A 288,358-nucleotide genomic window follows, 5' to 3' on the forward strand; every position below is an offset into this window, starting at 1 on the left:
TTGTCCTTATTTTTCAGTATTTTGTTTATTGTCATTTTCTCTTCCCGATGCTCTTGAGAATCAGTTTGCCAAGTTTCACTTAAATATCCAGTTTGAATTTTGGGGGGAATTATTTTGAATTTAGACTAATGAGATTGTTGACATCTTAAAAGCATTGAGTCTCTCTATTTAAGAACCGGATTTGCTGCTCCATTTATTTAGGTGTTTATTTTTTTTATGTTTTAAAAGTTTTATCCTTGTCTTCATTTCATTTTAAGTCAATTCTTCTCCCCATGGATTTTTAAATTGCTTAATATTAGTATATAGAAAACCGTTGATTTTTGTGTGTGGCTGTCTGACTGAATCCTCTATTTTACTAGTTTTTCTAGTGATTCTCTGGGATTTTCTAGATAGACTATCATACCATCTACAAACCAAAACAGGTTTTCCTCTTTTTTTCTTGGTCTCTGTATCTCTCTCTTCTTTTCTTGGCTTAACTCATTGGAATATCCAGCATGATGGTGAACAGTAGTAGTAACAGCTAGTCTCCCTGTATCTTCCTAACTTTTTAAAGGGAATATTTCTATTATCTCACCATTAAGTATAATGTCTGCTGAAGGAAATTTCTTTCTTCTTCTAATTTGCTCAGAAAGAGATGTTGAACTTTAACCAAAATATTGTTTTACATTTAAGATGATTATATTGTTTTTTTTTTTCTTTGTAAATTGTAAATGTTGAATTACAATAACAGATTTCTTAATATTGAACCAGCCTTATATTTCTGGAATAAACCCTAGTTGGTCAATAGCGTTAGAATTAGCCTTTAAATACACTGATACATTTCATCTGCTAGTATTTTATTTGTACTCCTGTTTTAGGATTTTTGCATCTATATTTTTAAATGGTGTTCCTTTATAATTTATTATTTATTATTTGAGTTTTGTCCAGTCAGGTTTGTGTTAGCCTTGTAGATGATTTGGGAAACTTTCCATCTTTTTCCAGCTTCTGGAACCCTTATATATGTCTTCAAGGTCTGGGAGAACGTTGCTGTAACTGTCTGAGACAAATAGCTTTTTTTTTTGTTTTTTTTTTGTGAGGAGATCAGCCCTGTGCTAACATCTGCCAATCCTCCTCTTTTTTTTTTTTTTTTTTTTTTTGCTGAGGAAGACTGGCCCTGGGCCCACATCCGTGCCCATCTTCCTCCACTTTATATGGGACGCCGCCACAGCATGGCCTGCCAAGCAGTGCGTTGGTGCGTGGCCCGGGATCTGAACTGGCCAACCCCGGCCGACGCAGTGGAGCGCGCACACTTGTGCCACCGGGCAGGCCCCTGACAAATAGCTTTTTAAAGATAAATCTTTCACTAACTTTAATTTCTTCTATAGTGATTGGTCCATTCTGTTTTTCTACCTCTTTAAAAGTCATTTTGGCACCCATGTTCATTGCAGCATTATTCACAACAGCCAAAATGTGGAAACAGCCCAGTGTCCATCAGCAGATGAATGGATAAACAAAATACGGTATTTACACACAATGAGATATTATTCACCCATAAAAAGGAATGAAGTAGTGATACATGCTGCAACATGGATGAACCTTGAAAACATACTAAGTAAAACAAGCCAGTTACAAAAAGACAAATATTGTATGATTCTACTTTTATGAAATACTTAGCATAAGCAAATTCAGAGACAGAAAGTAGATTAGAGGTTACCGGGGACTGGGAGAAAAGCGAATGGGGAGTCATTGCTTAATGGTTATAGAGCTTCTGTTTGGGGTGATGGGAAAGATTTGGAAACAGACAGTGGTGAGGGTTGTACAATAGTGTGAATGTAATTAACGCCACTGAATTGTACACTTAAAATGGTTACAATGACATATTTTATGTTATATATATCTCATCACAATAAAAAATTTTTAACCCACATAAAGTGCTTTTTGTTTTTTAAAAAAGTCATTTTTGGTAATTTGTATTTTTCTAGAATATCTTCCATTTCCTCTAGATGTTTAAATTTATTGGTATGAATTTACAGTTTCATCCTTTCCTTAATTTTATTAATTTATGTCTTTCCTTTCTAGTTCAGGCTTGCCAAAAGCTCGTCTTTTATTGTCCCCCACTCCCCCCTTAAGAAATAGCTTTTGGTTTTATTGATGAAATATATTGTTTTTTTTTTTTCTTTTCAATTAATTCTTCCTATTATCTTCATAAATTTCTTTTTCAGGAGTTATTTCATTGTCTTTCAGCTTCCTGTTTTTGTTATATAGTTCTGCCACTGTCTTTTATTTCAAAATAACTCACAATTTTAGTCAAAAATTTTTTTATCCTAGGGGTTAACCATTTTTAAAAATTTACAACAAATTGATTTGTTCTTTGCTACCCTTTTGTTGTTGCTCATTTCTAATTTTACTGCCTTATGGTCAGAGAATGTCTTCTGTATGTATGATTTGTACTTGTTGAACTATGTTGAGATTTTCTACGTGCCCTAATTCATAGTGGCTTTTATGAGTGTTCTGAGGTCACCTGAAAAGACTGTATGTGAATATAAATGTATGTACGTGTAAATGTATATACATATATGTGTGTATGTTATTCAATAGTTAATTATATTATCCAAATCTTCCACATACATACAGAACTAATTTTTTGTCTGTTTAATCTTTCAATTTCTGAGAAAAGTATGTTAAAATGTCCCACTTGGATTTTTGATTGTCAATTTTTTTGCATATTTGCATGTATATTAAAGCTATGTTATTAAGAGGGCAAAGGTTCATGATAATACATTTTCTTGGCAGATAGTATTTTTTATCATTATGAAATATCTTTTCTCATTCTAATACTTTAGCCTTAAATCCTATTTTGTCTGATATTAATATTGCCATACGTACTGTCTTTAAATTATCTTCTAATCTGCATAAATTTTAATTTATATGGGTATATGGGTTTTTTTTTTTTAAGTGGTGGTTCCATTTTATTTATTTTTTATTTTTTTATTTTTTCTTGAGGAAGAGTGGCCCTGAGCTAACATCCATGCCCATCTTCCTCTACCTTATAGGGGACACCGCCACAGCATGGCCTATCAAGTGGTGTGTCAGTGCACGCCTGGGATCCGAACCCACAAACCCCGGGCCGCTGAAGCGGAGCACGCGCACACTTAACCACCTGCGCCACCAGGCCGGCCCCTGGGTATATGGTTTTAACAATAAAATAATTTTACAAGACTTACCACAAAATGAACTCCTTGCCCTCCCCCTGACTCTGATTTTCTCTCCCCAGAGACAACCATTAACCACTCTTTTCATTGTTTCTTCTGATAATTGCTTCCACATTTCTAAGTACTAACCTTCCCCCTGCTATCTCTTGATTTTTCAGTTTTTGATTTTATCTATTTCCTGTTGTGGAACATTATTATTTAGCTCCCTTACATGACTCCACCACATTCTCATTTTCATTCCCTACATCCTCCCAAAATAGTTATAATTTTTGGTTAAATCAATATTCAATATTCATTATTATGTCTATGAAAATATGATTCATAGCCAAATTACTTAGTATATTATGATTATATGTCCTTTTAGGTATAACTTTCTGTTTTCCCTGGAGTTAATAAATTTCCCCCTTTGCTTTGTTGTTTAAGTACCCATCACTAAGTCATCCCCAACTGTTCACCAGCAGTGTAAATCTCCCATCCACATCCAGTCTTTTCTCTGCCCTCTTGTGCCGTTGGTGGATCTCAAGACCTCCTGCACTGCTGTCTTCCTCGGACTTCTCGGTGCCCTCATTCCCTGGATTGTTCTCTTGTGTTTTTATTCTCTATTTTAATCCCTTATCTTTCTTTTTTTGGTTTACTCCCTTGTTTTGGTGGACCATACCCCAAGCTTCTTAGGACAGTGTACATAAGGGTGGCCTGTGTGAAAATGTCTTTATTCTACTCTTACATTTGGTTGCTAGTTTGGGGGTACCTGTAGAATTCTAGATTGGAAGTCATTTTCCCTCAGGATTTTGAAGGCATTGCTAGTTTCCAGCCTTGCTGTTGAGACACATGATGCCAGTCTGATTCCCGCTCCTGTGTCTGTGGCCTGTTTTGTTTCCTGCAGGCTTTTAGGATCTTTCCTTTGCCCTGAGTGCTCTGAAATTTCACAAGAAGTTGCCTTGGTACGGATTCTCTTCATCCACTGTGCTGGGCATTAGCTTTCCATCTAGAAACTCATATCTTTTATTTCTGTGGGATCTCTCGAGTTGATGACTTCATAGTTTATTCTTCATTTTCTCTCTGGAACTCCAATTTCTCAGGATAATGAGCCGGCTAAACTGATGCACTGATCCCCTATCGTTTCTAGTCCATTTTCATCCTTTCTTACTCAAGCTGGGAGACTTGCTCAAATTTATCTTCTTATCTTTTCATCAAATTTTTCACATGTGCTATTGTTTTTAATTTCCAAGACAACTTCTGAATGTTCCTCTGTTTGTAGTCTACTGGTCTCTTTTTTCATAGATACAATTATCTTCTTTTACTTCTCTGAAAACATTGCTTTGTTTTGCTTTCTGAGTTTCTTGTACTTCTGCATTGTTTCTGTCTCCCCCAAATTTCATTTTTCTCTTTTGTTGATTTTTTGTTTTGTTTTCTGCTTTTCTCTGGAAGCTTTCTTCAAATATCTGGCAATCGTTAGATGATCTTTCATAGCCATGAGTGAGTCGCTTAAAAGTTTCTTGGAAGCTCTCTACAAGTGGATGTGGCCTGTTTCCTAGTGGATGCACTACAAGGAGACCTGGCTGGGCAGCATAGTTGGAGGACCCCAATCATCAATATTTGAAGGTCTTTTCTCTCAGATTCCTGAGAGAGGTCATCTCCAATACCTGGCAGTAATAGTGTAGCCTACCAGCATTCTTGGAGCCAAACGGAGGAAGGAGACCAGGGGTCTTACGTTTCATACTACGTAGCATTTCCCTTAACCCTACTGTGTTCAGTATGGTCCCTCATTCCTTGCAAGCCCTGAGTTGTGTCACTCTAGTTCATTCTGTCTCTACTCTTCTGTGGAGGTGGGAAGGATAGTTGCAGAACTAACTACATCATATACAAACTTCAATCAATAATCTCATTTTAGCTTCACATACACCCCATCTTCCATACTCAGAGTGGTGCCTCCTACTTGTGAGACTTTCTGGTGGTTTGTGGCACAAAGCTACCTACTTCTGGGTTTCCCCTACTGCCAAACAGACATTAGCTTTGTCTGTTGTTTTTCTTTAATCATTTACCAATTAGATGTACTACTTTCCTTTTCTCAAGATGTTGTTGTGTCTCTTTGTCCTTAAGGGTCTATGCCTATATATATATATTTTTTTTTTTTATATATATATATAAAATTCCCCTTACTGTTTCTTTCATGGGCTTTTGGGTGGGAATGAGAGCATCTTCAATCCATCACATTTAACTCAATGCTCCCTGTTTATGTTTATTAGTATTTGCTTGCTCTATCTTTGCTTATTCCTGTATTTTCGAACTTTAAACGTGTCATTTTGTTTCAGGTGTCTCTTATAGTAATAATAAGAGCTAAAATTCATTGAGCACTAACTGCTAGGCACTTTACATGTACCGTACATGTATTGGAGTACAGGTACTATACATGCATTGTCTCATTTATTACTCATGACAACACTATGAAGTACATACTATTCTTATGCTCACTTTACATATACCTAGTAAGTAGTGTACCCAAGATAGAAATCCAGAGCCTGTACTACTGTATTAATCACTGTAATACTAGTAATGGCATCTATATTTTTTCTTTAATTTGTTAGGGTTTTTGTCCTTTAATAGGGGTATTTCAACCCATCACATTTATTGGGATAATTGATATGTATGAATGTATTCTTACTATCTGTGGTAAACTGTATCATTACTAACAAATATTCACTCTCTTTTCCGTATGAGAGATGGTTATATTTCAGCGCCCCTTTGATGATGGGTTTAGACATGCTTTGTTTTAGCCAACTGAATGTAGGTGGCCTCTCTCTCCTTTCTCCTCTGCCATGAACACAGGTACATCTCAGATAAGGGTGCTCCATCATTCTGAGTCTCAGAATGAGAAAACACGTGGGACACACCCACAGCCTAAAGTAGCAACATAGCCAACCCCACGGCTATCATGTAATGTGAGCTGGAAATAAATGTTTACTGTTATAAACTACTGAAATTTTTGAAGTGTTTGATACAGCCTCCCTTAGCTTTTAATTTCTACAAAAACTTGTTTTCTTTTGCTGAAGTACATTCTTGAATATTATCTTTCTAAGAGGCCCTACGGGATATAAACTTCTTATTCTTTGAATGTCTAAGAATATCTTTATTTTGACCTCCCACTTGAATGTTAGTTTTGCTGGGTATAAAATTTGAAGTTTGAAGTAATTTTCACTTGGAATTTTGAAGTTTTTTTTTTCTTTTTTTCCCCTCTTGTGTCTATTGTTTCTCATCATTCCCTTCTAGATAAACTGTTTTAGTCTTCTGGGAGTTTTTAGGAATTTCTCTTTTTCCTTGGAGCTTTAAATGTTTTGTTTACCTTGTATATATAGTTGCAATGGTGATCTCTTTCACCTTTCCTTTTTTATTGAGTTTTAATTGACATATAATTATTATTAATTTCAGATGTACAATGTAATGATTCGGTATTTGTATAGATTGTGAAATGAGCACCACAATAAGTCTAGTTAACATCCTTACATAGTTACAAAAATTTTTTTGTTGTGATAAAAACTTAAGATTTAGGGGCCGGCCTGGTGGCACAAGCGGTTAAGAGTGTGCGCTCCACTGCAGCGGCCTGGGGTTCGCTGGCTCGGATCCTGGGCGTGCACCGACGCACTGCTTGGCAAGCCATGCTGTGGCGGTGTCCCATGTAAAGTGGAGGAAGATGGGCACGCATGTTAGCCCAGGGCCAGTCTTCCTCAGCAGAAAGAGGATATATATATATATATATATATATATATATGCACCACATTGTCTCTATCCATTTATCCATCAATGGATGCTTAGGTTGTTTCCATGTCTTGTCTATTGTAAATAATGCTGCAATGAACATGGGGGTACATATATAATTTTGAGTTAGTGTTTTCATTTTCTTTAGATAAATACCCAGAAGTGGAATTGCTGGGTCATATGGTAGTTCTAGTTGTAATTTTGTGAGGAACTTCCATACTGTTTTTCATAGTGGCTTCACCAATTTACATTCCTACCAACAGTGCACAAATGTTCCCTTTTCTCCACATCCTCCTCGACACTTGTTATTTCTGTTGTTTTATAATAGCCATTCTAAAAGGTGTGAGGTGATAGAGCTTTAAAATTTTAAGATGACATTTTGGGATTATTTTTCCTTTTTTTTCTTGCTCAACACACAGTTAACTCGTAAATCTGAAAATTCATATTTTCCATCAGTTCTGGGAAATTTTCTTCAATTATTTATTTGAATATTTCTTCCCTTCTTTTGTCTCTGTTACCTTGGGAAAATGTTCATTTCCCTGAATTCCATGTCTTGTACTTTCTATCTCATAAATGATAATAGTCATTACTTTATTCTTTAGCACTATATTGAGGGAGAATTTCTTGGGTTGCTCTTACACTTTCAGCTGAATCCATTCTTCTATTTAGCCCATTTATTTTAGTTTTTATTGCATAAATCACTAGGTGTTGGAGCCAGGCTTCAAATCCAGAGTCTGTGCTATTAACTACTACACTACTAGTAAATGGTATAAAGATTTTTTTCTTTAACCCAACTAGAGTCTTTGTACTTTAATGAAGAAATTTTAACCCACCTACATTTACTGGGAAAATTGATATGTATGAATGTACTCTTACCATCTTGATTTAAAGACATGAAAACTTTTAAAATTTCTCTGATGATATCACTTATAAAGTATTTTTTTCCTTTCCTTTATTAAGGCTATTTACTCAGGGTTTATTTTTTTCAATTTGATGATTTTGACGCCTTTCTTTTCTCAGTGTTGCTTTTCCACAGATAATCTTGGCTTTCTGTGTTCATATTTGAGATTTCCTTTTCACCTGTCATTGAATGTTTTGATTAGAATAGTCTGCCTCCTTCTGATTGTGGAGAAAGATCAGGATTTGTGATTAGGTTGGTGTGGGAAGCTTGTCTTCTCGCTCTCCCTCCTTCCTGTAGTTAGATAGTTCTCTGGATCCCCAGCCCCATTACCTATTCTGTGGTTTCCTGTGCCAAATTTCCATTTAGAAGCATTCTTGTACTTTGGAATCAAATACTGAGTCAGCGCTTTCTACCTCTTTCTTCTGTCCTCCAATGTCCCTGTGAAGGTCTGGAGGTATTTCAGAGTCTTCCTGTATCTCTCTTTAACCCCAAAATAGTGAATATTTCTCTTTTGAAAGCAGTTCTAAGGGTTTTAACCTTGGGACACCTGCTGCTGTCACCACTGGATATGCACAGTGAAAGAAGGGGAATGGAAAAGACTGCTCCAAATATAGTTGTTTAACTAACGGCCCTGACAATTGCTTGAAGTTCCAGGCCTGCTCTTTATAATCATTTATGCTGAGTGTGGAGAAATTTTAGAATTGCTTCTGTGGCCCTGAATTTTAAACAGGATTTTCCCTGTTCTTGTTTTGCCACCAATGCAGTCTTATTTACTCTTTGTCTTCTAGGAATTCCTAAAATTTCTGGACTATGAAAATTTATTTCTTGTGTTTTTTTGTGTTGTTGCTGTTCTGCTTTAGTTATGTAATGGAGAGAGGGATAAAACATGTCTTCAGTTAGCAACTTGGTTCAGTACTCTCTATCTCATTTCACTTACCTTGAATATTCAGAGTTGTCAAGTAGTCTACTTTCTCCTATATAGAAAATCATCTAAGACATGATTTTGCATTAAAATGTTAGGAATTTAATATATTTTCCCTACCAGGGAAAATATGTGTACATACTTTGAAAATGATGAAGGAAAGCAATGCTCACCTTAAGGGGTTCCTAAGGACTGAATGTTTGTGCCCTCCCAAATACTCACTGAGGAATGCATATGAAACAGGTTAATTATTTCTGATAATTCCCCCAATCATTGGATTCCCCTTACATTGAGTGGCCAGATTCCATACCTCTCCTGCCACTTTCGGGTTTTTAACAACTCACTTCACTTTCATTTAATTATTTAGATGAGCTTGGACTAGAGAACTCCAATCTACCCTCCTCTAATTCGAGGTTCTTTCTACTTTACCATTTTGATTCCTGTCAAACACAGCAGTGTTTGTTTGTTTTTAATTGAGGTATAACACACAGTAATATGTACTAATCTTCAAGTGTACACTATGATGAATTTTTACACTCGTATAAAACCCACTGGTCAGATCAAGGAACACATTAGCCGCGACTGGCTAATGTAATGGTTTTACTATTATTAAATTTAGAATGAGTAGGCATATCACTGTAGTGTGACATAATATAAAATGAAAGAAAGTTGTAGAATACCACTACAATTTAGAATTAGAAAGATCAGGATAAAAGATTTGCTCTGATATGACTATTTTTGCGTGATCTTTCTGGAGCCATCTATGTAGGAACACCATGACAAAAAATATTTTTAATGTTAATTAAACATGTTTTATTATATGCAAATTAAAACATCAAATATTAAAGTCCCTGTGTCAGCGACACTTTATTACTCATCCCCCTGTCAGAGTCAGTTTCAGGGTTCAACACACTATTCTCTCCTGGGTGCTGATCATGGTAACTTCAGACTCGAAGAGTCACCAAAACCCAAATAGCAGCCAGGTCCCTGCAGAGCCACAGCTACACTCACTTCTTTTACAACTTGTCTCATTCTTCCAATTCCAGCCCCACTTTAATACTGTGTAAGAGAAGTAGGTATTTGATAAAGTTTAAATCGTGTGTGTGTGTGTGTGTGTGTGTGTGTGTAACATATTAAATACATCTGAAATGAAGAGGCAAATCTGAGAATACTCTCTAAGGTTTTGTTTTTCTTTGTCTTTAGTGAATTTAAGTGCACATCACACATAATGATCCCTGGCTTTCTCGTTTCAACATTCCCAAATGGCACACAGAATCACACTTGGGGTTGAGCCTGTTTGCCTTTGTTCAAACCAACAAACTGGGCATTGTCTTTGCACAGTCAGTCAGAGCTCTAAATAGTTGTCAAGAATGTATAACCAGACATGTAATTACCCAAAGTGCCCTTTTTCAGACCCCACTTTAACTAAGTGGATTCCCCTCATTTCTCACATTTGCCAGGCTTGTTGGTTTCTCAAGATTGCAAGCCCAAAGGCTCAGGACCATCTGTGTCTAGGACAGCACCTATTTTGTGGCTGGAATTCAGCAAATGTTGAAAAATAACAATAATTACTTGTAGAGAAAGTTCAAGCGTTCTTTAATATAATGCCAAGTATTTCCACTTGTCAAGTGACAGAATCTTTGAAATAGAGGCCTTTTTCTTGAGAAGTAGCAGCCTGATGTAGGAGAATAGGACAAGCCAGATGTGGTTTGGGCTTCTCTGCATAGAGTGGTGTGATCGTGAGTAAGTCACTTACTTCGCCTAAGTCTGACCATCATTCTGTGCAAAATGCTGATGGTCGTAAAGCTGCATCATTCCCGGGCTGTGATGAGGATCAGAGGAAACGGTGGGCAGGAAAACCCTTTGTAAACTGGTAAATCTCCTGCCATCTTTACTAGTGCTTTACTTACTGAGAGGCAGTAGTTCCATGCTTCTTAAGGACCAATAAACTCATAGCCTTGAGCTAGGTAGGCAGTGCAGAGCCCTGATGTAACATCTTCTACTTCAGCCCTTCTCTGGTGGACCAAGGGTTCTTCTTGGACCCCACTGGGAGACATCAGGTGGCTACTCATAACGTATGTCTTGAGAAGTGTGGAGGATCTACATTTCCCGTGATATCCCCCTTGAGAGTTTCCATTAGAATTTGAAATACGGGCCGGCCCCGTGGCTTGGTGGTTAAGTGCGCACGCTCTGATGCTGGCGGCCCGGGTTCGGATCCCAGGCGTGCACCGACGCACCGCTTCTCCAGCCATCCTGAGGCTGGGTCCCACATACAGCAACTAGAAGGATGTGCAGCTATGACATACGACTATCTACTGGGGCTTTGGGGGAAAAAATAAATAAATAAAATCTTTAAAAAAAAAAAAAAGAATTTGAAATATCCACCTTTAAACTTCCCCTTCTGATAACTTGCCAGAGCCTTTTTGGAGGGAGTTTGACAAAATATACCAAGAAATTTAAAAATGTTCAGTCTTTGATTTTGCAGTTTCACAACTAGGAATTTATCTTAACGAAATTACTAGCATATGTGGTATTTAAAACAGTGACTGATTAGAAACAACCTAACTACCCAACACCACAGTATTGGTTAAATAGATTACAGTCAACACAGCTATTAAAAATTAGGTTGTAACAGGGTATTTAACAATGTGGAAATGTTCACAATATATGAAATGAAAAGAAGCAGCTCACCAAACAGCACAATTACATTAAAAATACACACACACGCGCGCTTAGGAGAAAAGACAAAGAAATATATTAAGTGTTAATGATTGTTGGTAAGGATTAGGTGAATTTTATATTTTATTTTATACTTCGTATTTTCTTCAATGAATATGTATTAATTATCAGAAGAATGTAATTTTCTTTTAAAGTCCCTCTTTTGTGTTAGGGAATTGGATCTTCCAAGACTTGGTTAAAATGCACAACTTACCTAAAATTTACTGGTCAAAAGCATGGGTTGTCCACATGAATCTAGTTTTTAATCCTGGATTTGCTCCTTTCTAAAGGTGCAATCACGGCCAAATTACTTAATGTCTTGTCTTGGGTTTCTCATCTGTGAAACAATGATAGCACAGGATTGTGTGAAGATTAAATGAAATAACGCAGGTAGGGCCGGCCCGTGGCTTAGCGGTTAAGTGCGCGCGCTCCGCTGCTGGTGGCCCGGGTTCGGATCCCGGGCGCACACTGACGCACCGCTTGTCCTGCCATGCTGAGGCTGCATCCCACATACAGCAACTAGAAGGATGTGCAGCTATGACATAGAACTATCTACTGGGGCTTTGGGGGAAAAAAATAAATAAATAAAAATTATATAAAAAAAAAGAAAGAATGCAGGTAAAGTGCTGAGTAGAATGTCTGGCACATGGTTAACACCCAATTAATGGAGGCTACTACTACTAGTAGTAGTAGTGCTGGGAGTGCTACCAATTCTGCTGCAAACTACCCATGTCACATCAGCACAGGTAGTTCATCAGGTTAATTTGAGGCCGCCATCTTGTAGAGTAGAGGAGTTGGGAGTGGACGAGGTTGAGGAGCCAGGAGATCCAGCGCTGGTGGGCACCCTCTTCCCATCTGGTCAGGTCAGCCCTGCCCATAGCGCTGTGCAGAGTGGGGAGAAGTGATATTCTTTTGTATCTCAACAAAATTCCTGCGAGGAAAAATTGCCCCACTTTAACTTTTCTGACATATAATGTTCAGAGTAGCCAAATATCAGCTGCTGGGAAAACAACAAATTCTGATTTCCTGACTTGTATGTAGTAAAGGTTCATTGTACTGATGCAGCTTTGCATTTAATTTCCTTAGCTTTTTAGATACAAAGCATTCCTAACAAGAAAATGGAAATAGGGCCGGCCCCGTGGCTTAGCGGTTAAGTGCGTGCGCTCCGCTGCCGGCGGCCCGGGTTCGGATCCCGGGTGCGCACCGAGGCACCACTCCTCCAGCCATGCTGAGGCCGCGTCCCACATACAGCAACTAGAAGGATGTGCAGCTATGACAGACAACTATGTACTGGGGCTTTGGGGGAAAAATAAATAAATAAAATCTTTAAAATTTAAAAAAAAAAAAAAAGAAAATGGAAATAAAAGAGAGTAACTACACAATGGAATACATATGCTGATTTGAAGATGTCACTGAGGGTCTCGTAATTACTCATTAAAATAGATGCACGCATGTAACAAACAAAATAAATATTTTTGCTTCCAAAGGCTTGCAGCAGCAATATAAGCATATCAAGAGAATATAAAGAAAGTCATGTTTGCTTTATCCGTGCCACACTGTATTCCCTTATTTATATTTTTATGTCAAGCAATTCTGTCAAACTTAGCAAAGACAGCATTCTTTTGAACAATTAAATAAACATGCTTAAATTTCAATTTAAAAAATGAAACTATTTCCAGCAATGCAGTGAGAAAAAGTCACAAAGAATAGTTTAAAGCCGGTAAGACACTATTTTAAAACATTTAGCTAATTCATAAACATCCCAACCAAACTGTAGATTACTCAATGCTGAAAAAATATTCCTTTTGTCTTTACAACAAGCAAAATTAATTTCTATTTGGATCTATTTCTACTTTAGTTTTCTTCCTTCTTTTTTCCCCCATCATCTGTTATATATTTGTAAAAAGGTCTAAGAAATTTTTTTACAATCTAACTTACAGATAATTCTTTATAGTGATTTGCAAACTGAAGTCACTCATTATAAAGTCAGTCTATTTGAAAATTACAATGTAAATGAAAGCAACTTGTAGCTAATGGTTAGAAGAGGGTTTTCTGTGATTTTTAAAATTTTGATAGATTAACACAGCGCTACGAACTCAGTCCTAATAAATACATGTTAGACAACAGAGGGGTGGCAAGAGAGAGGTGAGGAAGTCATAGCGAAAACTATCAAACCACCACTTTCCTAAACTATCCATATGCTAAAATGTGGAAACCACTACATTAGCGTAAGAAAGAATAATGGTCTTCAACTTCCATAAGAAACATCAAAATTGTTAAATTACTTTTATAGGTTGAATTCTGTCTGCCCTCCCTCCCCCGTCAAAAAAGACGTGTTGACTTTCTAACCCTCAGTACCTCAGAATGTGTCCTTATTTGAAAATAGCATCATTGCAGATGTAATTAGTTAAAGACACAGTCATACCGGAGTAGGATGGGCCCTTAATCCAGTATGACTGGAGTCCTTATAAGAAGACGGCCAGGTGAAGACACTGACACACGAAGAGAACGCCCTGTGATCCACCATGTGATGGGAGCCATGCAGCTGCAAGCCAAGGCACACCAAAGATTGCGGCAACCACTAGAAGCTGGGAAGAGGCAAGGAAGGACGGGCTTCCCCACAGGTTTCAAAGGGAGCGTGGCCTGCCAACACGTTGATTTCAGACTTCTGGCCTCCAGAACTGTGAGACAATACATTTCCATTGTTTTAAGCCACCCAGTTTGCGGTACTTTGTTAGGGCAACCTTAGGAAACTAATACAATTACTTTATTTCATTTTATTTTAAAATTGAAGTTTATATTTTTTATATCATAAAATAAGACATGCTGTAGAGGAAATTTATAGAACCACATGTCATGAAAGAAGGGAAAAAAATCACTCACAGTTTTGTCAGCCAAAACCCACCTAAATTCAGGGCCAGCCCGGTGAGGCAAGCGGTTAAGTCCCGGCGCTCCGCTGCAGTGGCCCGGGGTTCCCCGGTTCGGATCCCAGGGCGCACCGACATACTGCTTGTCAAGCCATGCTGTGGCGGCGTCCCATATAAAGTGGAGGAGGATGGGCACGGATGTTAGCCCAGGGCCCAGTCTCCCTCAGCAAAAAGAGGAGGATTGGCAGATGTTAGCACAGGGTTGATCTCCTCACAAAAAAAAAAAAAAAAAAGGAAGGGGCCGGCCTGGTGGCGCAAGCGGTTGGGTGCACTGCGCTCTGGGGTTCGCAGGTTCGGATCCCGGGCACACACTGACGCACTGCTTGTTGAGCCATGCTGTGGCGGTGTCCCATATAAAGTGGAGGAGGATAGGCACGGATGTTAGCCAAGGGCCAGTCTTCCTCAGCAAAAAAAAAAAAAAGAGGAGCATTGGCAGGTGTTAGCACAGGGCTGATCTCCTCACACACAAAAAAACATAAAGTGGAGGAAGATGGGCATAGATGTTAGCCCAGGGCCAGTCTTCCTCAGCAAAAAAGAGGAGGATTGGTGACAGATGTTAGCTCAGGGCTGATCTTCCTCACACACACCAAAAAAACACTAAATTTGATGTATTTTTCCCCAATTTTTCCTATGAATAGTTTTTAAATTTTATGTAGCTATGATTACAATCTCATACCTATTTTGTATAGTGATATTTTCAGTTAACATTACAACATACATTTCTATATTATTACAAACTTTTTATAAAGAGCCTTTAAATTTTTCAATATAAGCAATGTTGCCCAGATTATTGTTGGGTGACTCTATTTTATAATTCTACTATTCTCATTATTTTAGTCAGTCTTTTGGATTGGACTCTGAGGAATTAAAAATTTTTTTGATTTTCTCATCAATTCTCTCTACAATGTGCTGTGAGAAACAGTAGGTAGGTTATTTAGTGAAAAACAGGCCATTAATAGACCCTAATATACCATGGTCACCCTTGAATAGACAGGAATAGGGACACAGCTCATCCTCAGAGCTATGTATGGGATCTAGTATGAGAGTGCAGCATTTGATAGTTAATGAATGCTTGTCCTGTGACACCAGGCTGGGTGATCTAACACCGTGACAGTGTAGGTCCTGGTAGTACTGAATTCAGAGCCCAGGTTTCCTGATTCCCACTCCTGCATCATTTTTACTTCTTTACGCAGGTCATGGCAATGATTAAAAACATGCCTAGAGTACTGCTTAGTTTTGAACTTAGCATAAGTATTTCTAATAGATATCTCTGTCATGTGATCATAGAAATCTTGGTTCTAAGGATACTTTAGCTTGTGATTTGCAAACTTTTCTTTGCAGTGGAAATCTTCCTTAATAAACTATTACTCATATTCCCAATTTAAAAAACATATAAAAGCAGAACTTGGGTGGTGGAAGGAGAGAGGCCAGGCAAAGAGCAGAGCAGTTCTATTACTCACTCCCTAGATCTCCCTTGGAAATCCAGGAAGCCCCTGACTGTCTCCAGGGAACCCTAGGCCTCTGAGGAACACAGTTTGTAAAACAGAACATATACTCTAGTTCTTCATCCACTCTGTGTAGAATGGCCGTGCAGAAAGGGCTGTTTGTTTTTTTTTTTTTTGGTGCGGAAGATCAGCCCTGAGCTAACATCCATGCTAATCTTACTCTTTTTGCTGAGGAAGACCGGCCCTGAGCTAACATCTATTGCCAATCCTCCTCCTTTTTTTCCCCCCAAAGCCCCAGTAGATAGTGGTATGTCATAGTTGCACATCCTTCTAGTCGCTGTAGAAAGGGCTTTCTTAAGGTCTGAAGCGTGCAAAGAATTAATAGTTATGAAAAATAGCTTTTCAATTTTTCCTAGGCCACTGGTTCTCTCTTCTGAGTGACTGCTTTGTTCCCAGTTCCTGGAAATTTCAAAATAGATGGTGACATTTACAAGTTGGTGCAGGCTGAGTCCATATCCAGATCATTCCCTCTCCAATTCCTCTTGCCATCTACTGGCATCCCACTTCCTTTGCTTTTTCTCCTCTCTATATAACTAAAGAGTTATGCTGTGATTCTAAAGACCATTTTTGTGTAGCTCTTCTTCATAAGTACTATTTCAAATCTGAATACATTTTTTACAAGCAAAGCAGCTAATCGTGATAAGTGACAATGCAACGAAAAATGTAATTCTGTGAGAATAAGCGGTCCTTCGTTTTTGGGACTCTGAGTTGCATTTCCAGGAGTGGTAAAGACTTGTGCTGATCCAGACTCAGTTTCTTGTCCAACTCTTCCTCTCCCCCAATACCTCCCCCCTCCTCAATTCTCAAGTAACCTCCAGGAGCTGTCTGTAGGCAAGAATTAGGACAAATCCAAGTGATCATGTCAGTCAAGGCTGGCCTATTGATGGTCCTGACTACATTTTCTAAACTAGTTGGCCACAGAATATAGACTATAGATAAGGACAAGAAAATGGAGAGGGCAGGCCCCGTGGCTCAGCGGTTAAGTGCGCGGGCTCCACTACTGGCCACCCAGGTTCGGATCCCAGGTGCGTACCGACACACCGCTTCTCCGGCCATGCTGAGGCCACATCCCACATACAGCAACTAGAAGGATGTGCAACTATGACATACAGCTATCTGCTGGGGCTTTGGGGGAAAAAAAGGAGGAGGATTGGCAATAGATGTTAGCTCAGAGCCGGTCTTCCTCAGCAAAAAGAGGAGGATTAGCACGGATGTTAGCTCAGGGCTGGTCTTCCTCACACACACAAAAAGGAAAACAGAGATAATTATGTTTATACAAAAGAAAGGAAAGGCCTCAGATTTTATAATTCATAAATATGGCTTTTTCAGTTCATAGTTTATCATCGGTACGTCATCACTTAATCTTTTATTATAGGGCATATTTTAGAAGATTTTGAGACTGGAATCACTATAATTAACTGAGAACAGCAAATCAATAGGACTGGCCAGCTTGCAGTATCACTAATGGAAGCCTGTGGTTCATCTACTTTTAAAGGGATAAACTTGATTATGATTGAACTCCTCTTCAATAGAGGTTCTCATGCAAATTGGCCAGGATCTGATGCACTGTATTCAAACTCATGATCCTAGTTCAGTTGTGACATATTAAATGGCTGAGCATAAGAGAGGCCCACTGGTCTGGTCACTTCCTGAGATTTAGCTGCTCAGGCTTAGGACACAAATATGTGATAAAGTATAAATAAAAAAGTCTATTATCTCTTTAGCTAACTGGCCTAGCATGGCCTTCCCTTGGCAGAGATCCTGATTCCCTCACCCAACAACCTTTAAAAACCAGACACACATGACAACTATTTAAGGTCTCCATCCAGCTTCTCCCAACCACTTCCTATGGCCCCCATCTTGATTTCTAAAGCTAGGGCTATCTCAGACCTCATTTCTGAGTCCCCTTGAGGATTTTGCAGATAAAGGACTTTTCATAGCTGAATTTGATTTAAGCAATCCTGATGTATAAAATATAAATTTACACAAAGGATAAGTTAAGGGACAGTAATTCTCTTTATAAGATTTCAAATAGGTCTTCTATAAATAGCAAGTTCTTCTGCATTTAAAATACTATTCTGTTTTTTGAAAAAAATGTTTACAAAAACCTCTTCTGTGAACACGGGTACACGTAGAGTAAGCTAAATTTATATTTTCTCACTAGGGAGGTACATCTAGCCCAGCTGCGCACAGTGACAACCAGCTCATGATCACACTCCTCCTGGTTCATCTCCACGCCATGTTTTACTTTCTCTTCTCTCCACTTGTGCTTCCTGTGATCATCTCCCAAATAAACTACCTGCACCAAATCCTTGTCTCAGGATCTGCTTTTGGGAGATCTGAGCTAAGACAACATCCACAGCCCTGGTAGCTAGGGTAGGATGTCTGTCTTGCCTTTGGTCTGCTTCTTCTTTTGCTGCCCTTTGATCTGCTTCTGCATCCCACGCCTTCCATCCTGTTGTGCACTAGAGTATGTAGTTACTTCCTTTTAATTCAACTGATACAGTAGTTAAGAAAGATTCTGAGTCTCTCTACCAGTACTCAAAGATAGCCTTTAAAGGGCTGAGCTTTGCTACTGAATTTGCAGCACTCCACATGTTCCATTACATTCCATTGCTTATGTCAGCCCTCTTCCACTCTGGCTAAGAGGCCTGAGCACCTATAGTAAGGCCCTAAGAGGACCTTTTGATCATTTCCATCCAATCCCCTAATCTCATGTGTTAAAAAACTGAAGGGCAGAGAGGGTAAGCATTTGCTCAACACCTTGTCCATGAGAGAATAAGAACTCAGATCTCTGACCCCTAAACCTACGCTTTTCCCTTTCTGAGCTCTACTTGAACACATCCCACCATTGTTTTCTTTGTTTGACTAAATTCCCCTTGCTCACCACTATTTCCATCATTTATTTTTGGTTGACCTACGTCCTCAATGACCCTGAGCCGTTAAGTTATATTCATGCAGTCCAGTTTCACAGTTCTGCTGCCCTCCTTGCCCTGTCCCACTCTGAGGTTGAAATCAATTTCTACCAATACTTTTGCAACAAAGAAACAACTAGGCAATAAGTAAAGTGATGTACAGGGGGTTGTCATTGTTGGCCTCTTGCATAATTAAGCTCCCCCCCGAATTTCTGTGACTGAGTGTGAGATGACTGCCAGTCTGGCCCATTGTACCCTGGGAGGATGCACATTTATATCCCATGGCCTGCTGAACTCACAAGCGACTTCACTGCCATCCAAGCTCTTGAAAGCCAAGGCTAGGCTGCTTCTCCCTTGACTTGATCAATAATCTGGGTTCTGTTTTTAACCCCCACATTGCCCACACCTCAGTTTGTTTTCTGCCTCCACCTAAGCTGTCTAGCTTTATCTCTCAGGGTAGTCCTCTGACCCAGTGTGGCCAGTTTCCTCCCTCTTTTTCCTTCTCATTCTTTGTCCAAGCAAGCTATTTTTTCCTCGAGCCTAAAATCCCAAATGAGTATTTATTTTCCAAATTATTATCTTTTTGGGTGGGTTTATTTTGTATTTTCAAATAGATTCTGGAGGACAATGGCCATGACTTAAGTCTACTTCCTGACATCACATATTGCACATGGCTTACTACAGACTGAACGTTTGAGTCCCCCCATACGTTGGAACCCTAACCCCCGGTGTGGCTGTATTTGGAGATGGGGCCTCTAAGGAAATAATTAAGGTTAAATTCATAAAGTCATCAAGAGTGGGACCCTGATGTGATAGGATAGGTGTCCTTAGAAGAAGAGACCCCAGAGAGCTTGTTCTTTCTCTCTGTGTACTAGCACTGAGGAAAGCCCATGTGAGGACACAGCGAGAAGGCGGCCATCTGCAAGCCAGCCAGGGAGAGAGCTCTCACCAGAAACCAAATCAGCTGCAATCTTGATCTTGGACTTCTAGCCTTCAGAGCAGTGAGAAAATAAATTTTTGTTATTTAAGCCACCCAATCTACGGTATTTTGTTATGGTAGCCTGAGCTAATTAATACATGGCTGTTGATTGAGAACATGGCTCATGCAGCGTTGCAAGCTAGGCAGGTGTACACTGCTTCTGCATGAAAAGTTAGCTAACTTTGCACAGCATCCAAAACCAAACCTTCCTTTGCCACCACAACTTAGCAACTTCCATCCTTTCCTCTGTTTGTAACAGCATCCTCCCAAGTGTGAACAAGGCTCCGAACCACAAGCAAATCTTTTACCTCCTTGTCTACACTGCCTCTGGCATTCCATCAAACGCCAAATCTTAAGAGACTCTACTGGCCCAAGACCTCTTGGATCTCCTTTCTCCAAGTGTTAAGACTCTGACCTGTGCTCTTGAGATGGACTCTTAACTGTTCTCATCTGCAGTCTTCATCTCGTATACAGAAGAGGAAATAGAGGCTCAGAAGTTAAGCAATATGTGCAAGGTTGCACAACTGATAAATAACAGAACAGGGTTCAAACCCAGTTCAGTTTTGCCCCCAGTCCAGCTCACTTTCCACTAGACCTGTTTAGCTTTAACTATAGCTATTTATGAAACCATCTTACACCCATTATCAGATTGTAAGCTCTTTGAGGGGAGACTGTCTTAATCTTCCTTATATCCTGGGCAATGGCTAAGCCAGTGCCTTGCACTGGGTAGGCACTTCAAGAAAAGGTACTGAATTGAAAGTGTGAAATCACCACCACAATGGCGATATGGGAAATAGCAGTTTAGGAGGGAGATTTAGAGAAAGCTTGTAGGAGAAGGAAGAAACGGTTTCTGAGTTGAGCTTGAGAGGATGGAGAGAATTTGGCTAGGCACAGAAGAAGGGGGTGGTTTGAGGCAGGCCTCAACGTCATGAGTTTAAAGCTGAGGCCATGAACCTGTAGAGAGAGGCTGAATTGGGGGGCCCTGGCATTTCTGCAGTGGGTTTAGCTGTGCACACAAAGTGAGTCACTTAACTTCTTTAGACGTTGTTTTCCTAATGCATAAAGTGGGAAAAATAAGAATACCTATGATTTCGCGTTAATGTGAAGAATAATGAGATAATATATGTAAAGAACTCAGCATGTTGTCTGGACCCAATACGTGTTATCTATTATTAATAATAAACCACTATAAAATATTATTACTAGTAATATGGTCTGAAAGTTCACATGTGTACCACTCTAGCTCTCTGAGTAAATTATTTAATTTACACTCATAGATAATGCCATTGCTGTTGATAAATTAAAAAATAAAATCATTTAAAAACACTGCTAAATTCATAGGAACTCTTTGGTTACTATGATTTTCCCAATCAATCTATTCCAGGAGTCCCTAAATATATTTCAGCCTTACAAAGGATTCTCATAGTCAAGAGTCGCAGAAACCAAATTGTTGGGAGGCAGGCGAGTGCTACACACATTCTGGGTAGAAGACTAACTTGCTGAATCAGAGACTTGGATTTTGGGGATAGGTGAGAATCCCTGCTCCACCTCCAGGCTATGCTTTTAAGGAATTTAGGCACATTCCTTATCTTTCAGTATTTTGGTTTCCTCCTCCCTAAAATGAGGATAACATCACTCCAGGGCTACAGGAGGGATTAAATTGAATACTGTATGTAAAGCAAGAATCGTAGATAACGATGGCAGTGCTGTTTGTGAAGCCTAATTGTGTAGGAACTGGATTTTCATCCTGTGAGGCTTCTGCTCACAGATGTGACCCCTGTAACAGTCATGTTATCATCTGAGAGCTTGCCAGAAATGCAGATTCTCAGACCTATCCCAGACCTGCTGAATCAGAAACTCTGCAGGTGGGACGGGCCATCAGTGCTTTTACAATCCCTCCTGGTGACTCCCGTGCACTCAGGTTTGAGAACTTGCTGTGAGGTAATAGGGAGCCATTGAAAGTTTTTGTACAGTGAGCGATGTGATAAAAATGATTGTTGTGCACAGACGATACGTTCTTGTTTAATAGGATTAATTTGCCTAACTATCGACTAGCTTCCAAAGTTGCTGGACCTGCTGTTTAATCGATCCTTAGTGATTTCTAGACCCAAAACTTGGGTTAGCACTTCTGGCCCCAGAACACAGTGCTCACCTACTGAGTGAGGTACGGAACTCAGCAGAAGGCAATTAGAGAAGCTGTTTTGGACTCTGTTTCCACTGAAAGTCTCGGGACCGGGCAGCCCCGTGATGCTCAGCAAACCCGGCCACTACAACCGTGTCACAAATGTAGCTCGGGAAAGAAGAGAAAGGAAAAGAGAATCCTGGAGAGAAACCGGAAATGAGGGTCTTGAGGGTATAGAGTCTGGCGGTGGGGGATGGGGATGGGGAGAAGCGGGGGTGAGGAGGGAGGGAGGCCGCTCCTCTGCTTGGAGACACCCCCTTCATGTCCCTTTAGAGCCGGGGCGCGGCGGCGTGCAGCCTCCCCCGAGGGAAGGGTCCGCGCGCCTCTGCGCGCCGGGGTCCAGATCAGCCTTCCTTCCTGTATCGTTGGTGCGAGGCAGGGGCGTCTCCGTGCCCTCGCACCTCACCGGGGCCACCCCGGTGCGCGTCCCCTCCGCGCCGGCGTTTCCGAGAGCGCCGGGCCATTGTTCGGGCCCCACCCCTGCTGCATATTCACGCCCGCGCCCCGCGCCCTCCCCGCCGGGGCTCCGGGCGTGAGTGCGTTTCCGCCCGTTTTTCCTGCCGGAGAAGGAGAGGGGGAGCTGTTTGCTCTCTCCTCAGAATATATTTTTGGTGTCCCGTTTCTCCTCCTCCCTCGCCGCCGCCCCCTCGCTCGCCGCCTCCCGCCCCCGCCCCCGCCCCCCGGGTTATCTTTGTCTCGCTGCCTCGCGCTCGCTCGCTCGCTCAACTCTCGGCGCCGCCGCGGCCCCACGCTCCGGGCCCGTCCTCCAGGCGCGCGGCGCGGCGCGGGCGCCGGGGCCTGAGGCGGCGGGCGACGCCCGGGGGCCTGCCGGCCGCCCGCGCCATGGTGTGAGCGCCGCCGCCGCCGCCGCCGCGCGCAGCTCCGCCCGCCCGCCCTCCGCGCGGCCCCGAGCCCAGCCGCCCGCCGCCGCCGCCGCCGCCGCCCCGGCCTCGCGAGGCGGAGACGGGCCGCCCGGCTCCCTGCGAGAGGCGCCGCCGGCGGCCGGCCTGTGACTGAGAGACGGACAGACAGATTTATCGTGACTGTGTTCTTCTGGTGGCAAAAAGGGAAAATGGCGAACGACTCCCCTGCAAAAAGTCTGGTGGACATCGACCTCTCCTCCCTGCGGGTGAGTGGCCACGACGGGCCGCGCGCGGAGCGGGCAGCGGGGGCCGCGCCCTGGCCGCCGGCCGCCGGGCGCTCGGGCGCCGGCGCGGGCAGAGGCGCGGCGCGGCGGCCCCTTTGTCTGCCCGCGTTGGCATGTGGGGGACGCGGGGCGCGACCCTCCGCCGCGCCCCCGCCCGCCGCCCCAGCCCCGGGGACCGGGGACGGGGACGGGGACGGAGCGCCGCGCGGCCCCTCGGCGCTGGGGGACCGCAGCGGGCGGAACCCGCCGCCTTTGTACCCGCCCTTTCTCTCCAACTGCCTCGCCGCGTTTATTCATTGTTGTGCTGCGTTTAAATTGTAACGCCTCCCCTCCTTCTTCTCTAGGACCCTGCTGGGATTTTCGAGCTGGTGGAAGTGGTGGGAAATGGCACCTATGGACAAGTCTATAAGGTCGGTGCGGGGCGCCTTCTTTGTTTCCCGGGGCCTGTTGAAACTTCTCGTTGGGGACGAGGACAGGGTGACAAACACGCTGCTGACTGGAGGCCACGCCGCTTGGCCAGAGTTGGGGAGGGGGCTTCGCCTCGCGTTCCCTCTGTTGTTAAACAGAGTTTATGTTCAGACTGGCCTTAAAAGACCCCGTTTCCTGGCTTTGAGATAAGGAAATAAGCTACACTGTTAGGCGTGCACTTTTCTTCACTAAAATGGGAACGCAGTTCATAAGATCGCTTTAAGTTTGTCGTTTTTCCCAAATCTGGCCTTCTGAGTTTGTGTGTTAATTACAATAAGTATAGGCGAGCCTTGGCCTTCTTGGAAATTGTCATCGTGTTTCCTCGTTTGAATGCCCGCCGAGTGCTCAAGGTGCGGAGTTCGGTGTTGCCTGGGACTGCTCTGTAACTCTGGGGTACATTCTGCTGATGGATACGTATTTCGGGGAGGCAGGGAGGGGTGTGTGTTTGGGCAACAGGAGCAGGAAGAACTACAGTGTGAGGATTATAAAATCTGAATTCCAGGAATAACCTGTTTGACAGGTGTGTAATTGAAACAGAAATGAAGGAGAGCTAGAAGTCAAGAGGATGCCTGGATTTCACATCCAGCCCAGGTCTTTCTCTCTCTTTTTTACCCGCTCCCCCCACCCCCCCACGGTAAAGGAAACTAACAAATCTGGAGACCGTGAGTCTGCGCTGAGTAGCTGACACCTGATGTGACTAACAGCGCTGTTCATTTTAGCCAGTGCACATTCTAGATCTTATGAAAGAGCTGTAGGTAATGGGGGCGCAGGCCTTGAAAATTTGAAACAGTGTTTCAAAATTCTCCTTGTTTTGGTTTGTTTCTTATTTCTAAACGTTTTCTAACAGTTATCTGCGTTGGGGGTGTTTGCTAGCTGTTAGAGTCCTAGAGGGTTGGAATAGAAAAAAATATCTTATGAAGCAGGGCTTTGTGGTTCACCATGAAGAACTGTCATTGTCTCATTAAAAATGGAGGGGAGGGGGGTTGGAAGCTGACTGTAGACGTTTTCTTAGGCCAAATTAAGTGTGGATCCTATTGTCTCTTTTCTCCTTTATGAAGAGGGTTTATCTGTCACTTAAACACCTCTGCCCAACCTCAGCTTCCCCTGGCCTGGGCTGCGTACTGGCCTGTGCTCTGAACTTGAGTCAGTATTCTTAGGTGATCTCAAGTGAATTAGCATGTGTTTTGTTGGTTAACTGTTGGGGTTGGGGCCAGATTTTTGAATTTGAAAGGGAGCCCTGTTAACTCAGCCTCCTGGGCTCAACTGAATTTGGAAGGCTTTGGAAAATTTTGGAAAAGATTGTGTTGCAACTCTCTGAGTGGCCTGGTAACTGGCTTCAAGACATTCTCCTTAGCCCCAGTGTTTGTTTAAGCACCAGTGGGTTTTTTCTAACCCAGTTTTTTTGGCCAAATCTAAGTGGTGAGTGTACTCTTCCAAGTGAGTTAGCCAAAGCTTGTTTTTGCCCCGGTTACACAGTAGTTGGATTGTTTGTCTCTTCTTCAGTCAGCATGGATGTGAAGGGCAGTGAAGTAAACTAGAAGCCAACTCTCTGTTTTTAAACTGTGAGAAAAAAGAAAGAAGGAAACCTGAATGTATATTAATTGGTTTAAGAGGTGGGAGCTCTTGATGGTAACAGTTTGGGCAGGTTCGTTGTTAGTATTCCCCTCCTCGTTTCCTCTTGGGTTCCATCCTCTCTTTCCCCCAAGCTTTTGAAATAGATTTGCTGAGCACTACATTTGGGAGTATATGGGAGACTGGCAGTGACACAAGTCTCTGACTACAAAGTCTGTACGGTTGAGGAGAAATTCTCAAATTATGCGAACCTAAGGAATTAAGAAATCTGTGCAAAAGCGGCATACAATCATGAACAAAATAGTGCCTGAGATTTTGCTCACCAGCTGTTCTCTTTTATTATTATGGAAAATTTCAGACATACACAAGGAGGGAGAGTAGATCACCCTGCTTAACAGTTACCAGCACATGACTAATCTGTTTCATCTATAGTCTCCCTCTCCTCCATTATCTTACTGGAAAGCCTAGATACCATTTCACCCATAAATACTTGAGTGTGTATTTTTTTTGTTTTTTAGATAATCACAATGCCATTCTTACACCTAAAAAATTAATTCCTTAGTATCACATATTCAATGTTAACGTTTTCCTGATTGTTTCATACATGTTTCATTACTGTCATGAAATTCTTTAAGATTTGTGGACTGATACTGGGAAGTTTAGTCTTAGAGATGGTGGAAATAGTAGAGGCAGTTAACATCTCCATTTTCTTCTCTCTTTAAATTATAATTTGTAGAACCATTTACACTACGCTCAGGAGTTTTGTTGGCATGATTTGCATATGGTGGTTTTGGGATTAGATTATTAACACTCTAGTATTTGTTTACTGCTCCTAAACATCCATTAGTGTGAGTAGCATCAGGCTTTGTAAATATTTGTGACTAATTTGTTATTTATAATGAAGTTTTTTTAAAAAATATAATTTTAGGTAAAACCCCTGTAAGCTGAACACCTGTAGTCCTAATTTATTTCATTGTTATATTTTCTAGTTTTTGTTTTTTTCTATGAACTTTTCATTTTTTAGTGGTAGTGGTTGCTTATTTTGAGGAGACTGTATTTATGTGAAGTGAATGAGTAGAAAGGGAGTTTTCTGAGTTTTGATATGTTCTATGAAAATGGCTTTTTTAGGGGATAGTTTATAATTTTCTATATCTCTGACAATAATGGTAGTCTGGGTATAGTTGAACAGTATATAACTTTATCTTAAAAAAAGGAGTTGAAAAACAGGGTATATTTTATTTAAAGAAATCTGTTTTTTGCCTTAGGTTTTTGAGGGATCATAGAGAAGGATACTCATAAATTAAAAATTAAGAAAACATTGTGAATTTCTGTTTACAAAGTTTCCTTCAGATTACCGTATAGTATTTATAAAAGAAGTGTCTATGGTATGATCTTGTGCAGGTTGAGTAAATATAGTGAATTTGAATTATATTCATTAAAAGGGGACAGTGATGTGAAAAATCAAAACCAGAAATAATAAATCAGCGTTCATTTTTGTGTTGTATTGGATTTTATTAGTTTTAATATTTGACCATTTTTCTTTTTTTCTTGGGGTGACTACTATTATTTTGTATTTTGTGAGCATACAGTGGCTGGTGTTCCAAAATGTCTTGACTAGGAGAAGGAAAATCCTGTGTCTGGAAAGCTCTCTAGGGAGTGAGGAGGGAAGGGTTAGGGAGGTTAGAATCCAGCAGGTGCAGTGTCTGAAGTCAGGGCTTACTTACAGGAGGGCTGAGTATCTTGACCCTGTCTGACCCTGTCCTTGGAAGAAAGGTAGGCTGTAGACGTGGGAGGAGAGTACTCTAGGCCCAGAGATGGTAAGCAGAACCAACACTGAGAGTCTGCCACCCGTTAGGCACTGTGCTACGCTGTCAACCTCATTTATTGAAGAAAGGCAGACAGGGAGGGGGTATTGTGGCAGAAGGGCAGAGGGTGACCTTTGGGAATGGCAGGAGGTTTAGGGAGTAGTGGGCATCTCTGGGAGAGGTTATTTGCACATAAGTTGGGGAAGGACATCATTCTTTGAGCATTGAGGAGCCATTGAAAATTTTGTTGGGATTGGGGATCCCTGGGAGTAGGAGACTTGATGGGATGATGTTTTGGGAAGGAGTAGGTGAGGTGGTTGGCCCAGGGCAGTGGTCCGGAAGAGAGGAGGGGAAGGCCGAGCGAGGCCGGGTGGTGGCAGTGATGGTAGAGAGGAAGAGTGTTGGGGTGGGTTCTTGGGCATTCCTCCTTGCTAAGTTTTACCTGCTAAATTCACTCATTCTCTGCAGCTTTGGTGTGGCCCTTTAAATGGGTACACTGTTTGCTTACTGGAGTAGGAGGAGCCTGGGGATTTGAGAAAGTGCTAGACTTACTTTTGATTGCTCAAGCAGTCAAGTGCCATATAAATTGTGAAGCTTTTAAAAATCATTAGTCTAACATTTGGGAGCAAGCACTTAAACTTTTGTGAGGGGTTCTCTAAATGTTATCTTGTAAAAGTAGCATCTCTTGTTCTTAATTGGACATAAAGACATCCAGTGGGGCAAAATGAATTTTGTATAACTAGATGTTTTCATCATGAGGAAGGTTGATCTGCTGCTGAGGGGCATGTACAGACTTGTTCTGAGACAGAGTTCCTTCATGCTGGAAGGATTCTGGACTTGGGTAAGGTGGGAGGAAGCCAGCCCTGTTGAACACGTATCGGTGTGTAGCTCTCCTAAAAAATATCAACCCCAAACTTCCAAAAGCTGTTTTGAAACCAAACAAAATCGAGAACATCAAAAGCCTTACAGAAAATCCAACCACCAGATAAAACCCTGCTGCTGTTGGTCTGGGTACTGAACCCGACTGGTGACTAGAGGGCAGCACTAATATGAGACAGCCTGGAAGGCTCACTCCCTGACTTCATCCAGGTCTGTCATGGACATTGCAGTAAAATGTACAAAAGTGCAGACTGTCTGACAGTTGACTATATTAGAGTCAAGGGCTTATTCCACAGTAAGTTCTCAAAATCAAACACTACTTATTTAGAATTTGTGGTAATTCTAAGAGTTGAAACAATTTTAGGTCACCACTTTACTTTTTAAAATCAGTGTTTTAAAAAGTTTGTTGCTCACACAAGTAGATAGTATATAGTTAGTGGATCACAGGTCATCCTATGAAGTACTTGCAAGTAATTGCTTTGAATATTTACTACAAACGTTTTTCATGAATTCAGGTTGGTTTCTTATAATACTAGTCTGAATTATCAGTGTTAAAATATTCAGATATATTTAATATTTAATTTGGGACCACTTAGCTGATTATCAGGGGTTAGAGATTCCCAAGTACTTACTTAACTTTTGGAAGATTTGGTTGACAGTTATTTTGCTCTATAATGTGATAACACAAGAATTGAGTCAGGATAAATTTTTTGGACATATGGAGGGATGGCTAGGAAGAGAACGGAGAAGGCCAGGGTAGTGTTATATTACCAGCGACCAGAGCGGCAGCCGTGTGTTCTTAGGTTTTATAATGTTATACGACTGTTCACCAGACAGAATGTGATATTCTGTTAGGAGGCCAGGTCAGTAATAAAAGTCAGCTGGCGTTATTCAGTAGAGAAGTGATATGTCAGGAGGCGCTGAGTTGGGAGGCACTTTTTTCTATAAGAATTTCAAAAGGAAGGACAGAATGATAAGTTTTAGGACTTCTCAAGTTTTTAAAACTGGGATCTTAGAAATTCTGACATCTGTGTAGTATTGTGGGGAACTTAGAACTAAGTTGGGGAGACAAGATGCAAAATGATGAGCCACGCGGGGGGTCTCCTGCCACTTACGTACTCACCTTGCTGTTACCTGAGTGGGACCTTGTTCTGCGTGTTAAGTATATACACAGTGGTGAAGGAAGCAGGCAATACGTTTACCCTCAAGGAACTCAGGAAGGACTGGGGGAAGGACACAAAATGCCAAATACGAAACATCAACTATAAGTGCTGTAATGTCTGTCTCCCCAGGTCCTCCACCCAGCGCCCTTGCGTGCAGGCACAGCACTTGCACCAGCGCATGGAACGGGCCCAGACTTCAGTGTGCTTTTTCAGCCTCAGCGGGACTTCTCTGTGTTGTAAAATACAGTGCAGACAAGTGACTAGAAAAGTAAAATGAAAAAGCAGACGTATAAAATACCAGCCTAAATCTTTTTATTATTAGACTCAGAGGACAGAATGTTACCTGAAATTGCTGTAAAAGTTGCTAGACGGTGATTCTCAGATTCTGAAATGACCTTGTTGTGGACCCCGGTCAGCAGACCACGCTGTGAGGAGCACTGCACTGGCGCGGGGCCGATTCTGCGCGGGGCCGATTCTGCGCAGGGCTGTTAGTGAGCTCTTGGGTTGATGTGTTGCATTAGCGAGCTGGAGAATTGGGGGCCGCTGTCCATGCCCAACAGTTGTTCCCCACCCTGGAGAAGTAGGGAGCCAGCGCACATGCTGCTCACAGCTTTGTGCTTAATTTGCCTTTGATCCCTGGGGCATTGTAACTGTTTTAAATATGGCTACATATTGACAGGTTATCTTATTACATTTAAATAATTAAAAGAAAAAACCCCTACTTTTATGATAATGACTTAAAAAGTTAATTTTCATTATATGATAAATAGGGCCTTAAAAAGCTTATCAAAGTTATAAATGCACACAGTTACAATCAAGTGATACTAAAATTCTCCTATCAAACTTGGAGTTATCCTATTCCCAGGAGGCATCAATTTTCAATGTTTTTAGTTTCTACATCTGAAATTTACTGTCGTATTTCTAAATTAGATGCTTATGTAGTAGCTGTTTCTTGATTTATCAGTGTTATATATTTGACTTCTTGTGGCAGTAGTTACAGGTGTTGAACTACTAGTGTAGTTCTACAGTAGTTGAAGATTTAGCTCTTATACTCGCCCCTTCCCTTAAATGAATATATCATAATTTTGGGTTAAAGTGTTAATTTTTTGTATTATCGTCACTATGTAAACGCCATTTACCTCTGAGCCAAGCAGTCTAATGATTACATTTCCTTTTTTAAACGCTCCTTCCCCCTTGCATTGTCTTTTTCATTTGCATGGTTTTCTGTGTAGGTCTTACTTTTCCCCTCAGATGCCCTAAAAGATATATCAAACGCCTAGCAAAGTTAAGCCTTTATCAGCAGTTTTTCCAAATGCTTAAGTAGGTCAGATAATTTATTGTTTCAGATAACCTATTGATTCCACTTTTTTCCCTCTCTGGAGGTACCTCAGAGCTGGCCAGGGTTGGTTGGCCCCTAGATCTGGTACATTGCTGTTGTCCTGGGACATCTGTTTCCTGGATATCACAGTCTTCTTTTTTAGTTTACCACCTTATTTTCCTGAAGCAGATTCTTCAGTAGCTTTATAAGAAAGGGTGTATGGAGTGTAGAGGTTTCCTTGGATGGCTGAAAATGTCTTTATGCTTCCTTTACGTGGGATTTATGTTAGCTGGTGCAAAATATTCTAGGTTGAATATTCATTTTTCCCTTGGAATTGTGAAGACATTGCTCATTTGTTTAAACTTCTTTTGGGAAGCTTTTAGAATATTCTCTGTATTCCGGATGTTGTTAGATTTTGTGAGTGTCTTTTGTTGTCAATCACTGTTCTAAGTACTTAGTTCTTTCTTTCTTTCTTTTTTTTTTTTTTTTGCTGAGGAAGAGTCTCCCTGAGCTAACATTTGCTGCCAATCTTCCTCTTTTTGTGTGGGAGCCCCCACCACAGCATGGCCACTGACAGAGGAGTGGTATAGGTCTGCGCCCAGGAACTGAACCTGGGCTGCCAAAGCAGAGGGCTCCGAACTTAACCATGAGGCCACTGGGGCTGGTCCCATTTAGTTATTTCTTTTTATCTGGAGATGCCCTTTTTTTCTCAGAAATTTTTTGGTCTTCCCCTCCAACTTTTCTGCTTTCTATTTCTGGAAGTCTTATTAGTCACACTATCGATTTATTTTCTTATCTTTTCCTCTACTATTATGTATTATTTTTTGTCTTTTTGCTCTACTATTATGAGGTGTCTTTGACTTTACATATCAGTATTTCTATTGAATTTTTAAGTTTATCATATTTTTAATTTATAAGAGCAGCCCTCTTTCACACTTTTTGTTTTTTTTTTTTGTGAGGGAGCTCAGCCCTGAGCTAACATCCATGCTAATCTTCCTCTTTTTGCTGAGGAAGACTGGCTCTGAGCTAACATCTATTGCCAATCCTCCTCCTTTTTTTTTTTTTCCCCAAAGCCCCAGTACATAGTTGTATGTCATAGCTGCACATCCTTCTAGTTGCTGCGTGTGGGATGCGGCCTCAGCATGGCTGGAGAAGCGGTGCGTCGGTGCGCGCCTGGGATCCGAACCCGGGCCGCCAGCAGCGGAGTGCACGCACTTAACCAACCGCTGAGCCACGGGGCCGGCCCCACACTTTTTTTTTTTTTTTTTTTTTAACTGCGTCTATCATCTATTCTTTCATGGATATATCTCTTATCTCTTTGAGGATATTGAGTATAGATTTTTTTGTTTGGTTGGTTTTCTTGTGCTCCTGCATTTTTTCCCTGTTTCCTCCAGATTCCATTTTTCCTATTTGTTGATTTTAGTCTTTGTCTTTAGTGCTGAAGAGTTTCCTTAAATGTCTGGAGATTTGTGACTCTGCTCATATTTATGAGTAAGGCACTAGAAATGAGTTGGAGGCTTAGTGTATATGGGCAGGAGGTTGTCGACGAGTGGTACTTCAATGTAGGGGGGACAGGTTGGGATCAGTATGTTCTCATGGATGGGGAACCTCGCTTCTAAATATCTGTAGATCTTTTCTTTGGGGTCAGTTTCTCTAAGAAAAATGCTCAGAGGCTTTTTCTGCCTAGGGACTATAGTATATCTGTTTATTGGAATTATGGGATTCGGGGTGCAAGAAGGAGGCTGGCGATCCTACAGTCTAATATCTTAACTTTTCAGCCCACCAAAGTGTCCCACCACTTTGCCTCACGTCCTTTCATCTGGAGCATTTCTCTCTCAGTTTCTTCAGGGACTCAACCTCTGGTTTCTTATGGGCGTGGAGTGATGTGGGATAGTCACAAGACTGTGTGAGGTAGAGAAAGGGGACCTGGGGCATTCAGTCACTAAATACCAATTCTCCTGATTTTAGCCTTATACTTCACTTGGTATTGGTTGCTTCCAAATGATCTCAGGATTCTGTGTGGCAAATTGCCCCACTTTTGGTGTCCTTCTCAGTAGGGACTTAGGTTGTAACATTTTCCTCTTTACTAAGAGAGTTACTGCTCTATGCTTTTTTTAGCTGTCAAACCTAATAGAAATGATCTCTGCTGTCATCTCTTTCTCTTTATCTCTTTATTCTTCTGTTTACCTTGGAATCGTTTGATATGGGAATTAACCCCCATGGCTTATGCTATCAGTTCACCAGACTATAAGTTGTATCTTTGATTTTAGACTTAGGGTTTTGCTCAGGTGTTTGTTACTTCTCATGTAGATCAGTAACAATAACAAAAATAACAGCAACAACAAAAATGAAAACAGGAATAAAGCAGTGCCTTAGTTGCGTGACCTCTGGGCTGATACTTAATTTGGGAGATGCAACACCGGGGAGATTGAGGATGAGAAGGGAAAGTGAGGCAGGATGCCTAGCAATGCGATGCTATGTATTAACTAGGCCGGCTGCTGCTCTAAACAAGCCTTCAAGAGATAGAGAAGTTTGTTCAACAGGTTTTTTAATTTTTTTAATAGCTTTATTGTGGTAAATGGTAAATTTTATGTATCATGAAATTCACCCATTTCAAGCTTATATTTCAGTGATTTTTAGTAAATTTAATGAGTGGTGTAACCATCACCACAAATCAGTGTTAGAACACTTATTTTTAATAATTTTATTTATTTATTTATTTTTCCCCCAAAGCCCCAGTAGATAGTTGTATGTCATAGCTGCACATCTGTCTAGTTGCTGTATGTGGGACTCGGCCTCAGCATGGCCGGAGAAGTGGTGCGTCGGTGTGCGCCCAGGATCCGAACCTGGGCCGCCAGCAGCGGAGCATGCGCACTTAACTGCTAAGCCACGGGGCTGGCCCTGTGTTAGAACACTTTCATCGCCCTAGCAAGATCCCTCATATCCATTTATAGTTAATCCCTGTTCCACCCCAGAGCCCCAGACAACCACTAAGCTATTTTCTGTCTCTATAAATTTGCCTTTTTTGAACATTTCACATAAATAGAATCATACAATGTGTGGTCTCTGGTGTCTGGTTTCTTTCACTTTGCAAAATGTTTTTGGGGCTCATCTGCACTGCTAAGTGTGGTAGTTTGTTCCTTTTTAGTGCTGAGTAGTTTTCCAGCATATGGATATGCTACGTTTGTCTCTGTTCACCAGTCGGTGGGCGGTGCATTTGTTTCTAGTGTTTAGCTGTTGTGAATAATGTATTCAGCAGGTGTTTTGGCCTGGCATCCTGGACTTGTTCCGAATTGCTGCCTGATAGAACTGCACCTGAAGTCGTCCAGAGGGGGAGAAAAGAGTGAGGCTTTATCTGCCTGGGTCTTCCCATTTCTCAGCAGTCTGACCAAACACCTCCCAGTTCTGATGACCCAGCTTTCACATCTCTGCTTCCCTGAAGCCTTTACTTTCCCCACTCTCATTATTAGTCATCACTGTGAGTTTAAGTCATTTCTTTGAACATGAATACGGTTTCTTTCTTATCTCTGTAAAGACAAATGGTTCACTATCATTGAGGTCATTGGTATCAGGAGCTAGGCCAAACCAGTTTTTCCTTCTCACTGTTTTTTTGGGGGATTCCATTGTGTAATAGCCAGTCATTTGCCATGTGATGCTAAAGACTAGAGTTTTCCTTTATCCCAGGCAGAAGCGATTTTATTGACTCACTAGGATTTAAAAAACAAAACAAAATCTATTACATTTGGTCAGAAGGATATATACCAAGTTAAATACGTGATTTGTTATATGGGGGAGTACGATTACTTATTTGATTCAAGTGTACCTTTTAGAGTATTTTTCTCATTTTTTATTCTAAAGTACTTTTATGATGTCTGTTATTAGGAATTTATTGCATTCAGATCAAATCTAATTAAATTTAATAGTAGTATACATTTTAAAATTCTTGTATTTAGTGCTTTCATTCTTGCCTGCTTGTGATAGTAAGAGAATACTGTTGATGACCCAGAACCCTTCCCCTCATCGGTTTTTCTGAGACCCTCTTTATGTAATTGCTGTGTGGTTTTATGACTGTTTAGTTTTGCCATCTCAAGTCAAAGACTAAATATTACCTGAGTTAGGGCTGTATATCCCAGGAACATACAATTTATTGGGAAACTTAAGTTAGGGCACTGAGTGTTGCTTGAGGTTGAGGATGTGTATCCAGGTGACACATAATTCATTGGGTGTATTCATTCACCTGCTAGGTCATGCCTTATTCTAGGGCCTTTCCTGTTTGAACTTGGCTTTTTAGGGTATCTCTGTTCTCTCTCTATATGTACATATGCTCTCTTATCCATTCTTGTTGCTCCTTTCCTTAGTTCCCAGAGAAAACTTGTAGATGTTCAGCTCTAAATCTTCAGTGATTTGAGGGCTTACTATCTGTTTTGTGTTTTCGTTGTTGTTGGTAAATATTTTGAGTCTGCTTGCAAGGCAAGATCATTTATTATTCAGCTACTTAATGCGTACATGATATGTGCCAGGCACCATGCAAGGCTTGCTCACTGGTGACAATGAACAAGAAGAGCAGTCAGCTTGTGCCCTTGTGGAGCTCGTAGCAAGCAATTTTAAGAGGACAATATTGCAGATGGGAAGAGATGACATATGCAATGAAGCTTTATAATTTCAATTCAGATTCTCTGGACGAGGCATAGATAGGTGAGGATCTGTGAACAGCCAGCTTACAGTCAATATAAGCCATTGGGCTGATGACTCATCATCTTGGTTAATAGAACTTTGAATAAAGATAGGAGGGTTGTGTTCCATTGGTTATGGTGATTGCTGGCCCCTTTCAGTTGCTTTGAGCCATCGGTCTTGTGGGAGGCCTTACATCCGACATCTGGTGCTGTTTTGGTGTTCATTACTGTTTTGAATCTCTTGCATCAGTTAGGAGTTATCAGCTTATCCATTTAGTGCCCTCAACATCCTCATAGAGAAGTAGGACCTCTCAGAGTGCTCTATGAGCAACATCTGGAATAATATCTGGAGTATTTGGTGAATAGATGGCCCAAAGTAGGCCACAGGTTGCCCTGCACTACACACATAGGAGAGAACACTTTATTCAGCTTCTGGTCCCCTTGACCTTAGGGCTGGAAGCGACCTCTGTAAAATGGGAACAATGGTGTACAGCTTTATGATATTCCAATAGTTTTTAATAAGTTTCTGGAGTTCAGGTTATACAAGGAAATGGCTTAAAAGATGAAATTTTGCATTTCTTTTCAGGTGCTGTGTATTTGCTTTTTGATAATACAGACAAAAGATAATTTTCTTTTCCTGAGCCTACTGAGTAAAATGGTTTTGTGGGCTTTTTTGAAAAAAATTTGATATTGAGTGAAATATTTCTAACCTTTCTCTAAACACATTGGAAAAACGGCCTTTTTATTTACCAGTGCTAGCCATCAAAGGGTGGAATACTTCGTGTCTTAATTTTAAACAAGGCCTCTGTCAGTCATCATCCCCAATTTGCTACTCCATTAGCTGAGAATATATATTCTCCTTTTTACTTATTATATAAAAATAAAGTGATTTAAAATGTTAAATTTTACATAGGATGTTGACTTTTTAAAAATTTTTGACCTTTATCTCTGTTTCATTTCTTTCTGGCTCTCTCTGTTGAGGACTTGGTGTCATTGGTAGTTTGTCTTTTTCCCTTTTTTCTGCTTTGTTTTGGATTAATTAATTGAGTTAATGACTCCATTTTCTGCGTTATTAGCTATAACTTCTACTTATATTGTTTTATAGGTTGCTTTAGGGTTTATAGTACACACTTTTAACCTGTCACAGTTTACCTTCAAATGATACACACTTACTGTATAATATAAGAACATTACAATAGTATTACTTCCATTTCTTCTTACCTGGCCTTATAATATTTTTGTTATACCTTTTTCTTTTATGTATGTTATAAATATCAAAATATATTGGTGTGATTTTTGTTTAAACAGTCAACTATCTTTTAAAAAGATATAAATAGTAAGGAATAAAAACCTAATATACCTGTACCCATGTGTTTAGTATGATGGTGCTCTTCATTCCTTGTATAGATCCATATTTCTGTCTGGTACCATTTTGCTTCTGCCTGAAGGACTTTATCTTTTTTTTTGTAGGATAGGTCTGCTGGTGATGAATTTTTTCAGCTTTTGTATATCTGAAAACTTTTTTTTGTGCTTTCATTTTTGAAAGATACTTTTGCTGAGTATAGAATTTTAGATTGCTGTTTTTCTTTCTTTCAGTATTTTAGAGATGCCACTCTACTCTTCTTACTCGCATTGTTTCTACTGAGAAAGCTGTCGTTATTTTGTTCTTTTGTATATGTACATGTCATTTTCTTCTAACTGCTTTTAAGATTTTCCCTTTATTTCTGGTTTTGAGCAGTTGGATTATGATGTGTCTTATACTTTTCTTCATGTTTCTATGCTTTGGGTTTGTGAGCTTCTTGGATCTGTGCATTTAGAGGTTTCATCAACTTTGGAAAAATTTTGGCCACTATTTCTTCAATTTTTTTTCTCACCTCCCTTCCTTCTTCTTAGGCTTGGAGACTCCCATTACATATTTATTAGGCCATGTGAAGTTGTCTCACAGCTCGCTGATGCATCACCTTTTTTTTCCTTTTGGGCTTCATTTTTGGCTAGTGTCTTTTTCTGTGCTTTCATGTTACCTTATCTTTTCTTCAGTGTTGACTCTGCCCTTAATCCATCCAGTGTATTTTTCATCTCAGACACTGTATTTTTTAATCTCTAGAAGGTTTGGGTCTTTTTTTAATATTTTCTAGGTCTCTACTTAACTTTTCGAACATATGGAATACAGTTAAAATAGCTGTTTTGTCTGTACTTCTATCTGTGTCAGTATTGGGTTGGTTTCGATAGACTATTCTCATTACTGGTTATGTTTTCCTGTCTGGTAATCTGAGTGGATGCCAGACATTATGAATTTTACCTTGTTGGGTGCTGGGTATCTTTGTATTCCTATAAGTATCCTTGAGCTTTGTTCTAGGGTGCAGTTAAGTTACATGGATCCTTTTGTGTCTTGCTTTTATGATTTTTGTTAAGGAGGTCTGGAGGAGTGGTCAGTCTAGTGCTAAGTGTGCCCTATTGCTCAGGCAAGACCTTTCTGAGTACTCAATTTCCTGTGATTTCTGAGTTTTTCCATTTGTGTGGTGGGAACAGGCACTCTTCCCCTCCCTTTGTGAGCAAGCACCTGCTCTGTTCCTTCTAATCCTTTTGAATAGTTTTTTTCCCCAGCCTTGGGTAGTTGCCTCATGTACATGTGCTGATCATTACTTGGCTGAATACACAGAGGTCCCTCTGCAGAGCTTGGGAGTTCTTCTCTTTGTGCAACTCTCTTCTCTGGTATCTCTCACCTGGAACTCCAGCTACTTTGGTACACCTGGACTCTCAGCTCCTTTTCCTCAACTCAGGGAGTCTGCCAGACTTGGGGTTTTCTCTCCCTGTGCCATGCCGAAAAACTTGGTAAAGGGAGTAAGTCTAGGCAGTTGTATGGCTCCCCTCATTTGTGTCCTATCTCTCAGGGATCCTTCATTGCTTGATGTCTAGCTTTTTGAAAACCTTTGTTTCATAAATTTTGTATGGGTTTGTTTTGGTTGTTTCAAGTGGAAAGGTAAATCCAGCCCTGTTAACTCCATCTTGGGCAGAAATAGAAGTCTAATAGTATATCCAGTCTGTCCTCTTTATTCACTGTTCATTCATTTTAGACATCACCAACATGACAAACTGAAAACAGCCCCTCCTGAGAGTAGTGGGGAGTAGGAGGAGAAACACCTTGGATTTTAACAACACCATTTAAAAAAAAAGGTTTATTGAGATGTAATTCAAACACTATTCCATTTGCCCATTTAAAGTGTACAATTCAATGGCGTTTAGTATATTCAGAGTTGTGCAATCATAGCCACATTTTAGAACATATTCGTCACTCCAAAAAAGAAACCGTATGCCCCAATCCTCCTATCACTACCTCCCTGCCCTCCCCCACCTCATCCTTAGGCTACCACTCATCTACTTTCTGTGCCTAGATTTACCTGTTCTGGACATTTCGTATGAAAGGAATCAAACAGTATGTGTTTTGTGACTGGCTTATTTCACTTAGCATGTTTTCAAGGTTCATCCCTGTTGTGGTGTGTATTGGTACTTCATTTCTGTCTATTGCAGAATAATATTCCATTGTATGGCTATACCACATTTTATCTGTTAATCAGTTGATGGGTGTGTGGGTTGTTTCTACTTTTGGGCCGTTAGGAATAATGCTGCTGTGAACATTTGTGTACAAGTTTTTGTGTTGACTATGTTGTCATTTCTCTTGAGTAGATATCTAGGAGTAGAATTGCTTGGCCGTAGGGTAGCTCTATGTCTGACCTTTGGTAGGTGGATCTGCTAGACTGTTTTCCAAAGCACCAGTACCATTTTACATTCCTACCAGCGGTATATGAAGGTTTAATTCTCTTCACGTCTTTGCCAATACTTGTCTTTTTGATTATAGCCATCATAGTGATATTTTCTTTTAGTGGTTTTGATTTGCATTTCTCTGATAACTAATGATGTTGAGCATCTTTTCATATGCTTGTTGGCCATTTGAATATCATCTTTGGAGAAATGTCATTCAGAGCCTTCACCCATTTTTTAATTGTGTTATTTGTTTTTTTTTTTTTTTAAATTTTTGGGTTGTAAGAGATCTTTATGTATTCCAGATATAAGTCCTTTGCCAGACATATGACTTAACGAAATTTTTCTCCTATTCTGTGGGTTGACTCTTCACTTCCTTTTTTTTGCTGGAAAAGATTTGCCCTGAGCTAACGTCTTTTGCCAGTCTTCTTTTTTTTTTTCCTCCACGAAGTCCAGCCCCAGTACATAGTTGTATATTCTAGTTGTAAGTCCTTCTAGTTCTTCTATGTGAGCCGCCACCACAGCCTAGCTATTGACAGACGTGTGGTGTGGTTCTGCACCCAGGAGCCGAACCTGGGCTTCCGAAGTGGAGAATGTCGAACTTTATCTGTTAGGCCATCGGGGGCTGGCTCATAACTTTTCACTTTCTTGATGGTGTAAAAATTAAAGTTTTTAATTTTGATAAAGTCTAATTTATCTGTTTCTTTTGTTACTCGTGCTTTTGGTCTCATATCTAAGAAATCGTTGCCTAGCCAAGGTTATGAAGATTTACTCCTGTGTTCTCTTCTAAGTTTTAGCTCTTATATTTAGTTCTTTGATCCATTTTTTTTTTTAATTTTATTTATTTATTTTTTCCCCCAAAGCCCCAGTAGATAGTTGTATGTCATAGCTGCACATCCTTCTAGTTGCTGTATGTGGGACGCGGCCTCAGCATGGCCGGATAAGCGGTGCGTCGGTGCGTGCCCAGGATCCGAACCCTGGCCGCCAGCAGCAGAGCACGCACACTTAACCGCTAAGCCACGGGGCCGGCCCCTTTGATCCATTTTGAATTAATTTTTATATATGATGTGAAGTAGGAGTGCAGTTTCATTCATTTGCATGGGGATATCCAGTTGTCCCAGCACCATTTGTTGAAAGGACTGTTGTTTCCCCATTCAGTCGCCTTGGTATACTTGTCGAAAACCAGTTGACCTTAAATGTGAGAGTTTCTGAACTTTTTATTCTTTTTTAAACATCTGGACTCTTAATCCTATTCCATTGATCTCTATGTTTATTCTAGGCCCATAACATGCTATCTTGGTTGCTGTAGTTTTGTAGTAAGTTTTGAAATTGGGAAGTGTGAGTCCTCCAACTTTGTTCTTCAAAAGAACCTATTGATTTTACTAATCTTTTTACTAATGACTGACCCTAGCATATACTTTCAAGAAGCTTTTTTTGCAATTGCCAAAAGTTTTGTGAATTGGAACTTACTCCTCTCATGATTAAAAGCTCTACTATTTTGCAGACTAATGTCTGTTTATACATATGTATATATCACACAGGCAGTAGACACCCCCCATATTTGTGAGACAGCTTCTAGAGATATTCCTGAATCTTCTTCGCCCTGCAAATGCATTAGAGAATAATTTGATAATGTCACTGATTCTTCCAGAGTCTAACGGTCCTATAAATTAAGTACCAAATAGCATAGAAGAGGAAAAAATAAAAGATCTAAGGAAAGGGAACCAAGTCAAGGTATCTAGATGCAAAATAACTCTACCTAGATTATTTTATCATTTCTTATAAAAATTTTACTGTAAAAAGTCTAGGAGGATCAAAGACTCTGGCCCTGAACCACTAAGAAATAGTTTGCCTTGAACTTTGAGTTGATTAATCAAAATTTTCTGTTAAACCAAAATCTTTACTATGCTTAAAATATTTCATCTAAGAGGGAAAATGTGCTCTGCTAGCACAATATTCCAGTTTGACAATGATAAGTGAAAAAGTTCCTAATCTCCCATCATGCTGACCCCACCAAAAGTAACAAATACCCAAGGAGCCTTCCATTTCAATTATAGTCCTGAAACTCAGCTGGCCTTGTGAAAAGAGCAAGTTATTCAGTATCTTTAAGAACCTCACTCATACAGTACAGATAAATCTCAAACCTAATGCAGAGCGTTGCTTCAAGAAACAGTGGTGACTTTAAGGCACTTTGGAAATCTGATGGTACTACATAAACGCTAAATAATCAAATCTTCTCAGATGTAGTTTAACATTTGTTATTCTTATACTCTCAAAAACATAATTTTCATTTAATTTTTTCAACTGCTTGTTTATAAATATTAGCAAAAGAGAAACTACCTGGAACACAGATTTCATCCAAGCAACTCATTCAGGCTAAGTTACAGGAAAGGTAGGTTTTGCTAAAATGCATTTTCTCTACTTTTGAAGAAACCTCTGTTGAGAAATGAACTTTAACTCTGAGCAAATTATGCCATCTCTATGCAACACATTTATACTTAAGAGACATAATTATCTTTCATTTCAAAAGAACTTCTTTGAAGAAAGCAGCAAGAAAGCTCCTCCCCCCCACAAAAGAGTATAAAAATTGTATTCTACAACTATCTTATATAACTAGTCATAAGAACTCTGTCTTCCCTTTCATCAGTACACTATGGGAAAACTATTCTTATGAAGTTAACACTGATATCAACCAACACTGAATAAAGATGAAAATTAAAACTCCTTTTAAAACCATTTACAGAATTCATTTGAACATTCTGATAATTATTTCCACGTGTGCTCATTAAATGTTAGGGCTGGGAGGAGGCTTGAAGATGATCTAGTTCAAACTTTGATAGAAGAATAGATCTAAGATTTGTTCTAAAGAGACTTTGGAACAGATCCCTTCCGATATCACAGAGCTCATCAATCACAGAAATGGGACTGAAACCTACCTCCTCCTAGTTAAAAATCAATTCAAAAAAGTACTTGCCACCCAACATTTCTTGTACGAATTCCTCAATAATTTTTCATTTTTCAGAGAAGGTAGTACAAGTATGAGGCTACAAGAACAAATGTATGTGAACTCCATACCTGAGTTAGTTTGCTTGAGCTACCATACCACAGTACTACAGACTGGGTGGCTTAAACAACAGAAATTTATTTCTCACAGTACTAGTGGCTAGAAGTCCAAGATCAAGGTGTTGGCAGGTTTGGTTTCTCCTGAGGCCTTTCTCCTTGGCTTGCAGATAGGTGGCTGCTGTCCTCCTGTGCCCTCACGTGATCTTCCCTCTGTGTGTGTGCATCCCTGGTGACTTTTTTTTGTGTGTGAGGAAGATCAGCCCTTAGCCAACATCCATGTGAATCTTCCTCCTCCTGCCGAGAAAGACCGGCTCTGAGCCAACATCCACTACCAATCCTCCTCCCTTTTTTTTTTTTTTACCCCCCAAAGCCCCAGTAGATAGTTGTATGTCTTAGTCGCACATCCTTCCAGCTGCTGCATGTGGGACGCAGCCTCAGCATGGCCGGAGAAGCGGTGCGTCGGTGTGCGCCCGGGATCCGAACCTGGGCCGCCAGCAGCGGAGCATGCGCACCCAATCGCCAAGCCACGGGGCCGGCCCCCTGGTGACTCTTGAAGTGTCCAAATTTCCTCTTATAAGGACACCAGTCAACCCTAACAACCTAATTTTAACTTAACTCTTTAAAGGTCCTATCTCCAAATACAGTCACATTCTGAGGTATAGGGGGCTCGGGCTTCGACATATACATTTTTGGGGAGAGGGGGCACAATTCAATCCATAACAATACGATAAAGCTTTTTTTACAATAAAGACAGAAGATAACTTTGTGCTATAAAGTACTAATGATTTATTCACTAACAAATTAAGAATTTCTTTTTTTAAAGATTTTATTTATTTATTTTTTTCCCCTTAAAGCCCCAGTAGGTAGTTGTATGTCATAGCTGCACATCCTTCTAGTTGCTGTATGTGGGACGCGGCCTCAGCATGGCCGGAGAAGCGGTGCGTCGGTGCGCGCCCGGGATACGAACCCGGGCCGCCAGCAGCGGAGCGCGCGCACTTAACCGCTAGGCCACGGGGCCGCCCCATGAGAATTTCTTTTTTTAAAACTATGAAATACATATGGTCTTCTGTTCAGATATCTAGCATATTTATTCAGCACAAAAATACTACAGACTCTATTCTAGATGATGGAGATGTAGAATTGGCAAAAGAGACACAGTTCATGGTTTCATGGAATTTAAGAAGACAGAAAATAAATATATCAGGTGGTGATAAATGCCCTTTTCAGTCGGCCTTTGCTGGGTAACAGACCACCCCCAAAACTTTAATGGCTTTAGACATCCATCGTTTTATTTGCTCCTGATTCTGCGGGTCAGCAGTTGGGACTGGGGCCAGATTCCGCGTGGTAGTTCTGCTGGTCTCTCCTAGGGACCCTCAGGCAGCTGCAGTCACCTGTCAGCTTACCGGGAGCTGCACAGTGTAAGACAGGCTGGCAAACTTTACACACTGTGTCATTTCCTTTGACCACTGTTTTCTTTATCGTATCTCACTTCTCTCTTTCTCTTCCTTTTGTTCTTCATTAAGGAATATTAAAAACGTTTTGGATATTGTGGAAGATTCCATTTTTGGGGATTGAGATGGAGATATAACGCTGATCTTTTTTAGTATCTTCATTTTACAAAAAAGTCTCATCACCATTAATTGCATTGTTACCACGTCCTCTTTTACAGGTAGGAGTTAGGATTTTTTATTTATTTATTTGGATAGGATGATAATAGCAAAATAATGAATAGGTTGTAAATTGCTTTGGTGTAAGTGCTCAAATGCCTCAATTCATGTATGGCAACGCTAGACCTGCTTTTCTTAGCTCAACAGGAAATGAGAGCAGGGCTTGGGCCAGAGGAAGCTTTTAGTCTGCAGGCTTCTCATTGGTTATTTAGGAGAGTAAGTTAAGTTTATTTCCTTCCCAAAAATGTTCATTAGAAGGGAAAATGAGATTATCTACAGGTAAACTAACCAGATTGTATCTGCTGTTATGTGTCAAAAGATGAAGTTTGAAGATGAGTTTCAATTTTTAGGAAGGATAAAACAAATGGTGGGATTTGAGGTTTAAGTGTCTGAGGTTAAGACTCTCAGATGATAACTCTTAATTTCTTTATGTGTAGGGAAAAGAACAAACTCTTGGCTTGAATTAATCAGTTATTTTTAAAATTCATAGCCTTCTGTCATTACAGGAAAAGGTGCATGGGCTCCATTATGTCTGGGGTATCTGTCTGCAGTGCACAAACCATTTGTTTGACAGTTGAAGGTATTCCACAAACAGTGATTGTGGGGATTTAGAAAAGAATCAAGATGTGCTAAGCTCGGTGAGCACTCGTTAGCCTTTGATAATGTGATGATAATGTAATTATATAAATTAATGGAAATAGAGAAGTGAAGACTCAGAAGAGAAAAAAATGCTGACATTGAAGGCTGGATTGATTTGAGGGAGTTTTGTAACAAATATGTTTTATTTGAATTAGTAAAAAGAGAGGATACCTTGAAAAAGTAATAGCCATCTTGAGTACTGACTCCATGAGATCTTTTATATACATTTCCTCACTTTTATCATTATTTAACGTATACATAGAGAGGTTAAGTAATTTGCCTGAAGTCACCTAGCTAGTAAGCAGTGGAGAAACCAGGTCTTGAGGACTTTCAGTTTTGACTTTTCAGTTTAGCACTTAACTGTTTGCCAGACTGTTTCCTAGGGTGTTGACAGGTTGGGTTGATAGACAAGATGTGCCTAGGGAGAGAAGCTCGGGGGGCTTGGGGCCCTGGATGACAGTGCGAAGAGGGAGCAGGTGGAAGTTGTAGGGCAGGGTTCAGAGACAAAGGAGGGCAGCTCTGAAGTTTTCCTTTTTCCCTAGTTTTCTGTGCCTAGTTCTGTGTTGCGCAAACTGTAATGTGCACTTGGATCAGCTGGGGAGCTTGTTAAAATGCAGATTCTGATTCAGCAGTTCGGGGGGGGGGCCTGAGATTTCTGCATTTTTAATATGCTCCGAGGTGATGCTACAGTAATTTCACGCTGTGAATACTAAGGACCTAGGTGGGCAAAGAAGTTAGAGCAGGAAGTATGGGTAGTTAGCAGCTGATTTAGATGTTTCATTGGAGCACTGCTGTAAGGGTGGCTTATTTGGGCTAGGATTATGTCTGATCTGGGTGGTGTAAAGTGTCTTGGGTATCTGTCAAAATCGATGATTTTGTGAACGGACCATAACTTTCAGTTGGGATTCTAATCTCTGAGAACCACAGAATGTTTATGTAGGGCAGGCTGTTAGAGATTATGCATCTGACTCCTTAGGTTACAGATGAGCAGTGAGGGACCTGGTGGCCTGGTCAGGACTAGGGTCACAGAGAACCGGGGTCTCCCCTGCCTCACCCTAGAGTACTTTTTGTCTGTCTGGGTTGAAGGCAGTGCAGTGGAGTGTGACCCCTCCCACCCTATTTGATGTTTCGGTGACATGACAAAGTTAGAATAAGAAACTGATTATGATTCTCACATTCCCTTTCCGTTTGTAGCGCATTTCCTGGCACAAAACTAAGTGTTTGAGAGAGTGAATTAATAAAGGAACGAGCAAATGGATGCCAAGGTTTCTGGGTGAGGTGGTCATAGTGTAGGTCAGGGGCCAGGGATGGTATCTGAGCCATGGCAGTAAGTTTCTAGTGAAAATAGATGACGTCATTGTGGTGTTGTGGAGAAGGTTGCAGACCCAAACAGTGGCAGGCCTTTCAGACAACAGCTGTCTTTCAAGCGAAGAGAGGGGGAAAATGGGCAAGTGTAAATATAATCAAGTGCATAACTTGGGAAAGACTTTTAGGCATGCTGTTTGGTTCTTGATTACATGCTCTCTTTTGCACCTAGGAAAACAGGCAGTGGAATAGTCATTGTTGGAATAGAAAATTCAAAAGCCTGATTGTGAGAATAAGGAAGTTCTAAAAAGGAATCGGAGGATGGAAAGTAGGAAGAGCTTGAAGATTTAAAGTGCTGTTGAGAAAGAAGCAAGGAAAATATTGGTCTGGGGAGAGATTTGTATATCACAGTTGTACTTAAGTGCATGTCTTTTGAGGGGGTAGTGGGTGAGGCCAGTGGTTTCTGTGTTGAAGTCTGGGAATCGTAGAATGGTACTTTTGGAAAGAACTTCAGAGAGCCTGTACCATCACCTGCTGTCGTTTTGCCTAGGAAAAACTCCAAGGACCCCGAGAGGTGGAGGGACCCAATGGCTTAAGATATTTGCCAGCTATATAGTAGACTGCCAAATGGACTTTTACGTTTTTGCCTAAAATGAGTTGTTGATACTCTGGCTTTCTCTCCTCTTACTCATTTTTTTAAAATGCACTTTTGCTGAGTGCCCGTTACTGAGCTGGAACTGTAATAAACATTCCTCTTTTTATCATTTTCCTTGGATTTTTAGATTGTGCTTTCTGAAAATTTAGATATTTAAGCTAATTAATTCGGTAATCTTTTGTTACTGTTTTCCTAATGTGGGAACAGTTACTAGACTTTTCTGTCTTAGGCTTTAATTTAATGTGGAAGGCAAGTGAAATTATTGCTGAATTTCTGTTTTTTTCAGAATTGATATATTTTGTAGTTTGTTGCATCAAATTGGTCTTTAGAGAACATTTTTTTTTTTTTGTGTGAGGGAGATCAGCCCTGAGCTAACATCTATTGCCAATCCTCCTCTTTTTTTTTTTTCTTCCCCAGAGCCCCAGTAGATAGTTGTATGTTGTAGTTGCACATCTTTCTAGTTGCTGTATGTGGGACGCGGCCTCAGCATGGCCGGAGAAGCGGTGCGTCGGTGCGTGCCCGGGATCCGAACCCGGGCCGCCAGTAGCGGAGTGCGCACACTTAACCGCTAAGCCACCGGGCCGGCCCTAGAGAACATTTTTAATGCTCAGGTTTTCTATGTGTCACCTTAATAAAAACCACATTTTAAAATTTGTCCTTTAAAAGCTCTATGCTGTAGCTGAATTGCCTTTAGCACTACTCATAGAAGTTTTACTAGCATTAACTCAGATCTCTCAGTCATCTAAAAAGTGCAGAAATAACATTCCCATTTTATAAATATATCTTTGACATTTAATTTCCACTGTAGAATATGTTAGTAGGCTCTGAGGTTAAAAAAAATAGAGAATAAAACCTGGAAGTTTTCGATACGTCATGGGAGACATTGATATAAAGGGTAATCCCTAAAACCGCCTTGAGAATCCAAAATCCACTTCTGAATGGCTTTGGAGAAGTGCATTGTTTTCCTCTAGACCAGTGTGAAACCATTTCCAGAGAGGAGGTTGCCCAGACTTTGTGAAGTAGGGAAGAAAGGCCCCAGGAGATAATCCGTGTGCGAATTATCTTCGAATAATGTGTTAAGGATGGGGTGGTGTGTTGCTTTTAGTCTTTTTTTTGTGGTAATTCATATAGAATACAAGAGTTCTCATAAAGCTGGGGTAATGCTTTCCTTCAGCTTTCCCTAGCAAATGCCTAGCAGGCAGAGGGAGTCTTCTCTTCCCTCAAAACCCAGTAAAAGTCAGCAAGACAGTAGGTCTGCCTGTAGCTGATAGCTGGCTAGTTTTCTTTCTTAACTCTTGCTGCACCTGGTAAACAGAGGTCCTGCTGAGACCTCCTGTGGCCCTAAAGCTCCTGACTACTGTTTCCAGCAGAGGGGGAGCTGGCAGTATTGGGAAGTCTGAAGGAAAAGCCATTGGCAGCGATTCTCAACCCTCGTGCAGCTTGCAGTCACCTTGGGGAGCTTGAAAGCCTCACCCTAACCAGTGAGTCCCAGCCTTGCCTGGACATCGCAGTCACCTGAGGAGCTAAAAAAAATTTGGGAACTGTTCAGAAACTCCAGAGACTCAGACTTGATTGTCCTGGGGGTGCCACCTGGGCAGTGGGATTTTTAAAAGTTCACATTATTCTAATGTGCATTTGTGCTTCTGAACCACTGAGCTTGGTCAGCAGCCATCTGCTGGAGTTGGGCAGTTTCTGCCCTGTGGCTCTGCTGGGTGTTGAATTTGGAAGTCCATCTGCACCTTTTCCTCTCCTTCCTTTTGTGCTTTATCTTCGTTTATAATAACTCAGCTTTGGGGAACACAGATCCAGTTGATTGTGGAAATTTGCTCCTTAGCTAGTTTTATATTTGAGAGAAAACAGTAAATCAAATTCTGCTTTTTTTTTTGTCTTTTCATTTCCATCTCCAGAATGGAAAGGTCATAATTACTATTGATTCTTTTTGACTGGCTAAAAGTTTTCAACTAGGTATTATGTTGAAGGTTCTTCTTTTGGGAGTTTGCTATTAATTTTCATGGTTTGTAAAGACTTCTTCTCATAGATGTGACTTCACTAGAGGAAATTCCCTAAGGGATACCTGTACTGTTTTTGGAGGAAGGCTATTGAGGCTAAGGCCAAAAAGGGTTTCAGGATCATCTGTTTCTTTTCCTTTTTTTTTTTTTTTTTTGAAGATTAGCCCTGAGCTAACATCTGTTGCCAATCCTCCTCTTTTGCTGAGGAAGATTGGCCCTGGGCTAACATCCGTGCCCATCTTCCTCTAATTTATATGTGGGACGCCTGCCACAGCGTGGCTTGATAAGAGGTGTGTGGGTCTGCACCCAGTATGCGAACCTGCGAACCCTGGGCCACCGAAGCGGAGCGTGTGAACTTAACCACTGCGCCACTGGGCTGACTCCCTTTTTTCTTCCTTCTTTTGGTGAGGAAGATTGGCCCTGAGCTAACATCTGTTGCCAATTTTCCTCTTTTTACTTGAGGCAGATTGTCCCTGAGCTAACATCTGTGCCAATCTTCCCCTATTTTGTATATGGGACGCCACCACGGCATGGCTTGATGAGTGATGTGTAGGTCCGTGCCTGGCATCTGAACCCGTGAACCCCGGGCCGCCGAAGCAGAGTGCGTGAACTTAACCACTATGCCGCTGGGCTGGCCCACATCTCTGTTTCTTACCCATACTCTCTGTGTTCTGCAGAATCACGCATGATTGAGCTGATCTTACATATATCAAACATTGACACTATAGTAGGCGTGTACAGCATCTTATCTGAGGATGTTTCCTGTAATTTTTTTGCATGTAAAAAACATCTTGTATAAACTAATATACTAGAATTATTTCTTGTAAATGTAGTAAGTGTAGGAGAGAGTTGCTGAAGATGTTTAATTGTATATAGTAAAGGTAAGAAGAATAGGATTTGGATAAGTACAGAACGCGGATAAAGCAGATTATAATTTGCTTTTTGCACAACCTCTGGAAACCTCTTAGAATCACTGTTTCTGTGCTGTGAGAGTAGGCATAAGAAAGCCTCTGTCCTTGTGTAGCTTGCGTGCCTTGTGTACCTGAGACCCTGGGTCAGTCACCTGGTGAATAGAGGCTGTAGGTTTCCCCTTAAGAAACTTAGAAATGGTCTTTTGAAGGTTCAGAACTTTAACTACTTATTTTGTTGCCAGTCTTGTTTTGTTCTCTCAAGTTTGTTGAGAGAAATGGGGAAGAAACCATAAACTGGCCTGGTGGAATTAAGTAAGCTGTTGATCATGGACTTGGAGAAGGAGCTATAGGGTGGCTAGTCTATGCTTCCTCCTGCCCACATTCAGGAAGTCTCCCACATTACAGCATATCTGGCCAGTCCTTTGTCCTTGTCCCTTGCAAACTTTTAGGGACAGGAGCTCATGGCCACCATTATTTACATCACTCACAGTTAGAAATGTTGGCTGGCATTTTCTTCCCTGTAACTTCTGCCCTAATGAGTGATGACTAGCCACATAGTAAAGACCTTACTCAGGTTTCCCTGAGGCTTCTTAGCTTTAGACTGAGCATCTTTAGTCCTTTCAGTGTGTTTTTTTTTTTTGGCTGAGGAAGATTTGCCCCAATTTAACATCTGCTGCCAATCTTCCTCTTTGTGTGTGCGTGTGTGTGAGAGCCGCCGCCACCACAGCATGGCCACTAACTGATGAGTGGTGTAGGTCCGTGCCTGGGAACTGAACCTGGGCTGCTGAAGCAGAGTGCTCTGAACTTAACCGCTAGGCCACTGGGGCTGGCCCCCTTTCAGTGTTCTTTTTATGTTTGACACATCCTTTGTGTTTGACATGATACCTGTGGGTGTGTTCCAGTTTGATAATGACCTATTTTTAAAAACAGTGGTCCTTAGGAATCGACCCAGTGTTGGTGCTGTCCAACCAGTGTGCAGTGTAGTGTTACACTTGCTTGCCAGGCTCTGGACACTGGAACAGTCCTAGAGGACTAGGATAACTGGCAAAGCCATGAGGTCAGTGACAGAGCCTCAAGGGACCAGGAGGGATTTCCTTCAGTGCTGCAGTGATAGGATCAGTTATCTTGAGCTGGTCATTTCATCTCTTTGGGCCTCAGATTGCTTTTCTACAAAAGGAAGTGGTGGGCCAGTGTGGGCCCATTCATCTCAAATTTTGAGTGCTTTCAAAAGGCAGCCCTTTTGAAACCTCTAGTACAGGGATTCATTAGAAGGTGATTGAGATTTATAGGTTCCACTCACAGGATATCCCCAGACAGTGTTTTCCGTCTAAATTGGTTTCTTGGTTTGGTATTTCTGCCACATTCTCCACATTCAGAAGATTCTCTCTTTAGAGAGAATGAAATAAAATCAGCTTTAAGTCTAGAAGTTGCGGAGTAGTTTTCTCTCAGCTGTGCAAGATTTACCCTGAGAGATTACAATTAACAAACTGATTCCAGTACCCTACCCAGGCCTATGGATGAGGCCCAGAAATAGTATTTTTTTTAAAGCTCTGCGAGTGACTCTCCACAGCCGGGTTTGGGAAATACTAGTTTCAAAGGCATTTACTTCTTACAAGTAGTGAAATATTTGCATATGAAATGACTCCTGTCTGGGATTTACTTCAAAATAGCCCAGTGCAAGGAGGTAGATGGGTAGGATTAAAGATGCAGTAAGATTGGCCATGTGTTGATAACTATTAAAGCTGGTGATGGATGCACAGGGCTTCATTCTACTACACTCTCCACTTTGGTGGTGTGTTTGAAGTTTTCCAGACTAAAAAGGTAAGCAGAAAAAAAAAAGTTTTGCTTTTTGAAACCGTTTACTCTTGCCTATTGGGTTTGTTCTGTAGTCACAAAAGGTAAATGGCAAGATATGCACCATCCTCATCTCATCTAAGATGAGATGAATTAGATTCTTGATTTAGATTCCTCGGATAATGAGACCTTTTCCTCAGCCTGTGGCTCAGCCTCTGCAGGCACACTAGAGCTGTTTGGTGTGTTAACCAGTGTAAGGATGGATAAAAAACTACTCATCACCATTTTGGCTTCAAAGACAAGATAACATGGAAAGAGACATTCTCTCATACAGTGCTCCTGTGCCAAAATCAGCATCTCAACACTGTTGGGTGTGAAAGGAAAACTCTGGCGGGTGGCATTTGTGGTTGATGATTTGGGGAGGAACCAGGACACCTGTGGTCATGTGCATTCATGTATGGCATTCAGCATTCTGCAGGACTCAACTTGTAGTTTATGTTGTGGATTTCATCTCTTTCAATCTTGGCTTCTCCTTATAACCTATTTATTTGTGGCCACCTCATATTTCTATTTGTGGAAGTCTGGATAAAAGCTAAGTGTCTTGATGAGTCTGCTGAATGTCCAGTGACCCATGTAGGGAATCCTTGACCTGTCATTTTTTAGCTTCACAGCTTCCTCAGGTTTGAGTGTTGCTGCTAGAATTAACTGGGACTCTGGCTTGGGGTAACTCATTTAGCCATTTCATCTCTTACACTTTGACTAGGAAGATAAATCAGTCACATCCATTTATACGTTAGAGAGTTGCAAATTTAAGAGTTTTGAAACTGCTTTATTATCTTTGAGGATTCAGAATTATACAGGGTCTTTGGTGCTTGTGTTTATGTCTGGTGATTCAAGGATTTTGGAGGAATTATCATGAAAACTGCTTTTGAGTTAGCGTAGGGTTTAAAACCTGATGTAACCATCGCTTTACTGTCATGGGTTATGTGGTCTGTGGTGAGTAGGTAGGTAGATAGGGATGCTTTGCCAAGGCGAACTACCAGCAATTAGCTAGTTTATGAGCCATTCTTCTTTAGTTTTTTAATTTTGATTTTATTGTTGACTAAAAACCCATTAGTTTTAGTTAAATATGAGCTAGTGTTAGCTAATCATTCTCGAGTGAACTGTGGGCCTTTAGTGGTTGTTAGTGAATGTCTTCTGTCCACTTTTCCGCTCTGCAGGCAGCTCAGCTGATACTTTGATTTGCCATCATCAAGGCTGCAAGTTTACTGAGGACACAAACAACTTTATTTTGGAGTTAAAGGGCCTTAATGGACAGGATTATAGAACATACTTCTTCAACTACATAGGAAAGAGCAAAATGTTCTTGTGATTGGTTTATGTGAGATAGAAGAGAAATTCCGTTCCATCCTGTCATAACTTTCTAATGATATATGTTTGAGTAGTCTACAAATGATCTATAGAAACACGAACAGAACATTTAGCATTTACTCCTGTAGCTACTATTTTCAAAAAGAAAAGGATTTATTTCTGTGTAACTCAGTGGAGTGTATTTTAAAGGTCCTGTGAGAGTTTACAAAAGGAAAATTATTTCAACAAATACTGTTATTTCAGAATACCCAGAAGTATAAAGAGCGTTGTATAGTCAGTGAGGTTGTCTTTTAATTGTAATTGTGGAACTCCTTAAAGATAAAGCCAATTTTATTTATTTTACTGAAATAAAAACTATTTTTGTCAGACGTAGCTTGCCAAATAAGTGGCCCCTGTTTTAGACTCTAAATTTTTTTTTGCAAGTATAGATTAATATAAAAATGAAAGAAATAGGAGGCACTTAATTGTTTGTTAGTTTGGCACTTAGCTCTTAGGTTGAAAGTTGTAAAACAAAAGGACAATGGTCAGACCAAATAAGGAGCACATTTAGGATTCCATGTCGGAAATGTGTGGAACCAAAGAGCTAGAAGGTTGTCAGGTTCAACTTGCTCTCGTTAAATAACTGAGGAAACACTTAGAATTGGTAACTTTAAGATTATAGCCCAAATCAGCTCCTGATTTCCCAGTCTGAAACATTGTTGGGAATTTGATCCAGAGGTACGGACTGTTGTGGCATGTTTCTCTGCAGCGCGCTGGCAAGGTCATGATGAGTGGTTCTCCTCCGTGGGACGCTTGTTAGGCAGATCGCTGAGCTCTGCCTCACAGATTCTGGTCCAGTAGGTCTGGAGTGGGACTGAGAGCCTGCATTTCTAACAAGTTGATGGCCTCTGTGGAAGCTGCCGGTCTGGGGACCACACTTTGAGGTAATATCTGTATAATATTGCCTGGGCAGCTTTCCTCCCAGCGTTTTATTATGAAGAATTTAAAACTTACAGAAAAGTTACAAAAAACTGTGAAAATGAATACTCATGTATATCCACCTCCTAGATGTTTTTTTTTTTTTTTTTTTTTGTGAGGGAGATCAGCCCTGAGCTAACATCCGTGCTAATCCTCCTCTTTTTGCTGAGGAAGACTGGCTCTGAGCTAACATCTATTGCCAGTCCTCCTCCTTTTTTCCCCCAAAGCCCCAGTAGATAATTGTATGTCATAGTTGCGCATCCTTTTAGTTGCTGCATGTGGGACGCGGCCTCAGCATGGCTGGAGAAGCGGTGCGTCGGTGCACGCGTGGGATCCGAACCCGGGCCCTCAGTAGTGGAGCACGCGCACTTAACCACTAAGCCGCGGGGCCGGCCCTCCTAGATGTTTTAATTAACATTTTATTATATTTACTTTCTCACGTAATTATCCACCTGTCCATCTATTGGTACGTCCTATATTTTTTAAAAGACTTTGTTTTCTTAGAGCAGTTTTATGCTCGCAGCAAAATTAAAAGAAGGTACAGAGATTTCCCATACCTCCTGCCCCCACACGTCCATAGCCTCCCTTGTTATCAGCATCCCCCACCAAAGTGGTTCACTTGTTACAGTTGATGAACTTATATTGACCCATCATTATCACCCAGAGTCCATTGTTCACATTGGGGTTTACTCTTGGTGTTGTATGTTCTGTGGGTTTGGACAAATGTATAATGACATGTATCCACTATTATGGGATCATGCAGAGAACTGCCCCTAAAATCCTCTGTGCTGTGCCTGTTCCTGCCCCCCCCAACCCCTGAGAACCACTGATCTTTTCACTTTTTAAAAAATTTTCCTTTTCCAGAATGTCATATAGTTGGGATCATATAGTACATAGCTATTTTTTAAGGCATTTCGAAATAAATTGCTGAAATCAGTGTCTTTTACTCTGAAACATTTTAGCCTGCATATCATTAAATGGAGTGCAGTGTTTAGTTTTTTTTTCCTTTTAGGGAAAATTTACATGTAATGAAATGCACAAATCTTAATGAGTTTTGAGTTTGTAGAAGACAGTGCAAACACCTGTTTAACCCAAACCGTCTTCAAAATATAGAACATTGCCATCATACCTGGGAGTTTTTAAAAACTCAGCTGTTTCCAGGGCCCCACTGATTAATCTGGGATGGGGCCCAGGCATGATATTTTTAAAAACAAATCCACAAGTTGATTTTAATGTGCAGCCATGTTCGGAGACCACTGCTCCAGATTCTTTTATTTCTTATAGTATGTGAGAAAATTGATTTATATTTGAAAATCTGGCAAAATTAAGAAATCGATTTGTGACATGAAGAAAACTGGTGAGTGTTGCACAGATGTTCTTAGGACTCTTTGAAAATACTAAAGAATGAAGCAACAGATGAAAGCAAAAGCAACTCAAGTTACGGCTCAGAAAATGATTTGTTGAGTGTGTATTTGTATCCCTCGCTCCCTAGCCTTTTTTCCTTCAGGATTTTCTCTGAAAATAATCTCCTTGACATTGTAGGAGACACTGTATTCAGAAAATATAATTTTTGTTTAATATAAGGGCTTATAATCTCTTGTCCTCCATTTGCTTGCTTTTCATAAAATGGCAGATTTGGACCGTGTTTCTCTAGGTATGGGGTGCATTCCATTAGTAGCTAGTGCAACCAGTTTAGTTGGTCAAGACTGTCATCTTTCTTTTAATTGGATACAAAAGAGAGTGCAACTCATGTTCTCAGGGTGAGTGTTTTGTGGAACTTTTAGAAACCTTTATTTTGATTAAAAATGTGTTATATATGTATTGAGTGGTGGTTTTAAATATGTTTTTTCTGGTAGATTGCAGTCAAGACAGTTTGAAAGCTAATGAACTGGGAGACACTAGGTCCCTTTTAGCAAAAGTGAGAAACGGTTAAAAAAACTTTTAATAACTGAATAGACATTTCTTTTGAAATGAAATCCAGCCACATTGCCCATTGTTCTCTGCACTGTGATCCTCGTTTTGTTCTGTTCTACCTTGGCCTAGGGCTGTGTGGCCAACTGTGACAACACCTAGGAAGATGATTTTCTCTTACCCACCTTTGTTTAGCTGTTCCTCGGCCCCACTGAAGACCCAGCACCACCTCCAACTTTAGTGTATTCCCTGTCACTCCAAGTCCCTGGTGTTTTTCTCATGAAATCCTGTTAGAGCTCCTGTGTCCTCCCATCTGCCTTATTCTCTTTTGGTACTCAAGGTGTTTCCTGGCTTGAGGGTTGTCTTAAGTAGTGTTGAGGGCATTTCCTACAGCCCTCAGCACAGCCTTAGATGGCATGCAGAAGATGACTGACTGAGATGGCCAGAACCTGTCCTTGTTTCTCCTCCCATAGCTCACAGGCCTTTGTGGATGTCCTGGCACGTCTTCCCTGTGGAGACACAGACTAGGAGCTGGAGTGGATTCAGGGGACCCGCCCTTTAAAATGTGTCTGTGGACCTAGGACAGGTGAAAAAGGAAAGGCTTATTTGGTTTGGATTGTGCTTTCTTCATGTAATGTGTATCTGAAACTTTTTTTTACTGGTTCTTGTTAGTCTTCCTTATCATTTGAAATGGTTGCATGGCATTCTGCAGATTCCTACTGTTGTGAGTTATAGAACAGTTTGGTAGATGGTTTATTTAGGGATCACATTCATAGTTTAAAATGACTTTTCTGGGGCCAGCCCCGTGGCTTAGCGGTTAAGTGTGCGCGCTCTGCTACTGGTGGCTCGGGTTCGGATCCCGGGTGCGCACTGACGCACCGCTTCTCTGGCCATGCTGAGGCCGTGTCCCACGTACAGCAACTAGAAGGATGTGCAACTATGACATACAACTATCTACTGGGGGGCTTTGGGGAACAAAAAAGGAGGAGGATTGGCAATGGATGTTAGCTCAGAGCCGGTCTTCCTCAGCAAAAAAGAGGAGGATTAGCATGGGTGTTAGCTTAGGGCTGGTCTTCCTCACAAACACACAAAAAATAAATAAATAAAAGATTAAAATGACTTTTCTTGTTTTTCTTCTGGTTGTGAGAGATGTTGTGATGATATAATTTTGAGTTTGGAGTACAGAGGTGTGCAAAGTTGAATAGTAGGTCAGCTCTCCATGACTGAAGGGCCCACCCTTCTCACTCCCCCCCTTTTTGATGATGGTGGGAACAATTTTTTAGACCATGTGTTGGTTTATAGCATAAGAAAGTGCAAGTTAAAACTCATGGCTGGTTAGTACAACTGCAGAGAAGTCCTTGTTTAAGAACGTTAGGTGGGGGAAGGAGCTGGTCCTGCTGGCTTATCCTCTGTGGTCCCAGTGGGTCACTGTTGCATGTCCCAGACACCAGATCACTCACTCCAGGATTCTGATGGGATGAATGCCCATGAGCACTGGACATGTCTTCAGTAGGGGCTCTTCCAGTAATATGTAGAATGAATTGAAATGGTTCTAATAGGATTGAAGGTACTTTTTTTTTTCCTCAAAGATGTCATAACTTCTTAAAACTTAATTCCTGTCGATTCACTTCAACTCAGAAATATGTTGAAGAGTATATTTATGTTGATTTGAATGGGACAGTGAGTTTTTTAAAATGATGAAGCATAGAGCAGAAATCATCTCTTTTACCAATGAAATGATGTATAGAGACTAGGGGGAAAGGAAAGGATTTTGAACATGAATCTGATGTTGCACCCTGTTCCTGTTTTTTATTCACTCGGGATTCCTTTTAAATGAAATAAATTTTGGTTCCTGTTGGTGGATTTCACCTTTCTTCCCTTCCTCCAGAAATGACTAGGGAAATTTATTGAAAGTCCCGTAATCTTCTGTGGACTTACCAATGTAGTGAATCCTCCCCTTAATTTTGAATTGTTCTTCAGAATTGGGGAGGGGAAGCTGGTTCTGCAAATTTCTGTGGTAACATGTATGGTAAAACCAGCATTGAAGGAGTAGGTGTAGATTTTAATATAATTTATTATTAATTTTAAACTGAGATGAAATGGGCTCAGAAAGCCCACAGAAGTAGCTGGTGTGTAATTTACTGTGGCCCTGGGGCTGAAGTAACCCACACACCCTTCCTTCATAAACTTTCCAGAACTTATTATTTATTTTATGTTGATTTTATTCCTTTGAGAACTGATTATCCCTCAGGAGTGTAATCGAGATGGGCTTGTGTGGGGTGGGGCTGAAGGGAAAATGACAGGCAAGCATCTCAGAAAAAGTGATGTTACTGTCTTGAGATTAGTGATGTTTAAAGTTTAGCTACCCAGAAATGGGATGTTATGAAATTCAGGGGAGTTTTTCTGTCTACCTAGTCTCCTGTCCCCTCCCAACCCGCTGCAACTACATCTCCCCTCTTTGCTGGCTGTGTTGAGAGAAAGGAAAGCACCTGGTTTCTCCTTCCTGGGTTTTGTAGAGTGATTTCAATCAGCTGTTAGTCACCTCCACCTCCCGACCACATTTAAGTGCTGGTGGACTTGGAAAGATGAAAGTGCAGTCTCTTAGAGCTGTTGTCCTTGGTATATTTAGGATTTAGCAGTCATCAGTCTTCCTGGCCTGGGGCCCTGTGTCACTTGACCTCTGAGCCAGCGTCACAGCGTCCCAGAGAAGCTTTTTGGGTGACTTTCGGGACTATGAATTGGAACTGAGGGCATCGTTGTGTTGTAAAATATACCACTCAGTAAGCCACAGCGATCTGAAAGCAAGCTTCTGTCACTCACGGGCTTTCAGAATGCCCCTGGCCCTGGTGTCTCTGCGTCTGCAGGAGCCCAGACCTGGAGGTTGTACCTGACCCTCTTTGATTGAGGAAGGAAGTGACTCTGTTGCTGCTAACAGTCAGGGATGGTTAGGAAAGGCCTGACTCGTCAGAGGAGTGATGAAAGGAAAGGGATGTCAAGAAACCACTGAGCATAAGGCTTGTAAAAGACCCTTGTAGTCATCTGGTCCGTTAGCCTCATGGGGCCCAGAGAGGTTAAACTTCTTCCATGAGGTCACCCAGCGAGCTGGTGTCAACTCTGGAATTGGAACTTGGGTCTCTTTGAAAGCTGGCAGTAGAGAGATGAGCAGCAGACGTTAGGTATGGTGGTTGGTGTAGGAGCAGCAGATACTCTGCTGCTCAGGGAGAAGAGGGGAGTTGGGAGGTGTAGGTGGTGGGCCTCTCACCCCTCTATGGCTCTCACTTTGTCAGGCCAAAGGGCAAATGTACGGAGAGTGCATGGGGCAGTGGGAAGAACAGGAGTTTTGGAGCTAGACAGACCGAGATTTAAATATCCTTTCCACCTTACTAGCTTGGAAACCTTGGACAAGTTCCATATACTTTGCTTGAAGTTTAAATTTTCTTACCTTAAAAATAGAGATAATATCACCGCACCCATCAAGCTTTACTTTGAAGATGAAATGCTCTGTGTGCAGATGGTCTTGTACAGTGCCAGCCCGTGGTGGGTGATCAGCACATAGTCGTCTTCTCAGGGCTCCCAGCTCCAGGGTGGCCAGTATCTTGGATGAGCGACGAGCTCTGCTACAGAAAGAGCAAAGATTTGGAGTGATGTTTCTGGGCCACTTCCAGTTCTTTCACAAACGCGCTGTGTGACCTTGAAAAAGTCACTCACCTCCTGGAGCCTTTGTTCGCTGAGCTGCAGCCTGGGAATAGTAATACTGACCTCAGAGGGCTGGAGGACTAAAGGACGGACCTAGCCGTGTGTGGCACATGGTGGCATTTCATAAATTGAACGGAGCTTGCCCCCCAAGGGTATTTGGTCAGAATTTCTTTATCTTTTTTCCTTTGTCATTATTGAGACTATTGATAGAGAAGAGATCCTATGAGTGAGTAGATTCATTATCCCTTATACAGGGAATCGTACTAGAGTTTCTTAATAATAGAGAAGATTGAAATTTTGAAATTACTAGCCTGAAAATCTGTACAAAATGAAATATAGAAAATATAAAGAAAGAAATAATGTGGTAAAATGTTATTATGCCCCCTCCCACTCCCTTATTTTTCTTTTACATTGTAGCAGCTGATTGTTACATGTACAAAGTTTACTATTAAAAAAAAACTATGAAAAAACTCGCAAGATAAATCTGAGGCATGTAATTATCTATATGATGGCTATTGTGTGGAGTGGTAATTTAGTACAAATATCAGGTAGTTTACTTAAAAGATTGTAATTAGCCTTGTTACATAGCAAGCCAAAATTTATATATATATATACACACACATTTTTTTTTCCCATTCTTTTGTATCTGTAATCATGCACCAGTTCATCCATCATTAGTTTGCCACATGGACAGTGTGTGTTTGTTACACATTCACCCATGCACCCATTGGCCAACTCAGGGAGCTGGGTGTTGCTTTCTGAGAACTGGCCTGCCTGCCTCATGCTCCCGTGGCCTCATGAGCGGAGGTTTGGCTGCTTTAACTGTGTGCAGCTGACCCTTCTTCCTTGCCTGCCTTCTGGTCCTGCTTCCTAGGGAGAGAGGTTCTAGGTCTGTGCACTGGTCATGTTGTCCAGGGAACAGCATGGTCACCACGCTGTGGTCTGGCTGGAGCTGAAGCCTGCCGTGGTTGTGGAGAAGAGAAGGCTCCTGAGAACATGGGCTCAGAGTTCCTTCTCATTCAAGATTCTTAGAACAGATATTGCAGATGAGATGAGTTCAGTATCTGTGGACCTGGAGGAAAGGGGGTGGAAGTCAGAAGGAGCTGGGCCCAGTTAGCTTATGTTTTGACTTGTGTTTGTGGGCAGGGTGTTGTTCAGAGAGAAAGAGAAGACTAAAGTTATACCACCTCCCCTCTCACTGGCCAGAACTTAAGATTTCTTTGTTCAGCACCAAAGCCCTTTGTTTTTCTTTTATATAAAGTAAAGGCTTACCATGCAAATGTACAATGTAGTGAGTTCTAGTTGCTGTATAAATGAGATCCCTGTTAAGAAGGCAAGGAGGGGTTAGGCTGGAAAGCAGCAAGTTTCTAGGGCAGAAAGAGGGAGTAGAGAGGGATATGGGGGACAGTCTTGCAGGGACAAATAGAGTCACCCATGGCAAACTTTCAGACTAATCATTTTTGCCAAGGCTAGTCCTGTTTATCTTCATCTCTGTACTTGATGGGGAAGTTGTCAGAGAGCAAAGGTTTTTATTTCTCAGACAGTGTCTGAGCAAAAGACTTCTTGAGTGGCCTGGCCAGGGCAGCAACGAGGCACTGCGTGCTTTATTTTTGTACTAGGGTTTCCTGCTGAGATCAAATGAAAAAATCTGTAGGTTTTGGAGTATACACTTCCTAGAATACGCTAAGTCACTCTTCTCTGTCATTTGTTGGGGGTGGGGCAGGGCCAAGGCAAAAAGGCAGGCAGGGGCCAGCAGGCCCAGAGGAGGCCCTATGCGTCAAGCCAATGAATTCAGGCTTCACCCTGAAGAGTTTGAAGCAGGAGAGATAGTCAGGTTTGTACTTTCCAAGTACAAACCTGTACTTTCCGGCAGCAGTAGGGAGAGTGGCATGGAGCAAAGTGTGGCTGAAGGCAAGGAGAACAGTTTAGATGCTGTTGGAATAGGAGCCAGAAATGGAAGTAGAAATGGAGGTAGATAGAAGGGTGAAATTCTAGAGTTGCATGAATATGATGAGTGAGTTCTGGCTGACAGGTCAAGTTGTGATAGTGACACTGAAGTCTCAGAACAGTGTTGAATGGTTGCTGACAGATCTCGGGAATCTCTCGGGATGAAGCTTTTTCTGCAGGGAAGAAGTCCACTTCTTCAACCTTCTGTTTACTAATGATGTTCTCCCTGTTATACTTTCCAGAAGTCTACTATTTACAGGTGTTTTAATCCACCAAAAGCAAGTTGATATCAAATACTTTGAAAGCTAAAAATTTTAGAGCTGCTGCTGCTGCTGGGGTCACAATTCTTTCTGATGTGTTTTCTTTTTTTTAAAGATTTTATTTATTTATTTATTTTCCCCCCAAAGCCCCAGCAGACAGCCATATGTCATAGTTGCACATCCTTCCAGTTGCTGTGTGTGGGACGCGGCCTCAGCATGGCCGGGGAAGCGGTGCGTCGGCGCGTGCCCGGGATCCGAACCCGGGCCGCCAGCAGCGGAGCGCGCGCACTTAACCGCTAAGCCATGGGGCCGGCCCTGATTTGTTTTCACATAGTCCCCAGCAATATCCTTCACCCTGACTGGCCTCTCTGTGTCTAATCTCTTCCTTCTAGTTCTGCTATAGGGATCTGTTCAAAACGAGAACCTGATCGTGCTACCCTCCTTCAGTTGTTGCCCATTGCTCCTAGAATAAAGGCCAAACTCTTTAATGTGACTCCAGGTCCAGGCTGGTCCAGTCCCTGACTTGGTCTGGGTCTGGTCCAGGCCCTAGCCAGGTGCCGTGATCCCCCTTTGTCTTTGTGTTGCAGCACACTGGCCTTCTGTCAGCCTCTGCTTCTTGTGCCCCTCCCACCTGCCAGGCACTTAAGACTTCTGCAGCTCCCTCCCTGGCTCCTGGTCACAAACATAGGCAGCTTTAGCACTGTCTCTTGCTGTCATAGCACTTGCACAGTTGTATTTTTACGTTGGTTTGTATAATCTTTGACTAGTGTTAGAGAGGGATCACCACTGTGCATCCCCTTGTAACAGTGCCTGGCGCACAACTGGTCCTGATGTATTTTGAGTTCACCTCTGGTGCATTGTACTAACTCATTCTGTTGCAGACCCTCAATCATTGAGGAAAGTTATATTCACTGTGTTCTTTTCTGGTTGTTCTATACAAGATAAACTCCTTTGCAGTGTGTCCCCTTGGATCCCGTTCTAACTTGGTAACCTTCCTCACATTTACTGTGATGAGTTGTTGGTCCCTCCTGCTAGGGTGTAAGCTCTGTGAGGCTGCAGAGTTAGTGCTCTGACACTTACAGTACTTGACACCTGCTGGGTAGTTGGTAAAGGTGTGTTGACTGAAAGAACACTTAGAAAGATATCCATTAAAATAAAAGCTCTGGCATCACAAGGTTAATCAGTTCCTCTCTTCCCTTCCCTTCCTCTCCATCTTTTCCCCTCCCTCCCTCCTCTTGTGACAACTCATTTTTACTATCACAGTATTCCATGTTTGCTGCGCTATCATGAGCTGTCCACACACAGGAAAAGGGGGCTATTGGGCAATTTGGAGTTTTGATTATGAAAAGTTAGTCATTATGACAAATCTGTGACACACAGGTGATAAAGCTGCTAATAAAATTTAGTCTTGTGAAATTATGTGTCACTTGGAAGTGCTGCCATTCTGACATTAGTACCTTTTCTCTTGTTTGGGGTGTGTGTGTTTCTGTTGGCCAGACACTGGATGGTGTATACCTTCTGCGAGACGGGGACATTGGGGCCGGGCTGTTTGCTCTGCAGTGAGCAGTTGCCACCCTTATTTGGTAATGAAGGCTGTGCCCTCTTTAATTCTTGGATTATATTAAGTTGGTTACATGGTTCCAAAGAACTTATGAATGTACATTGTTGTTCCAAATTTCTTAAGTTAGTTAGGACTTATCTAATGTGAGTTTTTTCCCTATTACTTATTGTTGTCTCTTTGATGGATCTGAGTATAAGATTGGGAAATGTTCAGTGGTAATATCTGGAAAAGAGACAGGTCTGGAGTAGTCTGGATGTAGGGCTGCTTCGTGTTTTATTAAACATGCTGATGAGTGCACACATTGAAGATAATGGGCGTTTCTTTTCCTTTCTCTGCCACTCCTTTTGAATTGCTCAAGGCCAGGAGCCTATGTCTGGAACAGGTGACTCAGATGAAAGAAAGTTTGAAAAGGAGAAAAGCTGTCATTTTCTGGTTACTCACTATCATTCAGGCCAAAATTATGCCTTTTCTCTCTCCTCCCTTCTTGCTCTTTGATTTAGATTTCTGTCTCCTTTAACCTTTTCTACACTTTTTTCCAAGTTCGCCAGGAACGATTGGAAATGGAAAGGAATGCCATGAATTAATTTTTTTGATCCCATGCTCTGTGGCAGGCTCTGGAGAGATGAAATTCAGAGAGGTTACCTTACATGGCAACGTCACACAGCTCCTAGGTGGCAGAGCTGTGCCACTGGGGTTGGGGGATGTTTGACTCAGACCTCGCCTCTGGACCATGTTGTCTCTACTGCCTTCTCACCACTAGGGGAGGTCAGCCTAAAAGTCAACAGTGACAACCGCCTTGCTGCCCCTGCCCCCAATAAATAAATTTTTAAAAAAGGAGGAAGTTTTTTTTTTTACTTTTTCTTCGTTGAAGTCACTAAAATACATTCCTAGATAAAGACTGGGATACTTCAAACACCAAAGAGTATCTACTTAAACCTGAATCCTCCCTTAATCTAGTGAGCAAAAGAAATTAGAAAATAACAGCTCTGACCAGAAACTGACTTGGACTCTTAATGAACATAGGGGCCAACCTGAGGGATAAAAGCATCTTAGGCTCAGTGTATATTGAGAAAGAAATGCCCTCAGTCAATACTAGAAGTAACTTATATGCAGATTTTTTAAAAAAGCAGTAGGATGTCTTTTTTTGTACAGGGCAGTTAAAGTCAGTTTCGGTTGAACAAAATTGATAGTAGTTGCCTCTGGGAGGCGATTTAGTACTTTGAGATTTGTAGAGTGAAAGAAATAGGATAATGATCTGCAGAAGGCTTTTTCGGTTCAGTGATTTTTTTCCTAGACATCTTGAATCTGTCCGATTCCCCCACCATTCTCCTGTGCTTTTGAAGGGCCCTGGGGACCTAGACTCAGCTACTGTCTTTTGCAGCATCTGTGACCCCCTCTTTCGTTTCTTGGCCCCTGTTGCTCTGCCTTGTTTTCCAGGTTCTCCTGTCCTTGGGCCGATGTAGTTTAAAGGAAAGGACTAGTGGTGGAAAGATCACTGCCTGCGTGGGCTGCCACCAAATGGGTGGTGACCTTGGGAAAGTGATTGAACCTAAGATCCCATTTTTTCAGCTGTAAATTAGGGCTAATCACAGTAGGGCCTGTTTCATGAGGTGGTGGTGAGGATTGCCAAAGGTGAACAAAGCTGGACGCTGAAGTGGTAAAGACAGATTTTAATCTGTAATAACTGATGCAACAGAGAAGAGTCCAGCATGAACTGAACTCAACCTCAACTTGTGCAGAGGTGACTGGGCATTTTAAAGGGAGAATGAGGGAGTAGGGAGGCGGGTGAGTGGGGCCTCAGTGAGTCAGGGAAGTAGGGGCTGGTCCATGTGAGGCCCATCTGGGTTTGCTCACTAGCACTTACTGAAGTTAGGCTCCTGCCCTCCTGCAGACACTGGGAGACAGGGGCCTGTCTTCATTCAGGCTTTGGCTGGAACAGTCATTTCTTTTGGCAACTTGAGTTTTCTCAGGCAGGCACTTTAAGGGGTCATCGTAGGGGTGTGGCCTTAGGCTGTTAGAAACTACGTGTGTGTTCGTTCAAGGCTTTATAGGCCAAGGTTTAAGGCCTAGCTGAGAAGAGGGCTCAGAGTAGCCTGGCTCAAGTCTGGTCAAGGAGAGAATCTTTGTCAGGAGTAAGTAAGAGCGTGTTCATAAAGTGACACATGTAAATGATTGGTGCTGGCCATCATATTCCTTGGTACCTCTGGTAGGGCATTTGCCTTATTGTTCTTGTTATGATGGTTGTCTCCTGTTACACTGTAATTCTTGGAAGGCAGAATCGTGGCTTAGAGATGCTACAAGGCCTGGAGGGCAGGGTAGCAGGTGAAGCCATTCTGATGGTCCCATGACAGGTTTTACCGATATCTCTGCAATATCTCTGCAGTTTACTGCTCAAATAAAGCTGGCAGTCCACACAGTACTCTTCTTCCTTGCACATAGTTGATGTTCTATAAATAAACTGTTTTATAAATTAAGTGAGGATGGTAGTGCTTTTTAAAAATATCAGTGAGGGGGGCTGGCCCGGTTGCGTAGTGGTTAAGTTCACGAGCTCTGCTTCGGCGACCTGGGGTTTGCATCTTCGGATCCCAGCCACGTGTGGACCTACGCACCGCTTATTAAGCCATGTTGTGATGGTGTCCCATATAAAGTAGAGGAAGATGGGCACGGATGTTAGCTCAGGGCCGATCTTCCTCAGCAAGAAAGAGGAGGATTGGCGATGGATGTTAGCTCAGTGCCCATCTCCCTCACCAAAAAAAAAAAAAAAAAAAAAAAAAATCAGTGAGGGATATAGATTTCTGTGTGGCACCAGATCCAGCCCCCAGGACTCTTTCCCTGTAGTTATTAGTGCTGTTGGTTATGTTGGCAGGGTGTTAAATTTCTGTTGCCTTCACTTTACAGCATGGATGACCCAAAAGGGAAAACATTTATGAAGACATTTCATATAGGATATAAATGAAAACATTTATCTTCTTCATGGACAGGAGTCCTAAAGGGTTTTTTTCCTTAAATATCATTTGATTGTACAGGTTTTCTTTTTTTTCCTATTTACTTCTATAATAATTCAGTACAACTTAAGCAATACAAAGCAGAGGATACCTCTGTAATAGTTGCTGCGCTGTGCTTTGGGTTCTTAGTGACTGTAATTTCAGTTCCTTGGAGGTTGCCCGCTCCTTTCTCAGCTGAGCACTCTGTGCCTTATTGAATTAGGGTTTATTATGTAGATGTACTTTTCATAAACTCTGTTGACTAAATAAAGGTTAAAAAAATAAGTAAATAAAGTTGACTCTGAAAACTCATTTCCTTTACAACATGGTAGATAGGAGAATTTCCAGTGAGTCTCTAAACTCCAGAAATGAGTTCCAAATTCACTCAGATAGATTAGAATTGTTCGTCAGTTCCTTGTTTGGCCAGCTTTATTTGAGAAGTCAACTGTGGAAGTATTGGGGGAATCAGCCTTGGCACTATTGCTGCTTAACCTGTAAATGGAGAGGGGCCTATGGATCTTCTGTTAGCAGGGTAGTCACACTCCTTTCCTTCCTCCTTATGTCTGAGACTCTGCCCCTTCCTGTGCTATATATGGATTATGGGCCCTAGGCCATGGACATTGGATATCCTGCGAGGATGGAAAACACTATTGAGCCTTCAGTAGAACATCTGCCCATGTCTTTGGCTTCAGAGGTGATTTATATCACTTTGATTTATTTTCCCCTAACCATCATAATCTAAAGTCTACTTTATTGTCTTGTGCCTCTAATTTATTATATAAATTGGAGCTCCACACAGTTAAGGTCATTTGCTATCTCCAGTAGAATCAAGACTTCAAGCAGTGCTTTTTGACCTTGATGTCTGCAGTAACTGTTCTTTCCAAGTTTGCTGTGAAGACAGAAAGGAATATTGACATTCAAATGGGAAAATAAATGTTTGAAAATAGGTTTTTGTCTTCTCATTTTGCATTGTCAGCATAAGCAAAGCCCCTTCCCTTATTTGCTTTGAAAAGAACCTTATTTTTAGAGTAAGGGAAGGAAATATGTCTGTTCAGAAAACCTTGCTAAGTTTTGTGGAAGTGGAAAATTCTTTCCTTAGTCCTTCTCTCCTTTTCTATAGCTAATAATAACAGTGATTACAGTCAGCATTTGAGTGTTTTTGAGCCAGACACTGTACTGAGTGTTCTACCCTGAAAATACCCCCGTAAGTTGTTATTCTCATAGCCACAGATGATGAGACTGAGGCCTGTAGAGGTTATTTCTCTCACCTAAGGCCATCAAGAGTTTAAAAAAAAAAGGATCTGAGAATCAAATCCAGCTTTATGATGCTTGAGGACTCTTAATACTGTTTTATTATAAACTTTGTAATTTTGATTCTCGTTCATCTTATATGGGGAAGTGTGGAGGGCCATAGATCTTTTTCTCCCTTGAGCACATGTATTACAGGCTCCATGTTAGTGAGGTATTCCTTGCCCATTTGCTAAGTTAGATCAAGGGAGTTTTACTGTTTCTCTCCCTCCTCCCTCACTTTAATTACTCAGTTTTAATTTCTAATGTGGTAAATACTGATATAACCCACCTAAACAAAAGCTCTTGGGAGTTTTTAATTTTTATGAGTGTAAAGAGATCCTGAGACTAAAAAGTTTGAGAACCCTGGCCTAGTGGTTAAAAGTGTAGGCTTTGGGTCAGCTGTCCCTCTTCTAGCATTTACTAGCTATGGGCCGTTGTGAAAGTCGTTTTTCTGAATCTCAGTGTCCTTAGTTGAAAATGGGGCCAGTACTAGTAACTAATAGGGTTGTGAGGATTACATAAAGTAATGCATGCCAAATGTTTGTCTTAGGGGACTTTGTAAGTGTTGCTTCTGCTGTGCTGGTGGTGGGGATACGAAGATGAGTGTCAGTCTGCCAGTCTTCAAGGAGTTCACAGTCTTTGTTTTGAGGGAGACAAACATGTAAACAGATGAATAAATGTGTAGGTGGTGTAGTGAGGGCTCTACATGAGGAGCATGATTTTTGTATTGGTCTTTGGCTTGGAAGAGATTGTTACCAAAGGCATAGGGGAGTTGCGTGAAATGGCTTAGGGACTTGCTTGCCCCAATGGGTCTTGCTGCCTGGGCAGTTGGAAGATTATAAAGGAGCTGTCAGAGTCCTGCGTTCTTGGGTTGGGCTCACCCTGACTCTGGAGGTGCCACTCAGCAGTGAATCTGAGCCCCAACTTCCAGGCATGTGGGATTTCATTTGGAGGCCTCCTAGGCAGGTACTGACAGGTTCTGACCCTGATTAGTTTGGGCGGACTGGGGAGGCCACAGCCCAAGGCAGCAGAGCTGTGGACTGAAAGCTGGCAGGTAACCTAGGGAGTGCCTGTTCTCGTCAGTGACCTCTTTGGACCGGCGCCCTTTGCATTTTGTTGCATATTGTTGAAAGAAGCAACAATAATTGCTTCTTTCCTGGTCCTTTGTTCCGCCTGCCCCCACCCCCTCCTTTGCTTGCTTCTCTCTCTCTTTCTCTGTCTTCTCCCTCCCTCAAGGATGTTTATGATAAATAAGTGTGTGCCGAAGAGAATGAAGCCCCCTTTAATTTAGTGCTAACTTTGGCCTGAATAAAATGAGTGAGAACTAAAGCTATTGAGCACTCCTTTCTCACCTCCTTCTGCCCTACCTTCTTTTTATGGAAAAGCCCTGCCCCTGGGTCTTTCAGCAGCTGGCGCTGGGAGCACTGGGAGTGCTCCGAGACGTTGCTTGCTAGCCTTCTTCCTGCAGCGGTGTCACTGTAAAAGGTTTTGACTGATGGTGAGACATTTAGGATTAGGCAGGTAAAAGAGAGAGAACACTTGTTGACTACTTAGGACACACAGACGTATCACTTCTAATTGTATTTTCTGAAATGTGTGAAAGAAGACTTATGAATTATTACTGTCTCTGTGAATGGGGTGGTGAGAACTAGCTTCCACCTTTACCCCTGTAGTGGGTAAGTTATACTTTAGAAGCCAGATTTTAAATCTAAAGTCAACTGAGAGGCTTTTATCCAGCCCAGCATACTCCCCCACCCTTTTTTTTTTTTTTAAGAAGTTTCACTTACTTAAATAGATTCTTAAAAACAGAAATCTGTTTACATTCAGTTTTAACTTGGCCTCAAGTTTTCTGCTTGAGCGGGCTGGTAAGACTAGAGCAAGGTAAACTCAATCTTTCTAAAATTAGACGAGTCTTAGGGATGTATGGGGATGATCTGTGTTAACCCAGTGTTAGCATATCTTGGGACAGTAGTAAAGGGGAGGCTGCGTTAATTTTTAGGGCTGTAAGGTCACATGCCTCTAAAATGTATATACTGATCTGAGAGGCTTTTTTAGGGTTTACATTTGGTCAGCAATATTCCTAACATGGTGAAAGTAACAAAACAAAGAGTTCTTTATAGGAGAACTGTGGACTTGGTCTCAGTAACTGATTTGTAGTAAGGAATAGTGTTGATTAGGTTGTTTTTGGATCAAGTGTTTGTTAAGGCCCCAACTCTCAGCAACAGTAATCCTTTTCAACAAGCATGTTCTCTGCCCATGTGACAGGATTGCATGTTGAGCTCTTCCTAGGAACTTGCATTTCCTGGACAAGATGCTCTGACCCTTTATTTCTACTCTACCCTCCCACCGGACAGGATAACCATTTTTACCAGGGATGAAAACACCCTGCATTCTAAACCACTCTCAGAAACGGATAATACTTGAAAGAAGAAAACCTTGATGAAGGTGAAAGGACTGCCTGTTTTTCTTAAGGTGTTTCTAGCACTTTTTTTCTTTGCCACTCTGCTAAGAACTATGAGGAATCTGGTTGTTAAAGACAGTGTAAAATTTATCAATGGAATTTGTCTTAGCTCATTGAAACCAAAGAACATAGAAGTCTTGAAGTGGCTCCTGAAATTGCCAGAATAGATTTAGAGAATTCTGTCTTTTTATTACTTAATGAAATTTAGTTTTCTTTTACTTAGTGAATTGTAGATGTTGGATTTGCAGAGCCTACCTTTTGACCAACACCAAAGGGTACTGATGTCTGCCACGCTTGGGAGATGGAGCTTTCTGGGGGAGGTAAGGAGGCCTGAGCCAGTCTGCGGCCTTTTCCTTGAGCTGGGGGTGCAAGAGGAGCAGGCACTAGTGCACCTCAGGGCGGAGCCTTGGCCAGGTGGGCTTCACCTTCCCTCGCAGAGGCCTGCCGCGTCTTGCCTCACTTGAAGACACGGGTGCAGGTGGCATTTTCTGGCCATCTGCTCTTTGCTGATTTCTTCCTCCTAAGAATAAAGTTGAGTGGCTTAAAACCGCAGTACAGTTAGCGCGTGGTTCTGACCCTCTGTAACCCTGGTTATTTGAGAAAGGTAGGAAATGAGTTATTCTGAATAGTCAGTTTCCCAGAGAGTGATTCTTAAGCACCAGAAGTTTCTTTAGTAACTTTTATGGTGGGAAGAGTTCTAGGTACTTTTGTCATCTATACTGGGGTAGAAAATTTTAATTTCACTTTATTGATAGTGCAATACTACCTTTTTAATATTGTGCTGTTTCAGTGGATGAGTAGCTAGTATAGCAGGTTTAAATAGTGTGAAACCAAGAGTTCAACATAGATATAATAGTGGCATTGGGACTTGATTTCTTGAAAAAGCATTAGATGGTGTGTTCCTTTGGTTTATTTGCATCTTTTTCAAAGATGAAATATAGCATATGCAGCCTGTAAAGATAGGTGTTTATAGATTAGGTATCACAAGATTTCTTCTATTAAGATTTCATTTGTAAAATAGATTGAATCAGAGAAATATTAAAAGATGGAAAAAAGTGAAAGTACCCCCCCCCCCAAACAATACTACTCCTGTCTTCCCTCCCAAATAGTGCTACTTAAGTAGACTGTTTGCTCTGTGGTAGTTTCATACACGCAATGCGTAGTATCATTTGCCCCCAGGTGAAAAACAAAAGTAATAGAACCCACATCTTCTGACTATGAATCTTGAATTTCTGTTATATTACATAGCTATCTTTGGGCCATGAGTTCTGAGCTTTTTCTTGTTGCATATGTAACTCTCTGATGTGTCTAAATTTGAAATGCCAAACACACATCCACACACACACACACACACATACACAGACACATACACACTCACTCTCAGGGGGCTTTTTAGAGAGTTGGGTCTGAAGTGTATTCCAGATATGAGCATAGAATGTGTGCAAACACAGCCAATCCATGGCCATTAAGTACCCAGCTGAACACCTGTGTACGAAAGCATGGTTAAAACTACCTTTCTGGGTGTGAGCTACTAAATTGATTTCTGGAGCCGTTAGCTTGGGAAGCAGAGCCCTAGAGTGTAAATAAACCCTCTGCCCACTTTTGTTTTGTTGCCTACTTTTGTTTTTCCTTCTAAGTGGGTCTACTCCTCAGTCTTACTTGTATTGGCCCCCACCTGGTTTCTCTACCTTTGTTGCTGTCAGTCACCTACACTCATACCAGATTATTTGAAATCCTGTTTTCATGTGTCCTTTAATTTTTTTTTTCTTTTTAAATAACAGTGTATGCTAATATATTTACTGTTGGTATGATGAATGAGTATGGTTTTCATTGTTTTAGAGCACTTGTGAGAAACTTATTTCGTATTTTCTAAGTTTAAGAAGTGGCTTTTTTTGTGGCTTAATTGGTTGATCTACCACAGTAATGTATATTATATTCAGGAGAATGGACTGCTTCTCATAACCGAATCACAGGCAGGGAGCTGATTTCTATATCCTGTCCTCTGGAATTTTAATTTTATGGGATTACTTTTCTTATTGCAGGATGAGAGCTTGCTATAAAAATGCTGTTTTGGGGATCCTTGTACATTTTGGACTATGCCTTTAACTATAAATATTTATTTAAGGAGATTTAAACACTAAATTAAAACTAAATTAGATTTCACTTCTGAGACCAGTGTAGACCTTTGGGGAAAAAATTTTTAGGCCAAATGTGGACCTGTTTCCTTAAGTTTTTTTACCCCTTCTCTTGGTAGTTTTGATTTTTAGATCCATCTCATCTTGTTTTTTTTTTTCTTTCCCCAATTCTTTATAGAAACCTGAGATTTCTAGCATAGAGTGTATTGTTGCTAAAACATAGGCAGTATTGAGGAACCCAGGTTTTACTTAAAGGGTTATTAGCAACTGCCTTAGGTAAACAACACATAATGTCCTTATGTCCCCACTCTTTTTTCCTCAAGCACATTTTTAGGTTGGCATCCAAAGATAGAGTTAACTATGCGAGTTTGGGATGAAACCAGGAGAGAAAGCTTGTCCTGGGGCTGCTTTTGTGTACTTACCTTGGACTAGATTGGTGTATGTTTCTGCTGGGTTTGAGACGGAGAGAGAAGGGGTATGACTCTGGTTCCTGTAGCGGGAGTAGGCATTTCAAGGGTGGAGTAATTAAAGGCTTCTTTAAAGGAACAGATAGTCCCACCTTCTAATTAGAGAAGGTCTGCACTGCAGGTGAGCACAAATTAAAGCAGCTCAGTTGGGATGGAAGACTCGATGCCATGTTCCAACAGCCTTTTTCATCTCTTCTTCCTTCCAAAGGATTTTTTTTCCTTCTAAGCCTTCGATAAGGGATTAGGAAAGTTGTCTGAAGAAGTGAACAAACTAACCAAGAAACACAAAAGTCCGAAAATGTCATTTTCATACTGGTTGTGCCTGAGCTGCCACAGAAGTGGGCTTGGTTAATCTTTGCAGCAGCCTTTGAAAGTGATTGGAAACACTAAGGAGGTGAATTGCTGGCATTTATGATTCTAGTGGAAAAATGCTTTGGATGCACTTGAGAAACTGGAGCAGTGATTAATAGTCTCTCAGAGCTAAGGGTAGAGTTATTTCCTTTGGACAAGCGTAAAGACTTTGAATGTCCTTTTAGTACATTGATATGTTCGGTATATTATAGTATATTGTCTAGATCATATAGTTCAAAGGAGCAGCCACAACCTGAGTCTTTGGTGTAAAACAGAGTATCTTAGTATTTTATGGAGTTTTCCAGAGAAAGTTGGTGGGTACCATATGTAAAACAGTTCCCACTGTTCTGCTTTGGGATTGAAATCAGAGTTGTTTACTATCAGATGATGATTTATTGAAGAGCTTTCATGTGTTCACTTAATTTCTTTTTACCATTTCTTGACTCGGAACTCGGAATACACAAGACTGCTTTCAGAAGTAAGAAATGGAGAGACGTGTCCAGGGTTAGCAGGATGATCTCACAGAGTGGGAGGGATCCAGATGACGGTATCTTCTGTAAGCCCTCTACCCTTGTGTCTTTTCATTGCGCTCCTCTGGGCCCACAGCCTGGGAGCAGCTCTGTGGGCCGACTCTGAGATCTGCTGCCGCAGGGAGGGAGCCCTTCTTGTTTGGTTTGTGTGCCGCTTCCACCTCCCTGTTGGTGTGTTGGGAAGTATGATAGGGTTTTAATAAGTGTTTCAGTTGTGAATTAGCATTTCTGCAAAGAATTCAGTGTTCTACAGATGTACACATAAACATTGTTATCAGGTAAAGGAGCATGAAGTCAACTGAAAAAGGAAAGGAGAAAACACACTTCAGAAATTGGTACACTTTCAGTAGAATATATTAAAAAGGTTACCAACTTTGTAGAGATGCTCTCCCGCTTTTATTTGTATACAACTGAGAGGCAGACTGCTCGGGCAAGACAGATTTTCTCTGGCTTCTCACTGCTGCTTCCTAGTCCCAGCTTGGTGATGCAGAAAACATATAGCTGAACCCCTGGAGTCTAACATGTCTCATCTGCAAAGTGGGGCTCAGACAAAAGACCAGAGTGGGTGTCATTCAGCAAATATTTATTGGGTACTTACTGAGTGTGAGGCACTGCGTCTCCAGGTATTCAAATCTAAGGAGACAAATGGAGCAGATGGTTTGGTAGGGAACACGGGCATTAGACAACTCCTAAATCAATGATTATGTGACATGTAGGTCGAGGAACTGGTAGGAGGTGCTGAAACTGAAACTGGGACTGACTTTTATTAAAAAACAGGTGAGTTGTCCTTAGTTAGGGGCCTGAGTACAGGCAGCTCTAGATAGAAATGACTAGAAGCAGAATCTGGAAGCTTTGATGAGCATCAGCACCCTTTGAACGTGTGTGTATTATCCTGGTTGGGTGCCCAGGGTTGGCACGCATCTGAAGTTTCTGTGTAAGCTACTGTTAAAATGGAGGTGTTACTGGATTCTCAAGGTTGGTCAGTCCTAGTCAGTCTGTTACTTCTACCCAGGTTACTTGTGAAGGTTTCTCTTTTCCTGAGTGGCAGCCTAGTTAGTTTTTAGCTGATGGACTGACTTCTTTTTCTAGACTTTTGTTGTTGTTGTTGATTTGAGGCTTGATGTACAACTTGGGGAAAAAACATTCACAGCTTCAAGGATAGTTCTAGCCCGAGAGAATTGTCTGGAGGTCGTAAATGTTGAGATACTTGTGTTGAAATTTGCTTTGGAGTGAAAATGTTGCAATCTATAGAGCTATAAATCCACTTAAGTAAAAGGGTTTTCTTGTCACAAGTCCATAGATAGTTATTTGAGAAGTCTCTGCATGGATGGAGGGCTGTGCTGGTATCCTGTGGGAGGCCCCACCTGTGGGAGAGGACTGTGCTAGGCATCTGCAGGCCAGCATCTCGTCTTAGGAGTCTGGGTAAATGACACCCTCTTACGTCTCAGTTTGTACAGTGAAGACAAAAACACTTGACTTGTGTGCCTCTCTGAAGAATGACCAAGGGACACAGTGGAGGAGCTTTGTAAGCAGCATTGATGTGTGAAAGTGATCATAGCTGTCTGAGGCCAGCCTCTTCATTGTCACAAAAGCACAGTTATTCCATGCTGGTTCTGGGCTGAGCAACATCAGCAGTAATTTGTATGGGTTGTGTTCATGTGTTATGTTTTTAGGTCTTTACTTTAAATAGCACAGGTACAAAGCATATTTCTGAGGAATAACCTATGGTTTGGTGGGGTTGGGGCAGGGTACCATTTGTCTAGCTTTAGTGGACTGTGGTCAGGACATCACCAAAAGCATCTGTTCTTCTGATTCTTGTTCTCTAAGCACCGGCTCCCTGGCCTGGTACTTCTGTGATGAGCGCTCCTCAAAGCACATTCCTTTCTTGCTCATGTCCCTACTTGGAGGATGTGGGAGCAATGGTCAATGGACTAGGCAAGTCATCTCTTTTTTTTACAGTGTCTTTTTTTTTTTTTTAATGTTCTTTCTTACCTAGCTTCCCCAAAATGGGTTGGGAGGGAGTTGGGTGAAATTTGGGCAATGAGCGGGGTAGAGTTGAGTCAAGGGGGGCACATTAATAACTGATTTAAAAAGTATCCTTTGAATTGCCTTTCATACACTGAATCTTTAACACCCTCAGACGTATGAATCTTGACTGTGGTCTGGACAGTGTGTATCACATGCACTTATACCCTCGGACTGCTGTCCCTTTCTACTGGGTGCTACCTCAGTCTGGTCCCAAAGGAGCCAGGACGGGGGGAGGTGTCAGCTCTTATGCCACTGTTTCCTTCTCAGTGCTGTATAATTTAGTGCCTTCTCACAGGACAGGTGACCTCAGGGTCTGGAGAGTGAGCCATGTGAATGTTCCCTGAGGATGCTGGAGAACAGCACTTTCCAGATTTTATGGTGTTTAGTTCCCTATTTTATTTCATTATGTTCTTCTTCTGCACTTTCCTTCCTTCCAGGGTTGTAAAGTGGGTTAAAATTAATTTTATATTGAAATTGGAAATTTTATGACATGCCCAAGGATAAATGAAGTCACTTCAAGGTATTGAAAACTTGATCTGTGAATGAAAGATTACTCTCAAGTCAATGAAAATAAAATAACATAGGAATCACACAGCCACACAGGTTTAAATTTCTTAGGCTGTGTTCACAGTGCACCAGCTTGTCTTTTATTGAACAGTTTCTCTGTGATCCATGTTCTTATCTGAAAGGTGGCGTTATCTCATTAGTCCAACTCGTGCTGTTTGATTCTTGGCTCTGGAGAGAATGCCACTCCCTCTGTCAACCTACATTCTCTCATGTCCTTATTCATACAACACCCAGCCCATTTTCTGATTATCAAGTTAACAAACTCATGCCTTATGCCAGAAGGCACTTAGGAAGTTACAGGATAAAGGAGGAAGGAAAGAAAGGATGATATTTATGGTGTACTGAGCCAGGCACTGTGCTAGTGCTTTTACCTGCAAGGATTAGTTTAGACAATGTAATATTCCCATTTAGCTGAAGAGAAAACTGGAGGCTTAGCAAGGTTAAGTTACCTGTCTGTGGTCATATAGCTTGAAAGTGCTGAGTTGGAAATCAGGCTCATCCCACTAAACTGCACCAAGAATTTTACCACATCGTTATCACTGCCGGCCACTGCCCCACATCCACTTACGAAACCATGTCAGTCTCAGGACACCCAGTCCTGTTTTTACTGGTGCCAGGCTCCAACTGCAGGGAGATCTGCAGCCTTACACAGAGTCAAGGCATTCAAGGGTAGCAGCAGACCATAGGACAATGCCAGTTCTGTGCTTGTTGCAGAGTAAATGATAATTATAACAACAGCCTGCATTTATTGCATGTTTTATGCATACCAAGAGTTACTTTACGTAGCTCCAGGAGTGGAGCATAGTTGTACACACACTGTCTCATTTAATCCTCCAAATTAATGCCATGAAACAAGCACTTTTATTATCTCCATTTTTTAGATGATGAAACTGAGGTTTAGAGATTTTTTTTGCAATTTCCCTGAGATCGTATAGAGCTAGTCAGTGTGGCAGACCTATAATTTGACTTCCTTACTAAGCTTAAAAGCCTTCTCAAATTTGCCTTTGATTAAAACAGTTAAATAAGTTTCTACAGTGCCTTCCCCCCCACCCCCTTAACACGCTTTTTCAAAGACAGTCATTGTTTGAAATAAAAGTTTTTGAAATGTGCCTTTGGCATTTTGAACATAAACATTCTCAATTTGCTGCTTACAGGAGACTGCAAGTGTATTCCCTGGAGGACTTAGCAAAATGGGGTAGATATTCATCTTTTTTGTTGAGGTCCTGGAGTCTGAGAACTAAAGTCACTGGTATCCTAAGGTCCCATCTAGCTCTGATTTATGAAACAGTGATACGGATTTTAACAAGTTTATGTACCAACTTTTAGCGTTTTTATGTACTATCCTTCCAGACGTTTTTGTCTGCAAGGATCCACTGAGTTTTGTTTAATCCAAATGCATGACTGTTGGACACCCAGTGAAAACATTTCCAAGCTCCAGTCTGAAAGGTAATTCATTTGTTTCAAGCAGTACTCATTATAGAAATTGCCAACACATTAAGGGATTTTGGTGATTGCTTTGGATTTAATCAGTTCTGTACCTTTTAAATAGTTACCTCAACCTTTTGCGGTTTAAAGAGTTAAGGGCCATTCATACCAAGATGGTCTAACTCTTTAAACCACAAAAGGTTGAGGCAAAAGATTCTTGTGGGCATCTTAGTTAGCTCCTGCAGTTTAGGAATTTCCCTATGGGCCTTGCAGGAGCCACTGAAGCACAGCCCCCAGAGGGGTGGACAGCAGCCCTTGGGGCAGGGAGAGTGTCTTTATTATTAGTTCTTATTTCTGGTGAAATGAAGAGGAGTGGATGATTGATCAGCCCAGTGTGTATGGCACTTTGTTTTCTTTCTGTTAATTGGGAAGGCTCAATCAAAAAATTAATTGCATTTGTTTTTCAGTATTACATTAACATCTAACACTGTCTGCTTCTTCTGTTTATGTGAATATGAAATGCTTTCAAGAGGAGAGAGAATCTGCAGGGCATCTCTAACACTAAATGTGTTTCCATGTTTGTGAGCAGTCAGGGTCTGGTTGCTGCCCTATCGTGTGGGAAATTGCTTTCAAGTATCAGTTAAGACGTGGTTCTGTTCGTAGTATATTAGAGGCTCTGAGTAGGGGGAAAGCATTGTTGATGTCAGTTTTCACTAAGCAAAGTGAATTAGAACAAAGCCCCACAGAGAATGTATGGTGGCATATTGGCTGGTACTAAAAGTAGCAACAACTTCTCAGTCCTCAACAGCTCCTTGTTGGAAAGGGAAAGCCTGATGACTTTTTTGGTTTATGAATTTTTATGAGGGAAAGATAATGGAGATGGAAGGGGGAGAATGTGAGGATGAGAGCGAGGGGTCCAGGATACTCTTTATAATGGCTGCAAAAACCCAGTGAGTTGTATGTTGTCTCATGAGTAAGTGTATTTGTTTTTATTTATTTATGCCTTGCTCCAGAAAGGATTTAAGGTGACTGTTTACTACCCAGGTGAACCTGTCAAGGTAGTGAAACACTTATGGATATAAGCAGCTACTCCCTTTGGAATATTATATTAGCTAAGCAAACTTAATGAGGAATTGATCTTATTTGCTAGATTTGGAATCACTAATGACTAAGAGAGTGACAAGTTTTGTCAAATGCTCTTCTAAAATTTAATTTGTTGTTTTGATATCTTTTTTTAAGGCGGAATGAAAATTCTTGTATTCTAGGCAGAAATTCTTCAGAGTTTCCTTGTGAACTTCCTAGTAAAGGCTCTTTGTGTGTTATGCAGATGCTGAATTCACATGACCAGTGCTGGGGGAATAAATAGCTACTTAGACACGGCGAAGGGAAAGGCTGGCCCGGCCCGTCTTCTCGCTCCTTTCATACTTGTTTATTCCCCATCCCTCACCCTGCGCACATCTCCAATTATCCCCATCCCCAAGTGAGATTATTCTGGAAGAAAAACTTTACTCATATTAGTAGGTGGCCAGAGACAATTGTTGAAGGAACAGAAACTCCAGAAAATGATACTTTGAGTATTTTCTCTATGTGCACAAATTGGAAGTTTTTGGTCTCTGCCTTTCTCTCTCCGCTACCTGGTTTTTTTTTTTTTTGGATTAATCTCTTCTTACCCAGCTCCTTCTCGTCTGCCTCTTAAATTTCTCCATTAAACAGGATAAACTGTTTCTGTCCTTGAAATTGAGAGCTGATCTAGGCGCGTCTCAGACTTTTTGTGTTACTGGACAGGGCAGTTTGTACAAACAAGGACTTGTGTTTACTGCCTTTTCTTTCACTGGGTGACTTTAGTAAGTGAACATCTGTCTGTTGTAACTTTTGTCATATTTCTGTGCATTGCAGGGAAACTTTATTCGTAGCATGAATTCTCATGTTACCGGTTCTCTGAGTTGGTGTCCTTTTTTTATTGGCCACTCTTGTGACACTTTATCCAAATTGTATGTTAGCAAAGTCTGTTGCTCCAGGACTAGAATTTCAGCTAATGAGTTTTCCAGACACCTTTTCTCTGCATCACCCTTCTAGTTTTCCTTTTCAACATTTTTAGATAAAGTGTTTATTTCTAAATAAGAAATAAAGTGTTTATTTCTAATTTAGACCTTCTTGTAGATCAATTTGCTTTTTTTGAGGGGGGATTGTTTAGATTTATCATGAGAATGATATGAAAGGGCTTAAAACTTCATTGTGTCTCCTAAATCTGTGAGCTTTGTCATTAATCTTTGAGAAGGATTTGATTGCAGCTCATTCTTAACTTAGACCCCTTTTCTATAGTAGGAAAGAGGTATTAAAATACAACTCAGCATTTTTTGTTGGAAGGAAAAATATTTGTCCTTTGAATGCTTTGAACCCTAAGTGCATGCATGAAGTAACAGTTCTTGGCACTTTTCCTTAGTTTGTTGACTGAGGTAGACGTGAAGCACTTCCAAATGGTGTTGCTTTTCTCCTTGCTTTGCTGTGAAGTGGCTTTGGTTGTGTGCCTTCTTGGTGGCAGTGCTAGAATTACACATGGTGAGGGGGTGGGGGTGGCGATTTGCCTTCTCTTTACTCTGCTGAGCTGGGTTATGTGCCTAGGCTTTCTGGGCACATAAAAGTAGTGTCCTGGGCTTTGCTTGCCATGGAGATTTTGTTTCGTTTTGTTTTTGGTTGGGGTGGAGTGAGGAGGGGGAGTGTCACTGTGTTGATGAGGTTTAAAGCAGGCTCACTAGCCTAAGTTATAAGCAGAATACTCTATACCACTTCTACCTATTTCTGAGTCAGCTGTGTTTCAGGAAGTCATGAAGACACCTTGATCTTAATGAAATCGTGGGATCCCAAATGCTGCTTCTTAGTCCTGTAAGATTTCAATATGAGCTTGAGTAGAAATCTGATTAAGCCAAGAGGGAATCTGGAAGCTGTGTAGACGCCGTCTAGTCCAGACTGTTCCTATGTTGCATCTGGGAACACCAGCACCTGCCTCATGGCACTGGAAAAATATGCAATATTGTTGAAAGTCAGGGGTAAAGAGGTTGTTAGTGACAGGGCTGGGATCTAGCCTGTGTTTTCTGGGTCCTGGTTCATCTTTACCACAGGTATGTTTTATTATCAAATGACCTCCATCACTTACAAATAAATTATCCTACTGTGCTCTGAAAAATGTTCACCTAAGTCTTTATTTGGTGGGTTGTGTTTGGGTAACATCCTTAATGCCACTGCTGTTTATTCTTCCATTTTACTTCATTTACCGTGCAATGGTACAGGGTTTGTTGAACTTTTAAGATCTCGTTCAACTCTTGAGATCTCTTCAGAAGTATCTGTCTGTCCCTTCGGGGTAAGGGATAAGCAAGAGGGAAACTTCTTTCATGTGGAAAGCTTAGGGCATAAAGAGCCTCAGGACTTTGTTTTATACAATTACTATGCCATTAAAATGCATTGAAATAATTACAGTTTGGCAAATGCTTTTCGACATAATGATATATTAACCTTATTATTTTTAGATCATCCTCTGTTAACCTCAGAATATTTTGTACAAGCTTTAAAAAATACTATATATAATCTGTTTCTGTCTCTGTCTTTGTCTCTTTATAAAATGTGAGACCATCTTCCTGGTAAATAATAAGTAAATAATAAAGAGTAAGTGAATAGATTGGATCTATAGAAAAGTAATCTGTAGCTTGCAGATGGTAAAAATCAAGACTTGAACCCAGTCCAAAAATTTTTTGCAGTAAATCAGACATAGTAGTATTGATAGGTCATATAGTACAGACTTCATGGAAAAACAAAACTTTAAAAATAGTTTTTATAGTATTGAATATAGTCGTGGAACCCTCTATTTTTGGAGGATGATAAATCAGAGATATTTATGTGTCAAAATTGTGGTAACAGTAACTATTTTATATCCTTTGTTTGAAAAGGGGTGCTACATTGAACATTGTCAGGGACTTTTTTTTTTTTTCAGGAAGATTGGTCCTGCACTAACATCTGTTGCCAATCTTCTTCTTTTTTTCTTTTTTCTCCCCAAAGCCCCAATACATAGTTTTAGAGTTGTAGCTCTTCTATGTAGGACACCGCCTCAGCATGGCTTGATGAGCAGTGAGTATGTCTGCGCCCAGGACCCGAACCAGCGAACCTCGGGCCACCAAAGCGGGACATATGAACTTAACTGCTACGCCACTGGGCAGACCCCAGGGACATGTTATTCTGCATTTATTTATGGCTCAGATCAGGTCAGTGATCAAGGGCAATAAAGTTCATTATTTACTAAAATTCTCCCAGGATTTAGGTTTCCAGCCACTCTTGATAACCTTAACCCTGTCTGATCCCATAGCTTTGCTGTAGATGCTCGTCTTCTTAGGGGGAAACATGGTCTGAAGAAAGGAGAGAAAACGCTTGAGAAATTTGACAGAGGTCAGGAATATAAGCATTGGAAATAATCACACTTACACCTCAGGTGCATGTTGTCTTTGTGTTAAATTGACCTCTCTTGGGAGTTTGACACTGTTCAAAAGGATTGCCATTTTAACTTTAGATATTTTAGAGTTCTTGTTTTAGTTTTCGTTAGATTGTAAAGGCTTATTAAATTAGGTTAGATTTCTCTCTATTTGAATAAAGTTTGTTTCTTTGGGCATTTTTCTCCTAGAAAGAAGTCTTATCTATTTTCCTTTTCCTTAAGGAGTCTTGCATGACACCATCTCTTTGGCATTTCCTCTGAGTTTGCTGTCCCGAATTCTCCAACCAGGAGGAAGGGTTTGTTTGTGAAGGGGCGCTATAATATAAGTGAAAATTAACTGAGCTTTTTCTTTAATTCCTGTTTTTAAAAAAATTAGACTCTATTTCACTTAAGCCTTTAAAATATTTCTGAGTTTTCATACTATCTAGGTTCTTAAGCAGGCTCCTGGACATACTGAGAACATCTGTATACGAACTAGATAAGATGTTCTTCTACTTGAAAAATAAAAGTGGTGGAGAGGCAGACATAAAATACCATGTTAGGATAATACAAATTTTTTTTTTTTTTTTTTTTTTTAGCTCAAAACAGTCTTTTAACTTGTTGGCAGTTGAATAATAAAGACTAGATTGAATCCAAAGAACAAACTTTTTATCTTTGAATTGTAAGTCCTCTGGGAACTAAGTAATGTTTAAGCAATGATAACTAGAGGTTTAAAGTGAAGCGTTGTGTTTTATGAACTTGCTGTAGAAGTTAAACGTACTACTTTTCACTTCGTTTTTGGTGTAAATGCAGTACTTCATATTTAAGATTATATAAAAAAAGGTTTTGAAGTTTGCTAGTATTAGACATTTTTTTCTCATGACTTTTTCTTTTATGGTTGTGTAGATTATGTAGATAATGATGCTTGACCTTTTCCAGTGACTTGCCTGAGACGTCGCTTGGGCCCAGTCACCCAGCAAGCATTGATCCGGTGTGCTTTGTGTGTCTGGCATCACGCTGGGTGCTGGGGATATAGAAATGAATAAGAGGGCCAGCTCCGTGGCTTAGCGGTTAAGTGCGCGCGCTCTGATGCTGGCGGCCCGGGTTCGGATCCCGGGCGCGCCCCAAGGCACCGCTTCTCCGTCCAGCGCGAGGCTGAGTCCCACGTACAGCAACTAGAAGGATGTGAACCTATGACATACAACTATCTGCTGGGGCTTTGGGGGGAAAAAAGTGAATAAATAAAATCTTTAAAAAAAAAAAAAAAAGAAATGAATAAGAGAGTCTGCCCTTACCCTCAAGATCCTCCTGTTCTGTAGACAGGTAAATAAATTACAGTGAGAATGGGAGCTCTGAGGAGAAAGCAGCACTTTAATCCTCTGTTCAGCTGTAACCCCCTCCTCTGTTACCAGTTTACATGCAGCACCTGCACAGAGCCCAGGGCGTCTGCACACCACCGTCTTAATTAAAGATGGGTGACTAGGAGTGAGCAAGGCCGGAGAGCAGCGATTGTGTGATTGCTGAGACCTGAGTTGACTCTCAGGTCAGCAGCTCAGTAGGTCTGTAAGCTCTGGCAAGTTAATTAATCCCTCTCAATCTGTTTCCTTGGCTGGAAAAAGTGGGCCAGGAGTCTCTGCCAAGCAGGGTTGTTTTCAGGATTAGAAAGTATATGGAAAGTGAATTGAATTGACTTTTAGTTAAGCAATCAGTAAATGGTGTTATGATTCAGGTGATGACCCTTGGCATCAGGAATGGTGTATCCCACATTGGGAGGTGCTTCATTTTAAATGTCCAGAAGAAATCCTCACAGAGAATATGGAATCGGGCAAATTGCCACACCTTGGTAAAACGCTAAATGTACTCTGGCTTCGCTGTGGTGATAGATCCATGACTGGCACAGGTAGCACAGTTGGTTGTGTCCCCTGCCTCTGTCCCCTCTGGGATGTGAAGGTTTTCTCTTGCAGTGACTTGAATTCCTGGGATTTAGAATGTTAGAGGAGTTTTCAAAGGAGGTCCTTCTGAATAGAACCTCTGTCTGGCCCAGGCCCTCATAACTCCCATTCAGGCCTGAGTACAGAAGTACTTTTGATACCATCTGCTGAGTTGTCAGCTCTTGTGGAGGTAAAACAGCTAAAGTGGCACAGGGGAAGATTATTAAGGGCATGGCCATCTAAATGGGAGCTCTTTAACAAAAGTCTGGCAGCAAATGGAATTTCCTCATTCTAAATTGCCGTGAAGAAACCCCCAAGCATGTGTTGCACAAAGCTTTACTGTTGTCTCACTAGGGGCTAGCAGAGGGCTGTGAGGCTCTCTCTGACTTGACAAAATCCCCTTCTCCTTGGCTTTTCAGTGCCTGGCCCTCCCTGTGTGGGTGTAATTGGAACTGAGAGAAGAAAGGATTATGGAAAGCAATAGTCTGCTTTCTGCTAGTTTCCAGCAGCTGTTTTGGGCTGGTGGGGGCTGGGGTGTTGTGGAGAATTTGAGTGGCTGCCATTTGTGGAAACGTGACATGTAATCAACAGTTGATAGGTAGCTAGATGAGTTCCTGTCTGTCCGTCTCCTGGGGATGTGAAGCCAGGAGAGTGTAGTGGTTAAGGGCCTGGACTCTGCAGCCCCAGACGGCTGGGTTGGAGTTTACTAGGTGTGTAACCTGGGGGAGTTGCCTGGCGGTGTAGGGAGCAGTAAGTCCACTTTTATCTGTTACTGCAGAACTCCAGGAAGAATTCCGTATACTGAGGGACTTAAGAAGCAGAACTGTGGTAACTCTTATTCTTACCTACCACTCCATCAGTGGATAAAGGCTCTGTTCTCAGGGCTGCTGTGCAGTGGAGCAGGAGTTAGTTCACGGCAGAAGCACTTTGCAAAGTATAAAGCCCACCACTTCTTAGTATTACCTCTTTACAAAAGTCATGACCAGGTCACATTACTTAAAGATACTATATAGATATCATTTTCTTTTGACTTTATCTTGATGGTTGTGATATTTCTAGGGTTTTAGTGGCCAAGTTGGTGGGCTTATGAATTTTCAGTTAATGTCCTTTTGATTGAAGAATGACCATAATTGTTATAAGAAGGTGCAAGAAAGCGCACAAGTCCTTCTTTGCATCATCTAGCTAAAGAAGATGTTAGTAAAGTAATGATTCAGAAGATTTTAACACCACCAGTAGTTCTGGCAAAGAAGACCTTGGGGTTCATGGACTTGAGACTTCATAGCAGCTAGTGAGATGAACTAACGTGAAAATTGTCTCATCAAAATTTCTATGAGAAGCAAAGGAGAGGAGTTAATAGAATTCTGATGTTCCTGTAAAATAGGGTTATTTTCTGATTTTGGAAATCTCCTTAACTTAAAAAGAACTCCTGGTGTATTTGAAACATAATCTGGCTTAAAAAAAAAAATCAGTGCCAGGCACAGTGTGCCAGGATAAGTAGATGGAGAGAGGGCTGGAGAGAGCTGGACCCAGAGAGGCCAGGCTATTTTGCCTCAGCAAATAGGAACTGATTACAGCAGTGCTGTCACATCTTTTATTCTTTGGGGCTGTAGTGATACAAATTTACTTATGTGAGAACTCTGTGTGGGATTGATGTTCCTTAAAGAGGATTTATTTAACATATTTATAAATACTGTTTACCCAAATAAAGGAACACCAAGATTAAAAGAACTATATATTGTACACATTTATATGTATGTACGTAAAACTATATACCCTTACACATCTAAAACACGAATGTCGTGCCTGTATAGCATTGTACTGTAATATCACACATAAAGATATTTCTGAAAAATTGCACCCAAATTGAACCTTGCATTAAATCATAACACATTTTATTAGAAAGGTCATTATACTGAGTGTCAGATGGCTTGGAATTTAACCTTAGTTTTGACACTTCGTTTGACACCGTGATCTTGGCTGAATCTTTGCCGTTGAGCTCAAATTCCTATTGGTGAAATGAGGATGAGAACATTCTTGCCCTGCTTACCTCCCTGGGTTGTTACAGTGATCCGTTGTGTGAATATATATATATAGACAGGCATGTTTGGAAAGTATGTGTTGACTTAGAAGATGGTATGCCGTACATATTGCATTTTTAAACATTTTAATGGTACCTGAGGAATTGGTTATGTGGATAGTTTTGCACTGTTATTAATCACGTAATAATTGTGTCTGCTTTAAAGCTCTTAGATTTTTCCAAAGCAGATTATATCTGAATACTACTAACCTCTCACTTTCTGGTCACGTTTGTCGCTCATAACTTAGGCTAATTTAGTTGAAGTAAATCAAGACCCTGACTTCTTCCATATTTTGGCTTATGTGTTTCTTTTATTTTTATTAATTATTCTCCTTTTCTTTCTCCTGCATTCTCTATTATTTATAATGTCCCTAGAGATCCTAAATACTTTTAAGTGAAATAATTTCAGATTAAAATATTATTTCACTACTTAAGTGATCAAACTGGGGATCACAAATAGTTGGACAACCTGACATAGTGTAATCCCTTGCAATGCTGTAAAAGTATAAAGTGTTATCCATGAAATATTGTTGCAAAAAATGTTAATCAGAATCTAAGTAAGGTAGAACAAGGATAGAGGAACATGTTAACAACACAAGTTAATATAAAGGAATAATCAGATAAGTCTAAAACGAGAACCTTCTAGGAGGCCTCTGACCTAGTTTCTTCAAAAAGTCAATGCCAGGGCTATCAAAGGGGTGCGGGGAGGGATTGTTGTAGAAATGAGCTAAAAAATGGGGTGGGGGCATTAGGAACATTTGAATATGGACTTGGGTATTTGATAATGGGGATTGTTGTTTTTCTTAGCTGTGATAATGGTGTGTGGTAATGGCAAGAGGATACTCTTACCTGTGTTTAGAAATGAGGCCTTCTGATGTCTATAACTTATTTTGAAATGGTTCAGTGGGGCAATCTATCTTAAGAGAAATAGATAAATATGTCAAAATGTTAACAAAGGTTGACTCTAGGTATTAGATAATTAGATATTCATTATTAATGATAAGATAACATTCACTTTTCTTTATGTTTAGAAATTTCACAATTAAAAGTTAAAAACCAGTATTTTCATTTTTGAGGCAGTTACTCTACAGGTTCTATTTTAAAATGAGACTCACATGAATTCTTCTAAAGGTATTTCTTTTCCATACCATTTCTTTCGACTTTTTGCCTCTTTTTGGCTTACTTGTTTAATGTTTGCTAATAAAAGATTGCACACCCTGCTCCAAGGCGTGGGAGGCCGGGGAAATGCTTGTAAATGCTCTTGACAACTCTAGGCTCTGGCCCTGGCCCTGTGGGCTGTCTCGCAGACCCGCCTTTGCCTTCACCAAGGGCAGTGGACCCTTCTTATCCTCCACTGCTTCTGGGAAAACTTTCTCCCTTACCCAATAAATTAATGTGAACACCCAGCCTTTATGCTCTAAGAGACTTTGAAGTTACAGAAAAATGAAGTTACTGGACTGATTGTTCCTCCCCTTTTTGAGTGAGTAGGGGGCTGGACAGGAGGGAAGCTGGTTGTGGTCACACAGGCTTAGTGGGAAGTAAGTTACGTGTGAGATTTGTAAATCAGGTAAATTGATTTGATTTTTGCATTATGATAAGGATTATCATAAATGTCTTCAAGTTGGGCTGTGGGAAGGCTCTGGAGGCCTCGAGCAGCCCCTTAACTTACATAGTCTTTGGGGTGTGGCTCAGGTCTCTTTAAAGTTACTTCTCAGCAGCATAAATCCACATGTAATTTGAATTGATTGGGTAGTTTTTTTTTTTTTTTTTGAGGAAGACTGGCCCTGAGCTGACATCTGTTGCCAATCTTCCTCTTTTTTTCTTTTTTCTCCCCAAAGCCCCAGGCCATAGTTGTGCATCCTTGTGTAGGTCCTCCAGCTCTTCCTTGTGTGACGCCGCCTCAGCGTGGCCTGATGAGCAGTGAATAGGTCCGCGCCCAGGATCTGAACCGGTGAGCCCTGAGCCACCGAAGCGGAATGCGCACTCAACCGCACTCAACTGCTATGCCGCTGGGTGGGCCCCTTGATTGGGTACTTTTGAAGGAGATTAACCTTAAGCCTCCAATTTTTAGCCATAATCAGATTTAGAGCCTTATTGTCTAAGAGCCGGGTGTTTTATTTTTTTTTCATTTTAAGGTTTTTTTTTTTTTTTTTAAGTTAAACATTTCATGTTTTTTCCTCACTTGTTTCCGGCTTCAGGATCTCTAAGCTCATTTCCTTTTGTTTCCTGTATTAGGAAATAATTCTTTCAAACTCTGGTTGCATAGGTTGAGGCAACTTCTTTCCACCGGAGAGATTTGTTGACAATAAAAAGGGGATGGCTAAGTGGAACAATGGGTAAGTGACCCAGTCTGGTGAGAAAAAGCCACAGTGACATATTTGGGATACTTCTTTAGGAAGAATCAACTAACAGCCATGCATACTTTGCAAACATATTACCTTGCTGGAAGTTGGGCGGAGAGGTCCTATAATTTAACCTGGTTCTTGTTAGAAATGTTTTAAAATTATAGGGCTATCTCCCACAAGTCTTGTTTTTCAGAAGCTTTTTAGTTTGAAATTCAGAAGGAGGTGGCTACCTTTTGAACACTGAGGTTCTCCTTGTGCAGCTTGCTGTGGCATGTCTTTGGCTTTTAGTTGTACTGTAATCTATCTCCAAGGTGACCTTGTCCTTTAACTCTCAGGCCTCAGGAAATACACCAATACTAAGCATTTCATGTGAACAAACATCTCATCTTTGGAGATGCTTCTGCTTCTGTTTTTATACAAACCAGAGCCTCACCAGGCAGAGTTCTTGGGCTGTTGGCTCCAGACTGGTCTACCAGACAGAGATGTTCCCCTCTAAGTGGCACCGTATGTGGGGTGTATGGCAGGTTGTCTTAGCCTTTAATTAGGCAGGAAATTTGCTTTAATAATTGCTGTGACAGTTTGGCTTGCTAATAACTAGGTTAGAACGAGCTGTAATATTCTGTTGCTTGCACTCAGACTTGTTATTTTTTTTCCTTCTTCTTACTTTCCCACAAATAAAACCGCCTTTTTGATTTGGTGGCTTACTGTAAAGTGGTATTTCCAATAAAAGATAAGATATCAGACATTTTGGAGTAGCTAATTGAAACATAGGTTTTTCTCTTTTTTTTCCTTAATTTTTACTTATTTGTATGCTTCTTTACAAGTGGCTTATTACTGCAATTACTTAAGTTGCCTCTCTAAGTATGTGATCATCTTGCATCATAATCATAGTGGTATTTTAATATCATAGGAGTTGGGGACACTAAAGTGACTTTTTCTTTACATTTCTGCATCCAATTAGGGGGTATACTTTGTCCTTTTCAGTAAGGTTTTGATCTGTTTCCCCCATAATTGACCAGTGAGTTTGAGAGAGAGAGAGCATTACTGTATTTAATACATGCTGCTTTTCTTTTAATAGTAGTAACTGCTTTTTCCAAAGAATGTTGGATTAGAAAAAGCAAAGCCTCTCAAGGAGCAAAAAAGTGGTTTATTCAGTTCTGAAACCCGCAGTGCAATCTTCAATGTTCGGGTTTTGGCTTAGGTATTGTGTGCTTTTGGTTATAGTCCTCACGTTTTAGATTTTGCTTGTGCACACCTTGAGATAATGCGGTAACACCTCTCTTGCCCACCCTTCAAATAATAGTATATGGCACCATGTGTGTTTCTTTCCTCTGTTAGTGGAAGGGTAGGTGGGAGTGGGTTAGGTGAGTGGATACATTTGTTCCACAGGGAAGGATGTTTCCAGCCAACAGTTGATGCTTCTTGGGCAATCTAATCGAAGGGGTTTAGGAGCTACTCAGTGATGTGTCTGACAAGAAAACCCCCTCTTCTGGCCTTTCACTGTTGCTGCTGCTGCTTTTCAGCACAAGGCACAAATGCCTTTTTTATTCTTTCTGCAGTGAAAAGATGCCAGTTCTCAGTAGGTACAGAACGTCAGCGGCCACAGTTGGTATAAGCCTGTTCAAACTCTTCTAATTTAAAACCCTTATGGCATTTGGCTATAAAGCTAAAAGAAGAATCTGTGAAGGTGTGGGATTTTATTAATTATGTGCTAATTTTGTAATTGTAGATGAAAAAGAAAATCTTGGCTTTTTGCTTTTGCCAAAATCTTGTGCCTGTGTTTGATATATGGCTTCTTGGAAATAACTGTAATTCACTGAATCTTAAGTGGTGTTACGTGATGTGGCTTTTTTTTTTTTTAATGGGAAAATTAACTGCTTGATTAATTTAAAGTCTCATTTGTTCTTGTGTTATCAGTTAAGCAAAAAGTAGAGTGAGTTTCCACTCCTTTTATCAGCTGGGTGCTAGAGTTATAATAGTGAAAAGTCACCAAGGTCAGGTCCCTGCCCTTCTGGTGCTTACAGACACCGTGAGCTCTTAAATGGAGGGAAGGATGGTCATGGTGGATAGAATTTTGAGAAGAAATAAGGATAAGTTAATGGGAGTGGGGTAGGTTGGGAAAATCATTCAAGACTTCTGTGGTATGTATTTCTACATTATATTAGAAGTGAACTAAGTTCTCATATGTTTGAGTATTAATAATCTAGTAAGATTGTGGTGTTGTGATGCTCATCAAGAAATGTCTTGAGGGCCGGCCCCGTGGCTTGGCGGTTAGGTGCGCGCGCTCTGCTACTGGCGGCCCGGGTTCGGATCCCGGGTGCGCACTGACGCACCACTTGTGCGGCAATGCTGAGGCCGCGTCCCACATACAGCAACTAGAATGATGTGCAACTACGACATACAACTATCTACTGGGGCTTTGGGGAGAAAAAGGGGAAAAAAGGAGGAGGATTGGCAATAGATGTTAGCTCAGAGCCGGTCTTCCTCAGCAAAAAGAGGAGGATTGGCATGGTTGTTAGCTCAGGGCTGATCTTCCTCACACACACACACACACACACACACACACACAAAACATTAAAAAAAAAAGAAATGTCTTGAGATTTTGAGTCATGAATTTGAGCTGTTTGTTGGGGGTTGTATATTTAAAGGAATGTCTGGAAGGAAATAGGGGATGACTGACAACTCTAACAGCTGATTAATATCAGTGAGATAAAGTTTTCTGGCTTTATTAATTTATCAGCAGAATTATATTTCATAAACTAATTTACCAGGAGGATGACCTAGCTTCATTCACATCTCTTAGTTACTGTTGGTTTATCATATCACTTGTTCTCCTTCAATAAGTTTTTTACTTGAGAAAGTTGCTGGTTTATTTCATATTAATAAGATGTTAACATATACGTAGTTGGAGCCCTCAAAGGTGACCATTTAAAAATATATTTTAGGTCTCAATTTCAGAAAACATTTTGCTTTTGTTCATTCTAATTTTTGTAACTGCATCTTTCAAGATTGAGTATTTGAACCCCACTTACAGCATTGTGGCAGGGGTTTATGGTAAACAACTAGAAAAAAACACATAGATTTAAAAAGTGATAAAATAGTAGTTGGATATGTCACCATGTTCACATAAACAGGATGTCTTAATGTTATCATACTGAGCTTTCCAAGCTGTTTTTCTCTTTCGCGTCTTTAAGACTAGGGATAAGACTAGGTTCTGAACCTATCCCAAGGCTGGGGCATGGTGGAGGCGCCATTTCTAATACCTGGAAAGTCTTCATCTACAGGAGGGAGGAGATGCTGATACTGAACTGGGTGAGCAGAATGGGGGAAGGAGCAAAAGCAAACCTTCTTGTACTCTGCTGGGGTTATGATTAACTTGGTGGGGAGAACTTGTTCCAGACCACTAGGATCAGCAGTGAGATAAGAAGATGGCATGGCCATTTTAGTAAGTTACATCCCCTTTGCTGTATCACTTACTCTTAGGCCTGGGTCTTCTTTAAGCATGGCAGAACCATCCCTTTTGTCCTGTTTAGTTGTGTAAGTCACGATTTCTGCTGAGCCAGCTGCTCGATCTCCACTGAGTTTCATGTTCCTGCTGGAAAGAAGGGGGAGCATTTTTCCACCTAACATTGTTCCTAGCCCTTGACCTCTCTGGCTGAATTTCATCCCTACCAGTGTATTTGTAACTGCATGGAGGCCATGCAGATGGCAGACGGGTAGTTTAGCTGTACTGTGGCTCCAGTTAATGAGGCCAGACCCCTCATTGCTGTTCCCTCATTCACATGATGATTTGAAAGGCACAGTGCTCCAGGATGGACATGATCATTTGAAGAACTGGAAACTGTAATGAGAAGATGCCTGATTGACCCCGCTCACTGACGTTCTTTAAATAGAAGCAAAATCCTACATAATTTACTAGAGTCCTAAGAGTGAAACACAATAGCTTGATGACGTGTGATTGATGGTTTGGAAATCTAATTGCTGGGGGTCCTGACACTGTGGTCCATGGTGGGTCAGCAGGGCTTTTCTGTCGGCCTTTCAAGTTTCCCTCAGCATGGTAAGGCCAGGCCTCAGGCGAGACCTCCCACCCCTGTGCTGTGTGATTGCTCTGCTAGGGTTCTTAATTCTGTTGGCTACCTGTGTGTTCAAAGGTAGTTGCCCAAATAAACATTGTTGCCCTTGGCCTCTACTTGGGTGTCACTCCTGATGGAGAGGCCTGGGGAAGAGGCCCACAGATTTGTACTCAGCATCTCAACCACCTGAAAGTCATTCAGAAACAAATTCCTTGTTTTTTATTCCCTGAAAGAGCAAGTTGTCTCCCCTGGGCTTACAGTCAGGTGTCCCCCATTTTAAACACACCCTGTATCTGAAGTTGTAGTTCACACACATGAAAGAGGACACCCAATAAAATTTCTTTGAACTTCAGTGAATGTTGCAAAAAATTCTTTAATCTAAGTACCAGCTTTAGGAACACACCTGTTGAGAAGAGGCATAGCTATAGAAATACTTGTCTCTAAATGAATTTTGTTCCTTTTAAACTGTGAACTGTTGTGACTCTCTTTCCAAAGATCAGATGAGATTATTTTGTGTCTCTCCATCTAAGAAAGGACGAGAGAGAAAAGTTGCTGCCGAGTTTTCTCAGTTGTGCCCCTAGTCTCGAATAATAGCATGCTTCCTTTTCAGCACTATGTGGGAAAAGCAGTGCGTGAAACAAAACTAGTGAATGAAGTCCTATTTGGCATTCATGTTGCAAAGTGTTTCGTCAGTTTCATGTAACGTAAAGAATTACTCGCGCAATCATGATAATTAATATTTCTTTATCTTGGCACTGTGCGGGGCTTCCTACACACATCCTTACTCTCTCCTTGTCTTCACTCTGAGCTGTAGGTGCTGATGAGGGGATTGGGCTCCCGAAGTTGGTAACTTTTCTCCCTGCTTTGTGTTGATTACTCTGCTTTGCTTTATCTGGGTTGGCAAGGTGCAATTTTTTTTGCATTGGGTTTTCAGAAAGTGAGTACACCTTCACGTTGGGACAGGATAGTGCTTTGTAAATGCTGCAGAATCTGAGACCCCTTGTGATTTCTCTGTGTCTTAATGGGCCCTTGGTGACCTGGGGTAGGAATTATACCTGTCCTGGCTTTGCTATTTTCCCAGACCAGAGACGCTGAATCACAACTTTGTTGCGTGACAATGTCATAAGAATAGGAAAAGTCAGGGCCAAGAGGGGGAGGGAGCAAAGACAGTGCCAACAAAGCAAAAATCCCTAAGCGGATGTGTCTGTCTGTCTGAGGGACCCTCACTGAGCAAACAGGAAAAGAGGCCAAAGGTCCCAGAGGTGTCCTGGGTTTTGAATCATTCCTGTTTCCCTTCATTTTTTAAATTTTACTTTAAAAACTCTCATAAAGTAAAATTGACTTTTGTTCTGGTGTTACAGGTCTTTGAATTTTAACACATGTATAGATTTGTGTAACCACAATCAGAGAACGCATAACAGTCCATCACCCCCCAAAACCCCCTCATGCTATTCCTTTCAGTTCAGATTTTGAGTTTAGTCTTGGTGCTGAAGAGACTTGCACTCTTACTAGGCAGGGCTCCTTGGTAGGACCCAGGAAGGGTTGTAGAGGGGCACAGGTTTGGTGGAATGTGGGCAACCTCCCAGGGCTTCTTGGGGGGCCTGGAGTTTACTGTGAGGCAGGCTCAGGGCCTCTCCCCGGAGTTCAGCGATGGTGTGCGTATCCATTCTAGGTCTCATTGCTTGTCTTATAACACTTGGATTTTGCTTATTGTTCTAATGAACTAGGGTTTCCTATTTTCCTTTTTAATTTTTTTTGTGAGGAAGATCAGCCCGGGCTAACATCCGATGCCAATCCTCCTCTTTTTTGCTGAGGAAGATTGGCCCTGGGCTAACTTCCGTGCCCATCTTCCTCTACTTTATATGGGACGCTGCCACAGCATGGCTTGACAAAGGGTGCATCGGTGCGTGCCTGGGATCCAAACCAGCGAACCCTGGGCTGCCGCAGCGGAGCGCGCACACTTAACTGCTGCGCCACCGGGCCGGCCCCTCTTTTCTTTTTTTTTAAAAAAAGGTCTGGATGATGGTTGTAGGCATTTATGGGCTTTGTAGTGATATTTCAGGACGTCCTTCATCAGTCTTACCTCTTCAAACTTCCTGCATATTGTTGTTGAGTGGCTTTCCAGGGTCATTGTCAGGTACAGTTTAAGAGGGTATGTTCCTGGGGGCAACTGGCCTATATCATAGTAACAGTGGGGTACCTGGCCATGGAAAAGGAAAAGCCCTGTCTACCCCAGAGACAGGTGGGGGAGAGCTCTGTACCTCAGAAGTGTGCCAGCTCTTGGGTTATATTTGGCCTTCTCCATTTGATTGTATTTCCTGTGAAGAATTGGTGTATCTCACTGAGTTTACTCCTGGATGGTCTGTTAAAGTGAGGGAGTCTTCTGGTGGACTTGCTGGGAAGCCTCTGAGGAGAGATCACCTGGGAGATTGGAAGGTTGTACCTCCTATTTGAGATTGTTTGTAAAGGTTGTGTTTACAAATCACTGAGTAGTTTCATCACGCAAGCTTCTACACCTGTGACTCGTCTTCATTGGCCTCCTGATTATTCATTGATAAACCATTTACTGAGGGCCTGCTGTGTGCAGGCATTGGCCTAGGTGCTGGAGGTGTTACCTTCCCTGCCTCTAACTTAGAATCTAATAATTAGTGATTCGCTGTCTGGGTGATGTTTTTTTTTTTTTCTCTCCTTAAAACAAAAATTCTTGAAGCGTGGTGAAGGGAGGGTGACCATCCTTCTGTTTGCCTAAGGCAGTCCTGGTTCACACCTGCTGTCCTGGCAGACTTATTATTAGTGCCGCATTCATTCTCAAGTGTCCTGTTGGGATGATAAATTAATGTGGTCACCTTAGTGAAGGGGGAGAGGAGGTGGGGCGCCTGTTTGGTCGTTCACCAGTTGGTATTTTTGTTGGGGTGTTACGTGGCATCTGCTACTTGGCTTCTCCCATGCTGACAGGGCCATGCTTGTTTGTTTTACATGTCCAGGAGATAACAGCCATGCGTTTATTAACTACAGTATGGTGCTTAACTTTTGATAACATGCGATCCAGGGTGAGAGTGTTTGGGGGGCTTTTCATTTATTGAGAACATGGGTTTTGGTGGTACACACTGGAGTCTTTCTGACATTATTCCTCATGGGGTCACAGTTGCAGCTATTCTGAATTATTTAGGGCAGATTACAAAATATGGATGCTCAGGCCCCACTCCTAGGAGTTTTGATCCAATAGATTTGGGTGAGGCCCAAGCATGTGTAATTACAAACAAAGGAAAAAACAACCAGCAAGGATAACAAAAAGCTCTTCCGGTAACTGATTGTCATCTATAGCCTCTGATCAGGGACACTTGGCCCATGCCAGTACTACGTGAGTCTTCTGAGAGGCGAGAGCTGTGGGGATTGCTGGAGAGCTCCTGCCAGCCCAAGGGGGCAGTCTCTGCTCAGTGCAGCTTTACACGTTGTTTGCTGGCCTAGGGACCCAGCTTTAACAAATCTGTTTTTCAAGAGAAACAGTGTGCAATCTCTTAATTTTTGGAATTTTCGATTAAAAAAAAGACAAAAAGCAATGCCCCCTGCCCCCCAACACACACATAACAAACCACTACAGGAAATGTGATGTCTGGTTTAGTCAAGGAATTATCTGGGAGAAGAACCTTGCTATTAGTATCTAGAGAGTGGTTTCTGGCCATAGAACTCACAAGAATTGCCTTAATGAGACGCTAGGGTAATCTGAAATGGTCAAGTTCCAGCCATAACAGGACAACACATAGAGGCCATTTTTAATATGGTCCGTTAAGGCTTTTGTTATTATTCAGTAATTGAGTTTTATAACCTCACGGCCTAAGTTGCCACATACCAAATATTAATATGCAGTGATGTGCACCATAAATTTAGGGATTTGTTTTTCAATTAAATACGTTTTTTTCCCCTCTGACTATTGTCCTTACAGAAGGAAGGGAGATTTTGCTTTCAATGCTTGGTTAGAACATCGTAGCCCAGCTCTGTCATCACTAGAGGCCTCAGACCTCAACCCTGAGGATGAGTTTTGCTGAAGAGAAGCTGTGTGTAGTCAGGTGGTAAATCTTGAAGAAATCTTGAAGCTTTTTTTAGCCATAGCCTCTGGTTTTTCTCTTGCAGCCCTCTCTCTATAACCCAAACTTGAGCTTTGCATGGGGGAAGTAGTCAGTGTTGAGAATGGCCTGGCTTGCTCTTGATGTGTGCTGGGCAGTGACTGTTTTCATAGAGACACGTTGGGGTGCTGTGTCTGCTGTTGACAAGAGGGAGCGGAGCAAGTGACCATTGTTGAAGCTTGAATGGAGCCACCATGTTGTCTACAAGCCACAGCCCTGGCCAAGGTAGTGGGGCTAGTGCAGCCCACCCTGTGGCGCCTGTGAGTTTTTTTGTGTAGATTAATTCTGGCTCACAAAGTCCTGCAGAGCAAGTCATTCATCACCTCCTTTGGCTCTCTGCCCAAATGACAGGGTATCAGAGAGGCCTCCCTGACCACCCAGTATAAAATAGCAACCTCCCCCAGCCCTGGCACTCCCTCTCCTCTTCGCTCTGCTAGGTTTTCCCTAGTAGTTTTTTTTTTCCCCCCAAACCATCAGGATTATTCACAACAGCAGCAAGTGTATTCACCTGCTTATTGCTTGTGCAGCGGCTTCCCCCCCGAATGAGAGCACAGGCTTCACCTGCTTTGTGCACTGTTGTATCCCCTGTACGTAGACCAGCACCTGGTATGTCAAAATGCTGGCCTGGAGAGTAGAACTCCGAGCCGTGAACGTTTTGTAGTGAGATGGCCACACTTCTGAGAAGTTAAGTAATGCATTCAAGGTCATAAATCTGTTTAGTGGCAGAGTGAGCACTTGATTCCGATGATCAAAATTTCTTTTTACTTTTAATGTCATGAGTTTATCTTAGGAAAGCAAATTTTGATGTCTTTGTGGCTTGAAGAGTTTCAATTCAGTGTTCTCTCTCTACCTACTGTTCCACAGGGTAATTTTGGATGCTTGTGGCTGTAGGTTGAAGAGAGTCACTTCCCTGGAGCAGCAAGTCCATTGACAGACTTTGTCTCCTCAGGGGGTTGATGAAAGGTGGGTTTGGGCTGAACCGCAAGCCAGATTCTATGTCCCTGGGAAGAAAGAGTGGCGCTGGGCATTTCTCCTGCCATCGCAGTTAAGTCTGTTGAAAGACGGAGCTAATTAGGCACTTACTGAGATTGGTGAGTGCTCACGATCACTTATCTGTCCCCCAGGCAGTTGCAAAATCTTAGTTCTTTCTCTTTTGTATCATTTTCTGAGTCATGCCCTTTTATACTAAGAGCCTCAGCTTTGCCTGGACCCCAGTAATGTTCTTAGGAGTTCTGCAGGGTGGGCACGTGATAGGAAGTGTTTTGTGGGGGTAGCAGCAGTGCTTTGGGGTGGTTTCTTGGCAACTGTCAGGTTTCTCAAGGTGCCTTGATTGCAGCAGCTAAGGCTGTGGAACAAGTTAGGGGTTGACTGAAAAGTGGAGGTAGGGTTAACAAGAGTTGAGAGGAGAGGGCTTTTGTAAAACAGCCTGCCTGAGGGGGCAGGCAGGGAAGCAGATAAACTTATGTGAAGGGACATACCGCCCCTGAGTGACCACAGGTGCTTCTTACTCACCAGGTTTTACATCCTGATGTCCCCCCGCCTGCTGTTGTCAGTTACTGAGCGGGATGGGAGCCGATTCTGGAACACACGTCTTTAGTTTTCGGTCACTGTGGCCTGTAAGGAAACGTACTGATCCAAATCAGTGATTCAGGTTCCTAGAGCTTTGAAGGCAGACACACCTGAGTTAGAATTTCTTCTCTCTCTCTCACCTGCTGTGTGACTTTGCGCTAGTTTTTTAAATTTTTTATTTATTTATTTATTTTCCCCCCAAAGCCCCAGTAGATAGTTGTATGTCACAGTTGCACATCCTTCTAGTTGCTGTATGTGGGACGCGGCCTCAGCATGGCCCGAGAAGCAGTGCGTCGGTGCGCGCCCGGGATCCGAACCGGGGCCGCCAGCAGCGGAGCGCGCGCACTTAACCGCTAAGCCATGGGGCCGGCCCTGGGCTAGTTTTTTAATCTCATGGAACCTTCACTTCCTCTCTGTAAAATAGAGATGATTTTCTTCTCTGTAAGGTTATTGTGAGAACCTGCTGTATTATGCATTAAAGTAGTTATATGCTTGTATGTGCAAGGCACAAAAGTAAATATTTATTAAACATATTTGTTGAAAGAATGGACACCCAGTGGGTGCTTCTTTATCATCTTTTCCTCTTCAGTGTGGGAGAGGGGCTTTATTTGTTGGCAGGAAGGAGGAGGAAAAGAGGAGACAAGAGCAGAGGGAAGCTTGAATTTCATCACAATTTCACTTCATTTAGTTATATAATGTGATCATTGCATGGCCTCATCTTAGAGTGGTGAGGGAAGGTGGTCAGAACACTGACTTTATTGGCCCCACTAGGTTTATTTAAGCCTTAGTAAAGTTATAAAATTGTTCTTTTATTTACTCATGTACAAAGAATTTCATTGTGATTCTTATTGTGAGAAAGCTATAAAGAGTGTGTATAACTCAAAAAGAAATGTTATGTAACACCAGGGAAAACTCATCTATTTTTATAATATGGTTCTTTGTAGTAGATCATAATTTTTTTTTTTTTTTTGGGGGGAAGATCAGCCCTGAGCTAACATCTGCCAATCCTCCTCTTTTTGCTGAGGAAGACTGGCCCTGGGCTAACATCTGTGCCCATCTTCCTCCACTTTATATGAGATGCCGCCACAGCATGGCCTGACAAGCGGTGCATTGGTGCACGCCGGGATCTGAACCCCATGGCGCCAGCAGCGGAGCACGCACACTTAACCACTGCGCCATGGGGCCGGCCCCAGTGGATCATGATTTTTAACAAAAGATGCTTTGGGGAGAGAATTTCCTTTTTCAAATGCTGAGGTAAGAGCTCTCCTATTCTTTATGGAAATACCTTTTAAGACATCAGTTATGTTTTTTCATTTTGACCAAGTTAACTTTTAGGTGGACATGTTTGAGTTTGCATGAGGATACTTTGAAAACTTGAGTTGATGGTGTGGATGCATCGTTTCTGGGGAGGGATGCTATCAAACGGAACCTCAAAGGGAAACTCTACAGGCGCGTTTTCTCTTTCACCTCTTTTTTAGGAGGAATAGGGGAATTAAGAGTAATGAATGAAATGTCTTATGATTCAGCACAGGCAAATTAAGAGTTGTACACAGAACAACTCTTACCTCTTTTTTAAGGAAGAATAGTGGAATTATAAATAATGAACGAACTGTCTTATGAATATTCAGCACAGGCAAATTAAGAGCTGTATACAGACTTTGAAAACCAGAAGGAAAACAAGTACTGCCCTTAGTGACCACATGTCAGGGAAGAATTATGCCCTCTAAATGGTGCCAGTGCCGAGGACACAGCAGCAGCAGTAGTTAGGTTCAAAAACCACATTATACTTGCATTTAGAAATCGTTCAGGGAGACACAAACCTACTTACAGTTAGACTTTATATAAATATTGTAAATATATCCAGGTTCAAGGGCAGTGTCATTTTAGGGTCAACTTCTTAAAGTGCTGAGAAAAACAAGAAACAATTTGAAAACCTTAATTGAGGGTGGGTTGGTGATGAGTAGGAAGAGACCATGGGCAGATCAGGAGCCCAGAATGGAATCATAATCCTTTGCATCACCTAATCTCTTGCCTTTGATTTGTGTCTGAAACTTCCGACTTTTTTCTCTAAGTCAGTAAGAAGAGTTCAGTTTGAGTACTTTAGTGATTCTGTAAGTGATATTTCAATATTGAAATTACACTGTGGGTATAATTGTAAAAATCAAGTATACTGTGAAGTCACGAAGAAGAAATGTAGGAAAACTTCTTGGTGGGAGAGGGGATTAGTAATGGGAGGAGGAAGAAGGGAACCTGCAGAATTCTGTGTTTCATCTTTTGTTCTGGGTAAATGGTTATCCATTATAGTAAACAAGCTTTTTATTAAAATTAACTGTTTTGTGTATTCATAGGTGGAATCAAAAGAATCATAGGACTCTTGGTTCCAGTGCTGTGTCTGCTCTGGCTTCACAGTGGGGAGTGTAGTTTACCCCTGTTGATTATGTTGTGTTGTAACACTGGGTTCCCCAACTGGTCAGTCACGAGGCCCCAGCTCCCTTCCCCGACTCTTTCTTACCTCCTCATTGAGAAACTCAAAAGTTAAAACTGTATATAAAAAAATAAAGACAAGATTCCCTGCTTTGGAGTAGGGACCTATGGTCACCTTACATGTTGCCACGTGAAGGCCGAAGAGAGAGGAGTTCAGATTGAGAATTATATTATAGGTAAACATGGATCATTAATCTTATAATAATTAAAATAATGAAACATGGTATATGACTTGGTTTTAAGTGAGTAAGAAAATATATCAATATCTAATAGTAGTTACGGGTGGTATTAATTTGTATGAGGTCTCGAGAAAAATTTTGGTTATATATTTTGTTTGAAATCTGCATGAATAGACATTTATTATTTTGTGATAGAGTTTGTATAACTAGGTTTATCTTCCCCCCACCCCCCCTTGAAGACATCTCACATTGGAGGGAAACACCTAGTGACCCATGGTAGTTTTGAACTTTGGCAGGTTTGACCTTAGAAGATTCCTTCCTGCTTTTAAAGCTGATCTCGCAGATAGCAGATACTGGGATAAGTTATGTTATCCTTTTCTGTTTGTACCACTGTTGCACTCCCTCCACTCCCAGTCCTAATGCTGTCTGCTAGGACCAGGCCTGCTACCTCAGTGTTTATTTTTTATAGTTAACAGGACCTATTGCAGAGGGTTGTTTTCTTGCCATTTTACAGAGGAAAAACTGATGTCTAGAAAAGGTTAAGTAACTGGCCTGAGGTCACTCTCCTAGTGTGTGGTGGAGTTGGGCTTCTAATCCAGGGCTCCTGACTGCCATGCCCCCTTTGGGCATGTATTATGCAGTATTTAAATATCTTAATATGTGAAATAAAAGAACTGATGAAAAAGTAGTTTCTTGTTTTTCTCCTTTAAAGGTATTAACAGAATTTTTTTTTTTTTTGAGATCTGTTTCATTTATTTTGTATCTATAGATTGACACCAAATTATGAGTCAGAAATTAGGACTGGATTCAAAGAGTTAAATTAAAGATAAAAGGTATATGATTTGAATGTTAAAATATTGAAACACTATATCAATCAAACCAAGCTACTCATGGAAATTCACTTTTGCACACCATTTGTCCATAAACTAGTGCTAAATAAAAATGAAATTAGCAGTTACATGTGGAATATCTTATTATTTTATAACCACTCCTTTATAAAAGAATAAAAGTATTAACAGAAATTTTAATCATAAAAATATTGCTAATATAGAAAAGTTAGAGAAAGGTGAACTTGCTATTTTTAGTAGCTTCAAACAGTCAACAAGAGCTTTATGTGCAGCTCTTGCTGTGAGAGCACCTAAGTTGGGAATGTGTGTTTTATGAGTTGTTTGTGTATCCCCATTGGTCAGTTATCTTTTTTTTTTTTTTTTTTGAGGAATATCAGCCCTGAGCTAACATCCGATGCCAATCTTCCTCTTTTTGCTGAGGAAGATTGGCCCTGGGCTAACATCCATGCCCATCTTCCTGTACATTATATGGGACGCCACAACAGCACGGTTTCATAAGCAGTGTGTTGGTGTGCGCCTGGGATTCGAACCTGTGAACCCCGGGCCACCAAAGCAGAGTGCGTGCACTTAACCGCTGTACCACTGGGCTGGCCCTGGTCACTTGTCTTATCCAGTGCTGACTTAAATTACCTTTAGAAGTATAGTATTTTAATGTATCTTGACAGAGGCATATGATTGAATTTCAGGTCTAGCATTACCAGCTTACTTAGCTGTTGAATGTGGAAGGCTATGTAGGGGAGGAAGACCCTCTGGGTTCTACCCTTTAGGTTCTTCTGGCTGGTCTAAGAATTAAATTGACATGAGACAGAATAACAGGAGAAAATCAAACCAAGTTTAGTAACATGTATCCGTGGGAGAAACCCAGGAAAACTGAGTAAGTCACCAGAATGGCCAAAGCTGCCACCTTAAATACCATCTTCAGCAAAAGACAAAGGAGGATGTTGGCGGTAATTGTTTGGGACTTCAGAGAGGAGTAAGGTAATTTACATGGAGATAGAAAAGCAAATGTTTGTTAAATGAGTGTTTGCGGGGCCACCTATAGACACTGACCCGAGAGAGAGAACTTTGATAAAAATGGGCTTAGCGAGGACCTTCCCAGTTTACCAATACCCAGAGTTATCTATGGTGATGGCCTGTCCAGGGACAGGCCTTCTATCTTGAATTCTTTTAGGCAGTTAGGGGGAAGGTCAAAGTTTCTTTCAGTCTTTGTTCTTAAAAATAAGCAAGCCAAAGAGATAGATTTTTGGGGTGGGAGACACAATTCTGATCCCCCAAAGCCTTATCTGACAGTGGCTAAGGTAGAAGAATAACTTTTTATACATATGTTTGCCTATAGTAAAGGATTTGGAGTTTTTTGTGCTTATTAAATATTCTTTTGTTATTTTAAACTAAAATTGCCAAATCTGAGGTCAGTTGGGTTTTTCGAGAGAGTAGAGGAAAAGGCAGTTGCAAATGTGTATTAAATGTTAGTGATAGCTGCTTGCAGAATCTGAAATCTCCGTTGTTTTAGATGCTTTGATATGAAGACTTGCCCACTGCCTTTTCTTTTACTATTAATATAAGAATGGATATACTAATTTTTTTCCTTCCTTACATTTTCTGGACCCTTGACTATTGGTGCTTTTTAATTTGCCTATATCCTTCTTAAAACATAATTCCTCATGCTTGATACTGTAGTCCAGACACCGGCACACTTGGGTACCATACTGCAGGGCTGCTGCCTCTCTTGGGAGGGGCACCATCCTTTTTAAAGATAACTTCACTAGGTATCTTTAGAAAGCAGCTGCTCTTTCTTCCTGTCTAACCTACTGCCTAGCCAAATCTTCCCTCTCCCCCTTTGAAGGAATCACTCATCAACTCCCATGGCAATATTTCTTCCCTTGCACCCTTTCATTTATGTGTTGATCCAATTTTTCTCCACTTCTCAACATGAAGGGGATTTTTGCTACGCTGATAGCTCACCTAACTGGAATGTAGGTCGCTGTTGGGCCAGTGTCTCCCCGCCCCCCCCCCCCGCCCCCCCGCCCCCATCTGTTCTAGAACACAGCTGAAAGTGACAGGCAGGCAGAGCGCAGATGACTGGGCCCTTTCTTGTAGGAGTCAGAATATGACTGCCTGAGGTAATGTTCCCTGAGGCTGTCACCTAATTGCAAGGACAGGATAGTAGTTGATGTTCATAATGATTTCCCTGAGCCATTAAGAAAATCATCTTTAATATACTTAAGATTTCAGAGTTTAGAAAGATTTCCATCCAGATTGGTCTCTTAAAGAAAAAAGATGTGGTGCATAAATTTCTTTACTTGTAGCTATCTGCTAACTCAGCTATGCCAAGTGACCATTTATTGGGGGGTGGGCACTAGGTAGTTAAAGTCTTAACCATGTGGTCTGTTTTGACTGTTTTATTCTTAATAGAAGTTAAGTCTACACATTCTCTGCTTTTGAGACATAGTTTTCCTTAAAGGGAGTGTTGTTCCAGATAAGGTAGCTCAGCTCTGACCTAAGAATGGCATAATTCCATATTGAGGCCTTCAATTTTAAACTCTTCAGGGAATAGAAGCACTGTCTTATTAAATTGCAAGTCTTGACTGCTCTCGTAACACTTACCATCTTCCTGTGCTTTCTCTGTCTTCCTGCTCATCCACAGCCCTGATCTTGGAAGAGAGGAGGAGGAGGTAGAGAAACAGATGTTGATTATAATAAGAAATGGTAGTTGCAAGGATAAAATGTGCAAAAATATGAGCCTACTCACCTCATATTGGTTTGGGCTTTAGAGGAATGTGTCAGTGGGGTCGTGTTGCCATTATTCCTGCTCTATTGTAAGGAACCTTTTAGAAGACTGAGAGGTTTCCTGAAGTGCTCTGAGCTGTCGCTCTCCCAAGTTAGTTATGTGGTTGCTTATCTTAGATGGCTCATGGAGTGCTGTCCAGATAATATGCCCTCCCCCTTTGCTTGAATTTTGGATTTTTCCTGGGAAAGAGCACTCATGAGTGAGCCCTGTGGTTTTTGGGATTTATAGTGCACAATCAGTTAAGTTGGTCTTTGCCTTTGGAGTAGATGGATGTAGAACCTAAGAAAGATTGGTCAGTGAATTGCCCATTTCTGAGCTCATGCCATTCACCACATGGTCATGTAGGCTCCATATTTGCTCTTAAAAATAAAGAAATTTAGGGCCAGCTCTGATGGCCTAGTGGTTAAGTTTGGTGCACTCCACTTCAGCGGCCCAGGTTCGGTTCCTGGGCATGGACCTACACCACTCTTTTGTCAGTGGCCATGCTGTGGCAGTGGCTCACAAACAAAAAGAGGAAGATTGGCAACAGATGTTAGCTCAGGGCGAATCTTCCTGGAAAATTCCTTTCCTTTCCTTCCTGGGAAAAAAAAGGAAGTTTATAGGGGAGTGGATTGGAATTAAAGAAATCGTTTTCGAAGATTTTGTTTTTTCAGCAGTTTTAGATTCACAGCAAAATTGAGAGGAAGGTACAGAGATTTCCCATATACCCCTTGCTCCCACACATGTATAACCTCCCCCATTATCAGCATCCCCCACCAGAGTGCAGTACATTTTTTAAAATTGATGAACCTGCATTGACACATAATCACTCAAAGTCCATAGTTTACATTAGGGTTCACTCTTGGTGTTATACATTGCGAGAGTTTGGACAAATGTGTAATGACGTATATGTATCACTATAGTATCATACAGAGTATTTTCACTGCCCTAAAAATCCTCTGTGCTCTGGCTGTTCATCTACTTTCCCCAGTTGGAATTTTTAAGTTAAACTATGAGTGATGTGAAGGAGATATCCTGGGGAGAGAACTGACAAATTTTGGCTTAGCCACTAGATGTGTGTCCTTAGAGCTCTCTGGGTTTACTTTCTCATCTGTAAAATCAACTGTTTGGTTGAACTAGGCTTGCCTGTCCTTTGAGCTCTTGAACATTTCAGAACATAAGTTATATGTTTTTATGATAAACATAATTGACATGTTAGAATTTACTTGCTACGGATCTAACCTTCATATACCAAAACCCCCAGCTAAGATAATGAGTGCATATATTATTGTAATAAATACCATATAGTCCAAAAAGGATATGAGAACTTGAATTTGGGCTTTTTAATAAAAGTTTGGAGAAGTGATTTCCAAACTTGAGAATGCATAAGAATCACTAGAAACTGCTTTAAAAAGTCACGGATTCCTATAGCCCTCTTATGGAATTCTCATGTTTGGTCTGGGATAGAGCCTGGAAGTCTGCGTATCACGGGTGAAAGGGAGTAACTGAACTTGACTTGCTTAATAGAAAAATTCAACACCCCCCTCCCCCAATAAACCTCATATCCAAAATATTACATCTCCAAAGTAGCAGAACGCCACTAAAAAAATCATTAAGATAAAGGAACAAAACTTCCAGGTTGGATGGGAATGAGGAGCAGCCAGATCATTGCCCCTTCTGCAGCAAGCACACACATCATGTCACGATGGAATGCCCTCTTCCGATTTAGTGGGAGACTGGCATCTTCTTGGTCAGGTGCAGTGTATGACGAGCTCCTTTTGTCCTTACATGTCTGGAGAGAGATGATGCAGTTTTGTGACACAGCTTCTAGTCCTGGGTGAATCACTGAGTTCTCTCCTTTTCTCCTGGCCTGTTGATACCTGCATGCCTGTCTTTTCTGGGATTTGGTAAGGATTATTTGCAGCTCAAATCTCAAGGGATCCACATCCTGTCCTTTGATAATCTTCAAGGCTATCAAAGCAGTCTTTTTTTTTTTTTTTTGTGAGGAAGATTAGCCCTGAGCTAATTAGCTCTGAGCTCTTTTCGCTGAGGAAGATTGGCGCTGGGCTAACATCCGTGCCCATCTTCCTCTACTTTATATGTGGGATGCCTGCCACAGCATGGCTTCATAGGTGGTGCATAGGTCTGCGCCCAGCCAGGATCAGAACCTGTGAACCCATGGCTGCCGAAGTGGAGCATGTGAACTTAACCACTACGCCACTGGGCTGGCCCCCCAGGCGATCTTTGAATGCCTCGCTGCAGCCTCCACTGTGGGTCTACACCATTACCCCCAGGCTGATATTCCCTTTAATAACACCTTCTGCACTTCATGCCAAAGCAGAGCGGTTGGTTTCAGACTGTCCTGTTTCTTAAGTGTTCCTGCTACAGAGTACAGTGTTTCTCTGCCACCGTGTAATGCTCGTTCTCGTGTATTTGTTTTAACACTCTTCTAAAGTATAAGCTCCCTGAAGGCAGGTGTGATGTTTAATCCCCTTGGCAGTGTAGGGCGTATCCTGGGCACTGGTTAAATGTAGTGTCTTCAGCTTGCTGAGATTTGCAATGATAAGCTTTGCTATTAAGCAAATAGAAAGCAAATTTCAGGCAGTTAATCTCTAAAGTTTTTGTTTTAGATTAAACTCAGCAGAAAGAAAAAGCATTCTGATCTCCAGTATTTATTGAGGGAACATTTATGATGAGATAAAGGAAGGAAGAAACAAAAGCATATTATCAGTTTCAGAAAGCCATGGATGGGGGGCTCTGAATGTACTCACACATGTCTTCAGATCCTCTAAAGAACTTCTTTGGGATGTTCTTTCATTGACTTTTCTGATTTATCATAGGAGAGGAAAGGCCAAGGATTGGAAATAAGTTTTTAGTTTGGGTTACTGTATTGCCATGTTTGATTATAATCACTTAAAATATTTATGTTGTAGAATAGTATACTTGGCAGTCCTTACGTAAGTTGATTAAAAAGGACATTTGTGGTCATTTCTATTTTAAAGTCCACAGTTTAGGGGCCGGCCCGGTGGCGCAAGCGGTTAAGTGCGTTTGCTCCGCTGTGGCGGCCTGAGGTTCGCCGGTTCGGATCCCAGGGCGCACCGACGTACTGCTTGTCAAGCCATGCTGTGGCGGTGTCCCATATAAAGTGCAGGAAGATAGGCACGGATGTTAGCCCAGGGCCAGTCTTCCTCAGCAAAAAGAGGAGGATTGGCAGATGTTAGCTCAGGGCTGATCTTCCTCACCAAAAAAATTAAATAAATAAAAATAAAAGCCCACAGTTTGGTATAGGGAACAAGTCTGAGTGTGAATCTTGAGTTGGTTATCTTAACCCTCTCAAAGCTTCAGTTTTTCCATCTGTAAAAGGGGATAATGAAACATGTTTTGGGTTGTGTGAGGAATAAATGATAATGCGTACAAAGTGCTTTGTTCACTAAATGTCCCAAGAGTGGGAATGTCATGGTGCCTTGTGTCCTGTTCTCACAGCTCTGTCTCCAGGACTGGAATGCTCCCTAGGTGTCACACGGGCCATGCTTGCTGGAGTTCAGGCTCTAAGTGTGCACCCCTCTGGGTTGTTGGGGGAAGAAAATATTTGTTATTCCTAAATTGTATTTACTTACCTTACCATGGTATCATAAAGTTAATAGAATTTCTTTCTCTAGTATTCCATCCACTCTCTCAGGCTGAGTTAGTACAAAAACTTTAGGGCCGGCCCCGTGGCTTAGCAGTTAAGTGCGCGCGCTCCGCTGCTGGTGGCTCGGGTTCGCATCCCGGGCGCGCACCGACGCACCGCTTCTCCGGCCATGCTGAGGCCACGTCCCACGCACAGCAACTAGAAGGATGTGCAGCTATGACATACAACTATCTACTGGTGCTTTGGGGGAAAAATAAAAGGAGGAGGATTGGCAATGGATGTTAGCTCAGAGCCAGTCTTCCTCAGCAAAAAGAGGAGGATTATCGTGGATGTTAGCTCAGGGCTGATCTTCCTCACACACACACAAAAAAAGCTTTATGATTCTGTGAAGAAAGGTGAGATTTCAGTAGAAAGCAGTATGAGCAGAACAGGTGCTGTTAAGTTGCAGTGCCTTCCTTGTTAAGGTGCGAGGTGGTGGTGCCATATGATGAGGAGGATATGCCAAGGAAGGTTGGAGGAGGAGTGGTAAAACTTTTGATTGAATAATTGGTGTTGCACAGAGATATGACCATCCCTTAGTATTGGAGTCCTAAGTTAAGGGCTGTATCTTCATTTCTTTGATTCATTCGCACCCCCTCTAAGTTTCCACTTGTGAACGAGACCACCAGAATTTGCCTCTCAGTGAACATACTTATTCATCAAATGTATTTTAATGGAGTTATTGCGGTTCTAGGTAAAGACTATGCAACCTGAGTTAGTTATCTAGTACTCGGTGATAGTAGAAAATTTAGGAAGATAGGAACATTGCCATCTTTTTCTCTTGGGATTTAAAAGCTTCCCTTGAATGCTGTTCCTTCTACTGCTAGGTTCCTCTCTGTGGGTTAGGGACAGACTTCATTAGAGGCAGGCAGACAAGCTGCCACAGTGCCCTGCATTTTAAAACCATGTGGTATGATTTTTTTTCTTGGAATGTGTGTCATAAGTGTAATTCATATTTACAAATGCAGGGTGGCAATTTTCACTGTTAGAAACATGAAGGAGAGTTGAAAATAAGGGCGTTTTTCTTAGCTTGGACATCTGCCAAGAATTAAGTTTTCCGTTTAAAAAAACAAATGTGCATTTTCCTCATTTAAAGACTAAAAATCAGTCAAATGCCATGAAAAAGTTGCTCTACCGAAGGGGACAATTCTGGTTAGTGTGAGCCAGTGTAACTTTGCATGAAGTAATACCGATTGCAGTAACAGTTTTAATTCTACATCATGCTATGTCTGCTAACCTTTTGAGAGCGTTGAGGGGAAATAATTTAAGCTGTTTATTTAAAAACAAAAGACTTCAGTAGTGGGAATTTGACAAGTTGGTAGGAACAGTAGGAGTCCCTCTCTTGCATTTTATATAATCACTGTGGAAAGGGGATCCTGCTGCCATTATACCGTGGGCAGATAACTTAATAATAAAATTCGATCAGAGTTCTTCTTCTGTAAAATAGGATAATTACCTGCTTTGTTGCCCTCATAGGATTTTTCGGGATCTGTTGAGAAAATAGCTGTGAATAGCATTTGGGGGCTTTTCATCATTAGATAAGTGCGGTAATATTTACATGGTGCTTCATAAATAAAGCAAGCGATAGGCCTTTAATCTCTGTCTTCTGGCGTTTTATATCCCTGGATGGGACACCATATCCAAGAAATGTAGGCAGTAGGATAAGAAAGTCAAGTTCATAGCTGGATGTCAGGAATGTATATTTAATACGGACCAAGTCATTTACCAGGGTATTTTAAGAATGGATGATACAATGGAAAAAAAGGTCCTATTAATATTAAGTTTCACATCTCTCCATGCACAGGCCAGGCTTTTCAGTGACACAGCATGCTGGATCCAGAGTCAGGTGAAGGAAAGCGTTCATATTGTTCATCTATAGTGAGCAGGCTGCATGAAGCAGCCTTTAAGAGAGAATGTAGAGGTCAAATTGGAATGATATAGTAGATATCTCAAACTTCAGTGAACGATGCCTTTTCCTGTATCCTTAAGTCCCTAGCACAGTGCAATTGGTTACGATTGTGTGTATTTTCTCTTCACATACTACTAAGGCAGTATGAAGGAAGGCCATTTGTTACGGCTAAAGCGATGCCAAGGGAGCATGGGTAGAGCCTCCCTCATGAGTTGGCGACCTGGCTTTCACACACTTAAGCTTGTAGCTCACTCTGAGAGGGGAGTCATTAATATATTCTCTCTTGGGTGGTGTTCAGTTAATCACAGAAAAATTTTATCCTGTCAAAAAACTCTTCATGTAACCTCCTTAGCACAAGATTACACGCATATTAATATTTAGTACATTCAGTCCCAGCTTTAGTATTTTTCCTCAGGCTATTCTGCTGGCCATTTTGGTTCCTTGACACAAAGATGGCCCATCTCAGCAGATAGATTGTTACTTTAGTTAGATTTAAATTTAGAGGTTTTCTTTTTTTTTTTTTTTATTAATAAATGGAGAAGTACGTTACTTCCTCCCTACCCCCTCATCCCCCCATATTGGCCATGCCTTTTGAAAATGAGAATCGGCCTAAATTGACTAGGTTTGAGGTGGCTGCAAGCTGAATTAGGGAGAAAGGATCAGGGAATCAGCATGGGCCTCTGGTGGGAGTGGAGAAAGAAGGCTCTCATCTGAGTGCCCACTGTATGCCAGGTATGATGGCCAGGGCTTTATGTACTCTGCACTTTATTTATAGCCTGTCTTATTCTAGAAAGGACTTAAAGTGCCTTAACACATTGGATCCTACAGTGATCTTAGGAAGCTCGTAGAAGTTAAGCAACCTTCTCAAGGAGACAGAGTAACGAGGTGGTAGTGGAGGAATGATATCCCAAGGCTGCCTGAATCCCGGAATCATTTCTTCCAGTACATTGTCTTGTTTCTTAGAAAGGAGGCAGGCAGAATTCTTAGACAGTTTCCTGATTTAAACTTAAATTTAAAATGGACCTAATTTTGGAAGACCTGGTATGTGTTAGTGAAGATTAATGCCTCTGCGTGGTCTGTCCTCTGACACAAAAATAATTGATTAGTTGTTAGGTCCTGATTGAAGACTAGGAAGGTAGTTCATGTTGGGGACAGTGGAGGGAGGTGGTGGCATCTGTTGGAATGAGGTTCTTGGCCTGTGGATTTTATTTGTCCTAATTTCATGTATGTTAAGTCGTTGCACAGTTCCTGCTGGTGAACTGCTGGGCTATTGCTGGAGTCCACTCCACCATGACCACATATAATTGAGACATAATTGTAATAGAGTGTCATTTTCATGGAGTCGTTTTGTCCGAGTTGTAACTTGAGTTCCTCCATAACCTTTCCAGAATAAATGGAGAGCTTTCCTTAGGTTTCAAGTTCTAAAGCTCATAACTCTTGTCATCGTGAGACCACAAGAGAGGCAGGCTCTTGGAAACTATGGGGACGTTCTTTCTGTTTTAATTTATTGCAGAAGGGCTATTTTCCACAAAGTCCTTAAGTAGTAGATCATGCTCAGGATATCTGGGTAGCTCTTTGTTATTTGCCTGAGAAATAACCAGCAGAGCGTTGCAAAGAGTGGATAGAGAGGAACTAGACTGACAATAATTAAATCCAATACTCTTCATCTGGGTGAGAGGAGAATGACATCAAATTTGTTTGAAATACCTAGTGATACAAATGGATAACACATCTTTAGGTCTTAGGTCAGGAGTTAATGTAACTGTAAGAAAGTGTGCATGTGCGTGCTCTCTCTCTCTCTGTGTCACCCCAATCTCTTTGTACACTCCCTTTATTCTGGCTAATTATTCTCCATCTTCCCTACTTTGGGACTGCAAGAAAGCTTCAAAGAAGACTTTCAGTATAACTCTTGTAAAATCAAGTAATGGGTATTGAGAGTACACTAGGGAAAAATGACTATTATCCGTTTTTGACAATAAATATCTAGAGATTTTTTTTTTTTTGGTTATTTCCTTCATGTGCAATGTAAAGAAAGAAAGAGTGGTCAACCTGATGTATAGAAGAAAACATTATTTAAGTTGCTTGGATTGAGAGGTAATGATACATAAATTAAACCTGGGAAAGAAAGAGAGAATTGATGCTTTATCAAAACTCATTTGTTCTACTAATTGTTTGTTTATTAAGTGTGGTTCATTAGTATAACAAACCATATTCTATTGGAGAACATGGGTCTATGTTATCATCACTTTTGGGAAAAAGTATAGAAGAAATGATTAGTTGAAACTTCAACCATTCTGTTTTAATGATTGTGTGCAAAGGTGGTGCTGATTATCTTTCTTTTCTCTGTTTTTCAGGGTCGACATGTTAAAACAGGTCAGCTGGCGGCCATCAAAGTTATGGATGTCACTGAGGTAAGGTTGGATCACAAATATTTTTAAAGAAATCATTAGATAAACGACAAGGAGCCCCTGTCCCTTCAACCCCCAGTATAAAAGTATTGTTCTGTTTGGAGAATCGATCTTGAACAAATTGCCCTCCTGTGACATTGTGGGTTCATAAGGTCCAGCAGACTAGTTGGCTTAAATTGTTGCAGATGATCCCCAAGTAACTAAGAATCAGTAGCATTTTCTTTAAAAAAAAAAAAAAAAAAAGTCTGAGTGATGTCATCCTTGGCAACATAATGGACCATAATTGGAAACATCTTCTCTAATGGAAAAGAAAAGATTTGAGAAGGGATCATGGAGGTCACATGAATAGGGAGGTTGAGGGGTGTGGGGTGGAGAAAAGCTTCTCTAGGGTATTAGGCCACATTTGGGCCATTTCTTTTATTTTTAACATGGGGGAAAGAAGGCAGATCCAGCCAAGTTCCCAGAGGTTTGAAAACAGAAACATCTGCTAGAATGCTGAGCAGATTGTTGGCAAATTTAGTAGCAAAAAATAGTTCTTGAAATGGTCACATGAGGATTTACTGTGTAGCTTTAGATGGGAAAGAGGAGAGATTAACTCAGACAAAAAGAGTATATGTGCCTGTGTGTGCATGAACATATATGCACAAGTCCAATATTTAAAAAAATAGCCATAGATTATAATGAACTAAATCCATCTAATTTTAAATTATTTTCATCTGAAATTTTACTTTACACTTTCACAATTGCTTCTAACTTGCCTAATTATCAATAAGATTTACCATCATATATCTACAGATTCTAGAGAGAGTTAACCAGCAGCCTTGGGGATTTGGGATGTCTTTAAATCAAGCCATAATCTTCCCAAATCAGGGGTCTGTTGAGGGAGATAATGGCTAAACTGATCTCAGGTGTACAGTTGAGTAATCGAGAGAAGTCTCTGCTGCCCTGTTCTCTCCTTGGTCTCTAATAACCTGCTCATCTCCAGTGTGCATATTTTTTAGTAAGAATTAGAAAACATTGTCTCTGGACCACAGGACAACTGATAGAGCTTTATACAAACATTTGAAGATGTGACATTTTATGAGGTGACTGCTCTCTTTTGTCTGTCAAAGAGGATATGAAGACTTTATAATGAAAAAAGTACCATCGCTTGGTTGAATGGCCAAGAGATTCTTGTAATATACTGTGATATGGACTATTCTGTTACATTGTAGTAATCCTATCTTAGTGTCCAACTCAGTGGGAAATTGGATGCTTTCCAGTTAAATATTATTTTTAGGATTCTTTTAAAGAGTGGTTAAAGAGCAGCGAATTCTAACTTACTGTAATTTAAATACAATAGTCAAGTTATTTTTGAAGTGCTCTCTGAATGGAATGATCAGTGGCACCTTCCTACCAAGTCTCCGTTTATGCCACTGTGCATTTTGCTGGAGCCTGCGTTCTTTGACGTTTGTTACACACTTCCTGACTTATTTACAGGCAGACTTGTGGGTGCCGTTTTAAATGTAATCTTTTGGAATTTTATGAAGCGTTTGGAAGTCCTGAGAATCGAGTTTCTTCCCTCCCTTCAGCCTGTGCTGCCCTGGCTGACATAGCTGTTGTGGCTAACCAGGCTTTGTTCCCTTTCACATCTCAAATGGAATCTAAATGAGGTGTTTCTTCTCTATAGAGGTCCTCTTCATCTAAGCCTGGCTCTGATTATAAGTGTGCAATATATGATCACTTTTATAAAAAAGTGTAAAATATAGAAAAATATTTTAATAAGTTAAATCCTTATACTTCCATCACCTTATAGTAACCATTGTTGGTGCTTTGGTGTATTTCCTTTCAATCATCTCTCTATGAGCATAGCTATAAAATGCGTATCTGTGTGTGTAATAGATGCTTTTGTATTCCACTTTTGTTGAGTTGTATACAAAAGGTATTTCCTTGCCTGAAAAATCAGGCGGTGTTGGACAAATACATTTTCAGGACTCCTTTAAAAATAATTATGCAAAACCCATGTGTTCAAGTAAGATGAAAAGCAGATGGCGAGTCTTTTTTTTTTTTTTTAAAGATTTTATTTATTTATTTTTTCCCCCAAAGCCCCAGTAGATAGCTGTGTGTCATAGCTGCACATCCTTCTAGTTGCTGTATGTGGGACGTGGCCTCAGCATGGCCGGAGAAGCAGCGCGTCGGTGTGAGCCCGGGATCCGAACCCGGGTCGCCAGCAGTGGAGCGCGCTCACTTAACCACCAAGCCACGGGGCCGGCCCCCAGATGGCGAGTCTTCAGAACAAATACAAACCCAATCAACCATTTACCATATTGGCCTCTCAGTAGTGTTTCTTGTGTGCTGGTTTCATATGCTGACCTCTATACTGAGTGACCTCTGTGCTATAGCTGGGGGCACAGTGAGGGCCAGAGCAAGTGTTGATTACGAATTGAGGGCATCGTGCAGCTGGCACCCTGGAAAGCATGCCCCTCACAACCCCCCCCCCCCATCCCCCCTGTAAAGTAGTAGGCACTGGCCTGGGTGGGACCTGGGAGCAGCAGGAACCAGGCTGGCATGAGGGAGAATTTGAACTGATGTTTGTGGTTTCAACTCCAGCAGGAAGGGCTGTTGGAGAGAGGGTTCTGTTGAGGAGAGCAGGATTCTGCATGGTTTTTGACTTCTATTCATTTCGTCTCAGGAGCAAAAAGGTGTGAATGCTTATTCTTGGGAAAAATCACACACTTGTCCTGACTCTTGAGCCTATTCCTTAGGTGAAGTTGAGAGGCAATTACCAGGCTACTAGTTATTCCTCAGGCTCAGATGGCCAGAACAGCAGCAGGCTTGGGAAGGTAGATGGTGTGGCTGCTCTTCTCCTCAGCTGTCAGTTATGGGCAGCCCTGAGTGAATGTCCTCTAGGCTGGCTGCACTGAGTCCACTTCATCTGCTTTATTTGATTACGTGACCCTGGAAAATAAAGCCAACTGAGAATTCAGATTTCACCCTGAGGTGAGGTGGCAGGGACTATGTAGGAAACTAAAGGGTCTGGAAGGGAGGCATTTATTTGCAAGAGATGTACAGATCTCTTTATATTTCTTCTTGAACTTTAACAAATCTTTAGGATTTTGCAGGGCTCTTTTTAAAGAAAGCTTGTCATTTATCTGATTGGTTGTGAGAAGGATTTAAGGAGCAGGTTAAGGATATGTTCAAACTGGACAAGACCAGCGCATGAGATCTATAATATGTTGTTTTTGTTTTTGAAATAATTATAGATTTGCAGGAATTTGCAGAAAAGTGTATAGGGAGGTCCCATGTACCCTGCACCCACTTTTCCCCAGTAGTAACATGTTGCATAACTATATACAATATTATAACTGAAGTCCACGCACAAAACAAAGCAAGGCAAATAATTGCTTTTATGAGCTAAAGATTTGACCTGGACCCCCATGTTAGATTATAGTAACTGAGGCTGCACCATTACACTGTGTCTGCCTGCATGGCTTGGAACCAAGGCAGGCCACTGGAAACTGGCGTTGATAACAGTCCACAGAGCTTATTCAGATTTCTCCTTATTCAGAGTTTGACCTGCACTCATTTGTGAGTGTGTGTGTGTGTGTGTGTGTGATGTGTTTTGAAGGATACTTGAATTGGTTGTTTGAATTCTTGATAGCCCCTTCATTTCAATCTTTGTGTCTTAATGTCAAACTTGTATTATTGCTGTTATACATAAGGAACTGATAGTTTGTTTCTTGCAGTTTTGGGGTATCCCGTATTTTGAGTTAACACTTTGGAAGGTAAAAAAGTGAATTAGCTAAATCAGTAATTCTCAACTTGGAGTCCATAAAGTCTTTGAATAAGATTTGTCTCTAAGAATTAAATTTTATGCTTTCATTTTAATAATTTTCCCCGAATTTTTTTTTTTTTTTTGGGTGAGGAAGATCAGCCCTGAGCTAACATCCGTGCTAATCCTCCTCTTTTTGCTGAGGAAGACCAGCTCTGAGCTAACATCTATTGCCAGTCTTGCTCCTTTTTTTTTGCCCCCCAAAGCCCCAGTAGATAGTTGTATGTCATAGTCGCACATCCTCCTAGTTGCTGTATGTGGGACATGGCCTCAGCATGGCCGGAGAAGCGGTGCGTCGGTGCGTGCCCGGGATCTGAACCCGGGCTGCCAGTAGCAGAGCGCGTGCACTTAACTGCTAAGTTAAGTGCAGGGCCGGCCCTTCCCCAAACTTTTTATTATGAAAATGTTCGTAATTAGAAAACTGTTGAAAGAATGAACACTTTCTACCCCTCACTTAGATTCAACAGTTGTTAACATTTTGTTTGTGTTTATGTTGTATGTGTTTTGTTGTGGCAGCACCATGACGCTTCACTTGTAAATACTTGAGCATGCTTCTCTTAAAATAAAGACAGTCTTCTACACAATGATAATACCACCCAGGAGAATTAATTAATAATTCCCGAATTTTACCTAATGTTCAGTCTATATTCAGATATCCTCAATTGTGCCAAGAATGTTTTTATAACCACTCTTTCAAATCATAGTCCAATCGAGGTTTGTGCATTATGTTTGGTTATCTTTTAACTCATTTTTAATCTTTTAATCTAGATCAGTTCCTCTGGACCCTCTTTGCCCCTCCCACTGTTTTTTTTTTAAAAAGAAATTGACTTTTGGAAGAATCTAGCCAATTGTTTTGTAAAATATCCCATATTCTGGATTTGTCTGATAGTTTCCTCATGTTGTGCTTTAACTTATTCCTCCCTCCTATATTTCCTGTAAACTGGAAATTAGGTTGAGAGGCTTGATAAGACACAGATTAGGTATATTTTGGTGAGAACACCTCGTTGGTGGTACTAGGTACTTCATGTTGCATCACAGCGGGGGGCACATTCATTCTAGTTGTCTCACTATTAGTGAAGCCAAATTTGATCTCTTGATTAAAGAGGTGACTGCCAGAGCTGTCTTCTATAAATGTGCATATTAGCTTTGCACTACATAAATAATCTTGAGGGTGATACTTTGGCACTGTGTAAGTATTCTGTTCACCAACGCTTTTTTAACTAATGGTTTTGGCATTCATTTGATGATCCTTGCCTGAGTTAGTTATTACTGTGAAATGATGAGTTTCAGATTTTACCTTCTGTATTTATTAGTTGGCATCAGTCTCCACAGAAGAAGTTCCGTTCTGACCTACTCCCACCCTTCCTTGTCTTCTCTCCTTTTCTGGATATTGCTATAGACATGGGCAATTTTATTTATTCAATGTGTTTCCATCAGTTAAAGCTGCAATTATTATTAAATAATCAAATTGTGCCACATTTGATTCAGCCTGGCTTCTGCAGCTCTTTGACATGACTCCATTAGTTTTTTAGTACTTCCTTGTTTTCTGGCACAAGTAGATATTTGAAGCTCACCTGCATGAATGTGGAATCCCTTCCTCTGAGGAGCCTTAGTTCCTTATAGTGGGAAATGTATTTAGAAACCAAAATATGGACGCTCATTGCTGCTGTGGTATTACTGCTTCTAGGCCCTTTCAATAGACAGAGTGTGGAAATATGTTTTTCAAAAATCAGAGTTTTATCTTAATTTCTTTTATCTAGTGTATTTTATATTTCTTTCTCTTTTCTCCTAGACTGAAAAATCTTGGTTCCTAATAAAATAACACTTTTACTTTCTTGCTTTATCCTTCAGTGAACATAAAATCATTTCAGAATTACAATAATAATGTTATTACTTAACAGGAGACATGGAGTGAAGTTTAAGATTTCTCTGAAGTTCTTTGTCATTAGAATATGTTTGTTAAGGATTTACAGTTAGAGTGCTGTATTCAGAAGTTACTTGAAATAATTCTTTTCTCTGTATGGTTTATTAATTTGATATGTAGCTAGATTGTTTCTATTTTGATTCATTTAATAGGGTTTGCTTTTCCTCCTGATTAAATTAACTTTTTTTTTTTTTTTTTTTTTTTCTTTTTCTTTTTTTGCAATGGAGACTGGCCCTGGGCTAACATCCTCTCCTTTATATGGGACACTGCCACAGCACGGTTTGACAAGTGGTGTGTCGGTGTGCGCCCAGGATCCGAGCCTGCGAACCCCGGGCTGCCGAAGCAGAGCGCGTGGGCACTTAACTGCTGCGCCACCGGGCTGGCCCCTAGATTTAATTTTTGAATGTGTAAATCATTTACATAGTTCACAAGTCAAAACTATATAAATAAGTGTGCATTTTGATAAACAATTTAAATAACCTTAGGCTAGATCATCTGGATGATGGGCCACCTCATGCCTGAGTGTTACTGTGCAGTTTCAGTGCCCTTAGTTGTGTTTGTTATTGCTTTGGGCAGAGCAGGGCTAAAGATTTCTCAGTGTGATGCGGAGACAACAGAGGCAAACTTCATATCTGGTGTTTTATATCACACAGAGGTGAAGTGGTGCTCTGTGGGAGGATGTTTCACTGCAGTTCACCTCCACTGAGTGGAAGAGCTGCGTCCAGTCCAGTCTTCTGGCCGGTCCAGTGGTCTTGCCTCCACTTGGCCTTTCTGGCATAGGGTGGGGATAATGTAGGAGCGTCTCAACGTTTGGTCTCTGGACCCACAGCAGCACTTGGGAGCTTGTTAGAAATACAGTGTCTCAGGTTCCATCCCAGACTACTGCATTAGAAATTCTGGGTTGGGGCCCAGCAATCTGGGTTTTAACAAGCCCTCCAGGGGATTCTGAAGTCCTCTCAAGTTTGAAAACCCTTACATTAATGGAACCTTAGGAAGGAAGTCACCCCCTCATGTCTGCAAGTGAAGAATTCCAGCTCAGAGACACTGACACTTCTTTTATTTATTTATTTATTTATTTATTTTTTTGTGAGGGAGATCAGCCCTGAGCTAACATCCATGCTAATCCTCCTCTTTTTGCTGAGGAAGACCGGCTCTGAGCTAACATCTATTGCCAATCTTCCTCCTTTTCTTTTAAATCCTTTTTCTCCCCAAAGCCCCAGTAGATAGTTGTATGTCATAGTTGCACATCTTTCTAGTTGCTCTATGTGGGACGCCACCTCAGCGTGGCCCGACAAGCGGTGCGTCTGTGTGCGCCGGGGATCCGAACCCCGGCCGCCAGTAGTGCAGCGCGCGCGTGCTTAACCGCTAAGCCATGGAGCTGGCCCCGACACTGACGCTTCTTGCTCAGGAATACATTGCTAGTTAGATTTCAGGGGTTAGAACTCAGATCTTTGATTCTCAACTTACTGAACCTTTAAAAGTATTTACAGTTTCAAACATCAGGTTCTACGTAGGCTTGCTGAGAGAGCTGATTTGATTTGGACCTTAAAGGATAGATGCATCTTGACTCTTTTTCTTCATTCTAAAGTTTGTTTTTAGCAGATCAGCCAGAGCAGACTTTCTTTTAGTCTTACAACCAAAATGTTTGTGATTGGTAATTGTGGCATATTCCTTGGAGGGCAGGAAGATGCTGGGCCTGATGCCCGTTGGGGCATAGGAAGCCCCTCAGTCGATTTTATTGATGATCCTCCATATTCCTTGCACTGTGCTCCTGGTTATGTGAGAATAAAAGCTATGTAAAACTTGGCCTTGCCTAGAACAGGCAGTAAAAACCTAGCCTCTGTCTATCATCAGATAGACAGGCAAGAGCCACAGGAGAGGCGACCCAGTGCTAAGCTGTGTATATCACATCTGGTGGACAGGTATTTGAGTGCCAGCTGAGCTAGGTCCACAGAGGAAGAGGACAAATTTGTTGCTCTCAGGGAGTTCTCTGGCAAGAGGGAGCAAAACAAGCTTACTCCAGTGACAAAGCAAGGCCTTGTGAGGCTTAACAATTTTACCCCTTTTCAGTTGGAGGGGGGCACAATGTAATGAATGTGCTGTTCTTGTCTAGACTGAAAATAAGAACAAAAGGAAGGGAGGGCGAGATCTCTGTGGACTGTGTGACCTATTGTTTCATCCTGTTGTTCCTCAGAGGCCGGTTGAATGCTGCAGGCCTTACCGCTTGGTACAGGCTTCAACCATTTCAGGGAACTGGTGGCACTTTCTCCCTGCCCTTCCGCGGCTCTGGCAGCCTCACCATGGGATCGTTCAGGGTTGTCAGGGAGAGCAGTCAGTGCATCAGTGAGGCCACGCTCCGCTCTCAGTTTTTGACAGTGCTTGTGTGTCCCCCTGCTCCCAAACATTCTTTCTTGCCTCATCTTCTTCTGCTTTTTACCTTTCTTAACAAACTACCTTCTTTCTCTTAGCTACTGAGAGAGAAACTGATGTGCCAAATTTGTGGGATGCTCCGTTTCCTTGTCTGACATTTTCTGACCTTAGATAGCTTCTAACTTAATGTAAATGATCTTGATCTTAGATTTCAACTTGCTCATTTGGATTGTTTTCCTTACTCAGCCTTTCTATAGAGTAAAGGTCATAAGTTGTACCTCTGTATTTTTTTTTTTTTAATATTGGTACAAGACAAGCCCTTGAAGAAAAGCTCTTAAAAATCAATTAGAAGTTGATTAAATTTTGATTTATTTTAATTAAACAGTATGACAGTGATTTTGAGAATAGTTTCACTGTATCCTCATAGAATACAACAGTTTTTCTATCTTATTTTCGTTATCATCTCCCTAAGAAGCCTTTTAAGATATTTTTTCCTAATCATCCCCTGTGAAATTGTAAAATCTGTATATATCTATTCATGTACTGTATGTATGTCTTTATGCTTTATACATAAAAGTGGTAAATTTTTCTCAACCTCTAAGAACGACTTTTCGTCTCCAGCAGGGATGATACCACCCCCATTGAGAACAACTGGTGTAGAGTAAGTTAAAGGACCTTTTACAAAAGTAAGCGTTGTGCTATTACTAATATTTTCCTTTTTAAAAAAATTCACTAGATATTGGAATTAGTCTTCAGCAGTAAAGAAGATCTACTAGCTGGGAAAGTGTAGAGTGGATGAAGTGAACTAATATTTTTTTAAGGACTTGTGCCAGGCATCACATTGGGTAGGGTACAGGCACTTGCTTGAATTCATGCAGCAGCCTTTGAGACAGGTATCATCATCTCCTCTATCTAGATGAAAGAACAAAGGCTGGGACTCTGACCCAAGCTTTTCTGATTGTAAAGCTTGCCCCTCTTTCTCCGATCCCTCTGTCCTTCTTTCCCCCAAAGTAATATAAAGTTAAATTAGGGTAAGGTCGAACAGCTCAACAAATAGGTACCTGTTAAAGTATTTTAAAAAGAAGTATGCTGGAGATGATGCAATAGTGAGATTTTTTAAAGGTTTTTTTTTTTTGTTTTGTTTTTGGCAGGGATAGAATGTATTTCTATTTTGGAGTAATTCATTCTAATTTAAGAATGCAACTGGGAAGTTACAAGATAAAATTCTCCTGTTTTCTTCTTGTCTATTTAATAAGTAAATAAGCAGAGGAAGGTTAAGACTAAGTTAGCTGTATATACCTCAGCAGACATTTTATGTTTTTCATGTTGAAGGGCTTTCATTTTATTTATGGATGACAACAATTAATGTTCAGAAAGGTGATTGACATACCCCAAATTCCATAGCTTGTTGCGAGAATAGCATCCCAATCTTCTTTTCATTGAACCGTGATATCTTCTAGTTCAGTTTGGGAGCATAGCAGTGGTATTCTGTAGTTGGGTTCTAATGTAGTGGCAAATAACAAATTGCAATGCCCTGTAAATCGTAGGTACTCAAATCTTAGATGAATTGAACAGGTTCTATTTTTGGTGGGTACTTGGAGAAACAGGTACTAGATACACGTTATTGGTTTCATTGTCTAAGAAAACTATAATAATATATTGTCACAATAGAGGATTCTTAAAGATAGGATCATGTTTTATAGCATTCTCACTTTTTGTAATCAAAAATATTAATAATCATAGATGTTATGCATTAAATAAATAATAGTAAGACCTGCTCTTCACACTTAAATTTCATCCCTCTAGGAAAGAAAAGAAAGGAGTCCTTTAAAATTATTGGTGGTTAGAAAGAGTGAGTACATTTCTGGGTTTTGTTTTTAGAATTGTCATTGAACTAATAAAAATGATTTATCTTTTTTTTCCCTCTTTCTTATGAACATAAATTTGAGGCCTATAAATATTTTTCAAGGTGAATTTATAGTTTATGAGCCTCATAGAAAGTTGGCCTCATTGTTTAATAGTCATGTCCTGGCTTTCATCCCAAGACAGTATTAACATCCTTTCTTAGACTAGGGCCTAGAATTAAATTTAATAAAGCTTCAGTTTCCTCATCTGTAAAATGGAATAATAATTCCTACCTCTTGGGCTTTTGTCAGAATTAAAATTGTATAATAAATATGAAGTGTCTAGCATATTAATTTTTACATGGTAAATGAGAGTTTCTTTGTTCCCTTCTCCTCATTAAAGATATTAAAATAAAATAACTCAACACTTTTGCTAAAGACGTTTTAGCACACCCAGGTGCCCTCCTTAGCTACTGTTCTCATGACCTCTCCCAGGTGGCCCTCCTCCTCTCTGTCTTTCATCCCTGCAGGCTTGTGCATCAGGTGGCTTCTTTGTCCCTTCTGGTTATAGCCACCACTCTCTGGTCCTTGGCTACTTTTATCCTGCCCTGTGAGGTATTTTCTAGTGCTATTTTAATGACTACCTAGAGGAGAAGTTTCCACATGTTCATTTCATGCTTGTGTTATTCTCTACTAGATTAGACTTTTTGTGGGGAGCTAACTCTTTTAGGATTCTCATAGCCCTTCCAGGCTTATGACAGAGCCCTTCACGTGGGTGGTGGTCACCTTATATTTGTTCTTTCTAAAACATGTCCTGGCAATTTTAAAGGAGAATTTCCAAAAGTGTTTTGAGCATTGGCAAAAAAAAAATATAGATCTCATTTTATAAAATTAGTCAGCCCTTATTTTAATGTGTATGGGCTAGTATATTTTTTATTATATTGCTTTATAATCATATATTTTCTCTGTTGCTTTGTGGGGTAGTTTTAAATATTAAAAAGGAATAGAGAAAATATATCTTTCATTCTTACTGAAAATATGACAGTACTAATTGCTTTGGTCAGATGCAGTTTTGGTTCATTGGGACTAGAAATGGCAAATGTCAACCATGGTTTGCAGGTTTTTGTTTTTTTAAATGGTATTCATGAAGTTGCACTAATTCATTCATTTAAACAGTTACTGCACACACAGTCTTTTTAATACATACTATTCTCAGATCTGGGGTGGAATAAAAAGATTAGTTCTCTGGAAGGAGCTAGTGCTATTGGTGCTCTAGAAGGAGCTATTCTTGATCTCTTGGTAAAATAAAACTTGCTGTGAAAGGATGCTCTCTAGCATTGTTAATGAACAGTCTCCAGGCAGAGCTTCCACTTTCTTAGTTTCATTCCATCACTTCATGAAGCACAGCGTTTTTCTAAGTAAAACAAATAGTTGAATTAAAAAGTTTTATATAACCTAAATTGCTATTTTTTAAAATATGGACACTGTTCTTTAACAATCCCATCCTCCCTCCCTCCCAGTGTTTTTACATTCATAGCCAATTAAAAAAAAAATTTTGTTTTTTGTCTTGACACTTCCTTTCTTACTTCTATTCCCAGCAAATTTATTGAAAAGGATGTGTATTGGAGGTTCTCAAGGCCATCCTCAGGTTCAGTGATTCGCTAGGAGAACTCACAGGACTCGGCGTATAGTTGTACCCTTAGCTGTGATTTGTAGTACAACGGAAGGACACAGCAAAATCAGCAAAGGGAGCTGCAGCCTTGCCCTTTCTCACTTGGTGGCAACTCCAACCTTATATTGGCTCCAGCCAAAAAAGGCTTGGAGTCTTCTGCGACTGCTCTCTTTCTGTCATATACCACTCATCTTGTCTGGTAGGAAATCTTGTTAGTACTACCTTCAAACAATATCCAGTTTGTGTCAAAATAATCTTGGCCAGTGGTGGACAGTGGGAGGGAGTAGGGCACAAGTTAATAACTGTTGTGTCTGTGTTAGAGGTACAAGAGAGTTACACTACTTTCTCTACTTTTGTGTATTTGAAATTCATAGCAAGTTATAATAGTCTATAAGTCTGTAAGAAAATATCACACTCATGCATCTGACCCCTTCTCACCACAATCGCTACTGCTAATACCTACCACCTGGTTTCAACTGCCGTCATCTCTTGTCTAGATGTCTACAGGAGCTCCTAATACTTGTTCCTGCTTCCTTGCGTGTTCACTGGTCTTTTCTCAGTATAGCAGCCTACCGATCCTTTTGAAACAAAGTCAGATCAGAATCTTTCATTGCTCCCTACTTAAAGTAAAAGCCCAGGTTCTTACAGCACCCTACTTGATCGGCCTCCCCCCCTGTTCTTTCTCAGACCTCCTCTCCTACCCCCCCTCACCCTCACTTTAAACACACAGCCCTGCTCAGCTGTTCCTCCAACCTGTCAGGGTGCTCCTGCTGGAAGATCTCTCATTTCCTGTTTGTTCCCTCCCCTGACATGCTACTCCCTCATGACTGCATGGCTCGCTGCCTCCCCATCTTCATGCCTTGACACAATGAATGGCACCTTCCTGCTCCTAATGCTCTTGCTCTCCTTTTTTCATTTCTATGCCACAGTATAACTGGCTTATTTATTATACTTAGTGTATATCACCTGCCTCTGTCGTTGCTCCACTCATCCCTTTATCCCCAAGAACGCTCCATGATGACAGGGGTGTTTGTCTATTTTTTCAGTGATGCATCATCCCAAGCACCAAGGCAGTGTCTGGCACATAGAAGGCATTTCATGAATATTTGTTGAATGAACGAATAATGTGAGTGCTGGAAGGCATATTGGAAATCTACTAGAGTACCCCTTCTTTCTTTTTATACGTGAAAAACCCAAAGCTCAAAGAAGTTATGGTTGGTTGATGGTTTTGTGTGATGTGTGTGTATGCACGGGTGCTTTTGTTCATGAAACAATTTGAAAATTAAATTTTTAGTAATCTTTTAATTATATATGATGAGATACCCTTTGAGATGTGGTAAATGGTGGGGCAGTACAGTTGGAAAGAAAAGGTTTCAAATATCCTGGGCCCATTCCATTGAAACACTTCATCTTTTAAAATAGTAAAGCCTTTTAAAAGGATTTTATTAGCTTTTCTAAATATAATTCCAATAACTTGCTTTCCCGTTTTTATAGGACCTGAGTATAAATTCATAGCTTAAACTAAACTGGCCATATGATAAAACTTGCTGGAATTGCTTGTTTTATTAGTCTGTTGATGTCCAGTGAAAATTTATGGTCAAAACATACATAGTGTCTTACGTTTATATGACAGTGAAAGAGCTTTTAGAATAAAAGCTTTGATTGTTTAATTGGAGAAACCTTACCCCTCCACCTCCCATCAGCATCACACTCTGAGAGAAGGAAAGTGAGAAATCCGTAGTGACAGAATTCCTGTCTTCTGATTATTCTGATTTTTGTACTAACCCTATAGAAAAGAGGGTTGACTTGAGTGGGATTGCTCTAAAACAAGATTAGAGAGCCAGCTAGTTGATTGGCTAAGGTTTTAGCTTCCACATCTGCAATATTGTGGGTGCACTATTAATCCATAGATGGCCCTTACGCAGTGCAGGCAGCTAGGCTCTCTCTACCCCAAGGTGGAAAAGCTGTCCTTTGGCAAATGAGCAGACCTTGAGAGAGCAGCGTTACTCCCCATCAGTGCCCTGTGACATCTTGGCTGTGCCACAGCTTAGACTCTATCCCCTAAATTTTAACTCTACTTGCTAACACAGCACGATGAAGCCCAAGTTATATTCTGACTGTAATTCTGCCCCAAAGCTCATGTTTGTTTTAATTGTTCACTTTTACAGGTTCACATTTGTCTCATGGAACCTTGGCCATTATATATTAGTTCAGTGTGTGTTAGAAGTTTTAAGTGATCTTTAGAATCATTAAATTATTTAGCTTTTGTTTAAAACCGTGGTGAGGTGAAAGAAATTGATCTCCTGGCTCCTCTCCCTAGTACTCACCGTGGCTAATTAGTCTCCCACTCAGATGCAGAGGGCAGGCCCTGACTAGATGGAAACCTGCCTCCGAACCCAGACTGCTCCTGTGGTCTGATGGGGGCCCTGGGGTCCAGGGGGCTTTTCTCCTGGCCTGAGGACCCTGTGCCAATTCTCTTTTACCCTCATTTCTTTTATGTCTAGACATTCTCAGACACTTTTTTTTTCTCTCTCCTTAACATACCTGTGGTGTAGCAACGTAGGTGACAGGTTTGGAAGAAGCCTCTTCTCAGGGGTAGCTGTGTCTGCTTGCCTTTGTCTGTATGTGAAGTATAACATGCATACAGAAAAGTGCGCAAATTGTACGTTCAGTAAATTTCCAAAAACTTAACACACCCCACTCATGAGCCAGCAACTAGATCAAGAAACAGAACATTGCCAGCACCCCAGGAGTGCCCTTGGTGCCCCCATCCAGTCACTAACTCCTCCCCCCCAAGAGTAACCACCACTACCCTGACTTCTAACATGATAGATTATTTTTGCTTGGTTTGTACTTGATGTAAATGGAACCTGGTACTCTTATGTCTGGCTTCCTTCAGTTAACATTATGTTTGTGAGATCCATTCATACTGCTGCGTATAGAGGTAGTTTATTTATTCTCATTGCATTTAGTATCCTATTGTGTCCTACTAGCTTCCGAGTGAATACATCTCTTCCGTTAAGTGTAGAGCTGGCTGTGCAGCCTAGCGCCATCTTGTAGATACTGAACTGAATTGCTGCTGAAATAGAAGGAAATTTACTGCATGTAGGAACTTCTTATTTAATGGATAAGAGATGCTGAGGTGCATGTTACAGGGAAAACCTTCCCTTTATTTCTCATATTTTGGGCATGGTTAAATATTTCTTTTCTGATTTAATTTTATTTGCTTAACTGCAAGCGTCATGAGAAAGAGTAGGTAATGTTGCTACCTTTGATGACTAAAGTATTACTGAGGAGCTTCTTTCAGAACCCCCCAACCTCGTTGGCTTCTGAGCTTTTCCCGCTGTTACTGGCCTTCAGCAGAGTTTTTACACAGTGCCCTTGGGGAGTGTTGTGTGGCAGGCGTCTTAGCGGTGACATCACACTGCCGTTGAATTTTCATCCTGTTTGTGAGGCTGGTTAGCTTTCCTGCTGACCCTGCTGCACTTGCAGCATGTCTTTCCCCTCCTCCCTTCAGGTGGTAGAGGTTTGGGGTGGAATAAAGATGGAGAGATGGAACCAAACAAATAAAATTCTAAGCGAGCCTGTGCTCTCGCCCCACCCTGCCCTGCTCACCACCCAGTGCTCCTCTCCCACTGTGGCCCCTCACGGACCTACAACTGAGACATCTCTCAGGGTCTTCTCTTTCTCATTTCTAATGACAAGGATGTTTTAAAAACAGTAGTCTTTGGAATGACATTTTGTCTTTAACTAGGAGAGCCGCAATAACAGTACTCACTGTTAGGTTGAGGGAATATGTCATTTTGTGGTATTTCCTGATGAGGAATCACCTTCCCATGAGCCCCCTTGGTGATCTCTTCTCTTGAGAATGAGTGAGAGAAGGTGTTTATACAAGGGAAGGGCGGACGCCTTCCTGGTCACTGCTTTGCTTTCGATGTGCCCGGGGACCTCGGCAACTTCTAGTGTCTTGTCACTTTTGTTGATTACTGAAGATGCTGAATTTTTTCCCCCTGAGGCTTCAACTGAAGAAGACTCCCCGGTTATTTGTTCCTCCTTAAGTTGTTTAGAAGAAGAAGAAACAGTATATTTGGAAAATGACCACACAGATGATTTTGTTCAAAAAGGGAAGGGAAGAGAAGGCTGTTGAGATAGAAGAGGTTACGGTGTGGAACTACAGGGTAAAGCAGCAGCGTCCCTGAGTCTCTGTGAGAGCAGTGGTCTGACTGGACCTGACTGTTGTGTGTGATTTGGTGCATATGCAGTGATACTGCTGACGCAGTTCCAGCAGCCTGTTCTCGTGTTTTCCTCTCACCTTCCGTTTAACTTGACGTAGCACTTCTTCATGATAGTTTGAGTAGGTAGACTGTTATGTCTTGCTGTGTTTAAGTGCTTTATAATGATACCATGCTTTCAAGAGGTGTGTGTGTAGAGGGGATGTTAGGGTAACTGCCAGTTTTGTTTAGTGATTCTAGAGACAAAAGGGACAAGAAGGTGGTAACATTTGTGATCAAAGATGCTTCTTCACGATGAAATCCAACACCGTGAGTTATTTTCTTCAAGATAAGCCCGCTGCCTTACTAGTGACCACCAGTTCCAGTTATTTTCCTCTGTGCGTTTTTATTTTCCCCACTGGGAGGATGGGAAGCAAATACTCATTTCCCCTTAATTTGCTGGTGGGGTTGGAGATGACTAGAGATGAGTGATGTTGGTTGTGGGTGCAGTGTGTGTGCGGTTGGGGCCTGGGAGCTCGTGGAGAGCGATTGCTGGCTTTGTGCAGATGTGAGGACTCTGCATCTTCTCTTAACCCATGGAGCCCATGGCTGTGGCCCCACCCTTGGTTCTTATAACAGCAAAATTCATAGCTGGTGCTACTTCAGGTACAGCTGAGGTCATCACAGATGGTGAATGTTTTCTTAACTGCTCTTGTGATGTTAGCTTAGAAGTACAAGGTCTTTTGGGCCTTTGAATCTTACTGGTTATTTCTGCTTATCTGGATGGTAAGAAAATTAAAATTTATTTCCTCCTTCCCCCAACAAAAGTTTAGTTACAGTTATAATGGTGAATTTTAGGGTATATAAATTATAGCTGATGAAACAAAAAGTTCAAATGACTTCTGGAGTATTGTTTTTGTTAATTTATGAAATGTGGGTATTCTAGGGAGAAAATATAGAGAAATAAAAAGATGAAAAAAAAGCATTTCATAATTCTGTTACCTTGGCTTAATTATTGTAGCCTTGTCTAGTCACAGACATAGACTTCATAATATTTTTTTAGTCACCGCCTCACAATACTCTTTCACCTTTAAGCTTGTTAATATGTGTATATACTCTTTATATTCATGTAGTGTTACTTCTTCTGTCCATATACTTTGTTTGGACAGTGTGGCCTTTAGGTTGGTACGTTACTGCAGAACAGTCCAGTTTAAGTAACTTCATGATACTGTGTGACTAGAAGCACTTTTTATCTGTAGTTGTTTTTCCAGTTGGCCTTGAGATCTTGAAAGGTGGGCACCAATCACCACTGTACATAATCAATTGTTACTTAATCAATATATTTTCCTTGACAGATGCTCCTTAAATGACAGGGTATTTGTCATTATCTTTATTATTTCAACTCATCTGAATATAAAGAAAACTAAAGTTAGGGAATGGAAGCAGCATATGACTTACAAAAAGCATGTGACTGTTTGAAACTTATGTACTATTTGAAACCTCTTTGATAGATTCTGTGTATTTCTACTGATACTTCGTTTAAATCTTCCATCACTTGCTTAATTGAGTTGGTTCAGTCCCAGTATTTGTTTACATATCATCTTCGGCATCTGTTGCTCCATTTGTGTGGAAGGGAAGATAGCCGGCTGCCAGCCTGTCTCTAAGCTGGACTGTGACATCATGTCTGTGATTGATGGACACAGCTGTGGGGTTTCCATGTGTGTTTGGCAGCACCAACACCAGCAACATCTGATCTAAGAATGCAGTTCTTTTCTTCTGCAACTGTGTGAAAATTATTTGGTGCATAAATGGAATAATGCCTATAGATATAGATATAGATATAGATATAGATATAGATATAGATATAGATATAGAAGACACAAGTGATTCAAGAGCCCAAATGGTTTTCTGTGCAGACTTGAAGATTTCAGTGATTTGAAAGTATCATTGTCTTAATGTATACCTGTAAATCACTTAGTCCAGTGTCGATGAATACATGCTAATTTTCTTCATTCTAAGTTTAAGAAATGGCCATTTTGGTATAACAGGTAGCGAAAACAGCAGTGAAGACTTTGGCCAAACGGTCAGAGTGAATTTAGTTTGATTCGAAGCTCACAAGGATTGCTGTGTCTGAGATGCATTTCTTAGCTCCTGTACATTGTTAGAATGGGTGTTTAGGGAAGATTCCATAGTACCACTGTGGGTTTTTTTCTTTATATAGATATTTAATGTGTATGTATTAATTTAATTATATTTATGTTATATATTAGGAATTTATACATGATATAATTTATACACATAATTAATATGTAATTAGGTAACCCCTATAGCTCTTGCATTGGCACTTGTGGGGAAGTCTTTTCTCTGGATTGACGCTTGTTTTTATAATATCTGAAAAAATTCAAAATACCATTAAAAACACAAAGGTCTCCAGAATTTATTTATTATAGTTCTAAGATTTTATGGTTTTTTTCCCTAAGTAATTAAGGATGTCATTGTTGTCAGTTAAAATTAACCATTAAAGGGATCTTAGCTCTGAATAGCAAGCCCAAAATTAACATTTATTTACTCTGGACTCTTAACAGACATTTCTTTTTCTTTCCTTTGATTTTTGATGTTTTCCTTTTAAAGATTGTAAGCCTTAGAGAATCTTCAGTTTTAAACTCAGTCTTTCCCCCATTCTGTATCTATGCTCTAGTTAGATTATCCAATCAACCTAATTAATTCTGCAGTACTCTTGTGTGCCAGTTTTTGGGCCAAGGCTTAGTGCTCAATAGAAAGACTAACCATTGCGTGTACACAAGGGTGTAAACATCCATGCACAGTGAGCGAGCACTGTTGGTGGACTCATATGCGAGGTTGCCAATTTATATGGAGCCTGGCGGGAAAAGAGGGGATTTTCTTGATTTCTCTTATAGATTTGTTTTGTTTTATTGATAACTTAGTCTAGGCTCTGAGAATGTGAATGTAGTTTTGCTGGCCTGTGAGTGTTCTTGCTTCATCCTGTGTACCATGTGATTCCTCTCGTCTGGATTTCTTTTATGCTGGCTCTTCTCAGCCTCCTTAGCTCTGAAAGATCTGCCCATGTTCATCTCGGGAGGCCTTTCCTCGCTCTCCAGGGCAGCTTAGTTGCCCTTTCCTGACTCTGTCACTAGCTGTCCATCTCTGAGTCCTGTTCCTGCTCTCTCTTTCCAGTGCCTGCACGGTGGTCTGTTAAGAAGAGGGCTCTCAACGTGCTGATTGAATGCATTTGTACCAGTGAATGGGCATACTCAGGCATGTGGTTCTTGCTAAAAGGCTGTCAAGGAAAGTGACACCGCAACTTCTCAGCCTTCATTTTTTGGGTCATGGCAGATGGTAAATTTGGCGGATTGTATTGCTGGTTGGAGGTGGATGATTGGGCAGGTTCCAACATGATAATATCCTTCTTTGTGCTTATGAGTTTGGGTTGGTGAACGACCTTTCAGGGTCTTTACTGGAGAAATTTATTTGAAAATGTAACTAACTGGTTTGCATTTTGGTCTCTATAAATCAGTGTGTACTCTCAGAGGAGGAGATTCCGTTGTCTGTTTGTTCACGATGGTGATAGTTTACTTTCCTTCCTCCTTTTTTCCTTTCTTTTTGTACAGAAATCCAGCCCCCTATTACCTTGATGGTAGGCTTGGGGTAGTTTGTGTTCCTTTTTCTTGCCCTCTGTGAGAGTTTCAATTTTAAAACAATTACTCCAACTTTGCCAGCCTAACTCAGGAGGCCCCACACAAACTCTCTTTGTGTTTTGCTTCATAGTCATTCAGAATACAGGGAGACGATGATCCCGAGAAGGGAGGAGTGCAAGGGAGGATTGTGGTGTTCTTTAGGGAGTGGCATTGTTTGACTGTTGCCAGACTGAGAGCATCTGTAGTGTCCCCAGGCCTGCCTTTCAGATGTCTCTTCAGTGACTCCAGCCTGCAGTTTACTCTCTCGCAGTGTGTGTGTGTCTCTGTGTGTATGTGTATAGAAGGAGGAAAAATGGATTAAGGAATATAATCTCAAGTTAATGAGCTATAATTTTTAGACCAAAATGGCTTATTACAATTTTGTGAAATGTATAGGTAGTAGACTGCCCTAAAGTTTTATATAAAGTGATTAATAACAAAATGTTTGCAATCACTTATCTTTCTGGTGATCTAAAAAAAGAATTCTACATGTTTCCTTTTCTTAAATAATTGCTGTACAGCTGGCTTGCTCCTGGTTGCGGTAGTAAAGGACTAGATGAGGTAAAAGAAGCAAAGTTAAAATAGGATATGAACTTAGGTCTTCAAAATTTGTGGAAGCTTTATTTTTGTTTACCTGTTTAAATTCCACTCTAAAATTAAAGATTTATTTTCTGGAAAATAGTTTTTATTCTTGTATGCAATAAAATTAACATTTTAAACAATAATCCTGTATATCTTCTAAAATTATATTCAGAAGAAAAATTATTTTCTGATAAAATACAAATAATACTCAGTATCAGCAGTAATATGTATTGTGTTCAGAACATGTCTCAGAATGAAAATTCTAGAAATGAAGCTGCAGCAGAGTTAAGTAAGTGCCCATGGTAGTTGTAACATTCCTTAAGGCTTCAGAATATAGTTGCTTGATGTCACTCTCAGCAATGAATCATCTTATTTCTAATTGATTCACAAATTGAAGGTAATTGGTTGTCTGTCCCCTCCAGTCTTTTTGGCATCTGAATTTTTGGCATCTTTTCACATTTTTCCAAGAGGAGCACCTGCAGTTTATCACTTGTATGAACAGAGGTAACAGCATATATGGTTAAGGACATGCATTGCTAATCATTCTTTACCAATACAACTAACCTAACTATAGCAGTCAGGAAGGAAATAGGTGACAGAGGTGTTGATCGTTTGGTGACTCACTATTGGTTGAATTGATGGTGGCATCCTTGCTTTGGTCCTCTTAGCCCATCACAGCAGCGAGTCGATAAGCCTGGCATAATGTGTGCTGTTGATTGCCTGTCCACCTACCTGCTGCCAGAGGGCAAGTGATGCCAGAGATTGATGTGGTCTGAGTTTACCGGGGCTGCTTCAGGAATGTGTTTGGAGTTGTATTAAATGTGCAGTTTATAAAGCAAAAGAGAATTATAGTTTGCTTTCCAAACATCATATTTGAGTACCTACTATGGGCTAGGTACTATGAGGATCTTTGCATGTTACCTAAATTTTTCATTCACCCACTCTGGGTTGTGACTCAGTGGCCAAGAATGGATTAGGATTTCCTCATCTTGCACATAAGTAAACTGAGGCTCAAGGACTTACTCTTTTTTTTTTTTTAAAGATCACCTGTCTTATCAGCATCCCGCTATATACAGTTGCACATGTTTAGTGTGGCAGGCACTGTCAGGGGTACAGAGATGAACAAGATAGACTCCCTGTGTTCCTGGAGCTCATGTTCTCTGAGAGAAGGTAGATTTTGAACTAATCATTGTAGGTTGATGAGTGCTGTGAAAGGCAATTATCTGTCTCCAGAGCGTGTGATTTTTATGCTACTAAATGGTTTTATTGCCTTTCTAGGTTCTTCTGGAGCTTGAGATTTGCCGTTGGCATGGCTGTGGTGCAGAGCTGGAGTGAGGCTTTTGGAGAGGAGGGGGTTTCTCCAGCTGGGGGCCAGGGGACACATTTTTATGAATTTCTGTGGCAGAGTGTAAAGCATCCAACAAGACTTTTCCCGAGAAGGACCAATTACACAGTGGGCTGTAATTGAATATAGTGGTTTGGTTTCAGAACAAAACTTCTCTGTTGGGTTTTATTAAGTAATATGAGGTCAGTTTACATGTCTAGTCTAGTGCAGATGGTGGCCCTGTAGAATCAGAATCCCCATAGGCTGATCAAGTGTAGTAGTTTTTCTGTTGGGACTTTGAAACTTCTGATTCTATAGTCCTCTCATTTTCTCTCTTCACATGATTTGTGTTTCTAAAAAGCAGAGAAAAGAGGGAGGGAGAGACATTCTAAATTATTTTCCTACTTGGAATTGAAAAGTAAGGAGGTGAGGTTTAATTATTGCAGTCAGTATTATTGGTGCCATCCTATAGCTTTCCTCTGTACCACAGTAGTGGGAAAGGGTCACGGATTTAAGAAGTTTTGAGAAGTGTTGGAGTGGTCTCCACATGTGTGCTAAATCCCCCTTCCCCAGAATGTTGAGTAGATGCCGTGTAATGTTGCCAAATGAATCCTCTTATGTGAGTTTTGTCACCTAAAATCTCTTAAATGGGGATGTCTGTCAGGAATTAGAATATCTTGATTCTGTTTTCTATTTTATGCGAAGATATGTGAAACTTAGTCATTGTCTTCTTGAGTCACTGCTATGGAAAGCATCTTTGAATACTCAGGGCTAAGGGAATGGTTCTTCATTTGTGGTTTCCATGAGAATCTTCCAGAGACTTCTCCAGGCATGTGAAATGTGTGTCAGAGGTCACTTAGTTGCGTTTGAGTGGAAACACCCATTTCAGAACAAAGAGGGAGATTTCTTTCCAGATATTCAAATTATCCACAATGAAGAGAATTATTTGGAAGTAACAAAATGGCAGTGTACCTACATTTAAACTAAGGCTTACTTCCTTCTTGCCATAATTGGCACACCATATCAAATTCCAGTTATCCAGTAAGCACCAAGAACCAGGTTGGAGGTACTACAGGTTTTGGTTTAAGACCATGACATTTGAAAGATATAGTTTACCAAGGGAAGATTTTATTACTTTTCTGTAGATGATCATTGTTTGATTTCTTCTTTTTCCTGTTCTCACTCACCTACTGTGGTGTATTATGAAACATATCAGGGTGATATAAGCAGGAATTAGGCTAGTTTAGGAATTAGGGAGAAGTGGGCCAGACAGGAAGAGTGAGGGAAGAGTAAGGTAAAATATGAGACATAACCAAAAATCTTTGCTTGGCCACTAATATGCTCAAGGTCAGAATTAGAAAATCACTGAGCTATGTAAATACTGACCATTGGACACCTTCTGCCCCCAACCATCCTCCTTCCCTACTCTGGCAGCGAGCATTTCTCCAAGTATGGTCTATAGAGTAGTTGCTTGCTTCATTTTGGCAATTTCTATGCTTTTGATTCAGGCATAAACTAATAGCTTCCTTATAGCAATTGAGATCCAACAAAAATTATTTTAATGAACTTATCAAAAGCAGGGTGATTTCGCACATTAATTTGCTCAGGTTTTTTCCTATGTGTGATTTAAATTTTTTTAAAATTATGATTATATTCTTTTAATGGTGAGAAAGTGGGAGCAGGTGGTCTATATGATATGTGGGGTTTTTTACTCTTTCACCCTGGTTGAGGAATTGAAATATCTGTAAATCCAAGTTGTTGCTTTCTAAATGCACTGGGTTCTAATTTAATGGACTACATAAAACAAACTGAGTCATTCATTCCTTCATAGGCAGATGCCCAAAAGGTGTAATGGGTACTACCTGTAGGTAGTAGGTGGTTTAGTGTTTTTGTCTGCTAATTCTGTCATCTCTGTCAGTTCTGATCCTCCCCTCTGCCTTGTATTTGTTCCTGCTGTCCTGCTATTTGCATGCCTGGTCATTTTTAATTGAATGCCAGACATGTGATTTTTACCTTATTGGGTGTTGGATATTTTATATTCTTATAATATTCTTGAGCTTTGCTCTGGGATGCAGTTAGTTACTTGGAAACAGTTTGATCCTTTTAAGATGTGTTTGTTGGGATCAGATCAGAATTTAATCTAGGGCTGATTTTTGCCCCACTATTGAGGCAAGAGCCTCCTGAATGCTGTACCCAAATACTTGTGAATGATGAGTTTTTCCAGTCTGGCCAATGGCAACAGGCACTATTCCCTGTCCTTGTGAGCACTGGGTACAGTTCCCTCTGATTCTTTTGGGGGTTCTCTCCCTGACCTCAGGTAGTTTCCTCATGAGGATGTGTTGAGCCTGGCGCTGCTGAATACTCAAGGCGGGGTGGTCTCAGATCTCCAGAGCTCACTTGTGCTCTCGGTGCACCTGTCATCACTGGTCTTCTGTCCTGCAAACTCTAGCCGCCATGGACTCCCCAGCCCCTCAGCTCTGTATCCTCAACTCAGAGAGTCTTCCGGGCTCTGATTGGGTTTCCTCTTCCTTTGCTGCAGCTGAGAATCTCTCTCAAGGCAGTATGCTCCGGCAGTTGTAGGGCTTTTCTTACATTTCCCATCTCTCAGGGGTCACTGTCCTTCATTCCCTGATGTCCAGCGTCTTAAAACTTTTTCATTTGTTTTGTTTAATTTTAGTTGTGCAAATGAGAGAGGAAATCTGGTCCTTTATACTCCATCTTGGCCAGGAGCAGAAGTTCCCTTCATTCTTTTTTATTGAAGACTTTTTCTGGAGCTCAGCCGTTGTTGGACTTGCCATGTCAGATATATAAGCAGGAGCTCTTCTGCGTGTGCGCACACAAATGGATTCAGAAGACATGCACAAACGTACTGTTTACCACATTCATACCTTCTTCAGAGCTGTGTCCCTTGTTGCCGTTCCTTACTTGGGTCTGATTTTAGGGTTTTAAGGAAGACTATTCAGTGTGCACAGTATTCTTTTCCTGCTTGCACTATGGGAAGCTTCATGGAGTTTGCCACTGGCTTAGGGAAGGGTAGGAATGGACTGAGGCAAGATTCTCTTTAGAGCCTCAGCAGGTCAGGAAAGTGAAGACAGCATGATGGGTGATCCTGGGTCCCTTTACCTTCTCCTTTGCTCCAGGAAAAACTTAAGCTTAGAAATTTCTGATCTCAAGAAGTTATGGGTCTAGATTGGTCATTTAGCAAACAGGAAGAAATGACCATGAAAGTCAGAGCTCTGTGGTGCTGCCGGCCCAGTAGAAAGCAGATTAACCAGTAACATTCTAGTTCTTCATCCTCCCTGCACAACTAACCATTGGTGGACAGCCGGCGCAGGGAGATGGGCAGTGACTCTAGAATAGCGAGGATGTGGTGAGGACCCTCAGTCCAGGGAGACAGGGGAAGCTGTTCCGTATGAGTTGTCAGAAAGAAACTCATTTTGAATTCTTATGCAGCTAACTCCTTTATCCCAAACTCTTAATTTTTTTTCCCCCCTAATTAGGAAAGTAGTACATGTCAATTGTAGAAAATTAGTTACGTTAAAGAAGAAAGTATCTATAATCCAGAGATAATCTTTGGTAACATTTCTTCTTTTTTCTTTCTGTATACTCATTAAAACATGTATGTAGTTATCTAAATATTCTTGCATACTTGTGTTGTGAATGGCAAAATGTTGATGTCAAGAACGTATTATTTTGTTACCTTCTGAGCATTTTGGATTACTGATCTCTTTTTGATCTCATAATATATTGATTATGTGGGGAGGGAAAAATCTTTCTACCCTTCTAGTTCTTGACCAGGGGCCCTGTAACAAGACAGATTAGCAAGAGAAAAACAAACAGAAGTTTATTAACATAAGTTTCTCATATATCCCTGGGAGCCTCCACAAGAAAAATGAAGAGCCAAAGAAGTGGCAAACCCAAATGCTTTTACACTAGGTTGAACAAAGAGAGGCAATTGTGGAAGGGTAACTAAAATATATGGGGAGGCTGAAGGAAGATAAGAGTTATTTTAACAAGGTTTGCTTGTACAGAATTTCTTTTGGCCTTGACTCCCTGTCTCTGTGATAAGAATGTTTTTTCCCAATTGGTACAGGAAGGACGTCTTCCACGTGGGAGTTTTTTTTTTGAAGCTTAGCCCTGAGCTAACATCTGTTGCCAGTCTTTCTCCTTTTTTCCTTTTTTCTCCTCAAAGCCCCAGTAGATAGTTGTATGTTATAGTTGTACATCCTTCTAGTTGCTCTATGTGGGATGCTGCTTCAGCATGGCTTGCTGAGCGGTGAGTAGGTCCGTGCCCGGTATCCAAACCAGCGAACCCCGGGCCGCTGAAGCGGAGCGCATGAACTTAACTGCTGCGCTCCCGGGCCGGCCCCTCACACAGGAGTTTTATCTCTTGCTTTCAGGAAAAAAAGGAGAGGTCAGAGCGCCCTTCTTATACCTGCTGTTTTTCAAGCGCCTTTACCTCCAAATAATCCGTATATCAAAGAAGCATATTTTGGGGTGATATATTCTAGTTTCCTTCAATTACAATCAAGTGTTTTGATTGTAATTGGGCCTTACCTGGTAGATCTGCTATCCATTTCAGTCAGGATCTAGGTTTCAGGTCCTGCTTTATTTAGGGTCCCCAATAGCAAGTACTCTGTGTGTGTGTGTGTGTGTGTGTCTGTGTGTGTGTGTATAATTAATTCCCCAATGGAGGAGGATAATGGATGGATTCTAAAATCAAGTAGTAACATGAACTATTTTCAGTTATGTTGTCAAAGCCACCTGTACCCATGATATTGTGTCCTATAGACTGGGGCTTGACAAGGCAACTGTTAGGACTTCTGGGTGTTGATGACATGAAACTTTGGAAAGTTCTAATAGTTTCATTTGGATCCTAGAGAAAATATTGGTCTGTCTTAGTTGACTTTATTGCTTGAGTAAGATCACTAGCCGTGTTGTGCTTTTTGGTAGAGGGTTATCACAGAGATGTATTTTGGCATCTGTCATGGAAGCATCAGACTCCCAAGGTTATTCATGAATGAGTGATGCTGAGAAAAATGGAGTGAATTTTATTCACCATCCTGCATCCTGTAGTCACAGTCTGAAGTTTTCCCTGTCAGCGACCCCTCCACGTCCATCCCGGTGAATGGTGTTATTTTGTAGTTCTCTTCTTTACCGCACTATTTTTAGATACCAGTTGAGTGATACACTGTCACTGGAATACAGCAAGTAATGTGGCCTGGCAGACTATGTAGAAAATGGAGGAGCTAGAATGCTTTTTGAGGACTTTGTTGTGTCTGGCAAAAGTTCTAGATGGTGCCTGTACACAGAAAAGAGAGAAAGAGAGCAGGTGAAGGCCTTTAGGGGCATTACTTTTTGACTTTGGAATCCCAGAAGAGGTTCATTGATTCAGTAGCAAAACTAGAGAGCATATCTTTTTTCTAAAATGTGTTCAAAACAGTGTTTTTTCTTGAGTAAGATGTCATGAGTATCTGACTTCCAGTTTAATTATGTTAATTTTGTGAGTTTTCTATTCATCTTTTACTCTAGGACTGATTGATCTTGGGAGATGGGGGCTGATTAATTTTAAAGTACATGCCGTTCCTTCCTTTGACCAGATCCTATAACCTTAATTTTGTTTTAGAATCTTGCTTGCATAGTTTTGTTCACCTTTGTTTGGTTGAATTGTCAGTGAATTTAAGGTGTGTAACTTTACGTGTATCTGTTTGAGTCAAGAAAAAATAATTTTGATTAATTTAACTTGATGTGGTACTGAATAATACTCTGAGATATAACTGGAATTTGCCAGGTAAAAGGTGATCTGTTCTTATTTTTCTACCAGTTCACAGTCACACAAAGAGGGGTTCAGTAGTAGTTAAGTTAAACAAACAAACTTGTAAACTGGTTTTTAAAAATGGATACAGTCATGTGCTGCATAACGACATTTTGGTCAACAACAGAGCACATATATGACGGTGGTCCCATAAAATTAGTACTGTACAGCCTAGGTGTGTAGTAGACTACACCATCTAGGTTTGTGCAGGGACACTCTATGATGTTCGCATGATGAAATTGCCTAATAACGCATTTCTCAGAATGTATCCCATTGTTAAGCAACGCATGACTGTATTTTCATTCTAAGTGTGTATACATTTATACATTTTAGTGGTGAAATCTGCCAGAGATATTTGCATATCTCATTTTATCAGTCCTCTCTCCAGTTAACAAAGAGTGAATAATAAATTGCCCTTTCTTTTTTGTTAAACTGTGAATGAGTAGACTTAATTCTGTAAAGAGGGTACGCTGGGAAGAAAGATGATTAGCTCAGAACGTTTCCTAATCCTCTTGGATCCTGTCAGTTAGCTTATCTGAAGTCGGCCTGTCTCCTCACAGAGTTACTGCCATCAGTGGAAGGAGAGAGAATTTAGGTAACAAGAGTTTAAACAACATTTTAAGGCGTCATTTAAAAAAAAACACTAATAATATGCACTGTTGTATGCTCAGATGGTAGAGTGGGCAGGGCTTGTCACATGACTCATTTACAAACCTAGCTGCTTTTGAAAATTACCACTATTCAGATGTTCTCCGCTCCCCCATCCTCTAGCAGCCAAGGAAGGCAACAGAAAACTCCTTGCCTAGTCATATCCCAGCCTGAGACAAGGACCTTTTCTATGAGAGTTTGCTCCCACTGGTTGGAGTCCAAAATGCTAATTGGCATCAGCTGCATTAAATCACTAAGTAGAGGCTAGCAGCTGCCTCATCATTGGAGAAAACCAAGGAGTCTTCCTTTTCTTACCAAAACGTCCTCTGTCCTCTCTCCTCTCTCAAGTTACCCTTAATTTTTCTTTCATTTGTATGTGACTGTGGCCTCCTAAAGAGGAGAGTGAAGGGCAAAGTCGTTTGGACTTGGCCTAGACACGTGGGGTATATAAACTTCCATCACGTAGTTTTGCCAATTCCACTTTCCTTTCATATGTGGGATTTATTGTTGTTTTTAAATTTCAGTTACAGCCTGCCCCGAGTCTGTTTCTGCTGTATCTTCTCGGGCTAAATGAGGTGTTTGTTTTTGGTGGTGGTGGTGTGTGTATGTATTTAAATGTTGGAATGAGAACACCAAACTTGTTTTTTAATGACCAAAGGGAGATTTGAACTCAGAAGTTGGTTCGTTATTACTGTACCCTAGTGACGATATAAAACACTGTATATAAACTGTATATGACTGTTTATAAACAGTCATAATTAGGATTCCAGTTGTAGTTGGCTCAAAGCTGTTGGCAGATTCTGCACTTCTGATACTTTTTCTCCAAGGTGGGTGCTCTTAATTAGACAGTAAAGGACAATTAGTGGTGCTGAGTGCCTTTTTATTTTATAAGATGTGTAATAGTTATCTATTTTAAAATCATAGAAGCGAGAGAAAGAATGTTCAAGTATATGTAAACTTTATTCTAAAACAATAATTTGAGACGACAACATGCTTTCCTCTCAAAATTTTTTGTAGTTCAGTTTCGTATACTTGCAGGATCTGACTACTTAAGACCTCGGAAATATTCTGGCAAGCAACATTGATCTGATTACTGTATTTCTGGATGATATTTGGATGTTTCAGTCTTATTAGAAAAGCTATTGTCAAACTTGATTGTATTTTTAAGTTATGCTAATATTTCATTGATTCTAATATGCAGCGCAATTTCAGAGATGTTACAATGTGTGTCTTATGGTTGATGGTGAATCAGTTTCGTTACATAAAGTAATTGTGTGTCTCTATTGAGTACATCTTAGATTCAGGGAAATACATTGTGCCATGATAATCTGTATAAGAATTTTAACTCAATTGGCTCTGAAGACATCAAGTGCCTGCGGAAGCTCTTGATTCTTATAAAGAGTGGTGAACAAGTTAGATGCTAGAAGACATTGGTTGATGTCACTAAGAGAAAAAAAAATATTGAAACTAGTCAAAATATGTCATGATCCCTAATTATTTCTCAAGAGGCTTCTCATGGGAGAATTGTAGGTAGCATTTCCTTTCTGTCAAGAAGTGAGATCTGCTGGCAGAGATCATAGGGAGTAATGACCCTTGGAATAATTTAGCCAGTATGGGGAATGGAGGGAGGTAGGGGTTCGGGATGAATCAGTAAAGCAAAGTCTGCAATCCAATAAGGTGCACGTACTGCATGAAGTGATTGGCTGCGCTTACCACAAAAACAAAATTAAAATCAATATTTTGATTTTTCCCTCTTCTAGAAGGTTCAACATTGTTCTTTTTGTTTTTGTGTAGTCCTTATACCCCAGATCCTTGTAGGTTTACTGATTTGGGATGAAAGGGAAAAATCAGACTTTTAGTTCACTTTCTAATCACCTAGTTGCAGGCCAGGGGAAGGTGGGATGTTTGACTTTTCAAGGCCCAGTGTGTTTAACTGTGGGCCTTGTCCCAGGAGTAACACCACGTGCCTTTCCAACAAGAACATGTTTATGACCGTGGTCATGTATCAATGTCTATTAGGAACCTGTAAGTCTTCACAAGCCTCCTTAGGCCTGTCCTGAGCTCTCAGGAACCCACAGATAACTGTCAGGAGTGTGTGGTGAGTCATGGTGACTCAGGAGAGAGCAGGCTTCATGTGCCCTGTTGCCAGCAAGTGTGGTCACTACACCCTGTGCATATGAATGGGATCGTGTGGAAAGAGCATAAGGTAAAGCTTTTGTTGAACTGGGCTTTCTAGTTCTCTTTGGGGCATGCCTCCTTGTGCCTTATGTTAATAAAAATTATCACCCTTTTATGTTTTAGTATTATAAAGTTCCTTTGAAGAAAGGTCCCAAATAGAAGTGTTTCATTCTGTAATACTAGCCAGGATAGACACTGGTTTTGTTTAGAATTAAGATAGTTATCCTAGTTATTCAGTATCTCATTTTTTATGGCTACTTTAAACATGACCATGTTTAAATCACAGATTGAAGTGGTATTCGTTGGGTGTGATTTGTACATATACAGGGTTTGAATGAGAATCGTTACACAGACTGTTACATAGACTGTACGCGGCCCTGTGATTGTGCTCCGTATTTCTAGGCGTCCTCTGCCGAAGTCCCATGACAGCTATGCCTGTGGAATATGCTGTAATACTCCAATACTTATGTCTCAGCACCGAGCTGGATGCCACCACTTTGAGAATCACGGTTCTAAGATGAGCACATTTTTTGTTAGGTATTCAGTTTCTAAAGCAGTAACGTACAACCGAAAGTTGTATTTTAAAAAGAAACGTTTTCTTTTTTCATTTGTTCTTATCATTAATATTAACGTAATTAATGATGTTGCAGCTTTTATCTTAATATTTGCAAACCAAACTTAACTTTAAGTCTGTGAGGCCTTATGAATGATTTTTTGGAGACGCTAGGCTGCCACGGCAGGTTTCTTCAGCGTGTGTGTGTGTTTGTGTGCACATATGTGCTCTCGCTTCACCTTCTTTTCACTGTTAACGCCTTCCTTCCTTATTCCGCTCCCACAGTGTGCATACTGTCACATGCACTGTCTTCTCTTCTTGTACGTGCACACACATGCACCTAGACTGCTCTGAAACCCTCCGTCTTCCCTGGAGAGAGAAGAACAGTTATACGTGGAATGAGGGTGTCAGTGAAGAGAAGTAAGGAAGTGTTAGGGAACCAGGCATCGTTTCCTTTTAGAAGTGTGTATGTAGTAAAGGGAATTCTAGAGATCTGGTTATCAGATTTTTCTCAGTGATGATCTTTATCTTCCCTCAAACACTGCTTTTCTAACCAAGCCTGATGTTCTCTTTTCCTGCACATTCTCTCTTCTTTCTCACTTTAATTCTGCTTTTCCCTCATTCTCATGCTGTCTGTAAATCTTCCTTAGCGTGAGTCTTTGCTGGTGGTTTGGCAGCACCCTCTCTTTGTGTCACGTGTGTGCAGCAAGGGACAGACTGCCCATGCTGGTGCGGCTTCTCCCCAGGGGTGGATGAGCGAGAAGGGCGGAGACCAGCAGCCTTCAGCATTCACAAGGGCAGCTTATTTTTGTTTTTCAGACCTGTGTCACCATCTGTTTCCTTCATTCCCCCTCTGGTCTTTTCACACAAACTCTGCGTTTCTTCCTCTGCTCATCCTATTTTAATGAGGCAGGAGGCTGGGGGAAGAGCCGAGTCTAAAACAACCTGCTGTCACTGAGTGATGTTTTGTTACTGGGGCTTGCTGGACTCACCTGAATCTCTTTTTGGGGTAGCAGATTCTCACTGAGCACGCCACCATCCAGGGCCTGCGGTGCTGGCCTGTAGTCAAGTTACTGTGTCCGTGGCCTCGCTGGAGAATGCTGCTGATGTGTGAGATTGTTAGAGGAGAAGCTTTTCTGCCTTAAGTGTGCCAGATGATGTATATTCACAATTGTTTTCCAGAAAAGAAACAGCCTTTCCTAGTAATTAAATGAAATAGTATCAATCAGGCCCCCCCCCCCCCTAATTTTTACAGATGAGCAAATTGAGGGCCAGAGAAGTGGAGTAAATTGCCTGAGGTCACATAGTTAGTAGAATAGCTGGGATCCCAAGTGCCTTCTGCTTCATGCTGCTTCCTATATTCATCTTTACCTTTTATACTTGATGCATTTCTTGCATAGCTTGTAATCACATTTCAAACGATGAGGTCCATTAAAGTTCCCAATTCTTGGCATGAGGATAAAATGAATGTATCTCTCTTCTTTACTGGAGGGACTGGAAATTTGTTATGAAATGTGTGTGGGGAAAGTAAAATCATGCATGTCATTCAAAAGCCACACATTTTATTTTTATTTTTTCGTAAGGATGAAGAAGAAGAAATCAAACTGGAGATAAATATGCTGAAGAAATATTCTCATCATAGAAATATTGCAACGTATTACGGTGCTTTCATTAAAAAGAGCCCTCCAGGACACGATGACCAACTCTGGGTAGGCAATTGTTTCCTGAGTGTTTTGTGGGGTTTCCTCTTTGGTTGTATTAAAAGAACATTGAGGACCTTCCAGAGGGAGGGGAGAGAAAAGCAAAGAAAAAGGGGTAGTGTCTGGGATCTTTCTTGGCCTTCTTGGTTGAAGGTATACTGAATGTTCATTTTGATGTTGATTGCACATTGTGTGGAAAAGAGTTACCTTTGTGTTTCAGGAATAAAAATGGCATGTTTTAAAAGGAACATAACCAAATAGCAAGGAAATTACGAGCTTGAAAATAAAAACAATACAATAAAAACTTTTATGGAAATTAATTAATATGGAAGCTCAACTAAATGCATCTTTCTTTACCACTGGGAAGTGAGAGACGAATCACAAGAAAACAAACTTATAAGTAATTTATTAGTAATATTAATGATAATAGTTAATTAAAAACTGTAAATGCCAGAGAAATTTCTAGAATTGACACATTCAACCTTATCTTCATTGAACATGTTTCTGTTTAAGATGATGACACTGAGATACTGTCAGATCTGTGGTTATCGCATTAGTTGTGCCAAAGGTACTGGACTTATAAAGCGGAAAGATAGATTAATACTTAAAAAAATTTTTTAAAAAGCCATTATAGAAAATTTGCAAAAATAAGAATATGAAAGGGAAATGATTACCTTTATCTTCATTGCCCAAATCCAGTCATAGTTAAAATTTTAGAAAGTTCAGTTGATTTTCTAGGTACTTTAAAAAATATACTTGTATTCATAGTGTTCAAACATTTAGATATTGTAAATGATGTATTTTTTAAAATTATGTACTGCTTAAAAATAGCATTTCTCTTTTGTACTAAACTCAGTTAATATAAAATAGTTTGAGAATCACAATGTGTGAAAAATAGGACATCTTTGATTCTGGCAAATGAGGAAGAATGTTAGAGAGTATTTGTATCAGATTTCTGATAATTGGGCATTAATTAAGAACAAAATGGTCCTCCCATGCCCATGTGGTTATGAGAGAGAAGGAATACTTCAGAACCTCTACGTGGGGTGGGTGATGCACTGTACAATGTCAGAAACTCTCAGTCTCCTGGACCAAATATATGTCGTGAATCGATTGGGTGGTGAAATGAGCTCTCAGTAATTTGGATGCCTCCAAAATGATCATGTGCCCAGATCTTTAGGAAAGGCGGAGGGGGTTAGACTCCTCTCCCGGCTTCTCTCTGGCGTGTGCTGCAATCTCTGGTGCTCTCACTGACTGCTGGGATGTGTTAGTCACAGTGTGTCTTGTCTGCCCTATAGCTTGTTATGGAGTTCTGTGGGGCTGGGTCCATTACAGACCTTGTGAAGAACACCAAAGGGAACACACTCAAAGAAGACTGGATAGCTTACATCTCCAGAGAAATCCTGAGGGTAAGGAGAGGGTGCGGCTTTGGTGCCCCATACATAGTCTTGTGTTTCCATTTTCATGCTGGTCATAAGTATTTCTTTGCATTAGTTGTAACTGTACAGATTATTCTTTTTGTGACAGCCTAGGCTCTGTATAGCTAGCTCACTTTGATAGTTTAAGCTGCATCATGGTTTTGACTCTGGCAAGCATCTAAAAAGTAGACTTAAACAAAAAGAGTTTTTCTGTATTTCCCTGAATTGATCCTCCAGGTGTTAAAAAGAAAATCAGAGTGGAGGGAAAAAGAAATAATTTCTAGCTGTTGTTTTTATAGGAATCCTGTGTCTAAGCTTTCACATGAAGATTAATGGTGCTGAATGCTGGCTTTCAAAATCATTTTGTGGACTTTGGCGTTAACTGTTAAAATCTGTTGTAATATTTATGAGGCAAGGTTCTGATGTTTAATGTTGTTTACAGCCAATTGGAAAGCTGGCTTATGATCTTAAGAGTAAGTTTCTGAACTACTGTTTTAGCAGCTTCTAAATAATTCCTTTCAGTAGTAGAGCCATCCTGACAGCACAGGCAGAGGGTTTTAATATTTACTATGTGAAAAGTGCATGTGAGTTGCCAGGGGGCCTGTTTCGTTGGTCAGCCATCACGATTTTCTCTCTACTTTACTCCTAAATTACTTAAATTACTTGGTTGGATTTCATTTACCCACCATATTTTAAAAATAAAGACTATGGATTTAAACTGGAATTTAATTCTTATGCATCTCTCACTAATGAAAAAATATATTGTTATTTTATTTTTTATTTATGGGTAAATTTACCCCACTTTTTGTATTTAAGTTTCATAGAGGACTGCAAGTTTGAAAAATGCCATCTAGAATTTATAGAAATAAGTTTTAATTTCTTTTCATTTAGTTATTTTATGAAGACGTTGAAAATAGGCAATTCCCTTAAGAAAATTAGTTGTAGGAAGTGAGGTGTTAGAGCCATCTTTTTATAATCACACTCAAATTTCATTATTAAAATGTCAGGGCCCTATCTTTTTATGGTTATTATAGGAAACAAACCCTAAAAATGGGAAACTAGGTATCTTACTCTACAGTACTGTGAGGGAGGTGAGTGAATACAAAGATGTATATATTATATTTGTAACTAAACTTTTAGCGTGGTAGGCGGGAGAGAGCAGTGGTTATGAGTGTGGACTCGAGAGTTGGTCAGACGTGGGTTTCAGTCCTGCCTCTGCTACTGTCTACCACACACCCCTGGCAAAAGCAACTCAACTTTCAGAAATTATTTTCTTTATCTGTAAAATTTAGGTACCAATCCTATGAAGGAATTACCATTATTATGAGAATTAAATGTTAGTGCATATGAATCATTTAATTTAATGTGTGAGTACATAACTAATTCTCAGTAAATATTAGTTGTAATTATTCTCTGTTCTAAGCATACACTTACACATACCTTTCCTCTATATAATTCCAGTGTAGGGTTTCTCAAGCAGAGGACTAAGTTTTAGTATACAGCTACACATACTTTAACAATGGGAGACGTTCTGAGAAATGCATTGTTAGGTGACTTTGTCATTGTGTGAACATAATAGAGTGTACTTACACAAACCTAGATGGTATAGCTTACTACACACCTAGGCTGTACGGTACTAATCTTATGAGAGCACCATCGTATATGCAGTCCATCGTTGACCGAAATGTTGTTATGTGGTGCGTGACTATAAATGTCCTAGGCATCAAATGTAATTCAGCCATCAAAGACAATTTATATGCTTTTATATACACAGGCAAGCATTGTTTACCTACTGAATGTAATAAGTATATTTAGCTATTTTACCACCACTGATCTCAGGCAGCATTTAAAAGAAGCCCAGGTTGTTTAAAGCCCCTGATCAGCTTGAATATAGTAACCTAATGGGCATCTTTTTGAGATGCAGCGAATGTTTTCTATCTCAGTGGGCACCTGAAACGAGAGTTTCCTTTATTTACATTTCATCTAAAATGGTCTGGAAGAGCAGTGTATCGTATGCTAGTGTGTGTTTATCATAGGAGTTACTAAGAGTCAGTTTTGGTAAAGAGAAAGCAATGTGGTAGGAAGGAGGTGAGCTCTCCTGGGAGAGGAAGGCCACTCCTAAGCAGGTAACCTAGGTTCTCAAAGACATAGCTGGGGATAGCTAATTTCTGTAGTGGAAAAACTTGTCCTCATTTTTTAGTAGATGTTAGATTCAGATGCTGCTGTGTTAAGATCCTGAAAAGGTTGAGTCTTGAGCATCTAGGCCTCAGACGTCAGTAGAAAAGCTCTCTTGGGCTGGCCCACTGAAACCCTTGAGACCAAAACGTTTACCGAGAAAGCCAGCATGTTCATTCCAGCCCACTTCCATGTTCACAGTCTACACATTTTGGTAGAAACCCATATTTCATATTGATCTGGGCACTTACAGTCTTTCCTAACCAATACTGAAGGACAGCCTTTGGCTGCTCCTTTATTCTATGTCCATGAATGAGTTAGAGTTAAAGGAACAATATTTCCCAGTTTTGAAACATTGATGCAGTTGCTCCAGGATGGGTATTTACTGTGTATTTGGACTTGTCATCTCTGGTAAGGAGGCTTAATTGTGGCTTAACTTTTGGCATGGGAGTGGTAACACACACACATTTTCTCTCTCCCACCCTTATGGGTACTTTATACAGGAAAGATGTATTCATTGTTGAACAATCATACCGCAGGTAAACATTGCTCAAGAGCTGTTAGACGCGCCTTGCACAGTTTCACGTGCAGAAGCAGCAGTCCTTGAGCGGTAGGACAGGGAAGTAGACGTTTCTCACATTTATTGCTTGTCAGGAACAAGAGTGCCTGCAGGTCACATTTGAGAAGATGGGGATACATATGTTTGCTAAGATAATCCTGTAAAGTGTGAGAAGGGGGTTTGTGAAAGTTAGAGAAGAAACAACGAACTGAAATAGTCCAAGTAGAAATTATGGAAGAATTAGGGAAGCTACATTTTTTGGTCTCTTCTTTTGCTTTTCAAAGTTATACCATCCTGAAAGGAGGGACTTGCTTCCTAACTATAGCTCTAAGATACCATATATTTTTAGTGCTTTTTCCCCTAGTCAGTGCTTTGTGGTATAACACTGCACATCCTGTGTGGTGGAAGAATAAACAGAGTCATCACATAAGTTCTATTCTGTTTCACAAGCAGACTAGTGAATGATTGTTTAGAAACCCCTTGTGTTAGAAAAATTAGTGTTCTAGAGCAGCTGTTGTATTTAACTCATATCCTACAAAGTAATGATAACAATAAAATCCTACAAAAAATCAAATAAACCCTTATTTCTAATCTACTTTTGTTGAATTGAGACATTTCATGGTAAATAGGTTGCTTGTATCCTAAGGAGGCAGGCTATAGATTTGGCTTCTCTAGCTTAAGACGAAACAAGTAAATGAGTTGTGAGAATGATGCATTTTTGTCTTCAGACCATATTTGGATGCAAAATGTGTTTTTGTTCTTCCACCACCTCTCAGAAGAGACATGCTCTTTCTTGGGCTTCATTCCAGATAGAAGGTCATCAAAAAGTGCTGTATGCCCAGTAGGGTTTATTTCCTTAGGAAAGAAAGATATTTTATTTGAACATAAAACTCTTGATAGCAGAATTGTTTAACACTTGGGGTGGAGGTGGGATTGATCAGCAGCCAGCAGTTTGTCACTATGCAGGGGGAAAACTAGGCCCTGTTCCAGAGCCAAACTTGAAACCCCCCTCTAGCCCTTCGCCTTTCCCCTGGGATGTGTCTAGTTCACATATACCCGCGGGGTCACCCACTGAAAGACAGACATGTAGCGTGGGAAAGGAACCACCCTGTACACAAATAGCACAAATTATAGCAGAGAAACTGCAGATGGTAATCTGAAATGTGTCTTCAGGGAGCAGCTAGAAAGTGGTAGTGTTGCTCACACAGGGCACCTAACCCACTGGCATTAGGAGATGGGTGCTCTTTCTGCCTGTGTGGTATCATTGGTGATGTCTTGCTGGAAATGCACTAAGGTTAAATTGTACAGTCTAAATATGGTTCAGAAAACTTTTGGCTTGCATGTGCACTTTGTTATAAAAGGTGTGTTCCTGGCTATTTACTTACAGTGACAAAGACCTAAAATTCGGATCTGTCTTTCCTGTTCAGGGACTGGCACATCTTCACATCCATCACGTGATTCACCGGGACATCAAAGGCCAGAATGTACTGCTGACCGAGAACGCAGAGGTGAAACTGGGTATGTGAGGATGTGCCTCAGAGTCCAGTACTTGCCCCTGGCACAGACCAGCGACACTCCCTGCCCTGTTTGCGTTTAGCTAAAAGTTCAGTCTCTTACCCAAGTTTTCTGTTTCTGTTCTGTTTAAGAAGTAGGAACTGGGCTTATTGCTTAGCCTGGCTCCAGCCTCCCTTCCCCCTTGCTTCTCCCCTCTGCTCTGTGCTACATATAGTAGACAGAATATGTTTAAATCAGTTCATGTCACTTTCCTGCTTAAAGACCATTAATGGCTTCCTACTTCACTTTGAGTAAAATCCACCTTTCTTAGCATGGCCTGTAAAAAGCCATGGCCCCTGCTACTTTCCAGCCTCATTTTGTGACCCTCCTCACTTCTCTCTTCTTCCTCAGTCACTCATTTTTTAACTTCCTTGGTACTTGCATCAGGGCCTTTGCACCTACTGTTCCGCATTAGGGACACTTGCCCACAGTTTCAAAGTTGCAATTTTTTCCTCATCCTCAGAGGTCTTCTCTGACCCTCTAATCTGTGTTCGGTCCCATTGCTTGTTTCCTCCATGATGCTGATCACAATTTATAATTATATAGCTATTTGTTTACTTATATTTCTGACTGCTTTACCAGAATATAAATTCTGGGAATGCAGTGACTAGGATTGTTTTATTTACCAGAGTATTCTCACCCTGCACCTAGCAGAGTACCTTGAATATAGTAGGTGCTCAATAAACTTATGCATGGATGGGTGGATGGATGGAGCCTGTAGTATCTTCCTGGAGATGATTTTACAATGGTTCTTTTATATTTCCTGTTTCCCTTACCTGGATCTACTCTTATTCCCATCTCACTTTCATGTAATAGTTTTGTCAAATTTTTTTTTTTTTTTTTTTTTTGGTGAGGAAGATTGGCCCTGAGCTAATAATATCTGTCCCGAATCTTCTCTTTTTGCTTAAGGAAGATTGTTGCTGAGCTAACATCTATGCCATTCTTCCTCTATTTTGTATGTGGGACACCACCACAGCATGGCTTGACAAGCGGTGTATAGGTCTGTGCAGGATCTGAACCTGCGAACCCCAGGCAACCGAAGCGGGACACACAAACTTAACCACTACACCACCAGGCCGGCCCCTCGGTCAAATTTTTAAAGAGAATTGGCATTGAGTTTTCTTCTACTAAGGCATCACACACAAAAAAAATTCTTTATGCTTATAAGAATCTTGTCCACCTTTCAAAAATCTTAGGCACAGTAGTTGTTCTTGAAAAATACAGTCTTCATCATTGCTTTCTTGCATAGTGCCTGCAGTTGTTGGTTGTCTGTGGACAAGCAGTCTGCCCAATTGGAAAATCCCCTCAAAGCTAAGATAGGAGGCACTCAAGTTGTTCTCATCCCTAACGACTCAGCAAGCTGTGTGTGTTCCCTGCAGTGACCCCATGGTGCTAGGCCTTTGGTAGTCCCTTGGTAATCACTTGGTGATCGGTTGCTACTGCTGTCCAAGTTGCTGTGAGCTGCACTGGCTGCCTGGCCTGTGTGTCTCTGTCTCAGAGGAGCGTCCAGCATGCGAGCCCACTTCCTGGCCGGGTGGTTTTCTGAGCATAATCTGCATACAGAAATTGAATCTGTGTCCCTGTGAGTGATCTCAGCCGTCCGTATGCTCTTCTGCGTGAGCTCCTCCACTGTTGTGCGCTCCTCCTGGGGGTAACGGCAGTGTGCGTACTGATGACGTTGGCAGGAGTTCCAGTAGAGATTGCAGTCTTGTGCCAGCTCTGCCTCCTCTCCTTGGACTTTCCTGTAGACCACCATCACCATCAATTGGGTGGGATGTAGGAGTCACTTTGAAATATCAGTAGAAGTCCCAGGTACTTTGGGGGTGTTTCGTAGTGTATTTGTGATTTAACTTGATTCTCTTTATTTAATTCAGTACTGTGTTCTTTCCAGAAAACTTTTGTTGGTTTCTTCTCTTTCTATGGTTAGTGCTGCTTCAGAAGCTAGGTCACGTGGGTCTCAGTCAGTTCTCTTGAACTTGGGGCTTTCTGTGACTTGATCTTGTTTGTGGCAGACGTTCCTGAAAGCACTAAAGATCCCGACTCATCCAAAAGTCCCTCTGGTGGTGCGGTTGGGGAAGTTCAGGGAGGTGGTCAGGTCCAGGCCTCCCAGGAGCTTCCAGACTGGTAGAGGATCTTGCCATCTTGGAAAGGCAAGATCTGGAAAGGGTGCTCCTGATCGACATTAGTGGCCTTGAGGAGGTTGCGTATCCATGGAGGATTCCTGTTTCAGTTTGCTCTGAAGACACCTCCTCCTCACGTTTCTTTGTCTTGTGTTTCGTTTGTTAATTTTCTTCCACTTTTCCTTTCTTTCTCTTTCTCCCACAGTCGATTTTGGTGTGAGTGCTCAGCTGGACAGGACAGTCGGGAGGAGAAATACGTTCATAGGCACCCCTTACTGGATGGCTCCTGAAGTCATTGCCTGTGACGAGAACCCCGATGCCACCTATGATTACAGAGTAAGAGGCGCCTGCTTGCCTGGCCTTCACTGGGTTCCCGACATTCCTGAGGGATGGGGGCTTTGCTTACAAATCACACACCCCTTATCCTTTCCTGCTTTTTCAGTGAGGATGACATGCACTCTGTTGCATAGTATTTAGATAGTGTTTAGATCCTTTTTTTTTTTTTTTTTTAATCCATTCTGCACCACCTCTGTTCTCCTTAGCAAGTAATATACTGCTTTCAAGGTGGTGTGGGTCACTTTGTTGTGCATAGAACTTTTTGTCATGAGGAAATTAAAAGCTTGTGCCCCATTTGCTTTCCCATTTAACTTGAAGAAAATATTATAATTAGATATTTATTCTTTTAAAAATATTGACAGAATCATATAGCAATAGCTTCATCTATGTGAAATTTTAGAGTGTTGCTAAAGAGCTTTATAGCTTTGATTTGGTACACAAATACATTTAAATTATTAGAGTGACCTCTAGGGACTTGTATCAATAATGCACTTTTTTGGTCTCCATGTAAAATCCATGTTTGATCATCAGACTCAGGTTGAATATGTTTACAAAAACTATCTTTAAAAAAAAATTCCCGGGCTGGCCCCGTGGCTTAGGGGTTAAGTGCGCGTGTTCCGCTGCTGGCGGCCCGGGTTCGGATCCCGGGTGCGCACCTACCCACCGCTTCTCCGGCCATGCTGAGGCCGCGTCCCACACACAGCAACTAGAAGGACGTGCAGCTATGACATACAACTATGTACTGGGGCTTTGGGGAAAAAAAGGAGGAGGATTGGCAATAGATGTTAGCTCAGAGCCAGTCTTCCTCAGCAAAAAGAGGAGGATTAGCATGGATGTTAGCTCAGGGCTGATCTTCCTCACCAAAAAAAAAAAATTCCCTTCCCTGAATTAAATGAGTTAGAGTGGTTAATGTACCTGTTAATGATATTCAAAATTGAGTTCACATGTTAACACTTGAATGTGTATTTCAGTATTTATTGCAAATAACCAATTAATTGAAACTCAATTTAAGCCTATGGTGCAGAGGAATTTTATTTTTTTATATGCTGAAGTATTTTTAAATAGATTATAGACTTGATGACTTTGCACTCTTTAATACATCATTACATATCTCCAAAATTTGAAAACATTTTCCAATATACCCAAAATATTATCATACTTAAGTAAATTAAAAATAATTCCTTAATACAAAGTCTATAATTAGACCCAGCTGGTTTACACTTGGTTTGTCCAAATCAGTATTCAGTATAGGATAAGACATTGTATTTGGTTGTTTGGCTATTGAGTATCTTTTAATGGAGAATATTCCCCCCTTTTTTTTGTGACACTGACTTGCTGAAGAGGCATTATTCCTCCCTCTATATTTGTCTTACCATTTCTGAATTTAACTTTACAGTCTTTGTAATGTCATTTAGCTTATTCCCTATAAACTGAAGAGGCTCAATTAGTATCAAGAAAAACTTTCTTAGCAAGATCACCTCGAAGGAGATGGATGTGGTTCATGTTGCATCACACCCCGGGGTCGTGGAACATCTGCTTATCTCACCACTGACGCTGCTAAGAGTTGTCACTGGGTTAAGGTGGTGAACCCCTCCTTTGCACTCTTGTAGCATCGAAAACTCCATAAAAGTAAGGGAGAAATTCATCAGCCTATCCTTATTCTAATAATCAAACATGCCTTTGAGCTCTGTAACATAATTATAGGTTATTTAGAAAACTCTTCAACTGAGCGACTTTAAGTAATTCCTTCATTAGGATAGCATATAAACAAAAGAATGCTAATGATAATAACCGTCCATTATCTGCTTTCAAAAAACCTTGTTTGGATGTTAAGAAATGGCTGTTAAGTCTTCATTCGTTGATCACCGAATGTTTACTGAGTGCCTACCACATGCTAGTCACAATTCCAGAGATTCAGAGGTGAATAAAATAGACAAAACTGCCTGCTGTTGTGGAACTTATATTTGAGTGGGCTCTACGTTGAAGTTCAAATTTTGAAGTTCATATTTCAGGGGAATCAGAAAGAAAAGACTCCCTGCGTAGAGAGGCACTTTACTTGTCACTCCTTATTAAGTTTGATTAAGTTTGAGGGGAGAGTGAAGAGGCTCAGCAGCATGATTCAAATTAGCGAACTACGGTAGATTTGATTGATTCAGCTGTGGACCTTTTATAGTGTGCTTTCTAGCATTTAAACTTTTAGTATCTTAGTTAAGTTTGAGAAATTAACATAAAAATAAACATAAATCCGAGCCAGGAGTCTAAATTATTGAATATTTGTGAAGAAATGAAGAAGCATACTGAACATCAGAGCGTGCGGTAGACAGAAGTTTTTCCATGGACTGTCTCTAGTTCATTCAAAGATGTGAGTGAAAAGTTCTAATGAACAAATCAATTTTATCTTATTTTTATCATTCATTGATTCATTTGGAATATATTCTTACAAATGTTTGTGCTTTTAATATCCTGCAAACTTCCTTTCAGTTTATACAACAGAGAACACCTTTGTATCGTTTGTGTGAATAACCAGCAATGGTAAGTTAGTGGCTTTATAGCTAATATAGTACTCATACTGTTGTATTTTTGCAGAGTGACCTTTGGTCTTGTGGCATTACAGCCATTGAGATGGCAGAAGGTGCTCCCCGTAAGTAATGTTTTTTCCTTTTGAGCCCAGTTATTATATGTACCTTAAACCTAGTTTTAAGGCTTCAAAAAGAACAGTTTCATGGATAAAGCCATTCCTGCTGGGGCATTTAGGTGAAGGAATCATAAGTACAGTGACATTTTAGATGTAAAAGGAATTCTCAGCATCCACTATTCCTTTTGGAGCTCTTCCTGAGGTCTCTAGGCACATTATCTTTTATTTAAGTTGTGTTCAGATGTGTGACCTGAAATTATGCTGACATCACATAATAGGCAGTAATTTTTGTTTTTACAATTTAAATTTAATATTCAGTGAAACTGATCCTCAACACATGAAATTTTAGTGTTACCTATAGAGGCATAACTTTTTATCTGTAGAATAATGTTGTTGTATGTTATCTATGAAAGTTTGCTTCTCCTTTGGATTAAATCAGGGACAACTTCATAAAATCGGCTTTTGTTCAGAGACGGGTAGAATTGCAGAGAACAAAGGAAAAAACAGCATTTTCTGCTGGTCCTCTTTAAAAACGGGGTACACAAAGAATGTATAAGTGTCTGGTGCATAGTTGCTGCTGAATAAATGTTTGTTGAATGAATGAAAAAAAGTTACCAACAGCTAAAAATTAGTTTGCAATACAAAAATGGATGTCTGTGCTGAACACCATATGTTCCCTCATGTGTCCCTCTGAGAACTGAGACAAGGAAGTATTGCCTGATCCTTTGTCTCAGTTTTCTTTCGTAATGGGAATAGCATTGTCTTCTTTGGCCGCCATTTCCCAGCTGCCTTGTAAGATTCTTGAGAAGGTAAATGAATACATGAAAATGCACATTGCCTGTTGTGACATATTAATGTGTACATGTGCACCCAACATGTCTTTATTGGGCAAGTGATAGGAATATAAACAGTAATTGCACAGAATTAAACAGTTCCATTTTACTGTCACATTTTTGCTCTTTCATAGTAGTACTAGCTATTAACAATGAACAATTAACATTTCTGGAGGGCTTAACTGTGCTTACTATGTTCCAGGTATAGTGTGAAGGCCTTTGCAAGCAGTGTCTAATATAATCCTCACAACAACCCTATGAAAATAAAATGATTTTCATTGTAATCTTATAGATGGTTTAAAAACTTAAGCTATTAACTCCTTTTAAAGGCTTTGAGTCAATATTTATCTTTGATTTATGGAAACTTTTCAATGACTATTTGAAACTGTATATTCTTCCTCTTACTTTTGTCCTCCTCATATTTTGCTATGTTTAAATGGAGAAGTCAAGGTGTGCCCTAGATGCATAACTAGATGTCTAGGCTGCTTGATGTAATAAAGCATATCACTCAGATGACGGGACAGAGCATTGGGTGTTATCGGTGAGCCCTAGAAATCAAGAATGAGTAACGTAAGTGCCATACTGATCTGACCATCTCCTCTCCCCAGCTCTCTGTGACATGCATCCAATGAGAGCACTGTTTCTCATTCCCAGAAACCCTCCTCCCCGGCTGAAGTCAAAAAAATGGTAAGCATGTATGGTTTTTTTGTTGTTGTTGTTTTTCTTTTTTTTCAAAAAAAGTTGTTTCTTTTTAGTTTTACTCTGAGACAAAATTCTGGCCGTTCTAACTCCCAAAGAACACAAGAGCCAGTGCCCCAAAACACCAGTTAAAAAGTGTATTGATTTTTTTAATGCTTTTTTCCTTGATAAATTCTCTTTGTATTACAAAATAGTGACAAGTGTCCATATGAAACACCATAACATGGTTAAAGAAAGAAGTTCCCTTTTAATATTTAAACACACTTTTAAGTGTAATATATTTCTAAACGTTTTTACATTAAAAAAGCAAAGCTGTATTGACTTGCAGTTCCTTAGGTGAAATACGATTTTAAAATTAAAGGAGGGGGCCAGCCCCGTGGCTTAGCTATTAATTGCGTGCCCTCTGCTACTGGCGGCCTGGGTTTGGATCCTGGGCACACACTGACGCACTGCTTGTCCAGCCATGCTGAGGCGGCGTCCCACATACAGCAACTAGAAGGATGTGCAGCTATGACATAGAACTATCTACTGGGGCTTTGGGGAGAAAAAGGGAAAAAAAAAGAGGAGGATTGGCAATACATGTTAGCTCAGGGCTGGTCTTCCTCAGCAAAAGAGGAGTATTGGCATGGATGTTAGCTCAGGGCTGATCTTCCTCACCAAAAAAAAAAAGAGTAAAATTAATGGAGACATTTACTGTAATTACTGCAAAACATTGAAGTTAGACTTATCCTTTTTCATTCCAGAAGAGTACATTAAAGGAGTGGTCCTCTCTCTTCGGCTTGCCACCTTTCTTTCTCCCTTGCAGCTCTCAGATATTTGCTAAACAAAAATTGATATCCGTGGAGGGAGATGGTGATAACCTTCAGTGTTGAAAGCTTTAAGAATTGCAGCAGTGTGGGAAAATGCTGGTTTGGTTTAGTTTTAAAATCTTTAAGGGAGGGGGCAGTGCTCTGTGTTTTTGCCTGAGAATTTTGCCCATTTGTTCCCCTTGAACTTTTTTCTGAGTCCTTTTCTATCAGTTCTTATTTGCACTCAGGCTCCTCATACGTGTGGGCCCTCCCTCCTTTCTCTCTTCCTGTTTTCCTGGGTTCATCTGTTTATTAATGCCTACCTACTGTGTTTTTTTTTCCCCTTTCTGAAACTGTTCTCACTGGTTTTCTAATTAATGTTGTCTCCTTTTAGATTCTTGACTCTAATTCTGAAATATGGAAAAGATCTCAGTTTTAAGCCTCCTTCTATCTGGATTTTGTCTTTTAGTTGTTACGTCTGCTCTTTTCTTCTTGGTTGCTCATCTTCTGATGTTCTGTAGTTTTCTTTTGCCATCTATGGGTGTATACACGCACACACGAATTTTCACTCGAGTTTCTTTCATGTTTCTCCCTCTCCCTTTGCCCCAACATGTTTCACCATCCTTTCTCCCCCTTTGTCTGCTGACAGGATTTTTCTCATTCTTTTTATAGTGTCTTTGACCACATTCAGTTGCAGATAACTGAGGTTGTCTAAATCTACTTACCAGTTTTTGGAGAGGTTCTTTAAGGCTGTACATTGCAAAGATTTTAGCCCCAGTTGGTCTGCTGTATTAAAACATAAAACTCTGGGCATCCATGGGTGGCCAGTGCTGGGGAACCAAATGTGTATAGTGGACACCACCAAGGAGTAACTATGGGGCTGGGGTAACACTTTGACTTATGCTGAACTAAATAATACTTCATTTTTTCCCTGTCAGATTTTATTAAGGGACGTTTATGCTCTGTTCTTCAGGGTACCTCAGAATTTACAACTGGCCCTACTCCGATTATTCTGTCCACTACTTGCAGTTTTGGATGAACCACTATGTGCATAATAGAGTAATGTAGAGAGACAGATGTAGATGACAATAAATTCTTCCTGTGTTCTTACACCAAACTTTGTCTAACTAAACTTGATTAGGTGCATTTTCATCCATTTACATCATCATTCTCATTTTACCCAAGTATTCTGAAGAGACGAGATGAACATAGTTCTTCTTCCTTTGTGGTTGCTGTCTTCCTGTCCCCCAGATGTAAATTTCTACTACTGTTTTTGGAGAAGTGGCTTTCAAAAGATGATCGGTGAACTCTCTTCTGGCAGAACTTGATAGTTGATTTTAAAGACTTCATTGTAGATCATTGATTCCCAAATGTTAACCTGTAGACACGGTACATGAGAATCCCTTTGGAATCTTTTTTTTTTTTTTTCTGTGAGGAAGATCAGCCCTGTGCTAACATCCGATGCCAATCTTCCTCTTTTTGCCGAGGAAGATTGGCCCTGGGCTAACATCTGTGCCCATCTTCCTCTACTTTATATGGTATACTGCCACAGCATGGCTTGACACGGTGCATCAGTCCGCGCCCAGGGTCCGAAGCTGCGAACCCCGGGCTGCTGAAGTGGAGCGTGCACACTTAACCCCACTGCGCCAGCGGGCTGGCCCCTGAAATCTTTTAATTTGGGGCCCCGACCTCAAAGTTTCTGGTTTGTTAGGTCTGAAGAGTGACCCAAGTATTTGTATTTTTAATAAACTCTCGACATGATCCTTGTGGGCAGCGGGGTTTGGGAATCTCTGTGTTAGAGCATTGGACTACAGCTGTGTATAGAATCTTCCATGTTCCTCATTAACTGCAGAATAAAGTAACAACTTCTCTCAGGGACTTTGAGGGCCCTTCTCTGAGCTGACCCTGACCGAGTTTTCCGTTCTTTTCCACTTCTTATAGCGTCAGAAAACAATTCATCCATCCCTAATACTTTTCTACCTTTGTTTACTTTGTTCCTTTCACTTTGGAATGATGTCTTCTCTCTCCCATCTTTGGAATATCAAATATCTTACTTTTCTTGATATCCAATTTTTTTTTTCTTCTTCTCTAAGTTTGATTATACATCTGCTATTGTGTATACGTAAATTTCCTCCACTTTATTTCCTATGTGTATTTCTTACAGAGCCTAGCATAAACAAAAGTAAATTATTGATACATAAATATTTGTTGAATTGAAAATAATAGTAAATTTGAATGGAAATACAATAGAAACTGTTCTTAAAAGCAGTGAAGTAATTGGAAAGAACTGAACTAATTTTCTAAAGCACATTTTTAAAGACTGAATAACTCATTCATTCATTCAACAAAAATTTATTACATTCCTATTGTGGTCTGCCATGTTTATTGTTGGGCATTGCTGACAAATGGAAAAGTAGGAACCTGTACCATTTCAAACCAGCAGGGGAGACAAACGTGAAGTGTACAGTCTGCTAAATGCAGATAACCCCAGAAGAAAGGCTCCTAACTTGAGGTGTGTAGGGGTGGAGTGTTACCAGGAAAGGCTTGCCAAAAGAGAAGATTCCTGAGCTGAGTCTCAAAAGATATGGTGGGTAAGAGTGTGTTGGCCAAGGTTAGGGATCGGTCATCATGAGCAGGCATGGAGAAAGAGGCAAGAATAAAAGTGGCTCGTGGGGTAAATGTTGGTGACAGTATCATGAGGCCCCCCATAAAACTATAATTTCTACCCCTGTACGTTAAGCATAGAGAACTGATAGCTAAAAGAGTTTGAACTATGATTGAAATGTCACATTTACAAGTTCAAGAGCCCCGGCGTTTGGTCACTGGCTGGCTCTTTTTCTCATCTCCGTCTGTCCTTGTCTCCTAGGTCCAGTCGTCTATCCTCTGTCTGCCTTCATTTTTTTTAATTATTTTTACTTTTATTTTTTGAGGAAGATCGGCCCTGAGCTAACATCTGCCAATCCTCCTCTTTTTGCTGAGGAAGACTGGCCCTGGGCTAACATCCGTGCCCATCTTCCTCCACTTTATATGGGACGCTGCCACAGCATGGCTTGCCAAGCGGTGCGTCGGTGCGCGCCTGGGATCCGAACTGGCGAACCCTGGGCTGCCCCAGCGGAGCGCGCGCACTTAACCTCTGCGCCACCGGGCAGGCCCTTGTCTGCCTTCATTTTAGCAGAAACCTCCCTCAATCCTCTTGCTTCTTGCACCCCATGATTAAATGATTAATCAACATTAGATGTAAACCCATTTCATTTAGGTCTGAGTCCGTCCTAGCTCTCTATTTGTGGTATGTTGTCAGTGATGTGGTATAACTTGTAAACCGTGTTTAAGTAATGCTTCTGATCCTCAGTGGTCCTCAGTTCCTGTTTATGTTCCTTATATTATTCCTATGCATTTGTAGAAGGTTCACAGTGAATTATGAAGCTCTTTTTTGTTTTCAAGTTTATAAGTTACCGATATTTTGAAGCTTTGCTCTTTGTGGTAGAAATTTGATGATCTTTTTTACTTCCTCTTTTAGGTCAAAGAAATTTTTTAGTTTTATAGAAGGGTGCCTGGTGAAGAATTACATGCAGCGGCCCTCCACAGAGCAGCTTTTGAAGCATCCTTTTATAAGGGATCAGCCAAATGAAAGGCAAGTTAGAATCCAGCTTAAGGACCATATAGACCGGACCAGAAAGAAGAGGGGAGAGAAAGGTATTAAGCCTGTTTTTTTTTTTTTCATCTTAAAATATTTTTTTTAGGTTTTTGCCCAGTAAGATAGGTTACTCGTTTCCCAACTGTGAGCTTGTGCTCCTTTGGCCAGTGCTTGAGTAGTTTGTCTCTGCTCTGCAGATCAGTGATGTGCATAGGGTCTAGCCCAGCTCCAGGTGGAGTTGACTTGAGATGCATGGTATGTCGCCAAGCTGACACCAGTTAGACAGGCACTACGGCTGCTCAGCATGGCGTGATGTTTTTCTTGTTCGTCCTCAGGAAACATCTTTGTGGCTATGCTTTTTTCTTCATATTGACGTTGTGTTTGTATATGTCACTCGGGGTTTATTGAGCACCAGCTGTGAACATCGTCATCAGCATGTTCGCTGTGTTACTCTCCTGCTCAAGAACCCCTGGGGTATCTTACTGCTTGACTCTTTTGCAGGTGCTGTGGTTAGGCCTGGGCCACGTGTGTGACCTGACTACTCAACATGGACATGCTCATATGCTAATTACTTTAGGTTCCTTTCTGTTCTCAATATTGGTTTTATATCTTTACGTGTTCTGTGTCCACCTGCCTGGAGTGCCCTCTGTTTCCTTCTGTCCAGCAAGGTGCAGTTCAAGCTTCATTACCATCGTCACTAAAGCTTCTCTTCTTAGGTCTCTAGCTCACATTGATATTTCTGTTTTGTGAATTCTTACAGTAGCTTTACAGGACAACATTTGAATAACTGGCATCCCATTAATGAATTTTTTTGACTCTTAAATTTCAGAGACAAAGAGGAAACTAAAAAGAGTTAGTTCAAGCCAGTTAAAGACTTGGTCAGAGTCATCTTTGGAGGCCTTTAGTGAGCTTTTTACATGTTCATTTGAGGCTTACACAACTTGGGTAGTCTGAGTTAAATCATCATTGATGTTTATAATAACTGTTTGCCCTCTGATATATTCAGTCATCAGAGTAATTAAACTTTGTACATTAAGCTATGCAGTTGTAACAAAATGCACTAAAGTTTGAAAACAAAATAAGACTTTTTTTTAGAAAAAGCTATTTGTATATTAGATCATTTTCCCATTACTTTCCTTAATAGTAGCTAATAATCCTGAGACATTTGCTCTGCATCAGGCATTTCTTAAGTATATAACCTGTAGCATCTCGTGTACTCCTTGTCATCCACATTTTGCAGATGGTAACAGTGGAGCACTTTACCTTCATTTCTCTTATGTTCACGTCACAATGGCCTCTTTTTTCCCCTCTTTGCATCCACCTTCCAGATACCCTCGGCCTCTCATCAGTAATTAGTAGCTCATAGTACAAAATTTTGAACATAGCAGAGTAGCTGTTTAAAAGATTGCAAAGATTATTTAGGTTGGAATTTCCCTTGGAAGCGAACATATATCTATATGATCCAAAAATTACATAGTTTTGATTGTCTAGCCTAGAAAAGAACTAAGGTCATATATATATGTGTGTGTGTATATACATATATGTGTATATATATATAGATAGAGAGAGAGAGAGACTGATGAATTTGTCCTGAACCATATTTTAAGTTCTCAGACCTGTTTTTCTTACCAGTAAACTGATTTTCAACTTAGATATCTCTGAAAAATGTTAGAAATGTATCTTTGTTTGTGAATAGATTTTGTTTTATAAATCTCTTCGAACTTTCTAGTTTTGTTTGATTGCTCTCTGGAGTGAAAACTGCTCATTGAAAGTCAGGTACTGACATTAAAGTGCAGGGTTTAACAAAATGGACGGTTATTTTTGGGAAAATAAAACCTGTTGAAGTGAAAATAAGTTATTTATGTTGAAACTTTTGCTTAGCCTGGTCTAAGTAGAGCAACTTTTGCCTCTTTCTTTTGCTGTATTGTTTCATCAGTTTTTCCCTGGCTTCACCTTTATGATTTGTGAGAAAATTTGATTTTGTTTTTTCTGCTCTAAGTACCTACTTAATGCTTCACTTTTTGTCAGTCCTGCAGACTTGTTTTCTGCTCCACTCTAAGTGGATTCCTGAGTGCTAAAGATAACCAAATAAATTATTTCAGTTGCCTTAGCTAGTTTGGGTAGTTAAATCTCTTTCTTTTGAGTTTTGGCATCAAGGTGGGCTTTCTGAATTTGCTGGTGCTCTTGGGCCACTTCCCTTGTGTGTCGAGGGCTCTGGGAACCCTCTCAGCAGCCCTCCACCCCCTTAGCAATGCACCCCGCGAGGAGTCCGCTCTTCCACGGGCAGCAAGGCTGGCCCAGGGGGTTGCCACCTCTGTCTGTGCGAATTTGGTGTCACACTCCTTCCCCCATGTCCTACACACGTGTAATTTTCACAAAAAAACGTATTGTTTACTTTCTGCTGTAATGCTCTTGGAGATGCTTGCCTGCGCGTGCACGTGTCATGATTTGTGAGCTGTCCCCTCTCCCTTGTCCTTTTCTTTATAGATGAAACCGAATACGAGTACAGTGGGAGTGAGGAAGAAGAGGAGGAAGTGCCTGAGCAGGAAGGAGAGCCAAGGTAACGATAAAGCCGCCGTTCGGCTTCCTGCTGTATGAAGTTCGCGTTGATGCCGGGATTTCGGAAGATTCCTGTGTAGTATGAAGGGATCTTAAATTACTTTGAAAGTGCCTTAATATCTCCCATTCTTCTCTATTCTTTGAAAGAGTCCTATAAACCTGTTTCCTCTCTGGATCCTCTTACCCAGTGGTTCTTTACCAGCAATCCATTATTTCCCCTCCCCAAGTCACTTGGAAATGTATGGAGTTGTGTCTGGTCCTGCGGAAGGGGAGCTTGCCACTGGCAGTTATTGCTCCAGGAGGCATGGATGGTAAATGTCTTGTGTATAGAACAGTCCTGCACATGAAGAATTGTTCTGCTTAGAGCCAGTAGGGCCTGCATTGAAAAACAATATGGTCTTTCCCAAAACGTGTTTGTTTGTTTTGCTTTTCCCACAAGTGTGGTTACCAGGCTTTCATTTCCTCTATTAGGGTATATTCTGTCGTGATCCATTTTATAGTCTATGTTTTGGTTATCTCTGGCTTCCGAAGGTACAGTGAAGCAGAAGGTTGAAGATTTGGTAGTGTGAACCTCATGGTAACTAATTAATCAGGGGTTAGAGGGTTTTAAAATTTTAATAATGGTCTTGCCTGGCAGTTGTTCTTGCTGCAGCTACACATACCTGACTAATTGAACAAAAGGAGATGGAGGAGTATGTTGAAAGACCTGTGGGGACCCATGTGCAGAGAATGGGAGTTTGAAGAGAGCTTAACAAGAGATGAGAATTTATTGAAAAAACTCCATAATATCTTTTTCTTCTTACATAGGAGAAAATTTGAACCATTTGAGACTAAAAATTTTAGAGTAATTTGAACTGATTTCATGAGCAGTGTTAATTGTTTTTGGGTAGGAGCATGATATAATGAAAGAGGCAGTTTAAGGAGATGTATTTCCCATGGTATTCTGGGTGTTTTTGGAAGTGGAGAAGTGACTGTCAGCAGGGAGACCAGCTGGAAGTGATGCCGTTTAATTAACTATGCAATGGCCAATTCATTGGGCTCAGCTGCTGACCCTGGAGATAAGGTGGGAGGAGGGAGGGCATAACAGGACTTGGCGGACCAGATGAAGAACGGGAAGGAAAGGTAAGTACTGGAGATTATTCTGAGATGCCTGTTCTGGCAGACCAGGAACATGCTGTTGCTTTTACTTATGGGAAATAAGGTGATCAAAGGGGCTAATGAAGTGGAAGAAGGTGATTTCAACTTTTCATTTGACAGAGTTTGAGTTGATGTGAGAATCGAAAGTAGAGATGTCTTGTCAAGCAAACATCCGGGACAGAGTTTTAGGATATTTATGAAATGGATAAAAGAAGATACAGTACTACTGAGTTGTAAATATAGCTATCCCCATGGATTGTTAGTTGAATCCCCAAGCGGGAGGAACTGACAAGAGAGTGAATGTAGAAATGGAGTAGCATGCTGGGGCTGCTGTCTCATGCAGAGGATCGTGTGATCCGTACGCACCCCTGAAAGCCCTGCTTCCTCCTACAGTTCCATTGTTAATGTGCCTGGTGAATCTACTCTTCGTCGGGATTTCTTGAGACTGCAACAGGAGAACAAGGAACGTTCTGAGGCTCTTCGGAGACAACAGCTACTGCAGGAGCAGCAGCTCCGGGAGCAGGAAGAATATAAAAGGCAGCTGCTGGCAGAGAGACAGAAACGGATCGAGCAGCAGAAAGAACAGAGGCGGCGGCTGGAAGAGGTAGAAAAAGGAAAATGTCCAAGTTGGTTTTCTCTTTCTTTATTGACACTGGTAGCCAGACACTCAAGGGAATATTGTCCGTAGCCTCCTAAGGTAATACGTTTCCCCTGGCTTAGCTATTCAGGTGACTTCTGAGGGAAAGCTAGGGCTTTCAGACTGGCAGGCCTTCACATTCCTTGAGGTCTTAGAAGTGTTTTCCTTGCTTGTAAAAACTTTAAGTCCTGCCCCACAGTTACTCATCCCCATCCTGTGTTAGATGAGGATCAGCAGGGGCCCAAAGACAGCATCATCCTGGTTCTGTGAAGGCTGTTTCCATTGTGGTTTAAGTTGGCTAGCTCAGACTTGACCTGATTTCTTTTCCGCTCTTGGCCTCTAGGTTCAAGCTTATGTGTACATATTTTTCTGAAACTCAAACTTTTTCACAGGAGAAACATTTTTCTACAAATGCCTTAAGAGTGAGGGATGAAGAAGAGAATTATATTGGGTGTAAAACAAATGCTATTCTGTAATCTAGTTGTTAATGTGGGATTAGTTATGTCCTGTGGTGGGGAAATACATTTTGTGCTACCTGCTCATTTAGCTCATTAATACCATTAATGTTGATAATGTGGTTACCCATAGCTTTTTCATTTTTACTTCACAGAAACATTATTTCCCTATATTTTACTTGGGGCTTGAAAGAGTCTTCTCATTTTCTTTTTCTGATTGCCTTTTACTATATATCTCACAGCTCCAAATTTTTCATTCATAATAGTTTCCGTTTCCATTTAATTCATACACTTTATCGTTTCACATTTATCTTTCAGGCCAAAAAAATATTTGCCCCTAGTTTAGAAAACCAGTACCTGTTTAACTAAGGAGACTGGAAATATTCAGCCAGAGTTTGTGGAAGAAAGCATAACCTTCTTCTGTAGTAGGGACAGCGTTGCTGTTGCTGTAACTCCTTTTTGCAGTTGATTTGCAAACTCTTTTGTGATATTTTTAAGACACTGTTCTTGGTGCTCTTTGAACATGACAGAAACCCTGAGTGGGTTCCAAGGTTAGTTCCAGTTGCATGTTGACCATTTGGACTTTTATAATGAGGATGCTTGAGTTCTGAGGCTTTGGCTGTTTCTGGTTGTTTCTTTATGCAGTATTCTCCACTGTCCTTCCAGTCCTGGGCTATACTTTCCTTAAGCATGTGCTACGGGTTAGTTTGGTGGTTTATAACTTGAAGTGCCAAGGACTGGGTCAGCTAGAGCTAATTTGTAACACAGGCCATGGAGACTGCTTTCAGGCCAAGTGGTAGTGAGATAAGTGTCCATTATCCAGTCTGTACACAGTAGGGAGTGAGGATTGCAAAGTGAATGGCTCGGGGAGAGGAACTGAAGTTTTAAAGCCATTTTGTTTCATTAGCTAAATAGAGGCAAGAGAATTAGGGATGTCTGCTAGATGAGAACTCTGCACTTCGCTTGCTTCACTTAGCCTTTTAATTTCAGCTTCTCAGTAAAAGTTCAACCTCAGAGTCACCTCTTTGCACCCCTTCGTCAGGAAAGATGGAGCTGGGTACTGAAACGGGGAACGTTTGCATGAGTAGAATCCACTGATTTGGATTCTTGGTGATCTAGCTGGATTAGCCTGGATAATTAAGCATTGTTTACACTGTAGGTCCCGGAAGGTCATTTGCAAATATTTGAGCCCTAAATGGTTTGTAGCCCTTTATTGGCATTACACGTTCAGTCAGAACTGTTGGGGGATTGGGAATTCCTATTGTTTTTAACAGACTAAATAGATAAAGATGGTCAGTCTCTCTCGTAAGATACATGACAAAACTGAAAGGAGATAACTTTCTGTCAGCGACTGGCAAACAAAATGGTCCAAAAGTCGAGGTTGTGGGGAAATAGTGCAGATGTTCCTTTCTTTACAACTGCCACCTCCAGGCCAGCAGGGCTCAGGACTTCTCCTGCCACGCCCCCTCCTGTTCCTGAACCCTGTTTCTGAAGGTCCTTCATCTTTAAGAATAAGCTATATAGGGGCCGGCTCCGTGGCGTAGCGGTTAAAATGTGCACGCGCTCCACAGCTGGCGGCCCGGGTTCGGATCCTGGGCATGCACCGACGCACCGCTTGTCAGGCCATGCGGTGGCAGCGTCCCATATAAAGTGGAGGAATATGGGCACGGATGTTAGCCCAGGGCCAGTCTCCCTCAGCAAAAAGAGGAGGACTGGCATGGATGTTAGCTCAGGGCTGATCTTCCTCACAATGATAAAAAAAAAAGAATAAGCTATATGTACACATACACTCTCCTCTTCCTTTGGTGCACTTTGAAATTGCTGCTCGGATCTCTCTCCTTTGTTTTTCTCTGCTTCCTCCTCCTTGGCTCCTGTGTGAACTGGAGATCTTGGAAGTCCTTGCAAATGTTTTCAAGTCTGTCTCCCAGTTTTGCTGAAAATGAGGTTTTTGTTTATGTTTTCCATTTTCCTTGTTGCTTTTGGATGGTGCCAGGAGGAAAGGGGAGAGTGCTGAGCTCCTGCAGCCAAGTTCACACTGGTCGTTTCGTTTCCTCCTCTCCTGCCCCTCACAGCTCCTCAGACATTTGAGTGTGCTCCTCAGTCTTTCTCTCCTCGACTCACTCCACGTTGTCTCGGCTTACTCTAAATGGAGCATCCAGATTCAGAACCCCATGTGATAATGATCTCCCTCCATCAAAAAGTCTGACTATCATTGTATTATAGATGCATCCTCACACCTCTGGCTCATGTAGAACTTTGCCTCTCGCTAACTTTTTTCCATAAAAATTGTACACAGGCCAGCTTTTTCTCCCATTCTGTTCTTACTCTTCTTTTTTTTTTTTTGATCAAAAGTGAAGAATATTTAATTTATTATGTTTTTATTCTAATGGTTTTGTGCTCTTTTTTTCATTGAATCTTGATTTGGTACCTATTAATTATTCTTCCCTACTCCCATGACATCCACATATTTGATTAGTCTGCCTTATCATTCTTCATCTAAGTTTAATAAAAATATTAAACAAGACGTAATCTAAGTTGATTACTGTGTTAGTTGATGTACTTTGGATATATTTTTGAACCTGTTACATATTTAACTAAGTTTCCTGTCTCTTAGTTTATACTTCTTCATTTTGACCTCATGGAGACTGTCAAATTATTGGTAAAAGCAGGGGCCGGCCCGGTGGCTTAACCATTAAGGATGTGCGCTCCGCTGCTGGCAGCCCGGGTTCGGATCCTGAGCGCGCACCAACGCACCGCTTCTCTGCCCATGCTGAGGCCGCGTCCCACATACAGCAACTAGAAGGGTGTGCAACTATGATAGACAACTATCTACTGGGGCTTTGGGGGAAAAAAAAAAAAAGGAGAAAGATTGGCAATAGATGTTAGCTCAGAGCTGGTCTTGCTCAGCAAAAAGAGGAGGATTAGCACAGATGTTTGTTCAGGGCTGATCTTCCTCACACACACAAAAAAATTATTGGTAAAAGCAAGATACGTTTGTCTGTGGTTTGGTGTGCTCCTTTAGTAAACTTCAAAAAAAAGAAAGAATTTCTTAGGGAAGATTTGTTTTTGGCAAGCCTCTGGTGCCACCATAACAGCAGCACATTCTTTTTAAACTGCATAAATGATCTTTTTAGTATAGATAAGAGTCAAAATCAAACCTTTCTTTTGAGGTTAGAACTTACCCTTTTCTTAAAAAAAAAAGGAAAAAAGCCTTTCCGTATCTCTTCCCAGTCTTATCCTTTTGCACAGATGACCATGGTGCCTGTGCTCTCTAGACTTTACGTACTGGCCGTTCAAATCCAGTCAGAACTGCACTTCCCAGGCTAGTCACTCTTTCTCCCTTTCTGTTCTTGGATGCTGCTGATAGGATATTCAAGGCATCCCCACCTCAGAATCTTTCTGCAGGTATTTAAAAATAGTTTCCTACTTTACGGTCTTTCCTTTCAGAGTTTTTAGCCCTGGAGTTGCACTTGTCACTTTGTGATTTTGGGGATCTGCTTCCTTCAAGTGAGGGGTAAATGCTAATGTGATCCCCACAGTCATTCCTTTGCTTTTTCTTCCACCAAGAGGGCACATGGTTACATTCATTTTTTTCATATCTACAAATTCCGTAGTGACTAAAATTTTAGAGAGGTGGGTGGAAGTGGAAGAAATTGAAAACAAAGGAAAATGAGAAAAACAATTTTCTGTGTGAACTGGGATTAGTACTGAAGCTAAATTGTAACACTAGGAAAACATAGAAGTTTCTAAGAAAAAAATTAATAAACTGTGCATGTATTTGTTGTGTATTTCTTGGCTCCGAGATCTTAGAAGGAAGACACAGTGAACTCCTTCACCCCAGCGATGCTTCCATGCATTTTAAAGAATTAGGAACCATTTCCTCACCCTTCTTTGCCTACACAAAGGCCTTTGTTGGGCAGATCTTAGTATCTAACGGCAAGAGCACATGTTAGCACAGTGCTGCCTTTTTTATAGTTCCAACTTAAATGAATACGGTAATCACAGCATCGGGGCAGGCAAGGACCCCTGCAGCCCAGGCCTTGCTTTCTGTTAAGTCAACACCTCCGTTGTTTTGCAGAGGGTCTTATCTTTCAGAACTCCTTAGAAGTTCTTTTTTTTTTTTTTTAATAATTTTATTTATTTATTTATTTTTCCCCCATAGCCCCCTGTAGATGGTTGTATGTCATAGCTGCACATCCTCCTAGTTGCTGTACATGGGACGCGGCCTCAGCATGGCCGGAGAAGCGGTGTGTCGGTGCGCGCCCGGGATCTGAACCCGGGCCGCCAGCAGCGGAGCGCGCGCACTTAACCGCTAAGCCACGGGGCCGGCCCCCTCCTTAGAAGTTCTTAAATGTCCTTTTGGCATCCCAGTCTAGTGTCTTGTTATATTTACAGTTACATTTTGTAAGAATTTTATTCAGTAAATGTTATTTGTTGCCTAAAGATGGGGGAGAGTTGTCTGGGGAGAAGCAAATAGTTTCTCTACTAAGGCTTCATCTGAACTTGCACTTGAAAAACCCAAGAGTTAGCGGCATGTGTGTGCAGTAACACGACCTTAAAAGTTCTTGGGAATAGCTGAATCTGAAGAATACAGTGGTTTGTTAAAGTCAGTTTCCACTAAAGTCCAGTGGAATGTGTTTAAATGGACCTCACTATTATCAGTATACCTGTTTAGGAAAGTTTTTAGAACTGTGAGATGAAAGCACTGCTTTTAAATACCAAACTAGAAAGGGAACTTAAAGATAATAAAGCATAATTGGAAAAGTCCATAGTTACTCAGGCATGCTTGGAGAAATTTAAGTAATAAGGAAATCTCTTTTTAATTTGAGAGATTTGGAAATCGCTTTACAGCATCATGCAGTTTTTCAATTTGTTTGACTTTGTTTTTAAAGAAAGAATGATTTAAGGAAATAATGATGACATTAGTTTGCAAACACTTCAAAGGATTATATCATGTTTATCATTCTTAGCAGGGTAAATCTGAAAAGGCACGCTCATTAGAATCTCTTGGGTTTTGTGATGATGGGTATATGTTTTATTTTTGGCCCTTTTCTTTTGAGGTTCTATTGCAAGAGGCCAGCTTTTCACATTCATCATTTATAAAAATGTATTTACTAAGGGGCTTTCTTTAACTCCCCCTGCCCCCCCCCCCCCCCCCAACAATTGAGGGCCTGTTCTAACCGTAGTGGTTTTTATGGTTGGTAGCTTAAGTTCTTGCTCTTGGTCCAGTTTACGATTTCAAATATTAGAGCATAATGTGGAAGAGGGATTGGTAACTGCAATGCTCTTTGCCTTGGCTGTCGGTCTCCCAACCAGGACTTGCTTAGTGGGCTAGTTCTAGTAAACTTACTGCTTTCCGCATTGTCTTGTAGAGTTTTTAAAAGTATATGACGTATCTTATCTATAAGAATGGGAGGGGAGGGGCTGTGTCTAACTCATCTCTGTGTACCCAGGGTGCTTAATGAATATTTCTTAAATAGATGAATCAGACATTGGTAGTCTTAGGAGTATCTTGGAAAGAAAGCTTATTTTTGAAATTTGTACCCATTCTTAAATGGACCTTTGGGCTGAGATCTCTAATTTGAGTTCCAGCGCCACGTTAAAGTACTGTAAAGGACCTTATAGAATATCTCGAGGCATAAAGGGTGTGCTGTGTAAAGTATGGGGCACTATCCAAGTGTAACCGTTACTGTTCAGCCTTTATGTCCTTACTAGGTGATTCTGAAAAGATGACTTTGTGATGTGATTGGACTTTGTAGGCCCTGGAGAGATGAATGGATTCTTTAGTCTTTCATTACTCTAAATGCTAAGTGTTGAAGGTAAAATCACAGCAGTTTTGGCTTGGATGTCATATGCTGGGTGTGAGGGTTAAATTCAATTAAAAAAGGTATTTATTGTGATATTTACTACAGGGGGGAAAGATGAATGAAACATGATTCCTGCTCTCAAGGAGCTTATGGTCTGTTTTTTGGTGTTGATCAAGTAAGCAAGATTATGTACTTTCACAAGAAACTAAGAAGAAAAAGTCTTTCAGAAGCATCACTTGTAGCCTGTGCCTGTTTGTAAGATGTTTGCTTACTGTTACTTTATGACTTATTAAAGTAATTTTAAATTATTTTAATTAAACAATTACATAATAATTATGTTGACTTTGGTAAACAGTTGAACAAAAACAACTTGATGCTTACCTCACTTTCATTGAGAAATCCCAGTGAAATGACTGTGAGGAAACAAAAATGGTATAAACAACAAGGACAATGAGAAGAAGAAAGGGAACCAACTTGTGGAAATTAGATAGTGCGTGGAAGAGGGAAGACTGTACTGCAAATCCCGGAAGAGAGTCAAAAGTCAGAGGTAACAAGTGGGACTAAAACATGTATATGGAGCAGTTAGACTCCCCAGTCCCATGCAGCCAGGCTGCTGTGCTCTCCTCCTCAGCAGGAGCAGATGTATACTACCTAGAAAAAGTGAGCAAGAGACTCAGAACATGGAGAAATCAGGCACAACTGAGTGTGTGGAGAGAGACATACTGAAAACGGGCATTAAGGGCAAGTCCACCTACTAATCAGTGTGACTGCTAGCATGCTCACCTCTCTCAGCTCCCACAGTGCTGGCAGCCACGCTTATTACATATGCCACCTCCTTTTCCTGCACCCTCTGCTCAGCCCAGGCAGGATATTGGGAGGATTCTCAGAATATTGCAAAGATTCCTCTCTGGAGATACTGAGTAGCCCAAGGGAAATAAGGTCCCGATGAAATGATCCTGCTGCTGAAATCACCTGACTCTAAAGCTTTCTCAAGTGCTGGCCCAGCCCTTCTATTTTGCTGTTTACTGTCTTAAATGTGAATGACAGCCAAGATCCCGGACACTGAGAAAAACCTTTAACATGAAAGCTTCCAAGACAAATAGAAAAAGGAACTTGAAGGAAATAGAGACAATGTAGGGAACAGAGAAAATATCCCACACGTAAACACATGTACACACATAGAATCTTAATATCCTTAGAAAGAGAAGAGTGAAGATACAATATTCATGAAACAGGAATATTCCGAAAATAAGAAAGAATTTTCGAAAATTTTTTTATAAATTAGAACTCCCAGAAAGTAGGGGGGAAAAGATAAGTTTATGGGGAATAGGACAAAAGAAAATCATAATAAATCCAGGTGGTTTAACTTCCATTTAATAGATGGTCCAGGAAGTGAATACTATAGGGAGAACATACAGGAATAATTCAAGAAAAGTTTCCAGAACTAAGAAATATGAATTTCTGGATTGAAAGGCTTACAGAGTACCCAGCACGATGAAAGAAAAGAGACCCATACGATGGCACATATATCATCTTGAAATTTTAGAATATCAGGGATGGAAGGATCCTAAAAGCTGTGGTGGGGGGAGCAGGTAGAGGGGTGTGGATGGGTCTTTTACTAAGTATCAAGAATCTGAATGGTCTCAGATTAACTGGGAGCAACATCAAAAGCTAGAAAATGACATAGCAATCCTTTTGAAGCTCTGAGGGAAATCAAAATCATCTGTACAGTGTGAGAGTAAAGATTTTGTGCACATGCAGAGTACCTAAAGACTTTTACTTTGTCTAAACTCTTCCTCAAGAAGCTACCAGAGGATGTGTTGAAGCAAATAAGAAAGAAGATGACAAGGGTTCCAGGAAACGGGGGATCTTAGATAGAGGGTCCAAAAGGATTCCTACGAAGTTGGTGGACAGAAGTATAGGATGCCTGGAGAGCAGCCCGTCTAGGAGTTAGGAGAAGAGAGGGCTGAGGGAAGGTTGATCTCTTAAGAAGGAGGAAAGAATACCTTGATTTATTTGACCATACTGAGAGGAGGAGGTATGGTAGTGCAAGAGACTTGACAGATGATTTTGTGATAGGCCCATGGAAAACCAGTCAAACACAATAAGGCAATTAATAACTCCTCAAAAAACTGAAAAGAAAGTTACTTGTACATAACTCAGCCGTGAATATGGTTTTCATTTAACCGGAAATTGTCACATGACTTGATTTGGGAGCATGGGATGGTGTGGTGCAATGGATATTCTTTGGGAGACATCAGTAGATGGTGTCTAAAGTGGAAAAAATTTTTGAATAGCTCTATAAGCATGTTATTTAAAAATCAGGATGTGTAAATACCATGGGAAACGCTAAAAGCATTGAAAGTAGTTATACCTTGGAAATAAGAATTAGAAGTGAGAAGTGGGATGGCTTATTTTTGACATAAACCTTATGTTCTTTTTGACTTTTTAAAGTACTTAGTATTTGATTAACTATTTGATTAAAAATTTTAAAACATAAATAAAATGAAAAAAGCTAGTTGTAAGAGCATTTAAAATTTGCCCCTTGGTAGCATTTAGTTAGATGAAGTAGTCAAGATTTCCCATCGGGCTGGGAGCCCTGCCCTCAATGCAATTGGAAATAACCAAGAAAATGGATTCTACATGTTTCGCCACTTTGGAGCTTACTACTTTGTACGAGAACGAGTGCTTTCATTTAGAGTCAGAGCCCATGTGACCAGAGGGTGTGCACCAAGGTCCTGTCGTTCCCTGAGCCTCTAGGTGGCTGCAGCTCAGGGATAGAAAGCAGGAGAGGTGAGACAAAAAGTGGGTCTTGGGAATGGGCTGGGCCTGAGCCATACCTGCCCTCAGGATGAGGGGCGGCAGGAGTTCTAGGTGAGAGGGCTAGCGTGTGGAAAGCCAGTTCTGATACCGGTTCACTCCCTCTCTGCTTTTCCTCTGTAACTTCCTCTTTTCTTCTCTGGAGATGCAGTGGAAATTTGAATCTTGAGGCTCGTCTGAGTTAGATGCTAGACTGCGTCTGGACTCCTAGCTGTGTGGCAGCCAGAGTGTGGCGGGCAGCCGGTCATTTCTTTCAGACTCAGCATGGCCACATCCAGGACCCCAAAGGGAGTTTTTTCCTCGATTGGCTTTTTCTGGAGTCTTGACTGATAACAGCTGAGGCATCAGCAGAGATGGGGACAGGGTTTGCTTTCGAATTGAAGATTGTTTTTTTTTTAAATAACAAGAGGGAAAAAAGCAAGTGCAACCCATGGCTTATCTTTCTGTTAGCGTGATACCATGGGGCTAAATGGCATCTTTACTTCAACATCATTCCTAAAAATTAAAGAATTTTTAGTAGCCTGCATGGTGTATGAGAAAATGGCAGTAAGCACATCCCTAAGGCTTTGTGGGGTGTGTCTGTGGTCGTGTGGCGTTGTTTAGAGCGATGCAGTGGCCTCAGAAGGTTTTTAATCATGTATCCCATCAGAAAAAAAATTCAGCATGTATATCTGATAGAGATGTATCTCCTTATATACTGCTGTGTTGACCATGAACGTTATAAAATATGCAAAAATAGCTATCTTAAAAGGATGAGCTGCAAATATAAGTAAAGTTCTAATTTTTTTTCTATAGACTGCTAATGTAGAGACATACCATCTCAGTTCTTCACTTCCCTCCTTCTGTTGATCTTTTAATCCCACTGCATCAGGGCACACTCCCCAGGGTGGTGGGCATGGAAGGATAAAGCCCAAATCTTTCAGAGAGGAATGCTTCTCTTACAGTTCACTGCTTTTGAGACCTTTAAAAAGTTTTCCCACTTTAGAAACCAACTGTTGACTTCTCCCCAAAAATAGCCATTGCAAACTCCATGATGATTTCTAGTACAGACTGCCTCCTTCCCACCCCCACTGCACACACCTCCATTTTAACAAGTCAGGAAACTGAGGCTTATAGAGGGTAAGTGGCTTGGACCAGGGAAGCAGAATCAGGACGAGAACCCCCATCCCTTGAGTCATTTCACTTTTCTTTCTAGGATTCCATGGCACATACTGAAACTTCTTGAATAACCCCTTCAACCCATCTTGACCACTTTGTTATCTGAAAGTTGTAAAATTCAGTGTATAAGATCCTTTGTTTCGGGTCGGCCCCGTGGCTTAGCGGTTAAGTGCGTGCGCTCTGCTACTGGCGGCCCGGGTTCGGATCCCAGGCGCGCACTGACGAGCCACTCCTCCGGCCATGCTGAGGCCGCGTCCCACATACAGCAACTAGAAGGATGTGCAACTATGACATACAGCTATCTGCCTGGGCTTTGGGGGGGAAAAAAAAAGAGGAGGATTGGCAATAGATGTTAGCTCAGAGCCGGTCTTCCTCAGCAAAAAAAAGAGGAGATTAGCATGGATGTTAGCTCAGGGCTGATCTTCCTCACAAGAAATAAAAGGTCCTTCATTTCTTCTTCTGTTTGCAGTCATCTGATTCAGGCTTTGAGCCTGCATTTTCTGAAGCTATGGGGGAGTTTTAAGGGCGTAGACACTGCTTGCCTTTCTTCTTTCTTCTGTTTTCCTCCTGTCTGACTAACTTTGAGCGACCCTGGTTACGTATCCACGGTAGGTAGCTCTCTGCCTACCTTTGTTGTGTATGAGTTCTCCTTTCATCCAGAGGTGGGACCCTTCTTACTGCCAGGCATTTGCTAACCCAGTGTAGTCCAGCAAGTCATTTCTCTTTATAAACATAAGTGTCCTGACTGTTGCCAGCTTTACCCATGATTGTTCCTTAGAAGTTAAACAGCGCTGAGAGTCTCAGTAAAAATGGTAGAGCATGTGAAGCTGCACTCACTACTCAGGACTGAAGCTTCCATGTTTACCTCTTCAGGGAAGATGCTCCTTTGGCTTAAGCTGTAAAACTGATTGAATGAGAGAGAGTCTTCTTTTCATTTCTGCTCCAGGTGTATCAGAAGGCTCTTTGTTTTATCTTATTTTTAATGTATTTTTACTCAACAAAAAAGTTCAAAAGCTGTTTTCCTTTGGAATATGTGGCTAGCCAGGATTGTCTGAAGGAATTAAATAATTTCTATTTAAAGCAAAGATGTTTCTGTGTTTCCCACTTGGCAAAATATAATGATTTTTATTCCCAGTGTTAGAAAAATGGTTGTGTTCTTAACTACTGTATACTTATTATAAGTGATGTACTGGTAAAATCCAATCTGTTCTTTTTGCCACTGTACAGAAAAAGCAAAAGATATAAAATAAAAGATTTTAGCTTAATATGCTTTGAAGAGGAAAGGCTCCGATAACACTGCTTGGATGTGATTCTCAGATTTCTTACCTTGAGTTTCTATGTTATGTTGTTCATGGAGTACTGGGATGGGGAAGTGGTTGTGTTTGTTTTATTATATGGTAGCTAGTTTTTAAAAAGAAAAGCCTCCTCCCTCTGAGGGGTACAGGGTAGAGCACAGGGCCAGGTGCCTGTGCTGCGTCCCTCCTAGCCCTGGACACACACCACCCTGTGGCAGAAGAGGATGGCATCAGTGCTGAAAGCCCCAGCTTTCAAGTCCTTTGGCGCATAGACAGTTGCTGTCAGTTGTTCTCCCTAGGTGTGGTTTTGAACAGACTCTAGTGTCTTATTTTTCTCTTTTTCTAAGACTTAAAAAAAAAAAAAGTATAAAGGCATTCAACCAGCAAGCGACAGGCAGCAAGTGCATTGTATGGGGGCAGTGTTGGTGTTGGAATTTAGTAAAGAAGCCTCGGCCATTTAAGTTGTAGTTTCTGAACACCAGGATAGGAACTCCACTCTTTTTATGACAGCACCCCCACCCATGGGAAACTCGTGAGTATGGTGCATTGAATTCTAAAGGTAGACAATGGGAAAACACAAAACGTGTAGAACAAGAGAGGAGGCTGGGCCAAAACTGACGCAAAACATCACTGAGAATGACGGTGACGTAGTACTCAACTGAGAGAACAGACACCGTTTAGTCATTTCTCTCCAGTTACTCCACATATAGGACATTGCTTTACATTTCCCAGAAAATCATTTTTAAGTGTCTACCTTCAAGTTGCATGTTACTTGAGGGTGGGGGAAAAACCCAGAAGGAATACTTAAACTAGAATAAATACCTACTTTGTATACCCACTATAAATATTTGTGTCTATTATCCCCAATAGCTTTACCCTGAACGTTCTTGTTTAATAGTTAATCTCAGTGTCACATTAAAATTTATGGTAATAGCATCGACGTCCGATGTCTTGAGAAATTTGATAGCTGTGTATTCTCTAGAGCTGTGCTGTCCAATACAGTAGCCACTAGCCATGTGTGACTATTGAAATTTAAATTAACTTCAGTTAAATAAAATTAAAAATTCAGTTCCTCAGTCATACTAGTCACATTTCAGGCGCTCAGCAGCAATATGTGGCTAGTGGCTACTATTTTGAACAGTGCTGAGATAGAACATTTTTATCGTGCCAGAGAGTTCCATTGGAGAGCGCCAGTGTAGAGCCTAGCATTTTTCATATTCGTGGGAAGAGTCGGTTAATTTTATGCCCCACACTGCGTAAGTGCTTTATTGACAGACGGATGTCTGGGGCTGGATGAGACAAGCAGCCAGATGAGTGCCCAGTGTGTCACATTGCTCAGAGCAAGTCTGGTGATTCAGTAGCACCTTTTGCACCCGTTAATATAGGATAGTGTTTGGTTAATAGTATAGGCTCTAGGGGTAGAGTGGTCCTTCCAGCTGGGGGCTTGCTAGCTAAGTGAAACTGAGCAAGTCATTTAACTTTTCTGAGCTGTTTTCTCATCTGTAGAGGAGGAATGAAATACCTACTTCCTAGGCTTGTTATGAGAATTATACTAGGTAAAGTAAATGGAATAAAGAATATCAAATACTTAACACAGTGCTAGACAAATAGTATATGCTTGATGGCAGATTTTTATATTCATAGTAATAATAATGGCGTGTTTTATTCTGTTGATGTCAGTTCCTCTTTTCCTGATGTGTGCTTCTTTTTTTTCCTGTTTTTAATTATTCCTGTTTTATCTTTGCCCTATTTCTATTCTCTTTTATTCCTTTCTCTTCTGTCTTACGGGACGTCGGTAACTGTTAGTGATACTGAAGGATAAGGAATTCCCTGTCCCAGGGCTGGCCCCATGGCGTAGCGGTTGAGTGTGCGCGCTCTGCTGCTGGCGGCCTGGGTTTGGATCCCGGGCGCGCACCGAGGCACCGCTTGTCAGGCCGTGCTGTGGCGGCGTCCCACATAAAGTAGAGGAAGATCGGCACAGATGTTAGCTCAGCGCCAGTCTTCCTCAGCAAGAGGAGGATTGGCATGGATGTTAGCTCAGGGCTGATCTTCCTCACCAAAAAAAAAAAAAAAAAAAAAAAAATTCCCTGTCCACTAATTGCTGTGGTACAATGGAGAATGGGGAATAATTGATATCAAAATGAAACCAAACCCTATAAGGATCCACAGAAATGCAGCACCTTTGGCCGATATTTTTGAGGAAGCTGGTATATATAGGCTGCAGAGCAGTGTGGAAATAATTGGCGAGTAGGGATGGGTCCATGAACTCCCTCTCATTAGCATCTACCTGTTAACTGGTCAGCAAACTATCATGAGAGGCATAGCTAGAAGATCCTTGCTGATTATATATCTTTACTTATGTAGCAACAAAGGAGAGAGCGTGAAGCTAGAAGGCAGCAAGAACGTGAACAGCGAAGGAGAGAACAAGAAGAGAAGAGGCGTCTAGAGGAATTGGAGAGAAGGCGTAAAGAAGAAGAAGAGAGGAGACGGGCAGAAGAAGAAAAAAGGAGAGTGGAAAGAGAACAGGTAAGTTCACAATGTTCCAACCCTGAATTTGTAAAGTTTGGTACTTCGTCGAGTTGGGACGTTGGGGGCAAAAAGTACACACCTATGTGCGTGCCCACATGCGCACACATATTCAGGACCTTAGAGGTTTAAAAATACTGAACTACAGTTGGAAGCACGCCAGTAAATCGAGTCTCTTGTGTTTAAAAAGAGATAGAAATCTATACACTGTAGAAACCTCTTGAAACCAGCTAAGTGGTCTCCAAATAGTATGATACCTGAAAGATTTCTTAATATACTTCTCGAGTTCAGATTAAATGCTTCGAACCCCAAATATCTGGATGATCATTGACCTTTTTTTAAATGAAATTAAAAACCAACTGTAAAAATTCCCCATGAGAAATGTTTGTGGTATCCAGTGGTTAACTGAATATTTTAGTGTATATTTGCATATAATTCAGTATATACATATGTAGCATTAGAAAAACGAATAATGTTGTTTTGTTTTGCCAAAAAAAGATCAGGTTTTAGTAATATTCATAGCATTTTATTAATGCTAGGCGTAGTTGTCTTTAGAAATCTCTTTGTTTCCTGAACCATCTATGCAAATAAAAATTGACTGCTTTTCGTTGTCTGTGTTGTAAGTGTGAATCCCATCACTAGCCTCTTTGCCTTTCATTTCTTTGAACTGATCACTCTTTGCTATGAGCTTTGAATAAAGAAAAAAGGATACGAATGGGGACCAATTTAAATAATACTTGAAATTCATACTTAAAATACTTATGAACGATGGTATTAACTTCCAAATTTGGTTATTCAGCTACTACCCTTGATGCTAATCATATACCTTGGGTTTTCTGAGTCTTAGGTCTGCATGTGTACCAGTTTTTCCTAGAAATTTAAGTGACACTCTTTATACCTTACTGACATTACTAGCAAGTTAACTATGATTTGTTTTGTTTTGTTTACATTCTAATTTATACTTCGAGACTGCAAAGAGGAGAAAACATATAAGCTTTTAAAAATTAAATCACCCAGGGATAATTCTCACTATTTGATTGTGAGAGGAGGGTATGAAAGTAATACTTAATTTTTAATGTTCTGATGGCAGTTACTGGGTTTTGTGTATAGCAAGTATTTTTTACCTCTTCTTTTAAAGAAAATAGCACCAAAAATCAGTTTTATTCTGCTTTCCTTATTCTGTTGTAAAAAAAATTGTTCCCCATTTTAATGTAGGAAAACGTGTTTGTAGGAAACGTCATTTCTGCATGTGTGCATGTTTGTGTACATGTATAATTGTGTTTTGTGTGTTCATTGACTACGTGTTGGGACCTTGGTGATTTGGATAGATGTGAATTTTCCGGTTGTCCCTGTGTTTTGAAGGCAGAAAACAAATGAGTGTACTCACTTGATCTTTCAAATTATGGTTTAATTCTGTGTAGTTCAAAAAAGAGATGAGTTGGGAGTCAGATTCCTTTCTCTGCCATTGCTGGGGAAGGCCACACACCCTGCTAGGGCAGTTCTTAGCACAACATGTGTCATGGAAGGTTAGGCCTAAATGCGTGGGACTTGGAGCCCAGGTTGGAATCAGGGTACCTTTGCCAATGGCCTTATGGATATGCTTTTCTCCAGATTGGCTTTCTTTGGCTAAATATGCTCTGTAAGATAAAGTTTTCTAAGGAAATTTATATGTCACAATTTCTCTTATTCAGCATTCTTTCAACCAGGATTATTGGTTAACTAAAACTTCTGCTCAGCCCAGATGTATGGCTGTTTTTATTTTAAGGTGTGTGCCATGGTACAAGTGGATGGTCAGCAGTAGACACTGTAAAGGAATAATCTCAATTTCAGGATAGAATTTTTCCTCATAGACCACTTAGTCTATTGCCCTTATTAGAGTAGTTGGCTTTTTCCCTGTTGAAAAGGAAGGAAACTTCTTTTGTTTGTAAAATGTTTGTACTTTTTGAAGTTATTTGCTATCTATCTCGTATTTGAGCCTCACAAAAAGTCCTGAGAGTTGGAAGAAAGTATTCTTGATACTCATTTCTCAAACGAGGAGAGTGAGAAAATGAGAAGTGGAGGGGCTGCTAGTGGTCACACATAAGGTCTCTTGATTTCTCAGTCCATTAAATATGCATATAACTTCAAGGTTGGATTTTTCCTCTTTACGTGTTTTGGGTGTGTTTACCTGTTTTCATTGTTATAGAGGTTTATCATTCTCTTCTCATTGAAAACAAGTCATCCTCATTCCCCTCCTCCTTCTCTCTCTCATAGACACACACACACATGAAGGGTCTGGGCCTGTTCATTTGTGATAAGTGGCCTGAGTCTGGTATTCCCAGACCATGGCTTTCAGAAAGTAATCATTCTAGGTACCTTCTATATCATCAGAGAAAACACAAATCATGTTTGTTTTATTTTAATATTAAACAGGTTTTGGGTTTTAAAAATTGGCAATCCATGCTTGTTATAAATAATGACTAATAAGCAGACATTGATTAATGAGAACTCTCTGGTTTCCTATCTAATTAAACTCTTCATTTGTCTGGCGTCTACCATGCTTAAGAGGAATATCACGGTCCATTAAAACCCTGCATTTGTGTATAACAGCTGTGTTCTAACAGAAAAACTCTCAAATACCTTTATATGTATCATTGGAGTGTATGTCATCATTTATTAGACTCTTCAGATCTTAGTGGCCAATTTGAAGTTCTTGGGAAAATCCTTAGCAATAGATTTTTTTTAGATATTCATCACTAAGTGAATTACCACTAAAGACGATGGGGCAAATGGTTCTTGGTGCTTCATTCAGGTGGTTCTGATGCTTTCCTTTTGGATAAATTGATTGCTGGGTGATTTCTGTGTGACAGGAGTATATCAGGCGACAGCTAGAAGAGGAGCAGCGGCACTTGGAAATCCTTCAGCAGCAGCTGCTCCAGGAGCAGGCCATGTTACTGGTAACGCCCCACGTCTGTCTTGTTCTGTAGTGTCAGGGCTCGTTCATCCATCCCTCCCCTGAGTTGGGCATAGCTGTGGTGGTGATCGCCAGACCATTTTGGTTAGTGCTGTGGGCTGACAGGCTCAAATGGAGACATCCTCTGTGGTCAGACTGCTTTGGGCACATTTCGAGGTGGCTTTTATTTATTTTTTTATTTCCCATTAGTGAGTTCACTGTCTCATTTGGTAGATAGACAAGGTTTTGAACAGAACTTGGCGTTCACTGAACAAACTAGAATGCTAAGGGCTGAGGTTCAAAGCACACGCCATAGGATTTTAACCTAGGATCCTCTAAGTATCTTTTGAGACCACCAAAACCAACATTTAATTGAATTCTCTCTTACTCTGTCCAGTGATGATATGGTTAGCAACAAGCTGTCAGATTTTTCCACAGGTAATATGCTATTTAAACTCCTGGCCATTTTGCTTTGTTATGAAACAAGGAGGGGGAAAAAAGGCTTTGTCTTTAAAAGAAGTTGAGAATGAATCCAGAGAAGAGGTGAGCTCTCCAGTGTCCCATAGATTTAGTGTTCTCCTCTCCCTCTCCAAGGAGTGCCGATGGCGGGAGATGGAGGAGCACCGGCAGGCAGAGAGGCTCCAGAGGCAGTTGCAACAAGAACAAGCATATCTCCTGTCTCTACAGCATGACCACAGGAGGCCGCACCCGCAGCACGCGCAGCAGCCGCCGCCGCCACCGCAGCAGGAAAGGAGCAAGCCCAGCTATCACACTCCAGAGCCTAAGCCCCTCTATGAGCCCGCCGATAGAGCTCGAGAGGTATCTTCTTCCCTTTGTGCTGTGTTGATTATTCCCTGGAATGTAGTATAATGACTCTTAAGAACTGTATAATATTAATGCTGGAAGGGGGCATGGAGATCAGCTGATGAGCCGCCCTCTTGGTTTTCTAGCTGAGAAACTGAGCCTCAGAGACGTGAAGGGGCTTGCCCAAGGTCTCTTATCTATAAGTGTTTTTTCTATAGAGGACCAGGGTACCTTTGTTAACAAATCTCAGATGAGTTGAACACTAAACTAAACAGAAAGAGAAGATTGTACGGCAGAATCGTTCTTTAAAATGTGGGTGAGGGGAATGGTGGCCTGGTTAACTAATTTTCCCAAACTGCCCAATTTACTGACTTTTCCGTGATCATGACTTTTGCTGAATTGGTGCATTTGGGCTACCCAGAGCCTCACATAAGGATGTGGCAAAGCAGGAATGTTCAGGGACACTAGGAAGATAGGGAGCTGGTCAGCTTCCAGACTATGTTGAATCCTGGCCTATAGGTGGCACCCTTCCACTGTATCTGGCCCTCACAGTGAGTAGATTCTGGGAACAAGAGTCCTGCTTGTTTAGGAATATCTTTATTTTTGGTGGAATGAAATAGATTCGTAATGATGGTCTTTTAATCTGTTGGTTTAGTTGGTTATGACAGGTTAATTTTTTTTTCTAGTTTATCTTCACGTATAGTCCTAGAATTCTTGCCAGAAGATTTTAAAGGCTGCCTCTCTTAATTTTTGTCTCCATAAATATTTCTTTATCCTGAATCAAATCCTAGTCTTGCTTTATTTGCCTCCTTCCTTTTTAATCTCCTCTCTTTTCTTGTAGTTGAAGAAAACAGAAAATTTCTCTTTGGAGTCCTTCTACTCTCAGGCTTTCTTCAGTATCTCTGCTTTTCCCCTACTAACACTGAGTTATGTCTTCCAATTCTCTGATGCAGGTGGAAGATAGATTTAGGAAAACTAACCACAGCTCCCCTGAAGCCCAGTCTAAGCAGACAGGCAGAGTATTGGAGCCACCAGTGCCTTCCAGATCAGAGTCCTTTTCCAATGGCAACTCCGAGCCTGTGCATCCTGCCCTGCAAAGACCAGCCGAGCCACAGGTAGCAACGGCCAGCTGGCCGTGGGTTAAGGAGACTCATGCAAGAGCTCGCTGAGCCATAGGCCTGCTTGTGATGTTCACAGTTTGGTTGGTTACCACATTTAGAAAGAGAAGAGATTAGTGAGTGATTTTAGACCAACTTAAAGAGGACATACCCTCAGTTGATAGGGAAAAGTACGATTTTTTTTAAAAAGAATTTTTGTTGTACTTATTAAGAATATCCAGTTGCAGTAATTTCTCCTTTTAGTCTAACTTTTTACCTTCCCCAACTCAGATGTTTGTAAACAAGTGCCTCTTTACTCTCATACAAAGATATTTCAGTTTACTTTTTAGAAAGTTAGTTTCACAAGTACTAGAGGGAGAACCAGAACCTTCTCTTAACCTCTGATCCTTGGCTTCTGGCCAGTTCCACAAGGGGGCCTTAGAGAGTCAGCGACTGCCCTGAAATTCCGTGTGGAATTTTTTTTCTTTGTCCAAATGTGCATATTTTTCTGGGAAAAGGGCCTTTTATCAGATTCTCAAAAGGTTCAAGATCTGAAAAAAAGTTACAATTCAGTGGATTAGGTGTGGATTTCCCTGAAGTAGGTCAGGGTAAAGGTCGTAACCTCTCATTGGGTCGGCCACAGCATTCTGCCTTGTCTAGGTGAAGGGAGCACCTCTGGGCTGAGTGCTGGGTGGTTCAGAGAGAACTCTCTGTGCTGTCTGGAGAAGAAAGTAGGTAGCAGAGATTACCCATGTCAGAGATCCTAGCGATCCTTAAAACACTGATTCCCACTCTCTTGCTGAAAATAGTTGACTTTTAGACATTTTGCTCCTTGCAGCTATGTAATCCAGAATATTGGTAACAAGTTTCTTAAGCCTGGAGTTACTTGTCACTGATGTTTGCATGTGCTGGGGGACAGACATTCATATTCTCGTGATAGAGGTGGCTGTGGTGTTCTGGAAACAAATGCAAATGAGGGTTTCCATGTGCCTGGCAATAAAGAATCCCAGTGTGGAGGAGCTGAAAAGAAGACGGCCTGCACCTAAACAAAGCATGCGGGAGGGGAGAGTTCACGTGGGATCAGCAGCTGCTTGACCCCCAGAGGAGCTCCCCCACAAGCAAGCTGGCAATTCCAGAGGGAGAGGAATGCAAAGACAAAGGAAGCAGGGGGACGCAGGGCGGGGTAAAATGGAAGGGAGGGAGGGTGGAGGGCCTGGGAGAATAGGTTTGATGACGCTTGGATGAAGAGTCCAGGATTCAAGTTTTTATTCTGAAAGTTAAACTTACCGTAAGTAGAAAGTCTTTATCCGTCTGGCCACAACAGTTAAGAAAATAGGAATTCCTGAATTATATAGACTACTTTTTATATTAGCTAATGTAGTGCCTGGAAATAGTCTCCCTCTTCCTTCTCCTATCTAAAGTTACTTTTGGCTGAAACATATAGACTTATGAAAACATTCTTCTTTTCATGTAGGAATCTATTTTAAAGCCCATTTTTTATTATAGTTACAGATAATACTTTCAGTTATTACATGCTTTCCCCCCTGAAAATTTTAAACATTTTAGAAGTTTATAAATTCTGGGATTATACCAATAGATGGAATTATGTGACCCTCACTTAGAAATCATACACCTGGCACTAATTCTGAATCTTGCATTTGGAAAGGGTGAACCAATTGTGATTCGGTATTTCCATTTTTCATTCAGTGTGTTGATGTAATAGAAATATAGTTAGAATTATGTAAATTGCAGTGTTGAACAATTGTTTTTAAATGATAAAATATAAAGGAAATACAGATTATTTCAGAGATTTTCCCAATTTTAAAGCAACCAGATAAATTCAGTTGACAAGTAATTGTCATATTTCTTTAATTGTCAAGTAGAAGGAATACCCCTGCAGCGTCAATTTAGGGAATCACAGTACTGAATGTTTCTAAGGAATTCAAAGTTCTTTTTTTTATAACTAATATGAAGATGTATGGAGACATCTATGGTTTGAGTGTTTTAAGACTTGGGAGAAGAAAAAAGGAAAATTGTTGCTGCATTTGAAAAGTGGATTGTTTTTAAGTCATACTATTACAGTCTGTCAAAACATGAGGGGTTTGTCTTTGCTCATTAAATGTGTTGTTTTGTTGTTACTTGGTCTGAAATCTTATACTGCCAGGTGACGTGAGGATTGCGAGAGGTTTGCGTCTATGGCAGTGTGTGTCTTGTGATTTTTCTCCCTCTCTGCCTGTCCAGTCTCTGCTTTGATGTGGATGTGCGTGTGGCACATTGTCCCTGCTTTCAGAACAGCAGGGCTATAAGGCTTCTGTTTTTTTTAATCTTCACGTTTACTGCTATATGTAATGTTTGTCTGGACATTAAAAGAGTTTTCCTTGTAAATGTACATTTGTTCTTTTCTACATATTGTGTTTCTCAGACCCCTTCATCACTTAAAAGTATAACTGTTTTACTGCTTGGCTTACCTAATACTGTACTGCTCCAGTTTGCAATCCCCCAGTTCCTGCTTTCGATTTGGTATTGACCAGAAAAGCATTTTATGCAGAACGCATTGAATGTTTTGTGTTTTGTTTTCTTGTAAGGTACAGTGGTCCCACCTGGCATCTCTCAAGAACAATGTTTCCCCTGTCTCGCGATCCCATTCCTTCAGTGACCCTTCTCCTCCCAAATTTGCACACCACCATCTTCGCTCTCAGGACCCATGTCCACCTTCCCGCAGTGAGGTGCTAAGTCAGAGTTCTGACTCTAAGTCGGAAGTACCTGACCCCACCCAAAAGGCTTGGTCTAGATCAGACAGTGACGAGGTGCCTCCAAGGGTAAGAAGCAGAAAGACAGACGTGTGCTTCTTTTTCCTTTTTGTTATTTTTAAAAAATTATTTATCTTAATTAAGGGTATGGTGGCTTCACCAGAATTAAGGGGCAATGGAATTTCTAAGGAACTTTTTATGTTGGGGAGAAAGTTCCATATTAAGGCAGTTAAATTCAGCCGGCAGTCAGTTAGCTTTTCATTGTTGTTGTTAACTCTGCACTTAAACACAGGGTAGCAAAATAATTTAAGAGTAAATCTATAAAGAATGTGCTTTCAGAACAGAGAATCAAAATATATTTTAGCAGTTGTCTTGTAAGTTTATACAGAAGCTACAAATTATTTTGCAACCTTAACCAATATAAAATTTTTCAGAAAAGGTCTTATAAGGGAAAAAATTAACATGAAAATTTAAAAGAAAATTATTTTTTCTTTTTAAATTGAGGCATTTTTGTTTTTGTTTGGGTGTTTTAAAATTTTGGGGGTTTTCTTTTTGGTAATTACTTAATGGTGAAATTAAACAAAAAGGCACATTTTAGTTTATTTTTCCTCCATGTGGAATTTGCTTCCTCTAAGTATTTTCTTGCTTCTTACGAGTCTTTGTTTCCTCCTGATCCATTTGTAGACCATTGTTTGGTTTCTTTGAGCTTATTTTCCTGATTCTCACATTATCTCAGCAAAATGCTTTGTATGTCCCCTGCCACCAAGCTTCAGTCCAAACGTCATTTACACGTGAGAGAAGCATAGGAGGGCTGTTCATCCTGGCTCCTTTGATGCTTTGGCTGAATTTTCTCTTTCTGTTGTATTAGTGGAGGGCAGAGAAGGATCAGGGATGGGGGTAGGTTGGTGCTAGTAAGGCTAATAACGTAATTAGGACTGCTTTAAAAATATGTTTTGGTAGGGAAATCTTTCTCTTCGTTCTTTCAGTAATTTAATTGCTGTATTTTCTACCCGAAGGTTCCTGTGAGAACAACGTCTCGTTCCCCTGTTCTGTCCCGTCGGGATTCCCCGCTGCAGGGCAGTGGACAGCAAAACAGCCAGGCGGGTCAGAGAAACTCCACCAGGTGAAGAGAGCGCAGCTGAGGAGCGGGCTTGCTGCGAGTCTCCTGCAGCCTTGTGGTGTCTGTGCTTATAGAAATGCCTGGAAACGCGGGAGTCCTGGGGCCAAGAGGCTATCAGTTTACAAAAGAAAAAATACCGTAAAATCCGTTAACATGAATAACATGAAGTTGATCTGTAGTGAAAAGAGAGTCTAAATCTGATTGTGTGGCAGTTTTAAAATGAAAATTACCTGTCTCTGTAAGAGAAGGAACAGCAGGGAAGCAGGAGAGGTTCTAAGAGAATCGTAACCTGGAGGAGCCTGTTATCTACAGGACGTCCTCAGGCCTTGGGAGTGGTATGGAAATCACCAACAGGCTGCTAAACAGAGTCAGTGGTTGGCTTAGAGTCTGCAATAAACAGTGATTTAACCAAAGCATATTTTTAGGTTCTAGAGCTGTCCTGTCTTATACAGTAGCTATTTAGCCACATGAGGCTGCTTAAATTTGAATTTAGCTTAAATAAAATTAAATGAAATTAAAAATTTCCTTAGCTGCGCTAGCATATTTCAAGTGCTTAATAGCCACATGTAGCTAGTGGCTACCATATTAGACAGCTCAGCTCTAGAATGTTTTCATCATCTCAGTTAAGTTCCATTGACCAGCACCATTCTAGAGGAAGAAAAGATCATTATATTGAATATTTTGTATCTTGATCACTACTGACCCTCTGAAGTTAGCCTTCTGCACAGGGAACCTTGGTATAACCTGAAGCAGTGAGATAGATGATAGCCAGAAGCTGCAGAGAGCCTTCTCAGTCCCCAGATGACCAGGGTGGACTGTGGATTTTCCTGTGACTGAGTCTGTGTGTTAATTCTCAACGCAGAATTATCAGATAGTTCTTACCTGGTGCATCTGGGGCGGAGATACCTCGTAGCCCATGCTCCCTGTCACATCTCTAACACAGCTCATACAAAGGAGTATATGCATAAGTGTCGCTTCTTGAGAGCAGTGATGGATGGGTGAGAGCAGCAGCCTGAAACAGTATAATTTTGTGTAATTATATAAGTGGAATTTTTTATAATAAGAAACTGAATTTATAGCTGTGACAGAAATAGTGACACTTCTAGACTGAACAGTAACATTTCCTGTCACACCTAATAAAGATTTTGTGTCTGCTCATGCATTCAGTATTTTTCGTTTGTTAAGATATCTTACGTAAAATTCGTGAATAATTCGTTACAACTTTTGGTGAATTTTATGTTAAATGCTGTTTGTAGGCTGTTTTTCTCATCATACCTACATTTCTGAGACATTGATGCACACATCATGCAAGTGTTTATAACTTGATGCTGCCTCTTCGGATAACGCATTAGCTGTTCTCTCCTCTTGTTTCCCAACAGCAGTATTGAGCCCCGGCTGCTGTGGGAGAGAGTGGAGAAGCTGGTGCCCAGGCCTGGCAGTGGCAGCTCCTCGGGGTCCAGCAACTCAGGATCCCAGCCTGGGTCCCACCCTGGGTCTCAGAGTGGCTCCGGGGAGCGCTTCAGAGTGAGATGTAGGTGCCTTTCCTTTTCTCCCTCTCCCTGTTAGCGATATTGGGCTATGATCAGGATATTGGAAATCCTTTTCAATCATGTAGAAAGACCTGTGGATTTTACACAGCTGCATATCACAAAACAAGGTTTCATTACAGGTTGCTAATGACACTAATCATCCTCATAATTTTAATAAGAAAGAGCTAACTTTTGAGAGCCTACATATGCCTAGCACTGTGAGCACTTTACGTGCATTATCTCATCTAATCATTGTAATAACCCGATAAGATAGACAGATAGATATATTGTCTCCATTTACAGATTAAAATAACTGCAATTTAGTGAGGTTAAGTAACTCGTCCAAGATGATTAGCTAAATGTCCAAGGTCAGATTTGAAACAACTTCTTTCGGTATAGACTCCATTAATATTGGTTATTTTAGGGCCAACCCCAGTGGCCTAGTGGTTAAGTTTGGCGCACTCTGCTTTGGCAGCCTGGGTTCGGTTCCCGGGCATGCACCTACACCACTTGTCCGTTAGTGGCCATGCTGTGGCTGGGGGGTCATACTTAAAAAAAAGAGAGCGAGATTGGCAATGGATGTTAGCTCCGGGTGAATGTTCCTCAGCAAAAAAAAAAAAAAGGTTATTTTAACCTACTTACAAAAACAGATTAGCGAAAATTCCCTCTACTGTATTATTGACGTAACATAACACGGCATTGTGAACACCTGTTAAATAGACTGTGATGATGGAGCATTCTAAAAGGAGTTGGAAATCCTGCCAGAGATTCAAAGTAAGAAGTAAGGAGTCAGAAACCCTGGAGTTCAGACCTGCATGTGGAGACTCTACCATGAGTGGGGCTAACAGAAGTGGGCGGGGGTGAGGAGGAGAGAAACAAAAGGCTAGATGGGGTTGGTCAGCTTTCTATGTATATCACACATCTGTATGCTTATGTGTCTGCCTTTCTTGTCTCTTGTGAACAGCATCATCCAAATCTGAAGGCTCTCCATCTCAACGCCTTGAAAATGCAGCAAAAAAACCTGAAGATAAAAAAGAAGTTTTTAGACCTCTCAAGCCTGCTGTAAGAATTGCACAAAATCAATTTTACCTATTTCAAGCTTGAGTCAGATCTTTCTATTAAAAATATGTGGTTAAGAGGCCTGCGGTCCTTTCTGTGGGCCCCCTCACAGATCTGAGGAATTATAAGGAAAGCCATAAAGTCATTTAAAAAAAATACAAAGGAAAGAAAAGCCTTTTTGTCTCTTTGCTTAGCATTCACCTTTATGTATTCTTGATGAGTTGGGCATGTACGATACTGGCTTGATTATTGATTGATTGATTGTGAGGAAGATCAGTCCTGTGCTTACATCTCTCAATCCTCCTTTTTGTGTGTGTGTGTGTGTGTGTGTGTGTGTGTGTGTTTTTTTTTTTTTTGCTGAGGAAGACTGGCCCTGGGCTAACACCTATGCCCATCTTCCTCCACTTTATATGGGACGCCGCCACAGCATGGCTTGACAAGCAGTACGTCGGTGCGCTCCCCAAACCGGTGAACCCTGGGCCACCGCAGCGGAGCGCGTGCACTTAACCTTGCGCCACCAGGCGGGCCCCAATACTGGCTTTTAGAATAAGTTTTTTACATCACCTTCTTAAACTCACCTGTTACTTAAATTCTGCCTTTTGGTACCTGGGGTGGCAGTTGTGACTGTTTCTCACTCTTCTGTAATCTTTGTTGCCTTAATCGACCATGGAACTGTATACACTGGGGTTTCAAGCCTGTTGGAATTTCGGTTTCCTGCTTGAATTGATTTCCCTTGTCTCCCCTTCTTTCTCCCTTGTGCTGCGCATTCTTCATCATTGATGACTCCTCTGGCTCGATGAAACTGCTGCTGTACTGAAGGGCGAAGTGGTAAGCCCCGTCTTTGGAAAATTCAGCGTCAGAGCAACATTCTAACTGCCTTTGAAACTTAGCTTGTATTCCATCTACATTCCTTTTCCTTCCTCAACTTTTCTTTTTGTTCTTTTCTAGAATTAAAAAACCTTAAACTTTTGCTTCATCTTTTTTAACACACAAAATTTGCTGCATGTATTTATTATTATTAAATATAGCTTTTTAAAATAACTTCTTAAAAAGCCACAGCTGTAATCATGAAATGGTTAGCAAGACTCAAGGTCCAACACTTGATCACTGTTATTTCAGCGGCTCAAGCTCAAAGAAAAGAAACATGTTCTTAACTGTGGAGAAGAAAACTCTATTAGAACTGCTAAAAAGAAAAAGGAAAAATGGCTACGTAGCCTGCTTTGTAAAGAGTCATTACTTCTAAAGAAAATTCCCAAGTAGAAGTATATACTTTTGACTTCTATTTGAAAATGTAGAATATAAATAATAATCACACTTGAAATTATATTTGGATAATTGATTGAGTCTTCAAATATCTCAATGTAGAAGAGTAAAGGGAAACGAAGCCCTTTTTGAATAATAACTTTTACTGTGGATTTCTTTTCTTTGTGTTGTTCATATTTGTTGGCAGTATTACAAGGCGGCGACAGGGAGGCCTGCCTGGCCTCCTGCCCTCGGCAGCACACGCTGTTAGCACTTTCTCACTTGAGATGTCATGAACTTTTTTTTATGAATGTGGCAAGTTGTTAACAATCAGTGAAGCAAGATAGGAATGGTATACTGGTGCTCACTTCATTGTTTCATTTTTCTGTAGATTTGAAATTTTTAAAAATAAAAGTTGGAGTTACAAATAAAAACTTCACCAAATAAGTACTTTAAATCAGCCCTATTAACTAGAATCTTGCTTTCTGGATAATCTTAAAAGAAGACTTTGTCGTACAGGCCAGTATCTTTATAACAAACTCCAAGGATCTAGCTACACACATTTGTTGATCTAGAATTGTATCTTACAGTTGGAAAAAAAACAATATCAGCTTATCATAAGCAGATTATTATGTTTTTTATTGTTTTGAGATTTGAACTGTATACAACATCTTTGGTTTTTTAAACGTCTTTTCTATTTTTTCTCTATCTTTTACTTTTTTTGGTCTTTCCTGTCAAAAGCTTTAGGAGCTCACCTTCAGAGGATAAGGATACTGGCAAATACTCTATAAAACAGTTGATAAAGCTGACGTTGTAGCTCTTTATCGGTGGTTAAGACAGAGAACTTGTTCTCTGCCATTCTCTGCCTACTTTCCTCTTTTGCCTTACTCTGTTTTCTGTCCTGTGCATTAGGATTTGACTGCACTGGCCAAAGAGCTTCGAGCAGTGGAAGATGTGCGACCGCCACACAAAGTGACAGATTACTCCTCCTCCAGTGAGGAGTCGGGGACAACAGATGAGGAAGACGATGACGTGGAACAGGAGGGGGCAGAGGAGCCCACCTCTGGACCGGAGGACACCAGAGCAGCGTCAGTCCCTGGTGTATTTTAGAGGATGAGAGTGTCCCCCCGGGCCTTCTTTCCACTTGGAACCCAGACAGTTTTTTCTCAACCTATCATATGATTCTACAAACATTTTTACCATTTAGTTCATCTAGTCCATTAGTTTAGTTCTCTTGAACGTTTAGTTATTATGGATTCAGGAGCAGACAGCCTTTATGTTTCTCCTCCTCCTCTTTGTTTGTGTGCATGCGTGTCAGTGCCTCTGCCCAATACCCTAATGTGTATTTTATTATTTTTTAAAATTTGAGAATATGATAAATGGAAAATTTCAGTTCAGTTTAACTATTTTAATTAACCATAAGTGTTCATTCTCATATTTTTGCTCAAAAACAAATTGTACTGGCAGGGAATTCTTTGTTGAAGGGAAAAAGCTAAGCATTTGCTTTCCTTGAGGAAACTTTACACGTGTAGCCCGATCTAATCTTATGATTTTGCGAAGGTGAGAAATCTAAACAGGATATCCTCGACTCATGGGATTATGATCCTTCACGTCTGGATTTTGTCTCAATAGGTCATCTCTGAATTTGAGCAATGGTGAAACGGAATCTGTGAAAACCATGATTGTCCATGACGATGTAGAAAGTGAACCAGCCATGACCCCATCCAAGGAGGGCACGCTAATCGTCCGCCAGGTACCTGTGTCTTCTCTCTGTTGTTAGAGGCTGAGCTTCTCCTGTAGTCATTAACCCACTTGCTCATTCACTCACTCATGCTGTTTCTACATCGTCATCTGTTTTCATGTTAACAAGACCCCGAGGGTAGAGTGTCTGGGGCTAGGGAGGCAGGTAGGTGCTGCATGCCAGGAAGGTAGCTAGCAGTCTGCACCCCACATCGCTGCTCCTCTGCATGTTTTGCGGCAGCCCTCATTGAAGCACCATGCTGAGTCTCACATCTGTGTCTGAGCAGTAGAAGAGTCACAGGGAGTCCTTCACCAGGCTTGCAGAGCAGGAAGGCAGATCCCAGTCTGTAGCAGAGCAGCCGCAGGGTCTGCGGAGAGCTCTTCACTCTGTGCGAGTGCGCAGTGCTGTAGGGGGAGCGGACAAGTCGGGCAGGGACCGCTGAAGGGCAGATGAGCCTCATCGCAGTCACAGGGAGGACCTTGTGGAGCAGAAGGGTTGGGAGGTCTCGTGTGTGTGTTTCAAAATGTTAGTTTTCTCACTTGTTGAATATTAAATGTGTACCACCTAGATGTGCTCAGTGTGGATTACTAAATTTTACAACTCTCTGTTCATTTCTTAGCTTAGGTGTAAGAAAAGTTATATGCTTCTCATTTAAATAGAACAGGGCACCTATCTAGTATTTTGGACTTTTTCCTGAGCGTGTTTCATGCTATGGCAATGCATTCGGATGGAAAGTGGGAAGAACGTGGCAAAGACCAGGATTTGAAGAAGTGACAGGGTACTTTCTAGAGCATTAGACAGAAAAATTTAAAAAGAAAAAAAAACGCTAGTGGTTTTGAAAACAGCAGCTAGTGTAGCAGATAAAACACTCACTGCTTGGGTCCTGCAGCCACTAGATGAGGTACTTTGAAATCTGTTGGCTCAACTTAGGCATTTGGCAAGGAAGTGTGAGCAGTTCAGGCTACTTTCCTCTGGTCTTTCCGTGATAATCAGGAGTTTGGAAAGTCACACAGCACCTTGAACAAAGTCAGTTATCAGTAGGGTCATAGGCAATTTCAGCAGCGCTTGAGCAAGACAAGTGTGCCTGTTTTTTCTACAGAGTACAGTTGACCAAAAGCGTGCCAGCCATCATGAGAGCAATGGCTTTGCCGGTCGCATTCACCTCTTGCCAGATCTCTTACAGCAAAGCCATTCCTCCTCCACTTCCTCCACCTCCTCCTCCCCATCCTCCAGCCAGCCGACACCCACCATGTCCCCACAGACACCCCAGGACAAGCTCACTACTAATGAGGTATGTCTCGCACCACAGCTGGCTGCTTTCCTAGGGTTAGACCAGCACTGCCTAGTAGCTAGTTTGCAGAGGAGACCTTTTCACTGCCCGACACCCCTTCCCTACCCACCTGCTTTCTTCTGTCACCTGCCCTTCTCCCCAACCCCCAAGTAACATGTTCCAGATCTGCATACAAATCCCCTAACCCTAGATGAATTTCCCTTCAAATTTGCCAGTTCACTATTTACTTTTCTCTAGATAAAGTGTAGTTGCATGGCTTTCTTGATTCAGTTTATTTTTTGAAAGTCTAAATAAAGTGATTGCTGTGTTCTCAGACCCATTATGTATTTGGCATGAAATTCGTATAGTCATTTGTGGAATCTGCCTTTTTTGTTCTTTTTATCCAATAAATAAAATACAGAAAAATTTGGTTAAGCAGACGTGGCCTTGTCCGGACAAACTTGTTATCCTGTATAGGAATCCCCTTCAGACGGGGCTGGATTGTTTGTTGTTTTGGTTTCTGTTTTTTGGGATGCGGGGGTATTATTTGTTATTCTTACTTGTTTTTGCCAACCCTGTTAAAAGGATTTCTTTACTTGAAATTCACAGTCACTCAGAATTTAAGAGGAGGCCAAATGCTTTTCAGGGAAACCTAGAAAATAAGGATGTTAAGCAAGAAGGGCAAATGTCTGAGCATGCTTTTAATTTAAAATTTTGAGTGGGAAACCATGTGCTTGTTCAAAGGCTTGGCTGCGGTGCACAGTCTGGGTGCAGCTGGGTGATTCTTTGCTCTTTGAAGCAGGGTTATGCCCCCGGTGCAGCGACAGACTCCACCTTGAGCACCCTGTACTTCATTAAACAAGTAGTTTGATTTCATGGGAGGTTTCGTCTAAATGCATTTGTCTAACAGTTGGAGGAGGTTGAAAGCAGCACGTAGCTTCAGCCAGTCTTGTCAGTGTCAACGTTTAACTGCTGGCCTGCCCACCTGCACCTGTTTTGGTTCCCTCGTTAGAAGGAATCAGAATAATCCTCTCCTCGTGAGGAGCAGGGGCAAGTCAACTGCTTCCAAGGCAGGCTTGGCATCAGATTGGCCATCGGCTGGACTGGCCACTGATCGTGGGACAGGACAGGAAGCCTGCCAGCTGTGTCAGGTGGGAGGAGAGAGCCTGAGCTTAGGAGGGCGTGGGCTCTAGGACGTGATGACTTTCAGCTGCCCCTGGGGTGAAATGGGACAGGACGGAAGCACTTGATCAGACATGTTCTTTTTCCTCCAGTGATATATTCTGCCTGCGCTCACATTCTTCCTTATATTTATATTTAAACTTGGCTCCATTTTGCTCTAATGTACAGTATTTACTATAACCCTTAACTCACTAAACTGACAAGTTTATTTTTCTGTTTGTTTTGTTTTTAATTGTCATTACATTTCCACTTAACAATTTGTTTCACTTTCTTTGTGTTGGTTTTTTTTTTTTTTTTTTGTCTTAAATTGCAGTATTAACCAAAGCACTAGGCTCCTGAAAGAGCAAAAGGATATGCCTTATTTTGTCATTTGCACCTTTCACCAATGAGCCCCTGTTTGATATGGATTTAACGATGATGCACCTGAAATGATGAAAGCCAAAGCTTCTGTAGCTTTCTGGCAAGAGGCTCACTTTGGCAAATCAAAAATTAAGATTTGCCAATGTTCTAACATAGATTAATTGGACTTTTTTGGGCAAGAGAGTAAATTCAGAAATTGATGAATTGAGATCAAGACATTTCAGACCTCTTTTAGGAGTTTTCATTATAATTATTAAAAATTAAAAGCTAGGAGCATGAAACATAGATTTTTTTGGTAGCTTGTAGCATGCCTGTCTTAGGTGAGCAGTAGTTCTGCAGAGAGATGTAGCTCTTTTCAGTGGTTCCAGATGAAACAGCCTGTCATTGGGGTGTGTTGTGCACATGCAGAGGCACCCTCCGGAGCATTTTTGGGGAATGATGCAGGAGGGATAGGGCTTTGTTTTGGGAAACAGTGCAGTATAGAAGTGTATTGAAATGTTTGCTATTCATCTTTTTAATGTCATTTGTATTAATAAAATTGAAATTTACATTGCAGACTCAGTCCGCTAGTAGCACACTCCAGAAACACAAATCTTCCTCCTCCTTTACACCTTTTATAGACCCCCGATTACTACAGATTTCTCCGTCTAGTGGGACAACAGTGACTTCTGTGGGTAAGTAAAGTAGCAACAAGAAAGCAGCTGACAAACAGGACGTGGTCACTTTGTGTTGCTTCTTCTGATGGCTTAGGCATGGCATGGCGGTCGAGGTGTAGACCTCGAATACAGGAACACCCATCCTGCTTGCATCGCCTTATTTGCAATGAGCTGCATAGTTGATTTCCTTTTCCATATACATTTCTTACAAATTTATATTCCTTGACAAAGAGTTGGTTATGACATGAATATTTACTTGAGGTGTAGTGGGGGAGGGAGACAGGCGCAGCATTTGTACAGAAAATAATTTCAAGTGTACTGTGTTTTAGTGGGATTCTCCTGTGATGGAATGAGACCGGAGGCCATAAGGCAAGATCCTACCCGGAAGGGCTCAGTGGTCAATGTGAATCCCACCAACACTAGGCCACAGAGTGACACTCCAGAGATTCGTAAATATAAGAAGAGATTTAACTCTGAGATTCTGTGTGCTGCCTTATGGGGTAGGTATCTTAATGGCTACTGTTACCCTTTTATTTTTATTCTGAAGGGTGGACTGGTCTTTTAGAAAAGTACTATTTTGGATAGTGTGGGTATTTTTTGAAGAGTTGTTGACAGATAACTTGGAAGACGTTTATGATGCCCATCCTTGTACCTTCTCCTGTAGAATCATGCAGATACACACTCGTACTTGTGCTTGTTTCAGCGATCAAGTATTGGAAAGAGTGACTGATCTCCATTTCTTCATGTAAGGAAGAAAAGTAAAAAGATGAGAAAGACGTTTGATTTGGTCCATTTTTATAGGGAGAAAGAAGAAATTTGTTGCTTTTTTTTAAATGTTTCAGTTTAACATTTTTTCCTTGCTCTTTATGACTTGTGTCTAACATCTGAATGAAGCTTTTTAAAGCAGTCTGCCACTGGCCAAGAGTGTGCAGAAGGGGCATGTTGAGCTGACTTTACCTATTGAATACCTGCAGTGTTTGTATAGCACCTTCAGAACTTAAGAGACCATGAGAGGATATTCATAGCGAGTTTGCCGTGCACAGAACTCTGCCATCTCACATTCTGAAACTTGCCTTTCTGTCATCCCTGGTCCATCACCTTCCTCACTCCCACAGGTAGATGCCGTTTCATCCCTGGTCCATTACCTTCCTCATTCCCACAGGTAGATGCTCTCCTGGCCTTACCTTGTCTTCCAGTCTCACACTTTGTTTTTGTTCTCCTCCTCCCTGAACGCTGAAATTGGCTCTTTTTAACAGGCACCCTGTTTTTGCTCAGAAAAGTTTCTTTCTCCCTTGACATTGCAAATATAAAGGGATAGAAGACATGCACTCCATTCATTGGTTTGAGTCCACGGCACAACCTCCTCAACGTATTTATTCCTTGAATGTCAACGATGGCCTCTGCATTCCCCACAGGGGCTGAATTAGCAGTAGGGGATTGAAAATACTCCATAGCGACACCTCCTCGACACGACTCCTCTCCTCACCCACCTTAACCTCCTCACTCTTAGCCACTCACCTTGCCCAAAACAACTGAGGCTGACAAGGAGGGCCTTGGCGTTCATCTTCTGAACCTCAGAATGTTCCTTCTTCCTTTTGTTGAAGAAGGGGCCTCTTACTTAATAAAATTTCCTCCTCATCCACCCTTTGGACTTTCGTCTGTCCGTTGACTTCTCTCTTGCCCCTCTCATAAGCTCCTGCTCAGCCTCTCTCCCAGGGGTTTTGGAAGAGTTGTCTCTACCCGCCACAGGCACACCTACTTTCTCTTTTATTCCTTGAGATCAGGATTTCTGTCCTTGTCGCTATGGAGTGTTTTAAATCCCCTACTGCTTATAAGGCCTTTTCTTTATTAACCTCCAAGGTAAAGGTAACAGTAGTCATTTGGGGGATTATCGGGATCACAGCTTGTCATGACATGCTGCTGTTGCTCAGTAAGTGTCGATTGTGATCATTTCAGGGAGTTGAGTTCCATCGTTTTCATTCGTATTAAATAGACCTTTCAGGGCCGGTCTGGTGGCATAGTGGTTAAGTTTGCGGGCTCCTCTTTGGTGACCAGGGGCTCACAGTTTCGGATCCAGGGCGCAGACCAATGCACTGCTTATCAAGCCATGCTGTGGCAGTGTCCCATATAAAGTAGAGGAAGATGGGCACAAATGTGAGCACAGGGCCAATCTTCCTCACAGAAAATTAAAATAAAAATAAATAGGCCATGCATGCAGGTATTTATATCATCAAAAATGATTACATTATATTCATTGTAGAAATGTGTTAAACGTTAATTCTGTAGAAACTGGTGAAGTAATTTTTATCCAGAATGTTTGCACTTGGTAGCAGTCTTACACTTATTTTATATTCCTCTAATGTCCTGCAAAGTGCTGGGCCCCATTCTATGTGCCATTAACTGATGTTTTTTAGACTAAAATTCTTATTTTTCCTAATTAACTTCTCTAATACCTCTGAGAAAAATAGGAGAGTATCTCAAGCCTGTGTGTTTAAAACTGCAGTGGAACTTTCCATTTTATCATTATATTAAAAGAAGAGATAGGGAGATGACTTTAAAGTTGAAATATGTTTCTATAAATCCGTGTATTTGAGATGCTCTTTGGCTAGGGGCACATCTGTGATAGATTTCCTTAAATTGCTTTTGATCACTATCATGAGTTACCTTTTAAGTTAGGTTTAAAAATAAGCATCTTAAAGACTTAGACCCAGAAAAGTTAAAACATGTACTGTGTAAGAGCTATAGCCCAACAAGAGGAGAAAATTCAGGGGACACTATAGTATTTTGAAATGGTGAGATTGACACATTTACGTTCTGCTGACCGGTGTTAGGTAGGTTAGTTTTTTGTGTACCTTCCTAGAAAATGCTTGCAGCAAGCATTCTTTTTAATCATCTTATACAACTGACTTTTGTTTTGTAAATTGCTACATAATTGTTATTTTTTATTTATTTATTTTTTTTGTGAGGAGATCACCCTATTTTAACATCTGCCAATCCTCCTAAATTGCTACATAATTGTTATTTTTTATTTATTTATTTTTTGTGAGGAGCCCTGTGCTAACATCTGCCGATCCTCTTTTTGCTGAGGAAGACTGGCCCTGGGCTAACATCCGTGCCCATCTTCCTCTACTTTATATGGGATGCCGCCACAGCATGGCTTGCCAAGCGGTGTGTTGGTGCACGCCCGGGATCCGAACCGGCGAACCCTGGGCTGCCGCAGCTGAGCGCGCACACTTAACTGCTTGCGCCACCGGGCCGGCCCCCTGTTATTTTTTTTAATAAGGCAGTTTCCTCTCTTTGCAGCCAGGATTATTTTAACACACCCTTTGAACATGGTTGTTTCCATTCTTATGTTCATAATGAGTTGTCTGCACTTATTGCAGAGCTTTTCCTGTAGTATCATAATTGATCATAAGATTTAAAGGAAATCTTAAATCACATGTTAGAGATGGCTTAGCCATTTTCCCATCAACCAACACCAGATTCCTGTGAGTACAGTTGCAGTTCCTAGAATAACTTACCTTTGAACAATTAGCATTATAAAGTTTAATTATGTCAAACAGTTGAAAGGTTTAAAAGTTTATTTGTAAAAAATTATTGCAGCATGCAACTTAATTTTGTTCATAGGCCCATAATTTCCAAGGTGGTTATTTTCCAGTGACTGTCTACATTCCTTCAACTGCTAGCCCTCAGCACTTTACAGAATTACACAGTTCTTGGAAATGTATAAGGGAGAATTAGAAGGTATGGTGTTAAGTGCCAGAATATCTGCCATTTTTGTGTCTATGAAAAGATTTTTTTCAGCTTGTCTTTTATTCCTTTATTCTTTCTTTCTGTTAAATCTTGATTGAGGTTCGAATGCTGTTTATTTTTGGAAACCACAAATAATAGAAAGATTTCACAAGGCTTTTTGGATAGTTATTACCAGATTGACTTAGATTTTTTTGGTTACTTGATATTGAAAATTGACCAGGAAAATATTGAAATATTTATATGAAATGGAACCTTTGGAATGGACTCTGGTGGCAACTGTATCAGTTCATGTTTTGTTTTCTCTGCTGCAAATAACTTTACAGCTATTTAGAATTCTTACCTAGGTATGTGGAAGGAAAACACTAAGAATAATGTCCAAATAAATTCTACATTGATAGGGAGGTAGTCATGACAAAATGGCCAACCTCAAAAGTAAAATTATGTGAAAATGAGTGGAGCATTGCGTAAGCATTGATTTCTCTTATACTGATAATAAATCTGTTTTGAAATTGGGCAGCAATTTTTTTCCCTTAGCGTTAAGTCATTATCTGATGTGTATGATGTTTTTATTAAAGAAGAACTTTTTTTTTGTAAAAACATAATGGCTTGTTGAAGCCTTACAAAGTGTAAGGCTATGAGTGCTAATTCAAAGCCATGTTACCTGATTAATAAAATACCAGGATCATCCCTGGTCACACTGGCTATTATGGTAGCCATTGGTTCATGTGACTATTTAAATAAAATGAATTAAAATAGAAAATTCAGTTCCTCAGTTGGCACTAGCCACATTTCAAGTGCTCAGTAGCCACATGTGATCATTGGCTAACATATTAGACATCACAGTAGAAAGTTTTATTGGGTAGGGCTGGTCTAGATGGTACATTCTAAAAATCTTAATTATAGCTGATTGAAGAAGCCATATGCATTTATAAGCCTTTTTCATTGTACAAGCGATCATATTTTGAGGGTTCTGTTTATTTTTATTTTAAGGATCACTCTAGATGAGTATTGAATATTCAAGTTTTCCCCTTTTCCCCAAAATTTCAGAGGCTTCCCTCAAAATTTCTGAAGTTATTTCATAGTATGTCAGGTTCTAACAAACGGTCTCAGGAACGTATCTGTGATTTGGTGGCAGTGTCTCTGGGGCAGCATGCACAGGCGTGCTCTTGTAATACATACACTGTTTCTATGAGGGCAAGACAGAAACCTGCATTGTATGCCTAATAGATGTTCAATGGGGGACTTTTGTCAGGTCACACTATTAGAAACTGTAGATGTCTATCCCTGGAATTCCTGAGGATTTCTTTACATGGTTTACATTTTTTGAGGGAATTGTGCGTTTGGGGCAATAAATGAATGATAGAGAGGGGGAAGTAAGTTGGCTTAAGGGGCAGAGACTTTGGAATGTTAGATCTCCTGTAGAGAGAGTATAGTTTTTATAGATACAGTGTGACTCAGTGAGTATTGTAGGAAGATGGGGATTGTTTTGTTGTGCAGTCATGAGGAAGCAGGAGGAGACTGTTGTAACAACTTCCATTAAGGTCTCTATCCATCAGTGATAAGGTGACCAAGGCCCTAAAGTAGGTGAGAGCAGAGGAAAGGGAAGGGAAGGAGGTCTTCTCTGGTTTTGGTGGTTAGTTTGGGTAGTTTTACAGAGCAGTTATGGGAGAGGTGGTGCTGTTGATAGAAATGACAAAGGTCGTGAAGCTAGTTTCAGTAGAAATTTATAGCGAGTAGAAAGGCAGGGAGGGTGGGGTATGGAATTAGGAGTTGATGGTCTGAAGTAGTACTCCAGCAGACAGACAGCAAAGGAGATGTCTGTATTTAAGAAGCCGAGAGGGTGCATGGAAACAAGGAAGGAGACTAAACACAGCTGGAGAGAGTGGGAATACCGTGGTGGTACATAGTCGGCCAGGATGGGTCCCATGAGGTGGTCAAGATGTTTTAATATTCCTAAAAAATTTAGGGACAGAGGACTGAGTGCAGTAGTTTCTTTCTTGATGATGATGGAGAATGGTCTTTAAGAAAACCTTAAACTGAATGATAAAGCCAGGTCAATCATAAACTGGTAAGGATTTAAGTGGGCTATATGTAACTCATTCCAGAAGCTTGCCAATGAAGATAAAGGAAGCACAAAGAGATTGTAGTGTCAGATGAAGCCTTGTTCTAGTGTCTAATGTGGCTAATGAGCTGTAGAATCTGTAATACCAAGGAGATGGTGAGCTCGAAACATTGTGGGGGAGCTGAGGAAGAACCGGAAGTGGTAGATTGTGAAGGACATCAAGGGGAGGAGACTTGCTCGTTTTCCCCCTTATATCCTTTTTTCTATCTAAGTAAGTATTTCCCCATGACTCGTCTGTGGTGATTTGCTGCAGTTTGGTTACTTTACACAACTCTGACTCTTCTAAGGATTTCTTTTTGTGGTGAGTTAAGGAAAGCACTCTTTTCCAGAAGGGTGTTATCCTTTCCATATGATGAGGCTGTTTGCCAAGCACAGTGTAAATGTAGGCCTTCCTGTGTTCTTGAAAACAGGAGTGAATCTGTTGGTGGGTACAGAGAGTGGCCTGATGCTGCTGGACAGAAGTGGCCAAGGGAAGGTATATCCTCTGATCAACCGAAGACGATTTCAACAAATGGATGTCCTTGAAGGCTTGAATGTCTTGGTGACAATATCTGGTAAGTATGTGTTTAGTAAAGCAGGATCATAGCACTGTTTAAAAACATAGTACTTCTAGCACTAAACTTCGGTTAGCTCATTTTCTGAAGTAATGGCTAAATGAGATACAGCCATAGAGTGATTTTATAGTGATGTGATAGGAAAATGTATTCAGATGTGATCCACATGGGCACACTTAACCTGTGACTCCTCTAAAGAGCAGTCTTGAAAAGCACAGTAACATGCACTATCTAATTGACATCTCGTGCGCGACCCACAGTCTCTGCTCCCTATTGGTTGTTGGTTTAATTTGGCTCATCTAGTGTCTAGGTTTTTGTTGTCCACTTCCTCCCACAGGACTCTTTCATGCAGAAGAAACGATTCTTTGCCATGATGGTAAAAGTATTGTGTTTTTTTCTTGCATCAATTAACACTTATTGTAAGTTTCTTTTTAGAAAGAGTATTTTTCTTAGTGTAAATTATATCATACATGTTCATTAAAGTAAGAAACTACTGCAGAAAAGCAAGTAGGAGAAATAAAAAGTAAAAGCAACCAGAGATAATGTGTGTTACTTTTCGCTTTTTTTCTTCCAATCTTTTAAGTATATGCACACTCCGAATACACACTTGAGAAAAAATCTGCGTTAAAATGATTATGCAGCATTTCAAACATATAGAGAATAATAATGAGAGACTAATACGACACCCACGTACTGACTGGCTAGTTTTAACATGTTAAATACGCTGTTGTACATACAGTTAGCATCCCCTGGCCTGTCCACACACCCATGGTTAACTACTGTCCTGAAGTTAGGGTGTATCCTGTCCATTCTTGTTTGTCCAAACTATGTAGCCTGCTCTTTCCATGTCATTAAACGTTCCTCCATGATATCCATTTTACATGCCTACAGAATGTTTCTTTGCATAGAAGTACTAAAATTTATTTACTCATTTTCTGTTATATGTCTTTCAGTTTACCTCTTTTTTTTCCCCTTTCATGTAAACATTTTTCACAAATATCTTTGTAGCTTGCTTAACCATTGGGCATACATATCCATGTTTTATAGATCATAATTTCCTAATAATTTTTATTACTAGGGTCAAAGATTATGGAAAATTGTAAGACTTTAAATAGATCTCATAGGGGCCAGCCCAGTGGCGCAAGCCGTTAAGTGCGCGCACTCCGCTGCAGCGGCCTGGGGTTTGCCGGTTCCGGATCCCAGGCGCACACCGATGCACCGCTTGTCAAGCCATGCTGTGGCTGCGTTCCCACATAAAGTAGAGGAAGATGGGCACAGATGTTAGCCCAGGGCCAGTCTTCCTCAGCAAAAAAGAGGAGGATTGGCAGATGTTAGCTCAGGGCTGATCTTCCTCACACTAAATAAATAAATAAATAAATAGGTCTTATAATAATCAGCAGTGATTTTGATTTAATTATCTGCTAACTTAAGCTTCTTACATTGGTTCATATGTAACAGATTTCTTGCAGTTATTTTAGTTTTCAAAAAGGCTTTTGGTCATAAGTAAAGACATTTATTGAAATGCAAAAATTTCACCATTCATCTCATACTTAAGTGAGAAAAGAACCATTTAAAACTTGAGTGTTGATAGGAGTAGGTTTTAAAATTGGAGGAAAAATAAATCTGCAGCTAAAAATGGTTTAAACTTCATTTTGTGATCCAGTGAGCAAGATGATTCCTGGACATCAATAATCAGCTGATACCAGTGACAATGTTTTGGTCTACTTTTCTAAAGAAGGTATTCTTTTCCCTTTAGTAGTTTTAATGGGTAATGGTTTTCACAATCGTAAAAGGTAATACATGTCAATTGTAGGAAGCTTTGAAAATAGAAAAAACTTAGGAAGAATAAAGCAAAATATTACCCCCCTCTCAGAGATAACTCTTGTTAACATTTTATTATATTTCCTTCTCCTCTTTATATCTCACATTATGGGAATAAAACACTATACATAAAACTATGTAGTCTTTGTTTTACTTTGTGTATTATATTGAATATTTTCCCACACTCAAGAATTCTTCAGAACTTAAAAAGATTGTATCGCAGTATAAAACATAATAGGCAAAGTTCACAGATGCTTAATGAATTGTCACAGTTAGAATCCATCCCCCCTGTAGCCCCTATCTGGTGAAGCAATGCAACAATCCCAGCACCCCAGAAGCTCCCCTGTGCTGCCTGCCGTGCTGCCTCCCAGTCACTGCCCCCCACTTCCCCAGAGGGAAGCACTATCCTAACTTTGAACACCTTACGTTGGTTTTGCCTTCAATGAACTGAATTTATATAAATAGTAAAATGGTAGGTATTCTTTTGTGTCTGGCTGCTTTCTTTCTAGAGCAGTTTTAGGTTTACAGAAAAATTGAGAAGAACATATAGACAATGCCAATATTACACCCCTCCCTCAGTTTCCCTTGTTATCTTGCGTTAGTGTAGTACATTTGTTACAATTGATGAATCAGTATTAATACACTATTATTGATTCAAGTCCGTAGTTTACTCTGAAATTCACTCCTTGTGTTGTATGGTTCTATGAGTTCTGACAAATGCATAATTATCCACCATTACAAAATCATACCAACTAGTTTCACTTCCCCAAAAATCCCTTGTGCTCCTATTCATCCCTTCCCCAAAGCCCCTGGCAACAACTGATCCTTTTTACTGTCTCTGTATTGCCTTTTTCAGAATGTCATAGTTAAAATCATGTAGTACGTAGCCTTTTCAGACTGGCTTCTTTCCTTGAGCAATATGCATTTAAGGTTCCTCCATGTCTTTTCATGACTTGATAGCTCATATGTTGTTATTGCTGAATAATATTCCATTGTATGGATGTACCAGTTTGTTTATCCATTCACTTATTTGAAAGACCTCTTGGTTGCTTCCAAGTTAAAGCAGTTACGAATAAACCTGCTACAAACATTTGTGTTCAGCTTTTTATGTAGATGTAAGTTTTCAACTCATGTATTTGTAAATACCTAGGAGTGTGATTGCTGGAACATAAGGTAAGACTACATTTAGTTTTGTAAGAAATTGCCAACCTATCTTCCAAGTGGCTGTACCATTTTGCATTCGTACAAGCAGTGAATGAAAGTCTCTGTGTCGCACATCCTTGTCACCAATTGGTGTTGTCAGTGTTTTGGATTAGTGTAGTGGTATCTCATTTTTCCTTTAATTTGCAATTCCCTAATGACGTATGATGATGAGCATCTTTTCATATGCTTATTTGCCATCTATATGTCGTGTTTAGTGAAATATCTATTAAGGTCTTTTGCCTGTTTTATAATTGGGTTGTTTGTTTTCCTGTTACTGAGTTTTGTGAATTCTTTATATATTTTGGATTCAAGTCCTTTATCAGGTAAAATGGTGTTCTGCAAATATTTTCTCCCAGTCTATGGCTTATCTGTTTGTTCTCTTAACAGTGTCTTTTGCAGAACAGAAGTTTTTAATTTTAATGAGGTCTAACTTAACAATTTTTTCTTTCATATATCGTGCTTTTGGTGTTATATATAAAAAGTCGTTGCCAAATCCAAGGAGATTGTACCTAGATTTTCTCCTGTCTTATCTTCTAGAAGCTAATTTATAGCTTTGCATTTCACGTTTAGGTCTATGATTCATTTTGAGTTGATTTTTCTGAAAGGGTCAAAGTCTGTGTGTAAATTCATTTTCTTTTGCATGTGGATGTCCAGTTGTTCTAGCAGTATTTGTTAAAAAGACCATTCTTTTTCCATTGAATTGCTATTGTTCCTTTGTCAAAGATTAGTTCATTACATTTGTGTGGGTCTAGTTCTGGGCTGTTTGTCCATTCTTTTGCTAATACCATGCTATCTTGGTTGTAGTAGCTTTATAGTAAATCTTTTTTTTTTTTTTTTTAAAGATTTTATTTATTTTATTTTTTCCCCCCAAAACCCCAGTGGATAGTTGTATGTCGTAGCTGCACATCCTTCTAGTTGCTGTATGCGGGACTCGGCCTCAGGATGAACGGAGAAGTGGTGCCTCGATGCGCACCCGGGATCCGAACCCAGGCCACCAGCATCGCAGCGCGCGCACTTAACCACCAAGCCACAGGGCCGGCCCTATAGTAAATCTTAAAGTCAGATAATGTCAGTCCTCCAAATTCATTCTTCTTTTTTATTATTGTATTGGCTCTTCTGGCTCTTCTGGCTCTTGCCTTCCCATATAAACTTTAGAATCAGTTTATCAGTATGCACAGAAAAACTTGCTAGATTTTGATTGGGATTGCATTGAATCTATAAAGTTGGATAGAACTGACATCTTAACAATACTGAGTCTTCTTATTATGACCATTGAATATTTCTCCATTTATTTTTAAATCTCCTTTGATTTCTTTCTTCAGAGTTTTCCTTTTCTTTGCAGTTTTCCTCATAGAGATCTTATATAGGGCTATTTTGTTAGACTTATAACTATTTCATTTTTTTTTAGTGCTACTGCAGATTGTGTTGTGTTTTTAATTTCAAATTTCCAATTGCTTGTTGCAAGTATGTAGGAAAGCAATTGACTTTTGTATATTAGCCTTACCTTGCAACCTTGCTATAGTCACTTTTTAGTTCCAGGATTGTTTTTTGCCAATTCTTTGGCGTTATCTACCTAGACAGTCATGTCTTCTGCAAACAAAGATAGTTTTATTTCTTCCTTCCCAATCCGTATACCTTTTATTTTCTTTTCTTGTCTTATTGCATTGTAATAGGAGTGATGAGAGGGGACGTCCTTCCCTTGTTCTCAAGCTTAGAAAGTATCTAGTTTTTCGTCATTAAGTATGATGTTAGCTGTAAGATTTTGGTAGTTGTTCTTTATCAAATTGAGGCAGTTCTCTATTCCTCTTTGCTGAGAGTTTTTATCGTGAAATGGGTGTTGGGTTTTTTCAGATGCTTTTTCTGCATCTATTGATATGATCATATGATTTTTATTCTTCAGCTTGTTGATGTGAGTGGCTTCTTTTGCTCTACGTCATCGTTTTGTTGCTTGTAGCAATAGTTCATTTTTCATTCCTGTGTATGACTGTAACACAATTTATTTACTCGTTCTACTGTTGATGGACATTTGTGTTTGTTTCCTGTTTTGGGCTATTATGAACAATGCTGCTATGAACATTCTGCTTCATGTATTTGGGGGCTCATACACATTTTTATTAGGAGAGAAATTACTGGATCATAAGTAAGGGTATATGTATATCCTACCTTAATAGATAATACCAGGCTTTTCAAAGTGGTTCTAACAGTTCACAACACTAGTTTCTGAAGTTTCTAGTTATGCTACACCTCCCCTACTTTCAGGTATTATCACTCTTTTTACTTCTAGACACTCTGATAGGTGTATGAAATTATATCTCATTATGGTTTTAATATGCATTTGCTATTGACTATTGAAAGCAAGTACCTTTTTATGTATCTTATGTATAACTTCTTTTACCTCTTCTAGTTGCTTACTCAGTTTTTCTATTGGATTATCCCTCTTCTAATTGATTTTTAGGAGTTCTTTACATATTCTGGATGTGAGTCCTTTGTCAGCTTTGTAAGCTGCACACGTCTGTGCTTTATGGCTTGCCTTTTGCTTGATTTGAGTCCCTGCATTCAATGATTTGTTCAGCCCTTCTGTGGGAGGTTCAAACCTTCAACCACAGAAGGGTTGAACAAATGGGAAATAATAGCTACACTGGAGGATTTTTGAGAATCAGATGACATAATATATGTGAAATCATCTCATAAGCTCTATTGGTTGTATTGTTGTGCAGGTGTGTTGTGTGGTTTATTGATACTGTCCATCTACATAAGTATGAATTCTTTATTCTTCTAAAATCTTTCCTTCTAACTCAGGCCTACACTTGGTGATAAATCTGTAGAGGTTTCCAAAGTCCATCTGAATAGCTTGAATTGAGTTTCTAGTAAGACTCTGATACAAAATGGTTCCCTTAGGAGTATGATATTTACTGAAGTTTCTTTTGGTTACTCTTGTTATTAATGATGATATCTACTTTTGAATCTGAGTGTAAAACATTTGTATTTGTTTTGCTAGGCAAAAAGGATAAATTACGTGTCTACTATTTGTCCTGGTTAAGAAATAAAATACTTCACAATGATCCAGAAGTTGAGAAGAAGCAGGGATGGACAACTGTAGGGGACTTGGAAGGATGTGTACACTATAAAGTTGGTAAGTTCCAAGAAACTCTTAAGGGTTTTGTTTTTCCAGGGTTAATTAGTGTTCCATTTAAAATTTACATATTCTTTGAAGCTTTTAGTAGTAAACTTGTTTCTGATACATGTAGCTCATGTCTGCTGTTAAGTTTCTAAGGCATCTCCTAATCCTGAAGTCTCATCTAGACTCACGGTGCACCTTTAAGGGTAACAGTTCATTCCTGCTGCTCACTCTGTCCTCCCTCTGTCTCATCCACACAGTTCATCTTGTGAGAGAGTCTCTTCACCCTTTCTCTTTGACAATCCATAGTTTTCTCTGTAAGATGTGGTTTGAATAACCTCATTAAGGAAGCCTTGCCAAAGGAAGGCCAGCTGGTTTGGATTCCTCCTTTGTGCTCCAGGCTTATTCTCCATTTGGAGGACGAGGACTATGGGTCTTTGGCGGTCGCTGATAGAACGTTTGAGAGTTGCCCAAAGAGCTATGGCTTGTTGTTTTGAATTAACTGCACTGTGCAAAGCTACTGTGTGCTCTTTATTAGTAAATGAATCTAGCTGGCCAGTCAGTGTTTCATGGCAACTGTGTTGTTTTTTTCTTTTTGGCGTGCATGCTGTGGTTCTCATGAAATAAGATGTTGAAAGAACAAAACCAAAATGAATGTTTTTGTGTATGAAAACCCCCCAAAATTCTAGTACTAATGTTGGGAATAAAGAGGAAATAATGGGGCTTGGCCAAGTTAAAATTTTACGGGAGAGATGATGTATTCTAATAGAATTTGAAATGGGTAGTTGAGAACAACAACAGACAGTCTATGTATACTTAAGACTGGTTAACATGAGGGGCCTATTGAAAGTTGATGATGTGCTTATATCTTTTCTTTTTTTCTGTGTTTATGAAAGTATATACTATAGACAGTTCCTCTGTTCCTAGGAATATTACAGTCCTTGACGTTGTCTTCTTGTTGATCTAATCAGTTCACAACCCTTAGCACATTGGTTAATAGTGATTGCAGGAGCCACCCCAAAACTGGAGTGATTCTGAGTGATACTGGAAAGTAGTACTATCTCCTAGGTATAAATTTTGGGATTAGGATTTTGTATGTTGTGTTTATGTGAAATATTTTTATTTGTTGAAGTGTAACTAAAATCATCTAAGGCTAAATTTAATCAAACAGTTCATAACAGCTGAAATATACGTGAATAGATTATCCTACAGGGGGAGCTAGAGGCAGATGTGTTAGACAGTCTTGAGCTTTTCATTAGAACAAAACAGTCCTCAGGCCTGTCATTCTTACAGAATGGATCATAAGCATTTTCTGGAGATGAGTGTGTAATTCCATTCATTTGTTATCTTTATGCTTTTAGGAAGTTATTTTCAGTTTATCAAGACCTGTGCTGTACAGTATAGTTGCTATCAAGAACAGGGGGCTGTTTAAATTTATATTTAAATTAATTAACATGAAATAAACTTTAAAATTTAGTTCCTCTGTGGCACTAGTACATTCCAAGTATCCTATAGCCACATGTAACTAGTGGCTATCATATTAGCAGTACAGATATAAAACGTTCCATTATCACAGAAAATTCTATTAAATAGCACTTGTTTGGACAACCTGTTATAATCCTTTGTGTCTTAATATTAATGTCAATGATTTAATTGCATAGTGACAATATATGGAATTTAACAAGGAGAGTTACCAAGTTAACAAGCCGTCTCTCACGTACAAGGGAACAATCAAGTAGTAGTGTAATATTAGATAGCTTATAAAGAAACCAATGGCTTAGCACCAGACTAGTAAGTCATGTGTATGTTTTTAAGCAGAGTTGCCTAGCTATCAGAGAATTGAAACAGCCATGCAAAGGAGGCATTTTTAAAAATATATGTATAGTTGAACAGAGATTTCCTTTACTACTGCTCTTTTGGTACAGAACTTGAGGTGGAATTCTAACAGTTACCACCTCTGTAGGTCAGGAAGTGGCTTGAAGTGATACTTGGTCTTGTACACAGAAATAGAGAAGAGTATCTTGGTGTAGGCATCTATGTTTCTGAGCCCGTGCAGGACTCAGAAAAAGCCACATGTAAGATTTGACCTCTTGTGACTCGGGAACCTCTTGGCTGATGAATCACATCATTATCCTTCTGAAGTACTATAATACTGAGCCCTTGAGACTTTAGGATGGTATACTGGCATTGTCCTGATTATTAAATACTTGCAATCTAAGAAGATAAGAAACATTAGTGAAAGTACTCATTGATTGTAACCAGAGTATTGGGGTTGAGTCCAACACAACATCAACAAAGATGGGAACAGCCTGGATTATACATGAAAGAATTGGAAAAGGAAACTGAAGCTTGATCTCTCTCAACACTTTTCTCCTGTTGGTTTGGGTGAATCAATAGAAGTCATATTTATTAAGTGTGCAGAAGACAACTGAAAGAATTTAGAGTTCCATGTTGATACTGACCTGTGCTTCTGGTTTTTTATGTTTGTTTTTTCAGTAAAATATGAAAGAATCAAATTTTTGGTAATTGCTTTGAAGAGTTCTGTGGAAGTCTATGCGTGGGCACCCAAGCCATATCACAAATTTATGGCCTTTAAGGTAACAACAGCAAGTGCACTTAAAAGTCACATCAGCTATGCATGCTGTGACCAAGAGCCAAGGAATAACTTTAAAAACTCTGAACAGTTACAGCTGATCATTTACAAGCTATGTGGTAATATAGTGTATAACTTGATCATAAGAAAGGCCATTTCTAATGTAATAAGCCTAGCTATCTGCTTTCCAAGCCCTCTGAGCATAAGGAGAGAGCTGACTGTTGGGCAGACGCTTGGATGTGCCAATATGGTAACAGAGGGAAAGACAGAATAACACCACCTCCACTTAAAAAGCAGACCGTGACCTTCTACCTAAAATCATGGATGTGTATAAAGATTTAGATATGTTTTCAATAACCAGAAATTATCCAATAGTAGGCAGCTTTAAGATATATCAATTCAATAGAGTACTAATGAAAAACTAAATTACAGAAATTCTTAACGATACAAGGAATGTGTATTATACATTAAATAGAATAAGTAAGTTAACAATATGTATAATATACCATTTTTGGTTAAAAAACTGTAGAAAGATATTAACAGTTATTTTATGTGGATATATTTAATATTTTTTAATCATTCTAGAGTTCTTACTAGATACAAATTCATGAAATTCTTAAAAGTGATATTACTATGACGTTAGATATTATAAATAACTTATCATTTCTAATATTAGACACAAAACCTTAAGCATAGCCCCTGGGAATGTTTTAGTGCAGGGCAAGAAATTAAGAATTTTTCATCCAAAATGATTCTATTTATTTATTTTTTAAAAATAGTTTTGATATATTTTATTAAGGGTAAGCTTCAGTTATTTGGAAAATTGACATTTAGATTGCTTATTGCCGATTCCCCATAAAGCAGGGTAAATGGGGTTACCATATTTGTTTAAAAAATAAACCCACATATTATTGACTAATATTAGTTGTAAAATTACGATTTTCTTCTGAAATCTGGTCTTAATATCTTTTATGTACCAGGTACTGTACTGGTTGCTTTTATAAATATCTTATTTAAATCTGTCTTGTGGGCCGGTCCCATGGCTTAGCGGTTAAGTGCGTGTGCTCTGCTGCTGGCGGCCCGGGTTCAGATCCCGGGCGTGCACCAACGCACTGCTTCTCTGGCCATGCTGAGGCCGCGTCCCACATACAGCAAGTAGAAGGATGTGCAGCTATGACATACAACTATCTACTGGGGCTTTGGGGGCGGAAAATAAATAAATAAATAAAATAAAAAAATAAAAATAAATAAAATCTTTTTAAAAAAATAAATAAATCTGTCTTGTGAGCTGTAGGTATTGATATTAATGAAGAACTGAGGTCATCCAGTACGTTATAGGGCATCCAGGCTATTATACTACATTATAGCCTTTTGTCACCATATCACTCTAGTTGGAAAATAAAGTAGAAGTCTGTACAGCTCAGGTAGTGACTATGCTGATGGTACAGTTCTCAGTATGTGACTCCTACAACTCCTCCTCTCTCTCCATCATCTGCATTTGAATAGTATGCTACAGAAAGTCCTGTTTATTTCACGTTAGATGTTGTTCTCGCCAAGACAACAGAACTGTAAGTGACAGCAGAATTCCTGGGCTAGGTAGGGATAGTTTGGGACATGCTTCTGGAAGGAGTGTCTTCCAGATGCTGATTAACAGACAAATCATAGTGAATTAGAGACTTACTTTATAGAGTATTTTTGCTTACTGCTGTTGCCCGGGCAGCTTAGTAATTGAGTAACTGAGTACCTTGGGTCTGGCTTCTCTAGTTTGATCTGGTATTAGAAATAAGTTTTACTTCATCTTACTGCTGCTCTCTTGGTTACTTCTTTGTAGTCATTTGGAGAATTGGTACATAAGCCATTACTGGTGGATCTCACTGTCGAGGAAGGCCAGAGGTTGAAAGTGATCTATGGATCCTGTGCTGGATTCCATGCTGTTGATGTGGATTCAGGATCCGTCTATGACATTTATCTACCAACACACGTAAGAAAGAATCCACACTCTATGGTTGGTTGACTGGCTTCATTTTGTTTTGACTTTTTTCTTTACTCTGCTTAGTGAACTAACACAAGCAGGAATTTCTTACTTCCCCGTGGTGTGGGGGTGAGTATTTAAATGACGTGCCATTCAGTGGCTCCATGCCCTGAGACAAGTGGACATCCACTCTCCTGGCTCTGTGAAGCCCTCCTGAAAACCTCTTAGCCCTGGCTTTGACTAACATGGGATGGATTTGGGGCGATTGCTGGCAGGTCAGAACATCCCTGGGTTGGGAGTGATTTAAGGAACATAATTTCTTAATTGGAGCCCACAATCCAATTATGTTCCAGGGACCTCACAAAATGTGAACTAGTAGAGTATATGACCTGTAAAGGTAGACTTTGGGATATATATCGCATGGGTTTTCCGAAATGTTGTCCAGTTGCTGTATTTATCACCAGGAATGTGAACCAGTGCATTCACCAAGACAGTGTTACTGAGCACTTTTGCAGGGATAGAAATAGCTACAAACATGCTTCCCTGTACTTTGTTCCTCTTCTCTAGATCCAATGTAGCATCAAACCCCATGCAATCATCATCCTCCCCAACACAGATGGAATGGAGCTTCTGGTGTGCTATGAAGATGAAGGGGTTTATGTGAATACATATGGAAGAATCACCAAGGATGTGGTTCTGCAGTGGGGAGAGATGCCAACATCTGTAGGTACGCACTCAGAGGAAAAGATAGCACTTGTAAGAGTGGAGGCTTCTCTAAAACTGCATATATTTATCCGTACTAATTTTATGTGTTGTTCAGACTTTTTGGCCGTTTAACAGAGTGGTTGGCAGTAGATGGTGAAAAGTTAGATTGTAGACATTGGACTGGTCATAGTCTATCTTAGAACAAAATCCAAGTAATTATTTAATATTTCTTAAAACTCTGTCATTCACAATCCTTCATTTAATCCTTAAGACATCCTGGGAAAATAGGACAGATGTTGTTGACTGATTTGTGGAAAGTAAAGGGGGACAGAGAAAGGTAAGTGATTTGCTCTTGCGAGTGGCAGAGCCACAGCTAGAAACACAGCCTCTGAATCTTCAGGTGTGCATTCAGGAATAAAGGGGCAGGAATAAAGGCTGACATCTGAAATTTTCATGGCTTTAAGTTTATATCCGAGGACTATTTTGGTTTTGTTGCAGTTAGTCACTGTCTCTGTCTACTCGTCATTACTTCCTCCTATCTTCCCTCACGACTGGTTTGATGAAAATAAGAGCACTTAACTATAAATTCAGTGGTTCGCTGGTCAAGATAAGCATGATATGCCTCAGGGGAATTAATAGATTCAACCATTGACTCAAATTACCACTTTGCAGGATAGACAAAAAGGTTACAAAAGTGAAGTTCCTTAAAAACAAAAATCCTTAAAAGTTGCATGTTACGGTGTGTTTGTGTGTATTACATAAGCAGCATCTTTTCATGGCTGTTTCCTTATCTTTAATGATATGTGTTTTTCCTCTCTCTAAAAGCATATATTCGATCCAATCAGACAATGGGCTGGGGAGAAAAGGCCATAGAGATCCGATCTGTGGAAACTGGTCACTTGGATGGTGTTTTTATGCACAAAAGGGCTCAAAGACTAAAATTCTTATGTGAACGCAATGACAAGGTAATGGTTCCTTATAAATTCTTTTTAGTTGCTACCATCTTTTAGCAATGGTTTATTTTCCATGGAGATTGGTGAAGCCTTCCTTGGGGTTTTGATAGATTCTGAAATAAATTCATCAAGGAACTTCTTTTTAGACCTGTTTATGGGAGTTGAGGTATATTTTATTTTGTTTTTGCTATGAGGGGGTGGAGATACTTTCTCTGCAGAAATCATCATATGTTGGGTTTTTCTTTCTTAAACCCCTTACGTGACCTGTCTAGGCTATGTTTGGTTTAGGGGTAAGGAAAGTTAAAGCTAACAAGTTAGGTGGATGGGATTCTTTTGTGATTAGAATGAAGCACCCATGCAAATTTGAGTGGGGTGAAAGTTTTCTTCTCCTCTGACGTGTCTCAGAAGGATGCCCCTTGTTAGTCTGCCTTTTGAGTGGTGAAATGACTTCATAGTTGCGTGTCAGAAGTACCTCACAGTATAAATCATTTTATGCAGAAGCTCAAGGACCTCCTGCATCTGAGACCTCAGGGCAGCAAAGCCCCAGTTACAACCTTTGTTCTTCAAACTGGCCGCATCCTTGTATTCTCCAGGGCCTACTCGCTCCCCGGGAGTCCCTCCCCAAAACCAGCCTTGGAGTGGAGCAGAGAGACGGCCAAGGGTGTTGCCTATCCTGGCCTGCTTTGAAAAGGACAGCAGGGCTGGAACGGATCTTTACCAAGCCCAACTTTCTCTTCTGCCCGCTTTGATAAAAACATGTCTGACTACCTGAGGCAGCCCACTGCAGCCTTAGAAACTTACCTCTAAAGAACATTTCCACCTCTTGCCTCACAATAAAATATATTAAACATCCTAGCAGCCAGCCCACAGGTTGACTTCTCAGGTTTAATATAAAACTTCAACACAACAAAGAAAAGCTATAAATCTCTTCTTGGCAGCTGGTGTTCTTGCCTGCCCAATTACATACTCAACACAAAAGCCAGGTCACCACCAACCCACTTTCTCCTGCAGTCCTATCGTTCTGTTACTATTAGAGTTGATATTTTTTTTCCTACATAATATCTCCCAAATCTTTTAACTTGAAAATCCATACAACCTCAGAACTAATCCAGGATTTTACCAGCTTTTTGGCTTATATTTTCCTAGTATTAATGTAGCCATAACTGTAATATTTTTTGAACTTTAGGCATTTAAATATTTTTATCATCATGATGTCCTATCCCTTAAGGTTTATTAATAAAAGGCACAAAAGTAAAGTATGTTACTTTGGCTATAGAGTCATGTGAAATAACTGATACATTTAGCTTAATTTTTTAAGAGAAAAGTTAGGTTGCTGAGTACTCCCCATTGCTCATTGGGTTTTCCAAACACATGTATCTTGTAGAAGGTATTAGCAGTGCAGGTAAAAAGAAATAACCCAATTTCAGAAATATCTCTTTTTTTCTTTTGAGTTCTCACAATATGGCAATGTGTACAAGGAGTTACCCAACTAATTAGCCTTCTCAGTTTTAAGAAAAACTGGCTACAGATGATCACTCCTTGTAAATGATAAATTGACGTCCCAGATTTTCTTTTGAAAAGGGCCTTTGGGGTTTTAAGCTTCTTGCGTTTGGAGGTGTTGAGGTTGGTGGTGGCTCTGGGTTATCTGCCTGGGCACCACAGGAAGCATTGCTCCACAGACTGTGCTGTGTTCTCATGGGAACCCCTCCCTCTCTTTTTCTCTTGCTTTTGCAGGTTTTCTTTGCCTCTGTTCGGTCTGGTGGCAGCAGTCAGGTTTATTTCATGACGTTAGGCAGGACTTCTCTTCTGAGCTGGTAGAAGTGGTGTGATGAGGATTGCTGGCCGCCCCCAGAGTCTTCAGAATCCTGAGAACTTGGAATTCCTTGCAACTGGAGCTCAGAGCTGCACCGGTGCAGTCCAGGACAGCTGTATATGCAGACACCATGTGTGGGGTTCTTTCTCTCCTTTCCTTCCTGCTTCTTTCTTACCCATTTATCCCCATTCTCTTCATTTCCTTACTCAAAAATAAATCAAGGCTGCAATGCAGCTGGTGCTGTTCAGATTCTGCCCTCAGGTGCTATCAGTGTGTGGGGTTGAGCATCAGACCAGAAAGCAAACACCTTGCCTTCAGCTCCAGAATTCCTCGTCTCGGAACGGCTCTGTCTGATGGGTGTCTGAAGGTGGAGACTATGAACGTGCCGCTGGTGTTCCTGGAAGTGGGCACAAGGAGGTGTAGAGTGGTGGTCTAAGGAGCAGTGTGCTGAAGCAGAGAGCAGATTTAATATAGTAACATTAACAATGTATTTAATTGACATTTCTTTTTTGTAATGTGACAATATGTGGACAGAGAAGAAGGTGCAGGTTTAAGAAGTTAATATTTATAAAATGTGAAAGACACAATTACTAGGATAACTTTTTTGTGGGTGGGGCTTGGGAGGCGGGGTGGGATGGGTTAGGGGGGCCCCATTTTGTTTCTTTGGATTTTTTTTTTTTGGCTTGGTCAAGAACTCAGTCATTTTTCTGTGTACCAGGGTTTGCCTAAATCATGTGCAGATGGTTCTTAAAAAAAAAAAAAAGGAAAAAGAAAATGTGGCATTTGTACAATGGCCAGAACTTTGTTGTGTGACAGTATTAGCACTGCCTCAGTTAAAGGTTTAATTTTTGTTTAAACCTACAAGTGCGACAACAGTTTCACCACACAGTCTGCACTTAACAGAGGAAAAAAATTTTTTCAACCACGTTTATTTTTTTGCCTACCTCATTGTTTTTAATGCATTAAGAGGTGGTTTAGTTTATATGTTTTTGGAGAAAAACATTAATGTTTAATTTAATCTTAATACCAAAACTATCAGATTGAAGTTTAACTGTTATTTTGTCACAGGTCTCAGTAGGCACAAGAGAAATTGTCCCTGAAGAAGGGAAATAGCCATATGGCTTTAGCATGCTGACTATTGCATCTGCTTTCTAAATTTAGAGGGCAGAATGCTTCGTTTTTACCAGACTCACCGTTAGTAGTTGATGGGCGACTGTAGCCTACAACACAAGGGGCCTCATTGTTCTCCGTTCTGGGTTTGGTAGCAGACAGGTGGTCATATTTAGAATAGTCACACAAACTGCTCAGTGTTGCAGAAACCTTTTCTTGGGGGTGGGGGTATTTCCCTTTTCTAAAAATGCAATGCACTAAAACTATTTTAAGAATGTAGTTAACTGCTTATTCATAAGACAGCATCTTCCTGTGTTTTAGGTGTAATATCAAAGCCCTGGCTTTTCTTGTTCGCTCACTTGCTCTCTTGTTCTCTGTTTTTTTAAACCAGTTTTACTTTATGAATATGTTCATGACATTTGTAATAAATGTCTTGGGTAATAATTTGTTTCCTGGCTTCATGGTCACTCAATTCCTCTGGGAATGTTAATCTCTTGGTAAAGGAGCAACGCTCAGTGTCCTGGTCCTGCCGTCTTGCTTTCTTCTTGTTGAGTTCTGAGTTGGGAGTGTTGTGTGATGGCTGCTTTAAACTTCGCTCACCAAACAGAAGCTTGGTGTTTCATAGGCTTAATCCGCCTTTGTGGTAATTTTCTTTTATAACATGAAAATGGGGAATTTTCCTCCCAAAAATATAGTAATCGTTTGCACCTATCTGTCAAGGCTTTGCCCAGCATTCTCATCCCACTTAGCATCTGTTTTGAATGCTGTCATTCTCTTCCTCCTGGTTCAGCATTTTTGCCAAAGGCTCTCTTTTGAATTACAAAAATCTAGTGAAAAGTATATACACTCTGAAATGCAGAAACAACAGCTGGATGTACATACCCACAAAGACAAGACAAGCTGAGAAACCCTTTCTCTCTTTTGGAGGACAAGGCAGTTGAAGTGGTTTTTCCATTTGTATGACTTCGGAGTAGTGCTCTTGTCCGAAGCAGAAAGAACTAGTTTTTTTCCTACTAATTTGTAGTTAATGTAGAGAAGATTGAAGAGTTAACCCCACCTTTGGAGAAGGGACTTTTGAGATAGAGCAGATTCCGTCACCACAGGACATCAGTCCAAGATCAGATTACCGCTGGCGATTTCCTGCACGTTTTGGCTTTTCAAGTAAGATGAAATGTGTCACAGTGAGCACGTGTGCATACCAAGAGGCGAACCAACTGGATGGCTTGATAGATTGTAGCCGCTCCCATGGCTTTAGAGAGAGAGAAAAGTTGGGCAGGTTTCTTTGAAAAAATACTGGACTTCAGATACCAATATGGAAGAAATAAAAAAGATGAGGCATCATGACCTTAATTATCCACAGACTTGAAGCTCGGTGTCTGTAAGTCAAGATGTGTTTTGCAAATAATGCAAGTGGTATTTCACTGGGGTTCCTGAGTATTTAGAACTTGACAAAAACTGGCTTTCCCTTAAGAAGTGAGGGGGGCTGGTCTGAGCTCAGGTCAGAATGGTGCCTGTCCTGCGTGCACAGCACCAGGCACCACCTGGCGTCTCTGGGTGTTTGAGTTGAACAGAATTGAATCCATTGCTGGGTTTCATTTACTGAGGTCAGACCACCGTTTGTCCTTCTGGCACGGGTTCCAGGTGTGTGCTCTCCTTGGCTGTGGTGTCCTTCCTGCTGTGGTGTCCTTCCTTCTTGGCCTAACCCTTGTTAACCAGATTGTGTTGCTGCAGCTTGAAGCAGGTGCCCAATTAGGTTTCTTTGTGAAAGATTGTGAGTTGTTGAAATTTCATTCTTCTAGAGAAGGGATGATTTTTTTTTTTTTAACAGGGTAGTGAGTTCACAGAAGTGCCAAGATGGCAAAATTACAAAGGAAAACAGTATTATGATGATAGCATTAAATATGGAACATTGAAAACTAGTATAGCAGTGCTCTTCAAAACACAAATGTGTCTCTAGGTTAGTCAGAGCTTTAATAAGTAATACCTTTCTGTATTTGAATCAGAGTAACTCTGTATTGAGTGCAGTGTTTTTACTTTTTTCTCATGCACATGTTATGTTGGAGAAAATGTTTACAAAAATGGTTTTGTTACACTAATGTGCATCACATATTTATGGTTTATTTTTAAGTGATTTTTTTATGGGTTATTTAGGTTTTCATCTTAGTTGTAGTCCACTTATGGTGATTCATAATCCCTAATTTTGCCAATTATAAATTTGCTAAACAGCAATACAAATGACAAACTGCGTTAAGTTTACTAATCATAGAGCTGCAAAGCAGACTGGTGGCAAGTCCACAGCCTTCTTTTTTTTTTCAGTGCTAATTTGTCTTCTGTGTATTATGAAAATTACTGTTGTCCCTCCCCCTCCCCCTTTTTTCCTTAAATAAAGTAAAAATGACACCTGTCTTATGTGGCAAGAGTTTCAAATATATTCTGACCCTTCAGGATGTGTCCTTCCTATAAGTATCCATATTTCATGTGCACCTCCTTCCCCAGCGCCGCCCTGGCTCCAGTGGGTGCCCCTCTGGCCATGTGCCATGACAGGCATTGCCCACAGGATCACCAACATCTCAGAATGAAATGGTGGTGAGCTCTTGATCATCATGTTTCTGACGCCAAAACGGAGTAAAGCTGATCCTTTAGGAAGAAATAAGGTTTTATTTTTGCAAGTCTGAATTGGATCAAAAAGTAAAATAGCATGATGTCTGTACCTAATAGGACAATTAAAGTAGCCCTTGTTCAAATTGGCATATAATGACTAACTTAGGCCTAATAATTGGAGCTCCTAAAGTATAAGGTGGTTATAGCTAAGGCCTTGGGGGGTGCCCCCTAGAGTCCCCTATAGGTCTGGCAGGAATGATTCTCATTGGACAGGTCTGGGGCCACGTCCTCCGGATCATCACCTTGCCCAAGCCTCCGGGGTTGTGGACGGGTGGACATGCTACATTATCATCAGTTAAATATGTTAATAAACTAGCTCCTTTGTGCTTCATACTAGAAACATGTTATTTCTCTAAAGGTGAAAATAAAATCGTAAATATCTAGGCTGCCAAAATGAGTTAAGTTTTTTCTTTTCCTACTTGATGTCTGTTGTGGCTGGTGGATGATTAGGAATAAAAATCTGGTGAAGTGCTAGTTATCTTGGGATGTCACCCATTCCTTCTGTTCCAGTTTTCCCTTCCATTGGTTGAGATTTCACCTAAAAGAAGCAACCAGGATAAGATCAGGCCCTATAACTGATGCCAGCTCTGTGTTTTGGCATCACATTCAAGGGTGCAGTGTAATGACTGCTTTCTCTGCTGTCTGCAACTTTAAAAAATATATATAATGCCCATGCTTCACTTAAGGAGAAGTAGGTGTTATATTTTATAAAGTTGAGGAATTAAAAGTTGGGAAAAGTACTCATTACATTTTCTTAGAGGAGAAATAACGTGTGTTCAAATACTAGGTTCTTATACCTGGTCTACCTCTCCCTTCATGGTTAATCATATTCTCTCCATGTTTCAAAATCTTCCTGAAACTGCCCCATCTTTGCTTCTGCCTTGCCTAACTTCTGTGTGCTTACAATTAACAGCCTCTTTTATTCTCTCCTGTTCCCTCGTGACTGGACATGTTATTTTTTTGTTTACTCTTGGTTCCCCTCTGAATACAGAGCCTGCAGATGAGCTGAGACTGGTTCTCAGGTTTGACCGTTTATTAAATCCTGACTGCTCTGCTCTTCAGAAGCTACCAAACATGTTGCTGGCTGGCGCTCAGCAGGCTATTCAGAAATTCCTGGTGGTTTGCTTAAGTAGCATGAAATTAAAACGTTAATCCAGGGGAAAACCAGCGCTTCTGTGGGGTGTGGGACTTGTGAAGACGTGCACTAGGCCCCAGGAGGGGTGTGGAGCTCCACTCGGGCCGAGCCTGTAGCAGGCCCTGGTATCACCAGTCCCCGTGGCTGCAGTGTGGCTTGCTGCAACAACAGTGCAGGACCCTTGATGCCTAAGTCCTATCTCCTCGTTTGCCTGGTTATAGAAATGTGAATTTGATAGTCCAGCATAAAACGATATAAAATTCTTATTTTTATTTTGGTCTAAGTTGTAGAGTTCTGGCAGCATGCCCCAGAAGTTCTGTGGAGAGAGATGGGGATAGAGCTTAAGCAAGGTAGTTCTGCTCCTTCCTTGAATTTGTTTGGAAGTCAGACATAGCTACAAACGTTAGAAACCACTATTAAACAACTTTTTCACAATAAATGATATTAAATACTTACTTGATTCTTTTTTTAACAGCTTTATAGTCTCTTCAGAGTTGTGTGTACATCACCACCACAATAAATTTTTAAATGTTTTTATTACCCCAAGAAGATAGCCCACACCCCTTTGCTGTTATTCCATAGTCTTCCCACTTCCCCATCCCCCTAGGCAACTGCCAACCTACTTTCTCTGGATATGGATTTGCCTCTTCTGGACATTTCATATAACTGGAATCATACAATGTGTGTCATTCATGACTGGCTTCTCTAATTTAGCAGTGTTTTGAGGTTCATCCATGTTGTAGCATATATCAGTACTTTGTTCCTTTTTGTTGGCATCCTTGGTTCTTAATCATTGTCACTGCTGCCTTCCTTTAGCTTTAGGACAAACCACCTCACTGAGCCAACTAGGTCCTAGCCTCAAATGAAAGCTGCAGAGTTAACCTTTCACCTCACAGAGGAAACAGCCTGACAGGCACGCCCAGAAATGGATTCCTCCTGAGATGTGTTTTTAGTTTGAGCTCTTAGAAACCCAGTGATTCCCTCCCTGCAAGAGATCGTGATGCTAAACATCAGGTACGTGACAGCTTAGGTGCAGGGTGATCAGGTTTTGGAATGGGGAACCGTTCCAGAAGTACAGCTGCCGTGTCTGCAGACACGGGCTCTGCCTGCCCGTGGAGAGCAAACCTCCAACCCCCGGAAGGTTGGGACTGGTGGGCCTGGATTAGGTTGTCCCTGTAACTTAAGGACCGTAAAGGCTGGTCCTGTTGAGCCAGATCTGTTTTTCATTCTGGGCAAATAAAACTGTCACATTTCTGAAGGGCCTTGTCCTGTTGAGACCCCATGTGTATCTTACTGGCATCAAGGACATTTCCTCAGTGCTGCCTCCTGGAAGGCCTTCTAATTGTCCCTCAGCCTTCCTTTGCAGGGTACATTGTTGAGTAAGTGTGGACGCTAGTAAACTTCTGGGAACTTGGTGGCTTTTTGGTCAGTCTTAACAAGTTGAGCAACCACTGGGTGCTCGGCAGTCTTGAGGTATGGTCCTCCTTTGGGGAAATGCAGAGGAGTTGTCTAAAGGGGCAAATTTGAAGATGGTGGTTAATGTATTCTAGATGTTAAAGCAGAGCCTTTAGTAGTGGTGTCTATGACAAAGATCTACACTTTTGAGTTAAAGCAGCAATGTGGCTGCCCAAAGAACTGGTGGATTGATTGGATAAAATTGTGAAGTGAGAGAAGATGGTGCCTGCATTCTGGTTAGGTCATACTCAGTTGGATACACGCATCCTGGGATGTAGACCAGCTAGAGCCTTGGAACAGGAGAGGTTCTCAGTTGGGAAGGGCTCCAAACTAGTTCTGATAAAGATTGGTTTAAAGAAAAGGTAACAAAAATAATTAGGAACAGTAATTACATAAACTTCTAAACTTGTTCAACTAATCCATCCTAGTGTGCGCTTATTAACGATGATAATAGCAGATACTTGGTGTGTATTTGCCATGCACCACGCATGTACTAAGGGCTGTTACCATATCCTCTCAGCCTGTAGAAGAGAAGACTCGGGGTACCCACTTGTTGACTTTATTTGGAGAGTGATCAAATGCAGGAAGGGCTGCTCTGTAAGATGCCAAGTGGTAGAGCTGGGAGAAATGGGTTGAACCCATAGATAGAATCTGCGTCCGGTATGAAAGGGACAAGTGGAATTGTCCAGGGGAATGAAGTGGGCAACTCCCATGGCTGGCCAGGTCCATGACCTTGAGGTCTCCATGTGGCGATGTAGAGGATGTCCCTTGAGGTTTGTTGGGACTGGGTAAAAACAAGACTGGTAAATAGTCCATGAGCCGTTTGAGAGCATTTTTGAACCCACGTACAAAATGGCTTTATTATTCCTTTAAACATGAATGAGTTTTTGAGCAAAAAGGTGTTTAGGGAATATTCTGAAGAGTTACTCTGTCTGCAGCAGAAATGGGAAAGGCGATGGCGTAGATGGGAACTTCCTCCAGGACACATTGATGTGTTCACTGCTCCGCAGAGCTCCCCCTCCGGGGCCCCTCGCTGGAAGGCTCACTATGTTTGATTCTTCTTTCCCAGTCATGTGGCTGGCTCCCCGGTGAACCCTACAGCCACCGAGTTAGGAATCCTGCAGACTTGCCCACCGCAGGAAATGGGCAGGTCTGCTGGATTGGAGACAAGGCGAAATTGTTGCGTTTGGTCCTGGAGGGCTTGCTTTATTTAGTCAACCTTCTGGGTTGCAAAAGAGAAATCATTGCGTGTTCTCAGATCCAAGTCTGCCTCAGATTTCCAACCTTATTTAAACAATGGAATGCCAATATATAAAGCAGAGAAAAGAGGTATTGGTGTGGATATTAAGTTCAAATTTATAGCATTCTTCAAAGATCAAACAATGAGAACTGATATTGCCTTGCTATTGGGGTTTATGAATAATATCTGTCAACGTCGATATCAAATTTATTTTTCTTTTTTAGTTCTCTAGTATGGGCATAATTCTGATGCCGACAAGTGTATGACTGCAATGTTTTCAACAGCTAACCTTACAAGAAAAGAACCTAGCAAGTGTGTGAATTCAACAATTTGAGGATACTTTTTAATGACTCAGGGGTAGCAGCAGAAGCTTGTAAGATGTGCACAAAAATAAGTTAAACTTGGCACACAGACTATCATTTTGTTGATCTCTAGTGTAAGCTATACACTTAATCGTGCACATTTTAATAATACATTTTATTTAACTCAGTATATTCAAAAATATAATTTGAACATTTAAACAATGGGATAGTTTATGTTCTTTTTTTCCTACTAAGACTGAAATCTGGTGTGTATTTCACACAGCACATCTCAGTTCTGACGACCCACATTTTAAGTTCTCAATAGCCGCATGTAGCTAGTGGCTACCATTTTGGATGGCGCAGTGCTAGAGGCTTTACATACGTTATCACGGTTGATCCACTCTAGAATCTTTTTAGGTAAATATTGTTGCTACATTATACTGAAGCTCCTAAAAGTTCAATAACCTGCTAGGGGTCACGCTAGAGAGTATGAGTGGAGGAGGGAAGGTTAGGACCTGATCTGTTAGTCTACAAAATCTGGTTTTTCTATACCTGAGTGTACATTATTTTGGTTGGTTTTTTCAAAATAGTTTTTAAAAACAGTTTAATTTTTTTAAGGCAAAGTTCCACTGTTACTTTACCGGGAATGGGGGGAGGTGGGCGGGATTCCAATTTATTTTGTTCATTCATATTTCCATCAAGAAACCTGGATTGTAGAAAATTGATTTTTTTTCCATTTATGAAGCTTTTGTTCCTGGTTCTATTGAAACAAATGTGAGAAAGTCAAAGATAGGCAGACCATGTAATTTGCAAATATCAAGGGACCAATTTGGCAATGCCTGATGCATGAGAAGACCTCATTCTTCCCTGTGAGACTGATATGGCATGCTTTAACATTAAAAGTCTCCCTGCCTCCGTGTTTCCTTCATTTCCTCAAGGCCACGAGGAAGAAGGCTATCCACTGAGGTTTTTCATGTACTCCACAAGAAGTTGCATGCTGTCGAATCTGTGCAGCTGTGTGGCTGCTGTTCCGGAAACAGGCCAGCATTGGAGACAGAACGTCCTGTCCAGTGCCTGGGAACATGTTCAGTCAGGAACCTCTGAGTCAGGTGACGAGAGCAACTAGGGCCTCCTCCTGCTGAGAAATGAATTTGTCAGAGACTTGTAATTGGGAAAACCCATTCCTCTATGTCCAGACACTGTTTCCTGCCATTGTGTGATCCATGAAGGAATGGGACCCATGTGGTAGAAACCGAGAAACGTAATGGTAGCTCTCTAACTTGATGCACTCATGGCATATTCATAACCTAGTCACTGACAAGATTTTGAGAGTGTTCCATTCTTCTCGAATCACTCCGTGCTGTTAAAAATTCAGGATAGGTAGGTATCTCCTAAGAGCCCAGGTCATAGTCTCCCTTGTGTTGAACTACAACCCCCTTGTTTTAATTTATGCTCTTAATGCTGTGGTACAAGTCTAGAGAATGAGCTGCAGGTGTTTCTACCATGTGGTTTATGTTGAAGCCATTCTTGATGTGAATTGGGTGTAACATAAGAGAGTGCTTGTCCTGGAATCTGCCGGAACTAAGGGCTTATCACATAGCACCAAACTCTTGCCTTAGACAACATTCCCCGAACATCAGATAATCAAGTTTAGCTGAGAGGATATTTTTAACCTAAAAATATGTTTTACATAAAAACAGTTTTACATAAAACTGAATATGAAGCATCTGCATCAAAATAAGCATGGTTTTAGGCACTAAATAATTTATCCATTCACTAAATATTTATGAAGTACCATGCTTTGTATGAGCCACTGTGTTACATGCTGGGATCATTGCAAAAAGTGAAGGAAGATGATCTACTTGTAGCTCAGATTCCAAAAGAAAGTTCATGATAAGGAATTGAAAAGACATGGCGGCCTCCCCACAGTGCATGGAGAGCCCGTAGGCACACTGAGGAGAAGGCAGCACTGGCTCCAGAGAGAGAGGAACTTCAAGGCTGTACAGCCCTTCTGGGTGTAGACACTTAAGTCGTCTAGATGAGTCATTCCAAACCTTGAGTGTGTGTTGGATCACCTTAGGGGGCTTGTTAAACACAGATTATGGAGGCTTATCCCCAGAGTTGCTGATTCAAGAGTCTGAGGTGGGGCCAGAGAATCTGGGTTTCTAACAAATGTCCCAGTGGTGCTGGTGCTGCTGGTCTGGGGCCACACTTAGAGAACCACTGTTCCGTAGAAATTGTTAGTGACAATGTGAAAACTAAGGACACTGGAAAATGCCTAAGATTAGCACAGTAATTTGAGCCAAGTTCTAAGATCAGATAGAAGCACAAAGAACTCCCAGAGAAGAGGGTTCAGACAGAGGGGAGAGAGGCTGTCTCTTGCCCACACCTCTTAAGCCTCATTAGAAAGTTCCTTAATGAGAAGGCCTCAGCGACTGACACCTGAACCTGTTGTCACCCCTGTGGCTTAGGTTCTATATGTACATTTATTGAGGTACGTATGTTTTGCTCTTTCAGCTGTGAGAAGTAATAGAAGGGCTTGTATGATTCTTCTCACCCCAAGGCAGCCAGGCCTGTGTCTCCCCCTTCCCTCCAGGGTCAGTGATGGGTAAGCACTTCAGGGCCAAAACAAGTTGCTGGGCACCTGGAAGAGAGCTTCGCTGCCAAGCTTCTGTTGAGTCCAGGCCCACTGGGGAAGTTTGGTGTGGGGCAGGGCAAAAGAGGGTTCTGTTATGGACTGAATTGTGTCCCCCCAAAATTCATATGTTGAACCCCTAACCCCCATTGTGACTGTATTTGGAGACAGGGCCTTTTTAGAGGTAGTTAAAGTTAAATGAGGTTATTAAGGGTGGGGGCTTAATCCAATAGGACTGGTGTCCTTGTAAGAAGAGGAAGAAACACCAAGAGTGCTCACACAGAGAAAAGGCCGTGTGAGGACACAGCGAGAAGGTGAAGGTGGCCGTCTGCAAGCCAAGGCGAGAGGCCTCAGGAGCAACCAAATCTGTCAACACCTTGATCTTGGACTTCCAGCCTGTGAGAAAATAAATTTTTGCTGTTTAAGCCACTCAGTCTGTGGTCTTTTGTTATGGCAGCTTGAGGAAGATAATACAGGGTGCAACCAAGGTGAGAAGGTGAGCTTCCCGAAGCCGGGAAAGCAGGTGGTGTTACAAGGGGGTTCTGCCAGTGGAGACTCATTCAGCTCCATCAGGTGAGGGGACCTCTGAAGAGGGGAAGTGTCATGAGAAATGAGTGCGAAAAGCCAAGGTTGGAGGCAGAGCCAAAGATCCCCAAGTGACAGATAGACTTCACAGGCTTGAACAGTGAATATCTCCATGGGCTGAGGACTCGAGGCTGATCTCCTGTTTTCAGACGACACACAAGCTCCAAAGATTCTGGTACAATCCTATAGAGAAGCCATCCCCCAGACACAAACTTTCCAACATTTTAACTGGTGGAGGCTTAGGATTGGATCTGACTTTTTAAAAATAATATGTCATTTCTTGACCTGAATGTTGTGGATTAAATTCATATCTACTATGCAAAGTCTAAATAATAAGCTAAGCCTAAGACATTTTTTAAAACTTTATTATGAAAAAATTTAATTATACGCAAAAATAATAGATAGACCCCTATGTATCCATCACTCTGCTTCAACTCTAGTCCATGTATGGCAATCTCTTTATTCTCCCACTTCCCTTTCCTCATAGATTTTGTTGAAGCGGTCCCCAGACATTGTATCTTTTGACCCATAAATATTTCAGTATCCATTTCCAAATCTGCTAAGCCATTATCACACCTAAAAAACTAACAAAAATCCCTTAATTTCTTCAAATATCATTCAGTATTCAAATTTCCGTGATTGTCTCAGTGATTTTTAGCAGTGTGTTTGAATCAGGATCTATATAAGTTGAACACGTAATTGGTTGATACATCCTTTTTTTTTTTTCTTTTAAGTTAGGATTATTGATGCTTAAATGTTTCCACCTTTGGCCAGTAGGCACCTCTTCAAGTTAGCTGAAGTTGGGTATTTTAAACATGATTGTAATGGTCTTTGATAGTTCTGCTTTCTGGTATTACAAGTTCTAGACTCATTTTGTTCATTTTCTACCCAAGCCCTGGAAACCCCCATTTCTTCAGGAGATCTGAGTTCCTTTAGTGAGACATGGTATTGTGTACCACAGTCTGGTCCAAGTGTTGCTCATTGCTGCAAAGTTGGGCATTTTTCTAGGTCTTTTCAATGGAAAGAGAATTTTTTTTTTTTTTTTTTTTTTTAATGAGAGACAGTGCCCCATGAATTTATACTGAAATTCAGGATGACAGAATTTTTCTTTAACTTCTTCGGTCTCATCATCTATATCTCCTTTGTCCCATCCTGAAAGTCCTTGTTCTAGATAGCACCAACAATATCATTCATTTGCTGCAATATGTACACAAAGTCTCAGAATAATTATGTCAACACTATCACCAATATGAAAACAGTTTAAGGTTTGTTTGGAGGTAGATTTTGTTTTTGTTTTTTTTCCTTAGAGTGGTTGTGCCACCAGCTTGGTTTTTCATTTTGCTTTAGATTTTTAGGGATTGCTTTTAAAATTTAACTTTGTTTTATAACTGTGTGGCATATTACCTTGTTCTAAGTCAAATCTGCAAAACAAAATCTATTCAGAGAATTCAAGCTTCCCTCCCTCCACTTGTTTTCCCCCTTTCCTGTATAAGTAACTATTTTTATTAGTTTTTGGTTTATCCTTCCATTAAAGTATATGTGTGTATGTATATACTATATATATATATATACATACACACACTATATAAAAGCAAATGTGTTTGTGTATTGGTGTTCACCCCTTGTCCACCTCACTTTTCTCCATCTTGCTTTTTTCATTTAGTTATCCCAGAGATCACCCCATAGCCATGTATAAAGATATTTTGTTTTGTTTTTTGCGAGGAAGATCAGCCCTGAGCTAACATCCATGCCAATCCTCTTTTTGTCGAGGAAGACTGGCCCTTAGCTGACATCCGTGCCCATCTTCCTCCACTTTATGTGGGACGCCACCACAGCATGGCCAGAGAAACTCACGCCCGGGGATCCGAACCGTGGGCCGCCAGCAGCGGAGTGCGCGCACTTAACCACTAGGCCACGGGGCCGGCCCTTTTGCATTTTTTAAAACAGCTTTATTGAAGTGTAATTTACATGCCATAAAATTCACCTGTCTGAAAGTTACAGTTTGGTGAGTTTTAGTATATTTATAGATTAATGCAACCATCACCACAATCCAGTCTTAGTACACATCCGTCACCCCAGAAAGCCCCCTCCTGCCCCCTTGCTGTCAATCCACCCTGGTCCCAGCAGACGATCTGCTCTCTTTTCACGTTGCTATTGACAGCTGCATAGTGTCCCATGGTGTGCGTGGACCATAGTTCATTCAACCAGCCCCTGTAATCCTTCAGTGAATAGCCTTGTGCATGTGTCTTGTTTGAATTTGTGCCAGTGTATCTTTGGAATAGACTCCTAGAAGAGTTTCTGAGTCAAATGGTCAGTGAATATGTAATTTCTCTAAATAATACCAAGTCCCCGCTCTGAAGGGGTTATACCAATAATGTATATTATTGCAATAATGTAATTGCATTCCCACCAATAATGTATGAAATTATTTCCCCGTGGCCTCACCAATAGAGTAGATCGTTAAACTTAGAAATGGTATCTCAATATAGTTTAATTTGCATTCTTACTGTCAAGAAGGTTGAACATTTTTTCAAGAGTTTAAGAGCCATTTGCATTTCTTTTTCTCTGAAATGTCTGCTTCTAACTCTTGTCCATTTCTCCATTCTTTACTATTTTTAGGATCTCTTTATATATTAGGGATAGTTTTTGTGTTATAAGTGGCAAATATTTTTCTCAATTATTATTTTACTTTTCCAAAATTATTTTTTTACACTGATAAAACTGTTTAAAAATGTGTTTAACAGCCAACGTTTCCACTTATTTCATCTGGATTTTGAGTCAGGTAAAGCTTCCCCAATCCTGGTTATAGAGTAATTCGCTCATGTTTACTTCTAGTTATTGGTGTGGTGTCCTTTTTTTTCTTTAGCATTTGATTTTCTGACTTACCTGGATTTATTCTGATGTGCAGTGTGAGGAACAAATCTGCTTTTATCTTTTTCTATTGATTATCTTGATACTCCATAACATATTTAAAAACTCAGCTTATCCTCATTATTTGAGATATCTTTATCATACACTAAATTTATGTATGTAATTGGGACTATTTATGCATTTTTCTGTTTTGTTCCATTAGTCTGTCTATTCATGCACAGACGCCACACTGTTTTAATGGTAGAGACTTTATAATTTATTAGTGCTTTTTTCCTTATCAACTTTAAATATTTATTAACTCCTTGTTAAGAAAAACTAGACTTTGCCTAATTTATCCCTCATTTATTATTCCTCTCCCCAGCTTTTCAGAATTATATATTTTTATTCTTCTGTTGGTTACATTTTAAATTTAAATTAATGATTCATTTTAAAAAAATCAACTTAAGTGAGGTATAATTTACATACAATAAAATGTAACATTTTAAATGTACATTTAGATGACTTGACAAAATTATTTACCCATGTAACTACCAGCACAATCAAAATAAACAACATGTGAACATCAGTATTTTGGTTCCATCATATTTAGTCAGTATGTGTTAATTCCTCATGGGATATGATGAGTACACTTTACCACTTTTTTCCGTCTTCTACCTCTCAAATTCTGTCTTCGTAATTTTTTTTTTTTTTTTTTTACAATTTCACACAATAACATTTGAATTCTGTTCTGTTACTATATTTAGGTCTTCCGTGCATTGTCTATGGGTTGATTATGAAATTTGAAAATAGATATACAGTGTGTACATTATTCCAACTCTAGTATTCTCTGCTAGTCAAAGGATTGCAGGCACTCCTTCTCCCTCTCCACGGTCAAATGTTATGACCTCTTTACTGCGGAGAGGAGGGTATTGCTGGTATCTGGATCAAACGGATTCTCTTTTTCTCTACTCTAATGATTGCTCAAACCATGGTTCATATTTTAACCATGGTTTTCCTAGGTAGAATGCTTTTCCTAGAATCCTGAAGTACTTTTAAAAAAAGATGTCTTCATCTTGACTTCCAAACCACCCAGGCTTTCATCGATACCACCTGTAGAATGCAATCCACTTTTCTTGGAGACGTCCCTTGTAGCCCATCACAGCTCCCTGCTCTAGACTGGACTGGTTGCTATCTAGGACTACTGGCCATTTCTCATTCTGGGACTTCTCTTCACTGTCACTGTCCCTCATCTCCCTAGGTTATACTAACTGCTTTCTGGATTTCATTTCCTTCTCTTTCTTGTTTTCCTTATTTTCTTGAAGCATATTCTTGAGTAACTTCCTCAGAAAGGGTGCATGAGTGGAAAAACTTTAGGTCTTTGTCTTCCTGAAGATGTCTATATTCATTCCATCTCTTGTACTTGATTCATAGTTTGTCTGGAGTAAAATTACATGTTAGCATAAATTTCCCTCAGAATTGTGAAGGTATTGTTCCATTGGCTTCTATCATTTGATTGTAGCTGATGCGAGGATTTGTATCAATATATGATTCTCATTCCTTGGTACTTGAAAGTTTCTTCCTCTGGAAGCATCTAGGATTTTTCCTTTATCTTTGGTGCTCTGAATACTCGTGAGTCTTCTTTCATTTATTGCATTTTTTCCCCCAATTATCCATTGAGCAGTCCCTTTCATTCTGAAGTCTGGTGACTTTATTTAAATCTGGGACATTTTTTTTCTATTATTTTGTCTCCCACTTTCACTGACTCTGACATCACAGAAACGCCTGTTAGGTGAATGTTCTACCTGGTGGATTGACTCTCTCATTTTTTCTTTGTCTTTATAATTAGAGTTTTTGACATTGTCTTTCTGCTTGCTTACTATTTTTTCTTGACTTTGACTTTCAGCCTGTGTACTGGTTTGTTTTTTCATTTTAGAAATCAGATGTTTTTTTAGTGCGGGAAAAGGCATCAGGTAATGATAGAATAGCATGTTACAGACCACTGAGAACAACTGGAAATGCTATAAAAAATACAAATCAAATCAGTTTGAAAGCATTGGAGCACTATTAACGCAGGCAGGACTTAAAGGGCCGTGATGCTGTAGAGATGGAATTGCGTACAGGTGAGCCCAACATTCTGTATTGCTTCTACCCTTGAGGGATTTGCTAATTTGAAAGTGGTATAGGTCCAAGAGCAGGAAATAGCGGCTAAGAGGCTGGGAAATTGAGTTGAGTTTTCGGCAGTCTAATAGTAACTGGAGAGAAAAAATGTAGAGAAAGAGAAGTCACGTTGAGATGAACTCAGCAGTTTGTTCCACTTTCCCCCTGAGACGCTTGCTGATTCACGAGCAGCATGGGAGCAAGAAGCTAGGAAGCTGAGAGGGCCAAGCAGAGGTTTTGGCAGTCTCGTGAGTCTGGGGAGGCAAAAATTTCAGGTAATGGCCCACTAAGTAGGAGAAGCCCTGGTAAACACCTCAGGCTTCCTATTGGTGGCATGGAGGGGCTACACTCTAGGATTAAGAGCAAACCAGAAAAAGACCGACCTCCTCAAAAGACTGAAACCCACCATTGAATCAGTTCAATCCCAGACTGATTAAGGTGATAACGTCCCTATTCTGACTGCTTGCCAGAAAGCAAAATATATTCTCTGTGGAGGAAGATAACATTAGTGAACCTCAAATTTTTTTTTTTTTTTTTGTCAGGAAGATCAGCCCTGAGCTAACATCCATGCTAATCCTCCTCTTTTTGCTGAGGAAGACCGGCTCTGAGCTAACATCTATTGCCAATCCTCCTCCTTTTTTTCCCTTTTTCTCCCCAAAGCCCCAGTAGATAGTTGTATGTCATAGTTGTACATCCCTCTAGTTGCTGTATGTGGGACGCTGCCTCAGCGTGGCCGGAGAAGTGGTGCATCAGTGCGCGCCCAGGATCCAAACCCAGGCCGCCAGTAGCAGAGCGCATTGCACTTAACCGCTAAGCCACGGGGCCGGCCCCAGTGAACCTCAAATTTTGTCTACAATTTTTTATATACAATGTCCAGCATGCAATAAATTATCAGGCATTCTAAGAAATAGCAAAATAAATAAACCAAACCAGGAAAATAATACTTATTTTAGAAAGAACCTACAGGTGATGCATATATTGCAGTTACATTGGCTCATTTGATTATCATGTTCAATAAAATAGAGGAGAAGATTGAAAATTTCTGCAGAGAACTGGAATCAATAAAATAGAATCAAATGGAAATTCAATAACAGAAACCACTGTTAAAAACTCCATGGGTGTGAAAAGACAACCTACAGATTGTGAGAAAATATTTGCAAATCATATATTTGATAAGCAGTTAATATACAGAATATATAAAGAACTCCTTTAACTCAACAAGAACAAAAAACCTCAAAAAGTGGACAAAAGACTTGAGTAGATATTTCTCTGAAGAATATACATAAATGGTCAATAAGCACATGAAAAGATGCTCAATAGCACTATTCATCAGGGAAATGCAAATCAAACCACAATGAGATACTACTTTACACCCATTAGGATGGCTATTATTAAAAAAAAAAAAAAAGTATTGACAAGGATGTGGAGAAACTGGAACACTTATGCTCTGTTGGTAGGAATGTAAAATGATGCAGCTGCTATGGAAAACAGTATGACAGTTCCTCTATCATTTAAATTGAATTGAATTATCATATGATCCAGCAATTCTATTCTGAGTATGTACCCAAAAGAATTGAAAGCAAGACCTGAAAGAGATGTTTGTACACCCATGTTCATAGCAGCATTATTTACAACAGCCAAAAGATAGAAGCAACCCAGTGTCCATTGATGGATGAATGGATGAGTAAAGGTGGTATATACATACAATGGAATATTATTTCACCTTAAAAAGGAAGAAAATTCTGACACATGTTACAACATGGAGGAAGCTTAAGGACATTTTGGTAAGTGAAATAAGCCAGTCACAGAAAGACATATACTATATGATTCCCCTTATATGAGGTATCTAGAGTAGTCAAGTTATTAGAGGCAGAAAGCAGAATAATGGTTGCCAGGAGCTGCGGGAAGAGGAGAAAGGGAAGTTGTTTAATGGGTACAGAGTTTCAGTTTTGCAAGATGAAAAGAGTTCTGGAGATTGGTTGCAAAACGATGTGAATGTACTTAACACTATCGGACTGTACACTTAAAATGGTTAAGATGGTAAATTTTGTTATTTTTTTAAAAATAAATTTTTAAAGATACTAAAAACCCCCAAACAAGAAAAAACTCCACAGATGAGTTTAACAGCAGGTTAGTTACAGCAAAATAGAGGATTCCTGATCTGGAAAGCAGGTCAATAGGAAATACCCAGAATGAATCAGAGAGAGAACAAGCATGGAAAATACAGAAAAGAGATTAAGAGACATACGGGATGTAGTGTAAAAGTCTAACGTGGAGACTGGAGTCCAAGAAGAAGAGGAAAGTGAAAATGGGGCAGAAGCAGTATTTGAAGAGATTGCAGGCAATGACATTTCCAAGTCGATAAAAAGACTCTAAGTGACAAACTGAAGAAGCTCTATAACCCTTGAGCAGGAAGACAAACACACCTAGGCACATTATTATAAACCCACTGAAAACCAGATACAGAGGAAATCTTAAAAGCAGCCAGAAGGACAAGATAAATTACAGTCCATCGTCATTATTTTCAGTATCCATATTTGTGAAGTTGCCTACTTGCTAAAATTTATTTGTAACCTTAAAATCAATACTTAATGGTGCTTTCACAGTCATTCACAGACATGCACAGAACAGTGAAAATTTTGAGTTACCCTGACACCCCTGAACCTCTTGCCACCACTGATCTTTTTACTGTAGTGATAGTTTTGCCTTTTCCAGAATCTCAGAGTTGGAATCATACAGTATATAGCCTTTTAAAACTAGCTTCTTTCAAGTGGGACTTTATCAGATTAAAGAGCTTCTACAAGACAAAGGAAACCAGAATCAAGATGAACAGACAACCCAGGAGCTGGGAGAAAATATTTGCAAAACATATATCTGACAAGGGGTTAGTCTCCATAATATATAAAGAACTCACACAACTGAACAACAAAAAAACAAACAACCCAATCAAAAAATGGGCAGAGGAAATGAACAGACACTTCTCCAAAGACGATATACAGATGGTCAATAGGCACATGAAAAGATGTTCAACATCACTAATCATCAGGGAAATGCAAATCAAAACAACGCTAAGATATCACCTCACGCCCATTAGAATGACTATAATCACCAAGACAAAAAACAACAAATGTTGGAGAGGATATGGAGAAACAGGAACCCTCATATACAGCTGGTGGGAATGCAAACTGGTGCAGCCTCCATGGAAAACAGTATGGAGATTCCTCAAAGAATTAAAAATAGAAATACCCTATGATCCAGCTAGTCCACTACTGGGAATCTATCCAACGAACCTGAAATCAACAATCCAAAGAGGCTTATGCACCCCTGTGTTCATTGCAGCGTTATTCACCATAGCCAAGAAGTGGAAGCAACCCAAGTGTCCCTCGACTGATGATTGGATCAAGAATATGTGGTATATATATACAATGGAATACTACTCAGCCGTAAAAAAAGACAAAATCGTCCCATTTGCAACAACATGGATGGGCCTGGAGGGTATTATGTTAAGTGAAATAAGCCGGAAAGAGAAAGGCAAACGCTGTATGATCTCACTCATATGTGGAATATAAACCAACCCATGGACAGAGAAAACTGTATTGTGGTTACCAGGGGCAATGGGTGTGGGGGTGGGCACAAGGGGTGAAGGGAGACATATATATGGTGATGGACAAACAAAAACGTACAACCCAAAATTTCACAATGTTATAAACTATTAAAACATCAATTAAAATAAATAAAAATTATATAAAAAATAACCACTAGCTTCTTTCACTTAGCAATTTAAGATTCCTCTATGTATTTTTGTGGCTTGATAACTCATTTCTTTTTGTTACTGAATAATATTCTGTTGTATGGATGTACCACAGTTTATTTATCCCTTCACATACTGAGGGACATTTGAGTTGCTTCCAATTTTTGGCAATTTTGTATAAAGCTGCTATAAACATTTGTGTGCAAGTTTTTGTGTGAAGATAAGTTTTAAACTCATTTAGGTAAATGCCAAACAGTGTGATGGCTGGATTGTATGGGAAGAGTATATTTAGCTTTGTAAAAATCTGAAAAACGGTTTTCCAAAGTGACTGTACCGTTTTTCATTCCCACCAGCAATGAATTAGAGTTCCTTTTGCTCCACATTTTTGTCAGCATTTGGTCTTGTCATTGTTTTGGATATTAGCCATTCTAATAGGTGTATCAGTGTGTAGTGTGTCAATGTTAATGATATTGTATTTTTAATTTTGGATTCCATATATTTACTCTTTGTACATAGAAATGTGATTGATGTTTGTGTATTTATCTTGTATCCTGAAACCTCTCTAAACTCACTACTTCTAGAAGGTTATGGTATAGATTCCCTGAGGTTTCTATGTAGACAACCATGTCCGCTGCAAATAGGGACAGTTTTATTTCTTTCTTTTGAATCTGTGTGCCTTTTGTTTCTTTTTATAGTCATATTGCAATGGTTAGAACTGCCAGTACTATATCAAATAAGAGAAGTGAGAGTGAACATCCTTGCCTCATCCCTAATCCTAGGGGAAAAGCATTCAGCCTTTTTACCATTAAGTCTGATGTCTATGGATTCCTTTGTAGATGTTCTTCATCAAGTTGAATTAGTTTCCCTTTACTCCTAACTTACTGAGAGCTTTTAATCATGAATGGGTGTTGCCAAAGCAACGTTTAGACAAAAAAAATGTATAGTAGTAAGGCTTATGTTAGAGAAGAATAAAGTTTCTTTCACCTTAATGAACTAAAAAAATAAGAACAAATTAAACCCAAAACATGCAAAAGGAAGGAAATAAGGATAGTAGCATAAATCAGTAAAATTATAAACAGGAAAATAATAGAAATAAAATCAATGAAACAAAAAAACTCGTTTCTTGAAAAAAATCAGTAAGATTGACAGACCTCTAGCCACGCTGACCAAGAAAAAAAAAAAATTGAGAGAAAGCACAAACTATTAATATCAAGAAATAGTGGGGCCGGCCCGGTGGTGTAGTGGTTTAGTTTGGCACACTCTGCTTCAGCAGCCTGGGTTTGCAGGTTCGGATCCCCGGAGCAGACCTACACCGCTCATCAAACCGTGCTGTGACGGTGACCCACATACAAAATAGAGGAAGATTGGCACAGATGTTAGTTCAGGGACAATCTTCCTCAAGCAAAAAGAGGAGGATTGGCAACGGAGGTTAGCTTAGGGCCCCTCTTCCTCACCAAAAAAAAAAAAAAAGAAGAAATAGAAGATATCACTAAAGACCTTACCAACATTAGAAGCATAATAAAAGATATCCTATGACTAACTTTATGACTGTAAATTTGACAACTTAGATGAAATGCACCAATTTTTTGAAAGACAAAAACTACTGAAACTCAGGAAGAAATAGAACCACCTGAATGGTCTTATATGTACTAAAGAAATTGAATTTGTAGTTAAAAATTTTCCCAAGAATCAGAACAACAACCAAGAAAACTATACAAAATAATACACTCAAAATCACTACAAATAAGTCAAAAGAGAATCCTTAAAAATATTTTTAACCCATGGGAAGGGAAGAAAGGAGAAACAGAAGACCCAAACAATAATCAATAAAATGGCATACAAAAGCCCTAACAACATAGACTACCTTAAGTGTAAATGGTCTGGGGGCTGGCCCCTGGTGTAGCAGTTAAGTGCACACGCTCTGCTGCTGGTGGCCTGGGTTTGGATCCCGGGTGCGCACCCATGCAGCGCTTGTCTGACCATGCTCTGGCGGCATCCCATGTAAAGTAGGGGAAGATGGGCATGGATGTTAGCCCAGGGCCAGTCTTCCTCAGCAAAAAAAGAGGAAGATTGGCATGGATGTTAGCTCAGGGCTGATCTTCCTCACACACACACAAAAAAGTGTAAATGGTCTAATTATATCAGTTAAAACATAGGAATTGGCAGAGTGGATAAAAAATCGTGACCCAACTATATACTGTTTAAAAGAAACTTCAAATGCAAAAAAACAATAGGTTGAAAGTAAAAGAATGGAAAACAATGTATCATGCAAGAATTAATCAAAGAAAGAGTAGCTATATTAGTATCAGATAAACTAGGCTTCAGAGCAAAGAAAGTTACCAGGGACAAAGATGTAGGCACATTTCATAACAATAAAAGGATCAATCCACCTGGAAGACAAAATTCAGTGTATGCACTAAAAACCAGACCCTCAAAATACTTGAAGCAAAATTTGGTAGAGCTGAGAAGAGAAACAGACAAACCCACAATTATATATAAGTTGGGGATTTCAACACTCCCCCCCCTCAGAAACAGTTATAACTAATACACAGAAATTCAAGAAGAATATAGAATAACCATACAACACTATCAACCATCAGTATCTAATCAATATGTATAGAACATTCCAGCCAATAACAGCAGAATACACAATCGTTACAAGCGCCCATGGAACATTCACCAAGATAGATCATATCATAGGCCATAAAATAAATCAGAGAGAGTATGTCTTCTAACCACAATAAAATCAAATTAACACTCAATAACATAACAGAAAAATCTCAAAACGTTTAGAAATTAAACATCACACTTCTAAATAATCTAGTGTCAAAGACAGTCTCAGAAATTTTAGAAAATACATTTTAACAAAAATGAAAACACAAAATATGTGTGACACAGTTAAAGCAGTGCTGGGAGAGAAATCTCTAGCACTAAAGGCTTACATGAAAAAAAGAAAAGATTTTCAAATCAATGATCTAAATTGCCAACTTGAGAAACTAGAAATAGAAGAGCAAAATAAACCCAGAGCAAGCAGAAGAGAGGAAATAATAACCATAAGACAGGAAGTCAATGAAATTGAAAACAAAAACAATAGGAAACAATAGAAAAAAGTCAATGAAACAAAAAGCTATTTCTTTGAACAGATCTATAAAACTGGCATATCTTTAGCAAGAGAAAGAAAAAAAGAGAGATAATACCAGTTACCAATATCAGAAATAAAACAGATCACTACACATTTAGCAGTGAGTAACATGATAATAAGGGATCTACTAAGAAAAACTCTACACACATTAATTCAACTTCTTAGATGAAATGGATCAATTCCTTGAACAGCATAAATTATCAAAAACTCACCCAATAGAAAGTAGATCATTTGGGTAGCCTTATAACTATTAAAGATATTGGAGTCATAGTTTAAAAACTACTAGGGGCTGCCCCAGTGGCATAGTGGTTAAGTTTGTGCACTCTGCTTCAGCGGCCTGGGATTTGCGGGTTTGCATCCTGGGCATGGACCTACACACCACTCATCAAGCCATGCTGTGGCTGCGTCCCACATACAAAATGGAGGAAGATGGGCACAGATGTGAGCTCAGGGACAATCTTCCTCAAGCAAAAAGAGGAAGACTGGCAACAGATGTTAGCTCCCAGCCAATCTTCCTCACACACACAAAAAAAAACCCTACTAGAACTAATAGATCATCAAAGGCACAGGATACAAGACCAACATACAAAAATCAAAGGTATTTTTATATACTAGCAATGAACATGTAGAAACAAAATTAAAAACAATACCAAACAATCTCTGAAAACAAATAAACATATTTAGGTATAGAGAACTTGTATGCTGAAAACTACAAAGTACTAAGCAAAGAATATCTAAATAAGTAGATGTACTATATTCATGGATTGGAAGCCATGAACATGGTGAAGATGACAATTCTCCCCAAATTTATTTACAGGTTTAATGCAATTGCATAAAAATCCCAGGAAAAATTTTTTTTGTAGATATAGACAAGCTTATTCTAAAATGTATATGGAAAGGTAAGGAGCTAGAATAGCAGAAACAAATTTTGGGAAAAAAGTATAATGTGGGAAGAATCACTCTACTTGATTTTAAGACTTTCTACAGAGCTCGTGCAATCAAGACAGTGTGATGTTGACGGAGGAATAGACACATAGATCAGTGGAACAGAATGGAGAACCCAGAAACCGATTCACACAATGATGCCCAGCTGATTTTTGAAAAAGGTGCAAAAGCAATGCAATGAAGGAAGGCTAGCCTTATTGACAAATAGTGCTGGGGAAACTCGACATCTGTAGGCAAAAAAAAAAAAAGAGAATCTCGATCTCAGCCACCAAAATTTGACTTAAAATGTGCTGTGACCTTCCATGTAAAACGTAAAAAATAATGCTTTTGGAAGAAAAACACAGGCGACAATCTTGGGGACTTAGGGCTAGATGAAGCATTCTTAGACATAACACCAAAAGTGTGATTCATAAAAGAAAACATTGATAAATCGAACTTCATCAATATTAAAAACTTTTGCTCTGCAAAAGATGCTCTTAAGAGGATGAAAATACAAGCTTCAGAATGGGAGATGATATTTGCAAACCATATATTTGATACAGGACTCATGTCTAAAATATATAAAGAACTCCCAACAGTAAAAACACGTCATCCAATTAGAAAATGGGCAAAACACAGGAAGAGACATTTCACCAAAGAGGATATATGGATAGCAAATAAGTACATGAAATGATATGCAACGTCATTAGCCACTAGGAAACACAAAACCACGATGAGGTATCACCATACACCTGTTAGAACTAAAATACAAACTAATGACAATTCCAGGTGCTGAGGAGAATGTGGAGAAACTGGACCTCTCATATGTGACTGGTACAAATGTAAGAGGCTGTAGCCACTTTGGAAAAGAGTTTCCGCAATTTCTTAAAAAACAAAGCATACATTTACCATATGACCCATCGCTTGCACTTTTTTATTCCAGAGAAATAGAAACTTATGTCCACAAAGGAACCTGAACACAAATGTTCATAGCAATTTTATTTAAAACAACCTGAAATAGGAAACAATCCAGATGTCCTTCAATGGGTGAATAGTTGAACTGTGATACATCCCTATCACGGAATCTGCTCAGTGATGAAAAGAAAGAAACTATTGATACAGGCGACAACTCGTAAGGATCTCAAAGGCATGATACTGAGTGAAAAGAAGGCAATCTCAACGATTACATACTGTGAGATTCCGTTTATTTAATATGTCTGAAATGACAAAATTACAGAAATGGAGAGAGGAACAGTGGTTGCCAGTGTTGGGGGATGTGGGAGGCAGGTGGGTGTGACTGTAGAGGGACAGCATGAGGGACATCTTTGTGCTGATGGCACAGTTCTTGTATCTTGATTTTGGTGGTGGTGACATGAATCTGCACATGTGATAAAATTCATCCAAATGTAAACACACAAAAATAAGTGTATGTAAAACTGTGAACTCTGAATAGCTTTTGTGGACTTCCCAGTTTTGATACTGTATCATAGTTAGGTAAGGTGTTACCATTGGGAGAAACTGACTTGAAAGGTACGTGGGACCTCTCTACTATTTTTGCAACTTTCTGTGGATCTATAATTATTTCAAAATGAAAAGATTTCAAAAGTCAATTATATTTCTATTCAGCAGCAAAAATTCCAAACTAAAAAAAAGCTTTAATATACTATTTTCAATAACTTTAAAAAAAATCAACATCCTAGGAATAATTCTAATGAAAAACGTACAAGTCCTCTACACAGAAAACTTGTGAAACAATTGAAAGAACTAAACAAATGAAGTGATGTGCTATGTTTATTGATCGAAGAATGAAAAAGATGTTAATTCACTCCAAATTGATCTATATGAATTTAATACAGTCTCAATCAAAATCCCAGCAGGTTTCTTCTTTTTTCTTTTTTTTGGTGGAAATAACAAACTGACTATAAAATGTATACTGAAATGCAAATGGTAGATATACTCAAGATAATGATGGAAGAAGAAAATTTGGAGCATTTCCAGCCCAGATGTCAAGACTTGTTATAAAGTGGCAGTGTGGTATTGACACAAGAATAGGCAAATAGACCAAAGAAGTCAAATGAAGTTCAGAAATACATTCACACATATATGGACACATTTATGACAAAAGTCCAGAGTAGTGGACTTTTCAGTAAATAGAACTGGATCACTTTTATATCCATTTGTGAAATGATAAGTATTCACCCATACCTCACACAGTACACAAAACCAATTTCATATGATTGTTGTTCCACAAGTGAAGGGTCAGACAACGACACCTCTAAAACAATATGGAAGAATTTATTTTGAGTTTGAGACAAGTAAAGATTTCTACAACACGATACAAAAAGCATTATATATTGTTTTCTTGAGCTCTTTATAGATTTTATTCCTTCTTCATAGCATCCTCTTCTTGTTTTATGGATGTAATGTTTTCTCCATGGTGATATAAATTAGAGTCTTTTAACTTAGGTTTCTTGATTTTCCAAGTTCACTTTTTGGCTTGTTTGTTTTTTCACATTCCTGGTGTCCACGTTTGTCTGATGATTCTAAGTTTTCCTAGGACTTGATTGCTTATAGGTGGCTGACGTGTGTTTCCTCTGCTGTTGTGTAAGGTTTGTTTCCTCATTAGGTCTGAATGGGAACGCTGATGGGGAGCTATGGGTACATAGCTGAATGGGCAGCCCGTTGGCTGGGAATCTCTGAAATGCCAGGATTCCTAAACCACTAGCCTATCCCCACCCACCCAGGTCCATTTCTCTAGAGAAAAGCTCCCTGGCTTCTTTCACAGGCAGCCCCTTGGAACTTTGTCATCTCTGGGTCTGAAGTCCCCTGAGTTTCTCCAGGAGGCTCTCTTCCTTGGCCCCCTGTAGCCCTCTTTTGCATATAGTCTTGCTGCTGGCTTCTTTCACTTTTCTTCTCCCAGAAGTATGTTAAAATCTTTCATCCACTGAAGACTCCTCCTCCTGTTCATTTCTTTTGTTATTATTGTTATTTACTGGTAGTGAGTAGAGAAAAACAGATGTTTTCAGTCTACCCTCTTAAAATGGAACCTTCTAACTAACTTATCCTTTTAACTAGCTTAACTTAGTGTTTGCCAAAATTACTTGGATATACTATCCTATTAACAGCCAAATGGAACAAATATTTAGAAACAGCATTATATAGAGATTTGAGGGTGTTATGAAAAGGTTGATCAATCTCACTATGAGAATAAAAATTCTTGTGTCCTTTATGAAGAAAACCAGGGCAGAATCCCCACCTGTGGAATTTCTGATTGTACCCCTGTTTCAGTAGTGTAAGCATCCTGGTGTTCACAAACCCTGGGGTGTGAAATCTTAACCAGTGAGTACTTTTCCAAGTGGCCAAGTCAATCCAAAACTGCTTCAAGGAAAACTCATGTTCTGTCCACTAGTGCTCAGTTCTCTTTAGGGCGAGAAGACTGGTTAGGCTTCAGAAAGAACTTTCACGAAAGATTGCCAACTCACCTATTCACTTATCACTTCTCTTGGTCTATCCCTCTGCCTTCAGCCAGCCATGTGGAAAAGCAGAACATTGGGCCCTCCTCAGAGAATATAATCTCAACCTGTCAGCTATGCAACTCTCCTCAAAATCCAGGCTGAGGAGAAACAATCTTGAAAAAGATCATCTAAAGCAACATTTCCCAAACACTGTTCTGGGGAACACTAGTTCTGCCAGATGTTAATAGGACTTCACGGACAAGAGAAAGTTCCATGATGAACCAGATGCATGTTTGCGTGTTGAAGAGTCTGAAAAGGAAAACCTCATAGGGACCAACCTGTTGAACTTGGTTTAAATCAGCCTTTTCTTACGGTATCTGACTCTAGAACTTTTACTAAGGGGTTTTTACCAGAAGCACACGTAGGAAATCCACTTCTCCATTTGTTACACAATGCTGCTGGAAACAATAATCTCTTGTGATACTTATTGTCCACAAAACAAGCGTCTTTCCAAATTTGTGCGGAGGAGTGAGTGGGAACTGGAGTGCTTTTCCCTTTCTGATGAGCAGGGCCATGTAACTTGTTGTTCCCCTTTTTGCTCAAGGAAACTCTGAGTCAAACTTGATATTCAGTCTTAGTAAAGATATCACTCTCTGTGATTAACATATTTACTTCCTTCCTCTTTCCATATTCTAATTGTTTTGATTTTATTTAACCCTCGGTTACTGCATCCTTTGGTAAAACCTTTCAAAAATGTTTTAGGAACAGTCAAGGTCGAAATGTGTTTCAGAGGGAAAACATGGCTAAGAAAACCCGTCCAGACTGTGACATTGATGTTGATATGTGATCATGTAATCTCCACGGTCATACAGATTTAACAACACAGTCACAGTCTAATTACACATTGTGACAAGTTCCCCGGACATCGAACAATTTGTCTTTTCCATTTCAATGAGTTGCACTTGTAAGAAAATATTTGGCTTTAAAAAATAACCACTACTGCGTTCTTGTGCCCTGGTGAAGTATTTGACAGCAAAAAGGAAATCCTCAGGGAAACTAGAGTTTTATGTTTCTGGTTCGTGGGGGAATGTGGACTACATTTAACTAAGAGAATAGTTTAGACATGTTTTATTTCAAAATGCAAATTCATCAAAAGAGGAGGTTGGCTGTTTCCCTAGGCTTCTCTTCAACATATTACCACATACAGCACACATACCGTGCTGTTCTTAGGAAATTTCTTCAGTTGGCTTTTTAAAGTGACAATGCACAATCCTGGCTAATGGGGGAAGGGAAGCCAGGAGTGAAGAGGATTTGAGACTGAGGCCTTCAGTGACAAACATCGACAGTCCTTTCCCTTAGATTTTATCTTGAGTCTAATTAAACCACTTTCCCCAGGACATTGATTCATGGGATATAGGGGGAGGAAAGTTAAACATCTGGTAACATGATACTAGTTAAATAAGTTACAGTGGAACACTACCAAAGCAATAAAACTGAATTATATAAAAATATTTAACAACAGTTTTAATGCAGCTTTGAGCACTTGTGAATTTGGAATAATAAACATTTAATCTTTTGATTTTTGCTTTAGTCAAAATTTGCCCTCTTCAGTCCGAAACACTGAAACAAAAAAGTTAAAATTTATTACTCTGAATTGAAAAAAACTAAATAAGTATGAAAGAAATTTAAATAAATGATGCTATTTTGTAAATCTGTAGATTTATATTTCTACATTCATAAACAGCCTAAAACAGCACGAAGACTTTTGGACACCCTGAATTATTTCTTGAATAGCGCAGGCTACTAACAGTGTGTATAGGGCGTTTCACATTTTGCAAAGCATAACATATGTCTATACAGTCACAGAAAAAAGTCTACAGAATTATAACCATGCATATTTACAAAGCTGTTATCTCTGTTGTGAGATTTTTGTTTTCTTTTCCATGTTTTTCTGTGTTTTTCACATTTTCTACAGTCAACATACAAAGAATTTTTAATATGGAAGGAAAAAAAACTTAAAAATATCTGTGGTGTAATGGAGCTAAGGAGATGTTTCTGGTTATCTGCCCTTGCTCCTTGCAAGCTGAACTGATGTCGTTCAGGTCTGTGACTGGATGCCCCCCAGCCACCTCTGGCTGGGGCTTGATGGGGTCGGGGTGCCCCATCCCCCTGCAGGTGGGTGATCAAGAATGTGCATATGGCTGACTCTGATGACGAGACTAGTGGGCAAATTTGCTGCAAATTTCTGAGAAAAGTGTCTTCACTTTTGAGCAAGGGCTGCAGGAAGAGACAACTGCCTTCTGTTCCTTGGATGTCTTTGCAGCAGGTTGGGAGGCCTGGACCTGATGCTGCCACGGGATGAAGCCAGCACACAGGGGAGAGCAGCAGAGGAGCTCAGGAAGTGGGCCCAGGGCCTCAGGATCAGCCAGCACAGACTGCCTGACCGCCGGCTGCAGGCAGGAGACCCAACACCTGTCCTCAGGTGCAAGCCAGTTGGAACTGGGGTTTCTGTTTCTTTCATCCTAAAGCATCCCAACAGATACAGGCTCCTTCTGAAATCCTTGCTGTTGTTGGCCGTTAGACAAAGTTTTCCTTCTTCAATCCAACCTGTCAGCTCCTGGCAAGTGAGCAGTTGATTTGAGGCCAGTAAGCAGATGGTGGCTCCCAGTTTTCCTTCCTGAAAAATGTATTTACTACCTGGACCTTAAGGTTTTTCATGTGTTTTCTTTTCAGAAGAGGATGTTTATTTTTAATGCACCGAGGGAAGGAGTAAGAAGGCCCGGAATCACTTTCTTCAAGTGAAAGTTCACTCTGTGAGCTTTTTCCTTTACACTAAAATCAGGTAGTTGGTTGTGGTCTCATCTGTCGAGAGCCCTAAATAAAACTCTCGGGGAGCTGAGTGTCAGTCTGGATGCTGTGGAACAGCACAAACTCTCATGTGCCCAGAGGCCAGAAGGGGAGCATCATGGCGACAAAGAGCTGGTGCTGATGTGCTGGGGACCGTGGCCCACTGCTGCCCCATCGAGAGACGGCAGCACTCCTCCTCCTCGACGGCAGCCCAGAGTTCCCTGCACGGTGGTGCCTGGCTGGCTGTCCTGGGCTGCCCGGGGCCTGCTCATATTTGGACACAGTACCCTAGACGTGTTCCAGCAGTGAAAGGCCCAGTGAGTCTCTTCCTTCCCTGGATCTGAACAATGTGTTGTTAATAAGGCAGCCTGTGCTTGCAGCGTGGTCTGTCTCTGAAGTTGATCAGCCAAATTCCCGAGGTGTTTTCCCTCTCACTACCTTCAAGCTGGCCTTCCCCATCCTGTACATAAACAAGTGGAGAAAAAAATAACTGCCCTTCTAACACCTAACTGCATGTAGACCTATTGCATAGTAAAATCATTTAATGATTATCCAAATAATAAGTTATTTTTATGCATGTATTTTATTCCTTGTTTTGAATTTGTGTTAGATAAATGTCTAAGAGAGAGACTCTTGGGTTAATGGCATCGACATATTGTAACTCTCAATACGGATACAATAGTGAGGCTTTTTGTTTGCCTATTTAGTCTTAAATGCAGGACTTGATAAATTCCATCTTGTTAGTTGAGGCCCATAATCCTAATTTATAAAAAATTTTCCCACTTCTGAATCTGTGGTTCACTGAAGTAACTATTGCTTTGAGTCATCTGCATGTTTGAGAAATAAATATGCTCTTTGGTTTTGAGGCAGACCCCAAGCAAGTTTGCTTAGGAGAGGATCGAGAGTAGAGCTCAGTGATGTGCCAACAGAAGCCCCTTTCTCACTGTCTAGTTGATCAAAACCCATCTGAGGGGCCTGTCAGCAGGTCTATCTCTCTCCAACTTATCCTAAAAGAGGAAATAAATGGCTTAATCCAATACCTTCCTGCATGGACAGAAGACGCTTGGCTCATCCTAGAGCCCAGTCACAAAGCAGGGAGGTGATGGGTGCCCAGGCCAGGGTACAGGTGGTTACCTGTGTCCGACTCCATTGGGCTCAAGCTGCCAACTTAGAAGGAAGGTGTTCTTGCTTAAGGAGGTCTTCCAAACCCCAAGGGTGTAAATAAAGTTCTTAGATATTCTTCTTGAATTTGTATTGTTTTATTTTTGATAGTTGCTTTAATTCATTGGGAGTTTACTTCTGTATATAGTGTGAGGTAGAGGTGATGGGCAGTTAGGCTAGTACTTTCCTTTACAGATAATTTGGATAATATTTTAAATATTAACTAAAAAATATTTCTATCTATCTTCAAATAAGAGACATTGGTCTCTCCAATTTATCATTGTTATCGTTACAAAATTTTGTATTAAAGTGATGCTAACTTTGTAAAATAAATTAAGGATGTTGCCACGTTTCTATGGTTTGAAATAGATTAAATGACATTCAAATTAACTGAGAACTGGGACTCAATTGTGAAACCATCTGGTCCCAGGTACCCTTTTCAATGGTATATTTTTAATCACCTTTTCAGGTTCATCTATGGTAATTGATTTATTCAAGGTTTCCACTTCTTGTTTTTTTGTGTGTGTGTGTCTGAGGAAGATCAGCCCTGAGCTAACATCTGTGCCAATCCTCCTCTTTTTGCTGAGGAAGACTTGCCCTGGGCTAACATCTGTGCCCAACTTCCTCCACTTTATATGGGACGCTGCCACAGCATGGCCTGACAAGCGGTGCATCGGTGCGCGCCCGGGATCCGAACCCAGGCTGCCAGCAGCAGAGCGCGCACACTTAACCGCTATCCCATGGGTCCAGCCCCTCCACTTTTTGGTTTAATTCTGGTAATTTTATATTTTGCAAGGAAACTGTCTGTTTTCAACTAGATTGCCATTGGGTTCTAAGTAGTATTCTTTTACAACAGTCTCACCAGTCCCTGTATCTGAGATTATCTGACTTTGTCCTTCTACACATGCATACTTTTTCTATGTTTCTTTTTGCCTTTGTCAGTCTCACAAGAAGTTTATCTATATTACTGGTCTTTTCAGTGAAATGCTTTTGGATATGTATACCCTTTCCACTGTGTTTTGTTTCTAGTTCATAGATTTTAGCCCCTACCTTTATTAACTTCCTCTTCCAACTCTTTGTGGTTTAATTTGTTGTTTTCTTACTAATTTCTTAAAATGAGAACTGCTATGGGTTGAATTGTGTCCTCCTAAAAGGATATGTTGAAGTATTAACCACCTGTATCTCAGAATGTGACCTTATTTGGAAATAGGGCCATTGTAGATATAATTAGTTAAGATGAGGTCATATTGGAGTAGGGTGGGTCCTTAATCCAATATGACTGGTTTGCTTATACAAAGATGGCCATGTGTAGACATATAGCCAAAGGGAGAACACCATGTAAAACGGAGGCAAAGATTGGAATATTTATGCTGCCACAAACCAAGGAACACTGTGTCTACCAGAAGCTTCAAAGTGGTAAGGAAGGGTCTTTCCCTGGAGGCTTCAGATAGAGGATGGCCTGGCTAACATCTTGATTTCAGACTTCTAGCTTTCAGAATTGTGAAACAATAAATTTCTGTTGTTTTAAGTGACACCGTTCGTGGTACTTTGTTATGGCAGCCCTAGGAAACCAATACAAGTACTAAGTTCCTTACTTTTTTCAGATTTTCATCTTCAATAATGAACATATTTACGACTTTAAATTTTTTTTTAAGTAAGGTTGACTTTTAGTATGAATTTTTGATTTATTCACTTTCCATATGGATTATAATTTCAGTTTGATTTTTTTTAACCAAAGTTTATTTAGCTCTAGGTTTCATAATTTCCAAGTAAAGAAGTTAAAAAACTTATGCTTTTATTAATGATTTATAATTTTATTAAATTATTATTAAAACATATGGCCTATCAAATTCCTAACTTTTAAAGATTTTCTTTGTACCTAAGAACTTAGTTTTTGTCAGAGTTATATGGACAAATGGGGAAAAAAAAGTATATTCTCTATTTGAGGCATGTAACATTCCGTATGCATCTACTAACTGACTTTCTTGATCAGTTTATTAAATTTCCATATGTTCTTACTCATTTTGGTTCAATTTTCTAAGTCCTATTTTAGAGTTTCTGTTTATAATAGTATTTTAATTTTTTTAAATTTTAATTAAACTTTTTATTTTGGTTTTCTTGTAGATTCAAATGCAATTGTAAGAAAGAGTACAGAAGAGTGATATCACTGAAAATGGTAGAGTAGAGACTTTGAGGCCTTTGCCCCTCCAAAGAAATAATAAGCTAAAAAAAATCAGATTCAACTTTTGCAGAATGTTGGAATCAAGTCAAAAACATATAACAACCAGGAAAAAGCTTAATAAAGAGAGAATTTGCTTCATTGCAGTAAGAGAGCACTGTGGTTCTCTTTAAATTTCCTGTCTACCATCCCCCACTGCCTGATCAATGGTGGTCATCAAGATGGCAGCCTACACTCCTAATGCAGGTTTCTATTGCCAGAGGGAGCAATATAGACGTTATTCTCAAGAATTGCCATTGGGTGTTTTGACCTGTCTGGCAGTCCCATGAAGGACTTGTGCAAGGACTTGTCTTTATTCCATCCATGTCTGAATAGGCAGAAGAAAGAATCAGAGAACTTGAATGTAGGTCAGTTGAGATTATCAAGTCTGAGGAGCTGAAAGATGAAAGAATGACCTGTGGGGATCCATGAAGTGTACCAACAAGTGTAAAATGGTAGTCCCAGAAGGAGAGGAGAAAGAGAAAGGGGCAGAAAGAATATTTCAAGAAATAACGGCCTACAACGTTCCAAATTTGATGAAAGACATGAATCTCCATATCCAAGAAGCAAAATGAGCTCCAAGTAGGGTAAATTAGAGAGATCCACATCAAGATGCATTATAGTCAAACTGTCTTAAAACACAAAGAAAGAATATTGAAAGCAGCAAGAGTGAAGTGACTCATTATCTATAAGTGATCTTCAATAAGGTTAACAATCAATTTCTTTTCAGAAACCGTGGAGGCCAGAAGTCAGTAGGATGACATATTTAAAATGATGAAAGAAAAAGAAAAGTAAAAAAGAAGTATTGTATACAGCAAAACTATCCTTCAAAAGTGGAAAAGTTAAGAAATTGCAAGATAAACGCAAACTGAGATAGTTTATTACTAGCTGATTGGCCCCAAAAGAAATGCTAAAGAGAGTCTTTCAAGCTGAAATAAAAGGATATTAGACAGTAACTAGAAGCCATACAAAGAAAAAAAGAAGAACAGCAATGGTAGCTACATATGTAGATATAAAAGCCAGTGTTATTGCATCTTTGGTTTGTAACTCCTATTTTATTTCCTCAAAATGCCAAAACCCCATGATTATAAATCTATGGTAATGGATACACAGTGTATAAAGATATAATTTGTGAGGATAGCAACATAAAGAGGTGGATGGAGGTGTAAAGGAGCAGCATTTTTATGCCATTGATATGCTATTGAAACTAAGCTGGATTAATTCAGACTTGATTGTTATAAAGTTAAGATGTCAATTATATTTCCCAGGGTAACCACTAAGAAAAAAACAGAGTATACAGAAAAATAAATGAGAACAGAATTAAAATTGTACACTAGAAAAAACTCAATTAATCACAAAAGAAGACAGTAAAGAGAGAACTGAGGAACAAAAATGATATGACATATAGAAAACACATAGCAAAATGGCAGAAGTAAGTCTTTATATATATGTAATTACTTCAAATGTAAATGGATTATATTCACCAGTAAAAATGGCAGGGATTTGTAGAACTGACAAAAAAACCATGATCCAACTATATGCTCTCTGTGAGAGACTCACTTTATATCCAAAGACACACACAGGTTGAGAGTGAAAGGGTGGAAAAAGATATTCCAAGTAAATAGTAACCAAAAGAGAGCTGAGGTGGCTATTCTAATATCAGACTGAATAGACTTTAACACAAAAATTGTTGCAAAAGACAAAGAAGGACATTATATATTGATAAAAGAGTCAATCCATCAAGAAGATTTAACCATTATAAACATATATGAACCTAAAAAGAGGGACCCAAAATATATGAAACAAAAACTGACAGAATTGAAGTGAGAAATAGACAGTTCTAAAATAATAGTTGGAGATTTCAATATTCCACTTTCAATAATGGATAGAACAACTACACAGAAGATCAATTAAAAAAATAAGACTTGAACAACACTACTAACTAACTAGACCTAAAGATCATATACAGAACACTCCACCCAACAACAGCAGAATATGCATTCTTCTCAAGGGTATATGGAGGATTCTCCAGCAAGAGAGACGATATTTTAGGCCACAAAATGAATCTAAATAAATTTATGAATGTTGATATCATACAAAGTATCTTCCTCAACCACAGTGGAATGAAATTAGAAATAAAAAACAGAAGATAAGTGGAAAATTCACATATATGTTGAAATTAAACCACACATTTAAAAAAAAAAAGTGGGTCAAAGAAATTACAAGTGAAATTAGAAAACAGACAGATGAAAGGAAAAAGACAAAATAACTAAATTTATGGGATACAGTGAAGGCAGTGCTCAGGGAGAAATTTATAGTTATAAACGCCTACACAAAAAAGAGGATCCCAAATCAATTACCTAACTTTACACCTTAAGGAAGTAGAAAAAGAAGAGAAAACTGAACCCAAACCTCGCAGAAGGAAGGAAATTATAAAGATTAGAGTGGAGATAAACAAATATTGAGACTAGAAAAACAGTAAAGAGAATCAATGAAATAAAAAATTGGTTTTTGAAAACATCAACAAAATTGACAATTCTTTAACTAGACTGACCAAGAAAAAAAAGATCAGACTAAAATCAGAAATGAAAGTAGAGACATTACTCTAGACTTTATAGAAATAAAAGGATTATAAGAGCATACTATGAACAACTGTATGTCAAAAATTAGATAGTCTAGACAAAATGGACAAATTCCTAGATACACATGAACTACCAAAACTGACTCAAGAAGAAATAGAAAATCTGAACAGACATAAAAAGTAACAAGTTTGAGTCAGTAATCAAAACCTCCCCAAAATGAAAAGCCCAGGACCAGAAGTCTTCTCTGGTAAATTCTACAAATCATTTAAGGAAGAATTAGCACCAATTCTTATCAAATTTTCCAAAAAATAGAAGACTAGGGAACACTTCTTAATGCATTTTATGAGGCCACCATTACTCTGACACAAAAGCCATATAAATACATTACAAGAAAAAAAGCCTGCAGACCAATATTCATTATAAATATAGATGCAAAAATCCTCAACAAAATACTAGCAAAACAAATCCAACAACGTATTAAAAGGATTATAGATCATGACCGAATGGAATTTATCCCAGGAATGCAAAGGTGGCTCAACATACGGAAAGCAATCAATGTAAAACACCACATTAATAGAATGAGGGGAGAAAAAACACACGATCATCTCAATTGATGCAGAAAAAGAATTTGACAGATTCCATCACCCTTTCTTGATAAAAACACTCAACAAACTAGGAATAAAAGGGAACTTCCTTAACATGATAAATGTAAACTTCCTTAACATTTATAAAAAACCCACAGCTAATCTTACATTCAGTGGTGAAAGATTGAAAGTTTTTCTCCTAAAATCAGGAACAAGACAAGAATGCTCACTTTTGGCACTTCTATTCAACATTGTACTGGGAGTTCTAGCCAGAGCAATCAGGCAAAAAAAAGAAATAAAATCAACAAAATTGGAAAGAAAGAAGTAAAATTTTCTCTGCTTGTACATGACGTGGTCTTATATGTAGAAAATCCTAAAGAATCCACAAAAAAAGTATTAGAGCTAATAAATGAATTCAGCCAATAGCAGGATATAGGATTAACACACAAAAATCAATTGTATTTCTATACATTAGAAGTGAATGATACAAATATGACATTAAGAAAACAATTCCATTTACAATATCATCAAAATGAATAAAATACTTAGGAATAGATCTAGCTAAGTAGGTGCAAGGCTTGTACACTGAAAATGGCAAAGCATTGCAGAAAGAAATTAATGAACACTTAAATAAATGGAAAGATGTCCTGTATCCATGGCTTGGAAGACTTAATACCATTCAGATGGCAGTACTACCCAAATTTATCTAAGGATTCAATGAGATCCCTACCAAAATCCCAGTGGCTTTTTTCTTCAGAAATGGAAAAGCTGATCCTAAAATTCATATAGAAAGCAACAATAGCCAAAACAATCTTGAAATGATGAACAAAGTTGGAGGACTGATTTTAAATATTACTGCAAAGCTACAATCATCAAAACAATGTGGTGATGGCATAAAGACAGACGTACAGACCAATGAAATAGAGTTGAGAGTCCAGAAATAAACTCACAGATCTACGGCCAATTGATTTTTTGACAAGGCTGCCAAGACTATTCAATGGGGGAAAGAACAATCTCTTCAACAAATGGTGTGGAGACAAGTGGATTTGCACTTACAAAAGAATGAAGTTGCACCCCTACCCCATATGATATACAAAAAATTAACTCAAAATAGATTGAAGACCTAAATTTAAAAGCTAAAACTATAAAATTCTTAGAAGAAACTATAAAGGCTAATCTTTGTGACTCTTGTGTTTGGCAACAGATTCTTATATATGACACAAAAAGCACTTGTGGAAGCAACGGAAGGAAAAATAGATGATTTGGTCTTCATCAAAATGAAAAACTTGTATGCAACAAGAATGTGAGGGGCCGGCCCGTGGCTTAGCGATTAAGTGCGTGTGCTCTGCTACTGGCGGCCCAGGTTTGGATCCCGGGCGCACACCCACGCACAGCATCTCCCGCCGTGTTGAGGCCACGTCCCACATATAGCAACTAGAAGGATGTGCAACTATGACATAGAACTATCTACTGGGGCTTTGGGGGAAAAAAAAAAAAGGAGGAGGGTTGGCAATAGATGTTAGCTCAGAGCTGGTCTTCCTCAAAAAAAAGAGGAGGATTAGCATGGATGTTAGCTCAGGGCTGATCTTCCTCACAAAAAAAAACACAAAAGAATGTGAAAAGACAACCTGCAGAATGAGGGAAAATATTTGTACATCATATAACTGAAAAGAATCTATTATCCAGAATATATAAAGAACTCTTAAAATTCAAAAATGAAAAGAAAAAAAATTAAAAAATGGGCAAAGGACTTGAATAGACATTTCTCCAAAGAAGATATACAAATGTCCAAAAAGCACATGAAAATATGCTCAACATCATTAGGCATTAGGGAAATGCCATCCAAATCACAATGTGATAGCTTCCTTTAACCATTCTTTGAGGGTAATTCTGCTGGCAACAAATTCTCTTAGTTTTCCTTCGTCTGAAGTTATCTCTAGTCCCCCTTCATTCCTGAAGAATAGTTTTGCTAGATATAGAACTCTTGGTTGACAATTCTTTTCTTTCAGTACTTTTTGCAATATTTGCAAAATATTGTGCCCTTTCTTCTGGCCCTCATAGTTTCAGATGAGAAACCTGCTATCAATCAAATCATTGTTTCCCTCTAGGTAATGTGTTGTATTTCTCTGGTCGCTTTTAAGACTTTCTTTGTCTTTAGCGTTCAGAAGTTTAATTATAATGTGTCTTGGCATGGATTTCTTTAAGTTTATCCTCATTGGGATTCATTCAGCTTCCTGAATCTCTAGGAAATTTGTCTTTCACCAAATTTGGGGAGTTTTCAAACACTATTTCTTAGAATATTTTTTCAATCCCACATTGTTGCCCCTCTCCTACAATTCTGATAACACAAATGTTAGATCTTTTGTAATTGTCCCACAGGTCCCTGAGGCTTTGTTCATTTTTTTTTCAGTCTATTTTCTCTCTGTTGTTCAGATCGAATGAATTCTATTGATCTGTCCTCAAGTTCATTAATTCTAACTTTTGTCACCCCACTCTACTATTGAGCCCATCCAGAGAGGTTGTTTTTTTTCTTTTTCTGAGGAACATTAGTCCTGAGCTAACATCCACTGCCAATCCTTCTCTCTCTCTTTTTATTTGCTAAGGAAGATTGGCCCTGGGCTAACATCCATGCCCATCTTCCTCCACTTTATACAGGACACCACCACAGCATGGCTTGACAAGTGGTGTGTTGGTGCGCGCCCGGGATCCGAACCAACAAACCCCGGGCCACCACAGCGGAGCACGTGCACTTAACCGCTTGCACCACCAGGCCGGTCCCCTCTAGAGAGTTTTTAATTTCAGTTATTTTATCTTTATAATTTCCATTTCATTATTTTTTATAACTCTTGTTTTATTTTGCTGAGATTTTATATTTTTTTTCATTTGTTTCAAATGAATTCATAATTATTTACTGAAGCAATTTTATGATGGCAACTTTATATCTTTGTTGGATAGGTCCAACATCTGACCTGTCTCAGCACTGGCATCAATCCTGATTTTTCTTTGTCCATTTAGGCTGAAGTTTACCTTGTTTTTGGTGTGATTTTCAATTATACCCTGTATATTTGCCTAATAAGTTAGGAAAGTCTTGATCCTACTTAAGTTTTTTATTTTAGCAGGCAATCACCACGTTTTGGCTTAATGTTTAGGTTCTGGTCTACTTTTATGGGCTGCAATTCCAACGACAGCTTAGTTTGCTGAGCCCCTGAATGGTATTCTGGTCTGTTTCATTCTTCTGGCTCCACTTGCATTGCTGTTAGTCAGTGATGGTGCTGCCCGAGGGTGCGAGAGGTGCTTTCCTGGGTCTCCTGGTATTGTTAGGTGGGGGTGGGGGATGCTGGACCTACAAGACAGAGAATATTTCCTTTGCCCTTTTTCCTGGCCACCTGGTGCTGGTGGGCTTCCTACTGTAGCTCTGCCAGTGCTGCTAGGGAGGGGAGCCTCTCTCGGGCCACCTTCTACCACTGAGTGGAGAACAAGAGCCATGGAGTCTAAGAAGCTATCAGCCCCTAGGTGGAGGTTTGGAAGACACTGGGCCTGCTGGTGCCACTGGTGCAGGTAGGGGGGCTCTCCTCCTGCCACCTGGGGCAGGGGCTGGTCTCCTGCTTGGGCTGCATTGTTGCCACTGCTGCAGGCAGGTCGGGTGTCAGTGCCACTACGTATAGGTGTTCCCATGATGTCCCTGCTGGGCTTCTCCTTTCCTGGTCCTTTGGCCAGAGAGCATGGGATTTTCTTGTTTTTATTCTTCTCTTTGTCTATGCCTGTTGGCAATTCTGGGTTGCAGGCCTCACCAGGGCCCAGGTGGAGGGCATACAGAAGATAAAATAGGAAAACTCAGGGAACTCACAGTGGTGTTGTTCTTCAAGACCTGAGCTCCCTATCCAGTCCACCTTCCTTCCATGTTCAGAATCCTGTTATGATTATTTGTTAAATTATCCCCATAGTATTCAGATGAGAGGAGCAGGGAAAAGTGGGTCTATATTATCTTGTCCCCGAAGTGGAGTATAATAGGGTTCTTATTAAATTCTCCTGTACTTTTTAATGTAAGCTTCTTATTGAAATATAACATACATACGGAAAAGTGCAAACCTTATAGATACAGCTTGGTGAATTTTCCTAAACTGAACATATCCATGTAACCAGCACTTAGATCAAGAAATCTGAATTTGCCAGCACCCCAGAAATCTCCTCGTGCCCCTTCCAGTGACTATCCCTGTTTCCCACAGATAACCAGTATCTTCTTCCTAACACTACAGATTAGTTTTGCCTTTTTTTCCAACTTTATATAAGCGGAATAATATGATGTGTAAAAATGTTCCCTGCCTTCTTTCACTCAACATTGTTTGTGAGATTCCTCCATGTTGGTGTATAGAGTTCTGGTTCAACCTTATTTCTGTATAATATTCCATCGTATGAACAAAACACAATTTACTTATTCATTTTACTGTTAATGGACATCTAGGTTATCTTTTACATTATTAATATTTTTTACTTTATGTGTTTATCTAGCAGCCAGCCCTGGTGGTCTAGTGGTTAAGATTCCGTGCTCTCACTGCCAAGGCCCAGGTTCTTTCCCGCTCAGGGAACCACACTACCCGTCTGTCGGTTGTCATACTGTGGCGGCTGCATGTTGCTGTCATGCTGAAAACTATGCCACTGGTATTTCAAATACCAGCAGGGTCACCCCTGGTGGACAGGTTTCAGTGGAGCTTCCAGACTAAGACAGACTAGGAAGAAGGACCTGGCCACCCACTTCTGAAAAAATTGTCCATGGAAACCCTATGAATAGCAGAGGAGCATTGTCTGATACAGCACAGGAAGGTGAGAGGATGGCACAAAAAGACTGGACAGGGTTCCCCTCTGCTGTACACAGGGGCACTAGAAGTCGGAATTGATTCCACAGCACTAAGAACAACAAATATTTATCTAGCATGTTGTTTAGGATACACAAATAAAAGCCTACTATATCTTTGTGGTAGGCTGAATAATGGCCCCCTGTCAGTGCATTTGGCGTGCTGTAACAAAATACCATAGACTGGGTGGCTTATAAACAAGAGACATTTGTTGTCCACACTTCCGGAGGCTGGGAAGTCCAAGATCAAGGAACCAGCAGATTCAGTGTCTTGTGAGGAGTGGCTTCCTGGTTCATAGGCCATTTTTTGCTGAGTCCTCACATGGCAGAAGAGGCAAGTAAGCTCTTTGGAGTCTCTTTTATAAGGGAACTAATCCCACTCACGAAGGCTCTGCCCTCATGACTTAATCACCCCTAGAGGCCCCACCTCCGAATACCATCACAGTAGAGGTTAGGATGTCAACATATGAATTTTAGGGGGACACAAATATATAGTTCATTGCACCCCCCCAAAGATGTCTATGTCCTAATCCCTGAAAACTGTGAATGTTATCTTACCTAGCAAAAGAGACTTTGCAGATTTTACTATGTTAAGATGTTATTAAGTTAAGGATCTTGAGATGGGGAGATTATCCTGGATTATCTGAGTAAATCTAATGCCATCAAAAGGGTCCGTACAAGAAGGAGGCAGGAGAGTCAGAGGAAAGAAGGTGATGTGATAATGGAAGCAAAAGAAGGGGATTGGAAGATGATTTGTTGCTGGCTTTGAAAATGGAGGAAAAGACCAGAGCCGAGGAAGGCAGGTAGCCTCTAGAAGTTAGAAAAGGCAAGGAAACGGATGGATTCTCACCGGAGCCTCTGCAGGGAGCACAGCCCTGCCAACACCTTCCTTCTGGCCCAGTAAAACAAATTTTAAACTTCTGACTTTCAAAACTGCAAGGTAATAAATTTGTGTTGTTTTCAGCCACTAAAGTTTGTGGTAATTTGCTATAGCAGCATTAGGAAATTAATACAATCTTCTTGGGAAATTTTGCCTTCATTATTATATAGTGTTCCCTTTACTCTCTTTGTCCTGTTTAGTACTTGTAACCCAAATCCCACCATTTCTGACATTAGTATTGTGACTGGGGGTTCCCAAGACCATCCTCAGACTTGGTGACTTGCTAGAAGGACTCACAGGACTCAGAAAATCCATTATATTCATAGTTATGCTTTATTACAGTGAAGAGATACAGATTAAAATCAACAAAGGGAAACGGATCATGGCACAAAGTCCAGCAGAAACCAGGTACAAGCTCCCAGGCGTTGTCTCCCAGTGGAGTTGTGTGATGCACTTAATTCTCCCAGTAATGACGTGTGACAATACATGAGAAGGGTTGTCTCCTAGGGAAGCTCACCTGAACTTTAGTGTCAGGGTTTTTATTGGGGTCAATCACATAGCTATGGAGCACCTGTGTGACTGACCCACCTCCTCAGATTCTAGCTCCCCCAGAGCAAAAACAGGCATTTACCAAAAATCACATTGTTAGCATAAACTATCTGATCATACCAGTACCGTGAGGTCCAAGCATCAGGAATACAAACTAGGTGTTCGCCACACATCACCTTGTTAGCATAAGTTATATAATTAAACTGGGATAGCACGGCCAAAGGCCCCAGGCGTACGGAACCACTCATCTGGCAGGCTATTCCAAGGGCTCAGAGCTCATCTCCTAGGAGCTGGCTAAGGGTTGTCCTGAAGACAAGCCCTTCCTGTGAATCGGCAGGGTTCCCTGGTCTGCTGAGTTAACCCTTTCCTGAACAAATAGTGCCATATCTTTTTTGCTTGTTTGTTTGCATCTTTGAGGTTCTCTCTCTCTTTGGACTTTCCTTTACTCTCAGTGTTTTGTAATCAGCATATGGCTGGGTTTTGTGTTTCATTCAAGTTGGCAAACTCTCTTTCATTTGGAGAATTCACTTTATTTTCATTTAGTGGAACAACTGACATATTTTAGTGTTTTATGTAGCTTTATGCTTATTATTCATTTTGCTCTCTTTTGTTTTCTATTTCTCCTCTCCCTCATGTTTGCTATTATGATCTCATAGATCTGTTTCTCTTTCCCCCTTTGTTAATTTGGGTATTCTACTGTATATTTCCATTCTATCAGTGTTCCCTTTGCCTACCCCGACATCCACAATCAACCGCATTTCTTTCCTCTGTAGGAAAATAACATACCAACTATTCCTTCTCCATTTCCCTCTTCCGCCAACCGCAGGCATGAGGCCTTTAGAGTACACTCACCTCCCTACTCTCTCCCCACCAGCTGAGGTAAGGTGTTTGGAAGGCTTTACTTTCCCATCTGCCCCTCCCATCCCTAACTGCTCTATTTTTCTGAAATCATTTAGTAATTCCAATTTCAGAATATGATTGGAACTTCCTTGGAATATGTGTTTTCTATTTCGAGAATTCTTATGTGCAGACTCTATATTATGAATTCCCAGGCAGAATCTCATTATAAGAGTGTGTAATGATTTGCACACACAGGCCCTCACCAAAGTTTATTAATCACCACCGTTTCTCCTATCTTTGGAGGTTGTTGTCTGTGTGGTGTCTCCTCCTCAGACGGGGTATGTGGGTGATGACTTCTCCTCCTTGTGTATCTGCAAATATCATTCTTTCACTCTAACGGGTGACTGACATCTTGATTGGGTGTCTTGGCACATGGTTCTTCTCTCTCAGTAATTTATATCAGGTTTGCCGTGGTCTTTCAGCCACCAGAGATGCAGACAAAAGGCCCAATGACAGTTTGATTTTATTCCTTTATAAGTAATCTAATTTTTCTGTCTGGAATCTTATATCTCGTTTGTCCATGGTGTTCAGGAGTTTTACCAGGATACGCTTGGGCATGTATCTTTCCTAATCAGTCTTCCCTGTGACTCACTGAATCTTCTCATTCCACATACTCAACTCTTTTTTCAGCTCAAGGAAATGATTCTCCACTGTCTCTGTATTGTCTCTCTCCCATCTGTTCCTTTTCCTCCTTCAGGAACTCGTATCCTGGATCTGTCCTCCAGGTCTCTCTTATTTCCCTTCATGATTTCATCCTTCTGTATTTTGGTTCCATAGTTTGATCTGTGGCTTTCATTTGATTTTCCACAGCACCATTGGTGGCCAGCTCACCTGCTCTAGGTCTCAACAGTGACTATGACAGTGACTCACTTCAATCATTTCCTGAATTTTTGGCTTAAAAATATATATTTTTTTAAGTTCTAAGATACCTTTCTTTTAAAATTTTTATTTTATTTATTTTTTTGTGAGGAAGACTGGCTCTGAGCTAACATCCAATGCCAATCCTCCTCTTTTTGCTAAGGAAGATGAGCTCTGAGCTAAATTCTGTGCCCATCTTCCTCTATTTTGTACGTGGGACGCTGCCGCAGCATGGCTTGATGAGTGGTGCATAGGTCTGCGCCCAGGACGTGAGCCCGCGAACCCTGGGCCGCTGAAGCAGAGCGAGTGAACTTAACTGCTACGCCACTGGGATGGCCCCTAAGATACCTTTTTTGCACTGTTCTTGAAAACCTTGAAGTACTCTTATTTCGTTTTCGTCTAAAAGGTAGCACAGCGTAGTGGTTAAGAGTGTGGCTCTGCAGCCAGACACACTGCCTGGGTTCAAATCCTAGCTCAGCCTCTGACCGGCCGTGTAATCTTTGGCAAATTACTTATCCTCTTTGTGCCTCCATTTCCCTATCTGTAAAATACGTGTAATAATAATGGGATTGTTATGCCAAAAACTACAAATTTTTCATAATCTCAATTTTGCGAATCTTGCTCTCTGACCACAACTTCCATCTTTCCAGCTGACTCCCACTACTATCACAACCCTGATTATCCTTTCGCCTCACTTGTCTCCACTCCACTTGAAGCTCCTACCCAAGCTGCAAGACGGCTGTAAGGAATTAATTATACCCCCTCCTTGCGTACACCTTCCATTCTCCTGCTCCCTCTCATTTTTTTACTTGCTTTACAAAAATCACAAGTCTGTTTATATGAAACTCTCCTTCCTTGCACTGTGCATTTGACCATGGGTGCAGAAAAATCCACATCCGAGCTGATGGGTGTCACTCTAAATTCTATCCACAGGCCTCCGTGGGCCCTTACTGCTGCCTGGCATTCATTTGTGCTACATTTTCCTTCACCTTCTCCCTGCTCTCACTTCTCCCCTCAGTGTGATCATCCACAGCGGGGAAGCTTCCACGTCAGCTGCAGCTGGTGAAAGACGCACTGTGGTTGGTGATCAAGTTCAGTTCCGGAGCTCTTCGAGCATTTTAGGCAATTTGATTTTGCCCCCAAGTCCTGAAAGGGCCTGAGATTAGCGGAGTGCTTAATCCATCTGGGTGCTTGATTGTTTAATTTGAACAAGAAAACATGTTTTGAAAATTTCTGTGCTAGACAGCGTTCCTGACCAGACCACCCCCAGGGCCCTGCACTAGGCTTCGAGGAGCACGTGGTGATGGGCCACAGCATGGGTCTCTCCCTTCAATTTGCACAGTTTTCAGGGAAAGGTTTCAAGTGACCTCTGCGGAGAGCAGAACTGACAAGCGGTGGGGTCCCTGGCCTTACCAAGAAGAAAGACTGAGAGTTCAAATTAAATCAGCCTCTCCCCGCAAATGCTCCTGGGAGTGGAATGTGTTCTGTGAATCCAGGAAATCGAGTTGGAGGGTAAGCTATTTCTCCTGATCTCTCTCCGGGAAAGGAAAGGAAAGTCTTAAAATTATCTAGACTTCTCAGAACTATGAGGTCATGCTCATTGACAAATGAGTTTTTACTTTGGGATTTTAATCTTTGTATGCCTTACTGTTTCCCAGAATGCCTCCATCAACAGGCGACTCCCAGTTGGAAGGGGATTCCCTGGGTTTGAACAGCCTCCGTTGTCCAGGAAGTGGCCAGAGGAGGAAGGAACAGCTAGACCACCTTGGGCAAAATTCTCAGGGGCTTATGAAAAGCACATGTCAAAGGACAATCCAGGGCACTTACTCAGTGACCTGACCTTGGAGCTGGTTCTGCCGAATGAGCCCTTGGCGTGAGCAAAAAAGTCCCTAGCTTCAATCCAGCAGAGCTCGAGGAGAAACCGGGTTGGCGAGCTGAAGTGGGGTAGCGCGTGGGTGGAGGCCTCTCCCGTTTTAGCTGTTGCCCACTAGTGGGATAGTTTGCACCTTACAGGGAATTGCTTCCCTGGGCAGTTAGGATGGCAGAATTGCCTGTGTGTCTGTGAGCTGCAGTAGACAGATGCGTCCTTTCTCTGTTGGCCCTCACAGGATCGCTCAGGCTTGAGTCCAAACTCAGAGACCAGGAAGCAAAGGTAGAGAGGATCAACGGGCCGCATGTCTCCCAACAACTCTCAACAGCCAGAGCCCAGTGTTCCCAGGTGGTAGAGCTGAGAATCTGCAGCAGGGCATCAGGAGGGTTATGGGAAGTGGTCCTTCTCCTTCTGTGGACATTTGCTGGAAGAGAGTAATGCTGGTCTGGGCTGTCTGAGCAGCAGACACTCAGGAAGCCAGTCGAACTCAGGCTTTCTCCACCTATCGGTGGCTTAAAAAATGTGCTTGCCTGGGTCCAATGCAAGTGTGAGGTAATTCCAGGGTGCAGTCAGAGATGAGCACAGCCGGGCTCCCTCTGAGCTTGTGAGGCACAGGGAGAGAGGGGGCATCTCTCCAGCCTGTCGGGCACTGTGAGCCAGAAGATTGGATAGAGGCATGAGATGGATGCACTGGGGCCACTTCTCTTCTCTTGTTCATTTTATCCCTCCAACTTCACATGGAGAACGTGCTTTAGGAACAGTAACACCATTCCCTCATCCTCGTCTTCCTGCTCTAGAGATCCGAGAAGAAGTTAGGATCTGCGGAGAGGACACAGTTACCCAGGATAACTTTCTGGCACTGAACTTGGGTGAAAAGGTAGAAACATAGATTTCCAGTGCTCACAGCCCTTTCTCAGATTCTCTCTGCCCAGTGAGGGCTGTGCGCCAATGGGTGCCTCCCTCCCTGTCTCTTATTTCCTCATGTGCAGAGGCAGAGGGTGGGTGGCAGGGCTGTTTCTAGGGCAGAAGTCCTTTATCTGGAAACATGGGGTCGGGAAAAGGAGATTGCTGTGGCCCCCACCCCCGGCATTACTGCTTTACTTTAATGAATATATAAATATTCATAAATACTATATTTGGTTCATTCCTAACCTTAATGCCATAAACTGATCTTTTCGTAAGGTATGACAGTCTCCAAAAACTGTTTAAAGGCTTATTGTACACAGGAGAGCATGTGTGTAGGTGCACACTCACCTCATACACACTCACACAGCTTCATCAACTAACACAAGGAAGACAGGTGCCAAATTCTAAGGCCTCAGACGACATACCCACCCTGCCCATCACCTGGCCAATTGGCCTCTGTAACCAGGAGAGAGCTGAGGAGGTTTGGAAAGAAGGGGGAATTTGGAAGACGACCCCAATGCCCTTCCCACAAACTCCCCCCAACCACCTACTTCCTCTCCTAAGCAAAGTAGCAGCAGGGCTGGCTGGCAGGTAGAGTTGGGAGAGGGGGCCAGGCCTTGGTTCCACAGGATTTTGCCCCATTGGGCAGGATGAGACTCTGGGGACTAGAGTCAAGAGCCCTGGGGCAAGGAGAGAGTTTGTGGGTGGAGATCCTGGATCTCCCAGGGGGCAGTGATAGCTACGTGAGAGTCTCCAGGGAGACCTCCTCCAGGGAGGAGCTGCCAGCCTTCCTGCCCCTGGAGTTCCGCTTGCAGTGGATTAGGCATTTGAGACCCCTCTATCCTTGGACTTGTAGAGCAAGAGGCTTTGCAGCTGAAAAAATACCAGTACTAAATCTCACTCGAACCATGATCTAGGACCAAGGCGACACAGCGAGCACATGGCAGGGCAGGGATCACAAATCTGGCGGTTTGGCTTCTAACCACCATGCCAGGCTGTCCTTTTGGAGTCGTTTGTGATTTACTTATTACGTGCTGCTGGCACCACTAGCCCTCATCGAAAGAAAGTAAAGTTATATTCCTTCCTGACACCGTATTCAAAAAGAAACTCCAGATAAGTTAAGTGCTAATTGTAAAAATAATTAAATAAAAAATCATGGAAGAGAGTTTAAACAGCTATGTTGTACCTTTAGGATGGGGGAAAACTTTTAAGCCAAGAAAATGATTCTGGAAGGTACATTAGAAAAGACAGATGTATTTGATTATATAAAATTTTCTGAATGACAAATTATACTACAAATGAAGTCAACAGTTTAATGACAAAAAGGGGGGTATTTTCAATTTTCAATGCACATTGAAAGATTGCTTAAAAAATGCTTTTAAATTTAAGAAAAAGTAGGCCGGCCCAGTGGAGCAAGCGGTTAAGTGCGCAGGCTCCGCTGCGGCAGCCCGGGGTTCACCGGTTCGGATCCTGGGCGTGCACCGACACACTGCTTGGCAAGTCATGCTGTGGCGGCGTCCCATATAAAGTGGAGGAAGATGGGCACGGATGTTAGCCCAGGGCCAGTCTTCCTCAGCAAAACAAAAAAAAGAGGAGGATTGGCAGATGTTAGCATAGGGCTGATCTCCACACACACGCACAGACATACACACACACACACACAAAAATTTAAGAAAACGTAGTAAACAAGTAGAAAAATGGACAAGATATCCGAAGGCAATTCCTAGGAAAGAAAATCAAAAGGCTGACAAATACATAGAAAGATGCAGAACTTCATTAGTTAGAGAAATGCAAATTAGAATAATACGATTCCAAAAATTAAGAAGTGACCGCCATTATTAACAAGAATTAGAGGAAAGATCTCATACACTGTTGGTGGAAAAATGAATTGTGTAGCGTTTTGAGAAAGCAATCTAACAGTAACTACTAAAATAAAAAATGTGACATACACCTCTTCCCAGCAGTCTTACTCCTGGGACTCTATCCTTCAGAAGTCAGAGCACCGACACGGAAGGATTTCTGTATGGAAATTGCTGTGCCTAAAACTAGACCCAAGACCAATGCTGGTCAGTTGGAGAAAGCTTGAATAAACTTCGTACGTCCAGATAAAGGAATGTTATGCAGCCGTTTAAAGCACGAGTTAGACTTATGCTAGTGACTAGGAAAGATTGTCATGAGGTATTCTTTTTTTTCTTTCTCTTCGGAAATAATTGTGGACCTTCTGGAAAGTTGCAAAAGTAATGCAAAGAATTCCTGTATTCCGCTTCACTCAGGTTCCCCAGTTGTTAACTTTTTACCACATTTCTTTTCTCTCTCTCTCTTTCTCTGGGTAGACACAGATAATTTTTCATGATTCTTCTTTTTGCCTCAATATTGCAGTACATGCTTCTTAAAAATGAGGACATTCTTTTACATAATCACAGTGCAAGTAGCAAAGTCAGGAAATGAACGTTGATATAATACTATTATTTATTCTGCAGCCAATTGTACCGCTGATGTCCTTTTTGGGAAAAAAAAAATGTCTCTAGAATACAATTTAGGACCAACCCAATTCAAGATCCACATTACATTTTCTTGTCATGTCTCTTTAATCTTCTTCAATCTGGGACACTTCCTCAGTCCTTCATCGTCTCTCTTGACAGAGTACAGGTCAGCTATTTTGTAAAATGCCCCTAATTTGGTCTGTCTGATGTTTCCTTATGATTAGATGCAGGTTATGCATCTTTCGCAGGAATAACACAAACGGGATGTTAACCTTTCTGAGTGCCATGATGTATGAATTCCATGGCCTTTTAGTACCTTTACAAAGTTGTGCAACCGTCATCACTACCTAATTTTAAAACATTTTCATCAACCTGGTAATACCCCTTATCCTTTAGCTACCACCCTCAAATCACCCTATGCCTCCAGCTCTAAGCAACCACTAATTTCCTTTTGTCACTACGGATTTGCTTATTCCGGACATTTCACGTAAGCAAAATCATACAACATGGGTCCTTTGTGTGTCTGGTTTCTTTCACTTAGCATAATATTTTCAAGGATCATCCATGTTGTAGCACATATCAATACTTCCTTTTTTTGCTGAATAGTAGTCCATCATATGGATATGTCCCATTTTATTGATCTATTCATCTACTGAGGGAAATATGAGTTATTTCCAATTTTTGACTATTATCAATAATGCTGATGTGAAAATTTGTGTATAAGTTTTTGTGGGGATGTATATTTTCATATATCTTGGGTATGTACCTGAGAGTGAAATTGCTGGGTCGTATGGTAACTCTATGTTTAAAAACACTGTATTAGTCAGGGTTCTCCAGAGAAACAGAACCAATAGGATGTGCATATACAAAGAGATTTATTATAAGGAATTGGCTAAAGCAATTACGAAGACTGGCAAGTCCAAATCTGTGTGTGGGCTGGCAGGCTGCAGACCCAGGAGAGCCAGTGGTGAAGATGAAGTTTGAAGGCAGATAACTGGAGAATTCTCTCTTGTTTGGGGACGCTGGTCTTTTTGTTTTATTCAGGCCTTCAACTGATTGGATGAGGCCCACCCACCCATTATGGAGGGCAGTCTGCTTTACTCAAATCCACTGATTTAAGTGTTAATCTCGTCCAAAAACACCCTCACAGAAACACCTTGAGTAATATTTGACCAACTATCTTGGCACCCTGTGGCCCAGCCAAGTTGATGTATACAATTAATCATCAGAATGTTGTATTCTTAGGTGATGAAAGCAAGACACAGAGAAAGGTATATAATGTGAACCTATTTTAGAATACAGTGACCAAAAAGCCCTACTTGTGTTTGTCATAGATAGATGAGCTCTGAGAAAAGTAAGCAGGACGCACACCAGCTACTAGCATTTTTTGGCGGAGTGGGTGCAGACAAGCAAAAAGTAAGAAGACCATATTTATAAAAGCGATTTACAGAAAAAAAGTATGTATTCCATGTAAAATTTTATGTATGTGTGTGTGCATTCATTGAGAGATACATGAAAGATGATCACTAAAAAGTTAATGACGTTTACATGCAAACAGCAAATTTTTACTTTCGCCCTTTAAATTTTATGTAGTTTAAAAGTTTTCAGTGTATGTTATTTACATAATTTAAAAAATCACCAAAACTTTCTTTTCATTGTAAAAAATTAAGAGACTTTGAGGGGATGTCTCAGACGCCTCAATTATTTGGCATTTTCAGCTCCACACCCTGTCTGCCCCACTGCTCAGTGTCCTGCCTCCTTGCCAGGCCAGCATGAGTCAGACACTGCTGGAACTCCCAGGCGTTTCCGAGGCCTTGAGTGCAATCATCAGCTTCTAGCACAACTCCTTGCTTACTAGAAGTTAGGAGCTCGTACCATTATCTCACGTGGGAGCTGGGAGAGGAAGGTATTTTGACCAGGTGATGTTGAAGTTCTGTTCCAGCTCAAAGCTGCTAAGACCCGGATTCAGTTACAGCACTTGGAACTGCTCTTTCCCTAGGGCTTGCCCCAGATATAACAGCTCAGGGAAGTTACCATAGGACTTAGCCTGGAGGCCACTGCTTGGACAGCCTGGCAGAGACAGGAAGGCAATGATGGGACCATGCGCTGAGATGAAATGAGCTTCTGGAGGATGGTCCCGATAGTCTCGCACGGCCTGCTGTCCTGGCAGCAGAGCACAGGGGGCTTCCTCCTCGGTGTGCCTGTCTGACTGGGTGCTTTGGGGACCCTCAACAGGCACTGTGGCAGTGGACATCCTGGGTTGGCATAAACCCAGTGTCATCAGTGGGCTGCTCTGTGTTTGAAAGGACACAGTGTTTGGTTGACATGGCTGTGCTCTGGCCGTGCCTGGTTTGGAGCCACTCCCGACAGGTAGTACTGGGCCAGGTCACCCTGCTTGTTCCAGGCAGAAGGTGGTGCTTCATGGGTCACTGTGATGGGCTGAATTGTGTCCCCAAAAATTCATAGGGTGAAAACCTAACTAGGAAACCCTAATTCCCAGTGTGACTGGGTTTGAAGATAGGGCCTGTGGGAGGTAATTAAGGTTAAACGAGGTCCTAGGGCTGGGATACCAATCTGGCAGGATTGAGGTCCTTATAAGAAGAGGAAGAGATTTCCATCCATCTCCCCCACCCCCTCTCCTGGGTGCACAAAGAGGCCACGTGAGCACACAGCAAGAAGGCGGCCATCTACAAGCCAGGAAGGGGGTTCCCACCAGAAACTAACCCTGATGGAACCTTGACCTTAGACTTCACAGCCTCGAGAACTGTGAGAGGGTAAACTTCTGCGGTTGCAGCCGCGCAGTCTGTGGTCTTCTGCTCCGGCAGCCCGAGCCACCGCGCGCAGTCCCCTTCTTTCTCTCCTCCTCACCACCCTTCCTCTGCACTCTCTTTGGCTGCTATGGCTCTTCGCTCCCTTCCTCTTCTCCAAGGCCATTATCAGTGAATATGTAACTTTCAAAAAAAAAAAAAAAAAAACTACTGTAATGTGAAATCTGGTCCTCTCCATTTTATTACTGTAGCCAGAATGTCTTACGATGCATTTTTCTCTTCTTCTTCAAGAAACCTCCCCCAAACCTGTTTTCTCTTTCCGTCAACTTGGTTGTCCTGTCTGTAAAGGGACTGTTGACCCAGTTTGGTCTCCTCTGGGCCCACAGCAAGACATAACTGAAATAATAGCTGAACCAAATGGTCTACAGTAGTTGTTTATTTCATGTATGGTGTTTGATTTTCCTGAAGTGAATAATTGCCTCATGTTTTCAATGGCTTAAAGTTCTATAGGCTTACCATTAATTTTTCTTTCTTTTGTTATAAGATCTATTTCAGGGTTATCTATTTATATTCCAGATGGTAAAACATAGGAAATAACTTATCAAATCCGTTTGTTTTTTCTGGGCCCTGCCTCTGGGGATTCTTCATCACCTGCTCTAGCCTCGGCTGCCTGCTTTCTAGGTCTACCGCTCCATCGTCAGCACCATTCTCAGACTGAGGCAAGAGGGGCCCGTGCCCCAAGTTCTGTGCTTTTGAAATCCCCCCTCCAGGCAGAGTGAGGAGTTTGCGAGGTAAAGGGGTCAGGCCAGCCAGAACCCGTGTCCCTCCTTCCAGACCACACTCTGGGTACCTTGGATCCTGGAATTCCCTGATCATATTGCCCTGAGTCTGTTTCCAGGGCCTGCAGGAGTGTCTTCTCTGGGTCTGTTACCCTGAGCGTGGACTTTGCTGTGTGTGTGTGTGTGTGTGTGTGTGTACTCCTTGGCCTGAGGAATGGCCAGGGGCATCTATTGGGGTTGGTGGGGATGCTGAGCTAGAGAGTGAACACAGCTTCTCGACTGGTGGGCTGGAGGTCCCTCCTTGCATATGAGGTCCCTTGTGGTGCTGGGCAGAGCCTAGGGTGAGAGGAAGAGGGGATGGGCTAGGGGCTGGCTCTCCTCGTGTCTCCACATTCCTGCCTAGAGCTCCTAGTGGGAGTCCAAAATCTCTCCTCCTTCCAGGAGAACAGTTGCTATGTTGGTGAATTTGCTAAGGCAGGCGTATACATATTTCACTGAGTTCTTTGTTATTTGAGCTATATCTTTTAAATGTTTAGATTTAAAGTATGTAGACTTCCATTTGTAATCTTGTCCTGGGCCCTGCAATGTTACGGGTAGGCCAAGATGTCATCATAGGAATTCTTTTCTTTGCAGCTTTCTTGAGATAAGCCTCCTATTTGCTGGATCACATGTTTATCCATTAGCTTTCGATGGGTAACAAAACTAAGTGAGTCAAACAACAAGGATTTTGATTATTTCTTACGGTTTCCTGGGTTAGCTGGGTGATTCTTCTGGTCTGGGCTGGCTCGGCTGAGGCTCCTGTCTCTACATGGCTTCTCCAGCAGGTCAGCCGGGGCATTTTCACACAGTGGGGGGCGAGTTTCCAGTGTGAGAGTAGACGCTGCAAGGTCTCTTGAGAACTATGTTTGGAAATTGTTTGTCTTTCTGCTAAATTTTATTGGTCAAAACAAGTCACAAGACCAGTCTAATTTCAAGAGTTGGGAAACAGACAGAAGGAGCTGCAAAAGATTTGTGGCTTTCTTTCTTTCTTTTTTTTTTTGCAATCTATCACGATATATCTTCCTCCTTTTTGGTTTATTCCCCAGTTCTGCAAGGGCACAAATTCCAGTAGTTTTTTGAGAAGGGTGCATGGGAAGTAAATGTTTTGAGTCCTTTCATATCTAAAACCAACAATGTGGTTTAGCGTGGGTTTAGTGTGGGTACTGGCACACTCCGTAGTTCTCGTGTAGGGGCTAACCACACCAGAGAGACAAACAGTGTGAGTTAGGGCTGAGGCTGTGTCATGCTTGGAGGAACTGGAGCCTGGAGCCTGAGATCAGCTGCATGAACTGATATAGCTACACAATGGAGCCTAATAAAAACTCTGGACAGCAAGGCTCAGGTGAGCCTCCCTGGTTAGCAATACTTCATGCGTACCATCACACGTCATGACCTGGAAAGTGATGCGCCCTGACTCCACAGGGAGAGGACAACAGAATCTCTGTGTTTTGCACTTTTCCTGGGCTGTGCCTGATGTACTTCTTCCCTTGGCTGATGTTAATCTGTAGCCTTTCCCTGTAATAAACTGCAATGTGAGTACAACAGCTTTCAGTGAGTTCTGAGTCCTTCTAGTAAATTATAGAACCTGAGAATGGTTTTGGGAACTCCTCAAACTTGCGATTGGTATCAGAAGTGAGGGAGGTCTTGTGTGGACTGTATTCACTAATTTGGCCATTGGGTAAATTCTTGCAGTTTCCCAAGAAATCTTTCTTGTTCTCTGATTATTCCTTTCTTTTAACATTCTATTCTTATAATATGTACCTGTAGGGTGGGTGCAATATCTTCCCTTATTTCTCCAAGGACATTCTAGGGTTTTGTTTCCTGTTCCCTATTTCATCCTCCTTCGATTTTCTGTGAATTGTTTGTCTCTTTTGGTTCCTCTCTCTCTTGTTGAGCACTTTCCTGAAATGTCTGATGATTCATCACTGTCCATTCATGTTAAGAATGAGGCACGAGATGGCAATCAGAAGCCTCGTGTCCCGTGCGGGGCTTGTGGACTGGGGCTTCATGAGGGTGATCCGATAATTGGTTGGCATTTCCATAGGAGGATCCCCAAATCTGGAGATGTTTTCTCAGGAATCTGAGATGTGTTGAATTTCCCAAAAGCCCTCTGGTTTCTTGTGGTGAAGGTGATATAGACCAGGCTAAGGAAATTCTGGAAATGGAATTTTGTCTGGATCAGATTAAAATTTATTTCTTCTGTCTTTGGCCCTGAATGTTTACTGTTCTTAGTATCCTGGAGTCTGACACCTCCGTGGTTCTCCATGCTCAAAGAATATACTTCTTTCTATTTTGGGTTGGGTTGCGGGTGGAGACAGGTGGGTGGAGGAAGGGTAGTCACCTCACTGCTTAGAATGGAGGAGGGGCCTGCCATTCTTGGTCGGTAGCACTCGAGTCAGCACTTACAGACACTGCCACATGTTGTTCTCCAGTGGGTTTCGTCCATGTCTTGTCTCCTCAATGAGTATCATTCAGTCATAGCATTTCTTGGGATTCTTCCAGGTAGCAAACATTAGGTCAAGTATTGGGAGAGACCAAAAAAAAAAAGACAAAATCCCTGCCCTCAAGGGGGTTAGCATCTTAAGAGAAAGAATAATTGTACACAAATGCTACAGTACCAGGTGTATGTCCTATCTGCTATAGGAGGGAAACAAATATGAAGCTGTAGGAGTCACAGAGAGGAGAAGGTGTTTCCAGCATGCCATCAGGGAAGGTTTCCTGGAGGAGGGAAGATCTGGCTGAGTTTTGAAGGGTGAGATGGATTTCAATAGGCAGAAATAGGGTATGGGGCAGGAAGTGAGGAGTCGAGGGAGAAGGAGGCCTACCAATCTCTTTCCCTGTATTTCTCCACCTGGATCGTCAGCCTCTTTTTTGGTTGCCGTGGTGTGCAGCTTAGTCCTTGGCACATGCTGGGTGCTTACATTAGAAGGTCTGGAGCAGGCTCTAGGAGAGGCCTCCAGGACTGACTCCCAGAACAATTCTACAGACCTGGCTCACCACGGGATCTGCTGCCTCTGCCGTGGTCAGGCAGGTGGGAATTCAGGAAACCACCCCTGGAACCGTTGAGTTAATGGCTTACCACACAGTTTGAGCTGAGAATTGGGAAGCTGCCCCTTTCCTTATTGCAACTAGCTCTCAACACCCACAAAGCTGGTGAGTGGCTCTTGGAATGCTTTTCAGAAAAACCCAATGTCTCTATGGTCATGCTTGCCAGTAGCAATAGCAGAAGTTACTGGACGGCGGCTATGCTGCCCTTCGACCTCTGGATCCACGAGGAAATGCATCTAAATTGATGGGACCTAGCTTGCATCTAGAACCCTAGCAGCAAGGGCTTTTAGATCTGCAGTACAGGAAGGCAGGAATGGGTACCAAATGTCATCTTACCATATCTTCCCCATGTCTTAAAAATAATGTGATTTGTCCTGGGTCTCTAGGATTCCATTAACAGTGTTTCTTGCAATACCCACTTTAGCTTATAAAGAATATTTTTGATGATAGCCTAGATGGTGATGGTTATTTATCTGGGCTGATTCCTAAGTGGAATGCCAAGGCTCTCCATCTTACCGCTTTGGTATCGCAGGGGTCTTGGACAATGGATTATTTTGTTGTTCATAGAGAGTAAAAGTCCTATCTGAAAGTTTTGCTGAGGAACAGGGAGGTGGTGCCTCTGGAATTTGTGGCAACTGTATTGGGTGCCAACTCTGGGATGGGAGGGGAGCAGCACCTGATCATAAATATGTACTCGAGATACAGCTTTGGGGGCATTTGTTTGGGTGAATGAACCAACCACATGTCAGAGGTTCCTCCGACATGCCATGCTATTCTTTCTGCCTAGAACAGCAGCTCCCTCCCTTTTGTACTTGACTTCTCACTCTGTAAAGCTCAACCTCCCTGGAAAGGCCAAGCATCCCATTGGGAAAGTGAGTCTTGGCAAACCAAATGGGAGTTAGGATTTGCTTGATCAAGCGACCCTTGCTACATGATGATATTTTCTTCCTTTGCCCCCTTGAAGGGCTGGAGATTGGTATTTTCAAGGACAATGGTGGGTTCCCATGGATGGGGATGTTCTTTCTGAGATGGCATCTAGTTGGCTCAACTTCTGGGGAAAGGACAGGGGAGGAAACACCAGTGTTCAGTCTGACCCTTCTGCCATCAGTCTAGCCTGGGCCAGAAGTTACTTGAGGGCTGGCTTCCCTCAGGAGGCAGGCAGCAGGTTGGGTGAGGCCTCCAGGGCCTTTGAGAAATGGAGAGCCATCTGTAAGTTCATCTCAAAGGTGATCTCACTCATGCCCCTCATTTGACAGAGGGAGAAACTGAGGCACAGAGAGGCTGTGACTTATGTCCAAAGTTGTTTATTGAGTTCTGCGGAGCAAGAGCTAGAATCCAAGTCTTCTGATTCTTTATATTTTCCCCCAATGCAAGGGCTAAAGGCATCTTGCTTTTAGCTGATGAGGTTGTAAGGGAGATGGCTTTTTTTAATGCCAGTTTGTAAAAGCAGATGCTGTGACCTTGGGCTTTGTATGCCTTGAAGTATCACAGATCCACCCAGACACTCTTGAGGATCCTGGCACCTTGATAGCTTGGAAGGCAGGAATCTCTGGCTGTGCCTTTTGCAGTTGAGGAGGTGAGACTCAGGGAGGCTAAGCGATTTGCCCAAGGACATATAGTGAAAGCAGGACCAGAGAGAGCCCGCCTCTGAGCCGCCGCCTCCCCTCCTTGTCATGGTGCCTGCTGACTCATTCTCTGAATGTGAAGCTTCCCAAAAGATAGCCAATATTTTCTTTGGAAACCCTGGGCCGTGGGTCTTCGTCTCAGTGTCTTGGGGGGGGCCTGTGAGCTGACCTCACAGTCTACGGAATTTAGGGGCCTCTGGGCCAACAGTCATGCAATGGCTTGGCCTAAAGCAACGTTTCCCAGGAGCCCTCCTACAGCCTCTCCCCTGGAGCTGGGAGCTAATCCTGGCCACCTGGGCTTTGGTTAGCGGCGTTTCATAATGTGTTTCTGTTTTGCATAGAGTAAACCGCATGCTGTTTCTCAACCAGGCAGAGAAGTTCTGGCATCGCTTCTTTGCAAGCAAAATACTGTTAGGCAACCCCTGTGTTGAAACGCAGCACAGCTTCTAAAACAAACCCCGGGGGTTCTGGCTTTTGTCCTGAAGATTCAGCCTTTCATATGTGTTCAGTGCAGATCATCCTGATTTTGAAAACTGAAAGATGTCAGGATAGAGAAAACAGGCCATGCCACTTACTATGTGTGTGTGTGTGGGGGGGGCGTGGGGGGGTTGGTCAAATAACCTCACTCCCTCTGAGTCTCAGTTTCCACACCTTTAAAATTGGACTCAAAGCACACAACTTGATGAATGTTAGAAAACTAAATGAAATAATATCTTTGCAGCACCTAACTCTGCCTGTTCCCTTTCCACCGTCCCCACCCCAGCCAAGTGAGTTCCCAGGTCCCCGCCCCACGGGACCCCTTGTGGGAGTGAGGAGAGTAACTCACTTGAGTTTTACCAACAGCAAAGCAGAATTAGCCAAGGTGTCTGGTGCTGGGTTGGGGTGGGGAGGGTGGATTGTATCACATGAACCAAAGTCAACTATAAACCAGTTGAGATTAATCCATAGGAGAAAGAGGAGAATTGTTCACAGTGTTGCTTCCCCTCCCTGCTGTGAACGATTCTAGAATGAAGGCACTCACCCGGGTAGTTAAGAGGCCTTGTGTTGAAATGTCAAGAGCTAGGTCTGGAAGGTAGGGACAGGGTTATTTCTAGTTGTGTGGCTTGGTTAGACAGCTTCTATCAGCCAGGGTCCCGGCAGGGAGCACAGGAGGGTTATTTTCCAAAGTGTGGGCAGGGTAGGGGGCCAGAGGGGTGTTGGGACAGCCAGAGACTGGCAACAGTGGGAGCTGTCCCACCCCTGCAGAGGGCGAGGAGAGAAAAGGATGTTTCCTGAGCCAAGTGAGAAGCAGAGCATGAGAACCGAGATGCTCTCCTTGTCTCATCTCACCTTTGGATCTCCTGCCAGGGCCTCCTGAGGGCTGAAGAGAAAGCCTGCATGAGAGTTGTGTGGGGCTCAGCCTCCTGGCCCAGAGCAGGGCAGTGTTTGTGTACACAGGTGTGTGTGTGTGCATATGAGCATGCGTGGTGGAAAACACCAAGCTCATCCCTGAACTGCTCTGAGCCTCACCTATAAAAATGGGAAGACGATCCCTGCCCTGCCTACCTCACAGGGTGGTCCTGTCAGCACATGAGCAAAGCTTCTCAAACCTGTCAGCTAAGGCACCTCTGCCAGGGGTTGACGGGGAAAGGCCAAGGGCAGCATGTAGCCCCGAGGATGAAGCGTAAAATGTATTTGTCTTCTTCCATGTTAGCTTAGAAATTAGTGTGAAATTTTGAATCCAACTGCATAATATAATCCCCATTTGTTTTCATTACAAATAATATTTTAAATTACTTCTCAGTTGAGTACATTTGGCACTCTGGGGAAACAAAGCATGTTTAACTTGTGGTTTCATGTCCCACTCGCCCCCTCCTCCCCCAACCTAGGACTTCTCCAGATGTAGCAGTCCCACCCAGCAGGAGCTACAGTCCTCAAGCCCAGCCGCTGGTCCTCTCCCACTAAGTGGGACCCTGAGCAACCAGCCGGGGCCTGCACTGGGCCACGCTGGTGAGCACACAGCAAGGCCTCATCCTCTACGCTAATCAAGATTAGAAGGCACGCAACAACTCTCAGGGGGCCTACAGCTGTCAACTCCAAGTGCTTCCCAGAGGTGTGAAGCTGAGAGGGAGCAATAGCTGGACTAATATCGGGGGGCCCAAGGTTTGGGGGTATCTCACTCCACTTGGAGAAGATGGAGGTGAGGCTAGTTTGTCTACCGGGGCAATTGAATTAAAAATTGATGAGTAAGTGAAAAGCGATAGGATATATTGGAGTGTATGAGGAAGCCATCAGGTTTAAAACTAATTTGGCCTAACCTTGTTTTTCCAGAAAGGCCTGATGTGGCGTGTTGAGAATGCATTGTACATCTGCTTTAAACATTTACGATATCCTAAAATCAAGAATGATGTCCTTAAAGATAGAGATGTTGCCTCCCCAATATCAGCATTTCTTTAAGGATAAGCATTTCTTCCCAGAAACTAAGGATTAATTACCGACCTGCCTTAGCTCTTCTTGTGACCACTGACCTGCTGACCACGAACCTGCTGTGCTCACCTTGTGCACACTGACCTGCTGTGCTAACGAAGCATCTTCTTACAGTAGTACAAGAGATGTTCTTGTCATACGTGTTGGATGCTGTTTGTTCCAAGACCGTATATAACTACTCTGTACACCCCACTTCTTCGGAGTGCTTCCATCCTTGGTGGAAAAGTTCTCCTGGACTATAGTTCTCAAACCTGGCTCATAATAAACTCACCCCAATTTTGATTTGTGGATTGATTATGTGTTATTTGCATCGACATAATAAAATTTTCTAACCCAGAAAACCTCTCCACAAAGGCAGAAGAGAAAGAAAACAATTTTATTATTAAATAAGCATTAAACCAGAATGTGTGTGCATCACAGGCAACCTGTTAAGAGATGGCAAACGTAGAAAGAAATCTTACCACTTACGTAGCCAAGCAGATATGACCCATTGCGTACATGTTCTCAAGACAAACAATAACTAGTCCTCAAGTAAGAGGACTGGATAGCACCATTTGTCACACAGAGTTCATCTTAAATTTACCTGGTAATTGGAGTCACCATCTGTGTCAGTTAATTGATTTTATACAAAAGAAAGATAAACATCTCCTATCTTTATGACAGGAAGTAGTGACAAGAGATTTTCACACATTGAGGTATATGGGGTAACTATTCGGGTTCAAAACTGATTCGGCTTGAACTGAAAAGCCTGATTTATGGCCTATCAAACATGCATTGTACATCTGCTTAGCCATTAAAGTAAAGAATGCACTCTCTTAGAAGAATGCATACTTCCCCTTCTATGCCCTATTGGTAACGCCCGGGTTAGTCCCTTTCCTGATGTCACGGGCACATTGACCTGCTAATTTGCAACTAAATACCTCTTTGAAATTTTGATGAAAATGTATCCTGGGTGTGTAATGTATGTTCTTTGTTCTAAAAAGATATAAGACTGTGCTGAAAACCATGCTCCTCTGGAATGCTTTCTAAGGCCTTCCGGGGTTATAATCCTCACTCTGGCTCAGGTAAGCTCACCTTGTGTCTCTTATGTATAGAATGGTTATTGGTTATTTTGCGTCGACAGCAGTTTTGCAGCTCGGATCCAAACACCTGGTAAAGTTATGCTCCTTTCTTCCACAGCAACTGAGAGATAGGCTGTCTCTCTTGGTGTTTACCTTTCAAAGAGATGGCTCCTAGGTCCTTGAAAAAGACACGCCTGGCTCATAAAGCTGACAAGAGGCTTATTTAGGTTCTAAAAACGATTTATGTACATACATTTCAGAGAGACAGAGAAAGAACTTACAAGTTTTCTAAAGTAAATGCTCTAAGAAAAGGGAAGGGAGAAAAGTCTCTTCCCTTATTTTCAACATGGAGAATTTAGCCTCTTGTTTTTAATTTGTGTTTACCTTTACAGCCCCTAAGCGGGAAACGAACAGCAAGTTCCAAAGTGAGGGTCACCATCGTCTAGCTAGCTGGTCTTTCCTCTTGCACACCAAGAGGCCCTCGGGGTGTGATTTAGGCTAGAGTGAGGGTGGACGGCCAGGGTAAGGCAAGGCTGTGCAGGGTGGCGGCAAGGGTGGTTTCAGTCTCTATGGGGCTCTTTGTGGCTAATAAAGTGGGGGAGGTTTGGGAGATGTGGGGCTAAGACTAAACTGGATAGTCAAATTGGGTTTCTGAAAATTCAGTATTAACATTTCTATAGTCAGAGAGCCAACCTAGTGGGACTCAGACAACCCCTGCTTTCCATTTGAAACCCACATGTCACAGGTTGAAACCCCTCAGCGAGAGGGATTTGGACCAAGCTGATGCTTGAATAGGTGCTCAGTGGGTAATATTCCTAGATCCATATGGGAAGACAGTGCTCACTGCCCAGTTGGACGCCAGAGAGCCTGGATCCCACCAGCCCAGAGTCTTTCACTGAAGGCCACCAGCATGCACTGTGCCTGGCTCTGTCCCGGGTCAGCAGCCTCAGTCTCTCCTCTCAGGCTATCTGCTTTCCTCATGATTCTGAATGTCGCAGGTGCTGTGGGCCCAGCTGGAAGCTGGGAGTGGCAGGAGGAGGAAAGTCTGCTTTTAGTTTCTAATCCTCTCTTTCTGTGTTCTCGTCCTCTGCCCTCAGGCAACACCTGCGCTTCCTTCTAAAAAAGACACACCTATCTTTTAAGTCGTTTTTCCCAGCTCCTGCTCCTTTCCCATGGGTTTTTAAAAATTCTTTCTCCTCAGAGATGAGAAAGAGAAAGACAGGGACACACACGCACCCACACAGAATGGGAGAGTGAGAGCGAGAGAGACAGACTCAGTCAATGGCTTTCGTGGGGATCCAGGACGATCTTATATTTTTCTCGTATTTCGTTGAAGATCTACATCAGATGCACCTGGGCAGGTGTAGAGGAGGAAGAAATTTTCCTCTGCCTTTCTGGGTTCTTCTGGCTGGTCTAAGAACTAAATTGACAAGTCACAGATTAACAGGAGAGAATCCAATTTAATTTCATATGTATGGGGGTTCCACAAGAATATGGGGGGGCCCCCAAGGACAAATTAGGCAATTGAGGCTTATATGCCATCTTGAGCTAAAGAGAAGGGGATAGTGGTTTGGGACGCCAAAAGGAAAGAAGGCAATTCACACAGAGATGGAAATTTTTGGTAAACAAACGTTTGATGGGCCGAGCAGAGACAACGGGACACAGAGCATACTGATTTCTAGGTCCTGCCAAGTTTCCCCCACCACACCCAGCCCATATTCTCTGTAGATATCTCTGGTGATAGCTCTATTCCAGCAACAGGCCCTTTATCTAAATTCTTTTAGGCAGTCAAGGGGGAAGTAACAAGGAAAACTTCCTGAGTCTTCTCTTAGGAATCAGCCTAAATTAATCCTCATGCCAAAGAGACACATTTTGAGGTGGCAGATTTTGCTACCCTACAGTCTTCCCTTTGAAACTTCTCCAAGAAGTTGCACAGTTCACAAGCTGAGTTAGTAGATTGCTCCATCTCATTGAACCAGTCTCTTGGTCCTGACAACAGGTCCGTTTAGTTAAACTCATTTCAGGAGGCAGTGATGCAGATGAGCTCTCAAAGTTAGGCCTAGAAGGTACAAGCAATTAAATAATTAATAAGAGCCATTTCTAGGGAAACAAGAAAAAAAGTTTTAATGGTTGGAGCAAATTATAAACCAGTTTCTGAGCTTAGGGGCAGCCAGTCATGAAGATTTCTAGACGTCAGGGTCGAAACATCTTTTGCAGTTTGAAATGTCTCTGATGATGTCACTGGGTATTCAGGTAAACTTTCTGAGTGGCTTACACAGCAACAGGCATGAAGATTGTGTAAGCATGGGCTATGGTGGTGATCCCTCTTAAGTTTCTGTCAAGTTGTCTGGCTTTAGTTTGCAGGGCCTCAGGAAAAGGGCAGCTTTAGTTCTCAATGATTCCAAATCAAATGTGGGAGAAAAATTAGAAATGTTAGTTTGGAGAGTTGTAGCCAAATATTTGAGGAAATTGGAAGAATTTAGGATTCAGTTCAGTTTACAGGTGAAAAACAAAACCTTAAAGACGATGAACAGAATTAGACTCTACTATCCACAAGTGTATATTATAGTTTCTACTGAAATAATTTTTTGTCTCTAAAACACTCTCATTTTTATCAAAGATAGCCAAATTAAGGCTAATTTATTTGCAAAGTAAGTCTAGTTTTAAGAAGCTTGGCCTGATGATTTACATAAATGCATCAAGAATAGCAATTGATCACATGGGCTCTTTTAAATCTGCTTTGCTGGAACTTTTCATAAGGAATCTCCAGATTGAGCTTTTAACAGCCTCTTGAGGCTAAGAAGCCAAGACAATATTTACCATCAAACTTTGCTGTAATACCTTTAGATTTGGATTAATTCCTCTCTTCTTCAGGTCCCCCAATATCCTGAGGTTTCTGTGCCTGCCAGGAAGTGACCTTCCTTACTCACCTGGTAAGGCTGCTGGTAACCTTGTAAGCAATTTTTTTCCCTCCAAGGCCAATTTTTCCAAGGGGACTTGATTGGCTTCCATAAAGTCAATCTTAGTTCCCTAAAGCTGTCTGGTCATATCTGAGTCTATGCATGTCTCTCTCAAACATGACATTCCAGTCAAAGCCTTGGTAATATAACCAATGTTTCCAATTGTGTCCTATTACAAGAACAGATTCTTGGTGAAGTTATGTAAATAACTATATTGCCGTGAAAATAAGAATACTTACTAAGAGTTTCCAAATTCTAGAGGGATCATGTAGGAAGAAAAAGAGAAATGTTTCGATTTTCCTTACAAAGATATAATTTATCAGATTGCTGTAGCTCATAGGTAGCTAAGGAGAAAAAACATTTCCTTATATCTTGAAAAGATAAAAGAAAAAAGATTAAAAGGTTAAAGAACCAGTAATATTTTAAATAAAAAGTCATAAAAATTATAGTCATCTTCATTAGCTCATTTGGTCCCATGTAATTAATTCTTGTTGATCTTTATCTTTTGTTACCAGTTTTATGGAGCCATCAGTTTCTTTGTTAGTGTTCTGCAAATCCTTACCCAGTTCGATGGTATGATCTGAAAGTTATGGGAAACCTGTATGCTAGAGCACTTTCCATGAGTCTCTTTGAAGATGAAGCACATTTGCAAAAGCATCAGAGTAAAACAATAATTGTCTGTAAATGACACGACTTAAAATGGCATGGTTAAAAGTCTGATTAGCATGTAATGGACAAGGAAATTTGGTTATTTCTGTAACACACATTTTAAGATAGTGACTAGAATTATGACTGATAACATTATATCAGGACATATCAAATTTTTAGAATTTCATATAATTTTTAGAACACATATTAGTAGCATTCACCCATGCAATATAACTTAAGACAGTTTATTGTCACTTATTTGACAATGCTTCCCATGCAATTTAACATGCCTAATAAGCCTAATTAGTTTAATATCTCCCTTTTTATAAAAAGAGAGAACAGATCCTTTGAAATGTTCCAGAGGCTCTCTGGAACATTTCAAAATTAGTTGAGGTAAGAAAGACTGCATTTAGAATTTGATTATGGGAAGTTGTAAAAAATATCAAAAGGTTTTAAAACACTTGGTCAAATAGAATCATGGGTCACTGTCAAACAATACTTAGTTATCCATTTAACTGTGGTAATAATTAAACACTTTGCAGGCAAATACAGAAAGTTAAGTAGTTGTAAGTAGAACTTAGCTCTTGTAATGAAAGACTTGATAAAATAATACAGGAAATTATTTTGATACAACATAAAATCCCCTCTTTTTAGGCAGACTACTGAAAGGTAAAGAAAAACCTTTCATAATCTCTTTATCCAGAGAAGACCAAAAGGCCAAGAAAACTTTGTCCTTTTAACAGAGAAAACAAAATTCTAATTTTGCATCAGCTTACTTTTGGTATTAAAACTTGTTTATTTAATTCTTTCCAACCTTAACTAGCTTGACTATGCATAAAACTCTTTTCTCAAGGTTCCTTTCCATAGACCTTCTATAACTTCCTTTTTTACATTCAGATATTGTCCTATGCTTTTCTTCTCTCTTTTTTTTAAACCTCTCTTTAGGATAAAATTACTGTCCTTTCCCTTAAAAAAATGCATTTCCATTCCTTACAACTTTTTTTACTGCAAACATACATTTTATTTTTCTTGCATAGTAAGATGTTTCCCTTATTACTTTAGTAGTTTAAGTTGCATATATTAATTAGAGTTTTTAACCCATAGAAACTTTAATCTCTAGTGAAAACTAAGAAGAAAGCAATTGTGAACTGTTTGTTATACCTATATATATATATATTTTTTTTTTTGGTGAGGAAGATTGGCCTTGAGCTAACATCTGTTGCCAATCCTCCTCTTTTTGCTTGAGGGAGATTGTCCCTGAGCTAACATCTGTGCCAATCTTCCTCCATTTTGTATGTGGGATGCTGCCACAGCATGGCTTGACGTGTGGTGTGTAGGTCCATGCCCAGGATCTGAACCCATGAACCCTGGGCCGCTGAAGCAGAGTGCGAGATCTTAACCACTATGCCACCAGGCTGGCCCCAATATATATTTTTTTGATTGGTAAACTTATGAATACATTACATAATTTCTAGAAACATATGCTTTTTCATAGTACAATCTTTCAATAAATCACAAGATGTGTTTAGTAAGAGACCCAAATTTATATTTTAGTTTTTCTGTAGTAAGAAACCAAAACTAGATAAACCTGTTTAGCAATTAATTTTAAATATTTTGTCTTATTTGGAAATGATCTAGGTATTTAATGAATTTCCATCATTCAACTTAATTTAGCAAAACTCTAAGGTTTCAAGTTACCAAAAAGATTTTAAAGCTATTTTTTTCTTTTTCTTTTTGTGAGGAAGATTAGCCCTGAGCTAACATCTGTTGCCAATCCTCCTCTTTTTGCTGAGGAAGATTGGCCCTGGGCTAACATCCGTGCCCATCTTCCTCTACTTTATACGGAATGCCACGACAGCATGGCTTGATATGCAGTGCGTCAGTCTGCACCCGGGATCCGGACCTGTGAACTCCAGGCCACCAAAGCAGAGCACACGAACTTAACCGCTATGCCAACAGGCCAGCCCCTAAACCTATTTTTAAGTATATATACCATAACACATAATTAGTGCAAAAAAGTCACCTAAAAATGTGACTTTTTAATTTACACCTATTTAAATCATTTGTTCTTAACAATTATGTTTAGATTACCTACAATAAGTTCATTAGACGTTAGACAAAGTCAGGTATCATTCCTATCATTTTAAGCTATTGTATATATTATTTTGCTGACAAATTTTGTAACACAAATAACATGAACTTATTTGACTTTTGGTAAACCTAGGTAGAATAAAAAGTTATATATATATATATATATATATATTTTGTGTGTGTGTGTGAGGAAGATCAGCCCTGAGCTAACATCCATGCCAATCCTCCTCTCTTTGTTGAGGAAGACTGGCCCTGAGCTAACATCTATTGTCAATCCTCCTCCTTTTTTTTTTCTCTTTTTCTCCCCAAAGCCCCAGTAGATAGTTGTATGTCATAGCTGCACATCCTTCTAGTTGCTGCATGTGGGACACCGCCTTAGCATGGCCAGACAAGCTGTGGGTAGGTGCGCGCCTGGGATCCGAACCCAGGCTGCCAGTAGTGGAGCATGCGCACTTAACTGCTAAGCCACGGGGCCGGCCCCAAAAAAGTTATATATTAATGCTGATAATTCTAAAGACATGTCTATTTTAATTAAACCAAACTTAAATTAGCTTTAATATTGAATGTTTTCCTAGATCATGTCAACTTAAAAAACATTTGGGTTAGTTTCTACTATATTTCTGAGAACTTTTAGGAATACTTAAAGTGTTTATTTGTTTTTAAGCCAATTAAATAGAGCTCTTTTATAAATTAATTTTAGTAATACCATCCAGAGGTAGAAAGATATCACACATCTACGCTATACATATATGGATATACATATGGACAGACACAAACAGAGACCTTATAGTTTTCATCTAAAAATTTTCCTTAAATTACGTTTTTGGGCAAAGGTGCTTATACTGCTGTTTGTATTTTTAGAGGCTTCCTTTCCTTCTCTTTTTTTCCCCTTCAGTCTTAGGAATTGGGGGTGGTCTAGATATTAGTTCCCAAAGGCACAAGGAAAGAATGTAAATTACTCTGAGAAGGACTTTGGATCCTCTCTAGAGCTGCATTTCTGGTCTTGTAGAGATTTGCAAAACAAAGACAGTTGTTTTCAGTTTCAAGAGACTGACCCACCCATCCAACTAAACTTGCTTCTTTATGTCAGGGAGAATTCCAACTAAGATGGAAATCAAAAGATTTCTATGTTCTAGAACTTCAGGACAATTATTTAGACTGAGAGCTCTCTAAAAAATGTTTTTTCAAATTAGAAGTTTTTCCAATTTAAAAGATCCACCCTCTGGCCATTGAGGAATAGGATCTTCTCCATAGTGACTCAAACCGATGCCTTTTTATGGCTTAACCATACACACAAGAGGTGTCCCCAAAGGAAACTGCAAAGGATGCAGCCCTCAAATGATCCAAAAAGTTTACTCCCAGAGTTAGCCTAAGAAAGCAAATGTGGTAACTATGAAGGGCCCTGTTTTTAAACAGCTGTTCTGAAACACAGGGAATCATGTGTTTCCCTACTCTTGAACAGAATAGGTTGATTTAACAAGAAAAAGTTCATCTAATTTTTTTAGATTCCCTAAGCTCAGATCCACAGCCTACTCTGCTGCCCGCCAGATGCATATGCATCCTCTGGCTGGTGGATACCAGAGAGAATATTTTCATGGGTCATAAAGCCAAGCACAGAACAAGAGGAGAGAGAAACCTCATCTGGTTGTTCTTATATGCACAGTAGCAGTTTTAGCTAAGCCTTGAGTCTCTTGGACTCAAACTAATACCTAAGAGGGACATGCCTCCAGGTTGGGGATTTTGTGATGTTTTTCTGGTGTACCTCATTGCACAAAATTTTCTTGACGTTGGCAGGTGACCTAGTGTTCATCTAACTCTTTCCGTGGCCAGCTTGTCCTATCACAAGTGCCTTCTTGAGGTGGTGAACACCCTAATAACTTTTAAATGCTTGACCCATGCCCACCAATTTTGTGGCTTTGGCTTCCAAGATGTCCCTTAGCAACAGCTTTATGACAAACAACACAATAGACAGAGACAAAGACAAAAGAAAACAATGACGATCTCTGGGAGGAGTGGGCTCAACAGAAATCCAGAGTACTCATCCCAAATCTTTACCAGAGTCTCTTATGCCTAAGACACTAGCTCCAGAAATATTGTATCCTTCAAATCTAAATTTAGAGAGGGGGAAAAAGACTTTTACCACTCATTTCCAGTAGACTCGGCAGGCAGAGATCCAGGAAGCTGATGCAGTAAGAATGCTTACTTTCTGCCAGCTCTTGTCAGGCGTCCCAGGATCTCTCAGCTGTAGCAGTCCCGGAGTGAGCAGCATTTAACCAGTTAAGTTAATCCTGCAGACTATGCCAACTGTGGGGAGGAAAGAATTTTCCTCCACCCTTCTAGGTTCTTCTGGTTGGCCTAAGAATTAAATCAACATGTCACAGGTTAACAGGAGAAAATCCAATTTAATTATGTATGTATGGGGGTTCCACAAGAATATGGGGGGCCCAAGGACAAGACAGGCAGTTGAGGCTTATATGCCATCTTGAGCAAAAGAGAAGGGGATAGTGGTTTGCGACTTCAAAAGGGAGGAAGGCAATTCACATGGAGATGGTGGTATAAAAACAAATGTTTGGTAAATAAATGTTTGCTGGGCCATGCAGAGACAATGGGATACAGAGGGGACTCTGATCTCTAGGTCCTGCCAAGTTTCCCCCACCACACCTAGCCCATATTCTTTGTACGTATCTCTGGTGATAGCTCTATTCCAGGAACAAGCCCTTTCTCTAAATTCTTTTAGGCAGTTAAGGGGGAGGTAATAAGAAAAAATTGAGTTTTCTGTTTCCTAAAAATAATTAGCCTAAATTAATCCTCATGCCGAAATGGACACATTTTGGGTGGCAAATTTTGGTTTGAAAATGCAGATTCTTGGGCCCTGTGGACTTCCAGAACTGGAAACTCTGGGGGTAGGGGTGGGTCCAGGAATCTGCATTTCTAATCAGCCTCCCCTGTGCTTCTTACCTTAGCACGAGCTTGAGGAAGGAGCTTCTCCAAAGACAGCCTGCCTAGGGAAAGGGCACTGTCCTCTGAATCAGAAAGGCAGGATTACCACTTACTGTGTGGGTGACCGCGGGCAAACATTCTAACCTCCCTCTGTCAAAGAGAGATAACATTCCACAGCAGTGTGGGGAGGGTTACATGAGAAAACATATGCATAAAGGGTCTTAAAACTGCCAAAGGCCAACAGCGGAAGAGGTATAGTACTGTTACCACTTGGGAATCTTATATTTGGAAAATACTGAGTCCTCTAAAGCATCAAGCTCTCTTGTTCCACTGGCTGGGTCTATTGCCAGGTCTTCCTTTTAAAGATGTTCAGAGGAGACTCCAAAGGGAATTCCAGGACCAATCCGCTCTGCCTGGGG

The 288,358-nt window shown here is 40.7% G+C and overlaps 1 protein-coding gene and 1 long non-coding RNA gene across 51 annotated transcripts in view; both read left to right on the forward strand.

Moving 5' to 3' along the window:
- The first annotated feature begins 22,832 nt into the window (after positions 1–22,832).
- MAP4K4 (mitogen-activated protein kinase kinase kinase kinase 4) lies at positions 22,833–220,938 on the forward strand. 50 transcript variants are annotated; one of them, XM_087426243.1, is made up of 33 exons: positions 22,833–23,122; positions 23,485–23,550; positions 111,548–111,604; positions 143,812–143,937; positions 145,227–145,337; positions 149,508–149,598; positions 151,960–152,090; positions 154,677–154,731; positions 156,167–156,245; positions 160,563–160,738; positions 163,167–163,239; positions 164,769–164,979; positions 178,912–179,073; positions 181,923–182,009; positions 182,600–182,824; positions 183,763–183,924; positions 186,492–186,725; positions 187,673–187,779; positions 189,159–189,307; positions 190,270–190,367; positions 191,184–191,192; positions 192,519–192,694; positions 193,239–193,359; positions 194,447–194,638; positions 196,716–196,833; positions 197,145–197,315; positions 203,101–203,244; positions 209,267–209,401; positions 211,883–211,983; positions 213,811–213,984; positions 214,519–214,678; positions 215,482–215,621; positions 217,344–220,938. In XM_087426243.1, exons 1-33 carry the CDS (start codon positions 23,066–23,068, stop codon positions 217,425–217,427), a joined length of 4,182 nt encoding a protein of 1,393 aa, XP_087282369.1. In that variant the 5' UTR covers positions 22,833–23,065; the 3' UTR covers positions 217,428–220,938. The 50 variants fall into 50 exon arrangements, with proteins under 50 accessions (XP_087282369.1, XP_087282370.1, XP_087282374.1 ...); XM_087426244.1 differs by having other exon boundaries at positions 186,498–186,725; positions 189,156–189,307; XM_087426249.1 differs by having other exon boundaries at positions 22,834–23,122; positions 182,693–182,824; positions 189,156–189,307.
- Positions 220,939–279,307: 58,369 nt separating this feature from the next.
- LOC147912068 (uncharacterized) overlaps positions 279,308–288,358 on the forward strand; it is an 18,457-nt gene continuing 9,406 nt past the window's right edge. The window contains exons 1-2 of the long non-coding RNA XR_015550322.1: positions 279,308–282,233; positions 288,290–288,358. The exon at positions 288,290–288,358 is cut by the window's right edge and continues 79 nt beyond it. This is a non-coding gene — a long non-coding RNA (uncharacterized LOC147912068). The remainder of the gene's footprint in view (positions 282,234–288,289) is intronic.

This window comes from Ceratotherium simum, chromosome 40, assembly GCF_057802395.1.
Source record: "Ceratotherium simum simum isolate JZ-2026a chromosome 40, ASM5780239v1, whole genome shotgun sequence".
In the NCBI taxonomy this organism is placed as follows: Eukaryota; Metazoa; Chordata; class Mammalia; order Perissodactyla; family Rhinocerotidae; genus Ceratotherium; species Ceratotherium simum.

Excerpts from the sequence above, each read along its gene's own strand:
- MAP4K4 (XM_087426271.1), top strand. The coding sequence starts at position 23,066 with ATGGCGAACGACTCCCCTGCAAAAAGTCTGGTGGACATCGACCTCTCC. Across the intron at positions 160,739-163,166 it reads AAAGAAGAGGGGAGAGAAAG|ATGAAACCGAATACGAGTAC; the intron begins GTATTAAGCCTG and ends TTTTCTTTATAG. Across the intron at positions 163,240-164,768 it reads GAGCAGGAAGGAGAGCCAAG|TTCCATTGTTAATGTGCCTG; the intron begins GTAACGATAAAG and ends TTCCTCCTACAG.